This window comes from Polyergus mexicanus, unplaced genomic scaffold, assembly GCF_030449975.1.
Source record: "Polyergus mexicanus isolate NDT 795.1 unplaced genomic scaffold, iyPolMexi1.0 SCAF_1, whole genome shotgun sequence".
Lineage (NCBI taxonomy): Eukaryota > Metazoa > Arthropoda > Insecta > Hymenoptera > Formicidae > Polyergus > Polyergus mexicanus.
Genome location: NW_027223321.1, coordinates 11,643,621 through 11,902,408, shown reverse-complemented (window position 1 = coordinate 11,902,408; position 258,788 = coordinate 11,643,621). Strand labels below are relative to the sequence as shown.

General features: G+C 35.2%; 17 protein-coding genes and 1 long non-coding RNA gene across 45 annotated transcripts; 12 read left to right on the top strand and 6 right to left on the bottom strand.

The window, feature by feature from the left end:
* Window positions 1-4,565: 4,565 nt before the first annotated feature.
* Window positions 4,566-13,047, top strand: Ogre (optic ganglion reduced). Its single transcript, XM_070299766.1, has 4 exons — window positions 4,566-6,273; window positions 8,236-8,343; window positions 9,034-9,189; window positions 9,869-13,047. The coding sequence occupies exons 1-4, from the start codon at window positions 6,025-6,027 to the stop codon at window positions 10,448-10,450; spliced, it is 1,095 nt and encodes a 364-aa protein (XP_070155867.1). The 5' UTR covers window positions 4,566-6,024; the 3' UTR covers window positions 10,451-13,047.
* Window positions 13,048-16,479: 3,432 nt separating this feature from the next.
* Shakb (shaking B) lies at window positions 16,480-38,943 on the top strand. Of its 3 annotated transcripts, none has more exons than XM_070299753.1 (6): window positions 16,480-16,912; window positions 23,355-24,732; window positions 33,236-33,455; window positions 35,560-35,849; window positions 36,102-36,355; window positions 37,104-38,943. In XM_070299753.1, the coding sequence occupies exons 2-5, from the start codon at window positions 24,370-24,372 to the stop codon at window positions 36,348-36,350; spliced, it is 1,122 nt and encodes a 373-aa protein (XP_070155854.1). In that variant the 5' UTR covers window positions 16,480-16,912; window positions 23,355-24,369; the 3' UTR covers window positions 36,351-36,355; window positions 37,104-38,943. The 3 variants fall into 3 exon arrangements, with proteins under 3 accessions (XP_070155854.1, XP_070155858.1, XP_070155852.1); XM_070299757.1 differs by lacking the exon at window positions 16,480-16,912 and having other exon boundaries at window positions 23,264-23,740; window positions 23,862-24,732; XM_070299751.1 differs by lacking the exons at window positions 16,480-16,912; window positions 23,355-24,732 and adding an exon at window positions 29,186-29,643.
* Window positions 38,944-44,104: 5,161 nt separating this feature from the next.
* Window positions 44,105-70,829, top strand: Pot (papillote). The gene is made up of 6 exons (XM_070299744.1): window positions 44,105-44,251; window positions 57,331-57,423; window positions 62,709-63,045; window positions 63,483-63,639; window positions 64,292-64,661; window positions 65,056-70,829. The coding sequence occupies exons 3-6, from the start codon at window positions 62,709-62,711 to the stop codon at window positions 67,195-67,197; spliced, it is 3,006 nt and encodes a 1,001-aa protein (XP_070155845.1). The 5' UTR covers window positions 44,105-44,251; window positions 57,331-57,423; the 3' UTR covers window positions 67,198-70,829.
* Window positions 70,830-71,771: 942 nt separating this feature from the next.
* Window positions 71,772-98,261, top strand: LOC138935273 (GTPase-activating Rap/Ran-GAP domain-like protein 3). Of its 4 annotated transcripts, none has more exons than XM_070299735.1 (19): window positions 71,772-72,038; window positions 72,628-72,718; window positions 73,858-75,113; window positions 89,183-89,249; window positions 90,129-90,212; window positions 90,396-90,477; window positions 90,900-91,018; window positions 91,483-91,547; window positions 91,624-91,690; window positions 91,778-91,880; window positions 92,000-92,098; window positions 92,522-92,734; window positions 93,202-93,473; window positions 93,866-94,151; window positions 94,344-94,807; window positions 95,374-95,710; window positions 95,935-96,021; window positions 96,154-96,426; window positions 96,579-98,260. In XM_070299735.1, the coding sequence occupies exons 3-19, from the start codon at window positions 74,908-74,910 to the stop codon at window positions 96,824-96,826; spliced, it is 3,072 nt and encodes a 1,023-aa protein (XP_070155836.1). In that variant the 5' UTR covers window positions 71,772-72,038; window positions 72,628-72,718; window positions 73,858-74,907; the 3' UTR covers window positions 96,827-98,260. The 4 variants fall into 4 exon arrangements, with proteins under 4 accessions (XP_070155836.1, XP_070155831.1, XP_070155839.1 ...); XM_070299730.1 differs by having other exon boundaries at window positions 73,710-75,113; XM_070299724.1 differs by lacking the exons at window positions 71,772-72,038; window positions 72,628-72,718; window positions 73,858-75,113 and adding exons at window positions 84,055-84,130; window positions 87,037-87,569 and having other exon boundaries at window positions 96,579-98,261.
* A 1,376-nt stretch (window positions 98,262-99,637) lies between these two features.
* On the top strand, window positions 99,638-120,420 carry Hr39 (nuclear hormone receptor FTZ-F1 beta). Of its 2 annotated transcripts, none has more exons than XM_070299713.1 (7): window positions 99,638-100,296; window positions 114,820-115,342; window positions 115,511-115,929; window positions 116,268-116,612; window positions 116,705-118,333; window positions 118,547-118,839; window positions 118,979-120,420. In XM_070299713.1, the coding sequence occupies exons 2-6, from the start codon at window positions 114,994-114,996 to the stop codon at window positions 118,811-118,813; spliced, it is 3,009 nt and encodes a 1,002-aa protein (XP_070155814.1). In that variant the 5' UTR covers window positions 99,638-100,296; window positions 114,820-114,993; the 3' UTR covers window positions 118,814-118,839; window positions 118,979-120,420. The 2 variants fall into 2 exon arrangements, with proteins under 2 accessions (XP_070155814.1, XP_070155818.1); XM_070299717.1 differs by lacking the exon at window positions 99,638-100,296 and adding an exon at window positions 112,954-113,115.
* A 3,501-nt stretch (window positions 120,421-123,921) lies between these two features.
* Kri (uracil phosphoribosyltransferase krishah) lies at window positions 123,922-130,381 on the top strand. Of its 3 annotated transcripts, none has more exons than XM_070299698.1 (8): window positions 123,922-124,027; window positions 125,108-125,260; window positions 125,535-125,577; window positions 125,873-126,022; window positions 126,135-126,279; window positions 126,374-126,504; window positions 126,622-126,685; window positions 130,002-130,381. In XM_070299698.1, exons 2-8 carry the CDS (start codon window positions 125,133-125,135, stop codon window positions 130,052-130,054), a joined length of 714 nt encoding a protein of 237 aa, XP_070155799.1. In that variant the 5' UTR covers window positions 123,922-124,027; window positions 125,108-125,132; the 3' UTR covers window positions 130,055-130,381. The 3 variants fall into 3 exon arrangements, with proteins under 3 accessions (XP_070155799.1, XP_070155792.1, XP_070155796.1); XM_070299691.1 differs by lacking the exon at window positions 123,922-124,027 and adding an exon at window positions 124,197-124,331; XM_070299695.1 differs by lacking the exon at window positions 123,922-124,027 and adding an exon at window positions 124,662-124,813.
* A 93-nt stretch (window positions 130,382-130,474) lies between these two features.
* Window positions 130,475-134,707, bottom strand: LOC138935253 (SH3 domain-binding glutamic acid-rich protein homolog). Of its 2 annotated transcripts, XR_011447230.1 has the most exons (6): window positions 134,392-134,707; window positions 133,535-133,717; window positions 133,214-133,363; window positions 132,593-132,633; window positions 132,231-132,514; window positions 130,475-132,128 (listed from the first exon to the last, which is right to left on the bottom strand). XR_011447230.1 is itself a non-coding variant. In XM_070299705.1 (5 exons), the coding sequence occupies exons 1-5, from the start codon at window positions 134,434-134,436 to the stop codon at window positions 132,346-132,348; spliced, it is 588 nt and encodes a 195-aa protein (XP_070155806.1). In that variant the 5' UTR covers window positions 134,437-134,707; the 3' UTR covers window positions 130,475-132,345. The 2 variants fall into 2 exon arrangements, 1 of the variants encoding a protein (XP_070155806.1); XM_070299705.1 differs by having other exon boundaries at window positions 130,475-132,514.
* Window positions 134,708-135,617: 910 nt separating this feature from the next.
* LOC138935228 (ribosomal protein L37A) lies at window positions 135,618-136,468 on the top strand. The gene is made up of 3 exons (XM_070299682.1): window positions 135,618-135,697; window positions 135,939-136,067; window positions 136,292-136,468. The coding sequence occupies exons 1-3, from the start codon at window positions 135,695-135,697 to the stop codon at window positions 136,436-136,438; spliced, it is 279 nt and encodes a 92-aa protein (XP_070155783.1). The 5' UTR covers window positions 135,618-135,694; the 3' UTR covers window positions 136,439-136,468.
* Window positions 136,469-137,024: 556 nt separating this feature from the next.
* On the bottom strand, window positions 137,025-158,779 carry Pgant5 (polypeptide N-acetylgalactosaminyltransferase 5). Of its 3 annotated transcripts, none has more exons than XM_070299666.1 (8): window positions 158,061-158,779; window positions 144,873-145,656; window positions 144,333-144,651; window positions 143,547-143,724; window positions 142,469-142,649; window positions 139,431-139,669; window positions 139,189-139,323; window positions 137,025-139,085 (listed from the first exon to the last, which is right to left on the bottom strand). In XM_070299666.1, exons 2-8 carry the CDS (start codon window positions 145,492-145,494, stop codon window positions 138,936-138,938), a joined length of 1,824 nt encoding a protein of 607 aa, XP_070155767.1. In that variant the 5' UTR covers window positions 145,495-145,656; window positions 158,061-158,779; the 3' UTR covers window positions 137,025-138,935. The 3 variants fall into 3 exon arrangements, with proteins under 3 accessions (XP_070155767.1, XP_070155759.1, XP_070155775.1); XM_070299658.1 differs by having other exon boundaries at window positions 158,618-158,779; XM_070299674.1 differs by lacking the exon at window positions 142,469-142,649 and adding an exon at window positions 140,458-140,638 and having other exon boundaries at window positions 158,618-158,779.
* Window positions 158,780-159,544: 765 nt separating this feature from the next.
* On the top strand, window positions 159,545-170,524 carry Btbvii (BTB-protein-VII). Of its 4 annotated transcripts, none has more exons than XM_070299398.1 (6): window positions 159,545-159,866; window positions 160,681-161,030; window positions 161,113-161,466; window positions 161,601-161,733; window positions 167,043-167,614; window positions 168,006-170,524. In XM_070299398.1, exons 2-6 carry the CDS (start codon window positions 160,716-160,718, stop codon window positions 168,273-168,275), a joined length of 1,644 nt encoding a protein of 547 aa, XP_070155499.1. In that variant the 5' UTR covers window positions 159,545-159,866; window positions 160,681-160,715; the 3' UTR covers window positions 168,276-170,524. The 4 variants fall into 4 exon arrangements, with proteins under 4 accessions (XP_070155499.1, XP_070155489.1, XP_070155515.1 ...); XM_070299388.1 differs by having other exon boundaries at window positions 159,546-159,946; XM_070299405.1 differs by lacking the exon at window positions 159,545-159,866 and adding an exon at window positions 159,995-160,202.
* Window positions 170,525-191,337: 20,813 nt separating this feature from the next.
* Lmx1a (LIM homeobox transcription factor 1 alpha) lies at window positions 191,338-198,547 on the top strand. Its single transcript, XM_070299603.1, has 5 exons — window positions 191,338-192,324; window positions 193,241-193,663; window positions 196,133-196,438; window positions 196,823-196,921; window positions 198,084-198,547. The coding sequence occupies exons 1-5, from the start codon at window positions 192,213-192,215 to the stop codon at window positions 198,338-198,340; spliced, it is 1,197 nt and encodes a 398-aa protein (XP_070155704.1). The 5' UTR covers window positions 191,338-192,212; the 3' UTR covers window positions 198,341-198,547.
* Window positions 198,548-199,067: 520 nt separating this feature from the next.
* LOC138935100 (proton-coupled amino acid transporter-like protein CG1139) lies at window positions 199,068-213,987 on the bottom strand. Of its 4 annotated transcripts, none has more exons than XM_070299484.1 (10): window positions 213,724-213,987; window positions 207,772-207,842; window positions 205,908-206,007; window positions 205,519-205,668; window positions 204,863-205,135; window positions 204,170-204,254; window positions 203,787-204,059; window positions 203,094-203,272; window positions 202,661-202,830; window positions 199,068-202,402 (listed from the first exon to the last, which is right to left on the bottom strand). In XM_070299484.1, the coding sequence occupies exons 3-10, from the start codon at window positions 205,973-205,975 to the stop codon at window positions 202,158-202,160; spliced, it is 1,443 nt and encodes a 480-aa protein (XP_070155585.1). In that variant the 5' UTR covers window positions 205,976-206,007; window positions 207,772-207,842; window positions 213,724-213,987; the 3' UTR covers window positions 199,068-202,157. The 4 variants fall into 4 exon arrangements, with proteins under 4 accessions (XP_070155585.1, XP_070155594.1, XP_070155575.1 ...); XM_070299493.1 differs by lacking the exon at window positions 213,724-213,987 and adding an exon at window positions 213,581-213,697; XM_070299474.1 differs by lacking the exon at window positions 213,724-213,987 and adding an exon at window positions 210,523-210,952.
* Window positions 213,988-214,937: 950 nt separating this feature from the next.
* Window positions 214,938-235,316, bottom strand: LOC138935092 (proton-coupled amino acid transporter-like protein CG1139). 2 transcript variants are annotated; one of them, XM_070299451.1, is made up of 8 exons: window positions 234,981-235,316; window positions 225,741-225,793; window positions 225,368-225,487; window positions 223,985-224,257; window positions 223,516-223,600; window positions 216,789-217,058; window positions 216,055-216,418; window positions 214,938-215,629 (listed from the first exon to the last, which is right to left on the bottom strand). In XM_070299451.1, the coding sequence occupies exons 1-8, from the start codon at window positions 235,014-235,016 to the stop codon at window positions 215,385-215,387; spliced, it is 1,446 nt and encodes a 481-aa protein (XP_070155552.1). In that variant the 5' UTR covers window positions 235,017-235,316; the 3' UTR covers window positions 214,938-215,384. The 2 variants fall into 2 exon arrangements, with proteins under 2 accessions (XP_070155552.1, XP_070155563.1); XM_070299462.1 differs by lacking the exon at window positions 216,789-217,058.
* On the top strand, window positions 223,522-225,909 carry LOC138935199 (uncharacterized). Its single transcript, XR_011447221.1, has 3 exons — window positions 223,522-223,643; window positions 223,956-224,304; window positions 225,354-225,909. It is a non-coding gene; the product is annotated as an uncharacterized lncRNA (long non-coding RNA).
* A 3,758-nt stretch (window positions 235,317-239,074) lies between the features above and the next one.
* Garnet (adaptor-related protein complex 3, delta 1 subunit-like garnet) lies at window positions 239,075-246,333 on the bottom strand. 2 transcript variants are annotated; one of them, XM_070299226.1, is made up of 14 exons: window positions 246,012-246,333; window positions 245,780-245,875; window positions 245,571-245,699; window positions 244,819-245,229; window positions 244,164-244,237; window positions 243,518-243,961; window positions 243,214-243,441; window positions 242,954-243,116; window positions 242,603-242,785; window positions 242,018-242,435; window positions 241,665-241,936; window positions 240,977-241,549; window positions 240,462-240,887; window positions 239,075-240,210 (listed from the first exon to the last, which is right to left on the bottom strand). In XM_070299226.1, the coding sequence occupies exons 1-14, from the start codon at window positions 246,105-246,107 to the stop codon at window positions 240,118-240,120; spliced, it is 3,606 nt and encodes a 1,201-aa protein (XP_070155327.1). In that variant the 5' UTR covers window positions 246,108-246,333; the 3' UTR covers window positions 239,075-240,117. The 2 variants fall into 2 exon arrangements, with proteins under 2 accessions (XP_070155327.1, XP_070155336.1); XM_070299235.1 differs by lacking the exon at window positions 246,012-246,333 and having other exon boundaries at window positions 245,571-245,673; window positions 245,780-245,855.
* A 362-nt stretch (window positions 246,334-246,695) lies between these two features.
* On the top strand, window positions 246,696-252,530 carry LOC138935031 (zinc finger protein 271). 7 transcript variants are annotated; one of them, XM_070299327.1, is made up of 4 exons: window positions 246,696-246,757; window positions 246,897-246,981; window positions 248,409-248,754; window positions 248,848-252,530. In XM_070299327.1, exons 3-4 carry the CDS (start codon window positions 248,416-248,418, stop codon window positions 250,831-250,833), a joined length of 2,325 nt encoding a protein of 774 aa, XP_070155428.1. In that variant the 5' UTR covers window positions 246,696-246,757; window positions 246,897-246,981; window positions 248,409-248,415; the 3' UTR covers window positions 250,834-252,530. The 7 variants fall into 7 exon arrangements, with proteins under 7 accessions (XP_070155428.1, XP_070155438.1, XP_070155399.1 ...); XM_070299337.1 differs by lacking the exons at window positions 246,696-246,757; window positions 246,897-246,981 and adding an exon at window positions 247,350-247,369; XM_070299298.1 differs by lacking the exons at window positions 246,696-246,757; window positions 246,897-246,981 and adding an exon at window positions 247,434-247,974.
* LOC138935119 (uncharacterized) lies at window positions 252,096-255,224 on the bottom strand. Of its 3 annotated transcripts, none has more exons than XM_070299541.1 (5): window positions 255,026-255,224; window positions 254,516-254,647; window positions 254,229-254,420; window positions 253,899-254,089; window positions 252,096-253,805 (listed from the first exon to the last, which is right to left on the bottom strand). In XM_070299541.1, exons 1-5 carry the CDS (start codon window positions 255,038-255,040, stop codon window positions 253,631-253,633), a joined length of 705 nt encoding a protein of 234 aa, XP_070155642.1. In that variant the 5' UTR covers window positions 255,041-255,224; the 3' UTR covers window positions 252,096-253,630. The 3 variants fall into 3 exon arrangements, with proteins under 3 accessions (XP_070155642.1, XP_070155650.1, XP_070155632.1); XM_070299549.1 differs by lacking the exon at window positions 255,026-255,224 and adding an exon at window positions 254,923-254,955 and having other exon boundaries at window positions 252,099-253,805; window positions 254,516-254,700; XM_070299531.1 differs by having other exon boundaries at window positions 252,100-253,805; window positions 254,516-254,700; window positions 255,026-255,217.
* A 90-nt stretch (window positions 255,225-255,314) lies between these two features.
* On the top strand, window positions 255,315-257,187 carry Iscu (Iron-sulfur cluster assembly enzyme). Its single transcript, XM_070299570.1, has 4 exons — window positions 255,315-255,499; window positions 256,101-256,325; window positions 256,502-256,580; window positions 256,815-257,187. The coding sequence occupies exons 1-4, from the start codon at window positions 255,410-255,412 to the stop codon at window positions 256,919-256,921; spliced, it is 501 nt and encodes a 166-aa protein (XP_070155671.1). The 5' UTR covers window positions 255,315-255,409; the 3' UTR covers window positions 256,922-257,187.
* Window positions 257,188-258,788: the final 1,601 nt, after the last annotated feature.

Sequence of the window (258,788 nt, the reverse complement as noted above, 5' to 3'; positions counted from 1 at the left end):
GTTTAGAGTACAACGAACATTAAACGTTGCTATATATGAGCAACAGGTTGCTCTTAATCTATCTAGGACGCCAGATGTGTACTGTGCTTCGTTAATGTCTAAGATATTTAGATGTAACGCCTTTTTTTGCAACATCCTCAGTTGACTGTGTCTATTGTAGATTTAGAGTTAAGTATAAAATATTATATATATATATATTATATCTATATACAATATCTTATCTTTGAAGAAATGTAGGTAAAATTGTTATAAATCAGTCTGTCGACACTAGAAAGACTTCAAATGTCTGTAAAGGATTAACATTTAAAGATACGAACAAAAATGACTTTCACTTTTAGTTCTCCTTTCTGCGAAAGTTTAAGGCCATAGTATTACTTTTCAAACGTTATAAGGGCGAGGAGACGTTGCTACACAGCTGGCATGTATTCGTCACAATTGACATGATTGAGTCGTAAGTGGTTCTCAATTCCGCCGACTTTGTCCATAGCAAAACCGATCCGATGGCCTTTAGATAGTCCACGTTTGGGAGATCGAAACGCGCAGTTTCATGTACGCGAAATGAATTACGCGGTCGCGATCGAATTGTTTCGTCAAGCAACGGGCCGGGGAAAAAAAAAAAAAATGGGGAATGGAAGTGAAAGGTGTTTGCTGAGAAATAAGTAAGCCATCTCGAAAAAAGCGAGTGTAATATTTTCATCTGTTGTGAAATGCCGACAAAATCGAGTTCTTGTCTATATAATTGTTCGTTTATATATTAATATTTAAGTAATTTCCGTATATACAGAGATAATATAGAAAATTTAATTAAATTTAGAAAAATTAAATTAGAATTTTACATAAAAAATGCGCATGTTGTTTCTTTAAACGCTAAAAAACATTTCTGTTATTAAAAATAATTTTTTCGTATTGTAGAAAATATTATTTGCAAAAAGTATAATCGTCAAAAAAAAAAAAAAAAAAAAAAAAAATCGTTTTCAAAAAATAGATTTAAAATGACAACTCTTAAAAATTCACATTTTTTTATGTGAATTGATTTTTCTGTAAATTAACAGGTAAATTACATAACGACGTTACGTATAATTATGTATTCTATTCAATTATATAATAATACTTTTATAGCTCGCATGCATAATACGGCAATTAAAATTATGTTTTTAATGCACATTATGATGAAATAATAAAAATTGCATTCGTCATCACGGCTTTGTTCTTATTGTCGATACTCTTTGCGTAGATACGCGCACAGTATATCCACGCGGACAATGCAATGATCAATAATACAGTCAACGAGAACATCTGACACACAAAGAGCGACAGCCATAATGAGAATCAATCAATTAAGCTGTAATTTTTAAAGGCTTTTAAGAGTCACGTGAAAGAGAGAGAGAGAGAGAGAGAGAGAGAGAGAGAGAGAGAGAGAGAGAATGAAGATATCACATTGCGTGGTAATTTCAATAATAATGGCTTCTAAATCAAATTATATAAAAATTTCGGAGAGAGTAAAAACACGGTTTTTCGACTTGACTTCAAGTCAGAAATTGTTTATTGACAGCGTGATAATTAAAAAGCCTATCAATTTTGTCGATTCGGTATAATTATTAAAACAATAAATTAGTATAGAAGATATTCAGCATTGATATTGTAATCGATTTGATCATCGATATAAATAGGCAATTAAGTTAATTATGATGAATATACATGATTACTAAGAATGTGCTCCTTGTTCGAATTGGCATCCGCGTTTCTTTTCAAGAAATTTATCATTATCATTGATATTTTCAATGAGAAGTCGATGCAAAAAAAGTTTATAATTAATGATAAAAATGTACATGATAGCTCGTGAATTATTGAGTTGCGTAAGATGTGTGTGACGTTGCGTCATCTTTCGACCATCTGGTCCACGGATCGCGCCGCTACGGAGACGATGAAAAACGGATGTGCACACAAAGTGCTCGCGGATGTGCAGATTATTACGAACGTCCACTGGTATCCGCGAACTCATGAATGAAACCGAATCCGTAGTAATTCTCATACTTCGAACGCGTTTACGCAAATGAATCATCGACGAAGCTCGCGTATCACATGTTGAATTTTCATGTAAACGAGTATGTTACTCATCGCGTGACGCCGATGAATTATGGTCATCGTGGGATAATACGGTCGATTAAAATCTTATATGAAAAAATATATAATATAGATCCCGCAAGAGAAAAATATGATACGATATAAAATTAGTTTCCATTCAGTGAAAAATTCACGGAAAATGTTTCTGTCCCTTGATGCGATTAAAACAACCCCGTGTATATAGATGATAATATTATGAAAATCGAAAAAGATCATTAAAAAGTGTATCACACATTTATAAATTATATTGTTTAAATATGCATGTATAATGTGCTAATTTACGAATGTAATCTGTTACTTGATATTTTATCTTGTTGATTCGATTTGAAAGATATATCAATTTGCAAATAGGCCCTAATAAATTTTTTTAATTTATCCATCACATTTATAGATAGAATATTCGCGTAACATTTGGTTTACTTGGATGTTTCTAGAAAGAAAAAAAGACGAGATGAATAATCGATATTTCAAATATCCGTCTACAAGGATACAGATGCAAAAAACAAAAAGGATAGAATGAAAAATTACCTTGTGTGTGTGTGTGTAAATCTCTCTGGAAAATTCAAGAAATACGAAGAATCTCACAAGGACAAGAGAGAGCGAGCTTTCGACATTTTCTTCTTGAAGGATGAGAGAATGTGCCATAAACTTTTATGGATGTCCTCGAAACATTTTTCTTTCAATGACAGTTTCGGGAAAACGCAGTCGGAGTGAGAACAAAACGAGAACATAAATTTGTTGTCAGACTAGAAATTCCGATGTAATTTGTATCGTATAATTGCCTTACGATATATTCGAGCCTTATACAAACACAATCCACTCTTCCATAAATGTTTCATAAACATTTAAATATATATAATAATATATATATGTATAATGTGTATCCCGTCCTCCTTCATTACGGGGAAATCAAAAGAGCTTCTGATATATTTTTATATATTGTACATTTCGTATACAAGAGAGATAATATAAAGTTTGTTAACGTTAGAGGAATAAAATTCTCTGCCCATTTGTGTAGATTATTAATATTCTTATTAACATGTAGCTTTTTTGAAAACTCTTGCGCGAAACGGCAAATACAGAAAACCAATATTTTCTCGCTAGAAATACGTCGGGAATTCTCACAACCTTTGATAAGATAAGGTAAACATCGCGGCTGAGTATTTCAATATCCTCGAATGTATTTTGTACATTTCAGTAGTTCGAATATATTCTATTTCTATACGATAACAATGTTTTTTTGTATGTACAGCTACTGTCTGTCTTACGCATCCTATCGCGCGATCATCTCTCTCTCTCTCTCTCTCTCATTAATGTTTTCACGTCGTTGACAAATACAAAAGGTATGCACTACTGATTGCAAGCTGCGAATGATTGAAATAATTTATTTCCATGAAAAAATAAAATTACTGGCAACTGTAATAATGTTTTCAGTCAAGATTAGGTGCGGTTACAGTCTGATGAGATCTTACACAACAAAGTGTAAGAAGTTAAATTATTATAAAAATTAATTGTAATTCTATATGTATATATTTTTTGGACTATCTCGAATTTATATCCTTGTATGTGTGCAAGTATTGAAAAAATATTTATACTAAAACAAAAGTAAAATAAAATATTTTAACGAGGTATGCGCATTTCTTCAGCAATAATTAAAATGTCTATATAACATGTACATAATAATTACATCGTATTATTTACGAAATTTTAACGTGCAACTATTGATGTACAATACGCGCGTCCCAAAATGCAAAGGCGAGTCAAAGGACCAGACCGCACAAAATCTCTCGTGTCTCGACTTCCCTTCGCGGATACCCGCGCGAGGGGTGCTCCCCGGGCTATTCGTCCCTAAATAAGTATATACTGGCGTAAGACGGGGTCGTCCCCTATTCACGAACCAAATGTGCCGCTGTGAAAAGGATCATCATGGTAGTAATAACGTCGGACGGACGAGAGCGCGCGCGCGTGACGTATACTATAGAGCAGCACGCATTATAGCGTACAAATCGAGAGGCGTGCGTCGGCCCCCTCCGACGATATTCCCCATCCTCGGGCCCATCTCCCCCTCTTCCCCTTTCCATACACGCCGCTATGGTCTCCCCTGGGTACGTTCGTCGAGAGTGCCCTTCTCCGCCGCCCTCCTCTCGACGACACAACAAACAACCGCGACTTCTCGTCAGTTGCCGCTCAAGATATCGCTACGTGCGTACGTACGCACGCATACGCATATCGACACTCGATGCCGCGGCTGTCTCACGGTATTTTCTGTGAGAAAAAAAAATCATTTATTCTTCCCCGAGAAAAAGAGAGAAAAACGGAGAAAACGAGAGAGCCTCGGTCGCTCTCACAATTTTGTTTCGCGTTGCGCGTGCATGGAAACGAAAGTGAGGAGGGGGACTTTGTCGAGAAGGGGGACGGAGGTAGAGTAAGGGAGAGAGAGAAATAGAGTGAGAGAGAGAGAGAGAGAGATATGGTGACAGAGGGGGGGATCGGTACGATTGACAGTTGGTAGTTAGTGTCGCTTCCTCGATACGCGACGGCGTTGCTCGGACACGTTGCGTTCGCTCCTGGTACGATTCTCCAGAGTATCCGAAGGTAGTCGAGGGGAACGGAGGAGCGCGAAAAAGGGGGGAGGGAAGAAATTAACGTCCTCGAGAAGGGGAACGCGGATTTACCTTAACCGCGCGTTCCGCGATCGCGAATTGGAGGGATCGTTTGAGAAATCGAGGATAATCGTTGATCGAGATCGAGAGCGCTTAAAGGAAGAGAAACAAGGATAGGGATCGCGAGGAATCTCGTAACGTATCGGGACGCCGCGTTTATTTACACGTAAAGTGGCACGATCGTGTGTTAGCAGGACGCATTCCTTGTACAATTACTGAAGGAAACTGTTCGATTGCCTAAGAGAATATACAAGATTACGCAACGAATTCTTTTCGATTAATTATTCGACAAGATCATAAAAAAAGATAACACATCCAAGAGAGAGAGAGAGAGAGAGAGAGAAAGGATATCCCGTAAGACTAAGAAAATGCGGAAACGGCGAGGATAAAAAAAGAATTTAGAAAAAAGAAAGAGAGAGAGAGAGAGAGACGGGAAGAACGACAAAGACGCGTGCCGTCTTCTCCCTCCCCCGTATCGGCGAGTTTTTATTACTCGCTCGCTAAAATGATTCACACGAGCTCGTGAACCAAAAGCCGCCGATCTCTTCGCAGGAGGAATTGGAACACGTCGAGGACTCGTCGGCAACTCGTCCAACGTGGTTCGGTGACCTATCTCGCACGCAGAGCCGAGGGGAAGGAAGGATCCCCGGCGGGGATACAGAGGGTTACGGAGAGAAAGAGAGGCAGTAAAAGAAGGGCAGGATAGGAGGGAGAGAAAAAACGAGAGAGAGAGAGAGAGAGAGAGAGAGAGAGAGAGAGAGAGAGAGAGTGACAAAGAGAGGGGGCAACAGACGAAGGGAAGCAAAGCGGCAGAGCACCGGGAGAAGGCGAGACGGAAGACGGAGGAGAAAAAAGGAGGGAACGGTAGAGGAGGCAAGCCGCGTGGACACAACCGTGCACGCTCGTGTCTCTCTCTCTTGTTTCGTTTTGCTGCTTTCGTTCGCGCGAGAACGCGGTGGATGAGCTACGCTCGTTAGTGCCGGTTGATGGTACTAGTCTTTCGTGGTCGTCGTTGAAATTTCTACGTAACGGGAAGGAGAGAGGTGACTTTGGACCGTCTATTCGCACGTGGTGCTCGTGGCCGTGGTGGTAGTAGCAGCAGCGGCGGTGGTTGGGTGGGTGGGGTGGCTGTTTGACAGCACGCGGTGATCCCTCTCCTTCTTCGAGATCGGCAGATTTTCCGCCGTCAACGTCGGTCCTCTCTCGTCGGCAACGATAGCGAGACACCGACGCGATCATGTATAAGCTACTAGCAGATTTGAGCCGTTACTTGAAACGGCAGGAGATTATTACGGATTCTATGGTGTTTCGGATGCACAACCACTTCACCACGGTGCTGTTGTTCGCGTGCTCGATAGTGCTCACGGCCACCCAGTATGTCGGTAACCCGATCTCCTGCATCGTCCAGGGTCTGCCTACGCACGCCATCAACACTTACTGCTGGATAACTTCCACCTTCACTATGCCAGATGCGTTCAATCGGCAGGTGCGTGTGTGATTTTCGATTGTGTACCTATTCACCGATCGTCCTTGATCCTTGCGGGATCGTCGCTGCCCCTCCCCCCTCCCCCCGCCTCCCCTTCTTGACAACCTTCTCGTCAAATCACTTCCTGGATATTCCAGTTAATTATATTGCAAACGCGCTATGTCCTTAAAATTATCTCTGCATCTAACAATCAGTCAATATGTCAAGATAAACAGCACTAAAAAAAAAAAGACTATTGCTAATGGAATTGTTGAGGATGCATAATACAGATTAGAAGTGTATTTTTAGAAAATTAACTTGTCTCGAGTTCCTTTTGGTTTGTAACATTCTTTTATGTTAAATCTTCGATACGTAAAAAAATCCTTGATCTTTACATTCTTAAATTACATATATTTTACATATGTATTGCATTCTTTTTTAAATCGAATATTTTAATAATGAAACTATAAATACATTGTGCGTTATTTTTGATAAGAAATCGTTGATGAAAAATTGATTAATGGATGCTTAGATGATGGATCGGTATCAATTAAAAAAAAGACTAAATTAATTAAAAATTAAAGATTAAAATTTGCGCAGGTGCATCAGTTTGCTGAAGCTGTTAACGTTACATAGCATTATTAGACAGCGTACAATGTACATTAATTTAAATCTTGGAACAAGAAAGTAATCTTTATAGTAGCTCTGTAGAAAAAGCTATAACTATTAACTGTATCGCTATAATCTTTTTCATATTAAAATATCTATTAACTATTTGCCTCAATAGAACCGCCGTGCTGTTTTTTTTTGTTTTTCCCCCCCCCCCCTCCTATATCGATTGTATCGCCTTACATATTGCTTTTGATATATGATATCGCGTTTCGCTGTTATAGAGGTTTATTTGTCACGTTTACAGTTTTGATATAAGTCTCAGCAGCGAGTAATATAATGAGCATTTGATTTCCATACGCGATAAATCTGGATCTATAATTTCCTACGTATATCTTTTACTGGGTGAATATTTTTACGTATAAAAATGATATTTATATAATACAATGTGTCGATAAATAATCGCGGCGTCGAAAGTTGCTGTTTACGGTTACCGCCCCACCAATCTATTCTATGATTGAAATAAAGTATCGAGGAATTATCATTTTTTTTTTCCTCGGAATATTTGAGAAATATGGAAAATAAAGTAAGTGACGGAGAGATGCCATGACCACGGCCAATGATGACGGAATAATTAATTCAAGATATATGTATGCTGGAATGTGGCAGGCGGTCAATTTTAATTAAAATATATACATACGACAATTGAGATTTTTAGATTCATACACGCACGCTTCTATATATTAATGGCATAGAGAAATCGATGGAAAGCCGTCTAAAACCGTTAGCTGCAAGTTATTAGACAATACATTAGACAATATGTCTAACTGTAATCCTTATATATTCTCTCACTAATTATACTTGGAAATCTTTTTTGATCATCTATGTATTTATAGACGTGTAAGGATCCCGGTTGCCTCGTTTCAAGCTGAAAAAAAGGACAATAAAAATTATATATATATATATATTGATTGACTGCGCGAATTTCTCTTGATTAACTTTGCAAGAAACAATGATCCCCAACTATTACAATGAATGAAGGCAATCTTTAATAAATATATTTATATCACATCTCTTTTGAGAGATTAATTTTTGTATATTGGCGTGATACAATTCTCTTAAAATCAATGAGTCTCTTTAAAAAACATGAAGAATAGTTTTTACAGAAGGTAGATTTTTACACAGTCATGTAAAAAATTAATTAACAAGAGATTAATTTGTTCATGCGGCTGCGCATTGCGAGAATATTGCGATAATGATATGCTTAGATAAGAGTTAATTTTTTCTCCCCTTATCCGAGGAGAGTCAAGTGAGACTCCATTGCGCGATTGGTGTCATCGTTATCATCCCTCTAAAAGTATCGCGTGTCCGCAGGTCGGCGTGGAAGTCGCCCATCCAGGAGTAGCCAATGACTTCGGAGATGTCGATGCGAGGAAATATTACACGTACTACCAGTGGGTCTGTTTCGTGCTGTTTTTCCAGGTAAGCGTATCCCTTTATCGGCAATCTATCACACGTACACGAGGTGACGTGCGGATCGAGTCGCGCGCGCCAGACAAGAAAGAGAATCTGCCTCCTTTCTTTGTGTTCATCTGTCTTTCCGCTGATCCGCGCTTATCTCTTATATCTGGCGGCCGATTGCGGCCCACGTGGACCTCCCAGGCGTGGGAGGTCTTTCAGCGCGATACTCGTTAATAAAAATATATATGATTTAAATTGTGACTATATTAAGTTAAAAGCAGAGTAGTTACTAGTTAAACATTTAAAAGTTAAGTTAAAAATTTAGTAATCTTTAATTTAACTTATTGTTAATTAATTTTAAACGTGTTAACTTTTAAATTAGTCATCTTTAAATGCATTAACGTTAACTTATTAATTTTTTTAAGTTAAAATAATTCATCGATATTAAAGTCGTATGAAAATGATTGATCGTGATGCGAATATTTAATTTGTTGTATAACAAGTTTATCGGATATGTCGATTCGCTGTTGGATAGAGAATTAACTTTTGACTTTAATTTTCAATTAATACAATACATATATCCTGCACATCGCGATTCCGTGGACTCTTCGATTCGATCAGTATCGTGCTATTTATATAACGATTGATATTTTCTTCTCCCTCTTCAATTCACGCAACATTTATTTATTTATTTATCTTTTTATTAATTAGGCGATTTTATGCTATGTACCGCAATGGCTGTGGAACTTATGGGAAGGTGGTCTGATAAACGCGCTGGTCATGGGAATGAATCACGGCATGGATACCGACGAAAATATCACGAAGAAGAAGAGCGCTCTCATGGATTATTTAGTACAGCACATCAGGGTAAGAATATAAATATAAATCGGACACACAATTCATCGAACAAAGCGAATTTCGGCTTGGCGGATAAGATGTTTAAAAGATATCATCATAGGAAAAAAAAAAGGAATAGAAAAAACAAAAACCGTACTTAGGTAACGAGTATCTTGCCGTCCTCGGTGGTCGTTGTCGATAACTAGCTGGTTTAGCTATTCAATAACATCGCACGTGTCTTTGTTATCATTTAACTTATCGCCTCTCTGGAATTGTTTTCAAAGCATTCTCTGAGGTTGAAATTAAATATGCAGATAATCATGGAATAGAAATCATTTAAAAAAAAAAAGGTATGAAATATACATAATCTTCACCGTATATAAAATACAAGAATAGATGCAAATTAGTTTTGTAAAATTTTTTATAAATATAAATATATAAGAAGATAACTAGTAAAGATCTATATCGATATATTAAGTACAATCTTCATTTCTGAACGTGAAACAGAGTTAAGCTGCTACCTCTCATATATTCAGTACGCTATATTTACTTGATAAATAGATTATGCGAAATGTCAGTACCGTTTAGTCGGAATGTTAGTGGAGAAGGTGAACATGTGACGAGAGAGGGGAACGACTGCGTTAAATCGTCCAATTCGTCCTCATTGAGTCCAATTTGCGTTAATTCAACGACGAATTGCTGCTTACAGAGTCACAACACGTACGTGTATCGGTACTTTGCCTGCGAGATTCTATGCCTCATCAACATATTCGGTCAGCTCTATCTGATGAATCGATTCTTCGATGGTGAGTTCTTCAGCTACGGTCTGCGAGTGCTGCAATTTTCAGACACGCCGCAGGAGGAACGTGTCGACCCCATGGTCTACGTGTTCCCACGTGTCACCAAGTGCATCTTCCATAAATATGGTGCCTCGGGCACGATACAGCAGCACGATTCCCTCTGCATATTGCCGCTAAACATCGTCAACGAGAAGGCGTATATCTTCATCTGGTTCTGGTTCTTCATACTGGCCATCATGTTGATCGGTCTCTTGGTGTACAGAGCGATGATCATTTTCGCGCCGATGATACGGTCGAGGCTGCTGCACCTATCGACGAGAATGCTGCCGATCGAGATCTGTCAGAGCGTCAGCAAGAAGGTCGACCTTGGTGACTGGTGGATACTCTATGTCCTCTCGGCCAACATGGATTCTCTCCTCTACAGGGATTTTCTCATGGAGTTTACGAAGAAGATGGCCAATACTACTAATTCAAAATCCGTGAGCGCGTAAACGCGGCCTCTTAGACGCGTATTCTGACATGGTTTGCGCCCGCACGCTGACATATAGTATACGCGTATGTATAGTACGAGAAAATTACTTAGTTTAAAACCGATAAATACGGACTGATGTTCGCACCTCGCGATGCGTACTTTTCTCTGATCGCGCATCCCAGCAAATATTTTCGCGCTATTGCGCTAGGATAGGCACACATAGATATATGTATTTTCGTATATTTCAAGATTACCTTCTAAAACGCGTATAGATTAGAAATATTATTATTTTTCAATTGTTTATTTCTTGAAAAATTGAAAGGGCGTTGTGAATTATCTATTAATCTTTTCCAAATGATCATTCTTTAACATTTTAGACATGTATATCTCAACTTTTTCGCATTCGGCGGAAAATTTTATATCACGCATATCTATATTTTGCTCAAACGAATAATTCAATTATATATGTATGATATGCAAGTTGCTTGGAAAAGATTAATATATGCAATAAGATTAGACTCAGTCTCAAATGAGATTTTTAGTGAATTAGTTTTATATTTAGGATATTTAGCACGTATAAAGCGCACGCGCTAAATATAAAATGGAACACAACGATCCATTCAAAGAGCAGTATTTTAAAAAATGATTCGAACGCAATATCTTGACGCATGAACAACGTAAATGGAGATTTAGTTCACTAGTGTAACACATCCGTCATGTATATAATATAATAGACACATAAAGGGTGTTTTCGTTTTAAATATTCTTTCATTATTAAAAAAGCAGAATGACAATACGAAAACGTTATGTGATTCATAATTAATTTTTCTTTATTTCTAAACAGAATTATGGTTTGTTTACTGTATAACATTTTTTTTTCTTTGTCTTTAAGAGTTAAGATATTAAGTCTTACGATTCGAGATGAATCTCTTTGTCGATACTCGATGAGTTAATTTCATATATTAAAGGATAATTTTTGGGATTTTCTTTTATAAATGCATCTACACATCTGAGGACCATTACTATTTTGTTTCATGAACGATTAATTCAATTGGGTAAAAACCATACATTTATATTTATATTATCCTCGTTCACCGGTTGCTCAAAATGTAATGACTCTTACTTCATTCCCACAGTCATGTTCGAAAATTTGGTACGTCGATCGTGACGACCTTGCAAGAAGTACAGCGTGTAATCTAATGATTAACATCGGATCAAACGATTTTCGCTGCTTGTTTGTATAAAACCGATGAATTTGTAATTTATCGTGAGATGCATGTCACGAACTTATCAGTGATATATGCATCGCTGTTGTTCCCTATGTCAATTATGAGAGAAGAGGCTACATTATAGAAAATTACGCAATTTGGCGTATACAAATATTCGTTGACTATAATACATGTTTGACAGTATTCTCAATTTTAATTTTAGCGATATACAATAGTTTAGTATCGACCTTATCCACTTTGGTATCGATTTTTCCATAAGCTCGCTAAATTTTTATGATTAATTTTTATATAAAAATATAAATTTTTGATCTCTTGAATATTAGGAAGTTGCAAATAAAAGTGAATAAGATATATCTTTAATATTTCCTAAGAAAAATCGATTGTAAGTTTGTCGTACAACCTGTCATCTAAATTAAGGTCGAGGATTTTAATATTACATATATAGAAAATATATGATATATACAGCATATCTCTATTTAAAACATATCTTTTTCTTTGTAATTGACGAAGAACGAATTATTCTCGCATTGAGCCACATCCAGGCGCATTCACGCGTGCGCGAGTTTGTATGATACTTTCGCTGCCAGACGATTGCGTCATCTTGGACCGCAAGAAAACCGTGACATGGCTTAGCACGACTGGTAATGGTGACTGTACGAAGATCGCGGTGACCAAAAGTATGCCTCTTTCATGCGTAAAGAAGCATTTTTATTTTAATCAATTCAGAATTCATTCATCAGTCACACTTTATATGTGCATATTTTGTATCTATTAACTTATGTAAGATGTGATAAATAATGGCAACGCTCGAGAGACTAAAAAAGAGTAGAAGTCATCAAGGAAAAACAAGAAACTTTATTGCCGACTTGTTTGTTCTCGAGCATCGGTGCACTTTGTGCAAGATCTTTTTGCCCATTTGTGTTCCACGGACAACACGTGTTGTCGAGATAAGACTTCCACTTATTGTTAGAATCGTGGATTTCGTCCCCGTTTATAACTTTTTAGAATATATATATATATATATATATATATATATATATATATATATATATATATATGTATGTATGTTATATGAACCTGATTGTATATCTATACGAGTAAAGATGTGTAAAGATTAAATTCTGAACAATTTAAACATCAGAGTTTTTTCTGCTTCCGCCGTATACGTGGGACAATGCGGAGATTTCAACGCTATGCTTGTCGATACGCAATCCTCCGTTAAGGTCTCTACACACCGACATCCAAATCACATTTATGTGGCTAAAAATTTATAAAATAATTTCACAACATGTGATGATTGCCCAAATAATTTTAAATAAATTTTTGCAACGCGTTATCTTCTTATGAAGAACAAAAAACGAAATATAATTCACAATACTAACGCAAATTTTTAATTGATATATGAATCTGTTTGTTGCCTCGTATTATGAAATGCAGGAACAGATATATTAAAGATAAATTTTCATAAAATTAACAAATATTACATTGGAAATTTTGTGTATTTTTTTGATAATATTTTACGAGATTTTGTCTCTCTATTAAAATATAATTAAATATATTTAGTAAAATTATAGAATACAGTTATTTTTTTAATTGACTCATATTTTATTCAAATTTGAATTTAATGAATAAATTATGATCATTAGAATGAGTTCTTAATTCACATATAAAATCGCTATAAGAAGTTTAACAAAAAGTTATTAAGATTTTTAAAATATGCTACTATAGACATTGTCAACAAGATATGGGATTATTTCTGCAATTTGCCAGATACATATATTATACATATTTCATACGGCATAAAAAATAAAACTTTAAAACGCTTCTAGCATTTGCGATTTAAATAGACGTCGCGTAACCACATTGAAACGATTAGATGACGCACTTTCCAGGTTTGCCTGTGAATAAATTAAACCTCAAGCAGCTGATAAGCTACGTATAACGATTACCCAGATAGACTACTATATAACTAACACGATTCTAGAACTTTCGCAGAATTCTAAAAAAAAAAAAAAAATTATATATAATCTGAAAAAAGTTTTAGTAAATTAGTCGTAAATATCGGAAATTTTTATGTATTTTTTATATATTAAAGAATATATAATTATAATTTAAATATATACAATATTTCTTAAGCGAGCCAGTATTTTTCTTTCAAGTGTCCCAAACGAAAGGGTTGATTGTTAAAATAAAATGATATCGCAAACTTACTTTCATCGGAGAAACATCGTCCCGATATGCTTCTCTTCTCTTCTCTTCTCTAAAATATTATTTCGCGAAAGAGAAAATACGTTGTAGATATTTGATCGACATGTTTTATGTATCTTTCACGGAGATCCAATCAGTTCGACTTCATCATTTGACGCGTGTAATTCCAGCGCATCTGGTATAACGATTCACGCACGTTTATAATTAGTTGCGTGACAGACAAGTGACATTGTTTACATACGGTACATATGGTTTACACATGAACGATTGACGTAAGAATTATTAGTCGCACGGCACGATATCACGATCGTGATATACACACAACGCGGTAAAAAAACAAGATGATCGAAATTTCCCACTGCGTAGCAACCATGCTCTTGATGTTTTTTGTAATTATCGGTAATTAATAAAGTATGGGTAATGAGAATTCGCGAGTACAGAGTTTTGTAAAATTGAATTTGCTGCGAATTACTCGACGCATTAATTAACGCATGCGGCATAATTGATACAAGGTTGACAAAAATAATGTGCTAAATAATATAAAATTAAACAAGATCGAATAAAGCAAAATCAATTGCAGATATTTTCTCAATTTAGAGATAAATTTAATTTAGATGCTCTAACGTGTTTTTCAATTAGTTATCATTTCCAAATATAATTTTATTATTGATAATGATTATTAATAATTAAATTCCAAGCTTTATTTTATCGAAAAATATATAGTTTATATATATATATTTCAAAATAGTAAACATTTATATGTATCTTTAATGCTCGTTAAAATTATATTTTATATAGTTTATTTAATAATTCAATTTTATGTTCTCTTAAATCTCGGATTTGTGATAATGTTGTAAAATGTTTCTTTTTTAACTATTTTATATCTAGAATAAACTAAAAAACTTTTACAGAATAGGATAAGAGAGAGAGAGAGAGAAGGAAATATATATGTTAATGCAACATATATATATATATATACTTGTGATTAATTAACAGAACTATATAAAAGAAAATTGATGGCTTTGTTATAGGCGCCCTCTGCTCAATATCTATTAAATGCTCGATGTCTGCGTCGGTACATGTTCTTCGATTAAAATTACCGACTATTTCATTGCACAATATCTAGAAATCTAAGAAATTTAATCAGATATTTTAGAAACTTATATTTAATTATATTATTAAAAATTAAAGATTAAATTTCCAAAAATATATCTTTTTAAAGAAAAAAACAATTGCATTCTCTCTCTCTCTCTCTCTCTCTCTCTCTTTCTCTGAAATAAAACTTTATACTCTATATTTGTACTATAGCCATGTTACATTTTATAGAATAAATATAAAAATAACTATTTTTTTTTTTTTTAATTAATTGACGGCGAGATAATGAACATGACGAGGCATTTTCCAACGTTGCGATATAACGATATCGTTCAGTCGTGAATAAACTGCGTTCACATAAGACAACTATATAAATGAATTAATTGACAAGTCAGCTGATGCACCGCGGATGCACCGCCGCTGTTGCTACTTTTTTTTTGCAGTTATCCGAATATTGGATAAGCGTACGGCTTATCGCAGTGTCTTGATCAATTCGTTATGACGGTTCCTCGATATTATCCCGACGCTATATTCCCAATGCTAGTCACACGAGCAAAAAGAAAGTAGATACGAAATATTCGGTAGATTGGATTACATCGCGGAGAGCGCGCCAGGTTGAAGGGACGCAAGAGATATCGGTTATTAATTTAATTAATTGCAGTCAGGCGTGTAATTGACACATCCATCGGTTCGATCGTTTGATTCGCGAAGCTCACTTTTGACGAGAAATGTGAAACGAAGGTATGTAGTTCGAGATGTGAACCCCGATACGCGAGACAATCTTACCTCGACCGCGTGATCGCGCTCTCCCTTCAAGTCATGCGTGTTGTATGGCAAAATATACTCTAACATATAAAATAAAACGTATAAAATGCTATGATAATTATAGCGAACGTGTGTTCTCAAGTATGAAATATATAAAGTTATTCTGTAATAAGGAGTGAAGACAGGCTCGCGCGCGTTTTATTTTCCATAGAATCGCGTAAATTCAGAGCCATTACGATTGATCTGCGAGAAGAGAGACTCCCAAGTTATAATCATCAAATAATTTCAATGCAGCGTTTTATCTAACGTAACAACGCATCGTCGTTACAAATTTTATTGTTACGATTATTTTTAGCGTTTTTAGAAGCCGCGTTCGTTTGGCGTATGATAAAAAGAAGCAAAGAAAAGATAAGACGTCTATTAAAGTTAATCGACGTCGTAGTTAATCGGTCTTAAATTAGGGACGCGTACCTTATGGATACACGCAACGTAGCGGCAGCGGCGGCGGCGACGAGTCTCATCGTCTCTCTCTCCGACAAGACGCTCGGCGCTCGGTTCGGCGTTTCTATTCCTGGAGCGGGCCGACTCCTCGTCTCCGGCTCTCAAGCCGTAGGTGCCATGCCCCGGCTACGGGCGACGGGAGCGAGGCCAGTGCGTGCGAGTCCGTCCGCGCGGATGTCGAGCGTGTGCGCGCGAAAGTCGTTGTCGGAGATGCGCGTACGCGACGTGCGACGGAATCGAGAGCGTGGACGACGACAGGACGCCGACGACGACGAGGCCGCCGCCGACGCTGCGGCCGCACCAAGCGTGGCGGGCCGCCGTCGACGCGATTCTTCTCCGCGACTGGTCACGGATCGTCCGTCGCTTCCGGTTCTCCAGTTCGTGGCCGCGCGCGTCGCGATCATCCGCGATTGATCTCTCTGATCCGAGAATCGGACGGATCGGAATGTCGAATCGTCGTTGTCGTACGGCACGATCGTCCGCGGCGTCGCGACGCGTCGCGAAGCATCTCCGGAAGCGGAAATTGCCAGGCTAAGATCGCCGTCTCGGGATAGGATCGACGAATGTGACAAGCATCGATCGATCTCTCCGAGAGTTCTCTTCCTCTCTCTCTCTCTCTCTCTCTCTCTCTCTCTCTCTCTGTCTCCCTCTCTTGTCGATTTTGATTGTCACCGGAGAACGACGTAGGTTCCCCTTTTATCGCTGATAATGAGAGAAATTTGCTCGCGCGAAATTTTATACATAATTACGGATATCGAGATAAACTTTGTTCGAGTGAAATTATCGGGAGTTTTATACAACGGCGTATTTAGCATATGATAAATGTCACGTCATATCGCGGGTAGAGTGAATGATAATTTAAATTTAGGATGAAACTCGCATCAGTTTATATCACACTGGACATGACATTTTGTTGTATTCAAAGTTAAAATTGATACTTGGAAAAAAATTTCCTATTATCGAAGACAGTATAATCTCGATGCGTTTAAATTTCGATGATATACATACACGAAAAACGACTGTTTTACGTTTCTAACGAAGCATACTCGACGATCGGCATAAGGAAGGTTTTCTCCATTTTTTACACGATTGAAAAAATGCGAATTCCTTTTTTTTCTTTTTTACACGGAAAATCATAAATTATAAATTATATTTAATTTCGCTGACGATTTTACTGCCTCGTATATATTTTCGGACGAATCTTGTTCGCGATGATGCATCGCTCGCGAACGCGCGTGGTTGAGAGAGTGACTCGACAAGCGTGGTCTCGTCTCGCTCGGATTCGTATATCTTTGGAGTATCGGTCAAAAGGCCTCGGGCTCTTTCGTTCGATGATCCCTGTATTTGGATTATCGATCTGCATTTGTGAGAAATCGTGGGGGAATAATATGAGAGAGAAAGCGCGCGTGAAAGTCATTCGCTTTTTCTATTTTCGCGCGTGATTGTTTAGTAGAGTTTATGATGTATCGAGTAAACCTCGCTCTTTTACGATGACTGAAAAGCGCAGAAGGAAACGAACGCGGATGTAGAGATAGGGACACGTCGCTGTTTGTGCGTCCCGTGTTGTTTTCGTTATTTGACAGAGGCGTAAGCGAAGCGAGGCGAAATAGAAAAGGCGGATATTATAGTTTTATTTTTATTTATTTCGTAGAAACGCGAGTTATATACGCGATATTTAATACATTTAAAATTTTGCAATTATAGAGATAGTTGCGAATATAAATTCAACAACTTTGATAAATATAAGCATCTCGAAGCGTCTCGAAGCATTGATGGAATAAATATAAATATTTTGCATTTTTTCAAAATTTAAAAAACAGACTAAAAAAATTAATTAAAAAAAAAAAAATCAATTTGGAACACTAAAAATCCTAGAAGGATTGAGATTGGTATAATTTATTATCTATTCAGAAATAAAGTATGTATTCTTGAACTTACGTTCCAGAGAATGTACATATATTAGGTAAATCTTTTTATTAGAATAACATGACAATTTTCATTATCACGAAATAAAGAGAGACAGAGAGAAAAAAAAAATATAAAATAATAATATATGTTTCTAAGATCATTAATTTGAGAAAAAATTTGCTTTACATAAGAAGTCGAAGCATAAATGTATTGGCTTCGGGTATACGACATACATACCTTCGCTACGTCTTTGCTATCTGAATTTGTAATTTATCTCCATGTTGTTGCACCCCGATGGTGTACGAGCATTGTGTCTACCGAAATTTCCGAAGAATAAGGAGAAGCTATCTCCATATAAATGATAGAACAAGAAAGAATAAAGAGTCCACCGCGGTCCTCCGTAACGCGCGGACGTCTAAAGCTTCCCAGTCGAATCTTCGATTCTCGTTTCTTATAGTTCGTTGAATTATATTCGATTTAAAGTGCGTGTGTGTTTTTAATCGATAGTGACTTTCCTCTTTTTGCGATCAATCGCGAGCGGATGGAGCAATATTTACAATTTCAATTCGTTCCGTACAATAAAAAAGAAATTTATTTGCTTCCTCTTTTTTCTCATATTTTTCTCATATTTTCTCGATTAGACATATTTCGATAACGGAAGGGGTTGCGCGTCGAAATGAAAAAGTAACACGGAACAAAATACGCGGATGAAGCACGGCTTTATTTCCGCCTTTAAAACATTGATCTCGGTCTACGTGTTAATTTTCACGATTCTAAATGTGTCATGAGCTCCATTCGTAATTGTAGATATTTTGATTCGCACGTGATAAAGAGCAGACACGTGACGATGGCGATTTAATCTCTTAATCGAATAACGTCGTTTATGCTTGATTTAAATCATACGTTTACTACAAGCGCCAGTTAATTCACAAATCCCTCGGTTACGAGATCGTGAAGATTCTCTTTATATCGCTTTCCTCGCGATTGTCTGAGTATCACCTCTATTTAATAATGATGTATCACCTTCGTTGCTCTCTTCTCGTTTCTTCATTAATAAATATTTCAAGTGCCGTTACAACATATGTAATCTAGCATGAGTTATGCAGCTCAAGAGTAGTAAGAATTTTCAAGTACCTCAGAGGTATCTTGGAGTCATCGTATTAAGCTCTGGATATTTTGGCTACTGATTTAATCAAATCAGTTTTTAGGCTAATATCGCGTATAATTATCAATTCTTGGAAGAAAAAAATCATTGAAACGCTTTGGTTTCTTCTTATATAAATCTATAATAATTTAATTTAATATGTTTAATTATTAATTGAATATCTTAATAGACGAAATTTTTAAATTTTATTACATATATTTCACAATTAGTTTTCAACTTAAGTATGGCATTAATTTAATTTTATCTTGTTTATTTTTATTCCCGCAGTTATATTCATTCTGTTTAATTAGTTTTATTCTGCATACAAATTTTCATATATTTACTTCTATAAAAATAAAATTATATATGACTAATAATATTAAATACCTATAATATAATGCTATTATTTTATTTCCCTGCTATTTTATCAATAATGTATTCATTAATATAAATAAAAATCAATATAATATTTTAGTTACGTACTCATTAATATTCTCTTTAGAATATATTATTTTTATGTCGAGTGCCTCTCACGGATTATATCATAGATTTTCTGCAAAAGCTTCTTCGAATATCGCAACGGATAAAATCTAGCGAATAATGCCTGCAAGATCCGAAGGACTTTGCACGATTACCAACGGTACTTCCCAAGGTATGCCTGCAATGGCATCTTAAAGGCTAAAAAAGCCGGAACGCGGCATAGTATCCATACTTAATTCCACTATAAAGAACGCAGATGATAAATATTCTGGATGAGCTTGTAGGGACAAGAAGATGCAGAAGGTACTAAGATTCCATTTGCACTGCGGGGATACCCGCACACAAGTACCACTCGCTCGCAATCGGATTAAATATTCGCGAAAACATTTTTCGACAGAAATATATACAAAGTGCCCGTCCATAAATGTCCGAGCAAATATCTCACAACTGATTGAAGTTGCAAGAAAATTTAATAAGAGAAATTAACACAATTTTACGTCCGCAATAAAGCGAATGTAACAAAATTTTTTTTGCTTGCAACCTTTTCAAGTTATGAAGATTACTATTATTTTTTCCAAATCGAACCCCCTATTTTTTATTGCGTATTCTTATAGCCCCTCTTGAGATCTTTTCAAACAATAATATAGTAAAGTATTTCTTCATTAGGTATTTTTACAATTATTTTATATCTTAATGTGACATATTTTCATATAAAATAAGTATTTTTATTAGTATTTGATATAAAATACATTTTATATATCAAAATATGTTAGATAAAATATATTTGATATCAAAATATGTCAGATTAAGATATAAAATAACTCGCATCAATTTTTAATGAACACTCTTCTGAAAACTTTCGCCTAATAATTAACATGTACTTATTTAATAGCGATAAAATCATATAATTCTGCATTTTTTTTAAACGTCAATGCGTATTGAGCTATAGGCTTAAGAATACCAATGTTTAGTCATCTGAAATAGATTTAGCAGTTTAAAATTTATAAATGTAAATTCAATAATATTCAATTTTAAAATAACGATCTTTCTTCGATCGGAATGATCGGCGACGGTAAATATTGTAAAAGGGAATGTATTTTTCATGTAATTTATATATTGTAAAACTTTCCTCGTGCGTAAGTGCACTTCTCTCTCGCTCTCTTTTTCTTCACTTTGCCCTCAGGTATTTCCGAGCTTATACTCGCTTCTTCGCCGCCGTCGCCGCCGGGCGATTTCGCATGTAGTAGCAAAGTGCAGTCGCATGCGATAAACGCTAAAATAGAATAGCGCGCACGCCTCAAACAGAGAATTACAGGTCTCCTAATTTTCTTGTGTTTAGCCCGAGTTCATTTTTGATACGGCCGCGCCCGTTTTGTAACGAGATGTACGAGTGGCTCGAGTAATCGGGGCACAGATATGGCCTTTGAAGTTGCCGGTGCGTTAATTGCCGCGGATTTTTCGATCGTTTCGCTTTTCGAGCCCGCCGGCTCGTGGCATTAATGGGGTTCGGGGGAGAGAAGAGAAGAGAAGACGAAAAAAAGTTACGAGAGACCCCTCGCGCGCGCGCGCGCGCACACGCAAGGGGTCGGTTATAAATAAAGCAAGGGCCCCCTCGAGCACATTTCGCTCGAGACTTCGCAATTCTCGTGCTCGTTGTGTATCCGTCGGTACCACTTGTCTCACTTATCATCCTCACGATACTCTCTATCGCTCAGCCGCATCTGGAAAAAGTTTCTCCCGACGTTCGCGTCTCGTATTTACGCGCCGCGCGTTCGATGCTCATCTACGCGAAGTCAAATAAGAAAGGCGGGACTGCCGGATATCCGCTTTGGAGACGACGCTAATATTCAAGATTTAACGTCTTATCTACGTTTATCCATCGTTGCGCGAAATTAGTAGGAAATTGATAGTTAATCGTCAGAAATGAGGAAAATATATTGCATTGATATCGGATTTTTCTATCCTTGTCTATCCGACTCTAGCAACTAAAGGCGGATATAATTGTTGATTAAAATTATTTAGAGAATCTTTTTAAATTGATTCGCATACAGGAACGTACTCACGTATCAAGAATGAATAATAGCTTGATAGATACAGTATTTAAAAAATTTTTAAATATTATTTTGACGAATATTAGTAGATACGTCATCTATTTTTTTATTTCTCCGGATTTTTCTTGAACAAATGTACATCGCCAATGACATGTGCGAGCAGACTCACATCGCGAGGAATATTCAGAATATAAATTCGTCTTTGAAAAGTTTTTTTAACGTAGCACAGGTCGTTTCTCGATGTTTTGAACCATTCGATAATTTTGGCACGTTTCAACGTTTCTTATTTCTATTCCATACACCGTCGTCCCGTTAAAACATCGATAAAACGTCCACGCGAGCAAGCGCGGAAACAAGTGTAAAATGTTTTTATTTTCCCAAAAATGTTTCAACTCTAAAATGGTTACAGCGAGCGCATCCTATCTTGGCACAGACCCAATGCAACATAACTTTACCGAGTCGAGGAAAAGCCTTATACTTTCCTAACATCGGACAAAGAGCCTCCTCCGGAGGCGTTGAATACGTATGACGATATCTCTCTCTCTCTCTCTCTCTCTCTTTGCCAAGAAAATTACTTAAATTCCGTTTATAGCATAAAGTACAGTTTCCGAGTTTAGCGTCGCCTCGAGGAACATACGCGATAATTTCATCGGTTATATTTGCAAGAGGACAATATTTTATCGTGAAATTAATCGGCTCGTACTTGATCTTGAAACTAATCGGAAAGAAATCAACGCGAAAATAAGGCGTGCGCGCGAAAATTTGTCCACAAATTTGTCAAATAGAATCAATTCCCTTTTACTTGGTGAACGGATAATCCGATTTCTCTCGCGGCCAAGAAAAATCCGATCAAATATAAAAGGATCGATCTTTCTTTAATGCTAATCAGGAATTTTAATCAGAAGGATCCTAATTTTCAAAGAGCAAATAAGTGTGCTATATTTGAAGATATATTCAGAATATCGGGACACTGTATATTTTATGTGTAATAATAGTTTTTAATACGGCGAGGTTCTGCTTTTCATTACACTTCGCGCTCTTTTTATAATGACTGATTTAATTAGATTTCCGGTTAGAGCGAAGACGCATATCAGCGCGATGAGTTAAGAGCGGATATTTTCGTGCGCTTTCTCCGAAATTTTCCAAGATTCTCTCCTCGCTTCAAAAAGTCCCGACGCTTCCGAATCGGACGATGACAGCGTCGGATTTTCGATAACACTAATCATTCTCGTGCTTCCTTTTCTTGACACTCTCAAAAATAAAAAAAAAAGGAAAGAAAGAAGAACGATGAGGAATTTACGGTGACTTTATTGCGACGTTAAACGCAAGACGAAACATGTAAAGTCCCGAGAACGAAACGTATCGTAAAAATTTTTCTCCTCTCTCTCTTTCACGCACGCTTTCCGAGAATATCGCAGTGAAATTTCGGTAAACCACGAAGGACTCTTGTCGATATTTAATGGCGCGTAACTTTTTTGCGACATTTTTTTATATATTTGAAAGGCAGCGGAAGGGAGATTGCGAGATATGGTATTATTTTAGGAGTTGACATTTCGTTCGACGCGCAGGACTCCTCGAATCGACAGCTCGCGGAAATATGCGAGATCTCGCATATTTACTCGTGTCACCGAGGACGATGATGTCGAATGTTGAATATTCGTGTACTCGAACAGTCGAGATTAGAAACTACGATACAAACGTGTGATAAGAATAAGAGAAGAATGCGCGAGAGGACTATTGCCATAAAATACGACGGATTATTCAAAGGGTCCCGTCAACGCCGATCACGAACGATTCGGCGATCGAGGGATTATTTATGCGACGAATTTACTTCAAAGAAGACTAAGATACGATGGAATAAACGCGAAGAAAGAAGAGAAACACTCGCGGGAGACGATTGTATTACATTTCTTTGTGGAAGCGTGAAGGTAACCTTTTCAAAAAATTAAATGCCAAAGATGAACAATAGTCACTGTTTAGAAAGACAGTATTAACGATAAGGATGAGACGCGAAGTAGCACGTAAGTTAAGTAATAGTGATTCATATAGTTTTCGATCGACCAAAGGATTTACAAAATATATAGCTAATAATGTACCAAAGGGTGATCGCCGAGGCAATGCGTATAAAATATATATTCTAATATATCTTTTCTTTTTGTCGATCAAAAAAATATTTTTCTCACAAATCAAAGATGATCGCGTAATCAGAGAAAATGGGACAAGCGATGTAGCGAAGTAATTTTTTTTTCCGGGCTACAGAAGGGGGTGTGTGTTGGGAAATGTGGACAGGAGAATACCTGCGTTTAGCGATTTTTAGCGAACATTCGTGCGCGTTTTCGCGATTTTGGTTTCGGATTCGAGTGCTGCGCTCGAAAGTGAAAAAAAAAGTGGAGGGGAGACTGAAGTTTTAACCCGGTTGAGCAATTTCAAGACCGGAAACGGTGGAAGATATAGGAGAGCGTGATTTAGAGGGGCTCGCAGTCCTGGAGACGTTATACTGGGAGATCGCCGTTGCTCGGCGTAGCCTGATCTCTCCTTGGTATCGTTCGGTACCAAGATGCTCGACATATTTCGCAGTCTCAAGAGCCTTATAAAAATCTCGCATATTCATACCGACAGCGCCGTTTTTCGCCTGCATTACAGTCTCACCGTGATCCTGCTGATAGCGTTCTCCCTCATCGTCACCACCCGCCAGTACGTCGGCAATCCTATTGATTGCATACACAGCAAGGATCTGCCGGAGGATGTCCTCAACACTTACTGCTGGATCCACAGCACGTACACTATAACCGCGGCGTATCGGAAGAAGGAAGGCTCGGAGGTGCCCTTTCCCGGCATCGACAATTCCAAATCATATCCCGAAAGCGAGAGGAAGGAGTACAGATATTACCAGTGGGTCTGTTTCATGTTGTTTCTCCAGGTAACATTTCATTTTCTTCGTTCTGCGTTCTCGATCCGTTTGCGATTACGGCCAATCTAGCGTGAATTATTCCAAACATCTATTTGATTCGAGGAAATTGCAATCTTGTGTAAAAAATAACAAAGAATAAAAATACACAATGTGGATCAATATTTAAAGTTTACGATAACTTTCTTAGTTTCTGTTAACTGCGAGCGATTAAGGGATTGTTATTGTTTAAAAACATTATTTTTTTAAATTTTTTTAAACAAAAATTTCACATGTTAAAAAATATCTTATTTTTCAATTCGCTAGATTGCCATAGCCTTTTAATATATGACATATTTATATTATATAAATAAAATATTTTATATAATTAAAAAAGAATGGCTGCTCTTACACAAACGCACAGGACGGAATATATATTATATTTAATACAAAGATCTTACCCAAAAATTTTTATATATTCATATTTATCTTTTTTTGTAATGTCGTAACTGTCTGATACCCAAGCCTGCTCCTTTCTTGAATATACGCGTCTGTCGATTAGACGAGCGAAACATCAAGCACCCACGTTTAACGTCAAATGTGCGGTTCGCGTACGGCCCCATAAAATGGCACCCGGTGGTGCTTTTAGCGCTGCGCTCATAAGCGCTTCCTACTCGTTCGTCAATCATTTCGCTCAGCTCGAGCGACCTGCAATGTTATTTGCAACGGCATACCGTCTAATCCATTGCCAAGAAAGAAACCTTAAGTATAACAATACATTAAATTTAGTCATTGCGAGGGTCGTTTGTAATGTCGCCTTGACAGCATTCGATCAAAGACGCACTACCTTCATCCTTTTTACCCCCCTTTAAAAGAGCTAAACGACGTAGGACGGGCGATCGATTTATACGACACCTTAAAGCTAATGAGCTTTACCGCGACGATGACATATGTAAAGCGTTCTTAGATACATGTGAAAAAAAGGAGATTATTCGAAAGATTATTCCTTGAATAATTTCTTCAAGAAGAATTCATATACACCAATGTCCTAAACGGCATAGTTTTCGAATTATAAAATGTTTCTTTTCAAGGTTCAAAAAAATAAGATCTCAAAAAATATATTTTGACAAAAACAAAATTAAACAAAATTATAGAAATTGTTGCAAATGATCACCTTCGGCCATGATACACGAATATGGTTTTCTTTCTCATTGATTGGCGAATACGTTCGAAAATATCAGGTTGTATTATAGATCGTTTCTCACCATCCAACTATGCGATTCCTTCAATATTTTCGATCGGGATGGTATAAACTAAGGATTTAAGATCACCCTAAAAGAAATAATTCGAGGAATTTAATCCTGAAGACCAAGATGAGGCAAGAAAAAAAGAATAGGACTGCCCCTCAACTCAATATTTCTAAAATTTCAACACCCTATATCTCGATAACTGAGTCGTTTAAGATATATTGATGTATATAAAAACTTTTCTTTAAGAAATTATCCAAGGCATCAACCTCTGAAATTTCTCGCACATGTTTAGAAATACTCCGTAGAACGCGGAAATTACATAGAGAATTATGTTTCGGTATAATATATTCGTCGCGATAATTATATCGTCGCGCAGATCTATATATATATTTTTTTTTTAACGCGGAATCGAGCATTTAGCACTTGCCGATGATTTTGGTCCGCGATGAAAGCAACGTGAGAACACGTTATAGGCGAAGTTCGGACGAAACGGATTAATGGCGTGGCGCGCACCTGAAATAGCGGTCCATAGTATTTTTCCTTGTGTTCTCTCCCGCGTTTCTTTCATGCTACTCATATTGATGTCTCAAAATAAACTCAGTCCGACGACAGCCTACAAAACGTAAATTCTCTCGCATAACGAAGATTCTCTTTCTATTTCTCCTCGTTCTTCCTTTGCGTTTACCGTGTGTTTTTTCACCCGGCGTCTCAAAGCAAACTGTATAGTTTAACAGAGAATAGTCGCCATTTTTTTTTTTTTCTTCACTGATGTATACTCCCCTTTCTCCGATATATCCCCGCGGGCACTTCTATAATTATCGTTGAGCTAATTTCGCTGTCGGACAATGATTTTCGTTCCCAGCTTGTATATATTTCGTATACATTTCTTTACCGCACTTTGTCGTTCGCGTAAATCATTTTAATTCTTCAGTAACCAAGCTTTCATTTATGTTGAGAAAGATAGGGAAAGAGAGAGAGAGAGAGAGAGAGAGAGACAGTTCGCGCGTGAGTTATATATAATTATATCAATTATAAAAAAATATAAAGCAGAAAAAGATATTAAATAAAATAAATTAAAAAATAAATCAAAGATACATACATAATGGAAAAAAAAAAAAAAAAAAAAAAAATCAAAATTCTTCCAGATTCCTTGACTCGACAATCATGTTAATGGCTAGAATTATTTTGAAACGCTCGCGCTAAGGAGTCGACGAAAAGACATTCCGGTTTTTAATTAAAATACGAATATATCTTATCTCGACTTTGACGTCTTTTTGTTACTTTCTATTTTTTCGCCGTTCGGGTGAACGATGACAAGCGCGGTTTGGCGAGTGCACATTTCGGTTCATCAGAGTGTGCTTTTACACATGATAATGGCGCGTTTAATTTCGTAGCCCTGGAACGTGTTACGCGCGCTCGTAACACGAGCGATTAAGTATATTTTCGATGATGGCGATCGTCGAACCGCCTTGTACTTTCCATCCGCGATGCAATTAGAACGATGCAGATTTACAGGGATCCGTTGCCCTCGCTTATCTGACAATGTAACCGCGTGACGTAACGTAATGAGGGAGAGTAAAAGAATTTTAGGGAATAAATTATAGCCGTTTATTATCTCACTTGAACCTCTTCTCTCTTGGATTTCAGGGATAAAAATAGATTTCGCCTCTTCAACACGTTATCGCGGAGATTTAATGATGCGTACGTGAAGTTTACAGTGTGTCTCAAATATTTTACGATCTACGATATTATATAAAAAAATATTTACGTCTCGGTAAGCGCTAATATAACGCATCAGGATTTATTCATTTCTCTTTGATTTTGCAAATCGTCGTCGTTACGATATCATCGCGCTACGTAATTTTATCACGCACGACTGTAAATCTTATCAAATCTTGTTACGTGATATTGGATATTATTAGCCTGTTGCAAACTTTAAAACAAAATGAAGCTATTTATTGTTATAAACCGGAAATCTACGCGCGCGCAAACATTTGTAGGCACCGTACACGTATTAGATCACGGATAATAGATACACTTTAATCCATAATACACTTTAATGTTCCGTCAATCAGCCTCTGGCTGATCATGTTAACTCGACTCGATGCAGACACTTGCAAGATAATATAAGTTACATGTTTAGTATCGAGGTCAAGGGATGCCTCTCAAGTCCGGTCAGTCTTCTGACAGCTTGTATCCGAGCCTCACGCGCGTGTTTCTTCCCCGACTCCGTTTATCGTCTTTAATTTTTCTTTCATAAGCGTCTACATTTTGTTAAAAGTCTTCAAAGTTCTTAAAATATTATTCCATATTTAAAATAAAATCTCAATAAGATTATGCATTATTTTATATGACAAAGATGAAAATATGTGTGTATCTGAAAAATATAAACAGTAACTTTTAAAGTTATTAAACAAAACAATAAATAAATAGTGTTTGTTCCAAGTGTATTTTTATGCGATGTATTGTATATTGTGTTTGTGAAGAATCGTTTGTTTGCGATCCATAAAGCATTTTTTGGAATGAAAGCCGCGAAGATGATTGTATCAATTTTTGTTTCCTTGATACAATTGTACGATAAAACTACAGGGAAAAGAGTAAATCAATATACTTTACAAATAAACGATCCTCGAAACTCTTCAAAGGAGATATAATATTATCGGATCAAAGAGATCACCAAGGGGGAAAAAAAAAAAGAGAGAAAATATCTCGAAAAGAGATAACCGAAGGGAGAGAAACAAAGCAACGAAAATTTAAAAATCGATCAATAATATCGTGCGATTTTTATATCGATTTATGTATTTACCAAATGCATATATACACAATGTACACTTTTGTCTTCGGTCCAATCTCAAAACTCGCGGGCAGGGCGCGAAGTGAACTACACGGGTGGTCCACTTTTACGACTGTAATTGCGCTCTTACAACGATTCATTCGTTATTCATTTCCGGCAATTTAGTTAAAACAATAATCACGCGATCTAGTTTTAGCTTAACAGTAAAATGAAGCGAAAGTGCGGATCTGATGAATCAGTTCGCGTGTAAGATTGTTAGTTAATGTGTGTCTTGCCAAGAATCGGATAAATCTGTACAAAAGAGAGATATATATTTCCATTCAAGTATTGCCCTTTAAGTATCCGGGAAATATATGCGAGAAAAATTCAAAAGCGATTTTTCGTAAAAGCAAATTTATCTCCCATCGACGGTGGAATAATTAAAGAGCAGGGATCACGAAAACGAGGAACATCGTCTCGAATTGACTCCAAGGGCCCATCCCCGGATCCCGATCGTCGAATATGCCACTGATGCTCAAAATGATCGATCTATTCGGCTCGATTCGATCGCTCTTCAAGGTTCATAGAATCGCCGAGGACTCGATGATATTTCGGCTTCATTATCGCGCCACGGTGGCGGTGCTTCTCGCCGGGTGTCTCACCCTCGCCTGCAAGAGTATCTCCGGCTCGCCGATTCATTGCGAAGCAAACGGCTCCGTGGACAAGGCCGTGTTGGAGACCTTCTGCTGGCTTCATACCACGTATAGCATGGTGCGCGCGTTCAACTTGAGTATGGGCCAGGCCGTGCCTTATCCCGGTGTGTCGAACAGCAAGGGCGACGGGATGCACGGCCATGCGCCCCACCCGCTGGTCAAGCAGCACAAATACTATCAATGGGTTATCTTCCTCTTGCTACTGCAAGTAAGAAACCACGATCTGTCTGTATCTCTCTTTTTTTTTCTCTCTCTCTCTCGCATCTCTCGCGTTGCGTCTCTATCGATTTTTTTCGAAACATTCCGTGTTCTCTGTGTTTCCATATTACTTCTTTTTTATTTATTACATCTTGTTTATCGTTATAATCAATTGGATTGGATTGAGGAATATTTCTGTTGGATAATTCAATTTTCTCGAGGAATGTTTATTCTTATGTGTAAAATATTACTTTCGATATTAATTAGTATTCAAGTTGAAGCGCTATTCGTAGAAAAATGTTGAAATTATTTAAAATTAATAAGATCGTGCCGAGAAATGCTCGAAGCATTTGTATCTAAATTAAGATAGTCCAGTAATTGCGAGTCCAGACTCAATACAAGAACAATGTACGGTCGGCGGCGAATGCGTGTATTCGTTTATCCGCGATCGATAATCCTTGTTCATAACGTCAATTCATAAATACAGGTTACAGATATATTTCTGCCTTTAAAATGCGTACGTACACCTTCGATGCTATCTCTTCGATCGTACCTCCGCCTCCCCATACCTCAAGTATTACTCGTCTTCGCGCACCTACAATATCGCTCTTTTCCTCGAGTTCTCTATTTATGCGTCCGAGACTCGTACAATTCTCTCGTTCTTTGATTAATCGCGCATCCGCCTTTTATTTTGCGATTGATTACCGCGCATCCGGATATATTTTCTGGATACTTGAGAGCTTGACACGCGTACAAAACGTCTATAATATCGCTAATACCTACATTTATGATAAGGCTATCTTTATTAAATAAGAAAGATTATAAAGTTTAATGAAATTGAAAATATATATAAAGCGCAGAGAATTATCTTTTAATCGGAAAGACTTTATATACCTATATCAATGATCTAAGCGTTTTACGAGAATCATAATTACAAAAGATACATATAAAGAAACTTTTTACAATTTTTCTCAAATAAACCATTTTTTCACAATAATAGACGAATATATCCATTACGCATAATCGTCAAATTATATACGAGAAACAGAGAGTATTTTTGTATTGAACAGCATTGAGAAAAAAATTAATTGCCTCGCACACATTACGCGCTTATTTTTAAGCGCGTTAAAAGCAGCTATAATACTTCTTTGTTCGCTTCGTCCTCCTTTCCTCGGAGGCTTGTAACTCTTTCGCCTTGTTTAGCTAAATTTACTCGGGGCTAACGTGACACATGGGCCGCTATGCATCGGCCGAGAATCATGTGGCGAGAGGCATGTATGCGATTCTTTCCTCTCAGAAATGGATATTACTCACGTTACATATAATATAATTATAGTAAGCGGTTGCGCTGAATTGCCGCATATCTCATAAATTTCTTCAGTTTTTGTCTTATTATTATGATTTATCGCGACTGAATAATCGAGCTATGTATATGTTAAGCTTTCAACGGTTGTAAAAGACGACTTTGAGAGATGGGCCTTAATAATAAACTTTACCATTATATTTTACAAGACTATATTAAAAAACAAGAATTATATTTTATAAAATATAAGAAGATTTAGATTTAATATTTGCTTGTTTTTCTACGATATAAAGATTGTATAATTTTGTTTAAATTCAAATTTTTAGAATTTAAAGCTTGATTTAATAGTTTTTAAAGATTTAATAAACTTTTAGAATTCAATAGACTTTAATATTTTATTTCCTGTTACTACTTATATTATTTTAAAGAGTAGATATCACATCGGTCCCTCTTTCTCATCAATGTGTTTAAATCTATTTACATATCCGAAGAAATATTTGTGAGCTTGAATAGATATTGACGGCAAAAAAACAAATGCCCTTTTAGCAGGGCAGCAAATGTGGCCGTATTCGATTCTGGTTGCCGAGGAAAGAGAGACGAGGAGAAAAACAAATCTATTTTTGATCATGCATTTTCCTTTTCTCTTTTACACGCAGACACGCAGTTGTCTCGCGATAATGCTAAAAGCTGTGAATCGTCGTACAATCGGCTTGACATGCGCGTTTGTTTTACGTTTCTTCGTAATTTTGTCAAGAGCGAGGTCAGACCACCCATTCTGAACACCTACTCCTGTCGCTCTTGCGTAAACTACGTACGTTGAGATTATTAAACGAATTATGTTGCATGTTTATTACATTTTTATTTTATCTGTGCTTTTCAATTCCCTGGCACTTTTTAGTAGCCATAATTTTTTTTCCACGTATAATTACCTTCGCATACACACGTACGTGCACACACATCTTTTATTTACAATATTAAAAAAAAATCAACGAAAAAGTTACTTTAAATAGACAAATAATAATTTTTTTTTTTTTTCGTATATTTCATGTAATTTTATTAAAAAATCTGATTAAATACTTGAATTCTTGATGCATTAAATATAAAAGGCGGAATTCAAAATTTTTGCGTTAATATGACAAAAAATTATTATATATATATTGTATAAAACATTTGAAAATAAACTGCAATTTTCCTCATAATAAAATTATATCGTCATGTACACACTTGTGTCTCCAAGTTGAAACAATGTGTTGTTTCTCAGAAACAATATAATTCGCGGCGATAAAGCGTATATTTCGGAAACTCTATTAAAGCTCTGACATAGTTTAAACACGTATACCGTCTACTTTCATTAACAATCATCCCGAGTCTATGTCACCTTCCATAAATTGTAATTTAGTCAGAATTTTCTGAACAGTCGCCAACACGTCGTAAGAGGCAACGCGCGCATGTATCTATATTCGATCGCGTACTACGGCAAGCACGACCCGCGATCCGCGGTCCCTGGCGATAAGCCAGAGAGAGCTTTATATACCGTGAGAAAGGGTTTAGCCTCACGTCATGATCTCGATAAGTGCATTGACATCGTTTCAGAAATTCTAATACGAGATAAGATTGCTCCGATTTCGATGAATTCGCATATTATTCTTTCTAGCATGTCTATGAATATCTCTTCTTCTTTCCCGCGTTATCTATCTTGAGATATTAACGAATGAGAAGAGAGATTATAGTAGTAAAATATTACGCGATAACTACTTATATAATAATAAAAACTTGACAAAACGCAGAATTTTATTTTTATCTCTCTCGCAAACAGTTCGTACGTACATGCCATATAATCCAATAATATCGAGATGTCAAGAAAGAATCCAGCAAAATGAAGTTATCGTAGTAATTAAAACAACCGCAAATTAAATCTTATTTTTAATTCGTTAGACTGCGATTAAGCCACGAGTAATGGCGTCTACTACGCAATTTCATGTAACATAAATAATCCTGATAAACAGCAATATTTTCCGTCTTTTGAAAGGAGGTGAGTGGCTGTCAATTTTTTTTTCATTAAAAGTTCATAAATTAAAAGGATTTTTTTTTTTTCTCAAACATTGTTTTAACCAGCAATTATCGGCGCAAGATACAATAACGATGACTCATTTTGCGCGCTCTTTCGCATCGATTACGTAGTATATGTAAGTCCGTCTCCCCCAGAACTCTCTCTCTCTCTCTCTCTCTCTTTTTCTCTGTAATATATCAGCTATTGGTCGATTCGTCGGTATTTATTCACTCGGCACTCTGCTTGCAGGCGATCCTCTTTTATACTCCGCGTTGGCTCTGGAAGGGATGGGAGGGTGGTAAGATTCATGCCCTTATGATGGATCTCGACATCGGCCTATGCTCCGAGGTGGAGAAGAAACAAAAGAAGAAGATGCTGCTCGACTATCTTTGGGAGAACCTACGCTTTCACAATTGGTGGGCTTACAGGTACTACCTATGCGAGGTCCTCGCGCTGCTGAACGTCATCGGTGAGTAGTTGGCTCTTCTTTTTCTCGGTTCGCCGTGTGTCCTCCGTCAATGTTTGCGTTTCTCGTCATTGACAACGTATGCCTGGTCGCGATGTCGTAACTCGAACGAATTCCGGATTTCGCGAGTCCATTAGGCAGCGAATATATATATATATATTTTTTTACTGCGCATCTTTCGTTTACGATCAATAAATATACGCGTTAAAAAAACATATTTAAAATATTTTGTCATTTCGGCTATCGAAGACACATATGTACGATAATATACGTACGTAGCTGGGATTAATTTGTTATTTTTTCTCGCTATATGTTGAAATATTTTAAATTCAAACTTAAAAGAAATATTGTGTATTTTTTTCTCTCGTTTTGCTGGCGTTTTCAAGAAGATAGTTGATGCACATCACGGTTAAAATAGTTAAATGTATGCTGGTTTTTCTAATAAACGTGCAGATAAAAATTCTAATACTCTGTAATATATATATATATATATATATATATATATATATATATATATATATATATATATATATAGTTTGAAGAAGAGAAGTCATTATTTATGTTAGGTTTCTGAGAAACATGTCATATAAAAAAATCTTTATAGATATATTATATACGTGTGTCCGTGTTGTGTGTGTGTGTGAATAAATTTATTTTTATTTAAATATTTTATATAGTTTATTCAATAATATTTTTATTGGACCAAATATCATTGAATGGACTATAATATGGTATGTTTGTGGCAGATCGTAACGTCGACTTTAATTGAAGCAACAGCCTTTTTTTTTCTGTGTATGATAAATTACATGTTATGTAAGTTACATTAATAAAAAATTATAGATAATCTTTTACATAGATATTATATTTAAATATCTAAATAAAATAATTTATTCTGTGTGTTTTCGAACTATATTATACGAACTGAAACTGAACTCAAGAAATATTTACATTTATATATCATGTTTTTAAACAATATTCATCTATGGTTTCCGAACCTTGTTTAATCAATTACACCGTTATCTGAAAGCGACAGAAAAATTAAATTTCTATTCTATATTCTAGCATCTAAATATATCACAAATTTGCCATCTTATTCTATTGAATCTTGTTCAATATTATTTAATAAAATATAATAGATCACGACACACAGTTTAGAGATGCATGATTTTTCTATTGGTTCACAAGAATATTGAAACGATTATGGTTGGTCATCGATCTGTGCAGATTCATTGATCGATAGTCAATACGCAATAGAATGATGTAATCATTCAATAGACAAATAGACGTATCAAAAAAAAAAAAAGATAGCAAAGAATCAATGAATTAGTTGTTTGCGTTAGTTTCAAACATAGATATATACGCATCGAGAAAAAGACAGACACGCGTGTAATGAGCGGCGGATGAATGAATTCAATTCACGGTAAAAGTTGGCAACGATACAGCTGGCCAAATGTTCGCAAGCTTGACCGGCCGATTGACCATGCGATGGGCTCGTCAATTTTATGCGAAGTCTATTACGTTGACGGATCAAACAGCGATAAGACTATAATGAACGTAGACGAATATGAATGTATGATCGTTGACACACGTGTGGATCAATAAAGTATACAAGTTACGAAAATGTGTACAAATTAAATTTGAAATTATATGAATGGATAATTTTTAAGAAACAAATACGAAATATTACAAAACAATTATGAATAATTTAATTATCCCGAATTTCGAGATCAGTGGATTTTATTTATTGAGATTTGATATTTGTTTCAATAATATTAATAAAATAAATTTCTTGCATCTAATATTGACATGGGAGCAACGACGTATATTTTATCTATATACTATAGTAAAAATATTTAAAGTAAGATTATTCACACACACATATAACATGCTGTAATGGGATTTTTAATGAGATATATTTTTCTCAGAAATCTGAAATAAATAAGCTTTTCTTTAAGCTGTATGAAGGAGAAAAACGATCGATCATTTTAATCGAATGGAAATTTTTATATATTATAGGTAGATAGTTGTGTGTTTTACGAGCGTCAAATTTGCTCTTAAGGAGAAAGAGATGATGTAAAATTGTAAAGTAACGAGCACATTGTCGCAGGTCAGATGTTTCTGATGAATCGCTTCTTCGACGGCGCCTTCTTGACCTTCGGTATCGACGTACTGAAATTCCTCGAATCCGATCAAGAAGACCGAGTGGACCCGATGATTTACGTCTTTCCACGTATGACCAAATGCACTTTCTACAAGTACGGCGTTAGTGGGGAGGTCGAGAGGCACGATGCCGTTTGTATACTGCCTTTAAACGTCGTCAACGAGAAGATCTATGTTTTCCTCTGGTTCTGGTTCCTTTTTCTCGGCGTGCTTAGTTTCTTTACGGTTTTGTATAGGGTCAGTACGATCCCAAAGATTATCTTATTTTGCAAATAATATAATATTGTATATCCGTGACGTGGAAAAAGAAATATGCTATTGCTCGTGTATGTCATATTTAAAGAAACAACTTATCTCTTTAAATGCAAATATAATATATAAAAGATAATAAAATAATATATTTATTTTTATATTCTCGCAATTTATAAGATTTTATCATTTAAGATGGAGTTTTCCTCTTTATTCCTAATATAATAATATTTTTCGCAGATCCTAATAATATTTTCGCCACGCACGAGGGTCTACCTTTTGCGAATGAGATTTCGTTTGGTACGAAGGGACGCTGTGGAGACCATAGTACGTCGCAGCAAGGTAGGCGATTGGTTTCTCCTCTACATGCTAGGCGAGAATTTGGACACCGTGATATACAGAGACGTGATGCACGATTTGGCGAACAAACTCGCCTCGAGGCATCAGCATGGCGTACCGGGAGTGAAGGGCGAGCTACAAGAAGCCTGATCGAGGTGAGCGTCTTCCCTTGTTCTCTTTCGCGCGCGCGTTCGCGTGGGTGTCCGTTGAATAACTTGCTCTTTATGACACTGGCATTCGGAAACGTATCGAATTCCTAAGCGAAGAATCTCATCGGCGCGTATCGCCGATCGCCTATGTGATATATGCGCGTATCGTCGACGCATTAAGCGGATTTACCTCGATTAAACTGATATCAAACCGCAATGTTGTGACGTGATATACGTAGGTACAATATATCCGGCCTCTCAAAGAAATCTTAATTTTACGCAAAAAAAAAATATATGTATCGTATGTGATATATGATGATACTTGGCAGAAATGTGGGAAATAAAAAAAAAAAACACGTTCTTCTCTGTAATCGCGTGGCTCTACATCTCTGGAGAAATCGGATTTGAAACGCATAAAGGTATAATTTTAAACGTGAAAGAAATTTCAAAAAGATAGAATGTACGCTTCTTTCGAAAAAAAATCGACATTATCTGTCACTCGAAATCATCGGCGCATTACTTAACGATGCGCAAGCAAGTCTAAAACGATTCGCACAACCGTTTCGTAAAAGAACGATACGCGTCACAAGTACAGGCTCACGCGCACGGTATCGCTTGTCATAACTAAAGAAAGATTGAAAGAGAGAGAGAAAGAGACGCGATCTCCCGACGCGTTCATAGATCAATTGAGCATGTCCGATGCGATCTACGCATTCGCTTTAGCATACCATGAGTCGGACGATTATTGTTGCAGGTTGCCTCGGAGGGTCGGCACGCTCGATTCGCCGTCGCCGTCGCCGTCGCGATCCTGTCCTCCTCGATCGTCCACATCGCGCGATCCACGACGCATCCGAGGGAGACGCAGGGCGCGCGATCGCAACCGGAGCCTGAAAGGACGACGACGGATCGACGGGCCTTCCACGAGGATCCGCGGCGATGGATCCGGTCGCGCGAAGCTGTCTCGCATCTATCCTTTCCGTCGGTTGTTGCTCATCGAACTCGAAGCGATGCGACAGCGATAGCGCCGGATGTCGGAGATGCCGTCTCTTTCCATTCCCCTATCCCCTTCCCCATCTCTTACACCACCTCTTTGTCATCTTCGCGTATGCGCGAGGAAGGGCGAAACAGCGCGTCGAGTCACTCTCTCTCTCTCTCTCTCTCTCAGCTATTAAATATTCGACGAGTAATAGTTTCGGCGAGCTCAGATTTTTCCACGTCACGCGAAAATGATCTCTACGTTTAGAGGAGAGACAGCAGGGATATGAGATACCGCGTTTGCGTGCGTATATATTTTCTTTTTGTCGACTTCTTGAAATTAAAGTTCTAGTTTAGTTTTACGTGTTATACACATTCGTGTCTCATAATACATACATACACGCATCGCGGTTTATTAAGATAATACGCGCATTCCAATGCTGTGAACATGAATCGTACGAATCACGTCATTTGTGTCATTCGAAAACTATTTTTTTTATACAATTTCTGAAAGGAGCGAAAATCCCCATAACCGATCTCATAATCCCGCTCTTTCCCCCTTTCATCTGCGAACAATGAAAAACGCGACGACCACGTTGTGTTACGGCGCATTTAGCCGCGTCCTGTAGCACGGGGAAACTGAACTCGTCGAAATTATACCGGTCTCAATTCCCCTGGTCGCTCTCGGGCGGATTCGGCCACGAACGAAAAGACAGAGACATGAGGGATGTTGCGATGGAGCGACGGAAAGGACCAAAAAAAAATATTCTGCTGTGCGCGTTATCCCCGGAGATAGCGATATATACTCGTTAAAAGACACTTTGAAAAATTACGACGTGGATATATATACGTCGCGCCGGTCGAGCCGGAGATCTTTATGCCTTCGTATCGCTCTCGCCAAGAGAATCGCGAAGGAAGTACACTGGATATCGTCAGACGGGATTATTTTACTCTTGCGTAGATAAAATTTTGTTAAAGAATGATCTCAGAGAAATTGTCTAGGAACTAGAGATTAATAAATGAGAGCTGCTCGTAAAGGAGTAAAATTAAGCTCTCTTTACGAATTTTTAGATACACCAACTAGTCCTATCTCTTTTTCTTTATTATAATGCGATGATATTTCTCGGAAGGGAGAGCAAAGTAAATCCCGTATGGCGATATATACTCGGATCTTTGCAAGTTTATTGCAAGACCGTAGAGCGTTCGTAATGCTAAATAGATGCTGCGTATAATATTGGCCTCGAAAAGCAATTATCTTAACACTTTGATTGTGTTAATTGTATTTCGTAAGCGTATGTAAGTACTGGATAAGAAAGCGCTGGAAAGGGAGGAAATGAGGATTAATAAAGATTATTGCGTGATCGCGATATTCGGGCGATGTTCGGGTCCATTGTGACGATTTCTCTCGATGGAGAATTTGATTTCATCTTTGAAGGATTCTTATATTCGATTCAGGCGCGATTAAATGCAAGAAGGCAATATTATCTAGTCATCGTATTCTACGCCTGCGTAATTATCGATCGCCAATTTATTTGTTGATACGGACACACTGCCACCGATCGATACGAGATCGATTTTGCTGTATCTGTCTTCGTTCTATTTAAACGAAGATAGCGTAAAAAAATAAAGATACATTATACTCTAAGGGTTGTTTATTTTGCGATAGTGAAAACTCTGGCATATACTCTAAATCATATTAATAATTTTTTTTTTTTTTCTTGATACTTGCAATATAAAATTTTTGACGATGTTTGACACTATCACTTTTTATACATAATGCTTAATAATTTCTATTTTCATATTCAGAAAATGATAAAAGATATTTCTTTTCCATTTTGTTCGCTTATTAATTTGTGTTTAAAGGAGCATTCTATTTCTTTAAATTTCTCTTTTTAAATCTGTCGTAATTTTCTCAATTATTAAATTAGTCATATTGTTATGCTTAATAAATAGAAAGCGTTTTCATTTTTGCAACGAGAGAAAGCCATAAAACAAGATTGTATCTTTCTCATTTCAGCTTGCAATTTTAGAATTATAAGTAAATTATCATCGCCGTTTCGCGTAATATTATCCAATGCCCGCGATAAATTTCTCTGGAATTTTCCGGTATTTATTTTCAAAACGTGGTTTGCCGAAGCAGCGATTAACATCCATTTACTTTACACGGATTAAGGATAATATCACTACGACTGTAACTACGAACATGCTGCGCGATTAGGTAAGTAAAAATTCTCACACACTTATCGAATAATTTATCTCCATATCCGTACAGATGTACGCAGATTAGACTAGACCTACGGTAAACCGCAATTTGCGCGAGCACGAAACGTGATAACGATTTCCTAGCGACTCTTGAAGTATTTCGAAAGCGCGTATACGTCGTGCCTGAATCGCCGGGATGCATCGATGGTGCTCGTTGCCATATTCGGAGATGCAACGGCCATGGACAGGACCAACCGGTCCTTCTCTCCCAAAGAGAGTTCGCTCCGGACATCGCGTAAAAACTGCTCGGCCGATTTCGGCACATCAGTTCGGACGAAAAAACACAGATCTTTCATCGAATATCAAAAATTTAAAAGTCTCGAGTTCTTTTCATTATCGCTTTTAGATTTAAAATTATTCCATTCTTTACATATAAATGACATCCGCACTCCCCTACTTTTACTAAAAAATTTAAATTATTACGCTTTTTTCTGTTATTTTTTCATAATACAGGATGTCTACCCTCTAAAAAAAAAAATCCCTGATTTTTGAGATATTTTTATTCAAGATTTCACCTTGTAAGTCGTATGAAAAGAAGAGGTTTAATCTAAAAAGAAGAGATTTAAATCTAAAATTATCTCTTTCAATTTGATGTCGATCTGTTTCCATGGAAATTAAGTTGTGATAGATAACGACAATTGCGAAAGAAAAAATATAGGACGCCAAACCTGTGATTAAAGTCGCATAACGCTGCAATTTGCAATGTATGTTAAAAATGCGAGAGATCCCTGGAGATTGCTATATTTTTTCTTATTTCCTCTCCATCGGACGAAGCTCGAATCACTTTCACAATTGGTCCAAGGACGCCATGCGTGAGAGTGAAAGGTCATTGCGTGATTCGGGCTTTAAACCCGACGCAATGATGTAACGTGCATCAAGCCGTCAAGTAGACAGGCGGGAAGGTAACAGGTAATCGACATTACGGGAAAAGCAAGCGAAATTCCGACGCGCGACGTGCCTGCGTGCACGTATTACACGCACTCTTGTACACCGTGACGCGAATGTACGCGGGAAAATCGCGTAGAGGAATATAGACGAAGTGTCGCGAATCGTGTTTCACTCGTGATAGCGAATTGTGAAAGTCGTCGCTTTGCGGGACTTCTCGTGGGATTCGAAAGTAGCGACAAATTGCGATGGGAGAAAAAAAAAAAAAAACCCCAGCGATCTAGCGATCACGCGTACATCGACTTGTCTCTCTCACGGTATTTGGCACTTTATATCGCGTAATGTATCAAGCAGCGACGCCCGTCACCGGGTACGCTTTTTTAAAGGGGACGAGTCACGCTGCATAATCGTTATTATTATACATTATGCAAGGATGATCGTGCGTATCCTGGATGATACGTCGAGCTGCGTTGGAAGAGAATTTACGAGCCTTGATTGCGCAGGAAATCACCAGCGAGCCCCGATTATATTAATCTATACTGTCCTTTAATATACACGATGTGATACGTAAATTAACTAACTCTGGATATCGGGCGAGAAGTGACCGTATCCTTTATAGATTACGGTTCAGAAAGTAAATAACTGATACTTATGATAACAAAATAAGATATGAAATAAGTAGAGAATTTTTCTATACATGTATGTCTCAGTGTGCGTGCGAGAGTCTGAGATATGAGTTATCATATTCGAAGCTGTAATTATAAATTAGAAATGAAAAGATTTTATGCGATTTTCATCTTCAAATTAACAAGTGAAAGCGACTTATGTCGGATTAATCACACTACGTACGAGACACGCTCTTACAAACACCATAACTATCTATATCGTCGCGAATAAATTACATTCGCGTGGCTAGTTGATGCGTTGCGAGATGCTATAATACTTCGTATAATTTTACATATCACGATACACGATACACCAAACTCTCGCAGCGCGAATTTATGCATCCATCTGCATCCTATTGCGAACTATTAAATTTTAATCATCGGTAATTCTACAAAATTACGAAATAATAAATTTCTTCGTCCATTTCTCTCTTTAAACAAGCATGTGACAGGGTGGCTGTTATTCCGCGAGAAATTGACGCGCGATAAAATCGTTTCCGTCGCGCAATTCGAATCTCGAAAGACTAGAGAGAAACTTGTCAAGCAGAACTTGGCGCCATAAACGGACAGACGATTCTCGCGCCCGTCAACAAGCCGAGTGCAAAAGCGATCGGAGCCCTCCCCCCATCCTCTGTCGCGGACGCGTTGTCGCTGACGGAGTTTCGAGTGGTCTTTCCGGTTTGCAACGCGACCAAAATGGCCCGACGGTTGGTATTCATTTCTTTCCTGCCCCCTTTGATCTTCCTCCTTCTCCCTCCCTCGTTTCTCCTTCAACCCCCTGTCCCTCCTATACCTCTTCCTTTCTTCTCTATATCGCGAGGTTTCTCACCGTTCTTTCCCTTACCCCGCGAGTCATCCGTGTCCGGCTACGTGCCGGACCGTAAATGGCGAACCGAAGGCCTTGGGCGCCCACGCCCCCCCCCCTCCCCCGCTTCTCTCACTCTCTCCCTTTCTTCTCTCTATCGCGGATTATCGCCGGTCTCTTATCACTGACATCTCCGTGAAATCTCCTGTCTACGCTCTGTCAGTCTGTGTCTCTCGCTTTTTCCAATTGACCGTTTCATCGTTTGCTTTTTCGGCAAACGATTTTAAAAGACGAGAGGGAAAATGATCAAACGCCGAAGAGAGTCTCCGCGATCAAACAGATTGCGATTCTTGAAGTAAAAACTAGAAATTAGGATCGTAAATGGCGAGCAGAAAAGGCGCCCACGCCCCCGCTTCTCTCATTCTCTCTCTCTCTCTCTCTCCCCCTTTCGCCTCTCTATTGGATCATCGCGATCCCTTATCACTGACATCTCCGCGAAATCTTCGTCCGCCATCTAATCTCTCACTTTTCCCAAGTGGTCGGTCCGTTCTTTGCCTTTTCGGCAAATGATTTTGAAAGATGAAAGGAAAAATGATCAAACGCTGAAGAGAGTCTCTTCGCGGCCAAATAAATCGCGATTTTTGAAATAAAAACTAGAAAGATTGCTGTATTTGCACGCGAAGGAAAATGTTTGAGAAAGAGAGGGGGAGAAAATTGTATCGAATCCATGGTCTCTTTACGAGATACAAATTTCTGAGAATAATCGTATTTTAAATTATTACAGAAGACAAAAGAGATAGCATTATATTGTATTTCGTTTATATATTCATGTTACATAACACGAGATTCCGACGTAACGTTAATAGTTACCTTGAGCAGAGAATAGTACACGACGCGATTGAAGGAAGAGAATGTAAGAATATCTCGCACCTCTTACATCCTTACAAGCTTACGTACGCTCGTTAACGCAAGATTATCGTCGCCCCTCAACTCCGGAGATAACCGGAGAAGATCTCATCGCGGAAAATTATCCGAGACGAATGTCGTTTAATAGAAGACGGGATAAAATTCGCGAATGACATCGCGTTTGAAAGAGCTCTCTCTCGGAGACGACCAATAGCAACTGCTGTTCGTCGAAATAAAACGGAAAGAGAAAATACATTACTCTTGTTCGCGGCGGAATAATCATTCGGCGAAAACGAATAGCGGTTCTAAGCTTGCTGGATGTTGGAAGACGCGCTCGCATCCCGTATGTCGCCCGAGGACATCAAATCCACACATCTCGAGTAACGGATGTCGGTTGAGAAGCCTCTCTCTCTCTCTCTCTTTCTCTAGTATTAAAAATACTCTTTTAAATGCGTATATATCGCAAAACGCTAGCATGTCTTCGAGAAATTGTTTTGACACGGGTGTGTCGCTTTCAGAGCTGATCCATTTGCCTTTAATTAAAGATCGACTCGTTTCGTTTTTGATGGCACTAAATAAATAAATATTTCTTTACTATAATATAATATATTAATTGCATATATTAATTGTCTTGATAAATCTTCTATTAAAATATTCCGGATGTTATTTAATTTGACATGTACATTAATTCACAATTTTTGTCAACCATCGAGCAAAAGACAGCGTGCGTTATCGATCAAAAATTCGCATAAAAAAAAAAAAATAAAAAAATAAATTACGATTACTTCGATTTACAATTCTCCTCTTCAGAAAGAGACGCCGCCCTTATAAACAAACGAGAAATTATATAGATCGGAGCTCATATATAAGGATGAAAAAGGAAGATAGCCCATTCGGTTGTCTAATGCCCTATCATCACACCTGTCCGCGGACCCCTTGTTGACCGTAGAAAAAGGATGTTCCGCCTCCCACGGATTTGTCGAGAGGGCGAATCTCCCGGACATCCATCGGACGATACCGCGCCATGAGCGCGCGAATATGTGGGTGGGCCGAATATGTGTACGGGAGATACAGTCGTAGGTATATGTAGGCAGATATAAGGACGGACGCGCGTAAGGTTCGGCCGCGAGGCCGCGACGCAATCGCGACGCTAGTTGGAGAGGAGGAAAAGGTGGCGGGGTTCAGTTTGCGCCGAGGCCGCCGACGGGGGGCTCCGTCGTCGCAGGTGAAACGCTCTCTCAGGAGAATGTACTCAGTCGTGGTCGCGCGATCGCACTAGACGATATTTACCTGCCTGCGATTCCCGGGCAGGAGCGTATCGGCCGCACGCAGCTCCCTCGAGAGGCGCCGTCCGCCCCCCGCCCCACCCCTCGGGCCACCCCCGCACGCAACGAAGGCGACGAGGTAGGAGACGACACGTGTATTACTATCGCTCTCCGTATGTAACCCGTTCGTCACCGGACACGCTGGACGAATATCCGCGATACAGAGTTTCATCGACAACGCGAACGTCACGAGGTTTCTCGCGCCGAGTACCAAGTTTCTCGTTAGAGGAAGCATATTAAGTTCTATAAATAGAAAGACCGATGCTCCCCTCTCACTCGTGCGGATTTCCTCCAGCTGTGACCGGTGAACTTTGTACGCGCAATTTCATACAGCGAAGAAGAGAGAGAGAGAGAGAGAGAGAGAGAGAGAGAGAGACAGAGCAGGAGGTTGCATACGATGAAGAAGATTCCTCGACGAAAAGGAATTTCGATGGATTCATTTCGCGATTCGCGGCTACCTCCAGCTGATTTCTTTCAAAACGGCCGTTTTTTCGTGCTCACTTTTACATTCGTTTGTCGCGTCCAATGGTGATCTCAACGCTGACAGTACATGAATCGGGATGAATCGAGTCGAGCGAGAGTCTCGCGATACGGTCGCGGCGGGCTTGCCGAGGAGAATTCGATGCGAGGTCATCGACTTGTCAGCGAAGAAAGATGCGCTCATTAACTACGGATGGGGGAGATGAATCCCGCGGGGGCAGGCCCGGTAGCAATTTTGCGAGCGTGAGTAAGCCTCGCGCCGGTGCCCCGCGCCCCATAGGCGTTCCCCGCTCACGTACAAGACTCGTTGACCTTCGCGCCTGCCGACGTTGCAGGAGTATACGAAGAAAGCAAGCGATCCGACTGAGAGTCTCCATTGCGCCAATTTTGGTAACGAAACACTGTCGTTAATGCGTAGATGTCGGGGAGTAGAAAGAGACACCAATGCGTTCGCGCGATTTCCATTTTTTTTTTTTTTTTTTTTCAACTTCGTGCGTGAAGAATGATTTATGTTCCGAGCAATAAGATGCGGAGACAAAAACACGATGGAGCTAATCCGTAAAATTGACCATCTACTTTTATGGATGAAAAATATGTTGAGTATCTTGTATGTACTCTCTCTCTCTCTCTCTCTCTCTCTCTCTCTCTATTTCTCTCCTTTCTCTTTTGCGAGTTGTATTGAAGCTTCGCAGCAAGTGTATCGACCTTTCGCGAGTTACTGTTGTAACGGATTTGAGATATTAATTCCTTTGATCAAAATTTTTATCTGGGCAGCAAGAAATCAGAGTATCGCGTATGCTATTTAATTCATACACGTAACAACAAATTCAGGTATAAGATGCAAAAATTTCCACCCCTATTTTAATACCAAATAATAATCTAAACTAGTCTGAATTAGTGAGATAGACGACGATGTTAATTTCAACGTGCTTTAACGCGAAACGAACAATGTGTGTGCCATGTAATATGAAAAGAAATTCAGTTTTATAAATAATCATGTAACTGTCAAAGCAAAATTTTTTTGGACAGTTCAATATAAATTCTAAAAAGTGAAACTTGATTTTTGTCCACGCAAAAATAAAAACGCAGATAAGGATAATAAAATATATATTACATCATTTCGAAGAAATGATGCGTTTGACAAGCGCCACGTGGGCGGTTAAGGATTAATAAGCTAGTATCGATATCGATCGTTTGCTTGAAAATCGCAAGTAGGTATTCTCGGGATCGTAGAGGCGAGGGCGTGAATCGCGAAGCGTTCGATCGTTACGATGGATCCTTTTCGATGTATTCTCGCCGACTGTTCCCTTCTATTTGATTGTCGATCAGTACAATAATTGATCAATGGATTGCGTAATCAACATTTGCACTGTTAAATGTGCAGTCGATGTCTCGCGCGGCATGCGGGCTTTAGCGTATACTTGATGAATGAATCAAGGATCGATGTCGTGATTCAACAATCGCGATGATCCATGCGAGGACTAAAAGCAATATCATAAAAGCAAGAGCATTCGATCGACGTTCGAAAGTTTAAGCGACGCGTATTGTGAAAAGACTCGAGAGTCATCGTATATCAATACGGTAGTCCGGAAGCTGCCTTGCACGAAGAAAGTTTACAATGCGCGTACCGTCACCGTGGCATCAATAATTTTCACGTCAAGTCAATATCCTTGTCTTCTCATATTAAAAATAATATATCTTTTTAATTTGGATTTTTTTTTTTTTTCAATTGCCATCGCAATATCATTGTAGACTCTTCCGCGCGTACGTGTTTAAAATAACATCGATTCGCCGCTATCGTTATTTTTTGCTTCGTAAATAAAAGTGTCTATAAATGAACTATGATGAGGAGGCGGTTGCGAAATTATGCGGCAAAATTATGTATATTTATATCCTTTTCTTTCAATACTAGAATTAACATATTCAAACAATTTTTTCACTCTTTTTCATGTTTGATTAAATTTTAATCGATGCTTTTTTTTGAATAAACTTTTTCTTAAATTATATCTTAAACTATGTTCGTTTTGTGATAAAAGTATAACTTTTGTTTAAATTCCCCTCCCAAACAGAGATATTCAACAAAATAATAGTAATTAGATCACTAGTTTCTAAGAAAAAGAGTCTCTAAAAATTAAAAAACGTGCTTTTATGGAAGAGCGTTTCAGAGAAAACTTTTTTCACGTCATTTTTAAATATTAAACATCTTTGTAGACATAACTAAAAATCGTTTTACAGCTTAAAATGTTCAGGAAATTATTATATGTTAAGAAAATAACATAAATGAAAAATATCTCGACACTGAACATTTTCAAACGCGCCCACGCTCTCAAGATAAACTTATAGGATGCTTGATAAAAAAAAAAAAAAAAAAAAAAAGCTTGAAAAACACTGTTCTACGCCACTGATATATCCGCTGCTACAATTCCTCACGCGAAAGATGCGTGTATGCGACAAGCGCGTGTCTCGCGGAACGGGATACGCACCGCTACGCATGCGAGGGAACGCGCGCGTCACTCGATGGCGGCTGTATCGATTTTCGAATTAGTCGGTCGAGAAAATTTTACGACGACACAAAGATGGTAAATGAGAACGATACGTTCACGTAAATCCATCGCCGAGAGAATCGTTTCGTCGCACGCGCTCTCATCTTTATTCGAATACTCCGGATCATATATAAGTTTTCATAGATCTGCGCTATTCCATATCTCGATCGAGATCACTGGACAATTTGTAATGCGATGCGCGCAAAATTTACGACAGCGATGCAAAATCGCGTAGGTCGACACGTGGGAAATCGTTGTTTTCGTAGGGATAGGATTCGCGTCGCATTCTCTTCAACAGGGGGATTTTAAGTATAGCCGTCACGTCACTATTTCTCGCCATTTTACGATCGTCGATCCGTAAAGTCTCATTCGAAGTCAAATCCGAATAAGATTCTGCTTTTGATCGTATATAAGATGTTTTAGGTTCCTCGTATTTCTCTTTGTTATGTATAAGTACGAATTATCTTGCGTCTCTCATTGTCAGCTGTATTAAATCATTCTCGAACAAAAGTTTCAAGATGTGTACCAACGGTTTAAGAGAATTTACGAACTTTCGCGAATTAAGCGTAACGAATTAATCTTCAGACAACTGTAAAATAAAATCTTATTTTTTAATTAAAGTCTTCGCAATTAAATTTTTTATTTCAACGAAATATCTGAATTTGAAATTAACGCGCGCATCTTTAAGAGACGTCTTTTAGACTTTTGTATAATGTGATTAGATTAAAATTATAAATTTATTAATTATTCCAAATATTCTTTAAATTGATGCGTATCGATCCAAAGAAATTGTATTGTATTTGAAAGGAAATAGAAGATACTACGAACATCTCGCATAAATTAAGGATCTCCGCAGTGAGAATGTTTGCCGTAGCAGTTTGCATAGGCAGGGTAACCGACGCGCAGCTTCGGTTTTTCGGCCCGTAAAACGACGAAAAATTGCACACGGCGTCGGCGACGGCGGCGGTAGTACCGCCTTCTCGAAAACCGGTCCTGAAATCGCCGCCGCCGCCGCCGCCGCCGCCGTTGCTCGTTGTCGATTTCGCCTGGTGAATACGCGATCGCCATCTTGAATCCGGCGAGGATGACGTCACTGGTACAGGGCACGGTCGCTTTATTCACTGCCGCTTACGCGTCTCGCATATAGGTGCGGATGTGCGCGTGTTTCTCACCAAGGAAATCGTGTCGGGAAATCAATTAAATAATCAAGCAGAACTCGCGATGTTCGACTTGGAAAAGGACCACAAGTTTGTGGGGTCCTTGTATTAATTTTCAGAAAATTAAAATGTACCCTCTCCTTTAAATAGTACTATTTTTTCTATAGCGGAAGATTTTAAAGAATCTTCAAATGTAGGAATAATTTATCAGACATTTTTAATCTTTCATACGTAAATTCATATTATGAATATATGTATTGCAAAGTTAAATATTTATATACTAATCCGTTTCAATCTATCTATTTTAAAGCAATGTATTTTTTTTTTTTTTTTTTTTTTGTACGGATTCATAAGATATATTTGTTTATAACATTCTTATCAACTTGAATTTGTAATATTTTTTCTTTTGATATAAGAATAATTAGAGATACAAATAATAAGATATAATAATTAGAGATATATAAATAATAAGCAATTTATAAAAGAATAAATAATGTGGAATATTTGATTGTTGCATCTAATATTACAAATCCATCACCTTGAATTTAAAATAAAACATAATTTAGCACTCACCAATAGGATGCGCAACAGCGGATATCGTAATATACTACGTTGATCTGTAAAAGATAAATATTTTTAAATTAAAGCATTATCTAAAAAATAATTAATATTTCAAAAATAATTACTATGCGCAATTGAAAATTCTTTACACGTATCTTTTTCACAAAAATAAAAAAAGTGATACAATTTCTGACAAAAATTTTTTTATCGATATAAAACTTTTATAAAATATAGTTTAAAAAATCTAGTTCTTATACAAGTGATCTAAATAATTTTAGAAAATCTTTTAAATAACGATGAAATATCTTATCTATTTATATAAAATATATAAATTGTATCTTTATATATAAAAAGGTATTTATTTAAAAAAATTTTTTATTAAATACCTTAAGTATTTTCGAAATAAAAATTTAAAATTTTTTATTAGTATAAAACGGATAATTATTTTAAATATGAATACAATAATTAATAATTTCACACAGAATTAATAAATAAATTAAATAAGAATTATAAATTATTCCTCACGTCACCGCTGTCCGACCCCTCCCCGGGCCTTTTTCTCCTCTCTTGTTCGTCCTTTGCTGTTCCTTTATAGGACTGAATATTCACTCGCGAAAACACGGTTGATCAAGATTGCGTTCGTACTAGAATACGATCGCGCGGTATTTTGGATGGCACTCCAACCGATATTAATCATACAATACGCTTTATTATATTGCGACATATCGGAAAACGTCGCGAAAATAACGCTTGCTATTATTTGCTCATTCGATATTTGAGAATCACGCTAATTTCATGCGTCAATCTCTGTTAAGTACTCTTGATTTTACGGTGCAATAAATCGAGCACGCAAATCGAGTTAATGGCTAATCAAGACGCTACAACGGCAGGAATTAATTAATCGCACAAATTGATCATTCTTAATTGGTGTATGAATAATCATGAGAGAATAATTGTGTTTGTGATATTAAAAATGATCGTAGTATCAATTCGCTGCTACCTTTCCGCTCGAGTCGCGCGACACGAATGACAAACACGTCGACCGTACGTAAACAATGTCAACATACACAAAGGTATACATCGCAAAAAACGAATAATACACGACTCGATTAAAGTATCGAAATGTCATGATACATCAATTTTACATCTATTGATTTAATCGTATAAAAATTCCCAAATAAATTTCCGAGATCAATTAATTCTCATGATTATCGCGTTGTAATCAGCCATTATTAATTTCGCGTAATATCGTGCGATGTCGGGAGAAAAGTTGCAGGAATTATTTCTAAATTTCTCGCTTTTGGTTAAGCATCGCGTATATAATAGATCGACTTCCAGCCGAATGGCAATGCGACGCATTGAATTAATAAATATAATTATTCTTAATCACACACAGATATTTTAATATACTTGTCAACCGTATAAAACATCACGTTTATACTACCATATATCGATAAACTAAAACTGAAACTGTGTATTTTATGTGATTTATTTGATTGAAATCTATATCGCACGTAATCAGCAAAGCAACGATATATATTTTCGGATATTGCATTCTGTGAATATTTATCTTTAATTTTCGAGTATCGAGTAAAACGTTTTTGAACGAGCGTAATTTTCGCGATATTGTCCAATGTGTCGTAATATGTATAATAGAGTGCGCGTTTAACGTAGCAAGAGTGCCGTTCAAAGTAGCATGCGATCGTTGTATTCTAGTAATTAACTCGATCGTAATTAGTTGTGTTTTCGCGAACGGGTGTTCATGAAAAGGAGCAACAAAGAACGAGAAAGAGAAAAAGAGGAGATCCGACAAAAATATCGAGCGACGATAGAGCAATCGTTATCATATTTTATTAGTTTATACGTAAAAATAAAATATAATTTACACATTGTATGTATAAAATATTAAAAAAAAAAAAAAGTAAACAACGCGGAATTTTTCGTAAAAATTATGGGACTGCAATGTTTTTCAGTTCTCCTGTTGTTTATTTGACTCAAGTCTCTATGTTCTTTTTTTCTCGCAATCTTATCGTTTTGCATATATGCGTAGTTATTTCTGCAGGCCTGTTTAGTGTCAGTAATATGTATTGCAAACTTTAACGAAATGATTTTCATTACGCAAATGCTCATGAATTAAATATTTGCAATGAAATTCTTAGATACAAAGATGGGTGTAACTACAATATCATGATTTGCACATAATAACGACTTTCTACGTATAATCATCATGATAGATTCTAATAGCACATTATGCAATATGCATTTAAAAGATGCACGAAAAATAGTTACTGCGCAAAAGTTGCGATAATAAGCATCTTTGTCTTTGGCGATTATTATACAAATCTTATTGACACGATAATATTTTATAATTTCGCTATTTTAAGTTAATGTTCCGTTTGGTTGTGTCATAATTCAAATAATATAATCTATATAATCCAAACTACAATATATAAAATTGCAAGGTTCTACGTTTAATGATGTTGCAATATTATTACTTATTATTTTGCCCTCATTTGTTATGTAATAACTTATTTATAAATGTATATGTGTTTGAAAAATCACTTTTTTGGCAAAAATGATATTATATATTTCATTTTTCGGATTTAAACGATAAAATGTCAATTTTCTTCCAATTATTATTTTTCTCTCAATTAAATTTAATTGATAGTTTTATATAAAAATTAATAGAAGTGAATATATAAATATTCTTTATTATACACATATTTGTATATATCCTTTCATTAATTATATCTTATTAAAGATATAAATCAAATTTACTCATAAAACAATTAGATTTATTAACATTTATCATCCTGCTAAACATATTGTGTAGTGAACTCGTTTGGTAAACTAAAAAAGCAAGAAAAATTCAATTTTGTCATCTACTTTTGTCCCAAATATGCAAGTCAGTGAAAAATGATTATGACGGAATTTTCCGTTCGAAACCGGCTCAACTTTTACGTCGGAATCTTTCGGCTTGTATAATCAACGATCGTAAAAGTGCATTACATTTTTTTTTTTTCTGTAACAAGTCCGTGACGTAGCTCTGCACCATTCACTTTGTGTTAAAACATGCTTTCGCAATAGCAAAAGTCCGATCGCTATAATCCATGGCTGTAGCGAGGCAGTCCGCAGCTGTCCGTGGCACTCTGATATTTCGTTTTTTTTTTTCTCCTGCCTGATCCCGTTTGTATATCCGTTTCTTTGACGCATGACAGGGCACGAGACAAGATTTGCGTCGATCTATGCGATTATTACACGGCAATTCTTATGTGTGTGTAATATATATGATATATAATATATACCAAAATACATACAAAAAATCGTGTATTATCACACATCGCGGAATGCGATTTTTTTTTTATAAATTTTTGTTTTTACACTGTAAGTGAAAGAAGTCGCGGCTGCAACGATTCTGGAACAAGGAAATTGTAATCTACTTGCTCAGAATAATCCGTGAGGTTTTTCTTATCGTGCTCCCTTAATCCGATTGACCTACTCCGTCCTTCGTTTTTCGCAGACAGCGAATTTTCTCAACGCGACGACGATATTTTATCGTTTTTTCTATCTATGTGTCATTTACATAATACTTTATTGAACTGATTCATGCGTTTAATTTTTATCTTTTTTTATCAAGTTTTTCAATCTTTATGTCCTGAACATGAAAATCGAGTAAGATTAATATAAATTCGCTTTAATAATAACAAATAATGATTTATTTATATATATTTTTCATCTCTCATAATAACACGATATACGTTAAAATTCTTCTTCATTAAAAACTGCTACACATTTTTTAATTTTTGATATTTTAAAAGAGAGATTATAAACAGCAGACATTTATCATCCATTTGCTGTTTCAAATCCGATATATACGGGCGAATATATGATTATTTTCCATTTCAAGTTAATCATTCTTCTCATATTCCGGCCGGACAAATATTGGAAAAAAATCGAGTTTTGAAAGCCAGTATCGCAAAAAGTGACTAATCAAGGAGGTATACAATTCAACATATTATGAATGGACTAGGGAGGCTGCGATAATCCTCGTTTCTCCTCTCGGTCCTTTAATCCATCGGTTACGTGTATCTTTTGCTTTTCGTGCGTTCAACGATGCACGTCAAGGAGCGCAATTCTCGCGCGCGCTCTCCCGTGCGTGTGAGGCGGCGGCTCACAAGGATGCACGCACGTGCGCGCGCACGCGTATCCGTGCGCGACGACGGCAGCGGTCAGTAGTGAAAGTCGAGACTTTGCGCAACGAGATCGCAACGTTGTCTCCTTCGGATACTGGTTCGACTTTAAAGGCTCGATCGCAGGAAGGCATCGAGACATTTGGCGTGACTAGGCGTTCACGTCATACTTCCCTTCCAAGAACGCGAGCGATTGAAGAAATGTCATTAGAGAGGAAGATGTTATAGAACTTGACTTTGACAAAATAAGTTGATATTACGACTTTCTATAGAATTTTCTGTAGATTCGTTATCTTTTAGTTAACGTTCCTTTGTAGAGTTTAAAAAAATTTTAATTATGGTTAAAAATTTAAATTAGTTAAAACAAATTTAGAAATTTAAAAAGATTCATAAATTTAGGAGATAATGTTAAAAAGAAGTTGAAATCTATTAAAGCAATCCTTAGAATATATTGTATTATATATATTATGTCTATTAATATTACACGCTTTCATATATCATCGTTAAAAAAATTGTGCGTGTTACTTGATTTTCTTGAACGTCTATTACTCTGTTCTTAAAGAATGGTACACAGTTTCTTTCAATTTTAAGCTATGTCACTTTACAGACATTACAAGAAAAAAAAAATTGCTTTAATTTCAAAAGTTATGAATATTATTTCATAAATATTAGCATCGCGATCGTATTATTTCCTGTTTAATATTTTTCTTAATAGTTTTATCGATTTAGTCTTATTTTTCAAGCACGTTATTTTCTACCACGTTCTGCCAAGAGTTGAGCCTTTCTGTCACGAGAAAAATTTATGAACTCTCGAGACACGAATAAGCACTGATCAAGTGTTACTAACTTCCGAATCGTAACGACAGCTGTTTGGCTTTTCTTTTTTTAATTTTGTATATTTTCTATTATCAATCAACATTAGTAAGACATATGACAGTTCTTCTTAATATATATATATATTATTTTTTTTTCAAAAAAAAAAAAAAATTCTTTTTTCATTAAAAAAAATTATAATGAAATTATAGATATGTATCTCTTTGTTGTTTTGTCGTCGCTTTGTTTCACCTAAATTACTGTCTCGAATATATACTTGTCTGCCGTGATTTATGAATCCTTCCATTCACAATCTCTGAAAAGATCAGCGCAAGCAGAGATATAAAAACATCTGTCATTCTTTCCCCTTATTTCTACGTGCCTTCCCTCTTTTAATAATAAAATGTATCCGACGTAATAAAACATGCAGCGCATCTCTTCTTTTTATTCCACGCGAATTGTCATCGTCAATGATACTTTTTATGTAATAGTTTCGCGAAAAATATATGTCACCCATTGCTGCATCACCGACATCCGTGAGTAATTTCGCCGGCGACGTGTTTACAAGCATTACGAGAAAAGTTTTGTCATCGTTTCCTAGCAGAAATAAACTCGACGAGAGACACGTAAACCTTTAAATATTTAAATAGCTCGGGGAATTATTTTAAGAGGAAAATCGCACGAGAACGAATGATTAGGACGCGTGCGTGATTTATTTCGATGCGAGTTATCGAGATGATCATTCTTAACATTCTTTCATTCCTTTTTAAATGCATCGCCTTCTTTTTACGTTATAATGGACTGTCACATTGATTAAAAATATCCCGTTAAAAAAAGTTTGGAAATTATTTTTTACTTCTGAGAGATACACGCGCCATGTTATTTCAATATTGTAGTAATACTTCATTCGCCATCGGTCGACCTGAGGAAGTTTCTTCATATTTGCATATTTTTCACATATATATATTTATAAAGTCTCTTCAGATGAAATATATGTGGGAGAACATTTATTAAATTAAAAAATCTCTATTACGTATTTTTATCTTTACTAATGTTAAAGTTTATCTTCGCTCAAAACACATTTTCCGCTCCAACTTTGAATAATCGTGTTTTGCTTGAATAAGAAAGAAAATTTATAATATTTCGAGAACGCAAATTCTATAAACATATTTTCCTTCCACGACTATATCAGTGTGTATATGTATGTATATAGGAGCGTTTCTTAAATTTATCTCCCTTTTTACCTAAATATTAATTGGAAGCTTTATTTATTTTGTTTCACGTTGCAGATTAAATTTAAGATGATCAAATTTCCTAGCAGCAGCTGACATAAAATGCCTTTCTCCGAGAGAGAAACGATCAACTTTCTCCCGAGCACGGAGCGATTTTCTTGAAAATCTAAAATTCTTTGTGCTATAGACGTGTGCAATATCATAAGATTTAAAATTAGATTTTTCTTTTGCAAAAGAGACTTTAATTTTACATATATGACTAAAAATGCAAATTAATGTTGAAATTATAAAAAGTAAAGGTAATATCTCTTTCATTTATTCGCAATTTCTGAAATTTATTCTCTCTCGCAATTTGTATTTAGATCATCATTGAAAGTCACGATTGGTCGACCTGAAAAGGTTTCTGCATATCTGCATATTTTTCACATATATATTTATAAATTCAATTAAAATGTGTGTGAGGAAAAATTTATTAAATTTCCAACATTTTTAAAAAGATCTGTTATTTTAATCTTTACTAATGTTAAAGATTCCTCTTCGCTCAATGTGATAATTCAATCATTAATATTTCGAGAAAGTCACAATTTCTAAAGCATCCTATACATATTATTCGGTTTATATTCCACGACCAAGGCGATGCGATGTAGGATCGTGTTGGCGATAAAATCGCGTGGGATATCTCTCGATCTGACCGTCATCGAAAGCCTTTGCGAATTCTTTCGCTGACAATCCTCATTATCCTCCTCGTCGCGAAGCGCGAGCACGTCCGCGCGGCTTACACGATCGTATACACATGTAGAAGCGTACGTATTCGAATCGCATATGTAGCTATGTTACTCTTGAGTCTTGTAATCGGTACGACGCTCACGTGCCATCGTCCAAAAGGAATATCGGTGAGCGAGTGCAGTGCGGTCTGACTCTAAGAAAATTGGTCGTATAGTTGTGTCAATAGATCCGCGGGTGTGTCTGTGTATATTTGTATCTACGGGTGTGTGTATTTGTGTGACAGGAAGCGGCCAAGGTTAGCGATGCATCATCGTATTGTGTCATGGAAGAATCGATTACGCGTCGAGCGTGTACCAGAGAAAAGTGTGCCGCGGGACGAGATGCGGAAAAGTTATATTAAATCTGGTTGACGTTGCCTTTAACTTTAAGAATTTGCAACATCTTCTTGTTGTTCCTAGAACGCGCATCTTCGGAACAAAGCCAATGTATTTTTTTTTTTTTTTTTTTTCCTTTCGCGCCGAGGACAACGGCGAGGAATAAAATTTGATACGGTTAATATTTTCTGAGAGGCGTCTCTCCATAAATCTTTCGGGGTACCTTTTTAATCTCACGCTTCATCTACCCCATTGCGAGTCTCGTCTTCTTCTCTTTACGTTCGGGTATCGTGGAGCGCACATTCTCAGATGCAATTATGGAGTACAGTCTAATAAAAGCCCTTTCGCGGGGCTATAAAGAATTCCGAAGTACATGTTAGAAACACAGCGTAACGATGAGAGATGTTAATTATGTATTTCTGGTAATAATATGTTTCGGTAGAAAAATAGGCATCTCTTTAATTACTCCGAATATAAGGAAGCTACTAAAGCACGCTATATAACGATCCGGTTCGATGCTCTCAGATCGACTAATCCATACCGGTAGAAGTTCCTGTTAACTTTGTGATTTATGGATCGCGTTAATTCATTCCTCTAGAATAACAGCTCAAACTGAATTATTGACAACCATTAGATTGTCTCAAAACAAAGCATATTGGATATAAATATAATATAGATTGGTATTATATATAAAAAATACTAGCGGATTTTTTGTCAAAAAAATAAGCATCTTTTATTGCACAAAGTTGCTTATTTTTTGACAAATAAAACTGATCTGTCCATATTTTTTTTTAATATGATATATAATACTAGTGTAATACTCTACTTGTACGAAACACCTTATAAAGAGATCTCGGTTCCCCTATTTTGTTTCCCCCATTCATATATGTATAAGACGACCACAAATATTTACACCCTTGCGTGCCACGCAGGAGCACATGTCGCGGATTTGTAACCACTGTGTATTATTAGTCGTCAATCGTAGTCGCGCGCGCGTCTTGTCGCGATGTCCGCATATTTCACGGCTTCGCCGAGATAACTTTCGCTAAAGTAATTCCCGTCGTGTTATTTTGGTATTTCAGAACAGCGCGCCATGCGTTATCAATCTTAACGAAACGAGGAACGAGGACCCGGGACGAGGAATCTGCGAGCGGTAAGCGGCTAAAGCGTCGAAGGTAATGTACGTCAGGACAGAATCCTGATTAAGTAACTTTAATTTAAAATATTGTCTACTTGTTTTTTACTTTTCTCATTCCCACGATTTTGTCTAATAATGTATTTTCAAATGTAAATTGTCGCGTACGGAAATTTTTCGACATCAATTCTCGTATAAGTATAATTACGGGAGCAAATAAAATCAATCTCGATTATTTCCAAGAGCGATACTCGATCTTAAGAGTAAACTCAACTCGAGAAGAAAATTTGTCGAAAGCGGGACGAAAAGCAATGCTGAAATGTATTTGAAAATTATTCTAATACAAACAAATTTTTTATTTATAAATAAATAATAAATAGGAAAAAGTAGAAAAGAAATTAGAGTTAATCGCACAATGAGAGTTACGTCATCTCCCGCGATCGAATTTTCGAGATATCGCATTTGGCGGAAAATGTTTACGTTGATACTTGACATTCGCAATATCGTCGATTTTGGGTTGAAAAATTCGCGACGGCGGAGAGGTTTCGGGGATAAGCAACGACACTCGGCGCAACCGAATCAGTATAACCGGCTACTCTCTGTCATACCGCGGAGCGCGTATTATCGCGGTGCGGTCTAACGGTGCAGCCAGTCCGGCAACGCGAGTGCATCGAAGCGTACCCGAGATTCTCCTTCGCTCGCGGTCCTGCATCACGAGTTTGTCGGCAGTCATAGTTAGAGAAGGAGAGAGAGAGAGAGAGAGAGAGAGAGAGAGAGAGAGAACGACCACGAAATATTCCCTTCGATTTGTCGCGCCTTTTCCTCGCTCGCATCCGCACTCGCGAAATGACAAAGCCAGGACACAGACATGGATGATTTTACGTTAAAAAAATTTGGATTACGATTCAAATACGCAAATGTACAAAGAACGATTTTGTACGCGGACGGTTTCCGCTCTGAGAAATAAATTTAATAAACGCGTGTATATTTTCGCGCTAGCTTCGACAATATCATTAATTCTACTCCGCGATACGATGAGGAGAGCGAGTACGAGGATGAAGCATTGATTGAGAGGCACGTGTCATTAAATATAATTTTGCTTAGACCAAATATTTTTGCGCGATTGTCATTACGAATTATGAATAAATGAAACCGCGAATAGAGAGAGGAGCCTTGTCTTAAGCTTCCTGTACGGATCGCCGAGTTTTTGCTCTAACGGTAGAAGAGTCGAGTCATTCTCTTTCCATAACGATCGATTCCCTTACATTTTGATGCAACGTGCGAGACTTTATCGCGATTGTATCGTGCTCGTCTATCAGTCTCGATCCTCTCGCGTCACTGAGAGATGTTGCGATACCTTTGGAATAGCCATTATCCTTTCAGCAGCGAGGCCATTAAAAAAGATGCGATTGATATCCGGCCTTCCGCTGGCGCAATCTCGACTTCCTCATGCAGCCGGCTACCGTGTCCGGCAAAGAAAGAAAGAAAGAACCGTAACAAATTTCTCAGCAGCAACTATCCTTCAATGCTTCGCAATATCGTGGATTTAGGAAGACAATAGCTTCGCAATTTATTTACTATAGCATTGTATTACATTACGCAATTTTGCAATGTGTGAAGGATTCTTGTTAACGAGTCAAGATATTTTTATTGTATCAGATTAAAAGAAAAGAAAAAAAAAAATTAAAAAATAAAAATATTAGTTTCCTCTCCGTCTTTATATCTGTCAAAATTTCATGGACATTAAATATAATAAATTAAAATATTTGTTCGATGGAGACGACGAAAAAAGTTTTGGGAAAAACAATATATAAAACAGTATTTTATATATTCTGCGAATCTCTCTCTGTCATTCATTTCATATCATTAAAAGTACAAGAATAATTCGTATCCCTACCTTGCGATTCACTTTTGCACTCATTCTCTCCATCATATCGTATGAGTAGAATTAATGATATTATATCGAAGCTTAATAAGTAGCAGGATTGTTATTTTCAATTTCGAGATACTGCCAAAGACAAACGTTCGAAGAGGACGAAAATAATTAAGGGCTATAAAATTATTTGCGTAATAGGCATCTTAAAGCATGGCACGAGTACCTCGTATCTCAGCAGCCGGCGGGAGACTGGGAGAAGTGTAATATTACCGAAGGGACTGTAATATGATTTAGCGCTCAGGCTTTACAGCGCCGCGCGTTAAGAGATTCTTTTTATTTCGATTCTCAGCCTCCCCTCGTGCGCGATATGCTAATGCGGCTGTAATACGATATGGGTTGATAGTATCGCGGTATAACATCGCCAATTAAATCGTACTTAGTTATTTTCTATTAACTGTTGTTTCTTTTTCAATGTATATATAGCGCATCAATTAAATAATTAAGTAACCGCGGGCGCGATTCGCTGGAATGGCACGTTCGGGGAAAGGAAACGCAGGAAGCGGGAAATAGTTACAATCGCCATGAGACTTCTCATGGCGTTACTTTCTGCGTTCGCATTCGAGAACGTGGCTCCTCCCCGGATAAATACGAAGCTGTCGTATCTTTGACGAGCTTTAACAAACCGTCCCATGATCCGTCATTTTGCGATTTTACGGAAGGATACTTGCGATCGTTTATAATTTATACAATGCGCGGAACGTTGTTTAGTAACAATATCTGATAAGTACGAAATTATTTTTTTACGCGTTAAATGGACCATCATTTACTCTCTCGTGTAAATATTGAATTAAATCTCCTGGTGATTATTTTTGTCAAGATATACGTCCCTGTTTGAAACGTGTTAAGAATATTTATTTGAAAAGAATATTTTATTTATTTACTTGCATATTTTATTTATTTACGTGTAAATAATTGTTTTGTATATTTTATGTAAAAATGTATGCGTTAAGAATATTCTTTTATTATTTTTATTTTAATTACAAATAAATCATCAAATTTTCGCTGACGATAAATTAATTTATTAACTCGCCGTCGATAAAAGAAACGATAAATCTGAAACGGCCTACATATATATCTTGTTATTTTGGCATAATTTACTATAACACTCGTTACACGTTTCTCGAAATACACGTTTCACTAATCGCTTCCAATGTGATTTATATATGTATATTGCGTCACACTCAATTAATACAACTATTTCTAGCCCATGCGATGTTTGGCACTAATAAATAGCCCATCATATCCGTCGATTACTCTTGAATTATGCACTCACCGCGCATTTAGGTCCGTAGTAGTTTTTTAAAAGTAAGGACGTCCATCGATATTAATATTGCTGTTCGAATCTATTTTTATTCTTAACTATTGTGTGTGTATGTTGTGTGTGTGTGTTTGATGGCTCGATCTTTAAATCGTCGTTCTGCATATCTATAGCGCGACGATGCCTTTTCTCATACGTCTTTTATTATTCGTTATTTTATATTTTGTTATTTTTTATTTTATATTTTTGCTTACATCTTTCTTATTTTTCAAATCGCGTAAAAGCAACGATCTTAAAAGTCTCTTATTCTTGCTCGCTTAAAGTTGTTTGATCCACGCTAATCTCTCTGTTCTTTTTTTCGAATAACAAAAGTACAATATATTCCAAATAGATGGACGAATATGATATCCGTTGACGATTTTTTTTTCTGGTATTTTCGCTCAATGTAGCAGTGAACGTTAGTGCTCGCAGGGCGAGACGATGAGGACCGTTCGCGAGATTCTCACGCGCTACTAAATACACAACCGGGGCGAACAACCAACGACGGACGATTTGCTAAGCGTTATCCGGTTTTCAGCAAACGGAATCGTGAATTCGCCGGCAACGATGATGGCAGTCGAGTGATTCGCGCGTTTCCACGCGAGTGTATTTTAACCAGGAGTATATTTTTACCGTCATCTGTGGCGTTTATCGTGCATACCGGTGTACGATCGTGCATGAACGAAACGCACGACGAGATATTTTTATAGATACGACTAGTAATATCTATAATTTGTACGTTTACTCGATGCAATTACTGGCGGTAAACGTAACAGTATCTTTAAGTAGGCTCTCTCGAGGCCGCGGCAGCTATAATCGTCTAGCGCATATCGTTACACTTGCGATATGTCATCTTCGTTTTTGTAATTTATAAAAAGCGAGCTTCCCCAAGTTATGCGGGAAGAATCATGAACGTTATACCGCTCGGTGGCGATTGATCATCCATAACTTGCAGAACTCAACGTGTTTAACTTTTGTCTATAGTAACGGAATTTTGATGCGGCATTTCTGACGTGGATTTTACATTGATATGACAAACATCGAAGATAACATAATCTGCATTTATCCGTTTTACATCTCGCGACGAATAACGGCTTTCGCTGCTCCAGTTGAATAGGAAAGGACTGCGACTTAACTCATGGGTCATGCCATTTCAAGATATTGCACAGGGTGTACTAAAAATCGTTGTTTTCTCGGCTACAGATCCTTTGATCGATATTAAAATAAAAATAGAATCTTTAAATAATTTAAATTAATTTAAAATTAATCATTACTTAGTAAATATTAAATTGGAAATATTTAAATCACAACTTTTAATTTCTTGAAAAGATATAAATATCTATATAATTTAAACCTCTCTTGAATTAGGATTATGTGAAAACAAAGTTGGATTTTTAAATTGGACGAAGAAATCTTTTCATTGAGTTATTATTGGTTTTACTATTAATATATATATCTGTGTTCGAAAGAAAGTTTGATGCGTATAAACAATGACTGAATATACGGGGGAAGGAAAATTTACGTTCTCTGGAAGTTGCTCGTGGGAATGTGGACGGTCGTGTCGCTTCCTCGTGCTTCTCGGATGATACCCGAGAACACGATGATTCCTTTATAGTACATGTCGTACATGCAATGTCGCGCTTATCATTAAAATTTATTATAGCATATATTAGGATATAACAGCGTATATTAGGAACTGCGAACGCGTAATTTTCCGATAATAAAATCTTTATAAAATATAATAAGATTGCTAATAAAAATATATAATAACTATTTATTAAATCAACAAGATTAACAAGATTAATGAAAAATGATAACTTTTAGTATATTTCAATCATCAGAAATATATATCGTAGTAATACCTACACGCATTCATATTTCATAATAGAAAGATATTTTTTCTACAAAAGTGTAAATTTTCTAATTAAAAGTATTATTAAAATTATTTTTAATATATAATATCCTTTTTTTTGTTCGATCAAAGTGTCCGCGATTAATTACGTCCTCGCTATTATCTGATACCGTGTAATGATCGTTTTTATTATATTCGCTGTCAGTTTTCTGTAGAGATCACTCGTATTTCTTGTCGCAGATGTTGCCGAAATTGACGATCCTGCTCTGGGCGGCAATCCCGATTGCGTTGTCTCAGAGCAACTATGCGTCGCAAGGCAACAGCATCGAATATCAGCCGGGACTGCCGCCGAGCACGGTCCTCGACGGCAAGGTCACCAAGCTGGACGACATCTCGCCGATTATATTTCTAAATCGAACCAAGGCCTATTTAAACTGCGGCCAGGGTAGCATGGAAGTCGAGCTCAAGTTCGAGGAGCCGTTCTACGGAGTTGCCTATGCCGATTTTGATCGCAACAGCGCCTGCATATTCAAAGGACGAGGCGCGACCACCGCTAAATTGGAACTACCTCTGAAGGGTATGTTCCGTATTATATATTTGATATTTACTTGTATGAAATAGAATAAATTTTTATTTTACAAAAGCGTAAAATTCTGTCAGAAATAAATTGTTTATTAAGACATAAAATTGACAATACGTAAATCACATATTGTATATAAATATGTAATAATGTTGTGTAACTATTGTAAAATTTAATTCGTATCAAACAATTTTATAGAACAATGTAATATATTTTTATTCAAAACGCAGGGACAAAACGATCTCTGAAAATTGATGCAGTTTCATAGATTATTTTGATGCGATTAATGCTTTTACGAAATATTTCTCTTTTTAATTCGGATATATAATTATACGATCATATAACTTGTTGCGTTTCGATCGAGAAAGTTATCCCATTTTTCTACCGCGATCAATCTTTAATTTTTCATCGTACGAAAACAATTTGCATTTCAGGATGCGGTACAAAGCAGGATCCACTGCGTGTATTTACCAATAATGTGGTCGTTCGTTTTCATCCCGGATTAGAAATGGACGGAGATGAGGTTATCACTATAGTCTGCAGATATCCTCCACCCGTAGCGCCTGCACCTCCAAAGCCTCCAGAGAGCATGTAAGAATTCTTTATTAAAATGCTTACCGGCAACAATATATTTGTCAGTTGTTTGGCAAAAACCAAAGATGGAATTTGAAACATTTTCTCACTTTCATATTGAGATTTTTAATTTATTAAGTGATCATTATATTATATCTGCATATTAATTTTTTATATTAATTTATTTACTTAACGAATTTTAAATCAGAGAGAGAAAGAGAGAGAGAGAGAGATATTTTTTCTTTTTAAGTGGTTAAAATAATTTATCACATTCTCGAAATAATGGATGTCGTTCTTGAATATTCTCGGTTGTCCTTTCTTTCAAGAGAACCATCGATTACTATCATTACGCCACTAAATTTTGCGACTGACGTCAACTACCATCATCATGATGATTTATGAATAACTAAATTCAATTTCTTCATTTTTTTTTTTTTTAATTCATACGTAATGTATATTATTAACGTTCAGACAAACAAGAATTTAAAGAAACGAATATCACGAGAGATAACACGCGCCTTTGCTATTTAAATCGTTAAGCATCTGTGATAGATGATTCATTTGATATCGCTGTATTTGTCGAACGAATAACGTTGTTGTTATTTATACTGTCTCTTCTTCCATTTCCGGAACATTTGCCGCTCCGCTCTAATTTGATTTCCATCCGTAGATTGGCTACATTGACACCCTCGCCGGTCACCGAACCGCCGCTGAAAGGCTTCCAGATCCTGTTGATTATCTGCGCGATCCTGTTCCTCTCGCTGCTCCTGCTAGGTCTCGGCTGTTCCTACATGTGCCTGAAGCGCCGAAACGTCCGCGTGGTCCATCGACATCCGTTCGAGAGTGGCACCGGCTCCGAGATAACGAAGCTTTCCGGCTCGACCCTGAGCAACATTACCATGTTCGAGGGCCTAAAGATACCACGCGCGCACGCCCTTCTTCACGCGACAGCCGCGTCCACTTCCGGTAGTGAGGCGAATCTGGTGATCGATCATTCGGACACGTTACCGAGCGATTATCCGAGCGAGAGCCACTCCGAGGTGAGTCCCGATAATTGTTGGCGAAGGCGGATGATCGAACGTTCAGCTTATTAAGCAAATATAAAACAAGAGCGTATCGCTCTCGTATCTCATATCGTATTAATCCTTTTAATATCGAGCTATGAATACAAACTTTTGTGTGTGTCATAAATTTTAATTTATTCAATCTACGAATTATTAAAAACTGTGTAATATCTTTGACACCTAATATCAATTTTATCACATATACCATAAAATGCCGCCAACTTCAACGATAGTTATATATTCTAAATATGCATTAATTTATGATTTTATACGAAGAACTTGAAGGACATTTTTCTAAATATCCTTTTAGTCGGAAAAATTCTAAGTAAATGCGCAATCGATTTACACAAATCGACTCTGTCTCCTACAGGTGGACGAAGAACGTTCGCTGCCTGTATCCTCCGCTGGATCTTACGACAACAAGGCATTCGTCGATCATCGCGAGATCCAGCATCAGCGTCAGGTGGAAATGCGTACTTCAAGTTCCTTATATTCCGAGACAGTCGCCGCCGAAGTGGAAACCTCTTCGATGACAGCCGCGAACGCGTCCAGAATCATGATACCGCGTCACCCCGTAGCCGTTCCGCTCGAGCCCAAATTCGACGTACAGATGAGAGTGAAGAGAGCACCGCCACCGCCGAGCCCGTTGCCATCGGAGTCGGACGTGGCGAGCATCGCTCTCGAGAGAAATCTGACGACCATCCTGGAGAGAGAGGAATCTACTCGCTCGTTGGAAAGCGCACCCTATCGAATGACGACCTTTTCCTACGTTCCCGAGCTTCACGGACCACCGGGTGGTGGATCCTCTGTTTCCACCATCTCTCGACAGCAGACGCCTCCGGTCTATTCGAGAATTCTGCGTAAACAGGCGGAGCGGGAGACGACCGTGATTCAGGAGAAACTCCCATCGCCGACGACCGAGCAATCGCCCTTGCAACACGAGATTCGCCGGCCGAGATCCCTCACCTCCCTGAATACCGAGCTCACCGAAACTCGCTCGCTGACCGAGGTGACAGACGCATCTCACGCCAAGTATCGGGTGGCGAGCATCCTGGCACCGACTCCGCCGCCGCCGCCTTCCATCGCGCCGACCACGTCCACCACCACGACTCACACCGCTATTCAGCATCGCGAACACCGTCTGCTACGCGGGGAGATGACCGAGCCACTGGTCGAGCCGCAGATGGTCGCGCCTCGCCGTCCGGAGATTACGACCCACGAAGTGGACGATGTGTTTCTGCGCACCGTCACGGAAAAGAAGACGATCGAGGACGTGGAGCGTCACTCTCGTCAAGTCACCGAGTATCGCGCCAAGCCTCAACCGCCGCCAGATCTTAAATGGGACATCACCATCAGGAACTATCCGACGGAGGATCTGCCACCTCCGCCACCGGAATGGGAAAACTTCTCCGATGTCAGTTCAGCTTCCAATTTAACCATAACGAACGAGCCATTAAACGCCGGCGTGGACTACGAGCCGGACATAAGCATCGAGCCGACTTACACCACGCGCGCCGAGATTCCCTGCAGGCCGTCGCTCTCCGCTTCCCGTCGTTCCCTCGACGATGCCGACGCCAACTGGTACACTAGGCTGGCACGCGTCCTGGAACCGCGTTACGCCACCGAACTGACGGACGAGGAGCGCGTCAAGTGGCGCGAGATCATCACGACCGAGAGCACGCTACGCACTTTGCTAACCGAGGCAGTGGTCAAGGAGGATTACGAGCTGATACGTAAAGACGCGAGATACATCAATCTGTTCCCGCCAGCGAAATGGGACGTGATTATTCGTATTCTGAGCCCACCGTCGACGCACACCGGCTCCACTTCATCCTCCAGCCACGGCAAAAATCATGGACAGAGATACAAACGGTCGAAATCATCGGAATGGGACACTAGGTCCAGACGATCCTCCCTTCCCACTCTGTACGAGTACGAAAGCGACGGTGGCAGCTCGGCGCGCACCTTAGGCACTCAGAGTCATCATCTGCAGACATCACAATCCACCACGACTATGATCGGTGGACAAGGCCGTCCGCGCCGATTAGGCGGTTCTGTTCGTTCGCGAGGCGCCGGCGCCGGCGCCGGCAGCGAGGCCGATCTGAGATCGATGTCCGAAATAACGGTCCGTGACTTTGCTCGGATGGACCGGGACGATCTGACTAGCTTGAGTTCCTTTGAGGGCGCGGATTCTCTGGTCAGATCGCTCAGCCAACCAAGCTTGGCCAGGTCAGGCTCGGAATTTACCGAACACTGGGGCATGCCTTCCGGCAGTCTGCCACCGTGGGCGACCGCGGAGGATGGCACCAGCTCTGTGGAAACGACACCGAGAGCGATCAGGCGAGGCGACAGATTGGAGGTACTCGCCTCCTTCGACGAGCATAGACGAGGCCCGTCCGTCACGAGATCGAGTCGATACGCCGAGAGGGAACTTAGCGTGCGCGTAACGGAAAGTCAGAGGGCCTCGGAATGGTTTAACGACAACAATTCCGAACCGGAGATGCAGATATAAGCGACTCCATATCACACCAATTCACGGTTTTTACTTCGAATTTACCTAGATATAGGGGCGACATTGTTTAATTTTGACGAAAGTCTAAATTATGTCTGAAGGAATTAGAAATGAATTTTGACAATAGGCAACACCGTTTGTATTTTACAACAAATCGAAAAGCTTAAGAGATCTTTATTCTGTAATTTTTTGAGTAATGAAGTTTTTTCATACCGTCATTTTTACAATGAAACAGGATTTTTTTTTTGTAATCGAGTTGATTTCTCAATCGGTTCGATTAATTAAAGGAAAAATATTTCTTAAAAATAAAAATTATATTTAACATTTTCAGAAATTCTGTGAATAAAATTGAGAGCTTCCGAGAATCCTAGCAGAGAAGATTGTCAACTTCAAATATTGTTTAAATATAAGAAGAGTACTGCTCAAAGAGAATCATGAAACGCGAATTAGAAAAAAATTTATTAAAAGATCAGGGGACATTTTTTTATTTTTCAGTCCTTCGCAACTCCTCCACAGATCCGTATGTTTTCTTTTCTGTTGCGAGTCACGTTATGACGGATTATCATTTATACAAGCGCTCATATTATTCTCACGGGCACTTTTTCGGTCGGTGACTCTACGTGAATCGCGCATTACGAGTGCCACCGTTGTTTGTTTCGCTCTCAAGCGAAGACTTCCTGTATGATCGATATCTTGCCAAGAATGACAACGCACACGGACGGGCAGCGAAATACAAAATAACCTTTCGCGAAGTAAAATTCACTTATTTGTTGCCGCCTAGTTTGCCCTATTTCCTCCTAAAACTCTTGGCCTACGTTCACTGCCTGGATTCGCTGTCCGTCGCGCCCGACAGCTTGCTCAAACTTTCAATAGTCCCAATTTCGCGACCGTCTCCCGAATCATTCCTTCGATATCGAGATCTCCCGATGTTACGGTATCCCGATTTTTCGAAAACTTGCTCAGCCGCCAGTCTCTTCACACTCGTCACTCGTAACGCGTAGACGTAGATCACGCGAGTTGGCTTATCTCGCCACGAGTGAGTCCGCAGATTCTGGCGAGAATATCGTGAGAGAATCATATACAATTTGCAGAGATTAAACCATTAAAATCTATACTGGCGATGAAATTTTTTTATCAATAACTGCGCTTTCAAAATATCGTGTCATTTTATCGTATCATTTTTATTTAATTAGCATTTTGTAAATCACAGAGAATATTTTACAACAATATACAAAATACGAATTTGAATAGCACAATCTTGTTCGAATATCTTCAAAAGGTTTAAACGGATTAAATGTTGGAAATGTGTTAACATTCGATCCACAGGGGGAAAATAACGCAAGAAAGAGAAAATGGCAGAAAATGTGGGAAAATAATAAATAATCGTATGAAGAAACGTAATCGCATGATAGGACGTAACGTTTGCGCACGACGCAGCCTGTCCTCAGCTTCCTAATATTCGATAGATCGCGCAGACCGATCTCTCCCTCTTTCTCTCTTTTTCTTTCTCAAAGATCGCAGGGAATCACTCATAGCTCGCGATTAAAACATTCCCGTTTGCGATACAGCTGCGATAATAGTCTACTTAAGTAGGTAACGAAACACACGGTGCTGGGTTATATGCTTTACAAACGATAGCTAAACTTCTCTCTCCAAGATCATTTATCTAATCCCCTTCCTCCAAGCCTTCTATCCGATTTAAATGTGTTGTCGTCGGAGTACCTGGTCTCGGTCGAGATACGTATCGACCGACATGGTACATTCGCGCGTAGATAGGTATATTTGTAATTATATACGGCGTACCTTTATGGCTCTCTCATCGCGTTTTCTATCTACGTGCAGTCATTAAAGAAGTCTTCCGAATCCTTGAGCTACGAAATGGGAATTCGGTAAGATTGTAAAAATTACACTGATATATCAGAGCGCGATTTTAGTTCTCATAGCGATCGTACGTAATTCGTTCCGAAACTTCTATGTTTGTTTTGACAATAGCCAACGATTTGAAAGGTTTTGCTTTCAAAAGATAATATTATCCTTCGCTTTGTTTGCGTACCGTTAAAATTAACGGATGTTAAAATTTGCGCGAACAAAGCACGTTGTGATAACGCAAAACTAATATCTGAAACAATATCAAATAATTGCGCCAGCGAATTTTCAGATGCAATATGCAATGTCGAAATATAATAGCATCTAAAATAAATTTACCGTACATATATAATCTCTCGGGATATCAAGAATTTTTTCGAAAAACGCATCGCGTTTGAATTATTTTCGCGCAATTATATATCGACAATTAATGTACGTTGTATTTTAATTTGTACGTTGTTGTAACGTTGAATTATAATATTTAACGATACTACCAATGTATGACGAAGCGATTGCAATACTGTTCTCAATTCATACACAATTCAATATAATCGATGTGCGGAATAAGAAGCTCGTGCAATCGTTCGATAGTTCAAGACCGAGTCGATCGTTTGCGAGACAAACCCGTCCAAGGGCTTGATATCGATATCGCATTTGAACAGATAATTTTTTATAAATTTTGTATTATAGAACGACGCATAGAAAGCAGTCATTGCGCCCGCTTTCTTTACATGTGACCGTAAATCAAAATCAATAATAAAGTTATGCATTATATCTGAAACATCGAAACGAATATCACGCCGTATTAATCGATGAATAAAGCATAAAGTGCTCCAGCACGAAAGGGATATTAATCGCGTAAAATGGGATAATAAATCATCTTTGAAATATTACATAACAAGTGTTATCATCAACGTACGAATTTTTATCTCGACGTCGGTTACATCGTCCTTTCAGAGCGTCTTCCAACAAAGACTTGCTATCGCGAGCAAAATTCAATGTCGAAGAAAGAGAAGAGAAAAATGCTTCAGATAAGAGAAATTAATGAAAGGCTTGTACTTAACTTATGGGATTAACGTGGAATGACGCGTGGAATTAGAAAAACTAAAAATGAAATAGTGCGCTATATTAGTGTTATATATAGAAATTAACATAACGGATAATTCTTATAGGGACGGCTTATCGTTTTTATATCAAATTTTGTAAAGGATGCGAATTGCGTGTGAATTGGTCGTTTTGTCGAATCGAACGTACCCGTACCAATATTCGCAAGGGTCTTCCGCGGGTGAAATGGGTGCTACTGGAATGTACATAACGAGACGAGGGATCAAATTAAAGGAAAATAGGGGAAACTGAGTCTGGTAAAATGGCTGAAACAAATTGCCAATACGCTCGCTGTCTTGACGGTACTGTTTCGATATAAGCGGCGGATATATATATATATATAAGTTTGTATACTAAACTCTCCTAAATTGTAACTGCTAACAAATGTCGACAGCGCACGAATCGCAAGGTCTGAGTGCGTTATATAAATCATGTAACCCTCGCTTCGTATTACTTCGCGGGAGATTAATTTACACGGCCCGACGTGTTGTCGAAGCTATGATAAAATAGCGCGCGAGTTCAACAGTAATGGCGAATAAATGAAAAGTGTAATGTGATCTTCGAGCGAGGTCGGCGAGAACATGGCTATTAATAAAATTAGTTACTAAAAGCGGCTTGTACCGTTACCCTTATTAACGAATAAATATTTTATGATGACTTTACTGGGAAAATCTTATTCTAGCGTATCCGTACAGAGAACATTATCTTGTCTACGAAGGAGATTACTGCTTCGAAACATTATCAGGAAAATACTTTCTCCCGATATTTGATAATTTTATTTATGCCATATTAACCAAGTGTGCTCAACTAGATTTTTCCGAAAGTAAAGAGACGATTTGAAATTTTAATTTCAAGAATACATCAAACATACGATGTAAGAGAAAAGAAGTGTGGATGATGAGATTAAAATTGAATTCATCCAAATCTATTTTCCGAATACATATACTATACCAACCTAATACACTTCCGAGTAATTAATCATTCCATATCACAGAAAAAAAAAGAGAAGAAGGTAAGAAATAGCATTTGAGAAGACGCCGAGACGAAAAGGCGTCTTCTCGTGATAATTAGATCGCACCTCCTGCGAGAACTCACCAGGTCTTCTCGCCAGGAATAATCGGCGAAGCGGAGGAAGGAATGTGTCTAAATTAATTACGAGCCGGGAAAGAATTCCCCTGCAAAGCGTCGGATCCATCGAGATCGACAGCAGCCTTGGGCGATCATGGCGAGTGATCGCGAGGTCGCGTCGAAGTGGAAATAGAGAAAGAGAGAGAGAGAGAGAGAGAGAGAGAGAAAGGGTGAGAGTATGAAAGAGAGGGGAGAGACGGAGCGCACATATACGAGGGTGCTTCTCTATAATTGCTTCGCGTAGTCCTTTTGATCGATCCCTCGGTGGAAAAAGACGCGTCCCTCCCAGTCTTCGCTTCTCTCTCGCTTCGAGATATATGCGCTTGTTTTTCCGAAAATACGCGATCCGTCCGAGCGCCGCACATATAGGTACGTGTGTACTTTGCTTCTTCGACCATGCGGGGCGGATCGACGCATGCGTTTTTCCCGCGCACCCTTCGCGGAATTATCTTGGCCGTGAATCGAGCAGTCTTCCACGGTCTTTCCCGAGCTTGCTCGCGATCCGCGAGCAAGCTCCATGGATTGAGGGAGAATCGCGCGCGCATCAAGCCGCGAATTTCGCGAGAAATCCCGATTACGTAATAAATATATATATATATATATATATATATATATATATATATATATGTGTTATACGCGACAGCGGGTATGTACCGTATAATGTGATATATTCTCTCAGTAATGGAATGACTCGAAGACGATTGCGCTGCACATCCGGTGCGCGGCACGTGCACAGTTTAGGGGTAAGCGAGAATGATGCAACGCACGTGAGATGCCTCGGTTAAATGTCATTACTCCTACAAAAGTGAATCCCCATCGTGTTAATGACGTAGATACCAGAGATTATTCAATTTATTCGAAAATTCGAATTTGTTGCAAAATGTTGATGATATAAGCGTAATTTGTACTCGTCGCGTATCGCTATTTACGGTTTAATTATCATTGTTAAGATACAACAATAGATTACCGTTCTCCCGTCATATCGCAAACTAGTTAATAGTTAGGTTCATTCAAAGTGTACTTTGTTGCAAAATGTTTTATTCGCGCGACAACTTCGTGTCTGAACTATATAAAAGGGAGGATGAAATACGTGCCTAAAGCACATGCATATTAATTACGAGTTATATAGACGAGGTATATTTTATATATATAAAAAAAAAAAGCTCTTTCTCGAATTTCGTAGCAATGTGTAATTTTATTCAAAATTAACTCGTGATTAAAATTTTCACGCAGAATGTAAAACAGTTTTAATGAATAGATCGACATCTATTTCGAGATTTAATCGACATTTTTATATATTAGCTTTTTATTTCTACACGATTGTTTTTTCAGAGAGGCGTACCAGGCTGGAATGAAGCGTGAATCGCAATCAGGCTGCAGCTAACCGATTATCTTTATAACGTATAAGTGAAGCGTGCAAAAAGTAAGTTTAACGATCAATAGAGGCCTAAGGCAAACGTCTGCGTAATCTAGCGACGTGTCGCGTGTAATGCATAAAAATTTTAATAGCGCGACCGAACTCGTTGATGAATTTGTATATTTAAATGGAAATTTTCACGTGTGACGCTCTAATTGACATCCCAATAATACAAAGTTTAATTATCAAGATATTTAACGTTGAGTGTAAAACCGCGCAAAGAAACGATTGTTTGAGGACACTTTCGCGCGTAGAATCCTTATTATCCTATCGGAATTAAGATGACGCGAGGACATTTTCTAGAGTCTACTCGTACAGCTTTTAATATGCGTAACGCATTATCCGCGTATATGTTTTATAGAGGAGAATGAATAGCGAAAAATAAAATACGCTTCTTGACGCAAACTTGCGTTGGGCTGTTGAAAGAATTCCTATGACGCGTGAGCTCGTACGTAGCTGACGCGCAGTAAGGGCTCGTGCACGATTACTCGTTTAAAGGGAAAGTAATCGTTTACGCACGGGTAACTTCGCGATACATAGACACTACGTGCGTGCTCGAGGGAGACGCGGAAGGATACGCGGAATAATTTTCCAAGTTACATTTGCAGTTTGCATCGTAGCGCTCGTCGCAGCTCACTTCGATTAGGCGAGTCCGAGATATCTCGAGACTGACTGGGAAGAACTTTGCGACTCGCGAGGAGAATGTCAATCTTAACTTTGCTAATTTGTTCTTTTGTTTAATATAATATTGATATTTATCCCGTTGAGAAAAATAATGCAACACGATAAACATTTTCTTTTTTAGCCCGAACAATTTTTCACAGAACAATTCTAATGTTAGTATTTGCTATAGAAGAGAAACAATGCAATGCGATACAAATTTTTTCTCTCTCACAGCTTCAGTAAAATTCCAGTAAAATAGGTCATTACGTAAATATTATTATCCTTTAACATGAGATTGGAAAGTGCGACGCGTGATGATTCTACGTTCTTCTAGATTCAACAATCCCGATAGAGTGATTCATCTAATCTATTTCTATCAATATCCAGAGAGAAAAAAAAATGTTGCAAAGATATTCTGGCAATTCTAATAATCTCAACGATGTAGCTTTTATCGTCAAACTTTAGTGTTTGTTATCGAAAAGGAAAAAGTAGCGACGGGAGAGCAAGGGAAATCCTCGGACAATAATCGCAATACAAGGTGGCCACACACGTTCCCAGTATCCACTCTCGGTCCATCGTTGATTGGATCGGTGAGGCGCGAGCAGATAAACTTTAGTCGACGCGCGCTCGCGCGCGAATAGCCGATACCGAGTAGGGAAGAGACGAGAGAGGGTGTTCTCAGGACAGGAGAGAGCGTCTACGGCGAGGGATGACAACGGCAAATACGTGGGGTGGTCGAAGAACTATGGTGGGGCTGGACGATGAGCCGCATACCGGCAACGGACGGTGCGAGTTATGGTGGCGAACGACGCCGATGGATAGTGGGGTTGAAAAGTAGCGCGCCCATTTACGCTCGTACAAGATAAAACCGTCGTGTCCCGCACCTGTGATCAGTCGGATCGACGACGAAGACTATCCGGAGGAGCGGAAGAGCCAGACGGGATGATCGCTCTTGACGAGACACCGAGAAGCGTCGTTCGCGACGAGAACCGAGGCAAGCAGTGTATCTCTCTTCGCGACGAGCGAAGATAGAATTCGATTAACAAACTGCGATCTCCCTCGATCTCCAGAGTTTCGGTATAGCTACTTTTCCACGGAGAAAGAGATTGTCGTTAGGCGGCACAGAGCGGAGAAGAAGCTTCTGTAACTGATAGGGATCCGTGTTTATCTCGTAAACTTTGTTCGGGAAGTTTAAGCTGGGATGCTATCACCATCGTCAGAACGGAGAGCCAAAGGTTCTCGCGGCGGAAAACTGGGTCTGGTGAGGATAAACTTCCTCGCGGCGGGAGATTACGCCGGTTGAATGGAAAACGACGGTGTTGTGACAAAAGGCTCTCCTCGGAAGAAAGGAACAACTGTTTGGCGCAAAAGTTCTCGCCGATCGCGAACTCGAGAGGCGATTGACGGAGATATAAATCGCCGTCCTCAGTCTACGACTTATCCGTCTGTTTCGTAAAAAATTATGACGCGTAATAACGGTCACGTAACCGAATCGTGAACAACATCGCGAACAAACAGAGTGTTGTCGAAAAATGAGTTCTTTGCGGAGGACTATCAATCAGTCGGCGAGGGAAGGCACGTCCATGAGAAGGCACGCGCTTTCCGGGCCCACCACGAAGAGCATGAAGAACGTTACCCACACGAACGCGGTGCCGGCTTCGCCGTTGCGATACAGGACCAAATACGAACTGCGAAGCATCAGTTTGGAGGGCAATAAGGTGCTACCATGGACCGCCAGGTGAGTCGATCTCAATTTTCTAGATAGCAGACCCTTCTTCCTCGTATACGTTGGAGGCGCGTCTCTTTTTACTTTTTATTACGTTATACAATATTTATGGATATCGCAAAAGAAATTTCTTACTGTTACTTCTAGTCATTTCGCTGCTTTTGCAAACCATCATCGAATAGCAATTTTATTATAATTAACGCTATTTTCTCGAAACTGAAAGAAAAAATATTAATAATATAAAGTATGATAAAATTTTCTCTCTAATATATAACAATTATTATATAGAATTATTATATATTATTTATATTAATTGTATATATTATTATATACAAAATACTATGAGAATAAATATAAATAAAATATAATTTCAAAGTTTTATATTATATTAATAAAAACGGGAAAATATAAATTGTTAATTCCTATAAAATTATATACATTATTCATGAGAGTATAAAATATCTTACGGTGCGAGAATTTAAAAGAGCAAGAACTTGAAACTTTTAGTCTTAATTTCAAGAATTGATACGCTTGATACAATCGTCTACTGTACTTACAGCGTGAGCTCGCGAAAGCGTGTGTTTCGCGTAATACTCTTCAGTAGAATCAATTTTATATATTCTACTTTGTGAATTGCTCGACACTAGAAACATCAGATATCGCCACGTCTTAGGAGTTTAATGATTCTGAGATTAGGGCATTACGAGCAAACCAATCAATCCGAGTACAAAGCCGAACAATCGCGATTCCCGCGATTGGTTCATCGCAACTGCTGTCGCTTGTGCTGATATTGATTGATGAAAAACAAGCTTTCGATCGTTTTCACGAACGATGTAACAAGTGCGCTTAATTATTTATGGACAAAACGAGCGAGCTTTCCAACTTGCTATTGTAAATCATTAAACAATTAAAAAAATTATATTAAATATAAAAATTATTATATTTTGAACATGTCAAACTTTTACTGCATATTTTGTTATAATATTATATTTTTGTTGACAAATAATTTTTCGCATTAACGGCGACAAGCGAAGAAAGAGGCGTGCTCCTATTTATGAATAAACGAAAGATTAATAATTGTATAAGTTGCGTTGTTGAGTGAAATTCTCGCTCGCTGTTATCCGACAAGTTTCATTTTTCAAACTCCTTCATCATGGAATTATATTATTATATTATATTAATTATTTATGTGCATACAAACATAATTGAAAATCGCCGTGAAAATACAAACGAAAATTAACAAGCATACATACATTTTCAAGGATATTCCAATCTATTGCCACGATAAGCATTGCATTTTTTCGATTAATTTTTTTTTTTTCCCATACATATATTGTACATGCGTCAAATTTCGCCCGTGAGTTTCCAATGAACAAATAGTGCTCGCGCAATTTTACATAGTCGCTATCTTATTAAAAATATATAACGCAACGTCGTATACACTTTTAGGACTTTGCCCGACTTTCCCTATGCCGAGCTTACGCTCGATTATTTATATCGTCGTCGATTTTTCGGTGCGACAACAGTGACGCTTGACAAACAATGCCCTTCGGAGAAACTTGGCTTAGCGTCGGCGAAACTTTTAATTGGCGGAGATTCGAGCGCGTGACTTTAAGACTCGATTAGGCGTAATCCCGATTGATGAATATCGAGTGGAATGTGGAAATTATGATCTCGAATTGAACGCAGATTAACCGATCGTGCCACACGACACACCGGCGCGATAATAAAACCGAGATAATCGGCGCCGTAAAGCAAACGCGCGGATTGCTCTCTAATCCTGCGGACGAAACGACGTACGTAAATCACGTAATATAACCGTATTACACGGTTACGAGTTATACGCGCTCATAATGCCGTGATTTACGAGCGGCCGCTTTGAAAATGATTTGAAGAAAAGTTATTTTCCCTCTTACATTCGAGGGAAAACGATACGGATATTTTTGCCGGATACGATTTTATCGAAACGATAGACGATCGAGAAATAAGGGAGCGAGATCCTTGCCCTTTTGGAATCCATCCTATTGTTTTCATCGATTCGCAAGAGAGAGAGGCTGCCGCGACGTTCCCGCACTTCCGCCATCGATTTTTAATGCGCCGGATACTAATTAGCTAAGGGCTATTAATTAGCTCCCCTTAACGATCGGAGTATATCTGAATTAATTCCGCGACGAAACATTTCCGCGTTATAATCGAGCGACATGGCGTCTTCGACGTTGAATATACCACGTGTCTGGCAGCAAATCGTTCATGAAGGTGAAGAAGACTATACGGTATTGTAGTTTTCGCGGAATCAAATAGCAATTTAGAAATAACGAAAAAACATTTAGTTTCACTCGCGTAACGAGGAGCGAAGGAGCACGTAACGAAATATCGTTAATAAGCTTTGTTACTAGGCACTGATAAATGTTCACATTATTATGGTAATTAGTCATAATTCGTGATTACATTTCATGATGCATATTTATACAATTGCATGTATTATTATAATTAGGTAAAATTCTCGCGAAAATTCTCTATATCCTTTTCTCTATCCCTCTCTACCTTCCTCTCGTTGTGTTCCGGTAGACTTTATTACTATATTCGTAGTGTGTTGCACACACAATTGTATCATACTTGAATCACTGAAAATTTAATTGCTTTATCCGCCAACGAAGCGTTCGAGCGAAACACCATCTTCTTTATGATCCACTTTGTTCTCCTCTTGCGGGGGATAATGAGATTAACCCTCCCTGCAAAGACGCGTAAACTACCGAAAGCATATACGTTTCGTCACGTCAAGTATTTTTTCTCTTTTCTGGCGTAGAATCAATAATATTATAATCTCGGCGAAAGGAATTTCGCGCGTATGCTAATTTCTGACAATTCGCGCATGGACACATCCGACGTACTGAAAACTCATTAAAATTCCGCCAACATTAACTTTTACGTGTCTCTTGGTCGACACCTTTTTAATACTTTAAAAAATATTCCCCTACATATTATATTTTTACGTAGCGAAATATTCCCTCAGTCTCTTTTACAAGACGAAATTAGAAAACATGTATATATTCAAGCTTTAAATACTATTTAAAGCTTAAGAGCGTAATTTAAAACTGTTCAAATTAAATTAAAATTAGCTTTAATGGAAATATTTATTATTATTATGGAAAAAGATCTTGCGGACGGAACATCTACGGGATTACTCGCGATATCATCGCTAGTTTGCGAAACATTAGTTAAAGACGGCTAGTCTAGGATAACTAATATTAATTTAACAATTATTAATATTATTAGTTACAGTAACGACAACAATAACGATAACGCGCCGACGAGTAATGGCACCGCGATATCGGATTTTGGTGCCTCGCTCTTTATAATTAACCCTTTTGCTATTGGACTGGGCCGAGTGTCCGCTGCCGCTCTTTTGTGTCAAGCCGATCAATCTCGATCATGCTTGACCGAGCGGAAGTCGATCGCGGTATCTCGATGGTGAACGTAGGGGTATCGGGACGAGACAGAAATATGGAGCATATAAGGGAGATGCCATAACAGGAGGCGGCGAGAGAGAAAGAGAGAGAACAGGCTGAGGAGAGAATAGGGAAAAAATCCGCGAGGAAAAACTACATTACACGGTTAGCCAGGTACAGAGAGATAGATAGATAGAGATAGAGAGAGAGAAAGAGAGAGAGAGAGAGAAAGAGTCGATGTTAATCGTCGCGAAAGAAGTCCAGCGTTTTCGTCCTCTCGTTGAATATATCGTTGAATTACGTCATCGCGCTGCTGGCCTGCATTCGAAAACACGCTATATCGATTTTGTTGATGCATAACGAGACTTTTGTAGGTATGGTACGTGAATAGAGACGCGAAGACGATATTCGTCTTGACCAGGGATATTGGATGTTTCGATACCGTCCTTTTGGTACTCTAGTGGCCACTTTGATGACTTTTCGGGTCTTTGACCCTTCTTTCCCGATAGACGCTTGAGACGATGAAGATAGATATAAACACTCTCATATATACATCGGAATTTGTCACGCTCGTTACGAGGCTATGAATAGATTTTATGTAAGCATACCAGACATATGCGACGTACGTTTAAAGTATGCAAATATTTCGCGGATGTAGAACAAAGGCAAGAAACACGATAGCAGTAGCGTATAATAGTAAATGATAAATAAGCATAAATAGGTATAAAAAGAACTACATTTTCTCGTAGAAAAATAACAGAATTAATTAACGCTATCGAGAAAATTTAATACTCAAATTCAGTTTCTCGAAAATGAATTACAAAAGAATTATAGAAGCATATTTTTTATCTTATCTTTTCCATAATTTTTTTTATCATAAAAAACATTGTACAAGTTGATTTATGTTTGTTCAAAATTTTTTTCTCATCTAAAACTTTCATTACATTAACGTCAATTTCCAGAGAAGAAAAATATGTTTATTCTCTCGATGAAAATGTTAATTCTCAATGATATAATAATTCCCCTTTTTTATCGCTCTCTAGTCGCCTAAGAGGAAAGCGAAATTACCATTTTCGCGATAATAACGTTGAAAGCTCCATCGGTCTCTGCGACGGGAATGCGTGTATAGTACACATTAATGCGGCCTCGTGACTTTCGATTGATGTATACATGTAATACGCTAATTACTCTCATACGTAAAAGGAAAACAACTGGCGCACAGTCGTGCCTCGCTTTGCCAAAGTGTACGTTTCGTACTTACATCGTACGCGCTTTTTCTCAGTTTCATAAAAAATACTAGAAACTACAGAATACACTGATATATGATATAACACGGTAGTATACGTATTTCCGCGAAGCTACGAAACTGCGACGATATGTCATAAGGACTATTGTTTCTTTTCTTTGTGGAATAAAGTTTCACGTCTGTTTTTCATTTGTCAGCGTGATTAAGATAGACTTGTTATAGAGGTCATCTTTGTTCCTCTTTGTTGTCCTTTTCACAAAGTCCCTCCATCCCCAGTATTTTTCAATCTGTGAAAGATCATCTAGATGTCATTTAAAAACAGCACGCTACGAGAACTGCATATTTCGATGAGTTTAATGAAAAAAAATTTATTAAAATTTTTAAATAAATTATTCGATCTCGAGCGAAACAGCGTAGATCGCGCAAGGTGGCTACAAAATCGTGTTGAAGCCCACGAGGAAAAGAATTGCGACATAAATTGCTAATAGTTTCAAAGTCGGACGAGGCTTCCCGCATCTATTTTTACGCGCGTTATCCGCGGAACTGCATTGGTCAATGCTGTTATCGTCGTAAACCGGCCACGCGCGCCCGAGCAAATATCCTCTTTTCACGTTCACGTATCTCCGTAATTTTATACGTTGGTGTTTAATTTATTTAATCAACGACATACATTGGAGACTTTTTTTCCCCACGTAACGTACGACTCGTAGATGAATGAAAAAATAATTGATAGGAGTTCGTGAAATCAAAGAAAACTCCTAATACATACTAATTATTAAGAAACGATTTTCGTTATCAAAAAATATTATGTCATCACGTCATTCCAATCGTTTCTATAACATTTATAATATATTACCTTTTTTTTTTTAATGTAAAATTGCCCAATATAAATACATTACGACTGCTGTCTCTTTACCATATTCAAGAAAATCCACCGATCGTATTAGGATTTTCGTGGAAATCGCTTAGATCTCTTGACGATATCGACTTTCATGGAAATCGATTAAGTCTATTGACAGGATACTTTTTACGATAGCTACAAATTTCAATATTCCCATCACATTTGGAGATGAGATGCATCCTAATCTATATCTTTCTATCTGGCCATCCTTTTCGTTTTAATTCTGTCAAGAGACGGACGAATACGGACGAGCTTAATAAAATTAGGCACATTTTACTCCTATGTTCCTTCAAACTATTATTCGAATGTATACTTTGACAAATATTGATCATGATAAAATATTTCATACATACGCGATTCTTTATATATAGTCTTTTCCACTATTAAGCTGTAGAAAGTAATTCCAACAATGTTTTTTATCGAAAATTTGACCGATTGATGGATTAATGTGTGCCATTTTTTTAGGAGTTTCTTTTTATTAGAAAAAAATGTATATCAGAAAAAAATGTATATCAGAAAAAAAGAGAAAATAATTTTTTATTGTATTAACACAATATTACGTTTCTTCATTTTATTACTTACATGCTTTTAAAACTTATTTCTCTCTCTCTCTCTCTCTCTCTCTCTCTCTCTCTCTCGTCGTTAAAATAAAGTTCCCTATTTAAATTATAAGCTCTTTTGCATTTTTGACATTTTCATTGGAAAAAACCGACGCAAAATCAAAATTGCATGCGAGTGCAACAGGATACGCTTAAAATCGTACAACTCCCGCTATTTTCATGAAAACGGCTGCTATCATAATGAGCAACATTTCCTCTTACTTTGCCTTTCATTTAATGAGGTCTTTCGCTTTTAATGATCGTTACAGTTTAAAAAACACTCCTTGAAAATATATTACGAATGCAATTCTGGCTGTTTTTACAGCCTTTTTCATATTTGACAGTGCTATTTGCTCTATCTGATTCCATTATTTATAGCGTCGTATATATCATGCGACTTTAATAATTTCCATATAGATAACCATAATATACCGCTTGTCTCTGTACCTTACACTTTTCATCCTTTATTATATCCGTATTAAATTCATTCTTCATTATATCTATATTAAAATATACGGTCGCGCATATTCGTCGCACGTTCACGCGATTTTATCAGCTTTTACGTCTCGCATGTGGACCTATACGTCAGTTTTATCACCGTCGCGCGGGATGAAATCAACCACTTTCGTAGTCGATAAGAAACCATTGGCTGGAGCCAACTAGGCTTATCGAGAGTCGATAAAATGCCAACAACACACCGGAGACTTGACTCGCGCGTGGCTCGAAAGCTCCGGATTAAACTATGTGAGAGAAAACAGACACGGAGCATCGATGCATCCTATCATCCGCCGCGATCGTTATGCGATTAATTAAGGCACGATATAATATATTCGACAATTTCAATTTTTATATATTAATTAATGTATTTCAGATTTTATATGTTTATCTATACAGAAATATTTTTTCTTTTGAATCGATTTACAAATTGATCTGAACAAATATCTTCTCCGTATCTGTTGTGCGTATACGTATAATGAAAATATTCTCGCGTCTTGCCATATATGTTACAACTTAGTTTGCTTTTCTTCATAAAATTCCAAGTAACGGTATGACGTTACTAAAAGTCAGGCCGAAGGATAACAATCGTAAAGAAAATCTATCGCGGTATCATAATTCTATTATACGTCGCTCCATCATCGTGTCGTTCACATTGTATGAAATGAGAAAAAGATTGATACGAAGAGATACATTACGACACTAACACTTCCGTCAATTATATACACACATTTTTCTTCTCAACGATACAAATCTTGTCGCGTTTCTGTATAACACCTTAATTGGCAATTAGTTACTCGAGGATATTGTTATTAAGAAAGAATATATATGTATATACATAAATTAAGATTATTAATTATATAAAGATTATTTTATATGCACATATACATATACCATATATTATATGAACGGAGAAAAACCTGTTACAAAATATTATCAATCAATAAGAATATGAATTTGCTCGAATTCTTTAAGGAAATATTTCTATACAAATTTTTATTATAATATATTTGTGTAATGAAATTTATAGAGAAGATTTTTTTAATTGAAAAAGATTCGAGACTAGAATTTAAAATATTATAAATATAATTAAAAAACTTTGGAAAATGTAATGTTCATTTTAATTGAATTAAAGAACAGATCTTCTTATTTATTCAAATTTCCGAAAGAGCTGAATTCAACAACTACCGTTTAATTTACTACTTTAAATTAAGTTCGTCGGATTCGTGCTTAGAGAGAATAAGATTTTCACAGAATTAAGCACAAGACTAGATTGCTTTTGAATTCATCAAAGAACAAGTATTTCTTCCACTTTAGCAACAATTATCACAAACAACAGTTATATAGTGCACAAAGGCTCCGCGTAAATTTATCCGACATAAAAATCCAATTTTAATTCTCCATAATTCTATTCGCATTTCGCGAGAACGTCGTTAGAGATGGTGGAGAAGATCTGATTAGCATCGAGTCGTGTTAATTCGCCAAACTGATATGCACCTAGTCACGTCCTAATCCCCCGCTCGGATCCCCCGAAATTTGCCAAGAAGATGGTGTGGAAGGGAAGAGGGGGATGAGGGAGAAAATCGTCGGGACGAGCGATAGAGATTGAAGGAGCGCCTCGGTGTCGGCGGGAATACGGGTCACCGACGCCGTCGCCGAAACCATGATGGTGAAGCATCGATATATACGTTATAGCGGTGACACATATGTGTATGTCACGGTACATACCGCGTTAGGACCCTTATACGCGTACGTACGTGGAAGAACAAATAGATAAATGAACGGGAAGAGAGGCGGAGGAGGAGAGAGAGAGAGAGAGAGGTGACTGCGACGGTAACGGCGGAGGAGGACGAGGAGGAGGAGGAGGAGGAGGAGGAGGAGGGTGAAGGTGGTGGAAGACGACAAACAGAAAGAGACAGGGGAGGAAGGGACAGAGGAGGACGCGGGGACCGACGAACTCGTCGACGCGGCGCCAGTCGTCGAGTCGCCATGTCACTGCGAGCAACTTGCCTCTGCCCCGCGGGGGCTGCTGCTGCTGCTGATACGCTACGGATCGGTTCGTAAAGTTCGCCGCGAATTCGCGTCGGCGGGGCAAGGGAGACGGAAGGGCGGCCAGTAGGGGTTGCGGACCCAAAACGCGAGGGAGTACGATCAGTGCCGTCGAGTTTCGCGAGCGGTGTCCTTCGCGTCTCGCCAACAGCCAAGAGGAGAGACACGGTCCCGTTGTACTCTCTTCTCTCAGTGTGTTTTGATATACTAGATATCCTACGGGGAAAAATTAACAACTGCGTTAAAGATGTGACGTAGACTACAATTCTGCTCATTTTCGGATGATGAACGTATGTCACAATTGTTACACGAGATTCGATCGACGATATACGCTTCGCGCGATCCTCTTTTGAAACGTAATCTAATTAAGTTTCAATTGGATTTGTATGATTTTTTTTCCTAATGATACATAGCTTATATATAGCTTTGCTGTATTATTTGTTACTCTGTCAAGAAATCGGTAACATCTCCCAATGAGAGCTGCGGGAGAGATATGTGTAATTATCGACATCGATAAGGATAAATTATTGAGGGAACGCGCAAATTCATTTTGCACGATTGAATCTTTTCACTAACATAAGATTTATTTTTTCATACTGCAAGTTTAAAACTCGAATAGCTCTTCGCTAGAGAAATTCAAAGCATGGTTTTTAAAAGGAAGATTAAGAATAAAAAAATAATACATTTAAGAAATATAATAAATGATTTATATCATGTTTTTTAATATCATTGACAGTCCATCGTAATATTATTCTAAAAAAGATACAATTAAGATTAAAAGTTTTGTAAAAAGAATTAAGTTTTTATCTTCTTTTAGTTTGATGAGAGAGGAAAGTTAAGCTGATAGAAAGAGTTAGCGAAGATGTTAGTGAAAAGTATCGAGACTTAAATAGCGATGTTGTTTTCGAAGAAGTTTCGACCTGTTTTGAGCCACGAAACGTTTCGCTTGATCTTTTCAAATTCCGGATCGAAAGGTCTGATATCTCTCAATCGTAATATAGCGAAAGCATCTCATTCTAATATATCACGTAGATTTAATATAAGATATGACGTAGAGATTTTCGTAATATTTTACGTAGAAAAATGGTGATTTTAAATAAAAATAAAGCTTCGATATTTCCGTCGTAGAATTTAAATGGGAAACCCGCATATGAAATTCTCCATAAACGAGCGATCTCGCAATCTCATTGACTCGAATAAAATTTTTCAACCTCTCAACGCGAGCAACGCGTATTAAATAACCGAAAACATTCTCGTTCACTCGTGATAAAAATTTACGATTCGATGCAACAGCGTATCGATATATTGGAAATTTTTCACACGAGCGAATATTTTGCGATTTGTAGAATATAATTTCGCGATACTGGCGTGTCGGCGCGTAAATATGTATACATACGTAAATATATAAATATACATGTGTAATTGTGTGTCGATAAATACACACGCGCGCGCACAATATATATTTCCCTTTATGTTTTGGTTATCGAATTACACAGTACCGACAATATCCGTTGTCCTTCAGCCCGAGTTTCTCAGCCGCGATCAAGAGAGCGAGAAAAATCAACGATATCAGTTATTATAACGTTTTTTACCCTCGTTATCATCGACATCTCGAATCATTCGGATAACAAAAGTCCAATGTCGGCCGCAAACTGCCCATTTGGCGATAGAGTCACAAAACTGACAAAGGGAGATCGATGCCGCTGTTTGCCGAAGGTAGGACGCGAGATCTGTGAATACGTACGGACGGTATCTTTGACGTGTCATTTATCGCGGAGGTGGAATAGGGGAGGGGAGGGGAGGGGAGGGGAGGGGAGGCGAGGCTTCTGGTATCTCGGATATTGGACGGTAAGGTCGTCCCCGTGGTATCGGTGTCTTCGATTGTCCGATAAAGTAACTACGAGATGAACGACCGCATCGAATCGTTCATTCGCAAACTCAATTCACTCTGATTCGTTTGTCGGATCTATTCATTTGTGATACTCTCTCGTCTAACGACTTTCAATTCATTACTTGATTATTTCGTTTTTAGCGCGAGTATTCTATGGTTTCATATTGTTTAAACGACGGTTCGAGTTATTTAAAAGTGCTAATCTATCTCTGTCACGTTGTTCGTTATCTCGATATTTTTGATACGATTTTTAAATCCGATAAATATAATTAAATTATAATTAGAGATCCGGAGTTATTTAATTTACATCTTTCGTCACATTTGAATTTTGAATAAAAATTGCACGGTGTATAATCTTCGACTGTTGTTCGCAATAGAGAATTTCCGAGCCGAGAATAGGCTGTAAGAATATCATTATATCTTAGGAATCGATATTCTTGATGTCTTGGGACTATTCTACGCGCTTAGTCTGCATTTACTTATGGGAGGGAGGGGATATTAGCATCGTTTACTTCTTGCGATGAAAATACATCCATACAGTTTGTCAGTTCTTTTTATCAATATATCATTAGAAAAATGTTTTTCTAAATAACATCAATTTAACTTTGTAAAATAAGATGCAAAGGATCGTCAACATACAAATAAATTCATTAAATAGATAGAAAAGTACACAGTTTCCCCCGTTTCTGCGTTTTCTGAAATCATTGTTTTCAGTCTCTTCAGAAGACACTCTTTGTCATTCGTCACGTTTACTAAGCTTTAGATATCGTGGAATTCATTACGACATATAATTATCCGCCATGACATAATTATTTCTAACGATACCGCATTTGCGACGCTAATATAACTTGAGACATATGTCACTTATCGTAAAACGCATTAAGTGCAAATATAACTAGTTACGTTATTGCATAATATTTCAAGGATCGCAGAAACGGGGCATATAAATGTACAAATAAAACGCGTTATTTCTCGCCTTTTATTTCTTCCGTTCTGCATCAACGACCCGTTATTCGATCCATCGCTCAACGCAAACTTCGACCCGGGTCAAGAGAGAGAGAGAGAGAGAGAGAGAGAGAGAGAGAAAATTCCGATTACCATACGGTGCAAGCGATCTTGTCTATATAATCGATATTTCTCGGATAAGACGCCCTTAGATATAACGCATCGGCGCGTAACAGGATCTAAAGACAACAGCACGAATTCGAGATTCGTCGAACAATCTCACCTGTAGATAGTAGTTAGTTCCCTTCAACCTCACCGTTGCGACAATTTTGCAACGTGTTCGGCTTGCACAAATCGCAGAGTGATGCGGGTGCCAACGTTTGTCATCATCGCCCGAGTTCAACGACATCGTAACGACGATGATAGCGATGATGATGACGACGATGATGATGCTACCAGAAGAGAAACGCACGTTGCCCGTGATGACGAAACTGCGTTGTGCGTAGTCATACAGTTAAATTGTACGTAATACGCAGAGACGTACATCGCGTATCAAAGAGGTCAGTGAAAATGCTATGCTTGGACATGAAGCTCGTTTCGCGACTACGAGGGACTGCCGCTTCTGCTACTAATACATCGCCGACAAGGCATCCGGTGTCGAGCGCAGTTTCACCGTCTTTGAGTTCCACGGAGAAGAATAAGTCTCGCAAAGCGAGACGCGAGAGCGGCGAGACCGTCGTACCGATTACGACTAGCGATAGCGAAGAGGAATTGTTGCGACCCGGTTCGAGGGTCCAGGAGATGAATCGCAGAAGCAGATCCAGATCGGTGTGCGTGACGACGATCCTGCCGTCCTCGCAGCTCAGGCAGCTGCACCGGCGCGCCAGTCATGTGTACGTGGCCTCTGATTTAAAGAAATTAACTACGAATAAGTCAACTGCCGAATCAAGTAACAAGTTATTGACTCCTCGATTATCGATCATTCGCTTTTTTTTTCAAAAAGGACGAGCGAGTAACTCGCTATTATTGCTCATCTTTTTGTTCATACGAATATTCGTATCTCGTATCTACTCATCATCCCTTTACTATCATTTTTATTAGGAAGAACGCGCGACAATTTACTGCTTTGTTTAATCCTTGACCCGTTGATTGAGATCTTTCTTTATTTTCTTCGCGCAATAACCCGATGAAACTTTGCAGACTTGAATCGATCAACGATTTAACGAGAAGCGCTGTTGAGGAAAAAGATCACGACCCGTGCGAATTCCGAATCTTGAACGATAATTGTTCCCTATGTCTCTGTCCATGTAACGGCCTCTCCCAGTTGCCCGGCCAATTTGACCTCGATGTAGCTTCTAGTTAACCCAGATATTCGTGTCGTGAAAAATGAGAAACGCGAGAGAGGGGTTGAGTCGGCGAACGGAGGGTGCTGTCACATTACGCTACGTTCACACTACGGGGGAGACGCGATCCGCTCGCCGGGGGATGATCGTATTCGATCGGAATACATTTAGCGAGTCAATGATAATTATGCTGCCGATAGCAGAATTTTATCACTTAATCTTCCGTGCAAAAAAGAATATCGGAAAGCGCAATGGCAGGCTATTTCACAAGCGTCTCGCTCTCAATTTTAATTATGTTATAGATTATCTGCCGTACGTAAAGTGAATTTTTCTTATTGTTAGAATCAATTTCGAACAAGATCATTTTTTGCGTCGTAAATTTTTCATATATTTAATATTAAACATCTTGTGGTCGTTAAATTACAAATTAAAATTCTTTGACTTTAAGCGAACAAGGAAAATTTTTATCTCCTAGAAGATTAATTCAAGAAAAGCTCTACATTTTCAAATCTTTGTGATTCAAATTTTTTATTTGTGCTCCAATTTTTTAATTGAAGGAAAATAAATTTTAAATTAAAGTCAAAGAATCTAATTAGTAAAATTAAAGACGAGATTGTAGATAATTTTGAGCGAGCATAGAAATTAATTTACAATGTCAACGCAAAATTAATTGCAGAACGAAATCAATTCTTCAAGCAACGTTTCCGTGACTTTCCGAGTTTGTCTACAAGATACTGTGTTACTTTCGAATAACAAATAACATGTTGCAATTACAACGAAAGTACACCGTGAGAGCCGTAAAAAAATGTACGTCTTCTTGATCAAGAATGCCATTCACCGCGACGTGTTACTTCTCTTCGTGTAAACGACTCCACAACAACATACATATGTACGCGAAAAAAAGCTATAAACAATTTACGCAAAGCAAAGTGTCCCTATATAGTATAAATTAAAAGCGTGTAGAAAATCAAATGAATAAAAAATGATACGCGTAGAAAATTAAATAAATAAATAATGATACGCGTTTGCGAATCATATGCCTCCAACGAATGTGTCAACAGGTCTTAGACCTTTTGCAAAAAGTCCGCGAGATAGAATTATATTGTATCTTCATAGTGTGCGCACTCATCTTGCATCTAAAAACATGAAAACTCGTCTTTTAGATCCACCACGGACGCGATAACGAGGCGAGGAGTCCTATCGAGACGATGCTACGGAAGTGTCGAAATGGTAAGGAAACGGATAAAAAAGAGCGGACACATATCTAGGTAAGAGTCTCGCTCTACTTACCGCGTGAGGGTCTTAAGATAGTGCTTGTAACACGGTAATGTTAATCGCCATGATAAAAAGGTACGAGCGCCCTATAATAATTCGCGACACACGTCCGGTAAGCTGATTATATTGTCTCCTTCTATCTCTGGCTGTTTATCTATTGATTTACTTATCACAGTTCGCCAAAGTTGCATCGTGCTTCACTCACAGTTAATGTATGACGTTACAATATGTTCGATAGATTTTTCTATTAAAAAATAGAAAAAATAAAAATCCTTGAATCATAAAACTTGCAAATTAATACGTCGAATACAGTTTTGATCAAAAATATGATACATCTTCAATTAATTGTGAGAACGAAAAAAATTATATTGTTTTACACTAATAATAAAACGCTTGGTAAAATGTTTTCTTTTTCTCTCTGCGGGGGATTTAATTTAATTTTCTAATTATTTCAAATTAAATAACATTTATTTTAATTTTCTCTTTATTCCTTTTAAAAAGATTTATTCCAATATTTTTAATCAGAGATTAAAAATTTCTAAATTTTTCAAGGATACGTTTATAGTAAATACTTCATAATGGAATTCGGTTAAGTTCAATTTTGCGAAAATGAATATCGAATTTCCCTCGGAGAAACAAAAATTACCCATAAAAGAAATTTGCGCGTAACGAGCTTTTTTAAAAAAAATCCGTTTAAGTTGGTCGTCTTTGCTTTCGATCGCGCGCGTTTCGAGACCTGGGAATTACGATTTGCAAACTCAAAACTGAAGCATGTTGACTCGCACCGGAATTTCGCGTATTTGCTAATCGTGACGTTCGAAAATGTATTTTCAGTTGCCGCAGATCGAGCAAGACGGCGCCGACAATGGCAGAAGATTTCGAGTGGAGAACGGGGATTCCCCTGGAGAAAAAGAAGAGGTAAGGAAGCCTAATGATGAAAAACGATCAACTTGTTCGGATCTTTTTCTTTCACCTCTTAAGATTCGTCCCATTTCATGGCGAACGTAATTGCTCGCTCTCACCTCGTTCCGTCTTTTATCCTATCCCCCTTCCATTCCTCAAAATGACGTCTGTAACGAGAAACGAATTTTACTTCGACAGATGTTCGGTTCGCCGAGTACGCCGATACTAGAAAACCCGGAGTACCAAACGCGTTGGTACTTTAAATACTTTCTGGGCAAACGTAAGTTGCGAATGTATCGATACAATATCGATATGCCAATTACATTAATTATGCGTACAAATGTATTTTATTTGGATTATTTCTATCCCCGCATATAAATTTTATGTCACAGTTTTTTAAATTAGATTTCCTTTCTATGAATAATTATATAATATTGCGGTAATACGATGGAAAATTACATTAGGAGAGTCCCACTTATGCAAATAAAATTATGCTCTTCATTTGCTCGACCGAGTTAATCGCTGTTACGTTTATGTTTAGTAAAAATTTATGCATAAAGTGAAATTGCCTTCTCTACTTTTCGTAATTGTTAAATGTATACAAAAACTTTGCCGAAAAAATTACTTACACAAACTAATTATAAATAGCTGAAAATGCTAAATAATAGTGCAAATTCTAATTGCGCTTCTATCTGTGCACAGTGCATCAAAATTACATCGCTTCCGATCAAGAGAGAAATCCTCTCTTCCTCTCAGTAGTCACAAGCGAAGTTGGTGATCAATGCGTACCGCACTATAGAGTTATTTTATGGAGGCGAACTGTAAGTAGATAATATATTATTTAATAAGAAAAAGAGATTTCTGACACTTTTCTCTTTCTCTCTCTTTCTCTCATTCTCTTGAGATAAATTTATGGAATTTTTTATGTTCTCAATTTTTTTCCTTTTTACACTAGCATAAAAACTGCAGAAAATGTCATCCCATTAAGCGTAGCTTCAATCTTTTTTCATAAAAAAAGTATTATAACTCTGTTTCTCATTAAAATAAATCTATATATATATATATATATATATATATATATATATATATATCTTTATTTACATTTACTTTGTGCTCGATGTAAAAATGAAAAAATGGAAAAATGGAATTATAATCTACTTTTATTATGAGATCCGATACCGAACTCGATTATAAGCATGCGTAATTTTATTAAGAATGTAAAATTATTAATCTGTATATATGGATGCAAAATCAATCATGATAAATTGAGAAATGTTTCGCGTAGGGCGCGCAGAAAATATCGTTGCCGTATTCGGCGAATAAGACAATGACTATCAGGCAGATCCTCAGGTAACTATATCTCTGTCCACAAATTGAATAGAACTGTGTCTTTTAATAGTTAGTCTACTAACTCTGATCTTTTCAGCAATTTTTTCGGTCTGGAGAAACTCGATAAGGTGCCGCGAGAAGTTTTTACGCCCGAACTTCAAAAGGTACATTTACAGATGTCTCATGCCAGTTTCATGCTCGACAAATGACATCATCAGAGACACGAACTAATTCAATGATGCCTGTTGCAGGATCTATTGCTTCTCGAGGAACAAGAAGGCTCGGTGAACTTCAAGTTTGGCGTAATTTACGCGAGAGAAGATCAGACCACCGACGACGAGATGTTGTCTAACGGTAAGACCATCAGGAGTGTCAGCGGGAACAAAAGACAGTCGAGTGGGATGGGAAATTAAGTGATAATAGATAGCGTTATCGATTCCCCCCCGCTGAGAAACGTTTCTCATTGCTCGTAGAAAGAGGTAGCCCGGGCTTCGAGACCTTCCTGGAGATCCTAGGTGAGCGAATACGGCTCAAAGGCTGGGACAAATACAGGGGCGGCTTGGATGTGAAAGGTACGTTGGTAATATGGATATTGACAGTGCAAACTCGGGATCCGCAATCAGAAGAGGTTTGCAATTTATCTTCTCTTCCTCTCTTTCTCTCTCTCCCTCTCTCTCTTTCTCCTCTCTGCAGATTGTTACACTGACAGAATTCGAATATTTTTTCTTCTCTTTTCCGATTCCTTTGATCAACAATCTGCTTTAGATTGTTCTTTTTGTATCAATATGTATCTTTTTTATAAATATAATGCGCGCAGTAAAATGATATAATATTAAATTATAATATTAAAATATTGCTAAATAAAATGTCAATTAAATAGATCTTTTAATCAGTCTCTATCAGTTTCTTTGACGTTTTCTACATTCATAGTAAATTTGAAGAATCTCTTCTCTCGCATTTTCATGATTTTATTCGTACGTTTTATCGTTTCTCAGGAGATATGACCGGCAAGGAAAGTTACTACACGGTTTATGCAGGTCACGAAGTTATGTATCACATTAGCACGATGTTACCGTATTCAAAAGACAATCCGCAGCAGCTAGAGAGGAAGAGACACATCGGCAACGATATCGTCAACATCATCTACGCGGACGATCCGTCAGCCGTGGATACGTTCAATCCGAATTGCATAAGAAGCCAATTTACCCGTGAGTTAAGAAAAATATCACACGTAAGGTCAGATAAGATCACGTTACAATATATCAACCGAACCTTGCCTATTGTCGTTACGTAAAGAGCACACGGGCTGTACAATTGACACCGAAATACCATACAACGTAGCGATTCTCATCCTTTTTTCTTCATTCTGCGCGCCTACAGATTTTGTTTGCGTTCCTTTGAACTTTGAACAATATATATTCACTTTACGCACTTGATTTATTTCTCGGTTATATATATCTGTGTTATCAATAAAACAGGTTTCCACTTAATCATTAAAAATATTTTTTCCGTATATTTTTCATCGTCTTTTGCTAATCACTAATCGCGAATTAATCAAACTGAGGTAAAATACAGAGAACGTGCATTTGTAGAGAAAAAAATCTAACATAGAATTTTATGAAATAAGATGAGAAAGGATCACTCGTTGACTATCAATCCATTTCCCATTACGTAGACGTGTTCGCCGTGGTGACGACCGAGGCGAACGGCAAGGGGTGGCGGGTTGCTATTTACTGCGACGAGAACGTACCCCTATTCGGCCCGAGCCTACCTTGCCCGCCGGTGTTCGAGGACCCGTATAATCTTCGAGAATTTCTCCTCGTTAAAATGATCAACGGCGAGAAGGCTACGTTCGACACCCCGACATTTTCCAGAAAAAGGGAGAGAACCCTCGATGCCCTATTGCGAGATATGTACCAGGAGCACTCGCAGGAGAGCAAGAGCAACGTAAGTCACTTTGCGAAAACTGTCATTTACTCGTTTATATTTCTTCCACGTTCCATTAACTTTGATTTATAATATTCTCGATAAAGTATAACGTAATTTCACGATATCATCGAATTATGTTAAATTTTATCGAGAGTAATTAACTATTTATTTGTAATTATTAATTTAATGTATGTATAACGATTTTTTTTTTAATAATATCAATACATTTATTGTTTTAAACAAAGTATTGTATATCAATGTTATTAATATTAATATATTATAGCATAATCACAAAATAAAAATCAATAAAATATTTTTCCGGGAGAACGCAAGATGCTTAGTAGTAACCTCAAGAAAGCTTGATATATCTTGAAGTTTAAAGATCGATTCGGCACAATTCTGTACAATAGAGCATGCTAAATCGGCGAGCGCTCTCAGACGTCGTCGAGGCGCCGGGTCGACGTCGAGAGGAGACACGTGCAGTCGAGATGGTGCGAGTCGGGCAAGCCTTGAAACTGGAAGCTATTATGCGCGGTCTCGCGCCTACGTCTCTTGCCACTGTCGGCCCCCTCAAACCCAGACCATGGGAACCGAGATGCATCTATCCCGACTTTCCCAACGAGGTCGTTTGCGGCGATGTCTGGCTGGAGAATAGACTGATCCTCGCCTCGGAGAACGGAACGTTTCTCATCGAAGGTATATAATTGGCGTAACGTAACGTATCTCGGAAATCTAAGAGTACTCGCTCGTCGAATTAAAATTACGCAAAAATGAAAACGCAAATAAAAACGTTGCAAATTAAAAGTTGCAGTTAATATAATCGAAGGAAAAAAAAAAACGCGTTTTCGAGCGTATGAATTTTAGCATCGATTGCTTTCCAATTTCCAGACGGACTCTCGCACAGATTGATCTTCGACGAGTCGGTGCAGATCAAACAACTGGACGTAGTCGAGCAGCACGGGATACTTTTGTTTCGCGCCAGCGATAAGGGCAAGGAAAACAGCGTGTACGTTTTCCGGCTACGCGAGTTCGAGAGCGACGCGTCCGCGAGATGCGCCGAGCTGTTCAACGATCGCGAGAGCGAGGAAACGCGGGAGAAGGAGGAGAACGATGTCGACGACGAGGACGCCGAGGATGACGACGACGACTGCGACGAGGACGACGCCGACGAGTGCGATAATTTCACCCGCGCAACCGCCCGATTTCAGCCGGTGACGCGCTCGCGGGCGCGGGCGCGCGTTCGCGCCCCGGCCGTCAGGAGCCGGGCTCATATCAAGGAGAGGAAATTACGGCGTACGCGAGGATGTCACTTGTACAGCATCACCAGGGCCGGAGGCTCGCATCTACGCATGGTAAAGTATTGTCCCGAGCTTTGTATTTGTTCGTCCCTTTAGTACAGTAACGGCCCAGGATTTGGAGAAAATTTTTTTTCATAAAATCCATGCTAGTAGTAAAGGCCGGGATTTTCCGGAAAAAAACCAGCAAGAAATGGTATTTTCTATTAAAACTGTTAAAATAAAAATTTTTTTACCGATACTCGTCAATTGAGAGAGTGTTTTTTTCTAATTTAAGCTTTATCCAAAATAAAATTTGTTATTAGAACTGGTCGGGTGAACGTTCATGAGAAAGAAAAATAATCTTCTCATTCTTCCGCAATTATCGTTGATATATTGCGTATTTCATAAAATATTGTTAAAGATATAAACACGATATTTATATCACACATCGCATCGATTAGGACGAAAAATATTTTTATAATTAATTAAAAATCTGTCAAAACGTCGGCAACGCGGTTTGTTAAATTTCTTTCCCCTTCCGTGTGCCCACCGTTTAATTAAAAATATCATCTTTCTGTCTTCTATGTTAATTAATTATTTTTAAACGAGAAAAATACGCAATACGTATGATTACGAAACAGTGCGTAGTCGTCGGCCGCCGATTGACGGTCCTTCAGTGGAAGCACAATGCGGCCTGGACCATCTGGTGCTCGTCAGCTGATACCGATACCGTCGATGGTTTCCTGCCGCTAAAGGAATTCACCGCGAGCGAGACACCCACGTTGGTGACCATGATCGAAAGCACCGATCCGACGAACGAGTGGACGCTGTGCTGCGGTGCCCGCCATCACTTCGAATTGATCTCCGCGTGCGGAGTTTCGAGGATCGTCCATCTAGAGGCGACGCCTAAGCCGCATTTGGTGGCGGCGTTGGATCTTCGCGAAGACGAGGAACCGGAACTGTTACTTTGTTACAACAGTAGGTCGCCGTTTCGTTGTAATTTTTATTTCCATCTCTGAGAATAGGTGATAATTCAAAACTTGCTTCAAGTTTGCATCATCTTTATATTTCAAGATATACAGCGATACTTCGAGAGCATGTATTTTTTTATTAAATTTCGAAATGTTTGGATTTAAAAACTAATCTTGGCAGTATATTGTAATACGTAGACTTATCGATATTTGATTTTCTTTTCTCCTTAGATACATGTCACTTTCAAAAACTGATGGAAGAGAACGCTGCGCAGACCGAGTTCGACTTCAATTGGAATTCGATACCGACAGCCGTAGGTGCGACAATTCGACAAATTTTATGCGATACATTTGTATAAAATATTCGATCATTATCCGGACACACACATACACATATAATCTTTCATTATTTAAATAACGTGTACCAATACGATATGTTCTTTACGATAGCCTGTGCCTTTCCATACGTGATCGCCTTCACCAACGACACGATGGAGATTCGACTGATAATAAACGGCAATCTGGTTCACACTATTGCTATGCCGAATATCAACTTGATCACTTCGAAGCGGGATATATTCTTTGCGACCACGGCTCCGGAATTCTTTCCGGGAAAATGCGAGCGAATTCGATTGGACTCGAAACCTCTCGAGAAGGAGGAGATGCCGTGCAGCCCACCGCCCATCATACAATCTTCGTTCTCCTCTCGATCGACTTTTCAAAGTACGTGACCTTACTCAACGATTCCTTTGTCTCCGTCAGAAGTCGAAATTCCCCCTCCCCCATACCTCGATCCGATCGATCATTACTCCAAATTTTTAATGAACGCGCATTGGGGTCATTCTCTTGCCAACCGAGAAATCTTTCTTTCGCAGACAGTCAAGGTGATTGGAAACCGATAAGAATCTATCGGATACCTCTGCAGACCCTGTCGAGAAACCCGGGGTCCAACTGTAGCCAGAGGAGATGCCCGAGTCCCGCGGAACCGGAGATCGTTTCCGCACCACCCACCACGGACCGCACCTTCCTGAACGTCGAGCCGCAGCGTGCGTTCAGCAGATCCTGCAGCAGCAGTCCTACACCCACACCGACCACGAATTTGCCGTCGTCGTGTAGCAAATAAATCGCTATAGTTATCGGCGCTCGCCAATCGGTTACGTTAGTCCCGCGATCCTTCGCAGAATCGATCGATTGCGAAAAAAAGAAAGAGAAAAGAAAAAAAAAGACCGACCGCACGTACCTGACTTTCTCGTCCTCTTCTCGTACGAGAGAGAACATACGGAAATCTTTGTCATTGTTACGCATTATTGGCGCGTTGCCGCTGCATATGTATCTTGAATGTAAGTGCGATATCGCATAAATTATTATTTGAGTAGATTTTACGACGGACATACGTTTAAAATACCTTCATCGTGGAAGTCCTGTAATTGTTAATTTTCTTCGTTCCTTAAAAATATTAATTTCAATATTTTACCGTTATTAATTTTTACTATCATAGATATTATTTCGTTTTTGGTTTATTACAATACGCATTACGTGCGATATTTTGTATTTACTTTTATCCTGCGTCTCTAATATGCATAAAAAGATTACATTCGAATTCAAATTTTAGGAAAAAGGCGATTGCAAATATTTGGATATCGAGCCGCGCTCTAATCCTTCTTCAATTTTATTTATTTATTTATTTTTTTTTTTCTTTAAATATAGTACAATGTATATTTTTCAAGTAGCGATCTCGTTTAATAAATTTAGTTGATTTTACTTCACGTCGTCCGTGTAATTAGGAAGTTTAATGACGTCGTAAAAACGACGATACATTAACACCTTTCACTCCTGAATTTTTTTTTTTACGAGTATCGTATACCATAGTTCCTCATTGTTTCACAAAATCGATTTTAAGCAGTAGAAGCTACCGTTGTAATAGTCAAGGTTGAAAATATTTCTGACGTACGACTCTCGATACCATGGATCAGCACTTAAAATACGCATTGGAAAGGGCATTTTTTTTAGATGCGCGTTAGCTCGATGAATCATACATTTCTTCGAACGTAGAGGAGGAGGTACGCGAGGAATGTCCGATCGGAATGGCGATCGTATACGTTGATCGATCCCCGATCCAGGATCAGGATCGTCACGCTGCGTTCCTCCCCGCATCTGTATGGATTTATTTTCATCGAATGAAAATTATAACATTCCGAGGCATGCAAATGAGTGTCGATGTTTATGCGTCGTGTGTATATAATATTAAATAAGAAATAAAATATATATATATATGTAACTGTTGCATTTCCACCGAAAGTGATAAAACAGTATTTTTTCAATACTTATCTCGCGCCTTTCTTTCTATGATCGTGTTGCGCTTCGATTTATAACCATATATAATATAAGATAAAATTTCTTTAAATCAACAAATCCATCCAATTGTTTTATCGTAGCTATATTTTATAAAAATGTATGTTGATATTATTATCTATTGTATATCAGTTTGTTGAATCATTGCTTCTTGAAATAAATTTCACAGAATCGCACGTTTATATTGTTAGACTCGATAACGATAATATAAGTAATTTACTTGGAAAAAGGTATATATATATATATATATATATATATATATATATATATATATATATATATATATCGTCATGTTGTATTTCTGTCAAATTTCACGATAACGTAAATTTATAAAGAAGTTAAAATGAATTAAATTTACAAGAAACAGAAACTTGAGTATGATCTTTTTATCCTCGAAATATAAAATAAAAAAAAATTTTTACTGTGTATTATAAATAAATTTCTTATCCTCGTAAATATAATAAATAAAAATTAAATAAAATGGGATAAATTAAATGAAAAGAATTAGCAACGGCCTTTTATAAATAATGCGCATTATATAATCCTCATGTTAACATCCGATTTTAGGGGATTCGGGGATTCGAATGTGTGAATCATTATCCGCAAACGTTTCTTGACAAAGTTGATCAACGCGAATCGAGGAGCTTGCTAGGGAGAGCAAGCTGCTGCGACGACCTCGGTCAGAGTCGAGCGTTGAACCGTGATGTGATTTTCGTCTGTGTGACAGGGGAGGGTCTGCTAACGATGGATACACGCTCGATCGAAATCCGAATCTATAATCTGTATCGACTTTTTATCACCTCAGGCCTTTCTCGATAAAGCAGCGGACTCGAGACAATCGAAATACGGACGTCGATTAATTGCGATTAACGGAATCTTCCGTCTTCGAACATCCGAGATGTACAAAGTACGTTAAATAAGCGAGGTATCATACGCGAAACATACCGTAGTCCGCAATATAGACGTTGAATGTTCGATGCGAAACAAGAGTTACAGTATTTTTCATCCGTGGATTATCATTCGTCGTAATCGCGATTCGATACGAGCGATATTGGAGTTTATCAAGAACGTGAGACGCGTTATCGCGCGCAAACTTTTTATTTTTAAGCGCGACCGCTATTAATCGGGGATACGTAACCCGACACATTCCTGGGCAGGGGCTCCGCAACCACCCAGCCTCCATGTCGGCCGGCGAACGGCAAAGGCGACGCGTCGCGTCTCGCGTCTCGTCGGAGCGATCTGCGGAGGTGCCGGCATCAAGCGACGGTGTACTGTACCAACGGCTACGCGGCGTACGGTCGCCGTATAGTGGAGAAAGAGAGAGAGAGAGAGAGAGAGAGAGAGAGAGAGAAGGAAAGCGAGCGTATTCATGAAAGAGCGAGGAGAAAGACGGAGAAAGACAGAGAAAGAAAGAGAGAAGCAGGTACGAGGGCCCGACACACAAAACACACGCACACCACACACACGCACACGCACACCACACACACGCACACACACACACACAAGCGCGCGCGCGAAAAGCTCGTTCGGTGAGAGCGAGACAAAAGGAGAGAGCGGAGAGGGGAGAGAAGAAGCGAGAGAGAGAGAGAGAGAAAGAGAGAGAGAGAGAGAGAGAGAGTGGAGGGCGAACTCGTGGTGTGCGGAGGTGCCACCAGTCAGAGTAGCAGCGGAGACGGAGAGTCGGAGGTGGCCCGTGCCTGTGGCTACCCGTGAGCGCCCGTGGCTCATTGTAACCCGCCGCCCCGCTGTTGTAACGTGACGCGAAAGTGCGTGTGGCTGTTGCGCGTCCCGGGTTCGTTCGCCCGCCGCTCGTTATTACCTCTCTCGGTATCCGAGACCCGGCCGACACGGTGCGTCGTCCACCGGGAGCAGCAGCGCGAGGTGCTCTGCCACCGTCTCCTTTTCTCACTCTTTCTCTCTCTCTCTTTCTCTGTCTCTTTCTTTTTCTTACTCGCTATCTCCTTCTCCGTCGTACACGCGAGTGTGATCGGTATGTATAGTGCGATCAGTGCGACGTGATACGTTCTCGCTCGCGGATCGCCCTACGCTGTACTCGCGCGATACAATAGGTGCCTCGGTGCCGTCATCGTGAAAGAAGACTGTCAGCAGTGCCTTATATTACTTCCTCCACACGAGTTGGACTTGTATTATACGACACATTCGCCGTCACCGTCATCGGTCGAGAGATCCCGAGCGGAGAGAGAGAGAGAGAGAGAGCGCCGCGGCGCGCTCGAGGACGAGGTAAGAGATCGTCTGTGTGTCCGGAAAGAGCGGGCGGTAACATGCATTAAAAGTCCGTTCGCCGTGCAAGTCCGAGAGTACGGGAGGTTATGTTTCTCGTTGACCCCTCGACTCTCCTCCTCGTTCCTCCTCTGCTCCCCCTACCCTCTCGCGGTCGTCTTCTCCTGTTCTCCCCCCTCCCCCCTCCCACTCCCTCCATCTGTCCGTCTCTCGGCGTCCTTCTCGCTCTCTTCCCTTCTCCTCCCTCCTCGCGCGTACTTTTATTCCCCCCCCCCTCCTCTCTCTTTCTCTTCTTTTGCGTTCTTTTTCGCGTAGACGTCGTCGTCGAGGCAAATCGCGATGCAAGGTTTCGAGATCCGTGCCTTCGTGGAGTACGATACCGAAACGCACACCTGGCAACGATTTTCATCCGTCTGCTCCGAGACATTTACGTTCTTTCCTTTCTCATTCTCTCTTTCTCTCCTCTTTTCTCTCCGCATGCGTCTCTCTCCCTTCCACGCGCGAGAGTTTCGTTACGCGGAGGAGACGCGTACGTACCTAACTCGTGTCTAACGTGTGTCTCGCGTGTTTTGCGCGTCTCTCGCGACGGTCAGTTTCATAAGTTGTCTCGATACGGGTTTCACGAACTGTCAGCTGTCAGCCGCCACCACGGTCCGTGCCACCTGTCCGAAACTCGACGCACGCGCCTGCATGCACGCCGTCTCTTTCTACTTGTTCTCTCTCTCTCTCTCTCTCATTCTTTCTTCCTCGCTTCTTCGTATTACACGCTTCTCCCTTCCCCGTTTCTCGTTCGGCTCTCGGGCGTTAAACCGCAGCAACGACTTTACGAGCAGTTCTTCGCCGAAGTTCTCGGCCGAACGCGTGCGATTTCCATTCGAGAGACGCGAATAGAGCAAATCCGACAAACCATCAGCCCATCATCGGGAGCGCGCTTGCTCCCGAATAGGAAAAAGGCTTGTTGATATTTCGGCGCGCAGGCCTTCTGACAGCGCGACCGGCCTTGAGCCCCCCCTTTCCTCTCCGCCGCGTGTCTCCCCTGCCCTTCTCCCCGCGCTTCTCCTCCATCGCTCGTATCCATTCCTACTACAAGCGCACTGCGCGATACTCTATGCACCAGTGACGCTCAACACGCATGACGTTTCTGTTTCATTAAGCTCTCTCGGAGCTCTCCTACCGATGATTTTAGTTGATTTAATGTATTAGTTACTTTTTTTCCTACAGTTATATGCGAGTTACACTATTTTTTTTTTATCAATTTATGCGCTAACTAATCGTATAGATGCCAAATTTTGTAGATTCTATAGGCGTACATAGACACACATTGTCATTTATGTATCGTATAACAAAATAAGTACCTACAATGCATGAAATGATATACGAGGATGTACTGCAGAGAATTGGAACATCCTGTATAAGGATAACTTAATAATGAACAACAAGCATGTGTTTGAACTTGAGTAAAAATCATCGTTTTAGCGATGCGCTTTGATTATCGAACCGCGATCGTGTAAATAAAATTTTAATTCTGTATACGAGCGGAATCGGTGCTTCGAAAAATTGAAGGTGTTTTAACTGCCGATCTGATTAATTTTTCACACATTATATTAAGTCACACGCATTTCCCTATCATCTCTCCGCTACGAAAAAAAATTGCTTCCAGATTGACGCGAGAAAATCCGTCAGTCGCAATTTGCATTTATATTGGAAAATGTTCAGCGTATAAAGCTTTAATTATTATATAAAGATAACACGAACGTTTACGATCCGTCAGAGAGAGATTTATGGATTAAGAGGAAGACCTCGACGATGAGGCAACCACTGCTGCTCCTTACAAACCGTGAGAGTCCCGCTCTTTTACCTCTCTTTCTCCCCAGAGATCCCGATCCCGATCTCGTCTCATCGCGACGCGTCTCGTTCGAGGCGCTCGAGCTCGGGGGCCCTGGGCCCTCTCCTTTCTCTCGCAGCGCGCGCGCGCGCGAACGCAGAATCACCGTCGAATCGGCCGAGCGGGCGTTTCTCAAGGTAGGAGAGTAAGTGACCGAGAGCGCGGCTCTCGGAGGCGATTAAAGGAGCCGCGAAAGGAAGGAGGGAACTGGTGAGATGAAGCGCGGGACGAAGGCGAGGAAATGGCTCGTCGGAGACGGAGAGAGAACGACACTCGGGGACGAACTGGGCTGGGAACGCTGACGGGCGTTAGCCTGTAGCGGTACATATATACGCGAACGCGGTGTGTATAGAGAACGATCGCGACAATGGTATCGGTAACTGCGGGTCTCGCGGGGTCCCGCGACTAAGACCCGGGACGACCCGCCTCGACCCGACCCGACACGCTGTCCTCTCCGCCGGATTTCATCTCGGATGAGGCCCCGAGATCGAGCGCTCCACCTTGACGCGGCTCCACCTACGAGCGATAGGGATACTCCGGCGTACTCGCGCCTTTCGCTTCGCCGTATCCTGGTATACAGGGTGTTCTAGAATTATTCGATCGCCGCGATCGCGGATAATCGAACGCACCTAAAACGTCACATGGTAGGAACTTCTTTGAGAGTCGAGAGTCTCTCTTTCCGCGATATTGTCCCTGAAATATCTTTCGATTGAAAAATTTATTGAAATGATAATTATATATGTGATAGATATCATCGAATTGTAACATCGATGTTTAATTGATTCGAATCGTCAAAATTTCTTTCTCTCCGATTCCGTTTATTCACGACGGTGTTTAAGTTCGACCCTTGTCAAGCGGTTCTCGTTAAAAAGCCCGATGGGATGACTCGCTCTAACGTCCTTCGGCGGCAAAAAAGAACACATCGTCGATTAGATTAAGCGTTGCAACGTGCGTTTCTCGCGTCTACGCGCGTGTATGTATAAAATGTCGGATTTGCGCCGCGGTATTTCGACGGCGCGAGTGCGAAGCGGCGAAAGTGCGCGCGTTGCACCCTCCCGCGTTTGACCGCTGCTTTTTTTTTCTTCTTCCTCGTACCCGTCGGAATGATACGAAAGGTCACGGAACGCTTAGAAGAACTTTCTCCGCGTTTGGTAGTCGTTAGAGACACACTCGCGTGCCAAGCAATACTATATTTACCTCGCCGCGTGCGCAACGCGTTCTCTCCTTTTCCGAACTACGATTTACGTGAGGAATCGATTCGATCCCGACGAAATATTTCGCGAAATATGATTTCTCGCGACGTATAGAGAAACAGAGAGGGCACTTTTTAAAGATCTTCATTTAAATTTTGGGAAAATAAATTTCTTGAAAAATCCAAGATTAATCTTCCTCAGCCGAAAATAACAAAGATGTCTAATATTGAAATTGCTAAGTGTGCGGTGGATTAAGATCCAAAAGTGAAGTTATAAAGCTTCCTTTTTTAATTAATTTCCTATTTACTAATGGAAAGTTAATTCGTATCTTTTTGATCAAGATACAAAAAAAATGAGGAATTATAACATACTTTGACGTTTTTTTTTTTTTTTTTTTTTTTTTTAATAACTTATAATTTGAAAAGGAGACTTACTTTTATGGCGTATGAAATACCTTCTATATAATTCATCGTATACGCGGAGAATGACGTAAATATTGATTCATTTCAGTATTGGCAATTAAGTTGCGATTATTAACCAATACAATCTCACAATATTACATTTTATTCTGCTAAAAATAAAGTACCTGGATATTACGTAGTAGTATATAAGACTAAAGACTTACATAAGGAATAACATCACTCGTTACAGCTGACGTAAAAAGAAATCGGGAATACTCTCGCATAGCTGCACGCCCGGGTTCCTGCAACGAAAAGTCACCTGTGTGTTAACTTAATAAATTAGTTGTTTGGAAAAAACATCATTGGTACAATGATATAAAATGCACATTATTTAATGCTGTATTATTTAGAAAATATTAATTAGAAATGCATCCAATATATAATTATAATATGATTTATATAATTAAATATTATAATATTTCAATATATTACATTATAATATAATTACATACCTATCATATGTATATTATTTTTAATATGTAAAACATTTCAAACACACTTTACTCGTTAATATCACAAGTCTGGTTGCAACAAAGTTGCGACAAATAACGATAAAGTTAGTCTCTTTCTAAAGCGTTTTCCGCCCTAAATATGTAGAAAGACAGAAAGGTTAATCGGTTAACCTCAGATAATGTTAATTTACAGTCGGTGCAAAAGTTGCTCCAATATCTGTGGGAATAATACTTTAATAATTCATAACCGCCTTCCGTTGACCCCCAGGGAGGTCACGTGGGGAGGGGAGAGGAGACGTCTACGACGCGGTATCGTATCGTATTCTAATATATTCATCCCTTTATTCGCGTGCGATGACGTGCGAGCAAAAGTTTATGGTAGCGATGGCGACGAGTTTATCCGTACATGAGCCATGTCTCTCCGGGTAATCGCTACTCCAGATTGCGCAAGCACCTTGAGCACGATTCTTATCGTGTCGGACTGCAGTGTGTACACTGCACGCGTGTGTACGTACGTGAACGCATTTATACGCCCGTCACGTATCCGTGGCCGGCGTGCAACCAGCGTGCCGGACACGTACACATATAAACATCAGAATCCTTATACGCTCGATAAATCTACACGACACGGAGACAGTCTACAGACGTTTCTGTATGTGTTCTGTGTATCTGTATACGAAGAGAGAAAAAAAAAATACCGTGAATGTGCGATAGAAAGGGCGATGAGGGGGCGAAGAGGGACAAAGTATACACTGTGGAAATTTCTTGGATCCTTGAAACAACGCGGATAGGCCTAGCGACTTATATGAATATTGATGAATCTTTCTCGAACCGCGCCCCTCGATCGCTCGTTTCTGTCCGCGGGAACGATCGTGTTTCCTTCGGTCTGTTTAGCTCGATATTTTTCGACAAACGTCAACATCAGCTGATTATTCTCCGCGTTGTCTCTTTTTCTAACAACCTAACCAGTATTTTAATCGGACTATGCGAACAATTTAGCCACCTTATATTAAGAGTAGTAGAGTAGTTTGAGTAAATTATATATTCGAAAGTTACGCACACATTGGTCTTTTGCGTGTACATGATCCATTTTAATTCCCTGATGCAATCCAATTAATATCGCGCAATGCTACATAAAGACGATTTATTAAATTTATTCCGAATTGTGCGAAAAAAAGGTATATAAAAGAATCGAATTACACACAAAACGTCTCTATGAAATATTCCGATAGTTTATTTCAACATTCTGACGTGAGAAAACTGTGCTAAACGGTCGCGCGCGTTTACCTCTGGTCTCGAATATATTTTCTTGTAATCGGCTCCGCGGTTTTACGTTTTAATGAATTCACGCTTCAACGCGAGCGACCTTATTCCCTCCGCGACGTGTGTCCGAGGGAGGTAATATTAGACGAATGACGCGAGACAATCCGCTTCTATATCGCGGCCGTAAAGCGTGGGTCTTCCCACGCGAAAATGCTTTGAAACAAGACTCTCGTCCGGAATCACCTTAGCGGATCGTATACGATCGACACGTATGTACGTAGGTTCTTCTGAACGCGCGTTCCTCTCTTGTGCTTCAAAGGTCGACGATTACAAAACGCGGCGGCGAAACGAGACGGTTGGATAAATGTACGTCGATGGAGAATATCGCGACACGGCGCGAAAGACGAGGCGGTGTGTGGAATTTTTCTTTTACCTCCGTCTGCCGTTCGCGCGCGCGTACGCGGGAAAAAGGGAGAGAAATTGTATCTCCCCCCCCCTCTTTCCACTCCTGCCGGAGTCGCATTGCTGGATACCGGTTTTGGAATTGCATTGCTTCGATCTAGGAACGCGTGATCAATTCCTTGCAATCGCTTGCATTACCGTATTTTCGAATTGAATGTACCCTACGTCGCATTAGTGGAGAATTAATTACGCCGTATGCTAGGAATCAGCCAGGGCATTAAGATATTGCCAAATCAAGAATGTTGAATCGCTATCGAGTATTTCTAGGCGAAAGATTATTTTTAAGAGATGTCCTCTTCAACTTTATCAATCGACTGCAATGCTTTTTATTCTGCATTTTTTTTTTTTTAAGTATCTAAATAAATTATATTTAATAATAATATTTTAGTAATAAAAGATATTCACAAAAGTTCTATTGTGAATTGTAAACTATAAATTAAAATTTATATAAAAAATATTCTCTTTGCTGCGTTAATTTCTCGTGATGATAGTTTGTCGAATATTAATAAATGAGAAAAATTTGTTACCTCTCTTGATTAACAATTCTTCCTAAGCTATTGCATTACATGTACGCTCCAATTGTTGTGCGATCTGCCCGTTTTGCCGTTGCATGACATTCTTTTGGTAACGGAGACTGGAATATCGCCAAGAATCTAATGCGAAACGATGTGACAATTTGATCTGAGCGTATCTATATCTTAATCACAACCGCATGCAAATAATTTCTATTCTTAGATATGGGAATTAATTCCAAGAATCTTATCAATGTCCATTAATCTGAGTTATTGGTAATTTTAACCGTTATATCAATTGTCATTCATAGTTCTGTCCGATGCTATCTTTTTTTTTTTTTTTTTTATTGAAAATAAATTTAATGTCGCATTTATTTTACATTAGCGTTGCATGGATATTTATGATTTTAGTATATTAATTTCATAATCTTATATGAATTGGATTGAGTTATATCATACAGCTGAAAAGATGTGAACTTTTACGTTTTGAATATGATTCAATTATTGAATAAATAGATCACGGGTGAAATTTAATTTTTTGTGCTAATAAAACGTTATTAAAAAATAATATTATTTTAAAAAAAAAAACACGGAAAAATCCTGGAATTGCTTATGAAAAATTATTATCGTCGAATCAGTTTTATTCAGAAATATTTCATTTCTTATGTGTATCATTCAAAGTATTGTATTAATCGGTATCAGTCGTATTTTAAAGTATTCGTATATCATTTATATGTACTTTGCTCGCAGCGTATCTTTGGAAATCGTAGAGTTGAGCTTAACTTTTTGTTTCTCGAGCACTTTTCCGTTAATTATTCAATCTAAGCGCGTGTGTCTCGCGAATCGCTTTACGCAAAGGGATACCTATTTGTCCCGTAGACTTTCGTCAAATACCCGGATGCCTGGCTATCGATTACCACCGGTTCCAGCGAACGTGCGCTGATCGATGTCGCTGCTGGACCGCGTCGCGGCGAAAAGGAAACGCACGCATACGGGCGGTAGCCGCGCGACTGTGAACCGGTTTTCGCGGTGGTAAAAAAAGAAAGAACGCCCCTCCGCCGGCAATAATAATTTTAATCGACACCCAGACCAAGACCCCGCGCTGACTGGTCGGGGTTGGCTCCGGCAGTCCCTCTCACGTACGTGCTTTCGCGCGTGCATTCGCGAGATGTCGAAGATATGCGCTTGTGCGAAGACCGATCGAGCTCTGTTTGACAAGGTACACACACACACGTATATATATATATATATATATATATATATATATATATATATATATATATACACACGCACACACACACTCTATTCCGGGTGAAAGGAAAACGCGCGCGCCTATACTACCTTCGGCTCGGAGACAGAAGGAGAAGAATTCCGCGGGCTGGTGGGACAAGGATAGCCGCGGGGGACACGAGGAGTTTTCGCGGAATACCGCTATGGTTCGAGCACATAAATGATGAAGCGAACGCTAAATAGCGATCTAACAATGATTCGAAGCGACTAGTGTGGGTCTTCCGGGTCTTGGTGATGTACAATCGCGAAGAAAATCAAGTCAGATCGTCATCATCTTCGCTCGCGGGATGATATTGTCAAAATTGTGTCCTAAATGTCCAGGGCTCTTTTCGCGTTTGAAATGATGTCGTCAAGATTAAGAAAATTCAAATGTATCTTGTGAGATGAATTGTATCATTTATAAAGGAAATTTTCATGTCAATCTAATTAAGAATCACAATATATCGTATCTGAAGTAGAAATATTAAACAAAAATGTTTATTCAATTATTTAAAAGAAAAAAAGAAAATGATATCTTAAAAGCATACGAAAAGGTACGAATTTATATATTTTGCTATGATAAAATATAAAATATATGCGGAAAATGCATACGAGTAGACGTCGACTATCGTCTTAAGGCTCCGAGAAATAGAGCGGCGGGAACGCTATGCAAGTTATAAGGAAAACCATTCCAGTTCGAGATACCGTTTTATTTCAATGCGCAACGCACTCGTGCCGGATTCGCACGATCGGCTGTCTCTCGCATTTAAATAAGAAATTAATTAGTGGAAATTGTATTTGTTCGATCGACGTAATGGATGGAAACGCTATCGAAAAATGTATCTCTTATGGGGACAGAAAATGTATCTGTTAATAAACTTAACATTCTTAATTTCTCTCTCTCTCTCTCTCTCTCTTATCTTGTTAATGGAATATGTCCGCTACTCCTTTATATTTGAAAAATATTTTTACGATTAACATATATAATATGAGATTTATAATATTAATATATTTGAAATAATTTGCATAAACGAAAATTTCTCTCTATTTATACAATTTTCATATCGATCATTGCAAATGTACCTTTTTAAAACGACTACCGTTAATAAAATATGTATTGCATATACGTCGCGATGTTGTGTTATGGTACAATACACATATGATGACAGTGAAATATGGTTGACGCCCACTTTCATAATACTAAAACCTTCGAAGTTTGCGATATCACCGCTTAAATATAATAAAAGCGTGATATCATACGCTATTATTGTTTTGTCTCGTTGCATATTAAAATCTGCAGAGTATGTTGCCGTCTAGGCTTGTATAATATCAAAGGTATTTAAATCTTCTTCGTCTGATTCTTAAGATTTATGTAAATCATGTATTTACATATCTTTTTATATGTCATTTTATATATGATAAAATCACAAGACACATAGAAAAATTTTCTAGCGAAAATAGATCGTTATGTCGTTGTCATACATTACGATACAATATTCGCCGAATTTCTTTTAATCTTAGAAGGAGAGAGAGAGAGTTTAGGATTGAGAGGAAAAAAAATATCTCGAACGGGGCGTAAAATCGACCGCGTTCTACGACGAATCGCAAAAATTGCTCGATAGTCCGAGGAGTAAGAGGCGCGCCGGCAATCACGATTCCGTTCGACTGTTGCACGCGAACGTTACACTTGGCCGGCGTGTCGTTTCCTCATAGGGGACGTGGAAACGTCTGACATGTAACGCGCGCATACACGTGGAAAGACGAACGCGGCGCGTCGCGTCGCGTCGCGTCTTTCACGGTCATTCCGTGGGGCTGCCGATCGGGGGACTCCGTTCGCGCGACCCGCTTAAAATAGTGCCGGCGCACAGACTCCGTAGGTCGTCGATCCCTCTTCCGCATCACCTGCCATACCGTCGCCGTACCCTGCTGCAGCTCGTGTCAAGATACGAGGAAGCCAGAGCGGGACGCGCGCATCGCGCGCAACCACTGTCGCGTCGCGAGACGCCCGCCCTGGCTGCCGATGTCAAGAAACGGCACCGATCGAACGGTCATTGACTAAAGTCTTTGACTTGGTAAATAACCTTTTACACACGCCCGTTACCGCATAAAGGCACTCTGCGCGTCTGTGCGAGAGAACGGCGTCGTTGTAGAAAAGAATCTAACGACAGTCCGACGATACGCGATAGACGAACATCATCGGCACAGATTTAATGCATTTTTTTTAATATACTATTACTTAGAACAAAATACGCTAAAAAAAAAAAAATTAAGAAAGAGGTATTTTATTTTTAAAACATCTCTGGAGATGAATGGACTTATAGCTTTTTTCGTTATCGATTGTTGCAACTGTATTGAATTACGACTGATATGTCTTAAATTAATTTCAGACTACAAAGTCATCGTCTTTCTCTGCCTCTTCACATCGTTAAATTGTGTCTCGCGAGTAATCGTAATCATTAATTCTTATGACAATTAATTATTATCAATCAATAATTAACATTTTACGGTCAACCATTTGGCATATTCCGAAAGTCACGTTTGATCATTAGAGAGAGAGAGAGAGAGAGAGAGAGAGAGAGAGTTTGTTTTCGAAAAGCATTATATTTTTTTGTCGACGCGATATTCTTCTCGGTAGTACGGCACTTATCGTTTGATAAAGCTTGATCTCGTGTTATCGCGGTACGGAGGACGTTGCTTTGTTCGCGCGAGAGAGCCTGCTATGTCAGTCAAAACGGATATCATACGGACGAGTAAAACGAGGAGATGCCGCTGACACAACTTGCACATTTTATAATGCGCTCGCTGCGCTGATTCGTTGCAAAGTGGGGATATAAGGTGCAACGCGTAAGGGAAGAAAATCGGCTTATGAAAAATGTATACGTGGGGGAGTTGGTCAATCGGATTTTGGTAACTACATTTACGATGTGTTATCGCTCTCTACCCTGTGTCACTCATTTTTTTTATCTTCTTCATACTTTTATTAAGACGCGTATATAAGACACGTATGCGAATCACATAAGAATATCGCGTGCATATAAATTGTAATTAATCCCACATGCGCGTAAGTAATTTTTATTAAATTTATATATTTTTAAGTAGAAAAAATTTCCCACAGAAATAGTACAATTTTTCCACCACCGGGTTGGACAAACAAAAGCATATATGTTAACAGTGGCGATTACGATGTTACGTACCGCTATACGTTACATCGTCTCTCTCGCGTACTCGTCTTTCCCTATTATCCCGGTAACGAACGGTAACAAACAAGCCTAATAACGACATAGTAACGCGTAAAGGGCAGCACGAAAGACACGAAGGTGGGCCCTCTCCGCACCGCGGGCTTGGTCTACCTGTCGAAGCAGCGGCGGGCCCGGCAGCCGCTTTTTTCTCGGCTCTCTCGGCGAGCCGACGCTTCCTCCGACCGTCCTTACGCGATGTCACTGACCCGAGTCCGTATCTCGATGCACAAGAATAAGATGGAGCGGGAGAAAGAGATGCCCGAGTAGAAGGAGAGGAAGAAGGAGGAGGAGGAGGAGGAGGTGGCACGAGATTCCATCGTCGTAGTCATCGTTTGTCGTCACCCACGGCTAACCGCCGCCGCTGTCGCCTGGTCGCCTAGCCGACTATACGATCGCGACGACGACGACGACGACGAGGGTTCCGATTCTCGGTGAGGAACGCAATAGCGTTACACCGGTACGACGCAACGATATAGCGCGGGGCCGCCCGACTCGCCTCGGCGCGACCGCGACGATCCCCGGAGTAGGGAGAGAAGACCTTGAGCCGCGTCACGTGACCCCGAAGGTGCATAAGAGCCGGGTAGGGCGGTCGCGGAGGGCCTTGAACTTACCGCCGACGTTGTCGAAGCCGGCGTCGTAACTATCGCGCGCGCTACGCTCGCCTTCTCCAGTAGAGAGACTACTATATGTATACTCGGGGAAGAGAGACGCACGCGCACACATACATACATATATATATACATATACATACACACCAATCACGTCACGCGTTGCGCGACACCACGCGTGTGCGTGGTATACATATATGCGTGTATATGGAGAGTGTCGCGATCACAATCGTTTCTTTTCGTATGTTCCGTACCGTAAGAGAAAGGATGAAATAGTAACAAGGAGAGGAGAGATTTTCTCTTCAAGATTGTCTACTTTCTGGAAAAGATTTGGAAAATCTGGATTTCTTCTGTATCTGGAAAAATCAGGGAATTTTCATGGAATTTTATTGGGACTCGAGAAATTTTCAAAAAAATTCTCTACCTCATAATTTTGTTGTTATATTATAATCCGATATAATAGATAAGCCAAGTTGTGAATTATGTGTTTAAAATGTATTATAAATATATATCTATCCCTGTTTATATATTAAATATGTCTTAACACAAAATATTAAATTGCAGTAAATATATTCTTTATGGTAATTTTTAAATAAAAACATGAAAAGTTGTTAATGCAAGTGAAAAATGTTTATCTTACGAAAGCTATGGAATATTTTTTAATACACTTGCAAATCTATCGCTTGAAACTTAAGTAGTTCTATTTATTTTTCCTTCATACGAACGAAAAACACATGACATAAAACGCGTACAGTGAAAAAAAATTTATTTGAGAAAAATAGAAAGAAAAAAATCTTTCAAATATTCTCCCTTTATCTGGAATTTTTAACAAAAATACCTGGAGGTTCAGGGGAATTTTCAGGAAATTTTTTTTTACGAGACCTCAGTAAAGACCCTATCTCTGTATGTGTATTAGAGTGCGCTCGCAATCTCCCTCCGATTGTGTACGCCCGTTTCCGAAAACGTAGACCGACTCTGTGCGTACGCCCGGTATGCGACCTGCCTGCACTCATGCCCGCGAGGGGCTACCTACCTAGGTGTACACACACACGCGCGCGCGCGCGCGCGCCTTGCGCACGGTGGAGCAGCGAGGCGCGGGTGCTACAGGACGACATCCCGAGCGCGACGAGGAGATCGTAACACCGGTCCCCGATATGCTCGACCGCCGTCGCTCCGCTCGGCCTCGCCCGACCTCCTCGTCTCTCCGCCTCGTAACTAACGTTGTTAACGCTACTCCCATACGCGGCGAATGTTTCGCGTTCTCGAAACTTTGCGATAACTAGTCCAACATGAGAGATTCGCACGGATCTCCGACGAGAATACGGTTACCGCGTTTGTAGTCGTCGACGTTCTCGCATGCGAGCAAGACGGTGGTAGCTCGTGGTCTCGTATAAAATTATAAAACGACGCGCTCTTTACGATATCCCTTTAACGCTTATCATATCTTTTGTGCGACGGAGACGAAAGGGGATTATGTAAGAATAATCTTGAGAGATTGAAAGAAAAATAATGTACATTGCGCGCGTGAAGGAAAATCTTGAAGATGATGCGTCATTCTTAAAGTATTCGCATTTTTACACAAAAGGATGCAAGTGATTTTATTATTCTTCAGAGCTAGTGTGTCTTTTATATATAATGCATGAATTGAGTTCAACAGCTTTTTTTTTTTTCCCCCTTTAATTTTAGACATTTTTAATAGATCTAGAGTTCAAAATTTTGGCAAGATATTATAAACATTACAAATTCGTAATCTTTTTGATAATAAAAGAAGAATAAATTCGTAATAATTCGTAATAAAAGAAGAATTTTGACAAGCCAGAACAGAAAATAATCTTTAATCAAATATTGGAAGAAAAAACGACTTCTCCGATTTATCAGGTTCTTGTTATATTAATAATCAGTAGATACAGTAGAAAGCAAAGTCGCGCAATAGTGAGAACTGAATTATATCTTTCGAGGACGCAGCCATTTTCTCGCTAGGTGTTAATCGTTAAACACGCGCGGTTCTCCGTACGCCGTATACATGAATCGTAAAATATTTTAATTATCCGCGAGGTTTACGCTTCAGAGCGTACTAGATGAATGATTTTGCAATACACTCGTAGAGAGCTCGAGAATGGACCGATGGAGCGAACTTGATTGATCTAAAAATAATGATTCCTATTTGAACAATTATGTTTCGCTCATGTGCAATGTCGATTTTTTTATTTCTTTTATTATTATTATTATTTTTTTTTTAATGACACGAGTCGCTTTTTTCGCATGATACAACCGTCTGTCGTGCGATCGATCCCTAGCGTCCGTCCCGCACGCGCTTCGCACCGTGTGCGGGCGTGAGTGAACGCGTGCGTTTCCGCGCGAAGGTCGTTCGGCGGTTCTGCGGGACCGGAAGTGGGCCGGCCTTGCGGCACGGCCATCGACGTAACCTTGCGAAAGAGAGAGAGGGAGAGAGAGAGAGACTGTGTGTCAGGGCTCGCGAGATGGCTTCTAATCGCGCGGCTAGATTTTCGGCGAATGATTTCGTGCGAGAGAACATATACCGTTAGTCATTCTCTTTAACCGAGGGAGCCGAAATAGCGTGCTACTTTCTAGCAAAACCGCATATTGCGTAAACTGTGGTTTAGAAAGTACATTCTGCGGATTTTATAATTAGATTTTGAAAATTGAATTTTTCCTATAATATTTTTCAATTATCGTCAATTTTTACAATTTAAATAAGGATGGATTTTTTTTTTTTTTTTTAAACGGGCAATCGTCCTAGATCACGATCAAACATCACATGAGATTAATAAAATGATTAATTTCATAACCAAGTAATCGCGTTAAAATAATATAGGGCGCAAAATATAACAGTCTTATTAATTTTACTTATAGAGCGAATTTTTGATTCGATACACTAAATGCGTTTTCAATTAATTCTCTATATCATTTTCAATATATCAATTGAATATAGGAAATTAATTGAGTGCGCACTAAGTGTATTTAACCAAAATTTCCTATTGATATTTTCTTGCAGCGAGTTACCCGTAAAATTATTTATTTATACCCAATATATATATATATATATATATATATATATATATATATATATATATGTGTGTGTGTGTGTGTGTGTGTGTGTGTAAAAGAGAGAGAGATATTATATATAAAACATTTTTTTTTTTTTTTTTTTTTTTCAGATACACAAGGGACAATCGACACAGCATTGCGCGCATCTGACTCGTACGTAGCTCGCGATAATTCATAGACGCGACAATAAGAGGTTCCGCAGTAAGGATGCTGGACGCTTTCGCGGAGATCGAGAGGCCGCGAGTCGTATCAGGAGCTGCTTGCAGCAGCGTAATCAGCTGAGAATGTCGGAGCAAAACGGGCCCAGCGAGGGCCCAGGACCAGGACCCGGTTCGGATTCAGGCTGGTGGCCCACCCAGACCTGGAAATCATCGTCGTCATCGTCATCGGCGACGACGGCGGCGACCTCATCGTCAGCATCCACTTCAGTGGCAGGTTGCGCGTCTATTTCGGTTTCCTGCGCTACGTCCAGCTCGTCACCGACGAGCTCCTCCACCTCGACCAACACGTCCGCGACCTGTTGCCCCCTGTCTTGCATCGGGGTATCGATGAGCCCGAGCCGTTCCACGGAGACGGGGAAAAACGTGTCCGTCACCACTATTAACGTACCGCCCAATCAAGAGATGCACGATGGTAATTACTTCGATTCTCTAAAGAATTTCTTTAATTCGATCGTTCGGGGATATGAAATAGACCTTCTTAAAAACAGTGCCAAATTTCTAATTTGTTATGTAAAATTTTTGGCACAGTATAACGAGAAAGTAATATTCGCGAATTTTAATAGCAATAATATGATTTTAGGTAAAGGAGTGTGTAAATATCTCGGGGGACAGAACGGCGTGACGGTGTCGGTGGTATCGACCTCGGTGCTGGGATGCGGAAATGCCGTCCCGACAAGCGGAATCTGCACGAATACGGGGCCGCATACTATCGGCATCGGAATCGGCGGTATCCTCGCCGCGAACGCGGCCGACATCGATGATCCCGAGGACAGCGACGGCGAGATCAGCAAGATTGACTTTAGAGGCGTCAATCTACGCTCGAAGAAGAAACGCGACGTATCGGGTAACCAGAACGGTGACAAGATCGGCGATGGGGATGCAAATGGCAACGGCGCGGGATGCTGTGACGATAATTCGCAACAGCAGCCCGAGAGACCAATGTCGTGGGAGGGAGAATTATCGGACCAAGAAATGTCTTCCAATACAATTACTAATCAGGTTGGATTTATCGTATGTGATATTCTGAAGTCGCCGACAAAAAAAATCTCACGGACACATTTGGCAAACGTTTGCCAAAATTTCTACAGAAAAAATAGAATTATTTCCTCGTGAAGACAATGAAGTCATTGTTTGACAATCAATCGTACAACAAAGACATACCTAACGCATACTAAAATAATTTTTATTTTACGATATATATGAAATTATTAATATAAGATTAATTTCTGAATATAGAGGTGAATATTTTAACCTTAATTATAGAAGATGAAATTATTTAAGATATATAAAATAAAGATACACAAATTCTAATAATGCGATTAATTATTGATTATTAGGACCATAACGAGGAAACGTCCATGGAGGGAGTTCAGGTGTGCGGTGCGAGTCCTGGACCCATGGAACAGAAATTTCCGATTAAGTCAGAACCGGATTTTCGATCCAGCCCGGCTTTCACAATAGGATCCTTTCACGACGCCGGACTACCCATTACTCATAATCAACAACTGCAACAGCAGCAACAGCAACAACGCGGTATCGAAAATCTCGAGCAGACCCAACAAAGCGACCTACCGCTTCTCGTGGGCAAGCTTCTCGGCGGATATAACAATTCTACGCCTAATCACAGCCCTATTCTCAATCCGCGACATCATCTAACCAAGCACAGTCATACTAGATCGCAGGTTAGCTAACCATAGACGACATAGAATCGTATTAACATCAATCTATCGCACCGTAGTGTTTTATTATATATAATATTTTCGAACTCTTGTAGGTGCCGTCACCAGATTCCGCCATTCATTCCGCATACAGCGTCTTCAGCTCACCGACGCAAAGCCCTCATGCAGCACGGCACTCCGCCTTAGCGGGCAGTCCGATACCGTCCTCATCGTTATCCCTCTCTCGGCACAGCTTCAACAATTCGACCTCCTCACTATCCCTGTCGCTGTCGCATTCGCTTTCGAGGAACAATTCGGACGCTTCCAGTAGCTGTTACAGTTACGGTTCACTTAGCCCGCCTACGCATTCACCCGTCCAACAATCGAGACATCCGCATTCGCACTCGCAACATCACCAACATCAAGTGGCGCAAGGTAGTCCGTTGCATCTTCCGACAGCCTCGTCTGCTGTCGCCGCGCATCATTATTCATCCTCTTCCGTGCCAGGGTCGGAATTGTCGCCGGACGGCCATCCGGTCGCGGAGGATCAGGAAGACTGTAGAATACCGTCGGCGCCGTCGGGTATTTCCACCAGACAGCAATTGATAAACAGTCCCTGTCCGATTTGCGGTGACAAGATAAGCGGATTTCATTACGGTATCTTCTCGTGCGAGTCGTGCAAGGGATTCTTCAAGCGCACCGTCCAGAATCGCAAGAACTATGTGTGCCTTAGAGGCGCAGGCTGTCCGGTCACCGTGGCCACAAGGAAAAAATGTCCGGCCTGTCGCTTCGACAAGTGCCTCAACATGGGTATGAAGCTTGAGGCGATCAGGGAGGATCGTACCAGAGGCGGTAGAAGCACGTATCAGTGCACCTATACCCTACCGGCGAATCTTGTCGGCAGTCCCGCCGGCGGTATGGGCGGCAGCGAAAAACTGACGGCGGCGGGCAATTGCAGTCCGGCACCGGTTGGAAGCGAGCATCATTATTCAGTCAGATATCATTCGAATCATTCTCACAAGATGCAAGTGCCGCAACTCTTGCAAGACATTATGGACGTGGAGCATCTCTGGCATTATAACGACAATGATCGAGTAAGCGGGGGAATATCCGGGAATGCGAGAAGCATGTCTGTTAGCGGTGACAGCAATATGCTGCTCGGTGGATTCGGAGGTGGCGCATCGGCACCCGGTGGAACTGCGACCGTTATCGGCGCCGGAAATAACGGAGGCGCGGTGGAATGTTCGTCGAACGATTCGAGCAACGTCGATACTAACAACAGAAGAGGAGAGTCGGGTAGCCCCACCGGCTCGACTTCCACAGGGGCGCCCGATCAACATTCCACGAACGGCAATACCGTAAATAATAGCAATTCTCAAATCGCCAGTAATTCCAATAATGGCAATCCGACGCAACATCCGGACTTTCTCTCTAATCTGTGCAACATCGCAGACCATCGACTTTATAAGATTGTCAAATGGTGCAAGAGTCTGCCGTTATTCAAGAATATCTCGATCGATGATCAAATCTGTTTGTTGATCAACTCTTGGTGCGAGCTACTACTCTTCTCTTGCTGTTTTCGCAGCATGAACAGTCCCGGTGAGATCAGAGTGTCTCTCGGCAAGTCGATCACTCTAGAACAAGCTAGAGAGCTTGGTTTAGCGACTTGCATCGAGAGGATGCTCGCTTTTACCAACAATCTGCGAAGACTGAGAGTAGACCAATACGAATATGTTGCTATGAAGGTAATTGCCTTTGGTCTCGTTATTGAACATCCTCATTGTCAATGCATATTTAGCACTTAATACAACTGTCTATCACTCATTTCTTTATATTGGATGAAAATACAATCTAAACTACATACAGAAATCCAATCTAAACAATCCAACTGATTCTTTATTTATAACGACATTTAAAGCGATATTTTATTTTGCCTTTTATATCTTTTAAATAAATAGGTGATCGTGCTATTAACCTCCGACATAAGCGAATTAAAGGAACCTGAAAAGGTTAGAGCTTCTCAAGAAAAAGCTCTTCACGCATTGCAGCAATATACAATCGCGAAATATCCAGAAATGCCTGCCAAATTTGGTGAACTATTATTGAGAATACCAGATCTACAAAGAACGTGTCAAGCAGGAAAAGAATTGCTCAGTGCAAAGCGTGCCGAGGGAGAAGGCAGCTCCTTTAATCTTTTAATGGAATTGTTGAGAGGAGATCACTGAATGATCAGCACAGTATAAACCAAGCCGTGAGTTTAATAATAAACGAAATAAAATATGCAAGTTATGGTTACAAGATGTACATAGTTGCCTTAAATAATCACTGTATTATTAATCGCATGCATTTGCAGATATAGAATTGTATAATTAAATCTCTCTTTTTTTCAGATTCCACGCTTATAGGGTCCATAAGCTTAGGGAATCGGATATAATAGATAACCGCAAAGTGTAAGAAAGATTAGAGAAATGAAAAAACGGCAGATGTATAAGATCTATAGTGACATTAGTATTTGGTGAGGGGATTGCATTTTTCGTAATTAGGTCGCATTAATCTAATAAAGATGAGAGAGAAACTTTCTATTTTACACTGGAATGCTTCCATATAGGTCGCGCGTGTTCGTGTTCTATCGAAACAAGAATTTCGAAGCGGCCTACGGTACACTGGATATTCAGTGTACATGTAGATGCTAATGAGACTGAAAGTATAATTGACATGGAGACACGCAGAGCATTTACTTTTACAATGATAAGCGTTGTATAAATATGTGAGATGGTATCAAATGGCATTATAATGCTAAATTTTATTAGAGATGGGTGTAACCTATTCGAGCGCGAACTCTTTAGAATAGGAAACGCGAAATCTATAAACAAAGTTGACCTCTGTAATTAATGGTTATAATAGAAGACAACACCAGTATTGCGTATTGTTCTGCGCTTACTTAAGAACAGAGCATAGCCATGCCTTATATATCCCGGTTATGAAAGTGTACTTAAAAAACTCAACACATCAGTCGACCAATTATCTACTTATAGAGCAATTAATCATGGAATAATTAGTTCATATGTTTAGTGTGTGTATATGTATACATATATATACATACATATAGGGTGGGTCCAAACGTTCCAGCCAGACTTTGAGATTTTATAAGAAATTTAATTCTGAACAAAAAGTTTCCCTGATATTTGTAAAAATGTATAAAATTTCACAGGTCTCTGGACGCTAACTTTTTAAGGAAGCATTTTTCGACCCATGTTTATAGGAAACTTTCTTCAGAATTAAATTTCCTATAAAATCTCAAAGTCTGGCCGAAACGTTTGGATCTAATCTGTGTACACACACACAAACACACACACACACACACACACACACACACATCGTCCATGGAGTACATGATTCTTATCGATCACACAAAATATTTTTTTTATTCTCTTTATATATTTTAACAGCTTGCCAAAAGAAAAACAAAACTAATTGGTATAAGTATCAGAGAAATTTGCAAGAAGTGATGTCAAGCTCGAATACATATAGCTGCTATCTTTTCTGTAAATGTCTTTTATTTTTGTTTTTTTTTATTTTTTTGTTCTTTTTTTATTTAAAAAAAATTGGCTAATATTGCTTATCCGTTTTATTTGTGTAGAAAAAATTTTATTATTATTGAGAATTATCAAAGAATGAAAATAGCAAATCAGATTATACAATATATTATATATACATCTTTATATATATATATATATATATTATATTATATTATACATAAAAGAGATTATATATAAAATATAACTATAAAAAAATATTAGTTTTTATTTCTTTCAATATATTGACAAACCTTTAATAAGAATTTACCCAAATTTTATACTAGTACCAGTAAAAAAAAATGTTTATTTTTTTAGTAATTGTAAAAAACAAAATTTTGTAAAAACTAATATATTTGCCAATCATGCAAATTATTATTTTATTGTTATGAGATAATATTCTCGAATATATGATACAGGCTATCAATCAATACTGATATTTGAGAAAGAATATGATTCGAAATTTATATATACATTGTATACATATATATATATATATATATATATATATATATATATATGTATAGAGAGAGTGAGAGAGAGAGAGAGAGAGAGAGAGAGAGAGAGAGAGAGAGAGAGAAATAAAAAAGGATGGACAGTTGCCCATCAATTATTTTTTTTATTTTTATTTGTCTGTAAACTTTACTCAATTTGTATTTGCAAAATACAATGATTTTTAAATATAATTTAAGATAAGATATTGATGCTATAGCAGGAAAAAATATAATGCGTTGAGTGTAAACTATTGATTGCGAGCTATCACAATTCTTTTATTAAAAATTGACAAATGAGAACGTTTATTTTGATAGAAAAGTATTATATAAATATCGCTTGAAAAGATGCAGCTATAATCTTGCGTGCGACACAAACAAATTGATCTCTGTTGTTGGTACTTTAATGAGACTGTCTCATATATATATATCTTTATACATATTGCATATTATTCTTTTCTGTTTTTTATTACAGTTGCTTAGTCTTTTTATTTGTTGTCAATATTCTATGAAAAACTCTATGAGGAACATCCCTTAAAACACTTAAAACTACTACTGATTTGCGCAATACTTAATGTAAAGATAATTTTATATAAGAACCATCTTCCCACATCTCTTTTAATAGAAAGTGACTTATCACCTCCTCTCAATGTATATGCGCACACATATCATTCGCATAACATCACTGAACAATCTTCTTTTCAATTCATGAATTCATTGTAAACATCGTTGATAATAATTTATACATCTCATCAGAGATACATACATATATACAACACTAGCGATAATAAAACAAGAAAATATATTAGTCAGTATTTAGACGATTTGCTGAACGATATTGAATGCGAATATTGAATTGCTATTAACACAAATTACGAAAAGCAGATGCTAAGTTTAATTATATACATACTTCTAGAAACGCAACGAAAGTAATGCTGTAAATATAAAGAGAAAGAATCATATTTTGTCGTGATGAGCGTGTGTGTGTGTGTGTGTGTGTGTGTGCGCGCGCGGGTGGGATGTACGTGCAGAATGCGTGACGATAGAGGGAAGCGGGGAAAAAAAGAGATAGTGAGAGAGAATGCGAGAATGATAGTATACTTGTAACAAATATGATATACTTGTAATAAAGCATATAAAAGTTGACTTAAGCGTATAATAGTATGAAAGTAGGATTACAAGAAGATAAATATTTGCCTGTTAAAAAATAACTATTCTATGTTTATGTTTGATAAAAGCTATTTCTACATACTTTAATGAGATACTTCTGCTGTAGCTCAGTGATAATTGTCTTTATTTGTATGCGTGTATGTGTGTGTGTGCGAGCACGAGCACACGATGAAAGAATTTGCTTAACTTTTTCGTGTGCGAGAGTAATTAGCTGTAGAAACATTCTATAATAATCAACAAAATTCTCAGTCCATCTTTTCTTCAATCGTAAAAAAAAAGCAAAAAAAAACTACACAATGGAGAGTCTTCCGTTTCCGGTAATATGGTATCATCGCGCGAATAACGATGCTTGCGTTACTTATAATATTAGGAAAAAATTCAACAAAAGAAAAAAAGAAAAATTTTTTGCTAATCATGACAATATTTGGAGGAAGCTGTGCAAAACGAATCGGATTATGCGATATTCGAAGAGCTTAAATACGACAGACTGCAATGACAATTATATGAATATATATATATACATTTGTAAGAAAGAGAGAGAGAGAGAGAGAGAGGGAGGGTGGGAGGGAAGGTTGTAAGTATAACGAGAAAAACACCGGGCGTAAGGGCCAAACAGCAGTGTAATATTAAACAGACCGTATCCTTTTTAGAGATAATATTCCGGATACTCGTCAATAGTATTTCTTATTGATATATATATATAAATATTATATATAAATATATATATATATATATATATATATAAATATTTCTTATTGATATATATATATATATATATATAAATATTATTAAATATACAGCGCAAGAGATGTTATATAGGAAATGAAAAATATCGATAGAGTTTTATCCATCCACTATCAACTAGTTCAGTAGTCCTTGTGTGAAAATTGCGAATTTTTTTTCTTTTTTTTTTATTGTAAAATATTGTAAAAACTAATCAACAGAGTCGAGCGCGTGCGCGCGCGCGCATTCGTATACGTATAATATAAATTATATATATATATATATATATATATATATATATACTTATATACGCGCGCGCGAGATTGATCTCAATTCCGCGATTATGTGAAAAAACGCGTTCGGAATTTAAAAAACAATTTTAGATGCTATTGACCTAGTTGATCCGCAAGGAAAAAGACAGGAAGACCCCGATATACGCTGAAAATATTTCATTGTCGACATAGAGAAATATATAATTACTCATACAGAAAACATACGATTAGAAAGTAGTTTTATACATACATACAACACACACACCGAAAAGTATCAATACGAAATAAAAGAAAAACTTTTTACATAAAATGTATTCTCGTGTTTATTCGCTCTCGCATCGATATGATTTCTAAAGATTTTTTCCCCTTTATATTTCTTATGTTTCTCTTTTATCCCGATGAATTCAGACATAGGTATGAGAGAGATGTAAAGATTCACATATCGCATTAAAGAAAGAGAGAGAGAAGCAAAAATATGTAAAAATTCGAAAATATTCTTAATAATAATAACGCAGATGCAGGTAATACTGACGCGGAATGAATTACAAAATAATTTATACGTACATATCGACGACGATCGTGCATCAAAATTCTATTTTCTCGTTGCATCTCGGCGATGAGATGATAATGGCGGGAAGAGAATTCTGGGCATATCAAAACGGACGCAGGTCGCCACCGAAATCGCGATGCAATACATTACCGATGATCGTACGCGTTTGATCCGTCATGACGAACGTCTGACACGCGACGTCGCGACTTTTCACACGCGAGATTCATCATTTTGAATGATAACGATCGAGGGGAACACGGAGCCGGATTCGAATCACCGTTGCGGCGCGTTTCACAATGGCCGCGATTCGAGACGATATTGCGATTCTCGAAGCGTGCGTGTCGATCGTAGAAGAAAAGCTGCCAACCGCGGCAGAATTGCCAGCGAACTTTCCACTAGAGAATTTTTCACGACACTGTTTTCCTAGCTGATATAGTGGCGCTAACTAGATCCACTTTAGAGGCGGTGGAACTATATGGCAGACATTTTGATGCCATGGTAAAACAATCGGTTGGTTCATATCCGTGCTAGACTCATTTTGTGGATCAGAAAGGAGAAGAGAGAAAATATCAGGGCATTTATCCGTAAACTATAATAATCTACGTTTACGCGTAAACAATGTAAATTATGTGTAACATGTCATCTATGTCAACAATAGGTAATCTATGGATGAATATGGTTTGTCAAAGACTTATTTCTTTTTTTATATTTCATGCCTGAAACATAGGCCGGTTAGTCAGTTCTTATTTCAAGATCGTCTTAAGTAATGTCTTGAGATGTTAATACCGCTCTGTGATTGGTTTAGGGCATCTTAAAATTGTGCTTAAGACGGTCTTAAATATAAGAATTGACTATGAATACCGGCCATAATTACAAACAGAAATCTAAACAACCAAAGGCTGATGACAGGGGATAAAGGCGTCTGTCATAGTCGTGGACGTAAAAATAAGACAGAGAAAAACGTAAGTCGTAAAAGGCTATTATACAATAGCGTTACGTTTTTCTCTGCCTTACTTTACCAAAATCGATTATACATCAGATACATTATATTTTATAAAAGAATACTTTAATAATAACTTTTATTATCCCTATCCGTAATATATATTAGAATAATAAAATATCACGCACAGTTAATTAATAAAACATTAATAAATCCATAATATTTCTTCGCAATTTTGATTCACAATTATGGGTATCTAGCATACACATTATGCATCAACCGATTGTTTTACCGTAGCGTCGAAAAGTAATCTGATTCAGCCGGCTTTAAAATGAATCTAGTTGACGCTATTCTACCAGCTAGAAAAAGTGTTTTATGAAAAACGGCGACGTGACCCTTCTCAGGGTTCTCTCTGTTAGAAATATATGCGTGTAATATATTCGTGTGTATAAAATATAATATAAAAAAATTTGATCAACGGCTATATCTGGAAGAAAATGCGAGGTAGTCTAGTAGAAAAGTATCTCAATTAATTTTGAGACAAACACACATAAGCACGTAATAAAGGAACGACCAATCACATGTTTAATATTCTTATGCAGTAATCTTTGTATTAGACACATTGTGATTGGTTGATATTTCTCCATACATATATTTATGAAATACTATACAAATCTGTAATGTGCTGTGTGTGAGATCTTTCATTGCCTCTCATTCTTGGTTTCGATTTACTTGTAATCGTGTACCCACTGTAATCTGCTGTACATATTATTATTCATTTTACCGGTATCCTAACAGTGACACGTGGTGTAACGCGACCGTCATGGGAAGCGCGGACACCGCAACGAAATTGTTGAACGATAGTCACGAAATCGAGGAATACGGGACAAATCTGAAGATTCTACCCTGCAACAACCAGGTGAAAGAGTTGCAAACCATTTTGCGGGATAGGTAAGTAACACTGTCGCTGTATCTTTCCATTGAAAAATATACGTATATATTAAATCGTAATCGGAAGTAAATACGTAATAAGTTTTATTATTCAATTCTCTTTTGCAGTTTCTCGTTACCAGAAAAGCACATTGTAGATACTTGTCAAATTTTTAATTAAATAATCATATGTATATATTTCAATTGGATATGTACATATAATTAAATGCTAGGTTCTCTTTGTAGATTATTAGAAACGGTAGCCAGTTGCTTATTAATGGATCTCATTTTATAGGAATACCACAAGGAGCGATTTCAAGTTTTATGCCGATCGTTTGGTAAGACATGCTTGATTTTATGATATTATACATATTGCTGAAAGCATTCACTATATTTAGACTCCAATTAGAATTATAATATACATGTGTGATATAACACATTGTGCTGAAATCTTTTTTTGAACATTGTACTACTATACAAAATTTAAAAAAAATCATCTAGAGTTTAAATTAATAATTATTTAAGCTGTCAAGAAATAAAGTATATTGATTGTTCTAAATGGTTGTTCTTTGATAGATCTATGCTTATTTTATGAAAAAAATATTATATTGTAACTTCTTCTGAATATTTTAGATCAGACTTGTTATCGAAGAGAGTTTGAACCAATTGCCTTTTACAAAATGTGTGGTAACAACTCCAACTGGTGCCAAATATAAAGGTTTAAAATATCAGAAGGGAAATTGTGGTGTATCTATAGTAAGAAGTGGAGAGGCCATGGAACAGGTATTATATAATTAATACTAAACATATTATACATATATCATATCTAAAAGGTATCTGTATATGGATAAAAAAAAAAACTGCTTAACTATCATGGAATAAATGTTTTTTATAGGGTCTAAGAGATTGTTGTCGTAGTATCAGAATTGGTAAGATATTGGTAGAAAGTGATGCAGACACACACGAAGCTAGAGTAGTTTATGCTAAATTCCCAGATGATATATCTGAAAGAAAGGTTTTATTGATGTATCCAATAATGAGTGAGTTTCAAAAAATTTTTATATTGTAATAACCAAATATATACATAGCATTCTGGATTAAAATATTTGTAATATATTTATTATGTATATATAGGTACAGGAAATACTGTCATAAAAGCTATAGCTGTACTGAAAGAGCATAATGTGCTTGAAGAAAATATAATCCTGTCAAATTTGTTTTGTACACCAATCGCAGCCAAATCTCTAGTCACTGCCTTTCCTAAGGTAACTATCATCATATATTTCCATTTGCATTATAATAATGTGTAATTTAAATCTTTAGGTTTGATTATATATATATGTACATTTTCTTTAATAAATTATCTTTTTTTTGTTTTATAGATGAAGATTTTAACTTCAGAGATCCATACTGTTGCACCAAATCATTTTGGACAAAAATACTTTGGTACGGATTAATTATATTTCACTACTGCATAATATGCTAAAAGAAATATAATGCATAATAAAATCGAGAGAAAATCAATTAAGAATGATTGCATGTTAAAAAAATTATGCTAAATTCTGAATGCTATATCAAGCTAATTAATAGTTAAAATCATTTGTTATATGATATTTAACAGTGATATACAATATATTTAAAAAAAGCATTCTCTTTTTTTGTTATTTCTAAATATATATTTAAAAATTTACTTAGAAACAATTTTTGTACAATTTTTAAAATTTACGCTTTAATTATCTATTTTTCATCAAAAACAAATTTATTTTTATTTATTTATTATAATTTAGTTGTTATTTTTGATTATTATAATTCAAAATAGGTATATATATCTAAGATTATGTATTATTAGTATATATGTTTCATATGAAATTATATATTTATTTTGAGTGGTTTTAGGTATTAGCTGTAAACATTCTCTTGATTTTCTCTATTTACGATAAGACTGTAAGTAATACATTTGTTTTAAATGTACTTAGAATCGATTGAAAATACTGATTGAAATAACTGATATTTTTACAATGATATCTCTTCTATCAGACAACAATTTTTCGTCAAATTTTTCTAATCTTTTTGCGTTTTGTAGTAGACGTTATAGAAATATTATGAATTTTATATGTGCCATACTTTATACAAAATATTTGCATAAATTATCTCGCTTTAAGATAAACTGAGTATCATATGCAATAATACCAGTTCAGATATTGCATATATATACAAACATACATACGTATATACGCATTTCTTAAATACAAATTCATGGAATCATCGTCCTACTAAAAAATAAAAACAATTTGATAGATAAATAATTAAAAGCATGCAAACATAATACATTATTATTTTCAAAATTGTTTTATTTTTTGTTGTTTCATAAAAAATTGTTTGACCGAATTTGAAGAAACAAAGATCTTAACTGACATTAAAGTAGTAAGTACTGTAAATGAATGATATTAGGTTTTCTATATGCATAATATACGATATGTGTGCAATATTTGTATATAAGTATATAGAAAGAAAAAAATTTAAAAATCTATTACAGCTTTTTTTGTTATCAAATTTGGTTTAGATTTTATTACACTACATTTATATGCGTATTAGCATATAAATTTCATATAGAATAAAATTAATATCCACAATATTAATAAATTTTAACTTACATAATATAAAGCATAATTTTGTTGAATTTAACAGTACGTGCATATATTAATTATTAATTGAATACTTGTTTTTTAAAGTATAGTTTAATTAAAATAATATTGAAAATTTATTTCTTATGATTTGACTTAATTGTTGTCGAAAAAATAAATACCTCATTATATGTGTGTTACATAATATCTTGAAATAATACATTGTATGTATTATTTTTACTACATATATCTTACAGAGATTTTGTGAGAAATTAATCTGTTTAGATAATATAAATATTAATGTTTACAAAAAAGCATAATATGAAATGTGATAAAATACATTGAAATGTGTTAGAATGCATTAAAACAATCCTGAAGATGCAATGTTATAATAATTTAATAATTATACTGTTGTATGTTTTTGAAATTTATATTAAAAGAAACACACTGCATACATGTGAAAAGACATAAAGAAGTTTGTCATCCGAAATGCTATCAATAATTTATAAAAATTGAATAATTTTGATTCATTCTTGATTGTTGCATTTTATATGTAATTTTTAATCGAATATTTATATGTTAATGATATACATTGATACTTATAATTATATACATATTCTTCTTAGTACATTTTAGTCGAAAGGGGTACAAATGTTATTTACAATAGTTTAATATACATAAAATATAGTACATTTTAAAATGTTTAATGTGAAGAGAATTAAATAGTATAATGCATTATGTAATTTATTTATTTACTTGATGCCATATAAGTATTTTGATGCGATTAGGGAGAGATAGTCCTAATTGTTAATGTCAGTTAAGAGCAAAGAATGGTATATGTACAAGAGTACATATACGTTAAATACTATTCTGTATACAATATTTAATTTATGAAGACAAAATACAATTTATAGCTCAATAACTGAAAACTGGAAGAAAAAAGCATCTAAATCTTTATAAATTTTTGATATCAATAAAAAAAACACATAGGTATGCCCATTGAATGAGCTATGCAGCTTTTACATGCAAGTTTTAAAAAGTAATATAAAGAAATATATTTGATATTATTTTCAATATATATAAATAATAATTATTACATGTTTATTTAACAGCTAAAAAATCTCAGTTGCAATATTTTAAAGAAAAAAAATATCTCTAATCAAAAAAACATGTTCAAAATAGAATTTATTCTTTAAAAAATTTAGATTGCCTATAGAGCATTCTCTCTTATTAAACTATTTGCCTTATAACGTGCCTATGAAAAAGCTGCATTCCATAATTACAGCAATATCCTGGTAAGACCAACAATTCATGTAATGTAAATTTCCGTTATTGCAGATATGAGACGTTTTATATCCACATTATTTAAATTTTAAATTATAAGTTTATAAGTTTATTTACATTGTTTACCATCTTTTACGTATCAACAATAAATTTATTTAATAGATATATTGTATCAATGTTGATAAATACAGTTATATATATATTAATTATTAATTACTTAATATATCAAATAATATAAGTAAAATAAACTTTGTGAAAATAATCTACGTTTTATTTTTTTATTTATTTTTTTTTTATATTTTTAAATATAAAAATTTGTCGAAGAAAAAGAGCTTACATATCTAGTCTAACTTATGTTTTATCATATTTCCATTATCATTATAATAATGCAACTTAATTATAATTAAATAAAATAATTCTGCATTATTAATATTAATTATGTAAATCGTAAAATTTTTGTTGTATAAGTTTTTTTAATCTTCTTAATCAATTTATCAATTTCAATCAATCGTTAAATTTATTTTAGTTTTATTATTAGTAAAAATTGCCACAAAAATTTATCTATAAATTCATTAAAAGATTCATTTATGAATAATTTCTTAGTATATCCAAAATATCCTGGATTTTTCTCTTCAAATGATTAAAATATATATAAATACTGCTGTTATAAATAATATACATATAATGAATGATATATTATATATTTTATTGGTAATAAAAACATAATTTATAAAAATTTTTGTGTAATCAAATATTGTCAAATTTTCTTATTATAAAGAATTCTCTTTAAACATAAACACTTTTATATATGTTAAATATATATTATAAAAAAAAAAAACAATTATTGTTTTCAGGCTGTACTCGTGTCATAGTGGAGACACCAAATATACAAGAGAAAGATAATTGAGGAATTATATTTATATAGTATTATTGAAAGAATCTTAATTGAATTAATCAAGATTAGTAAATTTTTATTCTATAAAATAAAAAAATTTTATTGTGCATTATAAATTTTATAGATAAATCTCAGACTATATAGGTGTAGGTATTAGTTTTAATTCGAGAAAGTGTAAAAAATATTTTTAGATATTTTATATGTCAAGAAAGATATATTTTGTGTATGTTTTTATACTGCTTAAAAAAAATCAATATAGGCTTGTTATAAAATAACATGCATATATTTGAATATTATATTTATGAACTTACCATATTTGACAATGAAAAATAGAATTAATCAAATTCCCAAAAATATCTATTTAAATAATATAATATTTTTATTGTTTTGTGATATATGATTAGAAATAGATTTTTTAAGGATATATAAATGAAATTTTAAGCGCTTGAATTGTTATATTTATTAATAAATTCTTGTATGTATGTAACAATGATCGTTGTGATCCATATATATATACACACACACATATAATGTATAATGAATATTATCTTTGTAAATATGGTTACATCTAATGATCATATATATATCTAATGCAATGTTAAAATTTATTTTAACATTAATATAGTGAATCTTTATTATTACCGCTTCCCCATCTTTGTAATAAGAAAGACATATTGTTAAAAAGGAATAAAGCTTTGTCGTTATTCTCCTTCTTTAATTGCAGTAAATTATATATATCAATCATAAATTTAATGCACTGTGTTGAAGAATAGAATTATTATAACAAAAATAATGTTTTCTTTCATTTATTCATAACAAAGCAGTTTGTTATAGCAAATGCTGCATAAAGTTGAATTTTTTATGACAATGGTATTATTTGAATGATATATAAACAATAAAAGATTTATATAAGATATTAATCTTGTCTAGTATAAGAAGAAAACATGTGTCGTTAAAGCAATAAGAGAAATAATTTATATAGGCCTCTCGATTGCTACAACTGCCGCTATTATCATGTACTATTTTAGAAACATTAAAACTATCTCATATAAATAAGAGATTCCTCTTCTATTATTAAGAATTTATTGTGTTTTGTCTAAATAGTAGCAATTGTAAAAAATGTTTTTTCTCTTGTGAATTTTTATATATTATATATATTACAATATAACTTATAAACATCTGAAATCGTCAATTTTTTTGTGTTTTAAAGTAGAATTCTTTTTAAATATAAAAAACTTATAATCACGATCGATTAAAATCAAAGATTTTGATAGATTATGTTGAGTAGTAAATGTGAGTCATATGCACACATATCGATGAAATTATGTCATACCAGCATGAATCATAGTATATTACTTTTACTGTCATCACCAGTATATTCTGTCATATATATATAAGTAGAAATACGAATAAAAGTTTGTACAATAAAAATAGATATTTATAATTGAGCTATAAAAATCTAGAAATCTCTTCTCTTTTGTTCTTTTTTTCTTTAAAACTATATAATTCTCTTTAATACGCATGTAATATATAATAAGTTGAAGAAAAATCAATGACTTTTTACAGCATATTTGGAAAGATTGTTTTTATATCTTAACGCAATGAAATATTCAAATAACAAGTCAAAATTATCTTTAATACTGTACATATTTGAGACTTTTTAAATGTATAATATAAATATCAAAATTTTCTCATATATAACATTCAATTATATTTTCAGACCTAAACAAATCCGATTTATAATAGAAATATATCTATATATTTATCCTCATATATCTCAAATAATATTATATGTGTGTTGTGTATATGCATCTGTTGCTTTATCCTATATATATATTTTTTTTATTTGCAAAATAATAATCAAAAAGTTGCATACTTAATGGAAAACAAAAAGGTAAAAGAAAAATATATATTTTAATTTCATTGTCGAAAGTGCTGCAATATATTGAGTGTGGTGCAGTGTGTGAAACAATGCAAAATAATAAACAATAAAGGTGAAGACGTATATAAAGATAGCAATATGAAGAAATTGTCTCATATCAAACCTGTTGAAAAACAGACATTGGTGTGTGAAGACGCGTTTGATCTAAAATACAAAGTATATTCTATAAAAGTATGTTCTCTATGCGTGTCACTTGTACTGTTCATTCAGCAGACTTTCCAATACAGAATATTATCTTGGCAGTACCTTCATTCAGCCTTAGTAATGTAATAAACGTAGCTTTGTAAAATACGCTTGTGGGTGGAAAAGGAAGGATGTATGGAATATATCCCAATTTTACATATGGGTATATCTTTCATATCTATTCCTCTTTCTCTTGGTCGTCGGATTTTTCTTCATTTTTATCTCCATTATCTTCGGCATGTTCACCTTCGTCACTAGTAATAATTTTTGTCGCGCTATCTACTTCAGTCGGTTTAGAGTCATCTAAGGCTTTATTCTCGCTGTTTAAAGTTGTTCTTTCTGGCAAACTAAAGAAGATAGTATTATAAATTTTTCTAATGTTTAATATATTTTTATATTATAATAATATGTTTATTCTCAGTTACCTGTCGGAGAGTACTATATCTGCTTCTTTGTCCGCAGAAGGCTGAAAGAGAAACAGATATGTTAGATAGAAACTATAATATGAATTTAATAATAAAGTCATAAAGCTAGTAAATATCAAAAAAGTGAGAGGAAAAGAGAAATAGATGAGAGAAAGTCTTCTCTCATGTATACATGTGTGATAAATTAAAATAATTATACAGCTAAGAATGCTTTATTGCTACAAAATTACAAAATATAGCATTTATTAATGTATATATACCATCATGTTAGTTCCTTTTAATATATATATATAGTAAATAAAAAAAATAGTTTCTCAACATGTATGTGTTGTACACGTGTCAAACATTAAATACATTGCTAGAAATAGCAGTTAGGCATGTATTTATTGTTTGACACATGTACAACATATACATGTTGACAAACTATTTTTTTATACTTTCTATTTATATGCTGGAAATAGCGATTAGTCATGTATTTATATTGTTTGGCAATCTATAGTTTGGCAGTTTTGAATTTTTCTTCTCATAAAGGAAAGTATATATATACTTTTCTTTGTGATGTATATAATTGAAAAACGAATTAACAAAACTCTTCTAAGCTAACAAAGGGAATAGTATTACCTCTCGACTTGAAGTATTTCCATTCTCTTGAATCCCATCACTCTGAGATTTTGAATCAAGAGTGATTTCTGCAGTACTGATTGCTGGGGTTACTTTCAAAAACTTTTCCAATTCATCCAATTCGTTTGCTAAATCAAAGTCTTCATAATCCTGCAAAATTTAATTGCTTATATGTATTGCATTAGAAATGTGATATTTCATTTAGATAATTATCTTTGCTTTTGTGTTTCATGTATACAACATACTTGTAGAATTAATATGCATTATTTGAAAATAACAAGATTAAATTATAAACAGTATAAAAAGAGAAAAGGCAATTACTCCACAATAATCATCCTCATTAAATATTTGCGGTGGCAATGGATACTTGTTGGTTCTTGCATTACTATTAGCTTGCATGAATTCTTTGTCTAATTCCTTGCCCGGCTCTGTTATATCAATAATCTCATATTCCACATTTTTACTATCTAGAATCATCGTCACACGTTGTTGTCTTTTCTTCACCTGTAACGTATTTACATAATTCAAAACTTTAGACTTTCACTAGTTTATAATACACAAACATGCAGCTACTTGAATTTATTAGAATTGATTGTAAATATAACATGCAACCTATATCTACATACATAATTTATTCAGAAATGATAAATATTAAATAAAAATTAATGTTAAGTATCATACAATTTTATAATAAGATGGAATCAGTTCTAATTTTTTTACATTATATTCTTATAATAATAAAATTTAAACAATAGTATGTACATATTATTGCAAAATATTAACTTTTGATCAACAATAATAACTATCACAATGATAATAATTAACATGATCAACAAATACCTGCAACATATTTAATAATTAAAAATCAAAAGCATCACGCGGATTCATTTTGTCATATAATGTAACATTTTGCTAGCACTGTCAAACTAAAATCTACATAACAAATTCGACTCCGTCGCTGCTCCGACTTTATTGAAATAAACGAACCCCGACGAGGTTCGTGATGTGATCAGCTGTTAATAAAGTTTACATCGTTTACATCGTTCGTACTGTAACTTGATACAGCGACGACGACGGTGATCTAGCGCGCGCGATGTCAGGTCAGGTCAGGATGAAAGCGTCGCAGCATCCCGACATCGAGTATCGCGCGATCGTCATCGCCGAGAGCCAATACTCACTTCCTTGTTGCCGCTGATACCCGATATGTAGATTTTGACCACCATCGTTGGCTGTACCACCGGCTGGCTGGCTGGCTGCCTGGGACACGACGACGTACACTCTCTCGCTGCGCTCCGATCCGATTAGCGATCGGACGTACGGAAGTACGGGAACACCACGGACAACTCTGTAGACCACCAACAACCGGTCGCTCCTGACGTTATTAGCCGATTACACTAGCTTACACGCTGACGCGTAACAGACTGATTTTAACGAGCGAAAGACGGGCCGGCCCAAGTCCGAGCTCTCTGCTGCTCGCCTGCCTGATCTACGTCATTCAGGGGGCAGGGGGGCCGATTCTCTCTCTCTCTCTCTCTCTCTCTCTCTCTCTCTCTCTCTCTCTCTACTCTCTATTGCCGCACCCCAGGGATGAATAACACGCTTTTCTTATGCTGCGACGTAATATGTTTACAATAGTATTTAAAAAAAAAATTTTTTTTTAGAAATAAATTGAGTTAAAGATATATATTACATATGTCAAAATTTTCAGAGATATCGACAATTTTTTATTAATTAAAAATTTACGCTTATAATATTTTTATATATACGTTCCTGTGTTAGACAATTTTATCGATAATTTATATTGTTGACTAGCATCAGTTTGAATGAAATTAAATTAGCGAGAAATTTTTTTTTCCGTGTTTGCAAACACGCGTCTCTATAATTTGATATAAAATGTATAATCTTTCACTTAATCTTATATTTTAATATACCTTAAATATAAAAAAAAAATTAAACTCCTTGTATTAAAAACTATTACATGATTTTTATACACGTAATATACGTATATATATATATATATATATATATATATGTAATAAAAAATAATTTATGTAATTTATTCGCCAAAAATATTTTTGTACCAATATTGATTAAAAAAGAAGATTATATTATATACAAGAATTTTATTACGTATTTCATTTTGTTGCGCAATATATATGCTTTAATTATATTTTTAATAGTCGGGTTAGATATATATGCTGGTGAGAGAAAGACAGACATTGTGTTTTTAGAAAATGATGGGATCCATATTAAATGGACGAAACATAGTTTAGAATTTCCACGGCTGATATTTAATTGAAAGATTTTCTATTAATTAATTTCAAAAATTGTTAAGTTTCTCCCGCGCTCATTTGAATTCAATGATGTTGCGATTCATTTCCTTTCGGCAAACTTCCGGCGTTGACATTCCGGCCTCTCCAATTCTCCATCGCTCTCTACCTTTTTCCGGTTCTTTGCAAAAGTGTTTTACATCTATTCAAAATGGTAAGATATTTTTCATCAAATTTTGTATATCAAATCTTATCGAAATATGCATGACATTGATTGCCGAACAGAAGTGATTGCTTTCGAGAAACTTTTAACGTATATATTTTATCGAAGAGTGTCAACTCCGCGTGACTGTACAAGATATAACCTAAATAGTGGGGTTATGTTTTGGAGGCAATCTTGCATCGAGCTAGAATATTGTCAAAGATACGTATAGCATATATTTTACAATTAACAGGCCAAACGCACGAAGAAGGTCGGAATCACCGGTAAATATGGCACCCGCTACGGTGCTTCCCTTAGAAAAATGGTGAAAAAAATGGAAATCACACAACACAGCAAGTACACTTGCTCTTTTTGCGGCAAAGTAAGTAATTTTTACGCTTTAAAAATTAATTCTATAAAATGTCTGGAAAAAGATAAAATTTTAAATCATCTTAGTATATCTTTTAAAATTAAGATTTTTCTAAGAAATGCATTTATTTCATCTTATAAATATATCATGGATCATTTATATTTATAATATTATCTAATGATTTATAATAAGTAAAGCATGAAAGAAATCCAACTATGTTGTTCTGCTTTTGATAGGAGGCAATGAAACGCAGCGTTGTAGGAATTTGGTCATGCAAACGATGTAAAAGGACAGTTGCTGGTGGTGCATGGGTATATTCCACAACTGCTGCCGCTTCAGTAAGATCAGCAGTGCGCCGATTACGTGAAGTTAAGGAACAATAAACATATATAATAAATATCTTTTTGTCAATATTTACTGTGAATTTGTTTTCTTTAATGCAAACCGGTTATTCTTAATTGATTCTTGTGTACTTAAATGACAAATTTACATTATATTTCATTAAAGTGACAGCTTTTAGTTTTTTTATGCTTATGGTGGCTGAACACATAAAAACAAGTTATTTTTTTATTGCATTTTTTATTGATTTATTATTTATGGAACAGAAATTGTTTAATAATACAAAAAAACTCGTTTTTTTTAAACAGATTCTAAGAAATGATTTTAAACATGAATATATGATAGTAAATATATAATAAATTATTGCATTTAGTGTGGGAATTATAAGTATTGAAATAATAATATCAACGATTTTTTCACATATATAACGAAATTAATTATTTATTCAAGATATTATATCAATCATTATATGCTTATGCTATAAAGTTTTATAGAATACTTATATGGTACCATTTTAACAATTATAAACAAATTAGATTTAAGAACATATTTCTCTTTTTTAGCCAATCTTATAGTTATATACTTACATTCTAAAAAAAGAAACAAGAGTTGGATTTAAATATTGTATGCAATGTATCATTTTTACAAATTTTATCTATTTTAAAAATGTTTTATAAATCATATTAATATCATAATATATATATTTATATTATTTAACTCAATAGAATATACAAGTAATTTTATTGTCTTCAAAAGATTATGCTTACACAGTTCGTACTATTATAATAATCGAAATTTCACATCATAATTAGTTGAACTGTGAAGCCAGAGACATCGTTATATTCATTGAGCAAATGATTAAAATGGAAATTGTTCATTAGCGATTTTATTTATTAATAGTAGCATTTTTCGTAAAGCAAAATCAACTAGCTTTTAAGGAATGACGTATTTGCAAGAAGGTACTATCGACTACCATTTTTCTCGATCACGAACGGATATTTTATAGATCATTTATAAATTGAACTATAACATCACTTATTTTAACATATAAGTCTCAATTTGTGTTTTATACAAAAATAAATACCACAGTCTTAGAGAAGACAAATGTCAAGCTATTAACGTTGCACCATCACCATAACATTCTTTTGGATTACATAAGAATAATGAGTATATTTATCATTCAATCGCAGTTAGAAAGGAAGATCTTTTAAAATCGTTTTGAAAGTTATTTCACAAGAGTGCAAATTTATAAATATTTTTCCTGAAGAATTATAAATTTAGGAATATTTTACATTAAGCTAAAATGTAATTTTCATAATTGTGAGAAAGATAAAAAAGATATTTTATCACAAAACATGATGTCAAAGAGGAAAATACTAGGATTTGAAACAACGTGATCTGGTTCAATTAGTTTCTGCATGACATACAAGTGTCTATAAAAATTATTTACTTTGAAGCATAATTTTTCATTGCGACCTATTTTTGCGGATTAAACATCATCTAGGAAAATAATTAACAAATAATTCGTAAATGTTTTGTGTGCGCTATGTCTGTTAATGTCCCGGGAAAATATTCACTTGTTATCGTTAATTGTGGAAGACACCCTAAAAAACATTGAAAGATTGCATTATGTCTTTGTAATGAATGACAATCAATAATCGCATGCATTTAACTAAAACCTGATGGAAGGATTCTCTATACATTGTTGTAAAATCTGGATAAGTACATTCTTTGCGTGAAACGACGCGTAACAATTAAATTATACGAACGAGATGCAACGAGGAGGAACTATTAGAATATAAGAAGATCCAGTGCTCTTTCCTAGTTATTAAATGGATTGTACAATAATAACTTCTATATTATTATCGGTAGCGTAATCACATAGATTTCACTAGCATTCGAGCATTCATTCCGTCATTATTTCGCGATGCATTTTTAAGATATTCACATTTTATTATTGTGCACTGATCTAATGGTCAATCAATCATCCATCATTGCACTCATCCGAAATTATCAAATATGTCTCTCTTCTGTATTAACAATTACTTTAGTTATAACAGTGTCATCTGATATGCTTTCTTCTCTTCTGCTTTTCTTAGTCAGGAAAGAAGAAAAAGAATTCACTTTGTTCATCGTTTAGTCCACATTCATGTGTACACACGGTCAAAGAAGTTCATCCCTGTCACTTTTATGTGCATTGAACAAGCCGTACCTCTTAAGGACTATGCCATACACGAAGAATGGCAGTAAATTCTCGGTACTATTCTATCAATAGCGAATGAATCTTATAGAATTTAATCAATTAACTACGATCTCGCTTACGATGCGATTCGATTCCACGCGCACTGTCAATTCCATTTAATGCACACATTTAAATCATGATTAGGCATGATACTGAACTTATCTCTTCAGCCACTTGTTGTAATACTTTGTTCTACGCACGCAAGGTTCTTTGCGCTGAGTCCACATCTTCTTAGTTATCATTTATTAGATATATTAACAAATATTGCGTATAAAACTGGCGTTTAGAGTCTATTCGTATTAGCTGGCTTGCCATTTGAATTTGCTACGCATGATCCATTTTTGGCCAATATTATTGACATCGCACTGCGTCAAGACGGGTTGCGACGCGTCACCCGAATGAGGTTTCGATAAGCAATATCCTGTATTTGTATGTCTAATCATTTTGGTCTGCGAAAAAAACAACATATGTCAGCAACAATATTACTAATTCATAGAAATTAATAGTTTCAGATATCTTTCTCTTTCGTACGTGTTTTCATTGTTTTTTTACCTCATCATTGTAAACCCATGCTTGATTACCACCCATGCCATGACATCTCACAATCTTCACAGGACCTTGTGGACTAGCTGCATCAAGGCACATATCGTCGGACATTATCTGTTGCCGCTTAGTATAGGCAAATACCTGGGTAACACAGTTTTCATTAGAGATAATATTCTAAATAGAAATAATGATTTGATTTCCAGTATAATGTTCAAAATATTTCAATTCATCAAAGATAAAATACAAACCTGATTACCACCTAATCCATGACAATAACTAATTCCGACATTCTCTCCAGTCCTTCTACCCATAGTATCCAAACAAGTTTGCGTTTCAACATTTTTCACGTCACCGAGATAGTAATAATCTAGCGGCATTGGCGATTCCGGATATATGTTCTCTAAATACCATCTGAAGCTCTTACACTTTAATCGTTCTCTGAGTTTTATCCGTTCGGAGACATCGCCGACATCGACGGTTCGCGCCCCTACAAAAAAAATTCAGATTTACTGTAATACCATAATAACCTTATTATTGTACAGTGAAAGAAGATTATTCACACATATCTTTACATATTATACACGTATGATAAATTCGTATCGAAAACAAGATTTGTCGCAGAATTTTGTGCTAAAATAAAGGTATTTGTCGTGATATTGTATGATACATATTAATGCTCCTAAAAAAATAATATGTAATTATACAGCGTTTTGTTCTGGGAATCTGAAAAGTGTAAAGAGGTTTATAAAATAGCATTGATCTATATATGCAATAACTGTTTTGTACATGTGTAAAATATAGCATGCAGAGAGAGAGACAGATGTATTGTGCTTCATCGAAATTATTTTATAAATAACTTTAAAAATATTGTTTCTAATAATAAAACCGTATTATATATGAAACTCTCAATGCCATACGTGACTTACATTTTGCTCCAAATGTAACACCTCTAAATTCATTTACATGGCTCGTTTGTCTATTGTATCTTTGTTATATATATTATCCAATACATTATTAAACAATACACATTGTAGAATTGAACATAACAATGATGTTTCAAAATTAAATGTTAACGGGTATCTGATAGAGAGAGAGAGATAGCGAGCAACCGTGTGAGAATTAATAATAAAAAATAATAAGGAGACATGCAGACCTCCGTCGTTCAAGCGTACGCCATCTCGGAAAGCAACCAATGCATAAGAATAGTATACAGAGATACTTTTAACAACAGATTTCTTTTTTTTTTTTTAGTACGCCAAGATGTGTTAGTGCTACCTGGATTAATGTTGTAATAGAAGTACTTCCATTGGTCCAACCAAACTTCCGCGAGCCGCGCATTGTTGTGGTTGACTATCTTGCTGGTACCGCCCGGGAAGGTATACGGGGTCGATTTACGGAATACGTGCCCAACGTGCGAGCATGTCGCAATTTCCAATGTCCCACCACACATCCATATCTAACCAACTCAATTCTGTTAGTGTGTTAGCAGTCACAATGATAGGTAATACGATAAGAGAATTTAAAAAAAGGAAAACACAATATGTATTGCAAATGTATATCGTATTCTGCGACTCATGGCTGGTGGATTGGCAATTCTCTTCTTGCGACTCCTACATATACCTATAACGTAGCTTGACAAGAGGATTCGATTAAAAGCAAGCGCAATTCTCGATCGGTTAGTCGGCTGGATGGATGAGTGGTTAAGACTACACCAGCATTTGTATCGAGAGATGCAGAAACAAAAATATCTCTGAAATGTCCATGTTTAGTGCTAGCGTCTATCTCTATTAATTCCACATCATGGAAATTATAGTATTTATTGCTTAGTCGGTTAAAAATAAATGTGACAGTGGAGTATAGTATTTTGACGGTAATCACGTAAATTTTCTCTACTGAAGATAATCTTTACAGTAAGAGATCTTTCTTTTAACTCTAATTTAAAGATATTAGCGACATAATTTATACAACTACTGATGTTATATATATGAAATATTAGTAAATACACACATACATAAATCATAATGTGCACAACACATATAGAGAAGATGGTTAACTAATTTATAGTATATCTTTGTGTATACATGTGTATATATATGTGTACATACATACATACAGGGTGGGGCATTTATATTGAGACACCTAAATATCTAAAAAATAAAGCAAGATAGAAAGAAATGTTTCAGACAAAAGTTGTTCGGTTCTAAGGAGGTCGTAAGATGGTGCCATTAGCTTGACCTTGGGTGGAGGCGCTTCTGAGATTTCAATGTCAATCTTGTTTTATTTTCTTTACACCAATTGATGTCTCATTTTTTGAGCTTGAAATATTAAGGTAACATTATTGCAAAATAAATAATTTTATGAGATATTTCATAGTTTATGTAAAATTATGTCGAAGTAAAGTAATACAATAAAGTATAAAATATCTCGTAAACTATTAAACTTTTGGCCATCATACTCCTATAATTTTTTATGCAGAATATTGCAAGGAATCGATTTATGTAAAAAAATGGAGCGTTTCCATTAAAAAAAAAAAAAAAAAAAAAAAAGACATTGAAATCTCTGAAGCGTCTCCACCCAAAGTCAAGCTAATGGTACCATCTTATGACCCCCCCTTAGAATCGAACAACTTTTGTCTGAAACATTTCTTTCTATCTTGCTTTATTTTTTAGATATTTAGGTATTTCAATATAAATGCCACACTGTATATATATACACACATAACTATAATGTATTAAAAACTATTTGATAAAAATATATATCTCTCAACGCAAGACTGCTATATTAATTATTAGTCAAATGGCGAGAAACAACTTGTTAACAAGAAAACAATGCATTCAAAAACAATTGCAAGTCACATAGCTATAATGTATAGTATAATGAATTGTAATATTTCAATGTATATAAACGGTTTGTATCAGATACCCGTCAAATGTATGTATGATATAGTTTCATTTAATATATAATATTGTGGTTCTTAAAGATGCTTTATCAAATAACATTGTTGCTAAGCGCTACATGAACACCAGCTGTCTAGAAATTTCGAAATATGACGGAAAACTCTCTCTTTCGCGATTCTCGAAAATAGATTTTTTGATATTTTGATGTAAATTACAGTGAATGTGTGTTAAGATGTATTAAATAGTTTTGCAAAATACGAAAAAAATTCTCGTGATACAGCATGTTTAGATTCTAATATTGATGTATACAACGATGGCATCATTTAGCGCAATTCTAATTAACAATAATATTGCAAAAATTAATTAAACGATACACTTGATTATCTAACCTGGATTCATGGCATAGTAAAAATCTCTCCACTCATCCATCCAGACCTCGGCCACCCTGGCCGCATTGTGTAGGACTATCTTGCTGACACCGCCAGGGAATGTATATGGACTCTTGTCCCGGAATACATGTCCCACATGAGAGCACGAGCTGATTTCTAATGTTCCACCACATTGCCATACCTATAATGTTCTCACAATTTTACAAATGATACACTGAAAATTTATAAGATACCCTTTAAAACTCGGCTTTTTTGTTAAATATACATACTTTATGTTACACAATTACACATATAATATATTTATAACAGAAATTGAAAGTAAATTATTACCAATAAATATTAAAAATAATTCATTTCTCGTAAAGACACGATTTCTACAAATTAATTTACGTAGAAAATATACGTAATTATTTTATTAAAGCGCGAAAAATCGACAACTTGAATTATACAGTTCGTTTGATAATAATCGCTCTACCCGTAATGTACAGTTAGAGCGAGTTAAAGTAGGAAAATAGGAAAGTCCTTTACTGTTTTGCGATCTTCGCAATAATTAATGAGAAATTAATTTAAAAAGATCGACCAATTCGCGCGAGTATAAGCGCACGGCGAGAAAAAACAATCCGAAAGTATGCGGTCGCTAGGCGTGCGACAAAATTTTGGGAGGAGCGCTCTACAAATGACGACGGTTACGAGCGGTATATAACGCTGGATTCTCGTGTCCTAGCAACTACATATCAATGGGACTGCTCTTTCTCGCCGCACGCTAATACTTGTGTGAATTGGCCGATCTTTTTTAATTAATTTCTCATTAATTATTGGCAAAGATTGCAAAACGGTAGATTTTCCTACTCGGTTTAACCCGCTCTATACATCACAGGTAGGCGATTATTATCAGACACCCTATATATTAATCAAATAAATATATGAATAAAATGAATTATAATCTTAGATTATATATTAATTTATTCATTATGTATGATATTCTGTTCAATTTAGATTCATGGACGCTACATAAAATTTACGTAGATAATTTAGGTCAAATCAATAGTCTTTCTTATGATATCTCGAAAAGGCTTACCCGGAAGCTCATTTCAAGATTTTCGCCGCCCCAGATGTCCATGCCTTCGTCATACGCGCCCAATTCGTAGAAGTATTCTTTATCAATGGAAAACAATCCGCCGGCCATAGTTGGTGTTCGTAGCGGTGCCGTTCTGTCGCCATTTCTTCTGTCCATTTCTCTCTGGGCAACTCTATACCTTATTGAGCAAAAGTTATGGTAGCATTAAAATCTGAAAAATTACGATACTATACATGCATAAGATATTACATTACATATACAAATATATACAATTTAATTCAAAATTAATTAAATTCAATTTAATTAAACAATAGTATATATGTGTGTGTGTGTGTGTTCGCGGTGAATATGAATATCGTAATAAATTCGTCAACTTGATAATTGTAATTATATATGAATAGAACAGAGAAAAAGAGAGGAAGAGAGAAAAGCTGCTATTGATTACATTCTAGCTCATTATATATAGATGTAATTAAATTAGAATAAAACTCGGTGAATTTACGAATGTAACAATTAAAAAAATAGGAGATTTATGAATTCACCATAATCTAATAAATTTATATACAAATATAAGTATATAGTAGCATCGATCAATAAATTTGGTATTTTACACGGCTTTATAGCTATGTATTAATCTAATTATTCATTGTATGCAAAATATGTAGATTTCCATATTTGCAACTCAAATTTCTTTCGCTTATTTAAGTAGGCGAGAGATTCAATTGGTTCGATCAAAATTAACGTAATGCTATTATTAGAATTCAAGATACAATAATGATACAATACCATCTAAAGTTTAATTTCCAATTGAAACCACCCCACGTCATATCACTGGCTGGGATATATTCGAAAGTGTCATCGCTGATGACGTCTATGATCGGGCAGACAACGGTATGCCTATCGTTAGCGATTCTTGAGAGTAACGGCTCCAACCAACCCTCGGTGCACTCACAGTGTGCATCTAAAAACGTGATTACTTGTCCCTTGACGTGTTTCGCCCCTAGAAGCCTCGCTCTTATCAGACCCGACCTCTTTTCAGTACGATACACATATGTAGGAACAGGTAGCGTGGTTACATAGTCTTCCAAGTCTTGCTTTAGATGTTCTAGAAAGTAAAAGTTAATTCGCAGCGTCACTTTGAGTTTCAAATTTTAAATAGTATATTTGAGATTCTTCTATTTGATATCGACATTTAAATTTTCTTATGTTGTGCTTGGTGTGAAACATATAATGTCTCATTGACAATTATAAATCAATATAAGTATATTACAAAATTAATGTTCATTAAGCGCTTTATATATTTATATTTAGCAATAAAAAACGTACCGCGCTCACTCGCGTCATCCACGAGGATGATTTCTTTCAACAGCGATCTGGGAGACCTGTTTATTACGGACCAGACTGTCCTCAGCAGAGTAGTCCACGCCTCGTTGTGGAAAACTATCACGATACTCGTATCCGGAAGATACTTGGGATACTTCTTATTCTTACAACCCTCGAGTCTAATGTCCTTCAGGGATCGGTTCAAGGAGATCATATCGCTGGCCATCAAATTGAATTGATTTAGCTTGAACAGCTCCTGCTGCTTGGCCTCTTTCTCCGGCGGGATATGCACTGCTGCTCCCATCTCGCCGGGATTGCCCTTACTTTCCTTGATGACTCTCGCCGACCGCCATATATGCAACGCGCTCTGCGGATACTGCCTCTTGGTGCCTGTGTATTCGTGTTTTAGGGCTTGCGCCTCCTCGATTGGGATTTTCGGATGTACTTGGGACGGCTCCTCGGACTGAAGCGCGGACTGCTGTTGCTTGTTATCTGGACAGTTCCATCCGGACCCTCCGATGCAGTCCGAATAGAACATGAGCACCATAACGTCGACCAGGAACCATACCAGCGACGTCAACAGTATCACTTGACATGTGTGAATGCGAATCTTGAAGCGAAACATCTTTCAACGACGGCAGTCCTCCGCTTGCACCGCGAGCTGCTCATCACCCAGTCTCCGCGCGACCAAACTCGCGATTTAGATCCTTGGACGAAACTTGAAATTGAGATATCTTCGCGACACCGAATTCAACGAAGCTTCGTAGAATTACATGACTTTTCAGCGCTGCAACAAAGAAAGAGAAGCTGGTTTTATTATCAGAAATTTGTATATTATATTTGACACATGGCTGCAAAAGTCCGGCTTGATATCGGGAGGTTGTCCATGAGATAAAACCAAAATTCTTTTGGTAGATCGATCTATCGCTTTAATTTTAAGCACGCTTATCACAATTCCATGGATCTATGAATATAAAGCTTGAACTTTTTATTCTCATTAGTTTTTATACAGAGCTTACAAAGCTTCATACGTTTATACGTATATTTACTATATAGAGCAATTTAAAAACTATTACATCATGTTATCCATAATAATTTAAAAATGACACAAAATATTATAAATTATAAAAACTAATTTTAGAATTATTAATAATAATATAAATTACTTTTTCAAAATTTTTACGCGATTTTTTAATGCTTTTATTCGATTGCATTGTGAATGGAGATACATGCGACTCGCGCGAGCGGAAATCGCGTATGTCAGCTAAGGGTAATCGGAGTAGCTTGTGACACTTGAGCATCTCTAATTCGTACGAGGGGCACACATCGATCGTGAAGAATGCAATTTTAATGCCGGTGAACATTCCATTTCTATGAATTATACTCGATACACAAGACAAGTTTCGTACACTAGTCTACCTACAAATAGAACTGGCAATATAATGACACGCGATTTGCATACGTACGCATTTCTGCGCGGGTGTATTATAATGCCTGTCGGCGCGGATCAGATAATAGTTGCGGAGCACACGATAAATTCACTCGTGTATAGGTAGGTAGGTAGGCTTTATTGCATTTATGTCGCGTCTGTAAATCGCTATCTATCGTCTCTGCTGTCTGCTTCGACTACAATACTGGTAGCTTGCAATTTTACGCAAATACAAAAAAAGTGGAATTGCTGGATTGTTGGAAATGATATACGTGCAACAATTTTTCATGCGCGAGGCGTGGCGTTTATAATTTTTTATTTCGTGTCGAACGACGAAAATATTATTTGCGTGTCTCTCGATAAAAGCTCAACTCGAATTAGGATTATCGCGGTAGTTGATCTCGGTGAAATTTTTAATTGCTATAATATTCTTGAAAAATACAACAACACTTGTCGCCGTTATATTTACGCATGTTTATGGATGTTTCGATAATGTTTTTCGACGCGTTGTGCATTTCTCTCGCCCCCCCTCCCCCAAAAAAGGAGAGAGAGAGAGAGAGAGAGATAAAATCTTTTTTTTTTCCAACTTTTATCTATGCATTGTGATGCCTCTGGTACCGCGCAGCACCATCAGCTGCGCTCGATATTGATACCAGCCGGTGTGATTGACAAGAAAAAAAAAAGAGAGAAAAAAAGGGGATAAAAAAAAGATCGCAACAGCAAAGTGTTTCAAAGGCGCGTCGGAAATACGCAGGTAATTATCTCATGCAGCTGAGACTGCTTAGCCTGGGAAATTATATCGCGATGAAGCAGCATTCGCTGTTCCCCCGATGGTACTAATTAATTAGTGATTGCTAAATAATTTACTTTCATCACGATAACGAGCGGGAAATGGAAGTACAATATGTTGGATGACTATGCGCGACCCGAAGAACAACGGACGACATATTCCCCGATGATATTACGTTGTGTAAACTTTCTATCGTAAAAAAAAGCGGCCGATGGCAGCTTTTCTCGATGCGATTGTGCGTCATGTATACAAGGAATGAAAAAAATAAAGAGAGAGAATATCGCTAGTATAAAATTTAAAAATCGTCACATTTTTTTTATATTTACTTTCGAATTAAAATGATAACCAAAAATCGTTGTGCATATAAAAATCGATAAAAGATATTTCATAATTTGCAAATAATAAAGCAATATTTAAAAGCTCTAATCTATTTTTATAAAGAAACAATACAAGGATAATCAAGTACTAATTTAAAAGAAAGTACTTAAAAGTAATCTGAATTGCTACCAGATGTTATTTATATAGTTCTAACAAATATCGATAAAACTAATTATAATATAATGATACCGTAATAAAGTATTTATACAAAAATGGAGTATTCGATAGAATAAAATCTATCAAATTGTGCAACAAATTATTTGAACGATTTTATTCGAAAAAGCCACAAAATTTAAAACGAATACATTCAGAACTTTTCAACTTATACATATACATACATACATATTTAAAACTTTCTTTCTAACGAGAAAATAAAAACAAAGAGGAAATCACGATAACATTATACATAGTTATAAGTAGTTATAATACTCAACTGCTAACGTATTTTTAGTGTTTAATATCTTTATTTTTACAACTTTTCTTATTGAGAGCATCATAGAAAGAAAGAGACATTTCCAAGGAGGAGGGAGTAAAATTCTCTTTGTAGTGGTGTATCTTTGTAGAGATGCTTTATAGTTAACAATATAATAGAGCTTCCTCCTTCCCTCTCCCATATTCGCGGTTTACGAACGTGGCAAATGACTACGATAATTTTCAACCGTCATCGTAATAGTCAACCGATAATGGCTGTACTATTAGTAAAATTGCATGCGCTACGTTATTGATAAATCAATATACCGCAGTTAATATTGTTAAGATAGATTATTACTTCGTAACAGTATCTGGCAAAGGTCTGATGGCAAAATGATGAATTGCGTATAAAGTGCTGTCAAAGCATCAAACCGAATGTCAATAACCCACAATATTTTTAGTATTTCGATACGGCTTTTAGAATAGCGTTTTATAAACACAAATATCCGTAAAAAAAAAAAAAAAAGGAATGATCTAGTTTTTTGACACACGTTTTTGCTATTTTGAATCGAAGATAAAATTCTTAAAGTATTTTTCATCGTGCTGATCTTAACTTAAATTAGATTAAGTCGAATTTATCAAAGTAAGCAGAATCGTTCTGAGATATTCATATTTAAATCTATTCTTAACAGAACAACATTCTATTATTTAATTAATTATCTGAATATTTAATTCAATAATAATAGTGACACTAATTTTAATGTTTCATTCATTATCAAAGTCTCATAATATCAACAATATCTTATTACTATGAAGTTATTATTATTATTATAGCAACCTATTTTGGAATTTCTTGATAGAATTCTCCCTCAATCGCTAAATTTACAGAGGCGAATATTTTCAAGATAATGTATATATTTTCACGCACGTATAATTATTCATAATAAAACTTATTTTTACAACGCTTTCCACCGCATAATTAGATTCTGAGTTCTATCGACTCTATTTCAATAAAGAATCATTGTGACCAAAGTGCTTGAAAATCCGCCAATATCACATTGACGCAATGCGACGCCGGATAATGTCATTAAAAAAGTATTCCATAATAGGCAACTATAAAAGCTAAGCTTGTTATTCGTCATAAAAAGCTCTAAGCTCTGCAATAGTTTAAGTTGTGCAATGGTTTTTTTGAAATTCAAAGAATCGAATGTATATATGTTTGAACTTACTAAAATTGAATTATATTCCGAATTATATTTGTATTCTATTTGTATCACAACTATTTTCCAAAAAAGATGAGTTTACTTTCTAATATATAAGAATAAATCTGGCGTGATAATTGACGATGCATGCAATATACAACTCAATAAGTTTTACGTTTCACTTTATAAAGCTTCATATCCAGGCGATTCCTCGTCTCATTACATTATTATGTATATAATAATTTCGCGTATGCGCGAAATTAATATCGAATGCAATAAAACTTGCAACGTTTATTATACCAGGAAAGGAAGACGCTAACAATTTATTATCGGATCTTATTTCATCTACTCCGAGCTCTTCTTCCTCCAAGTCTCTAATTGGCAATATTTAACGTAAGGTATTTTTCAAATTTTAACAGCTTGCAAAATTTAGTTTGATATTGTATCAGACAATATATTTACTTTAATTTCCGTCTGACAGGATATATGTCCATATTAGTGCTTAAACGTTAAAATGTCTCGCGGGATCAATCTAAGCCCTTAACAGAGAAAATTAACAAAGCCAACCACACATGGGAGAACCGGAAGGGTTGAACTCAGTATTAATGTAATACACGTCGTAATCTATAAATTTATGAAACTTGTAATTGCATAATGCATACAGATTGTGCATGTCGCATATCTCTCCCCTCCTCAGTTTAAATAATAAATAAATATTTCATACATTTTATTCACATAAAATATAATCATTGAAAAATTACATTCGATTGTACGGGAGATAAAAACTTCATTACTAAACTATATTATACATAATTGGTCAAATACAAGGTGCTCCAAAAAACTTGAATGTCCTTTTTAATAGTAGATTCTCCGGTCAATTAAAATTGACTTTTTTCGTAATAAAAATGTTTTTTGTAGAAATTATTTTTTGCAATTTTGCAATTTTTTTTTCTATATATCATATATTTTTATAACTAAGTTTTAAATTAAAATTCTCTCTCTTTTAAAGTAAAGTTCTACTAAAAATTAAGAATGCAGTTTCATTAATCTTTCGACTCTACAAAGTCGAGTTTTTATATAAAAGGCAAGTCTTTTTTTACACGGTTTATTCAAAGTTATTGGTGTCTCGATATTTTCGCTGAGGAAAAATTCGAACAAGCCAGAGAATATGCTATATTCGATAGTTTTAGGACACCCTGTATTTTTAATGCGTGTATGTCAATCGAAATTCAATTACTTTCTTTTGAAAGTTTTTTCCTCTTCCAACGGACGTGACGTGAAATGATTGCTATGCACATTCCAGTCGAAGAAGGCTCCATTAAAAACCGGTTTTATAAATACTTCGAAGCCTCTTTGCGCAAGTTATTTAATCATATATTATAAAGTAGATATAAAAATTCGTATCGTATTGTTATACGCCCGAACTAGACTATGAACGTAAACTGCAACGCGATCGTTCGCTAGAGTACTTGAACTTTACGAACGCTCTATATCATCTATTTAATTACTAGGTAATAATTTTCTCCAAGTTAATACGTTTTTCGTGTTATCATTCTGATAACAAAGGAAATTATAAAACGCGGTATTTGCAATTTTTATTCCAGAATTTTGTGAATAGTTAAAAAAGAAATCGTACAAATGAAATTGTAAAATTTATAAAATAATTGTAAATTAAAAAAAGATGAGAAATTTCGGTGTTGTAATATAGAAATTAATATGTATATTTATAAATCGTTATATGATTTCCATCGATTAACTTTTAATATTTTACGTTTCAGAGCTGATATTTACACATGTAATTTTACACTACGTGTAGCCAAATGTTATATATAAAAAATTTCCACTACATCGATAACATATTAAATTTCCCTTAAATTCATAATACATACGCTTGTGCACTTTGACAAATGAGCGTGCATTATCAATATCACGGTTAAGTATGTACATACTAGTGGCATGATATGGTAAAATAGCGATCGAATATTTCATACAATATAATGCGACCGAATTGAATTTAAAAGACGTCACATCACGGACTGATTTAAATAGGCAACACTAGCGATTATAAACGCGATAGGGTGTTTGCACCAATATTTACACGCGCAATAAAATCTCCCTGAACCATGCAAATCGATCCCAATATTGATCTCATTCGACGTTAAGGATAGACCTCTCAGTTCCAGCAGTTTTATATCACGATATATATTTTTAGGACCCTTATAAATGATTATACGCAATTACCTAGCATGAAAGAGCGCCTGGCATCTCGTTCTCATCTTCAAGTTATTCTTTCTCAATAGTTAAAATACCAGATATTTTTTTTTTTTTTTTTAAGATACTGAATTTTCTAAATTAATGGCTACGATCTTTCTTAAATGTCAAAAATAATCCTCTAGCATTCGATAAGATAACACGACCAATCTAATTTATCGCTTTGAAATCGTATCTCGCGGATTCCTCGAAATCGTTAATTTCATCACGAAGTGACATAATACAGTAATTAAGAGATTTTGCAATATGTATGTCATATATATGTATAGGGACTAGGTTAAGTATATAGAGGTTTGAATTTGTGGGGAGGAGGAGGGAGGGTGGAGGGGGAGGGGGAGGGGGAGGAGAAATACACAATGCGCTCTTCTGTGTTTAGAATTATTCCGGAGCGGGCACAGACAATACGCAGCGGGCGACGATATACAATGAAGATCGTGGTATCGCATGGATACCGTTATTATACGCGCCCGTTTTATACGGGTCACAAACCGGCATAAAGTTTTTCCGAGTAATGGAGAACGGATTAACAACGAAACGCACACGTGCTTATTTCGCACTGCCAGTACAATCTCACGCAGCGCGTCCCGCAAATGTTAACTCTCGTTACGCACGCCGCAATTGTTTATCTATAACAAGCTACGGGGCAGTTAACAATTAATCAATAACGTGATTGATTAAACTTCTTGATCCCCTCGCTTGTACGCTGGGTAGAAATGGATTCACGCGATAGCAATAGCTGCGTAAAGCGTGTACTTTATATATATATATATATATTTAAAGATAAGACGAGATATTTTTTAAATAAGATACATATCGTGATTTTTTATTATTTATGTGCGCCCCTCTCAAGAAATATTGTTAATAAAATTTTCGTCGACGTCGTTCTCTCCCTCCCAAAAGAATCTGGACGATTCAATAATACGGAATGACCCCACGTACGTATTGCGTGATAGAAAAATACGATATAATAAGATTTTTTGCAATTTTGATAGTGTTTTTTTACGATGTACTTATTCGCGTAACCTGATTTTTCTTCAGGTTTCTTGTTACGCGGCTCGTTTGTAAGTAGCGCTTATCATTCGCGAGCAAAGCAATAACTGTCATATAACGTGAGCATTCAAATGTCCATAAAGATCGGCGCGGTTATTATTATACTTATAATCTCTCTTTTAAAATTCTTTCATCCACAATGAAGAATTGATCGGTGAAGTTTATTAAATTTGAAATTTTCACTTCGTTTCTGTATAAAATTGGATTCTGTAGATACACGATGAGCAGGGTTGGCAAAATTCCATATTTTTTGGATAAAATCCATGACAGAGGTATTATTAAAAACCGATATTTCTCGGAAAGAAAACAGCGAAAACTAGTCTTCTCTATCAAAAATGTTAAAATAAATAAAAAAACCTATTTATCGATATTCGTCAGTTGAGAGAATATTCTCTAATTTAAGCTTTATCTAAAATCTATAATAAATTAGGAATCGACAGATAAGTTAGTTTTTTTATGAGAAAGTGTTGAAAGGTAAACGTGAATTATATATTTATATCGGTAAAAATTTTCAATTCTGTCACTATTACATTTTTTTTATTAAATGTAAAATTGATATAATACTTAGTAAAATTTATATCAAAGTTATCGCTTTAAAAATGTCACGTATTAATTAGAATTAAAAAAGATTTTATTATTGTATTTATTAAATTTTTTTTAAACTCTATTAATAATTAGTATGATTTATTAATAAAAACAAAAATATCTTTTTGCATAAAGTCATGTAAATATATTTTTATATTATATATTAATTATTTTTATAGTTTTTGTCAGTTTACTGGATAAAGTCCGGGACAGTAAAAAACCATTTACCATAGTTTCTTCTACTCACTTTTCCGTTCAATTCAGTATACAAGTGTTAAATATCTTTGCATTTTATGGTGGTGACAGAAAATGTCATGAAAGGTCACAGAAAAGTTTTATAACCAGCGTCCTTGCGTTATCGGTTTGCGTTCAAGTGTTGAGTCTACCTCAGCTAATCGGTCCGTTCTAGAGAGAACCTTTCACTCGTTTCGTGAATCACTATCCAAGCGCGCCGCTAATTAAGTATCGTTTCTATCCCGCGTGAGAGAGAAGCAGTGACGTAAATCGGCCGATGATCACGTAGTATCATTCATCAAGAATACCATCTGCCGAGAAAGTACAGCGTGTGATGTAGCAAACGCGTGATGATTTCGCAAATATTTCACCGTCGTCGCGACGATGCAGAGGGAAAAAAAAAAAAAAAAAAAAAAAACCAACTTCTCTATATCAAGAATTTTATCAAAATCTTTATCCGTAACGCGTGCTCTTCGATCAAAATCAATTAATCCGAGCATCGAGTTAAAAGTGGAATTAATCGAAAGGCAAGAGTTGAACGTGTTGCAAGGAAGTTGCGTACAATTAATTAGCCGTCAAAGTATAATACATCTTTGTTATTTCTACGGACGATTTAATCCGGATGAACCTGATGAGCGATCGATATTCGAGCGTATCTGACTCTCGAGATACGACACGTACGATTGGACACAATTCTTAACTCTTTCGGACGCGTGTCAAATCACTCCGGAACGTACAAAAGCATGCGGAATTGAGCACAAAGAGAGATGTGTCGAGTATAAAATTCTTAACGACGTCATTCAATCTGTGCATTAACGCAAATGGACCACTACCGCAATATCGCGAAGAGAGAAGCGCGCGCAATAATAATCTCTCTCGGATATCTCCCCACGCTTTCCAAACTCCAAACGTGAGAACACGGTCCCCAGGAGGCATCGTTATTGCAATCCCCCTTCCCCCCCTCCTCTTCTTGTACGAGCATCCTGGGCATCCGCATGTTCCGTGACGGATCGTTCTCGACGCGCGTTACAAAACGGCGTGGCCTTGAGGCTTGAATCTCTTCGAGAAACCGATCGGTGCCCCGATGCAGGTCTTCGACGCAGGCTTTATACGAGCCTCGCGAGACGGATAACGGACGGGCAGGTGCGCCGCATTCCGTTAAACGGCACTCCGGCTGCATCGACGACGACGACGACGACGCCGACGAAGACAGAGCGCGCGTCTACTTTTGTCTCGCTACGGGAGAGCCTCTCGTTCCGTTTTCTCGTGCGAAACGAGGATCGAGAAAAGAGAGGGGACACGAATACGTGCGGGAATGTCGCGATCGAATTTGTGATACATTCGTATGCCCGGGGAGAAGCGCCTCCGATTTTACGCGATTGAACGAACAATGGACGAAGAGCCGAAATCCCGCTTTCGCTCGACAATCGAGAAGCATTCAATTAATAGAGGGTGCGCTTTAACTTAGTTACTTTTCTTGAAGAATTCTTTACGAACTTTCAAGCCGAGAGGATTAAGTTTAGAATTCTCTCTCTGGAAAGTTCTTAAAAAAAAAAAGGGGGAAAAAAAAGAGTCCAACCGTTATTATATCGAACTCTTCAATCGTAGACTGGAAGCGGGAACGAAAGGGAATTATTAGTGCCGGGAACAAGTACAATGGCGTTCATTTGCATATTACGAAGAAAGCACGAGCGGCACGAAAGGTACGCGGGTATGAAAAATTTTCACGTCGCTTACGTCATTGTATATTTTTCGTTCACAATTAGCATTATTCAAATTCACTGATGTATAAAAAGGATTATTGTCCAACCCGATTCACATTGAGTCAATCTTAATTATCATGGCGCCGCGAGAAACGTAATCGAATCTATAATAATAATAATAATAATAATAATAAAAAAAAAAAAATTGTAAATCGATTTAGTGATCTATATTTAAAAAATAAAAATTGTAAAGGTACTAGAAAAAATAATTTCCACGTCGCTGATTGCGAGCGACGACTCGTAAGCAAAAAACGCCGCTTTTATATCCCGTCAATTTTTTTTTTTTAACGAACGATTCGCTTAAGTAAGTCACGTCTTCTGTTTTGCTCAACTTAATTTTTAGCTCATGATACAGCGTGGGATGAAGACCCTAGCAGAGCTGACCTAGTTTTGATAGATCATCGATTTTGACTCGATCGTATCTCGCGAATATATTTAAACTATTAATCTCAATATTAAGCTTGGATTTTCTTCATATCATTCATTTATGAATCATCATCGCGGAGGCATACTGTCCGCAGGTATATAAATGGCAGAGTGAAATTGGGAAATAGGAATAAAATTTCATGCTTGACATGGATAGAAGAAGAGGACTATTATTTGCAAAACTTCTATGCGCTTAGAAGGAGACAAAAGGATCAGAAGATAGATTGAGGTTGAACTTAATCTACGAACCTTGTTGAGTCTCATGGCTCTAAGTGGTATAAGTTAGTAAGGTAGTTCCAAGCAGTAGCCCGAAGGCTCTCTGCTTAGATCAAACGTGTTACATGAATGAAACGTGGAACCGGACGATGACGTTTAGAGAACGAATGTAGAGCAGAAATAAAATAATATATAGTGTCTCTCTCCTCGGACATGTATGCGTAAACAACAACAGCGTACACACATACGTCATATTCTCTCGCCATATGTCATAGATAATTCTTAAGATAGGAATTAATGATATTTATAGGCCATGTGAACGCTTAAATAATTAGATAAGGAAAATAACTTTTAGATATAGATATATTGATATTAATTAATTATGTTCGTGAATTTGTAAGATTTGAAAATAATGCAGGCATTTTTTCTTTCTTTTCCAGATCTCTGCGAAAGGATCTGGATCTTAATTTTTCCGAAATATCCGATATTGCAATTTCTCGTGGAATAAAACACGTATTTTTTTAAATAAGCATTAACATATATTTAGGTGAATTGCTTTCTACTATACATTAAAAATTATAAAAACTTCATTTTCTTTAGAATATATAAAGAGATAGAAAAAAGAAGATAATAGTAAGATAAGATCAGATAAGATAAGATAAACAAATTTTCGACTGTATTTTTGCTGGAAATTTGTATGGTTTATGTGTGTGTGTGTGTGTGTGTGTGTGTGTATATATGTATATTACATTTTTTAAATAGAATTTAAAAAATTTTTAGAATTACGCGTGGATTGACTTTACGGTTAATTAACAAAGGGTTTTTTTTTCTCCTCCTTCTCTGTTCCTTTTAGCGCATTTTTCACAAAGTTCCTAGTCGGGAAAAGACGGCGTAAAGAAAACGCGGTGCGCGGTATTTATATATATATATATATATATATATTATATACAGCTATGTACATAAAATCTCTGAGAATTGAATTTTTAATCTTTGAAGTCCGGACTGCGCGAACTTCAATCACATTTTCCCCGTCCCCCCGTCTATCTCGCTCCTTTTTGCCAGCGTATTTTTCGCAGGGCGTGCCACGAGTAGCGGTGTAAAAAGATCGAGGCGCGAAATTTACGCACGTATAAGCGCGTATATTACGTCCTTTCGAGATGGAAAAAATTTTTTAAAAGAGATCTTGAAATTTTTTTTAAACCCTCGCATTATCTCTCGCTCCCGATACGATCGGCCCCGAGGCGGCGCGAGATGAGCAACTCGCTCGTGTGTAATCTCCGTGAAGCTTAAGGGAGGAAACCAGTGTAAAAAAAACTACTTTTAAGGATTTTTTTTCTAGTAAATAATTGTGTTTATTTTTCCAGATAGCGTTATTAACATCACAAAGTACATAATTTGAACTATCTTTCGTGAAATTTTTGTTAAAAAATATTAATATTTATAATTACAATAGCCAATAGTGTGAGCCGTCATAAAAAAGGGGGGGGGGGGGGCGTGTAGCGGGCCAACGAAAAAAAAAAAAAAGATTTCTTAAAAATATAAGACAATAGCTTCAGTTACGCGTATGGACAAAAAAAATGTTACAAAATGGCGGACTTTTGAAGAAAAAAATTCCTAAATCGGTGAGACATTGACCTCTGATTTTTAACATTACAAAAAAAAAAAAACAAAAACCTCAATCGAAAATTCCATACGTGCAACTGAACCTATTGTCTTATATTTGAAGAAAATCCTTTTTTTTGTTTGTTTTGGAGCTTTCGTTGCCCCGTTACGCGTGCGCCCGTTTTTTTTTTTTTTTTTAACGCGGCTCACGCTATTGGCTATTGTAGGTATTAGTATTAACATTTTTTAACGAAAATTTCACAAAAGATAGTTCAAATTATGTACACTGTGATGTTAATAACGCGATTTGGAAAAAAAATAATTATTTAGCGGGAAAAAAAAATCCTTAAAAATAGCCTTCTTTTTTTAGTCGTTACACTGGTTTCCCCCCTTAATACACGCTCGCGCACGCGGCACCTATATACGTGCATACTTGACGGGACCGTTAAGCCACGAGGCCACACGCTTCTGGCCGACGGCCTCGTGTCTGCTCGTTCGTCCGTATCTCTCCTCGGCAAGGTATCACTCGGAAGAGAGGAAGGATCGTCGGGTTCCTTGGACCGGGGAACGAAACGGTTCCCCCGGTCGCGATTAATACGTACGCACCGAGGAAAAATTATCGCGTTTGCGATCCGCTAACGATCTAGCGGCAAATCCGCAAACGGATACGTGCTCGCGCGAGCGAAGCGAGGACGACCGGGGGGGAGCGATACGTAAGACGGAAGAGAGGCCCCCCCCCCCCCTTCGCGTTTCGACGAGCTAAACGTGGCACGGCCGCACGGCGCGCTTTTTCCACGAGCTTTTCTCGCAGAGATAATACGTAGGACCACTCACGTTTCGTGTGGGATACTTGGTACTATCTTGATAAGGAATCGCTAAGTCGCGCGCCGACGAGGACTCCTCGACGACGCTCGAGGATACTCGGCGCCGGATCCGCTCTTCCTTTAGAAATGAACTGTCCCGACGGTGCGGATCATCGCTTCAGGGACTACGTATCATCACTTCCAACACAGCTGTATACGTTAATTACGCCGGCGCGATAAGAGACGGATTCCCGATAAATGACACTGCATGACTGCACGCGCGCGAATTGTCGCGAGACGTAGACTCCGGTATCGCGAGAATCGCGACGCGCGCTCGACAGAAGAGGACCGATCGTTACACGCGCCTCTTCGGATGTTCGCCAGCTCGGTTCTCCTCCCGGCTGACGAGATCCGAGAAGGGCGATCGGTGCGAGAATAGAACGGCGTTGGGATCCCGCGATAAAATGTGTGTACAATGTTGCACGTCGTAGGGGGAGAAAGAGAAAGAGAGAGAGAGACGACGCGCTCTCCCCTCGTCGAGCGAGTAGCGGGATTCGGGGACGGTCGATTCGTCCCGTCGATACGCACCTTCCTTGCCTCGGCGGCGGTTTACCCGATTTAACGGCGCGGTGCAGCAGATAGCTCGCGGGCGTACATCGTCGTCCGTCGTCGCACTCTAAACTCGTAGGATACGCCTGACATCGCGCGACGCGGCGCGGAGCGAAACGAGCGCGATGAACGGCACCGAGGTTAGGGCGGTTCGCCGAGTGACAGAACGACACCTGTTCGACGTTCGCGGCAACTCGACGAGCGATGTATCGATAGTCGGGCAACGCGCGATCGCTACTCGAGATTTTTCGTTTCTCTTCCTATATTCTTACTGTCATTTAACATTTAGCGACTTGTTTTCTCCCTCAAATTGGAGTTCGACAACTTGTACTTGTTATTTAAGATAAAATAGAGTTTTTTGTCAAGTACACGTAAAATATATTACTCCGCAGTACATATTCCACGTATATTTCAGGTAAGGATTAATTTTCTTCTTTGTGGCAACAAAGCGCGGTTTCTGAATGTATTTCATATCAACTCAAATAAAATTTCTTCAAGTGTTTTATCACAGTAATATCATTTTATACTCTATTTATGTAAGAGACTGTATATATAATGTCTTTCGCGATGTTTTAATTTTTTCTTTCTTTTTCAATCGCTCGCAGCGATCTGAAATTTCATTCGAATTCATTCTCCTCGATTTATATTCATTAATAATTAATTATTCATTAATTCATATGAAATTGATCGTAGAACAACGTTTTTACACGATATACACATTTATTCACATCAACAAGAGCGAATTTTAAGACGCGTGAAAAAAGCATCCTCTCGACGTATAATCGAGGAAACGAATATTATTTATATATGCGGTGTCGGCTTTTTTTTTTTCCAGCTTCGAAAAACCGTGCGCGTCCGCGCTCGCGCGGATCGCTCGCCAGATGGCGGCGCCAATCGGCCGCTATATTGATCAAGTTGGGATTTTGCGAGGAGACGCGCGCGTTGATAAAATCTCGCGTATTTTTCGATCGCGCACGCAATACCTATCTATCTATCTATCTCCGCGCGACGTGTGTGCGTGACATTTGTCGCGCGCGGCAAGTGAGCTCGGCTCCCGCGTGACGTGTGAATCTCGTTCGCCGCGAGGCCCCCCGCGTTAGCGGCAGCGTCGTCGTCGTAGCCGTAGTCGCGTAAGCTCTCCCTCGCCCATGACGTCATTCGCGAATTACACAAGCGTCATCGCTCAGTCTGTTGTGGAAAATTTTGTCGCGGGATCCATGGTGGCGAGGTGCGTTGCTCCTTGAACGGACGATCCGCGAGTCTTTCCGGAGTGTTGGTTACGCGGCGACGAAACTCTACGCGATCAAAGTGAGCGCACATCGCCGATTCTCCTCTGTCTTTCTCCTCTATCTCTCTTTCTCTCTCTTTTTCTTCCTCCCAGTACATCATTGTCACAATTATCAACATCGCTGTTGATTCACGTCATCGTGAGCTAGATCCGCGCGAAGCGCGAAGGGACTAGTGAGAGATTTTTTTTGATCACTTTGTTTAATACCGTGTGTCTCGAATGTTGGACGACGTCGACGGCGTCGTCGAAGCCAGTCGAAGCTTGCGATACATATACGTACATACCCCTCGATGGTGCGATATGTCGTCTTGACATTTCGCACCTATTTGCGTTGCTTTCGCAACAGAGGAAATGGATAGATCATATATTTACGGGACATTTATTTTTATATCGGCTGTTTGTTAACTTAGATTTTTTTCTATCCATATTTGCGTCCGTTAAAAAAAAAAAAAAAAAAATGCTTGGATAATCGTGTGAAATCTTTCCTTCTTTGCGTAATAAACTTCAATTTGTAATTTTTTATTCTATATTGAGATTTTAAGTTCAGTTTACTTAAAGAGATTAATATATTTATGACACGAGATAACGTATGTTAAGTGAAATTTAAAGAGAATTTTCCTACATGAAATATGAATGTATTTATGACAGTTATTTCATCATCACTGTTCGCGATATTTATAAATATTAAACATTTTACTAGAGAGTTTAAACTAAAAAGCTTCGATGTTAACTATGGTTTTCTTTTATGTTACAGTTGAAGTTCACGAAAGAGATTCTTATCACATTTTCATGATGTCTATGCAACAGTACTGTTTGCGGTGGAACAATCATCAACCGAACTTCATCTCAGTTTTCTCCAACTTATTAAATAATGAGACTCTAGTGGATGTTACTCTTGCTGCAGAAGGCAGGCAAATTCAGGCTCACAAAGTTGTGCTGTCAGCATGCAGTACATATTTTCAGTCGCTCTTTACGGTGAATCCATGTCAGCACCCTATTGTTATACTTAAGGACATCAAGTTTTCGGACCTCAAGATTATGGTAGACTTTATGTACTATGGAGAAGTAAACATATCTCAAGATCAATTACCGTCTATCATAAAGGTAAAGAAAATATCATCAGACTTTTGTTTATATCATACTTTATGAAAAACACTTGATAAACAACACGCTATTTATTTAACAGACGGCAGAAAGCTTAAAGATAAAAGGACTTGCAGAAATGCATACAGCGTCATTAACTAAATGGCCAAGTGGAAGTAGCGAAACAGGTGGAGGGGATCGTGGCGAATCCTGTTCACCCAGTCCATCTCCATTGTCCCCTTCTTTTCGTAGAAAAAGATTACGAAAGTCTTCTACTGGCTCAACTTCTGGTTCTGGCGACAGGCCGGAAGAAATCAATGAAATAACACTAGTGGCTACTAACATTGTAAAACCTGAACCCCTAATTGCGTCGCAAGAAAGTGGAGAGAATATAAGGCGACCAGTAAATACCAGCACAGAATCTCAAGGCAGTATCGATGAAGATCAAATATCAATTGTAAATAAATATGAAATGTTCAATATTTAATTAAATAATATGAAATATACATTTAATTTTATGTTACAAAGTTAGTGATCCTTAAACAAATAAATTATGAATTTGAGATAATATGTCACATTTCTGCATTTTAGATGAGTAATATGGAAACTAGTTCTACCAATACACCAGCCCAAAGCGATGGTTCTATTCAAGATGTAAATCAACAGTCGACAGGAGGAAACATTGCACAAAGTTCTGTCTCTTCACAACCACCCTCTCATCAAGGTAAGATATTGTGTTCTATTTTAAGTAGAAATTTTTACAAATATCTAATCACTTAAATACCTATTGTAATAAAATATAAATCATATACTATATGCATAAAAAAAAAATAAAAGAGATACATATTAGAAATTAATGTATAAAAAGCCCGGAAAAATGCAAATATTTTTACTATTTTTCTTTTTTATGCTGCATGCATAATTTTGACCATAATTGTGAATTGAAATTGTTCAATTCTCTTACATATAGATAGATATTATTTAGATATGTTTCTCTTTTTAATATATATATATATATATATTACACTTTATACTTTCTTATTTTTGTATAAAGTTCTAATTTGTTTATATTTAAAAAATGTGCTGTTTATTTTATTAATAATAAAAAAAGAATAGTGATCTTAGAAAAATATATTTTTCTAAAAAATATATAAAAATATAAGAAAATAATATATAAAAACGAGAGTATATACAAGAGAAAAACTATCATTTTTGTATAATTTAATATTTAATGATATATATAGGTGTATGATATTAATATATTCTTGAAATTGATGAAAATGAAAAAACGCTTTTTAGTATTTTTACTATATTTTTTTCAGAGATACATAATAATTTTTATATTCTATATTTTAATTTTTTCTTAATTTGAATTAAAAAGAAAAACTATATAGAAATATGTATATTGTCTCGAACTTGATTATTTGATAAATATTTTGGTTTTCGTATTGTTGTAAGATAAGTCAGATAAATTAACAGATTGATTGATATAATGTTTTTAATCTAGAAGATCGTATGTATATATTATTACATAGAAGTGTAATGGTATGAAAGTTTGAAAACAGTTTTTAATTTGATGGAACATGTTACGCGCAAGCAGTTAACTATAGGTTTAATAATATGGTTTTCCTTATTAGATTGTGCATTGTAAATCTATGCGTAACGATCCGACTACTTCGACAAATTGCATGACACCTCTCCTTTCGGCAAATATCTCCGATAATTGTTATTTTAATTATGCATATATATTGACTGTGGTGGGTATTTAAATTGCATGTCGAGAAGCGAAGTTTACACACATTATATTATGCTGGCACAGATGCGTTTAAATGTATTGCACAAGGAATCAACAGACGTTTGACATGAAAATAGAGCGAAATTTCAGGAATTGAAACTTTATAATAATAATGCGAATGTGTAAAAAGAAAAAGATTGTTTCTCTTTCTCATTCATGAAAGAAGATCATCATGGTACACAGATACATAGCACACGATATGTTATATTTCCAGAGAAGGACAATATATCGGGCCTTTAACATTAATAGAGTGTGTATGTGTGCCACTATATTCTGTCTTATAAATGTAATAAATTCCGTACATGTATTTGAGTATTTCAAACAATGATGTGCTTCAAAATGTATCTGTGCCATGCCGTAATTCCATATTTAATACGCTCATTTATACCGTTTCTTCATAAGATTTTATTTTTAATATCTATTCTCTTTTGCTTAATTAGAGCTTAGTATCGTTTTTCTGTATATCATAGAATAAATTATTTTTTTTATTAGATTATAATTATATGTATGCCTTGTTTTATATGAACAGATATGCTGATATATTATACATTATTCTTCTCTCATAATTTAAATTATGTTACCGATGGCATAATATAATCATGTAAAAGTTGCATCTTTCATTGGTTTTTACGTAATATATCAGGTGAAATAAATTTTTTTGTGTGGGAATATACATAAAAATTATTCACAGTGGAGCAAAATTGAGTGAAAAAAAAGTTTTGAAACCCTCATGTCAAAGCAAAACTAAGTACAGATCGGAATCGGATATTTTCTCGTTCACGTTTACAAACGTAATAGTTTGTAATATTGTACGATCATATTACTTTCATTCTTTACCATTTATCTTAATCATAGATACGCAAAGTATCAACGGATTGATAATTCCTGTGCTCTGACCAAAGATCAATCGGTCTGTTCCACAGGATTACAATGGACTATTATGGAGCACACATATCATCCGACACGTTTCGCTCTGTCCTCGTGTCAAACGAATCTGTCGATCCAAGCGTCCTCGGCGTTCACGACGCCCGAAATAACGACATCCTCGACCATCAGCGATCAGTACTCTGGTACCAGCACGACTGGTTCCAGTTGCGCCCTGACGAACTATCCAAACTCCTCCCACGGGACATTGCAGCATGCGTCGTCATCGTCAGGCGGCCCCTCGCCATCGGCGCAGTGTCTGAGTAACTGCCAGAGTCCGTGCGCCAGCCCGCAGACTGCGATTAAGAGGAAACGATCGACTAATCCGCAAGCGGATGAGAACTTTATACGCGCACTCGACGCCGTACGTTATGGCGGCATAGGGTTTTGCAAGGCGGCGAGGATGTACGGCGTGAACAACCGAACACTCTGGCTCGAGTACAAGAAGCGCGGCTACCCGAATAATCGACCCAGTCTCAAGTCTCGCGTTAAGCAAGAAGTCAACTCCTCGCCGCCGCCACCGCCGCCGTCGCAGGCGCCTCCGGCGCAACCCATGAACTCATCGCAGAGCCCGACTCCCATGGGCCCGCCTACAACTCCGCACAGCACGCACAACACACATAGCACGCACACCATGCTGACCAGCCACAGTCCCCACACGATGCTGAGCGGTTATATTGACAGGCATACGGATTATGGTGCGCTACCGAGCACCACGATGCCGATCAATCTGCACGGTGTCAACTACAATGCCATGTGAAACGAATCCTACCCGGAAAGTCACTTGTATAGACGACCTTGAGAAGTATTACTTTCCTCGCTCCCTTGCTCCCCTTTTCTCCTTTTTATCCTTTTTATCCTTTTTATCCGCTTCTTGTAAACAATTGAACACATCTGTCAAGATTCTTCTGTTAGTGAAAGTTTTGCGAGGTGTTGAAAAGTCACCGAAATAAGAAAGGCCGAATGCTTTTTAATATTCAAAATATATTTTTTTTCGTCTACATACTCATAAATTTTTGAGTATTCGGATCTCACAAAGTCGATATACATATACATATAAGGTATATATTTTATACTGTATAGGGCCGCCCATCACAGTTGTGCCCCGCACTTTTTCTTAGCTATTTAATTTTGTTTCTTTCCTTATTGAAAATTTCATGAATTATTACTAGTCCTGTGATTTTTTTTCTCATAATATTAAATGAATCGAAAGCTTTCTAACTTTCAAATAATTTTGTATTTCTTTCTCTATATTTTTTGTCTCTTTTTATCAATCAAATCTTTATTAAAGAAGAATCTGATTCAAGTTCTTCGAATTGTCTGTAATGTAAGAGGAAATTGCGCGACCTTTGATAAATCCAGTAAATCGATATTGTTTATACGATATTAAATTATTTAAATTAAATTTCTCTTTTTTTGTAAGATACATATTTTTTCTTAATTATATATATTTTCATTCTTATATTTTTCTTAATCTTTTCCTATCGATACGCGATTTATAATCCGAACTAAAATGTCTGCAATGTGATAAATGATTTACAGATGGTGAACACAATAGTTTCTAGTTTTCTGTTTGTTATACATTAGAAATATCATTGCTAAAAATTTCAATATCACCTGGAATTGTTCAGTGTCCCGAATAAAATGTTGCTGGAATTAATAGTGAAGCTATTTGATTGTACAAAGATTATACAAAGCATATGATTAGAAATTGCATTATCTGCATCTGCACACGTATGTTAGTACATCGTACGAGATTAACATTACGTACAAACGGAGATAATTTATTAATACATGTCTTACAATTAATTGTTACTATGTTGACAAATATATAAGAGAGAATCGTCATATATATTCTCTTTTTAGAGATACATTTTCCTCTTACATACATATAGACTTTTGTTTAATTTTTTATACTTTTATGACATATATATATATATATATATATATATATATATATAAGTGAAATTAAGATATATATTTGTTACATATTATATGCATTATTTTGCTACAGTATATTTCGTTATATCTTTACTTTTCTTCAGATATCTTCACATATATTTTTACCCAATTTGCTTTTATTCATAAAATTATGTTAATGTAAACATACGTTGAATAATATAAGCAAACACAATTATTTGATATATTAAATATTCTACGTTATCCAAACTTTATGAAAATAGTTTCTATTGTTTTGAAATGTAAATTTAATGTGAAATAATGTGAAATTGAACTTTAGAAAGCGTAATAGAAGTGATTAATATATGTACATTTACATTATTTTACTATGACATTTGTATTTCTGTTATGTTTAATTATAATAATGATTTATATTAGTCTAGTTCTCTAGTGAAATATTATATGTGATAGATATATGAGAGAGAACATTTTTTAACATTAATTGTATAAAATAAAACTAGGACATAAAAAAGTGGAATATATATATATACACACATATGAGCTATATGCACACAGACTAATATTTCTAATTTTATTTGCGGAAATTATTTTTTATTTTATTTATTTGTACTATTTGTTATGTATATTAACTAAATTAATCGTGGAACAGTGAAGAATAACGCATATATTGAATACAAAAAGAATGCGAACGCTTAAAATAATCGAAAAATATTTTAATTGTACTTTTCACTTTTGCGTTTCTGTAAATTCAATACTTTTCGTTATAACGGAATGAAGATAGAGTAGCTTTCTACGAGACGATCGAGAAATATATACTTGAGTGGTTTAAAGTTAGAAATTAGTCTCTAGTAAATTAGCCACTAATTGCATTGTTAAGAAGCATTTATATACCCCTTATATAAACGATTAAAAAATAATTCTGAAAGAATAAAAATTATTCTAACAGTTTGCAACAAGAATGGGATTTCCGTTTATTTGTTTCAATGTTTCACAACCTTCTTTTTTCCATCAATCGTATGAGTTAATAATAAACCTTTAGTTTCTCTGCGAAAATAAATACTTCTATAACTAAAAAAGAAGCGACTGTATATATCAATCAAAGAATAATTATGATCTAATTATACAACGTTTTTCTTATTATTTACATATATAGTATTTATTTGACAATTATTGAACAATTGTGTATTTGTTTATCTTGTATTTATATGTTATTTATATGTATTTATCTGAGCAAGAGATTCACAATATTGAGTTCTCTAATAATTCTTTTTCGATTAAAATTGCTGAACTATTATATAATATATCAGAAAGCTAAAAATTATTTATTAACGGCAATAATTCTGATAATAATGTATCGATTCTCTTTACTAAAGTCTGCTTATTTATTATTATAGCTCTTCATAGCAAGACACAAGCAGTAACGAAGAGGACTCGGCTGTTGATTAGACAACCGCGAGTGAAGAAAGAGCCGAGTCACCTGTCGCCGGATGGCGAGGCGAGCTGCTCTCCTCACATTGTCTCGACCTCCGTTCATCTCGCTGCGTCGACACTGAATCTACCTCATGCGTCGAGGAGCTTCGAGGAGTCGCGAATATCGCCACCGCCGCACACCATGCTGGTCAATCAACCAAATCTGCTGACGGTGACGACGACGTCGTCCAAGTTGTTGACGGTACCCCAGCCGTCCTACTTGACCAAACAACACTCGCATCCATTGCTATCCAGTCAACAACCGAGCACATCTGGGACTTACTGGATACACCGGCAGCATTCGCATCCGGAACTGCCTGGTAGAACCACGAGTCCGTCGATAGTGATTGAGCCGGCGCCCATCCTCAAGACGGAGGAAGAGGAGGAAACCTCGACACCGACTACTCTCTCTGAGGTGGGAACTAGCGGCGGTGGTACTTCCGCCGGATTGAGAGTGAAGACGACGGAGTTGCGGCGGACTTCCTCATCGCCGCAGGTAGATATGCGAGATTAATTCTGACGGGATAAAAATTTCCTCGAAGAAACTATCAAATTGATTCTTGCTAGGTATATACAGCTTAATTTTTAGTTTAGTCGTTATGATAGACCAAGTTTATTGTAAATTCCAGGATTGAATATAAAAATATGAGACCACCATTGATGTATTTATTCGCGCAATATATGTATCAGAAGATATTAAATTATTAATATATCTGCAAGATTTACTTTTGTCTTATTTTCACATTAGGAGACTGCAATAGAGATTAATTAGATTCTTTCTTATTTCTTTTTACCTGCATGCAATTTATTATCTATTTTTAAATTGTAAAGTATTTTTTATATGTACGTCATATATAAGTTAAATAATTTAATATATTTGCCTTTAGACGAGCAGTAGCAACAGAGAGTCTCGTGAGAATACGGGGGATCAACGATTAGGTCACTGTCCGGTATTACGTCAGGGTCCTGCCTTAGGTTGCAATCATTGCTGGAATACGATAGACGATCACGGTAGAATACTTCGTAGGAAGACCAAGTATCACTGTCCCGAATGTCAGATTAATTTGTGCATCGTACCCTGCTTCCAAGAGTATCACGAGCAGCGGCGCGAATTGATTACCAAATTGAAACCCTTACCAAAAACTAGCTCCGTTTAATTCTTTCCTATTTATTATGTACTACTAAAGTACATAGAGTACAATGTACCTTGTTTTATAAATAATCGTTACTTATCGGATTATGTGTTGAGCACGTGCTTTAAATGTGTGAAGGTTTTTGACGTGACGAAGTAACGAGTCCATCATTAACGTGTAACATGTGATTACCAGTTCATTCTGTACCACGATTGATGTGAATCATGAAACTTGTATCAATTAGTACACAGATTTTTCATGACTTCATATATTTTCGTAATACATTTACAGCATCTATATAATTGTTAAAGTAGTCAAATTATCGCAGAGATCGATCATATTGACGATGATGATATTGCATGTTTATAATTGTAGCTATCGAACTTTTGTTTCTTTCTTATTATTATGCCTTTTAGCAACATTGTTATTTTTAGCGCAGTTTTATTTTTTATATATATATATTTATATTTTTACTAAGCCCTTTCCACTAACACAAAATTAATATTAGAAAGAATTATTTTTGACATAGACATAAAAAAATTCATTTTTCAAACAATTTGATATAGTTTATGACAAAAGGAAGGTGTATCGAGATTGGACATAAAACAAAACCCATTATTTTAGAGAAAATATATATAAATAATCATTTTGTACCAGTCCTCTCTCTCTCTCTCTCTCTCTCTCTCTCTCTTTATTATTATTATTAGTTTTTATTATATATATATTTAACATTTTTTTTTTAATTTTCTTGTATCAGTTATATTTCCATTATAATATGTAGCGAATTGCACTAGTGCGCATTAGTGTATATTAAAGACTGTACAACATATATAATCTGACAAGATGTATGATAAAAATATATATAAACAGAACGGATAAACAACAAACAAATATAGCAAAAGCAAAATAAAATTTATTTAAAATCTATTTGATATGCTGTTTTATGTGTGTATGAATAAATTAATTAAACCCGTAGTAAATATTACGTTCACATTATATCCATGGTTTTATCATTCGTCGTAACATAGAAATTACAATATTAACAATCTTGCTAATGCGCACTGATGCAATTGACAAGCTTTCTTTCATATAAAGCGTTTTCTAATATAACTGGACATAATTACATCCAGTGCACAAATATAATAAAAAGTATTTAATGATATAATGTCTTGTTTGAATTTATTTATGAAAATTTCCATTTATTTCTATATTGTATCAATTATTTGTCCAGCTTTACTCACAAAGAGATCTTTTCGAGTTTGAATAAAAGCCCATAAATATGTTATCATACGTTAACTTTTTTCAAAAGATTATTATCAGAATGTTTCACATTAAATTTCGAAAGACAAAAACGTCGGTGATTCGGAAAAATAAAGAGAGAGAATTAGATAGTTTATATAAATTATAATTTTTCTATGCTGAATTTTTATTTTTCTGAAATTATTCTCCTATATATTTAATAGAAACACACATTGTACATCACGCGAATGTTTAATTTGACATGTATTATTCATATTTGAATTAATGTATTTAATGTTAGTTTATATTTATTTATTTTATTTTTTTTTATCTTTCCATTGTCCATCACGTTCTATCGCATGATCTCAAAATAGGATCTTCTCTCTCTCTCTCTCTCTCTCTCTCTCTCTCTCTCGTATACAAATACATCGGATAATAATTTTTCTCGACGGCGACATGCAAACACTAATTTTGGAGACCGTGAATTGCGAGACGAAATTACACAAAAATAGAGGAAGATCCGGCTGGGACGCGCGTTGGCCGCTAAAACGAGAGCTTTAACACACGTGCAACGATCGAATTCGGGATGTACTCTTATAAATCACTTCCTACCATTCGCAGTTTCCCCCTATTGCCACCTGTAACGGCGCCCTGCCGTTAATGCGTCCGCGTAAATTTGTCACCGTTCGCTCCGCGATCAATCGAACGCTGGACGCGCGCGTCTATTACCTTGGTACGCGAATTTTAGGGTAAAAAAAAAAAAAAAAAAATAATACAGAGCGAGAGTCTGGTTACATATATGTTATTCCAATTCTCCTCTATTTTACGTATTAAAAGTTTCCTGAAAATTGTGATATGGCTGTTATATTGGAAAATAGTTGCACACATGATGCCATTACTTGGATTTATAAATAAATGAGATAAAAAAAGATTTTTCAGATAAAAAAAATATATATATATATTACTAAATATATACAAGTAAAAATTTTATTGCAATAATCTTTTTTTTGTAAATTTAACGATTTTGATGAGTAAGTACAACTATTCTTCAAATTTGGTAGAAAAAACGACCAAAAAAAAAAAAAAAAAAAATATATATATATATATTTTAATATACAAATAAAAATTATAATTAATATAATATCAATAAAAATTATAATTAATATGATTAATATATATATTTTATTAGAGATTTTTTTTCTGTATTCTTTACGATTAACAAGCAAAGAAGAATATTCTATTATTTTTAAATGAGATTTTTCTTTGATATTAAAAAGAAAACAGCTTTGATTGTAACAAGAATACTCGTAAAACTTCTATTAGTTCCAAGTGCATTAATATTTTTCTTTTATTCGAATCAATTTTTCGCCTTAAAGTCATGCACTATTCGTCCCCTACCATCCCAAGACTTTAAGCATTTTTTATGTATGTCTTGTGCATTTATCGCGGAAAAGCGTCGGAAGTCTACACATGTCGCGAATAGCAGGACGATGATCCGAAGAAATAACCGAATATTTTCTCCATCGGGGAGAAAAGTCGTGGTGATGGATTAGGATGGATTCTCGCTCCGGTTATTTCAATAAATCACGATTTGTGAGATGGACGGGCGAGGATTTTTGTCGCGATCTGCGTTTTCCCTGAACATTTTCTCGCGAACGGCACGTTCGCGCTCTTTGTACATGTAAAGTGTTTAAAAAAAAAAAAAAAAAGATGTAGAATATGCGCAATATATTTTTCTCGGCATTACACATGTATGCGTCATGTTCATAGGCAACAATCATATACGTCAGCGTTGCGTGCATGTATGCGTGTATGTGTGTATGTATCAACTAAACATATTTTATGTAAAAATCTAGCCTGTGAGATTCATATAAATTAAAATAAAATAATGTGAGATATCATCTCAATCTGTATGATATACTTGCGATATACTTTACACCTCTAACATATTCTTTCTCTCTTGGTGCTCAACAGTCGTTTAATTCCGTGGAAGACATTCAACAATTTTATTTTATTCTAGTTGATTGAAAAAGAACGACTGTCTATAAACGAAGCGTTATAAATGATATTTAGTAAAATTGTTATTTTCAATATTCAATTCGAGTACAAAATTCTCGCGACACGTCGAAATATTATATTTTTCCTGCACGTTCAAGATACACGATCCTGGAGGCGAAGCGAAAGAGATCACGGATTGTTGCGATGACAAAAAGAATCCGCTGTAGACTCTTCTTTTCTCCGCGTTTTCTCCGCCAAAAATCTTCGAACACATTACTCGTTACTCGCAATAAATCCTCGCGAAGGTCGACTTTTTCTTCAAGTCGACCGCCGTCCAATATGGGGTCAGCCCGCGTTTCTTCCTCGCGCAAGCTGACGCCACCGCCATCGTCGTCCACCCCTCGGTCGTATAACGTGCAACGGAGGAGCCGTCATCTTGGATCACCCCACGAAAGCCACGGCGATATTGTACGCGCAGCCGGTGCCCCGTCGACAGCTGGACCCCTTGCGTCCGGGGATCGCTCTCTCTGCTCGGCGGAAACGAAAAGTCATCCGGAGCGCGTACCGCCGCCGGATTAATTGCCAACAACCCCCGATACGTTGGTGGGAGGTCAATCTCGTTAGGGCAAAAGCGCATTACGCGGGCGCGATACGTGGATAAGTCAACGGGAATACGCTTATTGTGATGTGCTGATGTTTCCTCGACACGTCGGCAAAATCTGTCGATAGTAGATGTTGAATTTTTATCATCATTATTATATTGATTATTCATTAGGCGTTTTATAGAACAAATTGTTCTCGAGCGGATAATAAAGTTAGAAGAAATAATCATTTTTAAAGAGTTTGAGAATTATGCGTATAGCTTTCGATTAATATCTGTTAGTATTGCGGCTATAATTCATATTAGGATTCTACCTATCGTACAGTTTTTAATTAATATTATTAGTAGTTTCGTTTGTGTATTTTATATAAAAAAGGAATGAAAAAATTGAAAAGTTAAGTCCTCAAGATAAATATTAGGATCTTATTTAAATATGTGATATTTTAGTACATTAACAAGTATTTAGTCAAAGAAATTACACGAAACTTTAAGACTTTACCCGCATTCGACAATAATCTGCAATATTTTCTGATTATCAGTTGATGCTTGAATTTGTATGAGTAATTTATATATGAATTGAAAAGTCTCTCGCGCACGATAGTTAAGAGGATTGCGCGGAAATTACTTAATGTCTTTTTAAGTCATATTTAATTCTCCCTGTTCCCTGTGCATAATCGCATTATACTAGTATAGGGTCCGCACTTTGCTCACCCTTCTTCTCGTCCCTGTACACCGTTTTGTTCATCCGTGTATAGACGCAGGCCCGAGACTCGTAGTGATATCGCATTGTGATGCAATGCACCGTAGAATGAGGAGCAATTTCAAAAGCGTCGGATAAAAACAAACATCGCGATATTTAATTTGTCACGCAAAAAAAATAATCTCTGTACCAAGATAAAAATTAAATATTACTTTTAATAGAAAATGAGATGCTATTCGACAATAAAAGATGAATAAAAGGAGTACCTGGCGAAGTTATTAATAATTTGTTGAAGACAAACGTTTATTTGAAAGTGTAAATTACAAGATGAGAAAAGTAGAAAAGAGAGAAGCGTGCAACAATTATATTAATAATAGCAATTAGCAGGTGGATTTGCAAGAATGTTTTACGATGGCGTCGCAAAGAAATATTACGCGCTACAAAGGATTCCTCATTTGCAAGAGAATACAAAAGAGAATATAAAATGTCTATTCTTATTTGCAAAAGCTTTTTGCTTAACAGACACGGAAAGGACTTTATAAGCGTATGTGGCAAGACATATTATAGATATATCATATAAATATATCTAGATAATGTTATCATATGTAATTAAAGTGCAGATAATTTTAATGTTACAAAAAGAATTTTTGGCTCTTTCAAAACACTTTAAAGCATTAAAATAATCGCATGCCTTTATGAATAGCATAACAAAAATAATCCACTTACTAAGTTTAGAAAGAATAATTTCAAATAAATTATTTAAATAAATTAAAAAGAATATTTTTTATTCACGAATCAATTATCTATGAGCTACAAGTAAATATGAAAAATGTATTAATAAAATAATAATAAAATGATGATATTGTTGTCATTATTAATATTCGTTTATTATTTCTATTTAATGTTAATTCTGATTAAAAAAAAAAAAAAAAAAAAAAAAAAATTTAGAAACAAATATACCAAAAATAATAATTATAGTTGCTTGAAACGCGTTGTCATACAGTGCAAGAAGAATAGAAAGCATCTAATAATACCATCAATGAAAAGGATATATCGCAACTGAAACTTTCGTATGGATAAAGGAAGAAACAAATCTTGGCATGTGAAGGAGTATAGCTAAAGTGGAAGCGAAGAGCGAGAATGAGACCATGAATAAATGTTATCCGTGATAAAGGACACTTAATTTACGCGAAACATTAACATTGAATGAACTTTATCTGTATTCGGAAGTTCGGGCCAAGTTGGCGTTTAAGTAAGATAAGGTTAAAGGTTATTGTTCTCGTGAAGAACGGTAAAAGAGGCTTCGGCGACGAGGCGAAGCCATGCGAGCCATTCTCGCGGCTCCGCCCTCGGCGCCTTTGATATTCCACCCCCGATCAGCTGACATGCGCGCTGAGAATATTTGATAAGGGTGCTCAACCGTCCCTCGTGCATGCATATGCATGCGATCGATGAGGAATATATCTTCGGATCGAAGATGTTTCATTATCGAATCGTAATAATCTACGAGAAAAATCTCTATCAGATACCCTTTAAATTGAATATTTCAATATACATAGATTTTAGAAATCAGGCTTCGTTTAAAGTCTAAAATTAAATGTCATGTATATTTTCCGTTTTATATATAAAATAATTTTCTCTTCCATAAAGAGAAATAGAGAATTTAATATAGTTGAATGCAGAGTTAAATATATTTTGAGTTTTATATCATTTTTCCAAGTTGTTTATATTTATAGGAATAAATCGGAATAATTGACGTTATTATTTCGTAAACTGATGTAAAGAGAAACAAATAAATGTGGTATCTATAATTACAACGACAAAACGAGTACATGATATCCGTTTTGTTTTTTTTCTCTCTAAATATTTTCAGTTTTACCTTCATTTATATCTGTGTGCGTGCATTTTTATAAACTCACACCATTTTAAAATATAAGCAAGGACTATCGGAGATATATTGAGATATTGAGATATTTGAGATTTAATTTACATCAATTATTTTCATATCAGAACTCGCTCGCACCTTCTTTTTCATGATAATTTCGTATAAATGATGTCGCAAACATCGCTGTGCTAAACAGATACATTAACGTCTCGCATCGAAATTGCAGGCGTGATAAATCATGCAGCAATATCTCGGCAAGTCAATAAATCAATTGCCCGTGGCTCTTTGAACGGGACATTAGGAATCTGTAAAGCATGATGTGGACACAGCTGACAAGTCGCGACGATTACCCTCGCAGTACTAACGCGCTATTACACAGTTTTAATATTGACATTACTATCGATTAGCTGTACCGGTCTCTGGTTCGTCAAATCGTATGTCCGAGTGCACGTGCTCCGTCATACATCTCTGATCGAGACCGCATTAATGTTGAAACAAACATCTATATGAAAACAATTTAGAAGGATGATGCAAAAATAATACGTGTACTATTGTAATTATAATATTTCTATATCTTTGAGAGTATCTTTTTTATTATTTTATGACATGTAAACTTGATATATATAATCTAAAAAAAAGAAGACTCTCTCTCTCTCTCTCTTTATATATATTTCAAATATACTATTTAAAATTTATCATATCGCGCATGTAATTTCCAGAGAGTAATTTCAGAAGTATTTTGGATTAATCGATAAAAAAAAATAATTTAAAAATAAAAAAATTTCTTCCTCTCTTCTCTTCTTGCGTAACGTAAAAATTTATAAAAAAAAAAGATATTCGCGTAATTGAATCTTATATGAATTTTTCAATCTATTAATGTATACGTGTCTGCGACAGAAGATTCGGATAACAATAGCTTCTCTCTTTATCAGCTATCTACTTAGAATACTTTATCAGATAATTGTATATATTTTGATCCTAATAAAGGCATAACCATATCGAGACGTTTGTAGCAAGCACCTATGATCAAATTTATAGTTATTGGAATGTGATCTATCACGAATAGGCATTAGACGTCACCCTTTTCCTCGCCGAGGAGAGAAACACACCGGCCTTTATAACGCATCGTCGAGCCTATAGAAATAAATCCTACTCTCACGGATTCTATACAATACGTATGGTGTGTGCTCTTCGCACGAGTGATCTGCCATTACTACTATTCACGCAGGAAGACTCTCTGTGTTTGACCACAAACTGTTTTAATCCCACTGTTACTTCCATTTGCGTTTACAAATCGTTGAGCAATCGTAACGCACGTAAAAAACGCACGCTCGTTATATACATATGTGTATTTATGCCGGTAAATAGCACTTGGCCGATCAATTGGGCGAAAAAACTTTTTAAATCGTCGAAAAGTAAATACAGGGGCAAATTACAGAGAGTTTATATTTTAATATACCATAATCGTATCACGGTACACATGTTTTTTTATTTCCTTCTTACGTTTATTGCCTACAGCAACTTTGAATTGAAAATTTACTCGTACACACACACATTTATTCTTAATAGTATGTTTATATAATGTAATCTCAAATAATAAAATAGCTTCTCTCTCTTGTAACGACATTCATGTATACATACATTCTATAGTATATTACAAAAAAAAAAAAATCATAAAATATATATATAATATTTTCTCTCTCTCTCTCTCTCTCTCTCTCTTTCTCATACATATTATATAATATATGTGGCAAATTTATCTCGTTGATGATAAAATTGATTCAGAAAATATCAAGTCCAGTTATTTATCTTCTTATAAATTCTATTTTCTTTATTAATAATTTAATAATAAATTTATAAATTATTGATATTGTATGTAACGTAAGGGCTAATCTCTCTTCGAAGATTAAACTCTTCATAGTTCGAGCTTTCGATTGGCGCATCATCTGCAATGATGATTTACATCAGTTCGGCGATTCTTCTGAAATTTTCCTTTAAAAGCGCCCGATGAAATATTCATTCAGTCGAACGCCATTTATCGCAATTATCGTCTATGAAGAACGCAATTATTTTTGCGTCAACGCTCACGTTGGACTGAATTTTTTCCGGCCGAAATTTCGCCGGGGGCCCCCGATGTCTCTAAGTGTCCTTAGGATCTTTGCTTTACCCAATATCTTCTTGGCTCCGCGCGCTCACCAGGTCCTTCTACTGCGACGTTTAGCTTTCCTGTGTGTGGTGGGGGTACTTTTATTAAAACTCCCGTCAATAGTGCGGTGAGGAGGAGCAGGGAGACTCCTACTACAGGACGAGGCTTGCGCTTTATACAATGCTACAGCACAGCCTAGAGCCCAAGGACCGAAAGAGATTTGCAGAAATATTCGCGCGTCTCTCGCAATTTTCCTACGATTTCTTTTTCTTTTTCTTTTTCTTTTTTTTTTTTTTTTGCGTTTTCTTTTCATTTTCACTTCGCGACTGAATTTATTCCCGTGAAAATGAGCCCGATGTGTTTCATGAGACGATAAATTAAATTAACTATGTATAGTAAAGAAAAAGAGACTTTTGAAAAACAAGATGAGAAGAAAAAAGTTAATATTTATAATTCAATATAAAACTTTTTTATAATGTCCATAAATGACATTATATAATAATAATTTTTAATTTTATATAATTGTACATTAGAATAATTAAGCTCATTATATTCTTAGGTTTTTATCAGCAATATATACGTATATATTAATTTTTAATATAACATGTTGAGACTGTCTCCCTAGAAAGTCTCTCTTAATTCTTTTTCCTCAAACGCCGATATATTTTTGAAGCAAATTATCAACAAACAATGTTGTCTTCTTATCATCGAATCAGATTCTTTTAAAGCAATATCTCTTATTGATTTCCTTGACATACGCGATATATACGTTGTAACGAAAATATTAAAGAACCTGCCTGCGTTATTCCATGCCCGTATTTTCACGCGTTATGAAGTGCCGCATGACGAACAAAGATGACAGAAGTATATTTTATACGCTTTCCTTCTCTGGTTTTTAATTAAACTTTGTAGGATACTCGAAGGGATAAAAGCTCAGACGTTGATCCTCTTACACATCGCGCTCGCTGACATCGCGCTCGAAAGAACCGAGATACTCTCGTAGTTTATCCCACGCGCGCGTTAACAGCCTTTTAAGCAAACTCCGCTTCTAGAAATCGGGGAAAGCGCGTTTACGAACGGATACTGACGGATATCGATTGTAATTAATTAAGAACATATTAAATGTTGTATATAATGTGATATAAATATGTTCCGATAAAGAAGAAAACTAATAAAAATTCGACAAATAATATAAATGTTAAAATATTATTATAAACAGCAAATAAATTGAACAGGCAATATTTGAAAAGTAAGCGTCATTTAATATACACAGTTAAAAAAAAAAAAAAAAAAGAATTGTTAAGCAGCAGTAGGATCGTTGTCTGGAATAATTTCAACGCTTATTGTTTTTTTTTTACAATTTTTACTGTTAAACATTTCACATTAAATAATAATTTAAATAATTTAAAAATCTCACATATATTATGCGTCTCGTCAGTTAATTTGAAATTTTTTACGTTGGTTGTATACGCTTTCATTTTATAGAGAGATCATCATCTTAAAAGTAAATCAATGGAAACTTCGCAAATGTAACGGATAAATTTCACGCATTTCCTTAATAAGGAGGTACTTAGAAACCTCCATGCATGGACATGAAGATGTCTTTTTTTAAGCAGATGAAAGCTACAACTTTTTCAATTTTGAAGATAAACTTAATAATACCATTGTCAGGCAAATAAATGTGACGGATAAATATATCGCAAGCTTTCTTAGAATTCCTAAGAATCTACGTACACAAAAGGAAAGCTAGAGGCATACACGTGACCAACCATCCTGGACCTCACGCATGCCCCGTTTAATACCACAGCTTGACGGCTTAGTTGGTATGTGGGGGGGTAGGTAGGTAGGTAGGTATATTGGCGCCTGCCGTTAAGCTCATGTTGATCCCTTGTACCAAGCTAGAGCCCCTTTATCCACAGCGATTTGGAACGTAGATAAAAGCCGCCATATTGCTACCGGACTTCCGTTTTCGAAAAATTTATAGACTCGTAATGAAATGAAAATCGTATCAATTGTGTATTTAGTAAAAAGAGAATATTTTTTCTGCTAAAACTTGCTATTGTGTGGAAAAGAAATTGTTGATGGATACCTTTTTATATTTCATGAAATAATAAGTTTTAAGCTAGAAACACATTCATAACTCATAATTCAACATACAGAAGTATTCTTGATAGATATTTATTCACTGTTGCCTTGTAAAAAGAGATTCTTGAATCTGATAGTCACTACAAAATTTGTCTATTATATAAAATAGTTTTTCTTTCTTATTCTATGTGCTCTCTCCTCTCTCTCTCTTTCTCTCTCTCTAAATTGCGATATTAAGAAGAAACATAATTGAATTATTTTTCTCTTTTAATTTATAGAAATTTGTTCATCTGTTTTATTTTTTTGAAAAAAAAAAGAAATAAGAAAAAGAGAAATAAAGCCTAAGAGAAATAAGCTTTTGTAGACGCTTTTATTCTTCATTTTTTATTCCGAAATAATTAATATAAGACATTTTTATCACATCGGATCAAAGAAAAACAGAAGTGATTCTTAGAACGCGATATTTTATTAGTTTGCAACAAGGAATCTTGACACATGTCGATGTTTGAGAACGATAGCGCATAATCGGCAATATTTTTGATCTCCTGAGAATGGAGGGACTGGCCACACATCGTTATCATTTTTAGTGCCTATGAACAGAGATACGAGAACGCAACGATATTAATTAAACCAAACCGCTCCGATAGCTCGACGATATAACTTGTCAATAGAAACTTTGAAGCGCCTCGTTATATCTTTATGTAAAATTATATATACGCGTAAAAATTATTTATTTTCCTTCGACTATACTTTTTTGTTTTTTTTTTTGTTTTAGCTATTGGTCTTGCTAAAATATAATATTTACACAATCGAATAATGATATAAATATAATGTATTAAATAACATTAAAAATAGTCGTAAAAATAAATATAATATGATTTAGTAAGAAATAATGTGTAATGTTACAATCATTTTCATTTCTTCGCGCTCTTCAAACATTCTGTACCAATCTGAATATCATTGATTCTTCAATAAATCGCTTTATTTCATTGTAATTCTGAATAATGGTCTTTAAAATAAAATAAAATTAAATCAAATTAAATTAAATATATTAATTATATAAATTAGCTATTGAGAAAATACAGATGTCAGAATGGGCCAATCGGTTTGATGTATCGATGATAAAGCCGTCTACATTTTTCTCGGACAAGAATGGAAGACGTGACGTGCCCCAATAGGGCTTTAACCATAATGCCAGTGGAAGCGCTAAAGGCTTCGACACGCGCTGAAGTCGTTATACCTCGCCGCACATAAATAATTAATGGCCATTTACTAGCGGTTATAAATGCGGCTTGCACACTCCGATTTAGCGAAAATGACCTTTGCCGCGGTGGGAATATTCATGCGTCGTAAACCTGCGTAGTGTTAGAGGTATTCTATCACACAAATATATACGTATTTTGCAATCGTATGTACGCGATACACATAATAATTAAAATATATTTGTATATAATTTGTATATAAAAGTATTTATCGGAGATGTATATAAATAAAAAAATCACACACGCAATTATTTAACAATTTTTGCATATTTGAAATATTGTTTCACGTACATGACATTTAATATTTTTTTTCCGAATAATCATAATTTTGTTAAAAATTTCAAGATTAATATTATAAAGTTTTACGTTATCGAAATATAAAGTAATATAAAAGTTAAAGAATAAAATTTAATATCTCTAAAATATTCTTTTCTTTCTCTAAGCGATATATTAGTATAGAAATATGTATATATGATCGTAAATGTTGACAGATCATTCGAAGAATTTGTCCGATATTTATGTGAGAGGAATTTCGCGTGCACATTACGATAATAAAATTCTCGCACACACCATCGGGATCACGCGGGCAAAAGCATTTCATGTTCCACATGAAATAAATATCGAGTTGAATTTGTTATGAAGGGAGCAGCCGAGTATGTATCGCGGATTGTGTTTATCGAGACTGTTGATCTGGTTTACGGGATACAGATTGATTTACAAAAAGAACACTACATTTCCTTATCGACGAAAATGATTTTCATTCTTAAAATTAATAAATAACTTAATTAAAAAGCATTTTCTATTAAATAATGATTCGTATAATTTAAATCTTTCTTTATCAGGATAGTCTCGTGCTCTCTCGACGAAATTATATTATATATTCAATTTTCGTTAGATAGTTATTAAAAGAAAAATTTTTAATTATTTAATAAATATACAATTTAGTTTATGTAATATTATTGAAAAGAGTAGTATTATCTAAAAGAGTATTAGTTTAATTAAGTACTTTACATGCTGAATGACGCTTATATTGTACTTTTATTTATAAGCATATCAAAATCTTTTGCATCCCTTTCTAAATCCAATTATAACAATAGACTTATATATGATCCACCTGGTTTAGAAATAAAACATAATGCGCGCGAAAAGATGGTTATTAGAAATAATTTTTTTTTGATCATACAATTATAAATTTTTTTCAAAAATTTACATTAGTATAAACATACATTCCACCGTTACGTGTTACCAGGGAAGAGAGAAAGGAGGCTCTAGAATAAGATATTTACTCAAAATTTTTGTATCAAACGCATCGAAAGTATTATCTTGATATGTTAAAAATGTATAAATTGATATGATGGAACGCGTACAATTCAATGAGACCGTCGATACTTGCTGAAAAGCTTTTCGAAACACGTGCGAGCGTCCGACCATCTCAGGCCTCCCTCCCTACGTGATTCCCCGCGATCGTTTATATGTGCCCCTCCGGGCTAAGGTGTACGTCGTATGAGCCGCAGTCACGTGGCCGCCACGTGCCAGGGATTACTAATTATGCCCCAAGAACGATCATAATATCCTGAACCCAGTAGGCACACTGCATAGATACAGTTAATATCTCGTACAGCAAACATCGCCGCTATTCACGGCTCCGGCGTATGAATAAAGTTTCCTTACCTAAGGGAGTTGTGGATATTTGATTTTCGCACGTAAGAAACAAGAGTTTACGAGGACCATACTTTTTTCAAAGAAATCTTTGAGAAAAACAGACAACGAGATAGTGATACTTAGAGCTGTACAGCGATATTTAAGTAAACACAAAAAAAGACACGATAATACTTAATCAAGCGGTTTTTTTTATTTAGATATCAAATGTTTCTGTTTTATTTATAAACGGCAGAATAGAACATGCTAAAAAAAAATTTCGTGAGATTAAAGTCGACCTGTAAAATTATTCAAAAAGCAAAATTTTATCACATTTATTTATATTTATTTCACTTGTATATGTATAAATTGCTTTATTTTTTCAATGGAAATATTTCATAATTAGATAATAATATGAAATAATAGGTATATATATATATGTATATGTAGTGTGTATATGTATAAAACTCAGCTTTTTTCTGTATATAAAAATTGATTTAAAATTCAAAGAATTATATTTCAAAATATTATTTTTTTAATATAACATACACATATTTATATACAGTCTATATGTTTCGAACGTAAACTACCGATATTTTACACGTTCACGATCGGTCGTAAAACGCAAATGTTATGTCGACGGCTTTGTTTAAAACGTTTCGCAACAAAATAGCACATATTTTTTTGTCGAAACAAATTTGCGCGTCGTACAAATCTATACTTTTTTTTTTTTTTTTTTACAAACACGACGGCCCATGAAAAATCGCCTACGCTCAATCACGTAGTTTACGATACTCATATGCAGACCGGATATGAATCGAGAGCGTGGTCCAGTGTGCGATCTCGGCGAAGAATAATATTTATACGTTACTTTCCCACATATTTGGGGATTCGCCTTCGAAAACATCAAGAACCGACTTTTCCATTTATTATTCTCTCTCGATCGAGCGTTCATCGCGTATATCGCATCAAATGCAAAACAATGTGTCCAGTTAAGTTAACTAAATATATATTGTATATCGCAGTGGAAGGAGAAGAAAGAGGAAAAAAAAACACATAAAACTTTTTTTTTAAAGAAAAATTTTTTAAGATAAAATTTTACAAAATATAACTCGATTTTTGGCGAAAATTTCTTTCTGTTTCTCTCTTTCTCTGATATGTCTCTGATATTATATAATACATGTATATATATCTAGCATATTCCAGAACTTTGCAATCATAAATTCAAATAAAAATTAATTTATCAAACATTAATTAATTAATCAGATTTTTTACAATATTCTACTCTTTTAAATGAGGTCAGTGTATTATCACTACGAAAATATAAGATAATTTTATATAGCGATATATTAAATAACGCATTGATTTATTCATTACTTTTCGTTGAAGATGATACAAATGAGAATCGAAATGTTCGTTCATTTGTATATTATTGTGTGTAATTGAATGCATTATTTCATTACATATATCTGCGTTTTGGCTCTTATTCGCTCTTTGCTTATCTCTTTCAAATATGTATGATTATTATTGATTGTTTAATGAAATCTCGAATGATATAAAGATGAATATATTTTCATTAATCTTCGATGAAATCTTATGTCATTGCTTTAATAAATGACATTTTTATTTTCACTAATTCAGTTTAAGAGAGTAGCTAAGTGGTTTCCATATGCTGAGAAAAAAAAAGTTGTTAACTTGATTAAATCCGTTCAACTAATTACCATTTTTTTAAATTGAAATATTTAAGTATTTAAGTCAAATATATACGTCATGTTAGATTTAATATACAGTCGTATTTGATTTAAATACTTAAATATTTAAATTTAAAAAATGGTAATTAATTGAACGGATTTATATATAGTCAAGTTAAGCATTTTTTTTTTCTCAGTGTATCCTCTCTTGATAACAATTACATTTTGCATCTTTCAAACGTCAAATGCGAATTTTATTTCGTTGTTAATACGGTGGCGTGATGCGACAGGGAGACGGGTGCATTAACGCGAAGCGATTTCGCCGAACTAATCTGTCGATTCCGGCCTCCGATTCGGATTTCCCATGGATGTCGCCCAGTGCCACGTGACTTGTGTCAATAGTACGCACTTGGGAGTACCCGACCGGAGCAAACGCCCGCGATGTCTTTCCGCAGCGCTCGCCGCAGCGTCGCAAACGAGAGAACGAGTATTTGCAAAGTGGCCGAGTTTCCAAAATTGGACGTGGAATCCGAGAAAACACGGACGGGAACATGGGCGAACCTGGGAATATTTTCCCGAGCAAATAAACGCGGTGGACCGCGGATGAGAATTTACGTAGCGCGGAATGAAACGTCGTCTGGATCGACGAAATAATAAATATTCTGCGGTCGAATAGAATGAGAAGCCTTTGGAGATATTCCCGCTATATAAGTATCGCACGTCGAACGTATAAAATTTCAATATAAACGAGCTGATAAATTATATTCCGTATTATTTCATGCGAATTAACATTCAAGGAGTTTAACATTAGAATATTTAATTATTATTTGCGCATTATATATTTAAAATATATTTATAATTTATATTTCTAGACGTATAAAGAGTGTCCTTGTATATTTTATTTATATATTTTTAAAGAAGAAATATTTTATCTGTATCTCTCTAGCTGTGGCATACATGTATATAGTTAGCTAATTTATTTTGTGTCTCTTAATTTCTATATTTATTTTATATTTTTTATTATGTTTAAAGAATAATAATTAAATATAATAATAATAGAACTCTGATCATATATAAGAATAGAACTAACATATAACAATAATGGAACTCCTAATCATATTTTGTACAATATCACTCTCTTGCTACGAGATGTTTCACAATCGCGCGAACGAATTAATCTGGATATCTTCTGATTATCTCTTATCGTTGATCTCTCGCAAAACGATCCGCGACGTATCTCGCATCACTGTCGACAAGTTATTTCTTCTGTCTCATCGAGACAGAGAAAAAGAAAGAATGAGAGAAAGAGAGAGAGAGAGAGAGAGAGAGAGAGAGAGAGAGAGAGAGAGAGAGAGTGAGACAATAGGGGGATGAATAACAGAGAGGCGTATAACCGGTAGCGGCCGATCGTGTAACGTCACACGACGCTCTCACACGTGACGGGGCACGTGGCGCACGCGCGCGCGTGGTCACGCGTGGAGCGCGATGCTCAAGCGTGTGGAAAATCGTTCTTTGAAGTCCCGAAATTCGCTGTTAATCGCGATCTAACGCTCACCTACGTCGCGAAGCCGCCCGAGCGATATATTTTTTGGCGAAAGTCGAGTAAGGGTAAAACTCCCTCTTTTCCTCCGCCCTTTCTCACTCTCTCGTTCTCTCTCGCTCTCTCTCTCTCTCTCTCTCTCTCTCTCTATCTCGATCCGTGCCCGAATCAAAATCTCTTCATAGAGAGAAAGACAGAAACGAGGTTCGAAGGAGTGGGAGAAGGAGCGTAGAAATTGGGAGAAGAGGGTGGAAACGAGGGGATGGGATGAGGTAATTGTTTGCCAAGCGTCTATATTGCGCGTTCGGCTGGTATCGGGGAAATACCGCGTGGCGACATTGTAATCGATCACGGCGATTCTCGGATGATTCTTCTTCATTGCCGAGGCGATTCTACGTAAAATAAAAAAATTTTCGATCTCTTCAAAATTCGTATTTTATCTTTCTCAACTCCGTCAGAGATACATTGCAAATTTTGTAATTAAGAAACAATGTTATCTTGCAATATCCCAAATTAAATCTGAATAGTGATTAAATATTGCTATAAAAAGAGCGAAATATCAGAGAGAAATCTTGTTTCTTTATTTTTAAATCTGCTATTAAAAAAATTTAAAGAATAATAATCAAATTCTATTTTTGAAAATCCCACTCGTAAAATACATGAAAAAAATCCTACGTTAAATAATGTTTCTACATAATAGATATTATTGGGATCGTTTTACTGGAAGATTGTAGCGAATGATAATGAATTATCATAAGTTTTACTATATACCTGACACACAGAGCGTATAAAATGCAATTTCTGTCGTCACGTGCGCCCTTCGTGTGACGAAGGAATAATTTACTTTTTTCCTGACGATATGAATAGTTATTATGATAAATAGCAATATGCCTGACATTCCGAGGCTCGCGTGTAACCCCTGCCGAGGCGGATTACATCGGGTTATCCAGGTTTGTATCCATTTTTCAAGGGTACCAGCTGAAAGCCGGGAGTGAAAAAAATTTTTCCTCCATTTGAATTTATGATGTCCTAGACGCGACAAAAAAGAAAATGTTTCTCGTAATAGCGATATAAATATTTATACGTAACCAGTAGTTCAACATCCACCGACAATTACTCTAGATGCTGATATCGCGACAATGATATTAATTTAATTTAAAACAGAGAGAGAGAGAGAGAGAGAGAGAGAGAGAGAGAGAGAGAGACACGAGCAAGTGTTCCTTTTTTAAAAATCTATTCATTTTTACAAGTTTTATTTCAAGTTTGTTACACGGTGTAATTTATTGTATGCAAACATTATTCTTATCTTTTTATACTTTAAACATTTTTATATAGTAATTAAATCTCTGTAAATCGAATAAATACATATATTACGTAATGACTTTGTATAAAGTTGTCAACTGCTTTACATTAATCATTCAGTATGAAATACAATATGACATTTTGGTTTCCTTAATATATAGAATATGAATTAGTGAAAAAAACCTGTTCCCTTTATTTCGAGAAATGCATTATTGCAAGTCGATAATTTGTCAAGTACTATAAATTATCCATCATCTGAAATCCATAATGAGGTACTGAATATTAACATAAAAAATTGCTAATGTGTATATATTAATTTGTTGGCGCGAGTAGAGTAAGTATCTCGCGGGACAGAATTTATACAATAATACTATTTTCAAGAGTTTAGGATATTTCGGGACGATCTTCCGCGTAACGACGCATTACATTTCTTTATCTTACATTATTGTTCACACAGATATGGAACCTCCGGTAACTCATTCGTGGGTACTATGAGTGAATTCGACCGGGGGCGCGAGCGAGAGCGGGGGCGTTCCTTTATTGAACCGTGCGATGCCAAAAGCCCGAATGCCAAAGAGTAGCGGGATCGGAAGGAACGTATAAGCTCTCCTTGGTCTCTCTCTTTCTCTCTGCGGCATCCCGGTGCCGGGTAACAGGGACGCATTCCAGGAAGGCGCGCAGCTGCTTTCAACTCTGCTCCGCGTCCTGAAGCCGCGTTTCAGCTACGTTTCCCGTATAGCCAGTGGCGGATTATCGTCGAGATACGCAAAACGATCCGCCATCCTAGAATCAGAAACAATGGTTACTCGATATTTTTTTATTCTAAAAAAAGTCATGATAAATAATTATTATTTGTGTTAAATTATTAGTTACAATTTTTATGTTTTATTTATAGCTAGTGTTCGATTTATTTATTAATTTTATGCTATGTGGATTAATTTAATTATATTTCAATATTTTATATTTCTCTCTCTCTCTCTCTCTCTCTCTCTCTCTCTTTACAATTTACAGATATATGATTATATTTAAAATCGTCTGATTATCTATTATTTATCATTGGAAATAATATCTAGTTTCTCGAATCTCTCTGTGTCTTCCTCGATCTAGAATTTCTATCAGCGCTCCTTCGACAGGAGATCTCGAAAGCTCAGCTTGCACTCGATGCCTTTGAGTGTCCTCCGCCACTGCATACGCCGCTCTCGTTTCGCTCTTCGTATTGGCACCGCGCCGCGCTGCATTCCTAACAAAGTAGTCATCACGCATTCCTGGGACGCAACCGTGAACTTCCACCCTCGTTAGCAAAAGATGGATCCATGCGCGCTAGGGTATAGAGAGGACACGTTATTAGAATTCATTCCGCGGGCTGTCATCGTGGGGGTGTGGAGTTTGGATTCCTCCGAGTCTCGGAGAAGTCGCGGCGATTCTTTTTGTCGCGACTCCGGGGGGTTTATATTACGAATCGTATCGTATACCAATTCGAATTCTTTGAGAAAATGCGTAGGAATTACAGGATGATTCTCGTTGTACAATCTCTCTATGTGTATAAGAAAGAGAGAAATGATGCTTGAGATATTAATGAATGTAAAGTTTAATATACTCGTATTATATAATATATCACAGCAGACATTTCTAGTCTAAGCTTGTTTCTACAAATACAGATATGAATTCTATCTAAACTTTAGATGTTTTCCCAATTTACATTTAGGCATTTGCTTTATTTATTCCAATCATATATCTTTTATATATGTGAGCTTATTATTAGTTAATATTATTTCTTATTCTAAATATTAATACTATGTCTTAAATATATATAAGATATGATTAAGAATTTATTTTTGTATTAAAATATAATAAAAAGAGGGAACATACAGAGTTACTTACTACGTTCGGTGTCATTTTTTATTCAATTTTTGTCTAACATAAGTCCAACGTTATATCTAAAAAAAAAAGATATGTCTTGCACAATCGTCTCGTTTATTAAAAATTATTTTTTTTCACATTTCTTTTTTCTAGTACATTAAATACACTTTGGAATATAACTATAAAAATACGTATATAAAATATATTTTTAAAACTGTTTTATGCGCGCACACTCACATACATACACATATGCTTGTATAGTAGTAATGACTGCGCCAACTTCTGAATTACTAATACGACGCTGCGTTCAAAAAAAAAAAAAAAAAATTTATATTAATTCTTGGACGCCGAATATTCGCCGTGTTACTTACGTTTCGTTGAGGGTTGACAATCGAACCCACCATATATCCCGTGAAAAGAATTCCGATGTCAATATACGCTGCACTTTCGCGACGTGCGCGAGACAAAGTGTTGTCGGGACCTCGGTATCGCGTATTACGATGCGGGGGCACCCACCCTATGCGTGACCAAAGGGTGTTTAGGTAGTCCGAGCGAGAGGGGATTCCACCCTCCCACCCTTCCGCCGTCCTACGAAATATAACGCCCGAACCGTATCGGCATAATTATACGGATGGCGTTAGTGTCACATCCCAAACAATATGCTCCCGCAAAGGACAGGGGCGGAGGGGGCGGAGGGGGAGAGAAGCGCACGCGGGGGTAACCCGGTTACATGCACCTGCAAGGAACCATATTTTATCCGACGCTCCGGCGACTTTTGTGCTTTTACGTGCCGTGAAATGGTAAGGGTCACTGAGCATCCCTAATTTTCTATTGTCCCGAGGATAAGGCCGGGATCGATGACCGGATTCGCGATCGAGATTCGGGTTGCATCTGGAATAGCGCGATTCTAACGCTTCCTTGATCCTATTGTCGTCAATGTGCTGATAGCGCTCTATATAAGCTATTATGTATAAATTAAACTCTTGAAAGTTTAATGTAGTGAAAATTGCATTAAATTAAGATAATGAAAGAAAATTACACTGGTCAATAATGATTTTTTAAATGAATTATTTTGGCTTATTCTTGTATATTTTTATTTGAAGCCCATTTCAAAAATAAAGTCAGAATTTGTTCCAAAGGCTTCATTTTTCTCGAGTCCTCTAAGTATAACATATGTACATAATCAAAAAAAAAAAAAAAAAATCATACTAATACGTTTTGCTCAAAACAGCCAGTTTTATTTATCTTGAAACCTTTAAATAATACATATAAATAGTTTTGTTAAAAATTATTAGAAATTAAAATTATTAAAATTATTTAAATTTTTAATTAATTTTTTTTTTTATTTTCATACAATTTCTTTGACAAATGGAGAATTTTTAAAATTAACAGAATAACACAGAAAATTCGCGATTCCTTTACCACCCTCGTTCGAAAGCAAAGAGAATGAGTGAAGAATTTTAGATATTACTTACGATTTCACTATAGTTGGATAGAGACTGATTTTTAATGATACTTTACGACCTTGTCTGTCGGGATTTTTGGAACGTGAGGCTGAAAGATCTATCGATCGTGACGTATGGTCGCTGTCGCGTACGATTAAGCCAGTCTGAATACTAACTGAGCGTCTCGAGGGGGGACGCCCCCCTTGGCCTGCACGTGTTTCCCCCGAATACTTTGCATCACCATTACCGCCAACTTGATGCCCCTTTGTATCGCGCATCGGAGGGGTATGCCGTAGTTTCGTTCCCAACTAGGCGTATCATTTGGGGGAGGATTCGTACCGCGCGCGCACAGCGCAGGAACACAGAGACAAAGAGATCTATATAGGCTTTTATTTGGCAAACATCGCCGATAGACGGCCCGTACAAAGGACGGCATTGTCGCATATTTACGCGGACTGACAAACGGCCAAATACTCGTCGTGCGCACCGACTTTTCGGCGGAAAAATATGTCCGGAGGCAGCTTGGTTCGAAAGCAGCATCGGTTATTAGCCATATCCATTCAAGGGGGGGACAGACAAGTGCCCCCTCTTCCCTCTTCCCTCCACGTCAAAAATGGGAAACGGCAGAGATCATCGTCGCGATGAGTGCTACTCACATCTACGAGTAGCTTTATGTCAATACGGCACCTCAATATCTTTACATTTGGATATTTTCTCTTTACATTTTATCTCTATAGAGTTTTTTCGATAGACTTTTATGTCACGTGTTAATAATTATTATAAAATATATGGAAAATTAAAAATGAAATAGTAAATAAAAAAAAAGTAAAGTAATAAAAATTATTAAAATGATGGGGCTATATCGATCTTTTGTCTCATTGGAGAAACATTATATTACACAAATTATCTAAAAATCAAGTCTTGAAATTACCTCGGTTTTATCTTGTTTTTTATACGTTTAAAAATAATTATACAAGATGGATTTTTATTAATCTTTTAAAGTGAGAGAAGTTGTACTATCGTGTAAAAAAAAAAAAAATTAACATTGTTTTAATAAAGATAATTTATATACATTATTAAATAATATTAGATATTATATTATTCTTGTAAACTTGTAGACGATAACTTTTACAGTATCAAAAATTAGTACCTCTGCCTCGCATGCTATACAAAATTAATTCGGCTCTGTATTTTTAATGTATTTTTTCCATCACGTTCTACAAACTCGTCCCAAATTCCGACTGGATTTAATCTATTTTGCACGCGATCACTTAAAAAAAAAAAAAAAAGAAGAGGAAAGGAACAAGGATCCCGATGGCGTCTAAGATCGATGTCCGCCTGGTTTGCCGAGATACGTCACTGAATCTTCCGGCAATGGTTGAGGTCGGATATTGATCCCCGTTCGTACATCGCCGCTGGTTGAGCACCCTCGGTGGTCGTTTCGCCCCCACTAGTAACCCTCGGGCAAGGGCGGTTCCCACCGACGCCAATCCGGTAGCCTCCATCGTGAGTTTTGCGAGCGGCTAAGAGCGCGGGGGATGAACCCGCCCTCTTCACTCTCGCATCGATGCCTCATCTATCTCCAATGACGGGGACGAGACACGGGCGGGGTAGGAGAAGTCGCGTTATACCGGGGTGATGAAGAAAGGAGTCGGGGGAGAGGGATGGGATTCTCTCGCTGTCGGCGAGTCGGTGGATCCCGATCAAAAAAGCGACGGAGCTTACGCGGATGACACGTACGAAACTATCGCGTACAGAGCGCGTCCGGTGCGGATATCAGACGGGTGGATAAAAGGAAGGTGTGGAGAGAGAAAAAAGGCTCCCGGAAACCGTCGAGGATCAGTCTTCACCGTTTTCATTATATCCGGAATGCGGTGCAGCCGTGACATCTCGTGCCCCGAGGAGATCGTTCGAGAAAATTGCCGTCTTACATCCGTGCACGGCATCCTCGGTGTCTTGTCATGAGACTCGGATAACATACGGCGCTGTCCGTATCGAAGAACCGGTGACAGCTCAACGTACCGAACCTCGAAGCTCCGTCGTTCCTCGGCTGAAGTGACGAACGTTCAAGGTCCAATTAAACGAGATCGATTGGTACCAGCGCGTAAGTGACGTGGACTAATTTATAGTTTTCGACCTGGACTAATTTATTGAAAAGTGTCGGAAGTTGTATTACTGTATACGTATATCTAACGCGAGATGCGTCATCGCTCTTGATAGTGTGTGAATTTTATGAGAAAAATTGAATCTACTAATAGGACAGCTCGACGATCGGCGAAATAAAAACGATAGTGAAGCTATTGTTAAAGAATTTGAGATTCCGTTGAAATTTGAAAAGAAATTGTTTGCCTAGAACAAAACTAGATGCCTACGATAAGAAAAAGAAAATGACGAAGGCATTTTGAGCAAATTTCATTTATCGACATTGTCATCTCAAGAATTCTTATTGACGTGTGATTCCCAAGTGTTTAGTATCGTCCGAAGAAAAACTCTTAACGAGGATTTTTAAAGCGAGTTTCTAGCAGCTTGAAGATTTTTTCCGCGCTCAAGGTTGTAATAAATAGACACCATGTTGGAATTCTATCCTCCGGCGCCTGGTTCTTTCAATCGTCAAGGTGAACCCGGCCAGCCCTTGCCGACGGTTCCACCTATTCCCTTCCGGCCTGACAATAATAACGCAGGTAAAGGGAAACTACCATAGATATTTTCTGCCATTTTATATATATATATATATATATATATATATATATATATATAATTTATATTTTTATACTTTTCTTTTCTTTTTTTCTATGAATAAAATAAAATAAAACATAAAAGCTGATCACATTTATTGACAACTGAGATGTAAGACATTTTATCAAAAACAGTTTCCTCTGTGTAATAAAAAGATTTCAGTAAGAGCTTCAATTTAGAGTAAAAATAATTAATAATAATATTTTAGCTATATATCTTGGAATTGAGACATTTTACGACCATTATTCTGCAGCTTGAAAATAAAGAGACGATTATGTTTATGTATTTAAATGCATATCATCTTTTAACATTTCCCAGGCGATACTCGATTATTATATTATATAAATTAGCTTTTTATTTGATCGGTCATTTAGAAATGAATCGTAAAGCGAAGCGAAAAATCGCTTGCGAAAAACGAGGTAATGCTGTATTTCGTATTGACTGCCTTGTAAAAATAGAGAGATATAATATCCACATCTAAACATTTCTCTCCATTTGCTTTCAAGTCACAAATCACGATATAAACGATGCAAAACGTTTCAATCCTCGAGACAAATTTTGTTTCCTATTTTCGATGTCTGTTTTTTAATCCAACATCTACTTTAATACTTTAAACTAAACAGTCAAATCATTTTTTTCTGAAACTATTCAAGTTTTGCCAGAAACTTCATCTCTTTTAAATTGTTCATTTATTGTTTATTTGAGGTACAAGATAAAAGCTAAGAAATTTCTATATAAATTCAAAATCCTTTCAAAATTCTCTGTCGAATCATGAGAAAATTGAAGTTGAAAATAGAAACAAAATTTCAATTCCAATAATGACCGATCGTATCGCATAATATTTGCACGTTTGTCCCGCAGAGCCGTCCGTTTCCGTAAAGACGGAATCCGGTCTTCTGGAGACGATTTGTGCCGGCTGCGGCCGCACCATCGCCGACAAGTACGTGATGAGGGTGGCCGAGAGGAATTACCACGAGGAGTGTCTCTCGTGTACGGCATGTGGCGCGATGCTGTCGCATTCGTGCTTCATACGCGACCTCAAGCTCTACTGCCGTTCCGATTACGAGAGGATCTTCGGGGTGAAGTGCGCGCGTTGCATGGAGAAGATCAGCTGCTCGGATCTGGTGATGCGGCCGGTGTCCGGCCTGGTGTTCCACGTGGAGTGCTTCGCGTGTTGCATGTGCGGCCAGCCGTTGCCGAGGGGCGCCCACTATATCCTCAGACAGGGTCAGCCGATCTGCAGACGGGACTTTGAGCACGAATTGTTTTTAAATAGCCCGCAAGGTGAGTGTCCCATACTGTATATATGTATGCGTGTATGCGTGTATGCGTGTGCGCATAAGGCTCGTTTGTCAAATCTTGTTCCTCGATCCTCCTGCCCTGTGTGTTTTTTTCTTGTCGACGCGAAATAAAGCGACCCTCTCCCTTGATCTCACTATCGTCATACTCTGATTCTGTACTAAAGACTTTTTTTCTATACATATTTTCTCTGTGAATTTCCAAGAACAAGAAATAAAATTAGAAATCATGATAGAATCTTTTTTCAAAATAATGACGAATAAAGTTTAATAATGATTAAATCAAGTGAATTCTAATCATTTTTTTGCATCATTTTGTTTTTTAATATTTATACACTTATATCGAATAATACGATAAAAAGATAGTGTCTGTTACTTGTTTTATATAATTGAAAGAAATTGAAAGGGCTTAATGTGTGTGTTACATATGCACGAACATAATAATTGTTTTCCTTGCACAAGATAAAATATACGAGAAGTAGCATGAATAAAAATATGTGTATTATCCTTGCATGAGATGACTTTACGATGTGTATCCATTTCTATGTGAGCTACAATTTCTGTATCTATCATACTGATGTGTCGCCAATAGTAGAAGCATTATCATTTCTGGAAATTGAATGAAACCCTGCGAAAAACTTATTGTTAGTTAAGTAAATAAGTACCACGATATAATTTACTTGTGCAGAAAATAAAGCGAAAGGATCTATCATTTGTTTCATATATTTTTTTCCGTATAACAAACTGCTCAACTATCTTTTATATCGTCTTAATCGTTAAACGAGTATCGATTATCGCATCGTTTTCCACAGCAGATTTTTAATAATTCGAAAATTGAGATTGGCGAGATTGACGAATTTTAACTGCGAAGAGTAATTTCACGAATCATTGATAATAAATGCGCGGAATGCTTGAAAATACGATCGAATGAATCAAATAAAATGACGCCGTTGAAAAACGCATTGTACATACCTTGTTGCATTGTTCGCAGGTTGTACTACAATCTAAAGACATCCAAAGTAAAAATCTACAGGAATTTCGAAACAGGGCTGTTCCCCTTTTCAAGGTAATTACATTTAAATCAAGCGTGAATGATCGAAAGCGATTGCGTGATATTCGCGGCGTCGTAAAATAGACATTGTTGAATTCGCCAATCTTTCGTAGAGTCAAAGTATCCCATGGAAATATTAAATATCTTGATATATATATATATATATATATATATATATATATATATATATATATATATATAAAGCGTTCATCGATTGCGGTATATCTCGATATAAGTTTATGGCACGCGTTTTGAAATATTTCATGTGTTATTGGTGACGATAAAAAATGATGAAAGAGCAGTTTGTGAGCCGTTTATTATATACATATATATGTATATCCCTTTTCTCCCTTATATACATATGACGCGTATGAAATATGAAAATATACGAGAAATCGCAGAAATAACAACGTACGTTCAAATTACGCAACAATGCATTGAAAATAATTCTAATGAAAGTTTTTTAAACAAATGCACGAGGAGAATTCCCTCCCCCCACAAAGCGATAAAAAAAAAAACCGCTGAAAAAAATTTTTCATATTACACGAAAAGTTCCAAATAATTCCAATCTGCGTTTTTAAGGGTTCATCGCGTGCGTTTAATAATAAATGTCGACGATTTAACGACGATCGCGCATCTCGATTTGATCGACAATTTCGCTCATTTCCTGCAAAGCGAAGCAAAATTTTTAACAATGGAATTCCCGGAGTTGTTGAAATATTTCGTGCGGACGGTGAAATCCGCATGTATGGTCGGTGCGTTTGTTCGCGGCCGACATGTTGCCGCGCCGCGGTACATATGTTGCACGATAGGCGTGGCCTGTGTGCTTTGTCGGATTGCCGTCTGATCAAAGCCATCCGTATCTACTGTTCGATTTCGAACCGCTTGCACCGGACGATCGATTCGTCGTGCCGGCATTACGTTATTCGAAACACACAGATTCAAGATATAAGACTAAATTGTCACTTACTCGCTTCTTTCTATTATTTTCTGATAGTTTCGTGCCACACACATACACACACACACACACACACATTAAATATTTTGCAAGGAGTTATGCAAGGGTCTGACAACTTTTCGGCCTTTTTTCTCCTTATGAAATAAAAAAACAAAATTATTAACGTATAATAAACACTAAATGATGTTATTCATAGCACGTGATATTTTATTTATTTACTTATATATATTATTATATATATAATTTTTATTAGAGTATTGATATTAAAAAGTGAAAGGTGTTACAACACAAATAATCTCTTGTAACTATATAATTTCAAATTCCTCCTATATCTATTTGAAAAACTTTATTAGGATTTTCATAAAACCAATAAAAGAGAATATATTGAGATTTTTTTATACATGAATGATTTATAAGTATAAAAAATGCATCATATATATTGTCAGATGACGATTTATTGGATGAGAATCGACCACGGGACGGTCGTCGAGGTCCAAAACGGCCGCGGACGATACTCACGTCGGCACAAAGACGTCAATTCAAAGCGTCTTTCGAGGTGTCCCCGAAACCCTGCAGGAAGGTACGGGAGGCCCTCGCCAAGGATACCGGCCTCAGCGTGCGCGTGGTCCAAGTGTGGTTTCAGAATCAGCGTGCGAAGATGAAGAAGCTTCAGAGGAAGGCCAAAACCGAGCCGGGATCCGATAAAGAACCGAAAGAGGAGCGAAGAACGGAAAGTCCACACAGCGATCACAGTAAGTCACCTCTTCACATTGTCTCGCTTCGGGAGAATTTCGTGAAAAATTCAGATATATTTTCAACACGACCGATTCTAGATTCCTGAAATTCCTCATCAGTCCTGAAATACGAAATTTCGGCTATCATTGATTCTATTTATTTTTAAAATCATCAATATCGATTTTAATTTTAACGATCTATTTTATTTTTTTATTATTTATTATTTACCGAGTATTAAAAAAATAAAATAAAATAAAATAAAATAAAATAATGCGGAATTAGCGTAGAATTGTAAGAGAGCAACGCGATCTCGTCGGGAGATTCGCGAATTCGCGAAGACTGGTTAATGGGGCATTGGTAAACGAGTGAGTTCAATGTCAATTGTCTAATCTCGTTCGCAGGTCATTACTTGAACGCCCTGAACATGCGCGATGGGGAATCTTCTAGCTTCCCCTCAGCCACCCAACCGCTCAACCCCAATAACCCGTACTCGCCCGACGGTAAGTCTTTACTCACCGTAGAAAACTCATTTGCGCTCATAATGTCACGGAGAAACGGTATGTGCGTAACGATTTTGCGTCCCGACAAGCGTTTATGCAAAGTATATATTTCGGAATACGCAAATAATGCTCTAGGCTTTTTGACAAAATTTTAGTAAAATCGGTAAATTTTATTTTAGCAACTCCTTACGTTAAAGAGTTCTGATATTTGAAAGATAAGAGAATAGACGATTAATCACGTTGTCGGAAAACCATGATGTAAGAGAAAAAATGCAACATGTATTTTTTCTTTAATACAAATCTAATCGATTCTTCGTATTTTAAGGGTTTTTTTTTTTTTTTTTATATTACTCACACACACACATACATATATTGAAAGATTCAGAGATTTAAATGCAATTTTTAGCGTTGAATATTAAAATGTTGTAACAACTGCAGCTCACACACATATAAAAATTTCAAGAACACTTTCATAAAAAGTTTTTGAGAGAACAAAATCTGTGTTTACTCCAACCACTTTTTTTCATATCAAAGATAGAAGCTCCGCTATACAATTTTTTTTTCCTCCCCCCCCCCCTCCAAAACATCCTGCACGCGTGACGCACCCCCGCAGGTTTGAAGCAAATATTTATTTAGCTTCTATAGAGCACAGAGTAATGATATTTTTCTGAATATTTCGGATCTGAATTTTTAGCATTTTTTACAACTAACTGCGATCATATTACTCTATCTCACTTGATATTTTACCATTAGATATATACAATATATATGAAAAAAGAAAGCTTATCTCACTTTTCTATTTCAATATTTGCTGGAATTCTCAGAGCGTGCAAAACTATTTCGAAAAAAATTTGTCTTTTATATATACCATATTTGCATATATGCAAATATCCTTTCGTCTTTTCTTCTTAAAAGTGAATATAAAAAAAAGTCATTGGTAATATATTATCTATTGAAATTCAGTTAATATTAATTTGAAAATAGATATTTTTGAAGAAAAATTATAAAAAGGGTTTTAATTATCGCGAAAATATATTATATTCTGTGTGCATAAAAATAGAAATTTTCCCATCGATATACGAACGAACATTCCATTCGACATCTTCCGCGAATCGGGCGAAATTTCGCAAAAAAAGAATTAACCACGTCTTGTCCCTTCCAGACGCGTATCCAGGGCACTCGGGGGAGAGCTTCTGCAGCAGCGATTTGTCCCTGGACGGGACGGACGGCGGCTTCGACATCGGCGAGAACGACGGCGGCGGCGCGGATGGCAGTCATCAGGGCGCCTCGCATTCCCATCACAGCTCATCATCGCACGATACTCCGTCGCTGTCACAAAGCCTGCACGCGGCCATTCACAATCCCATTGACAAACTGTTCATGATGCAGAGTAGTTACTTCAGTGGTGATCACGCGTAATCCAAATTTTTCTTTCCTCGATCTCGCGTCGCTTATTTCGTCCCTCCTCACCGTCCCCATCCTTTTCGGTATCCTTCCATCGCGTGTCCTATCAATCGGCTTTGTTGCGTCAACGAAGGAATCGATATTGCATTTTCTTCCTTTTTCGAAATGATCGCGGCGAGATAAGAATAGATATTTTTCTTTCCCTACGCGACTTGTTGTCTGGTCAACATCATGTATAACTTATTTTTCTACGCTATATGCAAAATATTTCTAAATTTCTTTAAAGATTTCGTGATGTGTGCGTTGACGCAACGTCAAAATGTTCTCTTCGAAATGTTTGCTTTTCTTCATTGAAAAATGAAAATCTGTATTTATTCCTCTGTGTGTAATAAATAGATATTCATAAATATAGTACAAAGAATATTATTACGGAACTCCTTCCTCCTTCGTCCTATTTCGTATTGCGCGGAAAGGGACAACAAAAACCCCGTCGACGTTGGATTAGTGCGACGTTCCTTTTTCAAAAAATTTTCACGCGTTCTTAATAATCTCGATTGCAGAAGAATTATCGTGATAAAATATTTTTTCCCTCTCGTGGTCGAAAATGGATTAAGAAGAAAAAAACAAGAAGGATGATCAAAATAAATGCTATATTAATTTTTAAACAACTGGCACATCTACGTATATTTATTATCGAAGAAAATAGTTTAAGATCTTTGTTTAACAAACTAACTAGGATAAAAGTTTACTACGTCATTAGTTATTATATATAATAATTATATATAGTAGCCACAATGTGAAACTGGTAATAACTGTGCCGATGAAAACCATATACTCTCATGAAGACGCAATTTTTTATTTATTATATTTATTGTATTTCTATTATTTATTGTAGATTTATTTATTTGATTTATTTATAATATTAACGCGTTTAAACCTTATTATATCCATCTTAATTAATTAATCAAATTAATATATTTTTCACAGTTTTCCCCACGATTCGCAAAGGTGTGTTATAAGATACGCGCGATGAAAGAGATAGCCGTACATTCCGTATATAACCGCACGAAAATATATTTAAGAAAATACACAGGTATGAGAAAGGCATACTATACATATATAATATAGCATTTATTGTATACGATGTATGCTTCTATGTTTTCATTTATAAAAACCATAAATTCTGACGCTCTGAGATTCTTCTCCTTTCCAAACATAAAAATCGAAACATAATTTCGCCGTTGATCAGTGTGTAGGAAAGAAAATATTGCTTAGATGGAAATATTATACTTTTTTTTCACATCATCTCTTTCAAGTACTTTCTGAGCAACAAAATAAGATAAAAATGAATATAGGAGAATTAGACTGTATCAGCAAATCTACAAGATTTCGAATTTATGTCAAATGATTATCGACTATTAATGTATGATTGAAAAATTTTTAAAAATTGTACTATAAAAAAATATACTTTCTCTAAAAATATCTAAAAACATATATTGTAAAAAATTATACTATAAAAACTGCATTCTATTTCTCATGTATAAAACGGTATATTTAAATGTTTGATGTACATTATATTTGTTCCGTGAGATCGTTACTAATCTACAAATTGCATCGCAACTATCGGTACAATAGTCATTATCGCATCTACTTGTTCTGCTTCTAATAATAGGCTGTTCGCAAAGATTTTCACTCGTTCTGTTTGGTATTACGCTATTATTCTAATATAACAACTATCGGAGCGAGGCAATATAATTGTCGATAATAACGCATTAACTCGCGGCGCGAATAAAAGTTAACAATTAGCCATTATTATTTTACAACATATATCTCGGCACAATTTTTATTATAAATATTCCTGGTAACAGGACTTTATATTTCTCATCGCTTATAAGACTAATTTAAAATTTGCTTAGATAGGAATAATTCGACAATTATTCCTTGTCAACAATGTAAAACATTAGAAATAATTATTAATAGTCAACAATAATACCTTGTGATTTTCGGAATATACTTTTGAGTTATGATATTGCTTTCGCAACCTGAGAAATGCTTTACGTTTTCACAATATAGTGATATTTTTTCGGCCTAAGATTATGTTGATTAACATATTAAACAGTATTTCTACAATGCCGAACAAAATATATAAACAAGTAAAAATATAATATGTTTTATTCCGTTAAACAAAAACATATACATATCTCAAATGTGTTGCATATTTGTAAAAAGATATTGTCAAAACAATTGCGCGATTATTTATCGAATAAAATTACGTAGAGAAAGTAAAACGTAATAAAAAATTAAGTTAATGACGTAATGGAATATATTCACGTTTTACATTATATTTTATAGAAACTTTCAATTATATTACCTAATTTTCTGATTATATTTTCTTTGAAGAGATTTATATATATGTAGATTTTCATAAAAAATTATAAAGTCTTTTCTTTATGATTCGTATTATAAATATAATTTTAAAATTTTATACATAGATAGATTTGCTCTTTTGCTTGTTCGTTTTACAATTTTTAGAAATATATTTACGTTTATTCTGCGGCGTGCATTTCTAGAGAGCATTTTCGACGATAGAAAATAAAACGTATACGCATATATAAATATATGATATGATTTTTTATGTATATTACTTTCATTTTCAATTGTTTGAACACTGTTTTGTCGAAACAATGTCTTTAATAACATGACGCAATTCTTGTAGCTAAAATTTTCTTTAACAAAATCTTTTTTTTTTTTTTTCATAAAATTTAAGATTCGAAAGATTTAAAACTCGATGATAAAACAGGATAAAATCTTGATAAAACTGTATAATGTTACAATATAAAAAAATTTTACGAGATTAGAATAAAATTTCTTATCGACAACGTAATATTGAGATACTTCTCATGATAAGGATGTCGCAATAATATAATCACAATAATTATATTATTAATAAAGAAAATTTTATGCTTTGTATATATTTAATAATAACTATTTTTTTCGCAAGAGAAATAAAAAGTATCTCATTTAAATTAAATACTTGTTCTATTCTCCTTGTCAAATATCAATGATACAAGTTTATAATTTCTCTCTCCGCTTTGTATTCCTTATGTATTCCTAATCAGTATAAATTCAAGCACAAAATATATTTATCTACGAATTTCTAATATACGTTAGAATTTAGATTACAATGTTGACTTTATGTTGCGACATTGAAAAAAAAAAAAAATACAAAAGATATGCCAGCCGTATTTGTGTTTCTAAGTACTCGTAAGTACCGAAATGAGAAGTTTAAGCGAACATGTCTTGAATAATCGTCAATAGAAAGTTGTCAATTCACCCGCTCGATATACATTCGTATGTTCATAACGACATATATATTATTAACCGTTCATATATACAGCAAATATATATATATATATATATATATGTAAATAGATACATATATATTTATACTGTATACGATCCAGTCGAAGGTATACAAAAATGCAGCTCTATAAAATGGGTGATAAAAATTTTCTACAACGAGACGCGCGGCAAAGATTACATCGTTGATGCTTAGAAGAATTTTCATCACAGATCAGAACCATCCGATTGGATCGGTCGCGAGATTTCATCGATCGCTATCAACTATATAACGCGCGTCTATCTTCTTTCATTTACTATAAAGTCTAAGTAAACTTATGGCGGTGATGGAGCTTAGAAGCACATCTCGTTTGCTTGTCGTACGTTTGATCATCGTCCACGATCATCTCCGATCGTTCAAGTCGTAAGCCGCATCTCGCGGCTTATTACGTTCCTGTATCTTGGCAAATTTCACGGGTGTACTTGATGCCATTCACTGGAAAGATTTCACTATGTCCACGATGCTGACGTAAGTTCCAGCTACGAGACCCAGCAATCCGAACACGATCAGGAGCATGTTCTTGATTAGCATGGCTTTGAAAAGACCGAAATCCTTCTCCGGCCATAGCACGCATATCTCGATAATTGCCGGGAAGGCGATGCCAAGGGCGGATAGACAGAGCGCACCGAAGAGGGAAATGAATAGGCCGAGTCTCGGTATAGCAATCGCCAAGATGACTGAAATAATAGAGATATGCTCTAAAGTTGAAGAAAGGATGTTATTGGAAAATCCTCAAATCGTCCATCTTGAATGCGATGTTCGATACGTGTTTGCTTTTTTCATTATTTAAATACTATATATTAATATATTTGCAATGTCATATATTGAAAAAATTTTCTCTCTCACGGAAATTTATCAGTATTTTTTTTTTTTTTTTTTTTTTATTAATTTACAAAATATTTTATTCGTTGACCAAAGAGAGATTTGCTACTTACATGTCGCCAAGGTAATGGCGGTTCGACAAACGTACTCCCATAAAATTTTGCGATTCTGTATTCGATGATCCAGATAGGTATTCCACATAATTTCAACGGGCACGTAAGCTTGTAAGGCATACGTTATGAATATGGCAATCGCAAACATGATCTTAATACTTTGAGCCATACTGCAAACAGAAAATACAAAAAAAAAATATATACATATATGAGAAATATAATTCTTTTATAATATAATAAAAAATAATTTGTCCATCAAATTAGATATATTTAATATATAGATTGGAGAAGTTTTTATATTTATATCAAATAAATATATTTTCTCGTACGGGAGAATTTTAGCAAATAGAATCAAAAGGATACTTTACGACACTACAAGAATAAAAATATCTCTGTCATCTTATTGATATTACGATTGTTTCGTTTCGCTTACATCTCTTCCTTTGGTAGATTAAAAGTGACACTTCCCTTGGTATCAGATCCAAACTTGATATAGCCAAAAAATCCAATGATTATGTACAAAATAACGATCACAGTCATACCTATGTTGAGCACACCGCAATAGCCGCCGAAAGATTGCGGCGTCTTCATGTTGTTTTCCAGAGCTATAATCTACGCAACAACAATATACATTATCTCTTTTGAATAATATAACGGAGTAATGGCGATACATCGATAAATTGAATTTTTTCATTGTTTGTTTCTTATAGAAAGTATCTCAAAATATAGACAGTAATATATTGTAAATTCTATTTTAAATTTTATATTTATTTTTTATTTATTTTAAATTTTATTTTATTTTTTTTTTAAATTTTATTTTTTATTATTCAAACAGTATAAATGTAAGAAATGTGTTTCTTTTAAAGTTTGATAATTTTTTGCCACTATTGTACAAGCAAAACATTCTTAAAACAAATTAAATTTTAAAAATATCTCGGGACACACAACGATTATAAACAATTGCATGTAATAACATTTATGGCAATTTGTACATCACTCCATATGTCAAATTCGGTCTCTCTCGTAATGTACATAAAAAAATATATATATAAAAAAAATTTCTATTTCTTCGATGAGATTGACAACATTGTTTAAGAAAAATATATATCTTTCTCTAGGCACTTACCACACCGACGGCTTCTAACGCAAATAAGGTTGTTCCAAAATAGAGGGAAAAATTTCTTATTGTACCAAACATCTCCCTTTCGTTCATCGACGGTAGATCGCCAAACATATACGATAGAATCATACCGAGGCCAATGAGGGTAATAAGATTCGCTAACGTGGAAAACGGCGCCAATAACTTTAGATTTCTTATGTAATTGATCAATATCAGCGGAATCAATAAAATGAACATATGGGTCGAAATCGACAATGGTTCCCAGTAGTAGTCTGTCACCTGCGTTCATTAAAAAAAAATTACAATTGAATGCCCTGCTACAGCGTCTGTCCGACAATGATTCTGTTACACCCCCGTCTTTTCTTATTGCAATTCTTTTATTGATTTACCTGTTTTATATTTGTTGCTACAAATACAATATAAACACAGCAAATTCCCAATTGATATGTTATCATAAACCCGTCTATGAATCCTCTGGAAATAATAGCACTCTTTTAAGATTATTCTTATTACAATTTATAGCTGTATGTCTTTTTCTAGTATAAAACTGATTAAAATTAATTGTTAATTGTTAACAGTTTTCTTTCTTTTCTTCGCAATTGATCATTTTTTTTTTTTTTTTAACTTTTATGTGCCTGTGTTGTTGCCTGTGAACGCAGTGATAGAACAACGCATTTAATATACAATATTTTAAAAATAAAATACGTATATACAATAAATGCATCGTTAATATTTCTAATCGATAATAATGCATTTTTTTGCTGAAACAACATTTGTTGAAACACAGGCATAATAATATAAGTCGAATCGTTCAATTTGAATGATTACTATATTATATAATTATAATCATAATTATTTATAACTATTTTATGTAAATTACTTATAATCATGTTGAAAGAAATATTATTTATTTCATCTGCTCAATACATTGTGATAAATAGTGTACATACTATTTGATTATTTATTATTCTTTATTGAGAAATTGTTTGAATAAAAAGATAAGATATGATCGCGTACGACTATTTCATCTACTTGGTACCACGTTGTGTCGACTTGTTGTAGATTAAGCAGGAGGTACTTACGGTGCATACGGCGCGAACCATCTCATGAATTGAGGACCTTGCTCAAGGGCGTGCTTCATACTGTCTGGATAGCTCAATATAGGAACTCTTAACCGTTTACACAATTTGTACTGCGCCCTTATGAGTATATGCAAGCAGTAGGTGCACAACACTCCTATGATTATCGTAGCTATAATGCCGACTAGGTAGCCGCTATTGCAAAATGCGTTCGGCATCGCTAAAATTCCCGTGCCAAGACTTCCTTTTAGCAAGTGAACCAAGGTTTCGAAATTTCTGAAAGAATATTCTCGTGTTATGAAACAAAAGCCGTTACAGAAGATGTTCCGATATATATTACACATTTTTTTAAATAAATTTTAAATATTTTTTTTTTCTCGATTAAATTTTCAGAGGATGCGTTAAAAGAGAGAGAATGCTCTTATTCAACGCTCATATTTCGATTATTCGACTGCGAGTGATGTCTCTTACATCTTAATTATATTTTGATCTCGTATCTTAATTTATAAACAGACACAATAAAGATCCGTAAAAAAAAAAAAAAAGATGAGCGACGGAAATCATATCGAATTTTATCACAAGAGACAATGTATTATATTATGCTTTTTAAATATAATATTATCTTTAAACGTAAATGATTAATTATAATTTGCACTCACGAAGTCGGATTTGGTACGTTCCGATACTGATGAGGGTCATAATTTTCCGTATCTGTGATATCTGGAGAATTTGGTGGTGCTGCGGTCTCGGTATTGTCTTCAGCGTTCGGAGATGACGCGACATTAGTTGTAATAATATCCTTGTCCTCTCTATAAAGTATAAATTTTCACATAATATCGAAATTTCACATAATATCGAATATCGAATAATACATAATAAATAATATCGAATTTTCATATAATAACAGAAAAGATGTTGAGAGAGATCAAAATTTCCATCTTCTTCAAGTTAAAAAGATTTTCTCTAATTAAAATAAAAAAAAAACTTAATTATAAAAATCTAAATTTCCGGATATATATTCAATATTATTTATTTAATCGAATCCTACCTATGAGAATTCTCATGGGAGATTAACTCCAGACGTATATTTTCTTCCTGCATTTTCTGCATTTTCATACAAAGTTCCTCATGCAATTGTTCCGCCGGCGCTGGAAAAGCATTTTTCGAAGATTCTAAATCCATTCTTATTCAATTAATCTATTAATATTGTATATTCTCGTTGTATAAGTATATAAGCAATCTTATTAATTTTGTGTAATTATTACGAGATAGTGACAGATATATAAATTTAAGTTAAAATAATATACAAAATAGAAGATACGAGAAACACTGTAACGGATTGTGACACCATAAGTCTATGTCTTATAAGTCCTTCGCTTTGTTCTCTTATAATAACAAACACAAACATGTGATTTTTCCGCTAGCTTTGAAATATAATGATTATGTTTCCGCATTTCAAAGTCTATATGGAACAAACATTAATTTTTAATAAATGTCTTTCTCAGCTTACACTTTATCTGTAGTTAAAAATTAAGCTATCAAAATATATATCTAGCAGCGTATTTTATATATATACAAAATAATTTTAAATTGAGCAACTTACACATTACGATTACATGTGATGCAACATATTTAATTTACTTTTCATCAATTAATATATATGATAAGTGAAATGTTAGTTATATTTCGCTGGCGTGCGTTTATTGGTTTACACGATTCTGATATTTTATTAGAGATACATGAAAAAAACAAAACAAAAAAAAAACACAATTATACGTAAAATAGTATAAAAATTACGATCGATACATCGTACTTATTGTTAGTTATTACACGGATTAAGACACGCAAAGATGTGATAATCGTCAACTGGACAGTCTGGTACATTAAACTTTTAATCAATTGGCAAATGTGGAGCAATGGAATAAAGCAAAAATGTCAATTGTGAATCTGATGCACGCGGGTTTAACGCATTCTTCGCGAATTGATTGCTCTTAATTATTGCATTGAGGTCAAATACAACTTGAGGTTAATTTACTGAAGGTTGCACTCGGTATCCTCGCACTTCGCTATTTACGCCTTTGACTGTTTCGCATTGTTGAACCAAACGATTGATCTCGCACCGCGAGGACAAAGTCTATTCTCGTAAAAGAGCTACACACCCGTTTTTAGCAGCGTATATAACAATATATATTTTTAGATATTTAAAAATAGATATATGTGTCTAAATTAATTATTAAAAATTTTTATTAAAGATTATTAAAGATTCTTATTAAAGATTATTGTATAGAATAGAGAGAGAAAGAGAGAGAATTTTAATGTATAAATATGCATGCGTGTATTTAATTATTTAAAATTAAATTTAATAATTAATAAAATTTGATAATTAATTAAACTATACAAAGTAGCAGATAACTCAATAATGTAAGGACGCAAGTATCTAATTTTACGAGAAACTTTACGTTTCCGTTCTAAGGTCATGGTCGTGATATAAATATCTGGGAAAAAGGAAATTATTATCTAATTGGCACAGATTGTTTCAAGACAGCGTGGTATGCTCACGTTAAGACAAATTACGCTGTTGAATGTTGTACTTACAATAATGAATGTCATTTGAACAAAATTTAAGTAAATGCGATTTTTACTGAGATGTATACCTTATCAATTTTATATGTATATAAAATTAATGAAGAGTATATTTGTGCGTATTGTTAATGTTTTTGATCATTTCTATAGATTTATATCTTATTTATATCTTATATCTTATTATTCCATATGATTTTTTACCAATATTTGTCATCGTCTGTTACATTTTTAATCGAATATCATCAAATTTATTATTTTTTACTTTGAAATTTATTTGAAATTTAGTTACATATATTTTGATAATTCTGTGAAATTATAATAAGACTCACCTTTTGCAGTCCTAATCAACTTTCAGCAATCGTTGACATAGGTTGTAACTTCCTCCGTTCGCGGTTTATGCCTACAATAGAAACCAAACGAAATTTCTAAGACAATATAATGCAACTTACATTAGTTCTAGTGATTATTCCGGTAGTCAAACACACATTTTAAAATACAGATATATCTCAACACACATTAAAACATCACACGCAAATATTACGTTAATAATTAATCGCGATCAAACAAAACGTATACATTATCTAATTTGTTAGCGTGAACGAATATTCGTTTAAGCGCCCATTGAATACGTAGAAGCGGGGGTAGAGGGGAGAAAAGTAGGGTTTAAGTATTGTAATCAATCCTCCTAATTCTTACTTCCTCGACGCGCATCGGGGGGACCTGACGAGTTATGTAGCCTCATGCTTGGGACAATGTAGCTGGAATATGCCCAATGTACTAATTTTAGAGAGACCATCGGAAGGGACCTCTTTGCCAACGGGAATTATCTTGACAGGTATTTCAGAAGCGTGAGAAACAGTGACGCGGATATAAACGAAACCTGCAACGCTATAATTAAAGAAGAGAATATATTTACGAATTCTTTCACATCGTATTTACGTGTCGTTATACTTTCATAAGTAAATACGCAATTCTCATTGTTTAGACCTTTTTGCAAAAATACTTTCGAATATGTTTGTGTGAAATATATAGGCTGCGTAGCGATTTTAAGTCAAACATAAATTGTAAGATTTAAAGGTAATAATAAACACATCGCTTTTATACTACAATATATATATATATATAATATACATATAACAAATCATATAGCAAAGTCGATCAATATATAAACGATCATAATATAACATTCGGCATTTTCCGTTATAAGTAGCCTTTAAATAAAAGGATAAGTTACACGATACACATTTTTTGTTATATTTTTCAAAACAAGTACAAAAAAATGAATTGAAGGAAAATATTAAAATATTTGAAAATAAATCTTGACGAGATGAAATGCATGTGTGACATTCACAAAATAATAGCTTAACTTCAAATAATACATATTAGGATACGGTTCTATGTAACTATATCGAGAGTATTGCAGTCAGTACTCTTCCATCTATTTAATCGTTCAATTTATCGAGCTCTGCGCTGACGCGCATTGTTAAATTTATCCGATGTAAAGTGAATAGAAAAGAAATTAAGAAATATGCATATTTTTATACGTAAATGATTAGATTAATTGTTAAAGTTGTTCGCTCGTAAAGATCGTTCGCGAGAGAGTAAATCAATCGTAATTAAAATAATTTATTAATTTTATTTCGTTATTTTTTACAGAGATTTATTAATATCAATATTAATACAATTTAACGGATTTTATTAACATTATAATATCTTTTTCTTGACGATAAGTTAAAATATGTTAAAATTAATCAATTAAGAAAAAAAAAATCAAATTTTGAAATAACATTTAATTATGAAAGAATTTAATTTTGATTTTAATTTAATATTAAAATTATTTTTGTTAAAATAAACAAACCGTACATGGTGTAAAAGCTAATATAATGGCTCAAACAATGACAAAGTTTTTTTTGTCACACGATTGAAAAATTTGTCACTGTCATTGATGAATCCTAACGCAATATCAATTGAATCGAATAAGCAGTTGAATGCTAGGCTATTACGTTACAGTTCCTTCATTGATCTTAATAACGGTCATTTAATCGTTTGTAACGTAAAAATTTGTTTAATTAAAGAGCTTTGGGACAAATTTGCTCTCTGAATCATTATGACAGGTGTAACAGCTTTCAAAGGTATTTGGCAATTGTTCTTATCGTTGTTACTAATGCGATTCAATTATATAGTTAATTCACGCGACATTTCCATGAAAACGCTTGTCGCATCATAATTGCGATAAACTGTCAGAGTCAAATAGATCAATCTCATAAATCGAGATATATTTTCATTTCTGCAGACAACTATTTCTTTATGCGGGAAAAATTATTATTTTTTTTTTTTTAATTACCTTTTTAGGAAAAGTTTTTACTTATTAGTATTACCGAGAGTGTGCTAAGAGGAATTAATATAGTTTTTTTTTTTTTTTTTTTTTTTATAGATTTTGAAAGTTCTTAGACCTTGGCATTTTGATATCTTATACAATTTTATATTGAAACAAAAATATTTTGCATAAATTAATATATGAAAAAGCTAATACATGCAATGCATTGCATCGAATGACATGATTAAATCCATAAATATTCTGAGCGAATCTATATAAATATCAATACAAATATATGCATCAAGTATATCATATTCTTAGCATTATCAATATAGTTGTGGAGTATTTCACGAAGAGGATATCATAGTGACAATATTTACAAGATTCTATAATTCATGCAATGCAATTTAATAAACCAAATAAATTTTGTAATTGTATATAGAAAATATCTAGGATCAATTAGCTTAATGGCTTTTTGCGAGCGTTTAATCGTCACTGAAAAAGAATCTGTCATCATTGGTGATATAATAGCCAATCGTTAGATACATTGTCAATGATAATAGGGACCATTGATACTTGAAAGTATAGTTATGCTTAACAAATACATAATTAGGGTTGGAAAAATGGATCACGTATGATGATATGTTTCGATGTTGTAAAAGCATCAGCTTTAACACAAGGATCCAGCGGTCCATATTCGCCGTTTGTTTCGGACGTAAATTTCATTCTTCTTTCTGGTACGCGCGTTGGAACCTCGACTTACCGGATTAAATGCATCCGTAAATGCGACGGCAACTCTCGATGGATGTACCATAAAACCGATTCTCTCTCCGAGGAGGCAACTACCCAGTAGTTGGCAGTTACTGCGTCAGCGACCGAGGATGTCTAGCGACTGTCCCGCACTACTTCAATTTCCACTGTGGTGTATGCATTCGGCATATAGCAACATATAGCAGCTCGTCACGTGATATATATGGCTAGTTATAAAACGGCTTCTTGTAAATGCACGCGAGCGATGATTTAGCCACCGTAAGTCGGTCCCGCGCTGCGTACTTTTGCATCGTGGATCCGCGAATAAATTCGAAAATCCGGAGGAGAATCATCATAGCGTCGATTAATTTCGTGCGATTTAAAGTGTTATACAATACAAACAAAGTCTTAAACAGGTTAAATCTGTTTGAACAATACGCAGTAATTGATCTTTTTATCAGGATTGCTTGGAGATTAATTGATCATATTCTTAAATTTAAAAAAAAATCTTCATAAAAAATATAATACTCTTTTAACACATAACATAATATAAAAATGTTAATATACTATAATATATTAATATATATATGTGTGTATATATAAATATATATATATATATTCTCTCCTTGATATAAAATTTTTAACATAAAAAATGATATATTAATATGCGTTCATAATAAAAATATGAATAAACTAATTAATTCAATATGTGTGCATGACAATATGTTTTATGTGTTGGTGACACAGATGATGCGAAAATTCATGCGATCGGTGCACATGGTACATTAAAGCACGATAATAATAACGAGGTAACATTCATGCTTTTTATGCGAAGGTGTAATAGAATATTATATATACTTATTAACTCACTTTATATTTTGAAATCTGTGATTAATTTTTATAAGAATTTTAAAGTTTAATACATTTTGAAAAATTTTTATAGCAGTTATTTTTATTTAAATTAGATACATATATATACATATATATATATATATATATCATATCATATATTGTATAGTGTTTTACATGTATAGACAATTGTCATAATACAAGTTCATTAGTTTCAGTTTTCTATTATTGTTGTTTTGTTCACCGAGAAAAAATCAATATTTTTAACGACTTCAGTTATATCATTCGCATAAGATAATAAGCGTGTAGTAAATTTGTGTAGGTTTAAATTTATACTTTTATGGAGGTGTCAACATTTATCTTTACGAGAGCTCGAGATTTTCCGCGTTACATAAGTATTTTGAGACGGAAGAGCAGAAGTTCTGACCTCTAAGATATTTATATAATCTGGTGGTTAATCTTCGGAAAAGTCGCGAGGAAGTTTCGCTTCAAACGATGGGAAAGAATTTAACCGCTAAAATTAGAGTCAGAGGAGCTTCACTGATTGACGACCTGACAGATCAGATAAAACAAAATCAATAAAGTATATATATCAAAAAATAAAAATAAAATTTTATCTACACCAGTAGTACACGAGCGTATCGATTGAATTCAAATACCTTTTGTATAATTATTATTTATTTTATAAATATATAATTTATATTTTTCCATAAAAGAGAAGAGACTCTACAAATTATTTATGAAGCTTAATCATGTCGCACATGTACAATAAATCGAATCTCTGATATTTTTTTATTTTATAAAATAGATGAGTAAATGAGAAATCGATCTCTCGCTCTCAGGAAGCTTATCTTTTGTTCAACACAAAATCTAAATTCTAAGTCTCTAATCTCTCGCAAAATAAATTTTACCTTGATTAGAATCTCTCGAAATTTTAAATGTCAGCGATTAAAAGTTGTCTGTTGCTACTAAGTATCTATCTAGCAATTCAACAGCTTAAATTTAGAAATAGATTTCGCGTAACAGATTTTTATGTTTGAAGTTTCTTAAAGGAACTCTGGACGGATGAGTTCAATCAAAAGTTAATAAATTTAATACATTTCGATGTTTATGAATTTGACATTGCGCGCACACACGAAGCACTTTTAGCTTTTTAAAATATAAAATTAATAATTAAAATATAAGTTAAAGTAAAAATCCTGTAGAATTGAAAATTTTATTTTTATGGATTTTTGTGCGGTTATTATAAAATTTTCATAGTACAGTGACTATAAAAAGTTAATTCAATATAAGATAGTATTTACAATTTTGAGATTAAATTATATTCGACAAGACTAGTCTCTTTACTTTTACTCACAAATTGATTATTATAATTTTATATTTTAAAAAGCTAAAAGTGCTTTGTGCGCAATGTCAAATTCATAAATCACGAAATGTATTAGATTTATTAATTTTTGACGTAACTGATCCGTTCAATCCCTTCTTAAGATTCGCGTTAGATTGACGTCAGGGAGATTACGTAAGTCAGACGCATTGTTGTCGATATATTTTCTCATGGCATTTTCGATCGATACAATCCGGGCCCTCGTGTTCAATTCTCTGTAAAATCCTTAAAGTTCAATCTTCATATTTGAACTCAATTTAATTTATTATAATGATTTAATAAATAATAATAAAATTTACATAAGTGGTGTAAATAAATATTAAATGCATATAATTTTATTTCTTTTGATACGATGACTTTTAGCGGTTTTGGCAGACAATTATGACATATAGATTAACAATGTGTTCTCTAAACAGAGAGAACGAACTGTCGTAAATTGATAACAATCTTTTGAAGAATATAATTTTCATATAAAGAGCGTTTTGTTTTTCTTCGCTATTTTAAAAATAACTGGATATAATTACATCAAATACTTTCACAAATTTCTTTGTTTCTTAAAATGTACGAGGAAGCATATCATTATTTTAAAAACTCCTATAAGAAAAAATTGCACGTGAATGTATTTTAATATTTATAGGCGAAATCTTCGAACATCTTCGTGAGAAAATATTGCGTAGATATAAAAAGATATGATAGCTTGTGATCCAGATTGATTACAATCGCAAGTAGCATTATTATCACTATTAGTCGCGGTATCAACCGCTAATCTAAACATGCACTAAATACATTCTACGAATGATGGTGCACCAGTCAACGAATGCAACCCTTCGCAACTTACGTTCGAGCTTATAAGGTATGAGTGAAATCCGTTCGAGGCACTTTATCACAGGTTATAACGTATATGATAAGGCGACGACTGAGGGATGAAAAACGCGATGCGCGAATTCGTATGTGTATGTGTGTGTGTATGGGTGTACACACCTCCTGCTTTAACCCCCTGGCCACGCATTCGTGCAACGAGAAAATCTGCTACGTGCGGTTGGGGCGGCCACGATGCCTTTCACTGTCTGTGAAAATTAGAGACGGATTCTCCTTGGGTCATACGGGGGGTAACTACCCTCTTTGCGATCCATACGATAATAATCTTCAGGGACATCTGGTAGAGGATAGTGTAAACAGTCCACTAGACTTGCGCATGGAGTGTTTGGCTGGTTCTACTGACCGATCAAAGTCGGTCGTATCGACGATAAAAATTGCATAATAAATCTACAAAGAAGTAAAGTAACTTAATCGTTAAAAAAAAAAAAAAAAAAAAAAATGTTTTTAAATTTTTTAAAAAACTAAAGCACGTATCTCTTTTTTTCTCTCTTATCCTGCCAATAAATTCTATTTTCGTAAAGAAAATATTTAATTTCGTTGGAAACAAATAATAATTTAGAAACAAATAATTAATATTTTTTTTAAATGTATTTTAGCTTTTATATATCAAGATTTTATCAATTTTTTTCTATTTATAATTATGACCGTGTCATGATTATGTCACGAGCAAAATAAGATAAGAGAACGTACATGAATCTGATATTTCATCAAAAATGGCTATGGCTATATTCTCTACTCTTGCATATAAACAAATAATTATAAAAATAATTGACAAGAAGAAGTCTCTACGCAATTATCTATGGCGTGCAATATAAAACTGATATCATAACAATTCATAACTAAATATTTTGCTCAAGAAAAAAAAAATGCTTCGCTGTATGCGTTTTAAGCGTACGATAATATGATATTCATTTATACATACATAATCAATATTGATCGTCTGGAAACGAATCTATATGAAATGAAGATAACAGGAGATGATATTGATGAATACGTTTGTTTTTAGGCATCGACTTATATCACTGAAATATCGATTCTTTTTTACGTGACGATTTATCGCATGTTAAATGTATATCATATGTACATAAATAATATTTTGTCTACCATTTTAAGACTCAACAAAAACAACGTCAAAAGTATATTATATATGTATAATTTTATAAGTGTATAATTAAATAAAACAATCACTATATGATTATACTATATTCATAAGTCGCCCACGATGTATCAATGATTTTGGAAAAGAATACACAAAATCGAAGTTTGGAAGGACAAGGGGTAAAGGGGGAGGGGAAGAGGGCCGGCTCCAGATGGTATGTGTGTGAAAATAAAATTACTTTTATTTATAATACAATAAAACCTCTTTTTACACATCTCACGCTGATCTAATACTGACATTGACATTTAACATTTCGAAGATTCGATCGCGTCTCGTTGTTACAGTCCGTCTACTCGCGTACAATACTTGCATATATTGAAACGCACAGAATTGACACATGCATTTAGGAACTTCATTCCGTCCTCGACGAAACCGAAGTATTGTTACGGCTCTGCCGTAACACCTTAACGTTATTTCAGTCCGAAGCCTCTAAATGCGACACTATTTATAGATACACTTACTTCTAGCGACTTCAAACTACGTATCACATCGTCGATTCGTTTCTCGCATCCGAGAACTGTTCCTGTTCGCTATCCTTCTATCTCCCACCTTCCCCCGCCTCCGCTCTTGGCAATTCTATTGCACAGTTCATCGAGCTGGCACTTCACGAGAACTTGGCAATGATGCCACAGAGACTCGTGTAGGTGCCTACGAACAGGCCCAACATGCCGATTAATATTAGGCACATGTTCTTCGCCAGCATAATCTTCTTCTCTGTGGGTCCCATCACCTTCCAGAAGGCGCACAATTGTATGATAGCCGGGAATGCCAGTCCCAAACCCGATAGACAGAACGCACCGAATAAGGATATAAAGAGATCCAACTCCGGGACCGTGACCGCTAGACCAACTGAAACAAATTGCGTGCATAGATTGATAAATTTATTAATTTAAGTAAAATTACTTAATTTAATTTGCTTTCTTATATCACAGACATGATAGCATAATAAAAAAATTAATTGAACAAAATTATCAAAATAACTAAGAGAAAAATAGTATTCTAACTTGAACAAGAATCCAAAATATCATTAATGAGGTTTAATATTCCCTTTTGCTTTTTTTTTTTTTTTTTTTATAAAAAAGATTAATGACAAATTAAAAAAAAATAAATATAATATAGCTTCATAGACGTATTATTTCTAAAATATGCGAATATCAAAATTAATCAGGTGCATAAGATGCTGCTCGTGAATAAATAGATAAACTGTTTTGTTGCATTTAGAACGTTTCATTGTCCACGATTCTTGATTTATCGAAAAAATCAAATATACTCACAGGTAATTAAAATAATGACAGTCCTGACCACGTACTCCCAAAACAACTTGTAACGTTCGTTAAAAAATCGTTTTATAGAAGGGCTGATATACTCGTTCCATGATATATCGATGGCGACATAACATTGAATAGGATGCGTGAAGAAGATGGCAATGGCGAGAAGGATTTGTACCGCGATTCCCAGAGGCTCTTGATGGGGTAGATTGAGTGTGATACTACCCTTAATTTCTTTACCAAAACGTATGTACCCAAAGAATCCCAGGGTGGCATACATCGCGATTATAATGCTCATAGCGATATTGAGGACGCCGAACGGTTTCATGAAGGACCTCGGTGTTTTCATCTCGTTTTCCAACGGCATAATCTGTAAACAAATGATAAATAAATTTGATATGTATGCGGTTTTTTCGGCTAAACTAAAAATAATTTAAATTTTTGAAAAAGATTGAAATGTTCCAAGATATTATTTAAAGGCAAGTTACACGTAAAATAGCAAAGAATATAGTGATTGAGAAATGTTTACTCAATAATTCAATAATTATTATAAAAATGTCACAACACTGTGTTATTTTTTATATAATAGTAAATAATATTGTTAATTAATATTATTTAATTTATAGAAAAGTTGATTTTTTTAATAAAATTTATTTTTTCTTATATTTTTATTTATTATTGTATTCATAATTAAGAGCTGCTTGGAAATGTCCACCATTTCGTTTCAATCGATTACTTACTACGCCGATGGATTCGAGAGCAAACAGAACAGTGCCGAAGAAGAGCGGAAAATTCTCGACCTCTCCAATTGTTACGCGATTCTCGAACGTCAACGGCTCTCGGAAGATAAAGTAAAGTATGATCGCGAATCCGGCAAACATGATAATATTCGCAATTGTCGAGAACGGTGCCAGGAATTTAAGATTCCTGATGTAATTAATGAAGATCAGGGGTAACAGCAGAATCGCCATATATATCTCCAATTCCATCGAAACAATCGAGCTCAATGCCTAAAAAAAAAAAAGAAAAAAGGAGAACGTAATTATTCAGATGCGAAATTGAGATATGATTTTAATACATTTCTAGCTTAAAATATGTATTTGATTTTTCTTTGGAAACGATTAAATACAATCATTTCATTCTCAAACATCTCGTTAAATTATTAATAATTTTATTTCATTTTAACACATTTAATGAAGGAATTTTGTGTGTGTCTGTAAGTCATATCTATCTTTAAATAGTAAGATTGGCATTTCAAAGTATATTAATTCCGAAATGTAATAAACGAATAGTATTTACGTATAAGCACAATTTTATCACATTTTCGAATAAAAGATGATTTAGAATGACACAAACTTCTCATGCACAGTGTTCGAATGCAGGCGCTAACAAGTTTAAAGTCTGTTTTCAGTTTTGTAACTTAATGATAAATCAATTAAACGCATAATGCTGTTACGCAATTTATTACGTGTTAAATAGTACCTCGACACATGCGAGTTGTATCTATAAATAGAAAAAATATAAGAAAAAGACGGGATATCCAATATACTCTAATAAATCCTTATGAAAAGAATAACAACGCTACTGAATTCCGTTAATATGACTAATCACATTGACAATCATGTGTTGAGAGAAGCGTAATCAGCACTTCTGTCTTGTATTTACATTCGATATTGAATTCGCAGTTAGATCGCGTGTACAAGGGATTTCTCGAAACGCTTATACATACCATCCATTTTCTTGTCAATGCGATCTTGATCTCATCACCTTCGCTATGCGTGTCTTCAATAGAGAACTTTTCGTCGTCATTACGCGAAAAGTTCATCTCCGTTTATGACACTTACGTGTTTCGATTTCACGTAGCATCTGAAAACGACGCACGGATGACATTATTTTTTCGCTCATCTTCTCATTCATTCGGAATTTCGTTGAAAATTAAATTTGTATTTTTTTTTTTTTTTTTTTTTGACGTGACGTAAAGTTAATAAAAGTCATCGTTAAAAATTTATTAAAAAACATTAGCGTAAAAATCAATTCCCCGTCAAATCAATTAATTTGTCATTCTGTTAAACGAACTTTTCATACACTGGCGTTGATTCTATTATCTTTATACATGAATAATTAGAAAAGTCCAAGAGAGAGAAAGAGCTATGGATTATAATATGTTACATATATAAAACGCCAACTCAAGTCTTGCCAATTGTTTTATAACTATAATATAAAATATTCGTAGAATAGATGAAGAATTTTTGAATAAAATTAATTTTCAACGAACATTGCCAATTCTTGAATAATTCCAAATAAACGTGAACATGAGTAAAAAGATTTCACAGTGCGTGCGTCATTGTATCTCAGAATGCTAATTTATGCAACGATAATGTATCTCCACAAAATATAAACCTTGTATACTTTTAAAAAAAAGGAAAAAAGTTAATATTAAAACCCGCAGTCGAAAATAAATGTCACCATGCACGATTAATCTCGCATGTTAACGAACTTTTTATATCACACCCCGTCACGGTTACTTTGAAAATATACACGTTCATTTCAAATTTTCTATTCGTCACGGCTGATTAAGATTTTAAGATTGCGATTCCTAAGAATATGTTACAAGATTAATATATATTTATGTAACATTCAGCGAGTGTTTGTGATTAACAAAGAGCATTGCGATGCCACGCAGTTTTGCAAATATCTAAGTAATTCAACGGACGTCAATTTACAAATTCGCTATCGCACTTAACATACTGTCATTACTACGTTTTAATTTCAAGGGCAGGCGGAAATAGGCGCGTTACCATTATCTAACGTATGTCATTTATCGCTGTCGGATCTAGTCTTATGTAAGATAGACACAATGACGCGCCAATGTGCTATCAATTAGATGCACTCTTGAAAGTTAATTTAGGGAAATTGTATATTTATAATATAAAGAAATATTTGTATTATCATCGACTACATATGCTTATTAATTATTTAATTGAGATATATATGTATGTTCTTTATGGATAGAGAATCTTTCTTTCTTTCTTTCTCTATTTACAAAATAATTATTAGTATTGACTTATATTTGATAACAGAGACAGAAAGTAGAAGATATAATTTTTCTTTTAATCTTCATCGTGACTCGAATCTGAATTACCTTGAAGATTTTCATTTAGAAAATGTGTTCAATTCTTGTCTTATCCCGATGATCGCGACGATAGGAAGATACGATAGTGCGACTTTTCGTTACTCGAATATCGCTCTTGTAGCGATTAATTACGATACTTAATTCTTCGTGATAATCAATCATACGTAATCAGTTAACTGTTTGCCATATGTAGCACCTTACGATTCTCGATCGAAATTAATCTCAATTAGAGATACATCGCTGTAAGAATGAAAATAATATTTTTTTTTTGTGTCCTCGTAATCCTCGTAATTTTAAAATGTATGAATCGGTAAAATAAATAAAAATATAATTTATAAAAAAAAACTTCTGTCAACATGATGCTATGACGAAAGTAGAAAAAGAATATTGTCACAATTTATAAATACATTATATTTTGTTATTTTATTGCACAAATGATTGATGTACTTATCAAGATAGCGCGAATATCAAGTAAACTGCTTATCAAAATACTACAAATGGCGTTAATCATTGCTTCTATATTTGTTGTTTACGTATACCATATACGCTACATTCTACAAGGATAGTTTTGTGTGTATAATTAGTATAATAATATCTCGGATATATATATAAAAAATCTCAGCAAAAACAATGTGATAAATAGCTGAAAAGTGATTATTTCTTCGACAATTTTTAAACAGAGATTGCAATTTATATATTACACCAGAGCGGATTTAAAGCCTCTAAGGATCTTAAAGGAAATATAATCAAGAGATCAAGAATTTTTTTTTAAAGATATATTAGTATGTTAAAAATTATCTATGTCTCATGTACGTGTGTTTGGTGTGTCGATTAAAATCTTTTAGCATTTGGAACGTTAAGTGAATGCTTAAAAACCCCGGTTTACTGGTAAATCCGCCACTGGGCTATTGCGTAAAACGCGTTAAATTGCCTCGTGTATTGGAGTGAATAATCCGCCAGAAACTTCCGGATAGAATTAATTTTATCAGCGTATGTAAATACTGTAATAATATTTATTACAGTGTATATAAATGCAACTGTATACGAGCATACGAACAATAGCTAAACTAATTGACTTCTCTATAACTCCTACCTTAGTTAGGATTTCGTAGATTTGTATGAATGATTCTCGAAATGAGCCCTTAAAGATCCCAAGTTTCATTCTCTTTCGGAATTTTTCGAACTCGAATAAGAGAGACTTGGTTTATGCATCGATAATATCATCACCAATTTCACATTCTAACTATTTAAAACTTTGGACATAACGTTTGTTATATTCGAATACCAATGTAATATTACATGCAACTCATATTTGATCATTTCTTTTTCTTTTATATATTTTTCAAGCTTTTTCCATTTTTTGTAAAGAACTTTTTTATCCTCAAAAGTGTCTAATACACATATATTTCTTCGATCATTTGAAAGAGACGTTTAATATTTATCTTAACATTTATCCAATTAATGATTAATCAACCTTATGCGCCTCGACTCCATTCACTTCGCATCCGACCCTGAAGTCAGAACGCTCGTTCCTACGTCAGTTTACGTGAACGCATTCGTTACATCCACTACGTACACTCTATTTACTTACTGTAATAATATACGTGTCGTAACTATAGATGACTATCTATTACATTGCGTACTACGCAACGCCTTCCAATGCAGGTGGTTAAGGTGCTGTCTACATAAGGCTTAGGGCCATTACTTACAATAATGAAAGATTGCAATGTACGAATATATCGTATAGTGCATTTATATTTCGCAGCAAGCGTGCAAGCATCTTTTTTCAACATAAATTATATATTTCGTACAAAATAAAATGTTTTTAATAATTTTTCATTAGCCGTTCTTTCAAATCCATCGATTTTCATTGAATTCACCGCACACTCAGAAAGGATTTCTGATAACGAGACAAAAAATATTCTTGACATATTTAATCGTATCACAACCTTACGTAGTATAAAAATAAAACAATTTTAAAATTAAATCAATAATTCCTTTTCTTCTCTCTCGAATTAAATAAGATTGTCTTACTATCTTGAGACAAGAGTAACATATACAAATCTAAGCTTATATATTCTTGCATTTAGAATAACTTGATGTTAGATTGCTACAAATTTCCATCTTCATCTTTGTGAGAAAATTAACGAGATAGCACCAAGAGCATTTTATTCTAGATTTAAGAATTTTCCATTTAAGATTAAAATATTCCTTTTTCAATAATAAATATTATTGTCGCTATATCGATCCTATTTTATGATAGATTGAAGAGTAATAGCATTAGATCCGGAAATCTTTTCTGTGAGTGCGGGAGCAATTGCCTTACTCTTTATCTACGATTGACATTGCTCGACTCGTTAAATAAAAGTGCGAAGGTTTTATTTCCTAAAATGAATTATATGCGTGTTTCGCATGATTAGCTCGCTCGGATTTGCGACCAACTTCGAAAAGACATAGTTAAAAAAGAATTCCACTACAATATACTATACGATTCTAATATGAACGGCACTTAAGTTAACATTCGTCCGACTTTTGCAGACGGTTCCCATTTAATCTTATACTCTTGATAAGATTCTACTCCTTTCGCGCATAGAATCTCACGTTGCAACAGAATCTCGTGCGACCGGCGAGATAGTAGAAAATTTCATAATAAATCATTCCGCACACGTATACAATCTCGCACAATGAATCCGGCGTGGGATACAAGAATATGGAACAAATAAAATTGACATAAATATGTCAATTTGTAATTTTCATAATCCGCGGGAGAGACGCGACGCGACACGCGGCTCTTATCATTTAATGCCAGAATTTCAAAACATACGCAATAAACAACGCTTAAATAAAAAAAAAAAAAAAAAATTTTTTCCTCATAATAGAGATTATATACAAACGATATTGTCTTTCTCGCAGCTTTATATGTCGAATCGCCTGTTGCATATGTAACAAACATATCGATACACTAAGCGTTATATATTTGTTATCGTAAAGCGACTTATGTTACAAAACAAATTGTAAAAATAATTAATCATATAATACTTATTCTACTCGATATAAATCTTTTGTAATAGCAAAAAAAAAAATTAAGTACGTTAATAACATAATTTATTCAAATTTATATTGCTTAATTCTATCTGTTTTTTCCTCTTCCTTGGCTTTATCTAATTTAATTGATAGACATAAAATTTGTAAGAGCAAAATTGTCCTTACAGAATTCGGGTAAATTCTCACAAGAAAGGACCATATTCTCTCGATTTCGATCCCGTGGACGTAACAATGTGCAAAATGTCGATGGCCGACGGTTTACGTTAGGTGCAATCACCTTGAATCAACCGCACGCACATTAATTAGTGACTGTTTACTCGTGTATTCTCGCAACGTATTTTTCCCTGACCCAGATTATTGCCTTTTCTACCTGCCTTTTACGCGTTTTAAATCGCAGTTAGCGCACTTACAATTAGAAAAAACCACAAACGATTTATCGACTGATGTGTAAACGAGTATGGAATGAAAATAATACGCGCGAGATTAAATTACGACAAAATCGTATACTATAAAATCTATATAATTCAATATTATAAGAATTATTATATAATAACACTCAATTATTATAACAACATTACTTATCGCTAAAACTCATAATATTTTTTTGTTAACACTCGACGTTTTTTATTAAAGACGACGTGCCAATTAATTTAAATCAGATTTTTTTTCCAGTATGTCTCGCATCGATAGCGAGTACAAATTTAGTACACGTAGAAAGATTGTATTCCATTTAAGGGGGCGTACTCGTTTGGACCTCCGAAAAATAAATTTTCTAGATTTTTTGCAGCGCGATTCAATAAAAACTTTTTTTTTTTTTTTTTTTACAATATTAATACAATATTATTAATAAAAATTTTCGGTTTAAAAAGATTTTTTTTTTTTTTTTAAATTATGCGAATATTTGTAGATTCATGTTTTCATGCACGGTGTGACACTTAAAATAACTTTAAAAAAAAATTTTTTTAAAGCTAAAAATGTTTATTTAGATAGTTAATAATATTGTATTAATATTGTAAAAAAATTAAAAATTTTTATCAAGTCGTTGATCTGCAAAATAATCTAGAAAATGTATTCATTTTTCGAGATTTTAAACGGGTATGCCCCCTTAATGGTTAAACGTGACTGTCCAACTCGGATTCACATTGCATAGGCATCGCATACTAGATAAGTAACGTGCACGAACGAACAATTATATGATAATTCAATGATAAAATTCTAACATTGAATGCCGTGACGTCAAATGGAAAGCGTAACGCGTTATGTATTCCAAGTATAGTGGGGACACTCACCGTTTTTAGATTACTGGAAATGAAAACGATGTAGACGCAGCAAGTGCCCATCTGGTATATCATCAGGAAGGTGTTTATTATGTGTCTGCGAATACGAAAAACAAAAGAATCTTTCATGAAACACACAGGTGCGACTTAAGAGCTTATTATATTCTATGACTGTCTTCTTCTAATTATATCTTCGTTATTTTAATAAAATAGTTATGTGTATTATATGACACAAATAACAATTGCTTAATATATACAATAGAGAGAACAATTTAAATATTGTTATTAGTTGTCTTTATCAGTAACGGTACACGCGAAATATACAAGGGATCCATAAATATGATTTTTTTCTCTCTCTATTTTTGCTCTGTGAAATACATAAGGTATTTAGAATTAGATAAAATATAATTGTATTTAATGAAAATATAAAATATAATTTTATCTAATTCTAGAGAAGTGTGATACACACGTACACACTTACATAGAGGCTTTGGAAAACCGCCTGAGACACACTGGTCCTTCGAGCAGAGCGGATTCCGCCGTTGCCGGATATGTCATGGATGGCACTCTTCTTCTCTTGCACAATTCGTACTCTGAGAAAACGAGTATTCGCATACAATATGTACAAAGTAGCCCTATGATGATCGTGGCTGTCAGACCGACAATATATCCAGCATTGTGAAAAGCTTTCGGCATCGCGAGAATGCCGGTGCCTAAACTGCCTTTTAGCAAGTGGAGCAATGTTTCCGCGTTCCTGAAAATTCACGTTGCAAAGAAATTAGATGTTTATCACTGATACACGTTCGTAATTATATCAAAATTATAAAATCTAAATTAATTTATGATAGACTTTTATGATAGAAAGCATTAGAAATTTTTACATGCGTTTTCATGATTTGCCGCGCGCATTGCTCGTTGATGTTATACAGATAAAGTAATGTTTGTAAAATAAATATTGAGTGCGTGTATATGTTTGAATGTGGAATTAATTAATTCAAATTTGATGAGACCTGTAGTGGTTATAATAATTTATACATTAATTATGACAGAGAATTATGCATCAAGAATTCCGCGTTTTCACCAGGAAGGTGAGTCATCGAGTCTTTCGATTTGATTATTTGAGTACGTAGGAAATTACGTTAATAAGATGCTTAGCGTGAAACGTGCAGGGAATAATCAAGCATCATTTCGCATGCAAAGAAAGTACCGCGCATTACATAAACATTCTTAGTCATCTAGAATGACACGTTGTATCGTTTTTCACTTTGATTAAGCCCTCAATAAATCAATTGCGTCTTGATAAGCACCGATTGGATAATTTCAACAACATGTCGTACAACGATTGCGTCCTAATCCCGTTTTATTAACTGAAAGGTTTCACAAATATAATTGGAAACAAACATCTCTAATATCGTAAGATTTATCTAAATGATAAAGTATCAGGAAAGATGGATCAAGTAGATATTTCCACAATCAGAAATATTTTCTTTTTAATACTAGCATGTTAATTCACCTTTCGTATCGCGGAAACTATTATACACGTGCGACATTAATTTCTTTCAAGTGATTGTCTATCATTTTTAAGCGCGAATAGTATACCTCCATTTCTCTATTAGGAAAAAAAATGATTGATCTTTCTCTCTTTTTTTCTATTTACTTAATTCTAATATCACTTTTTAATAACAAATTTAATCAGAAATATCGATCGATTCGTCGGCTTCTCGATAATATTTTCTACTATCTTAATTTATCTATATTTGATTTTATATATATATATATATATATATATATATATATATATACACACACACATACAGACAAATATATTAAGGCGCAAAAATATATTTTAGGAAAAGATACTCACGTAGTCGGATGCTCCACTACTCTATAATCATATGGGTCATAATCGTCGTCCTGCTCGTCTACATTCTTCGTCTTTTCTTCGAGTTCAAGAGAGTAAACATGTTTCTCATTCGATCCGTAACTGTAAAAATGCTACCTTCATACAAAATCTTAAAATCAAATAGACACGTTATATGTAAAAATCATGCTTTTTGAGATATAATAATAATGAAAGATAGAGTGTCACACATGTAATATAATGTAACAATATCTTTTTATACTGATCTTATAGATTACAGTGTTAATATTTTTTGTTAAAATTAGAAGCGAGAGATCTTGGATAGTACATTTGGATAATAAATAGAACCATACAGAATTTATGATACGGTACTCACCCATTTTGGTACTCCTTAGATGACGAAGATTTTTTAAAATCTTGCAAAGCAACCTATAAAAAAGAAAAAGCAAATAGTGAATTCATATGTAGCAGTAATGAATATATACAATATATAGATGCATATATAAATAATTTATCATGAAAAATATTGTATCAGCACACAACATTTTAACTCTACGTATAAATGTATATATTTCTCTCTTTCTCTCTTTTTTCCAAATTACAATATTTATTGAAAAATTATATATATATATATATATATAATTATTAATTATTGATAGCTAACAACTTTAGGCATTGTTTATAAAATAATCACAATCTACCATTTCATATTTTATTTTATATTTCTTAAAAAATTATGATTTTTTATGAAAACATTTATATATAATTTATAAAACATATACACGCATACATTTTTATGTCATTTTGTTATCCAATATATGATGCAGACTATAATATAAATGTATTACCTATATATAACGAGGACAATGTATAATATGACGATGATAGAATTTATGGACTTTGGTCGAGTTTATTCATTTACTACTATTATTATCATGTTAATCTGTACGTGATATGCATCGAGCTCGAAGTAATTTACGAGTTTTCAACGACGAGTTTCGAAACTGCGCGCAAACTCGAGAAGCTGACAAACTCTCTTTAAACGTAAATATAAAAAAAATTTTAAACATAATTCATAATCTCCTAAAGGTATACATTATATGCATGACTGCACATTGATTAATCGCTTGGAAATAAATGTATGAATGTATGCGTCTCCTTGTCTTCCTTAATCATCCTGTAATATTCCACGCCCGCAGCTATAGACATTAATTTTAATAAGAAGTTTCACTAGGCTTTTTCCGTTCGTATAATTCAATCGATTGCGCGCAAACGCAATTGTCTAATATTAGCACACGATTGTTTCACGCTCTATTTCAGTATAGCGATAAATTTTCCTCTTCGACAATATCTTCGAATATCTCCGTGTAACGTGTGTTTAATCCATCGTGTATATGATTAACCATAATTATGGTTTTCATATGTATAAAAATATTGAGGTGAGTGAATTTATTGAGGTAAAAATTCTGGATCTAACCAGATAAATTTTACGACTCTATCTTTCTGCGATCTTAAATCGGAAATTGCCGGCTGACATTTGCATAATTCTCTTCAAGTGATTGATACGACTTCTTTATATGCAGTTAAGGCTTTAAATGCAACAAGTACGGGAAATTTTCTCGCGTTGTACTGTGCAAAACCCACAAATTGCATAATGCGCGGATGCGATCATTTAATACGTCCTTCAGAGCGAAAAGAATACGCCCACAAAAGTAATGAGATGCGTCGTTAACGACATAAAATTTATGCGATAGCGAATACGATGGAAGATTCCCTCGCCGAGCTGTTCCGACATTATTTAATAATCAAACAAAAAATGTAGATTATCTAGTGTAAACATATGAAGAGAAGACGTTACAAAAAAGTTTCCATTGTATCCAAATATGTCAATAATATGACACATCTATCTAATAATATCTCTGCTCTATATGCGTGTGTGTGTATATGATAGGATCTTTTTTTATTTTCCAATATTACATTTATAAGAATATATTCGCAATTTTACGTATTTATTCTTTGCACGTTAATGTTTATATAGGTAAATAATATATATATATATATCAATATTATTAATATATATCAAATGTATATCCCTAAAATTGTACGTTTCCCCTTTTTTCCATGGTATAAATATTTTTCCATAAACAATAAAATTATTTAAATTTGATGCAATTTATTTATTAAAGATTATTTATTGAAGAATTAATAATGTTTAATTGTTATGTTATCTGATAACGTATTTAACAGACCAATGTATTACCAATGATTGCCAAGAAAGACATAATTCTTTTAGTAAATATGCAATCGTTCACGCATCAAAGTTCTTATTTCCTTGTCTCGCCGTCTCGTGTAAGGAGATTGAAACGTCTATTATACGTGCCAATTAGCAGTAGTTAAATCATTTAAATAATATTATAAACACTTATTTGCATTTTCCTCTGATCTTGTATACGTTCATTATACAGTTGTCACATCACACATGTTCAGCATGTGATGCGTGCTGCACACGCCCAATTAATTATGGATTATTTATTTGCATGAGCATCAATTTGCGAAACGGAATATACAGGTAAATATTGTAAAGCAAACGGCCATTCTCTGCCTATCTTTCTCAGGAACAGAATTTCTTTTGTCAACATTTTTGTTAGAGCCGTTTATTTGCGACACCATGATAATTAGATAGATTTTCGTACCTTTAGTATTATGCTGCTTGCTGCTTAAAAATCTGGTATAATTTCAAGTTGATTCTTTTTTGCGTGGAGAAAGGCGATACATATTATATACGTTTATTTTCCGAATTTTGCGTCCTACCATTTTGCGTCGATAAATAACGATATTGAAATAAAATTTTTTTCAGCATTTCGACGAGTAAGTTCGTATTATCTATGTAACTGAATGAAATTTACACACACACAAACGCTTATTATCATAAAACCTTTCAAACTAAGTAATACATGTATAAAATTGTAAATCATTGTTAAATCATTTTTATAATAAAGTATCATATATTAATTTGAGATTTTTTTAATTAACTCATGTATATTTTTTTACAAAACTTTATTATTTTTTTTATTTATATCTATTTGTGATATATATATATATATATATATATATATATATATCTTCGACAAATTTGACATTCAAGAATTCGAGGAACCAACAACGTACAAAGTATAAATATGTATAAATCAAACACTCAAGTTTATTTTATCGCTTAATAATTTCATGTACATATATATAATATTATTAATGTTTTGCGTTGGCAATTAGTCAACCCGATGCAGCAAATCTAAATTATTAACACATCAAAGTCCACTAATGTAATACTATCTACGTATATATCATCAGACAGTACGTCAACGGACTTTAATGTGTTAACTTTCAATATCTGAAAATTAGTTATTAGCTTTCTGATATCAGATATGTAAGATGGGATTAGAAAACGTAAAAGAAAATGAATGGAATATTACAGAATTCAGAAGAATTCTATGATAAACACACGCTTTATTAACAATACATATGCTAATTGTTCAAATCGCAACTATTCGAGGCTAAGTCGTACATACACAGGGGACAAATTTTTTCTGTATTATATATATTATAAAATTATTTATTCAAAATTATTAATCGTGTTTAAATACGTGTTTGTAAGTACTGCGTAATCATCGCAAAATTAATCTGTGTTATATCGGATTAAACAAATTGAATTCGCGAATAATATATGCCGATAAATCGATAGCTTTTTACCGAATGTAATCAAACTGATACTAATCAGAATAATAAATATTAGCGATCGCTATTAATTGATAATGAGACCTATATTGAAGACACGAATAAACTTTGATAAAAAAAAATTGTGCGATAAAATTTCAATCAACAACAATTAATGTGAATCAAATTTGAAAGGCTCTTTTGCCACTTCCGTCCACATTTCATGCACTTTTTTATTCACAATTCTGCAATGTTTAAAATTAACAATTTTCCGAGAAAACAAGGAAAAATTAGAAAGATCCGTTAAGATAGACACATATTTTTCGTTAGAAAACTTCTATTATAAACAAAAATTTTACCTATTGTAAGTCTCTAATAACAAGATATTCCAATTTTATTATATATCCAAATAAAAATATTATAATTAATTTTATAATTTTCCGAAATTTTTTAATTTTCTAAATAGATTTCTTACAATTTTTTCTTTTAATCTTACTCACTGTTTTCTGCAAATATTTGAACTAATTATATTAATTCAAATTTGTCGTTTGTCCAAACTAAAAAAATATTAAATATACGTTATTTATATATATTTCAAAAAACATAATTGATATAATATAATTATATTTTTAATATTGACAATCTCTCTTTATGGCATAAAGAATTGCTGATAATAATATATATTTTTATCTAATAAAATCTCTATATATATATATATATTACAGAAAGTATATTTATCAATGTGTAGTTAAGAAGAGAAGTACTTTATATAAACTCGAGTGTTTTTCGAATCTTTTAATATCTGTTTTTTCAGTCACTAAAACTTAAGTTTCTATTTATCAAATTCTTGACGCAATCTAAAGTCATCGTTTAATCAAGAGTACAAAGGTTTTTTTCAAACATATTCGTTTATCAGAACAGAAGTACTTCAAGCGTTACAATTTATTAGATAATCTTTCATTCATATTTGTGACATTTTTGAAATATCTTATAAGTTTTATCATATTATATATTTAAATATAGTTTCCTATATTATTACATAAGGGATCAATTTTCTATATACATATATATGTATAAAATTATTATAGATTTTTAAATTATAAATTGTATAATATCATAAAAGTCATACGTCTATTTACATATTATAGTTTTTTCATTTTATTAAATCTAATTGCGATTCAAAAAGATTGAAAAATAAATCGCGAATTTCAATTCTGAATCTTTAATGCGAATCATCGAGCAAAAATTATTTAATCTGATTTAATTAGTTTAATTCGTAATACAGATAATTACTGAAATTCATGTCATTTCACGAAATTCCAAGTTTCGATGTGAATTTTCACACTCGCGTAAATCAATCGAATACTTCTCGTTTTCCTTCTAATCGCATTTCCGATAAATGATATTGTGCAAGATTATATTAAAATAAACGATAAAAGTGAAGCAATTCGTCTTCCGATACGACTATCATCATGTACGCTATTGAATTCGTTGAAATCGCTTGAAAATGCATTCTTCTTCGAAACGCAATATTATCGCTTCCTCCGGAATATCGAAATCGTTTCGATACCATTACTCGACGATCTCGAAGAATTAATAGTTGGGAACGTATCGCGAATTTTCTATGTATTTTTCGCGGATACGCGCGTATCTCATTGAATGAAAAGACAATTGGGAAAACAGTCAAAAGCGAGCACAGTAGGTGTGCAATTATTTTGCACAAGTACCGACTCGCATTAATATCAAAGAATACGCCGCCGCTTCTAACAATAAGAGATTCCGCGACAAAGCGTGCTCCGACTTCATCAATGACTTTGTGTGTCGTATATTCTTTTCTCCTTCCGCGCGCGTGTCGTTCTTGACATTATGCGTCGACCATGTGCGTACATTTCCGCTTTTCCGAGGGCATAATGAACCGCACATGTATGGCGACTTGTATATATATTAGAAAGTAAAAGAGCCATGAAGACAAGTATTATATCAAACGCACACATACATGCTTCATCGGCATACATCCATTTTCAATTTGTATGCGATATGCAAAAGTAATCACGTAATAAATAAATAAATATATATATATATATATATATATATATATATATATATATATATATATATATAAAATTTTGTGATGAATCTTCCTGTTAAATTAAAGACGAAGATCTTTTTACGATTGCACGAAGTTCAGATTTCCAAAGCATAACGTTCAAATCATTTTATTGACGATTTAATTTAATAATATATTAAACTCTTAATAATATAAATTTTTTAAGTAATATTGCTAAAATAAAAATGGAAAAAATTCTCTATCGCTGAAATATATTTTATCTGCTTAGAATATATTTTATACTATGCATATATATTTTGCATGTGATATAGTAATCGGTTGTTGAAATAAAGAGACTTGTGCGCGCACACCGCCATTGAGTATATATGTATCTATTACACAAGCTGTATCTCAATCGAGATAAAACCGGTATTCTTCGTGCCAGAGTTCCAGGTTGCCTTATGTTAGAGCTATTCAATCAGTGTATGCGGTTACGATCTTTTTATTTTCCGCGGTGTCATGTATGTGTCTATGTGTGTCTATGTGTTAGATATTCATTATGATTACATATTCATACTGTGCTACACAATGTAATTCGAAAATCGTGTATACGTAAAAAGCGTATTTGCGAAAAGAAAGATTCGTCTCTCCTATGTGTCTTGTTTGTGACAAATACGCACGTTTAAGCCATCCTTATCAACGCGCGGAACATTTTTAGCAGCCTAACAAAAATAATCCGTACGAAATTGTTATCAGGAATAATTTCCAACATATGGTATACCGAACCGCTATAGATCATAATTAAATTTGATTGAGTATAATCATTGAAGTCGGATATATAATTTTACTACTAGAGAAAAAAAAAAATAAATCACGATATATATATACCATCATTCGTCGAAGTAAATAAGGAAAAATTAAAACGTGTCGTAATACTCAGGTCATACAAAGGAATTCAATAGCAACATGAGAAAGAGAGAGACATTGAAGTACAATATATTTAGACGTTATACAAACTTTAACGCGCAGTATAACAATTATAACAAAAGAATTAAATCAGACGCTCCCTTTTCAACCGAAGATAGGCAAATGAAAAGATAACAGAGGAAACTATTGCGACATTCGATATTCAATCGAGGATACTATGGGTGCAGCGTTTCCGTTCTAGAATAAAAGAGATCAACGACAAAATTATGATGCAACTATAGATCAAATTTATACAATTATAGCATCATACAATACGTATATATTACTGTATTTACATTTTATTTCGACACAGTTAACGTTAAGTGCTAAGCATACTTGTGACGTAAAACTTCAGGTAAGTTTTCCTTGGAATAAAATTAATTTAATTTATTAAAATTCTTTAACATGCATTCGATATATTAAAGATTTTCCAATTAAATCTTCCTTGATATATACACCGGGAAAAAATCGACTCCATGTCCATTAAGATCATGTCTACCAAGATCGTTTAAAAGTCTAAGATTGTGTACAAGGGGAAAGGCACACAAAACGCACTTCGTATAACAATTCAAATATACTTTCGAATAATCGTGCACGCCTAAAGGACAAGTATTGTATCCTGGTTGCCTTCGACGACAAAAAAAGCGAGAAGGAAAAAGAAAAGGAGGGCGCAATTACAAAGTCAGTCGCGGGAAGGACATTTCGCGTAAAAGCTAGTTGTTGGACTCATACAGTAGACCAGTTTGGCTCGATACACTTACTAGTTATTTCCTTATTGTGCAACAGCTTAAATAATCACCGATTATTATTCGTATAAACGAGCAAGAAACACAGACGGCGTCAACGACGCTGTTACGCGCGTTACACAAAAAAAGATCGAGCGAATGAACGATTGTCCTTCGACGTTCGAGAGCTTCGTTCGCGCAAATATATATACCGACGCAAACTTTCCACTCTCATGACCGAGCTCATGATCGAAGCATCACGCAATCAACCAAGCTGTCGAAAATATCAAGTGCGCAATAGCTACCTAGATTTATTATTATCCTCTCCGCTCTGTATATAATCATACATTGCTATTTAAAAAAAAAAAAAGATATCGACAGCTCTACGGAATGATTTAGGTAAAAGGTAATTATTTTTCACTGCGACTGTGTGTCATATTGGTATGCAAATCATTTCGAATGTTACATCTCTATCGTGTAACTCGCATATATTTCTAAAGTTTCTTATTTTAATAACTTTAAATTTACATCTCTCATGATTAAACGTTGCGAATAAATCAAAGATCCTTTTACGATCGTGCAAAAAGATTCAGATTTTCGAAAACTAATAGTCTGTTTTAATTTTTCAAAATTTTTCAACCATTTTTATTTAATCTTAATTTTAATTTTTCTATACTGTTATTTTGTAGCTTATTAATATATTGAACATGAAATTTGTCAAATAATGTTGTTAAAACAAAGATATAAAAAATTCTATTACTTTTTATGAAAAATTGTATAAAAAAATTCTATTACCAAAATATACGCTTTCAAATATGTATATCCTTTTTACGATATCTTGTATATATGCTATATTATCTTATCTTATGTGCATTTTATGCATGCTTAAATAACTTTACATTTTAGAGAATATATCCATTGGAAAATTGCGGGCATTGCGCGGTTAACACTTCAAAATTATATCACATTACGAACACAATATTAATTTTTGACAAGAAGAAATGGCATGTAAAATAATCTTATTGTTAGAAGCACATATAGTTTGTCTCATATAAGTCTGCTTTATGTCTATGACAGTATGTCTAATGTCATATATGCATTATTGGTATATTGCAGTCTTGCTGTCTTAAGAGAATCGTTGTGTAAAATCTTATTTTTTGTTCTAAGAAAAATTAACTTACTGAAAAATTATCTTAAATAGTTTCTGTTTAGGATAATTTTATGTTTATAAATCTATAATATATATTAATAGTTCTCCGTTTAAAAATTCTAAACTCTTTGTATGTTACACACACATTTCTTCTCATAAGAAAATATAAAAATACAGCGATCTCTTTGAAGACTCAAAACATAAACAAAGTAGTAAACGCGTCTTATATAAGTCTCTATTATGTACATTTAATGTCATACTAATGTATATTTATCATAGTCTTATTGTCTTGAGTGTTAAATCTTTTTTATATAAAAATTAGTATTTTATAAAAATTATTAATTTTATTATAAAAATTAGTATTTTAAAATTAGATAATATCTGTTCAGAAATTGCCAACTATTTTTATATGTTACATACATCTTTCTCGCAAGAAAGTGTGTAAAAATATGATGATCTTTGAGGACTTGACATAAACAAAGCAACCCAGACAGCACAGAAAAGCCAAAAGACATCTTTAAAATGTTTAAAAGACAATAAGACGTCTTTAAGGTGTCTTTCTGTCATCTTTTAAAGACTTCTGCTGTCTAGGGCAATAAACGCGCCATATTTTCGGAAAACTTATTTCTCATCATTACAATAGAATTTTCAACATTTCAACATTTGTGTCAAATCCTTTTCAATATATCAAAGATTCCACATGTCACTTTTCACAGCTTTATTTTCATTCGAAAATGAAAAAACATGTTTACGTTTTTTATACACTGGAAAGATACTTTATATATATTTGCGCGAAATGATTTCGAGGATTGATAACACAAATTCGAATGTATGGCAAATTATTAAAGTCATAATTGAAACTCAGATAATTTGAATTATGTTCCGATTTCGCTTTCTCTGCGTGTGTATTAAATATACTTGCACTTTTTACAACTTTTTATATACTTGCACTTATTAAAGAAATCATTTTTCTAACATGGCTTAACACATATATCGGCATTACAATATTTCACTCACCGTACTCGATGTAAATCCTAGATTATCATGCGACATCCTGCAGGATGGATCACAATATATATATATATATATATATATATATATATATATATATATATAAATAATCAAGTTCTCGCCGAAGGGTGAATTCGCATATAGCAGGAATGAAGATACCGAGTGAAAGGGTTGGACAGGTGGGAGAACAGGTTGACGGGAAACTGAAAGAAAGAGAGAGAAAGGAAAATTATATCGGTGCACAGAAAAAAATCGAATGATCGCGAGGAGATTTAATCTCTGAAGGTCCGTTGCATTATTCGCCGTGATAGGTACGGCCGCCGCAAGTCGACTGATCTGACTTAGCGCAAAGTATTATTTATATAGCAACGCGCGGCGAGAGCACATGTATGTGACTCGCGCTCGCGGTATATCGTATATATCTTTATATGTATCATCTCGGCGGCAAGAACCGCGGTCATTCAGCCGACCGATTGATTGATGGATGCTATGAGCTTAGGCTATAAGCACGTGGACACCTTACAACGTAGTAAATATCATCCTGATTCACGATGATTATGATTTTTCAAATTCGCGTAGCGATATCCTCCGAAAGTGAGCATTCAAGTCACCGAGTCACTCGATTATACTACGCGCGAATATTTTGTTTTTGCATTTATTTGCATGCACGATATAAATCCTTAAACCCTAATAAGCGCGTATAATGTACTCACGAGTATATAGAAACAAGAATGTGAGTAAATAAGTATACGTATAACTTTGGAACATGAATAATTAATTTAATTGTAACGCATTGTAATTAAAAATAGCATTTTGACAATGTTTAATTTTTTGAAAGAGGAGAAAGAGAGAAAGCTATTAGAATACAATATAATAGAATTTATTAAATATATAATATATATAATATATTTAATATTTAATATAAATAAATTAAATTTATATATTAGATTAAATTTATAATATATAAATTAAATTCATATATTTAATTAAATTTATAAATTAATATATAATATATTTATTAAATATATTATATATATATATAATAGATATGAAGATACATTTTTAAGGGCTTATTCCGTGTATGTATATTAATCATTATTCTTTAAAATAAAGAGTCGAATTTCTTTCTTGAAAATATAAAAATGTAAAGATACTTTGATGGCATACTAAATATTATATATATATATTTGTGTGTGTGTGTGTGTAATTATTAATTTTTCTGTTTACTTTTGAGCAGTTTAACTAAATCTTAAGGACTTGGAAAATATTTTTATGACGTAAATATTATTTCATATTATTTAAAAAGATATTTATGATATTATTATATATTTTCTTTTCAATTAAAAGTTAGATCTGAGCTTTATTAAGACAGTTTGATATCGCATTTAAAAGTTATAGTTATTTAAAAAATTTTTCAACCAACAACTTACAACTTTTGTGAATGTATGTATCGTACATATGGGCTTTGTATAAACGAATAATTAATTAGTTTAATTTGTGCGTTCCCTTTTAAATATTATCCGAGTTATATAATATTTTGAAATTGGTCTCACGTGTTAACATAAGACATTTGTGATAAAAGATGCATATTTATTATCTAGCATTCATAATATGCCACTTTCAATCCTTTAAACAACATTATTTTCGCTGTATATTTCAAAGTAATTTGCAAGTAAGATAAGAACGTGAGATATATTGTATGAAAACAATTAAATATACGATAAATGTGGAAAAAAACTAACATATCAATAAAATTTGAGATGTATAATATTTCGAAGTAAAAATATTTTAACAACGAATATTACTCATTGCAAAATTTTTTCCTTCCCTCCGCGCAACATTAATACATCTTATAAAGTAACGTGATCAAATATTGATTTGTTCTCGTTTCTAAGTGTTGATATAATTGCAATTTTTATCTCTCTAAATGCTGACATCATTTAATTGATAACAAAAAAAATATATACCGATCAAATTTTTTCTTATATATTTTTTATCCAATTGTTTTTACGTAAATTCTTTAATTTCGTATCGCACACGGATTGTTGTATATGGCATACAATAGGTTTAATATTACATGTTAGCTTTTTAAAAAGTTTTCTTTTTTTATTCTTTTTTTTTTATATATAAAAGCATTTATAGAAATAAAATAAAGGATTTTGGATCAAAATCTACAATAAATCATATATGTCATTTTGATTTTAAAATCAAGATACCAACTTTTGAAAAACATGCATGCTCGTCTGACTACTGACCGAAACGTGACTAGAGTACTCTATTGCACATGCAATAATAGATATTTTTAACTTTTTCCTTCTATCTTATCTTTTAGTTGCACAAGCAATTTGAAAAAAAAAAGAAGAATGAAAACACGACGCGCGCGTCATTAGTCTTTTTAAAATTATTACTTATATTTTCATTGACAAACTAATCGAAGAAGAATTTATTCGTTGAAAAGATAATCTTTATTTGAAAGTTGATACTTTGATATCTTAGCATTGTATTTTACATTGCAATACCCACGCGCAAACATTCCGAAATGTATGACGAAATACATTTTATGATATAAAGGATTAGTACAAAAAAACAAACACACACGCATAAATGAAACTGTAATGGAAACTTTTGTATAATTGATAATGGTAAACTCTAATATATGCGTGGAAAAGTACCAATTTGGATAGCCGCGTTCCTCTTCCACATCTTTGTTCATAAGTAGAGCATAGACGTTACAAAGGCTGTGCATTATTATGTCAAATCAGCTTTTTATTATGTTTCTTTGTCTTTATTTCTGGAAACATAGGAGTCGATTAACATATTACAGAGCGTTTCGCGAAATGTTTGCGCTGAAATATGAAAGCAAATAATTATCTTTTTATTTATATTAACACAAAGCAATAAAAATAATATTTTGAATGGATCTCTCATTAATGGAACGGAATGTTCTTGATACTTGAAAAATGATGACTCTCCGTCAAAAAACGTCGTATGACGGCGACACGACCATGAATCTTTCGTGTAGGAGTAGCATATAAGGTCGATGAATTTGATTGAATCACGCTCGTCCTTAGTCTTCGCAGTTCACCTTCCAAATGAATATTGCACGTGAAAGTATATTAAATATATATATGCGCGCGTCGTATAAATTAAGAATCGCACATCGCTCATTGGGATGAGACATGTATTTCGAAACATTTATCTCTATTCGAAATAGATATATATAAAAATAAATAGCAATTCAACGAATATGCAGCTTAAAACAAAAAGAATTTATATAAGCATATTTTATGACTTGGTATAAAAATCTTATATATAAATCCACTCTTTTTATATATATTTCGTTACACGCATGCAAGGAAAGTTCTTGTTAGAATAAATGTATATTTGCTGAATTAGATATCTATGCTAATATGTTTCTGAGTAATAAATGTTTACAAATCGGTTTATAACTCTCAGTTATAACAAGATATTATCGTAATTATACAGTAGTTGTTCAAGTAGTTGCAAGCCTAAAAGAGAAGAATACACATAAGCGATTAATAAAATAATTTTTTTTTTCAAACGCGCTGTTTATAATACAATTCATAATAGAATATGTATGTCATACATATTCATTATTTTCCTAAAATAGCAAAATGCGCGCATATATATAAAGCTTATTACAAAATTACAAATATTTTGCTCGGTGTTTATATGATGATATATATATCATTTGTTTTATACCTAGAGAGAGAGAAATTGATTTTATAATTGGAATTGAATGTTTGACAGTCAACATACGACAGCTGTCGATTGCATAAGTGTCAATATCATTTTAAATGAAATTAAAAGATTATTTGGGCATTGATACTTTTAATAATTTTTGGCACACGTTTATAATAGCTAGAATCTAGAAATCATACTAAAATATATATAAAAATCTTTTTACATCTTAAGAAAAGATATAGGGAAAGATATTAAAAGAAAGGAATAAGGATATAAAATTTGATGCACAATTAGGCTGCGTTCGGAAACATTAGCGTGTGTATATCAGCGATGATGTTTTCGAACGCAGCCTTAAAGTGCCTTGCAAAAAAAAAAAAAAAAAAAAAAAAAAAACTATAGGGGCATATTCTCCCGCACATAACTATACATAGTAGTTTTCACATGTACCTACATATAAATGATTTACGATTTGTTTAATCTTTTTAATTTATACAGTTTTTTGCCTTATTAATTATCGATATTATGGAAGCGTTGCATGCAAAATACAATGCTCACCACCTATGCCTGTTATAATTCCTTCACAAAGATCGGGCAAAACAGTATCGCGCGCATGATAGATATAATATTTTATATATTTTACAAAATAATAAGGATATCAACAATACATATATATATACACATATATATGTATAGCAATATAATATTACATCATCCCAACTGGATACAAAAATTGAAGGCATTAAACATAAAAGTAACTAATCAACCGTTTTTATGTTTATTTTCAAGTTATACAAAGAACTGCTCCTAAATAGATAAACTTTATTTGCAAACTTTATATATCCAATTATTATACAATTATTATATAATCAATGCAACATTTTGTAAAGATAAAAAAGTTTATAGAAATTTTTGGAAAATATCAGTATATATAATCACATAATGATAAATATGTGAAATTAATTTTCTTTTAAAATGATTTAAATCTTTCTAATTTTAATCGCACAAATCAGAGATCAATGCCATTGATTAAAGTCTGTTTAGAAACATTAAGCTACTTTTATCCCAGTGCCTTCAATTCTTGACAATAAGCTACTCGTCCTTTTTGTTTCTTTCAAAACTTCGCTTCACACATATAGATATGTATATGTGTATATATATTTATACATATATATATAGTACGCATGTACACATATGTATATCTCTTAAATATTTAACAAACTGTATGATTTAAATTATACTTAAAGTTTAGGTAAGATTCTTTCTGAAAATATTTAATGGGTTTGCAAAGTACACGCTATATATATAGCCGCTAATGTTTGTATTTTATGTATAACAGATACAATCCCCAAGTGTTCCTCTTGCTGCCACAAAGGTATGTAATTAATGTATGGTAGGAATCAATAATTGTAAAATATAGACACTTGAGTTTAAATCAGTATTATATCAGGATCCTCGATATCTCCTCTCCAATTCCCCATAGTAATGAATTATTGTCACCTTTACCATCGATTATCAAATTTCCTGTCGCTCTCTGTAACATAGAAAGCCATCAGACTATGATATTGCTAATCTTAATAAATTATTGCTAATCAAAATTAAAAAAAAGATACATAGTGTTTAAACCAGTTTCAAGTAAACTGAACATGAATATAATAATTTATGAGGTATTGAAATATCGTTACTTCACAGCATATTAATTAATATCTATGTTTTTAAATATAGCCAATCAATTTATTTTACTGTAAAGAAAAAAAATAGAAATAAATATATGATTTAACCTACATTGTATTTTAATAAAAGGCACACATGATGTCCTCTCAGAGAGTGTCCGTATAATGATGCAGTATCGTCAATCTGTTCCACAAGTGTGAGATTGCATTTGCGGCAGATAATATTTAGAACCATATCAAAATCCAGAGAAATTGTTACTTCTTTTCTAATCTTAGATATTAATTGACCGCTTTTGAGAAGTTCCGTAAGTATGTCCTTATGAGAAAGATGTCCGACCATAAATTTGCTACACGACAAGTGCACGGTAAAATCGAGCTTCTCTTGTTCCATGCCATTTTTACTTTCGAACATGTAGGTTAGTGTACCTCTAAGTCTCTGAGCAAACGTTACGTCCGAGACTAGAACAGTAAACTGAGTTTCTTTACTAGATTGCAGAGGCAGTTGGAACGGCAGTTTTATCCCAAATTCATCTTCGGGCTGGAAAAAGGGTGATAGAAATAATACATACTTTATACAATAATTAATCTGCAGATTAAATGATAAACTTAGAATATTCATCAACTTACATTTCTAACTAATTTAAGTAACGATGTATCTGGAACATCAAAAACTAATTCTTTCACAAGCGGCTGACCTATATTTGTTATGCAAATTGATACAATAACTTTACTTGTGTCGTGAGGGATTTGCCTCAATTCATATGTCATAGAAATGACCTTATTCTTGGCCAATTCTTCATAGAACATATTTTGTTGTACAGAGTTCGTATTATACTCGGAATTCGTAATATCGCTCTTCAACTCTGGTAATATCTCTTTCGATGGAGTGGATATTCCCGCCGTTTCCTCATAATCCAACGATTTATTTTCTTTCTTACTTTTCGACTTTTTCGATTTTCTATGTTTCGCATCCCCTTCATTGGACTTCTTATGTTTGTTTTGACTCTTTGTCTTTTTGCGTTTGCTATCTTTCTGTAATTCATTGGACACTTCTGTGTATCCCCCAACATCAGGAGACTGCACTTTCTCAGGAGACGAATTACTTTCCAACCATAAGTCAGATGATTGATTATTCACTGCTTGATCATTTAATTTGTTTTCCATGGCATCCTTGATTTTTCTTTTAGACTTTTTATGTCCCTATTAATATAAAATGAATGAATATTATTGAAAAATGTTCAAGAAAAAAATACATAAATAGATATTAAACAAATTCAAATTATATGTTACAATATCTAATATAAAAAAAATTTACTTTTTCTTTTTTGCTTCCTTTTTCCTCAATCTTCTTTGTCGTATCATTTTCAATAACTCTATGTTCTAAGACAGGCAATCTTTCATCCTCTCGTAAAGGCATATCCAAATCGATATTCAAAGCTCTATGTGGATCATTCGCATCTACTAAATCGTAATCGTCACTGTCACTTATTTCTGCACCTGGAGGTAGTTCCCCTATACCAGTATTCACTATTTGCAATGGTAAACTGTCATCCAGTTCATCCTCTTCTGCAGATGCAGATTTTTTATCTAAAAACGATTCAGCATTAAAAATTTCTAATTTTCAATAGAATACATTTAATAATATAATATTATATATAAAACAAATACTTTTACTCTGTTTCGACTTCTTCTTCTTTTCATACTTTTTATGCCTTTTATGACTGCTATCTATATCTCGACATCTATGCAAGTTGTTTGAAATTTTTAAAGAGATTGGGATGTCTAATTCTGCAACAGGAATGTTCTCGAAGTCTTCGTATGCGCTCGACGAATTGTGATATGATGTAGATGTCTTAAATGAGCCTTTTAGATAGTGAGGATTATTTTCTTGTTCTAGTTTTCTCGCTTCACGCCTCCTTTCAAGTTCTTCCAGTGACGGTTCGCTCAATTCCCGTTTGGAGTATGAATCATTCGGCTTCTCTGCCTTAACAAAAATATCATTCATATCTAAATCTTCTGAGTCTGAGCTCTCTGAAGGTGGATCATTGATCCAGGAATCTAAATCCAAATCTTCTGGTATTGGAACCTAAAATATATTATAAAATTTTATATAATAAGATATAAATTAATAGCTTATATTATGGACATTGGTTGATGCATACAATTTTTCTTTGAATTTATACAGATAAAATCTATCTTTAAAAAAAAAATATAGAAAGAAAATATACATACACATTACTAATCAATACCTACTTTTCTTTGAGCTTTTGGTGCAACTGGATTAAGTTCACCTTCAAAAGCCTCCATTAATTCCTGTGCAAGACCAGGATTTTCTTTTAAGCACTCGAGCAATACCAATGCAGAACTTGATCTTTCTTGAACTTCCAAATCGCCACTACAGACAAAAGCTGCTATTTTGTCCTTCAATCCATAAACCTGTAAAATAAAACCCTATATTAGAACTACATATTTTATTAACAATAGATATATTCACAATAAAATATATTCACAATAAATTTAAAATATCATAGTATGTGCATACTTGTTTCATAAAAACAATATAAAAATTTCATTATATTATATAAATTATATTGTGTTTTGTACCTTTTCCATAATTTCAGTATCTTTTTCTTTTTCTGCTTTAGCAAATGTCGCTGCAGCCAATTTTAATATGTTATGAACATAAACTGCCTGTATATGCCCTGGCAAACTAGAAGCTTGCGATCGCAACATAGATTGTAATGTCGCCAAAGGATCTTCCAATTCACTATTAAAATTTAACAGATTATTAACTATTATATTACGATTAAATTATTATATTTTAAATCGATTAGACAAATCACTTTTGAAAAAATTCTTGTTACCTGGAGAATTCTCCACAAATCCATGCTGCTGCATATAAGACCTCGGACATTGTCGCCCTTGGCTGACCAGTTAATAGATACGAATTCTCAAGCAGTAAGGCACATTGTTGAACCGCATATTTTCGTATAGCTTGTACACGAATTGCTACATCAAGTAACTGAGTTGCTACTAGTGATCCATGCTTGGTGCCTTCCATTCGTGTAAGTTCTACCAATACGGATATGTACCTGTAAATATATACAGTTTAGTTTACTATAATTTATAAAGAATAGATTTAGCATATCGCGAAAATCTGATATGTACCACTCAAAATAGGTAATGAATTGGTAGTTGTTTTGTGAGCAAATCTGAATAATTTTTGAGAGCAATTCATCACGATAAGTGGTGCCTTCAGCTTTGTCCATATGCACCATTAATTTTTTAACTATCTCCATTAGATTTTTCTTGGAAACCATTCCGTACAACAAATCCAAGGCACGCAGTCTTATACTTTCGTCTTTATCATCAAGACATTGCATAATAAGATCTTTGTGAGCTTGCACACTTTTTGGATGTGTCTTCAATATTTTTGACATCGCCAACAATCCCAAATATTTTAAGTTTTGGTCAGAATCCTCTATCAGTATTCTCAATTTCTGGACACACAATTGTATCGAATCGGAATGATTTGGCATACCAGAGGATATAGAAATCAATACAGCTATTACTGTATTGATACATTCATACAGTAAGGACATTGCAGATGTACTAGAGAAAAGAGATTAGTATTATATTATAAATTAATTATAAAACTACCAATATAAAAATAAATATAAACATATTACACAAGATAAACAAAGTTGAAATAAAGATATAAATAAATATATGGGATAAGAGCTCTCTATATATGCTATACAAGCAATAATAACATTACAATGCTTAATGCTTTAGAATAAAATACATTAAATACCTGTGTATCAAATTGGTAAGGGGTTCTATTAACTTTTTGCCAAGCCTAGGTTCTAGAGGTGTCAATGCTCCAAACTGCAAATACAATGTTGTATGTTGCATTCTAAGAAATACTAAATTTTAACAAATTTTTTTTTTGTACAAAGTAGTAGCTTAATTTTCTTACTTTATGAATAAATAAAACGTGAAATAAAAATCAGCATAAATACTTTATATGTAAAATACAATGTAAATATGATTTAATGCTACAAAGCGCTTATTAATACAAATATATTACTCTCAATATGCATAAATTGCATATAAACATACATATATATAAATATATATACAAAATTTCAATATATGCATAAAAAAATTATGTATTGTAAAACCTTGAAATTAGGTCAATTAATGGTTGAGTAAGCCGTCGACCCAGCTTTGGCTCAATCAGAGTTATAGTTGAAAACTGAGTATGACAAACAAAAGCAACATCGCTTACAATAAGAAACAAATATGTGTAGAAAAAATTTTGTACTTCAGATTATTATAACAAAATTATTTAAAAAAATAAAATTACGAGAGCGATTTCGTGTATTTCGTCTTTTGCCAAAAACATGTAAAAAATATTGTCAATTTCCTATTAATTTCTATTAAAACCATGTAACGATAATACTCACCAATTTAATAATCTTGATAAGCATCCAATTATTTGTAGATGTTGTCATTAGCTTAAAAAAAACAGGCGCTAAGCTCAAGTAATTCTTTGGATTTTTTCTGGCTAATTCGCAAACTACGTTTACTGCTGCACTTTGAACACCGCTGTCCGGATCTTCGAGTTTTTCCTTCAGCCTGGGAAAAGCTGGTCTCAAGGCCTCAGGAAATCTCAGGAATACTTTATACATCATTAAGACTGCTTTCTTGCGCAAGTATGGCTTTGTAGAGGTCAATAATGTCATTATATCGTGAACCAGATCTCGCGCTAAATCCGGACTAATAAAGCAAGACAATCCACTTAGCGCTAAGCCAGCATCGTACTGATTTTGGCTATTTAAATCTTTACGAATCATATTTGTCGTTAACATCAATAGCTATAACAGAAAACATTAGTAAATTACAAAATAGCTAATTTTCCCTATATCTTTAACAATTTGCCAAGTACTAAATACAAATATTGTATACTATATATATAAATAAATCATACATAATTTTTATTTTATTTGTAATCATCTATTATCATCTTCTTTTAGTTTATACATTCATTTAATTCTAAATTGATGAATATATATAAATACAAAAGAAGAGGACAAAATACAATAAATTAATATAACAATACTATAAATGAAATTATAAGAAAAATATACAGGTACATGATTAAATGTTTAAAAAAAAATGTTCACGAAATATATCTGAAACACATATTAAATTTTACCTCTATATCTGCATGAAAGCTCTGACTTGCAGCAAGATAGCCAATTCGTTTATAGGTGAATTTTGCCGATGACATCACTTCTATTATATTAAAGCCAGCCCAACTAATATCATACCCCAACATCTGTAGCTGTAGAGTATAAGAATAAATTACCTCTACCAATACTTGAAACAAATTGAATCAAATTGAACACCAACATAAAAACTTACATATGTTAACTTGGCCACAGCGTTTGCTTTGACCGCCACATTATCTTGCCTTAATTCTTGCTTGATCTCTTCGATGCATTGCGCGATGTATTTCGCCTAATATAAAAAAATTATAAAATTTCTTTGTTAAATAGAATAGATTACAAAATGAAAAATGGAAAAAAAAAAGGTTAGGTTAAGACATGATAAAGATCTCAGCAAAAAAGAAATCGCAAAGCGGAGAGAGGATCACCTCATTTTCCTTGTTGTTTCTAATCCCGCGCACCAGATCCGTCAGATTCTTATCGAACATTCGTTCGAAGTTACCTTTTACCTTGCGGAGTGCCATGACCGCATTAAAAAAAAAAAAATTAAATGCCTTGCTCGCGATATCACTTTAAAGGATCCGTTCTCGCGCGCATTGATGAGACTCGTGTCGGCTCAATCGGACGCGGCCCTGATTAATTAATTGCAATTAAACGAGATTCGTAAGCATATCTCAATCTCCCGTGTAACGTTCACATCTTTTGACAGATCGGGGCTGAATAAGAGAGAAGGGCTACATACACGGAAAAGCATGTCTATATGAAATATGTCAAGAGAGTAGGCAAACATCTATCTCGCGCGCATTCACTCATCGAGTATGTAATCTTATTGACGTGTCAACTCTGTTGCAATGGGCGCGTTCAGCAGAAAAAACCGTTCAATCGAAGGTGATTGGCTCTTACTTTTAGAACCAACAAATCAACGTCGAGTGTTGACAAGACGATAGCTGAGCGCTTTCCAAACTCGGCCATTGCTTGATCGCTCCAATGAAAGTCCAATTCTCGCAAACCAACATCTATGAAAATTCGATTCGAAATGAGTATAAAATTTCATATGCCAAATAATGTATTGTAAAAAATATGTAATATGAAGAATTATTTTTTGTCTCAACGAAAACTTCTCGTGGCTTAATTGATGTGGCCCTCGCACACTGAACGCGATGAGCGATGAGTAGTGAGTAGTGATGGGCGATATCCAATGAGATTCTGCTTTTTCGGAAAAGCAGAACTCTCATTTTAATTTAAAAAAGAACTTTTTACAAAATTGTACCATAATTTTTTTTAATATATCATAATTTATGGCCCTTTTTTAGGTTGAGAACACTGGTCTTCGTACCCTGTGCCTGTGCCCGAAAATGTATACCTTGTGCTCCATCCACATATCTCTTATGTCCATAGGTTAGTGTTTTTAATATGTTAATTTAATTGTGATTTCAATGCAGTTAAAACTAATTTTACACTGCAAAGCGGAAAGGGCTATATCGTAGTCTCAATTTATTTAATAAAGATATGCAGGATTATCAAAATGTAGCAGAAATCTGGAAATATAAAAAGGAAGATAATACGTGAAGTCTACGGCATTGATGATGATAAAGAAATATTGGATGCAATTGAGCTAATTTTTGATGTTAAATCTTTTCCGTTTGACAGGATACATCTGAGAAATCCACCAATCAAATATAAAATGTAAAGAATACCGTGTCGTTGTGAGTCTTTTGTTATTTAGACACACATGTGGCGATTGGTTGATTTCTCCGCAAATATCTAAAGAAACCTTTAATAAAAAGTACACATACAAATTTATATCTTATATAATTGCAGAGCCCCGATGATCTCGCTAGCTTTTTTTAAACGACAGATATATCCTCCATTTCGTATTCAGAGACAAAGAAAGAGAGAGAGAGAGACAGCGAGTCGCCGGACGATTAATCGAAAAATCGTCAATATAATTTATAACTGATTGTGAGAGACCTTCGGCAACTCGTATGTCGCATATCCATACACGCTCGACTGTTCTTTGTATTGACCCACCCACTTCCCCATTCGCGGAGTATTCGTCTCAGATTGCTCTCAACTTTCGTGGCAGATTGTCGTCGGAGGAGACAAAGAGCCAAGTCGAGCGTCAAATATCTACCTGCCTGCCTCGACTCGTCGTCGAGTATCGTCGAGAATCAACGGATCGATCATGCGGCAGCGCGTATTGCGTTTCTGTGCGACGCGTGGTCGTCGCGGGAACGCAGCGCCCTGAGAAAGGAAGAGGGATCCGCGAGTGAGGATCTCGGACGGACGGGACTGTCAGATTGATCGCGTATTCATTCGTCTGGGCGTCACTGGAGGCGTATCGGCACGACACATTGTGGCATGTCGTATGTCCCGACGACGTGCCGAGAGGTTGAGAACCGCTCGATTTTGTATATTAATCTCCCTCGTCTCTCCTTCTCTCTTTCTCTGTACGTCTCAAATTTGCACGATGGAAAGACATGTTTCTCGCGGAGCACCGTGCAGGTACCGCATGTCTCTCGTGTCATGTGCTCGCTCTGAAATTCGATCCGTTTACACATATCATGAGGTACATTAAATTGTTTCATCTCGATGTCACGAGAGACCATTTCATCGTACAAAAACTCATCAATGCACTATGTAATATTAATTAATGTGTAATATCGCTACAATGTCTTCCGTATTTCGTTATAGTTATTTAACGAGGAAACTTTTATTTTGTTTATTATGTATGTGTATACAAGTTACAATTGTTATAAATACAATTATATATTTTACATAGAAACGCGCTTATATTTTATATATTGTGTTTTCTTATCTTACAGATAACTTATGAGAGGTGAATGTTCTATCCTGGACGGAACAATGACTTCGGGTTACTTTGCTTTGCCAATTAATATGGACAGAGTATGCAGGATTTGTCTCACTGAGGGTACTAATCTATCACCGATCTTCTCAGCTAATCAGGAAGTAAACAATTTCTCAGGTCTGTCTCAGAAGATACAAGTCTGCGGTTCAATCGAGATACATGAACAGGATGGATTACCTTCTTTAATATGCGACGTTTGTATTTATAAGGCGAGCGTTGCGCACGAATTCAGACAGCAGTGTCAACATTCCGATACAAGATTACGCATGTATTATAATAAGCCTGCTAAATGTAATATCACGGTAAATATCATTTTATCATTGTGTATATCTGTGTTGACATATATAATATATATGCATATATTTATATATATATATATATATATCATTTTCCAGGATTCTTACACACAGACGGATCTACAAACGAGATTTGTGCTATCGAAAAAGTCAGATCATATTGAGGAGGATTATTTTGTGAAACAAGACATGCAAGTGATCGCAAATCCACAAGAATATATCCAATCCACCGACTCGTTTTCCAGAGGCGAAATCAATCTAAATACCAATCAGATTCATATGTCAGACGACAAACTGTTTATATGTTCTATCGGATTTGAAGGGAATAAGGAGGAAGCAAAGGATTCTTGCATATCAGAAAGCGAGGTTCACCAGATGACAATTGTGCAGGAAGATGCACAGGAAGATGCATCTAACATTATGAATCTACAAAATAAAGATGATGAGATCAAGGAAATTGATCAGTATGTAGAGAAAGACAGTACAGAACAGGAGGAGTTTGTCAGCGAGAATTTAGTCAATGATAATGTGGAAGAGGAAGAGAGCATCCCACAAAAACGTATGTCCATGAGAAAAACGAAATTAGCATCGATTAAGACATATAGCGATGACGAGATTGGCGACAATTATTACGAGCCGAGCAGTGACAGTCAAGATTCAATGGAATCAAAGTTTAAATGCAAGGTCTGTTCCAAACAATATGCTACGCAAAAAGGTCTGAAGAAACATTCGCTGGTCCATGAGAAAAAGTACAAATGCAACGTCTGCTTAAAGATGTTTTACAAACAGGAAAATATGGAGAACCATCAGAAGATACACACGTCGAAGCCGCACGCGTGTCAACTCTGTCACGCGTCATTTTCGAAAGCCCAGAGTCTCGTGAGACACCTGAAATCTCATACAGAAAAGGTAAATGATATGATCAAGCAGATCAATACGAACGAGCGAAAGGATACTAAGGAACCGAAGAAAGAACTCAAGAGTGAAGATGACACTGACGACGAGACTGGGCCTGCGAACGAAACTGATGAATTTGAGAACGCGCCCGAGTTGTACAAATGTGAGATTTGTAATCAATACTGTTCGTCTTTGAAGAACTTGAGGAGGCATGCCCTTGTGCACGGCGATAAGAAATATTCTTGCACCGTATGTAAGAAATGGTTCTTCAGGCCGGATACGTTGAAGAAACACGCGGAGAAGCATGGACACGGATTATTGGACAATCTGGCGGATGACAATAAGTTGTACGATTCGGATGACGACGTTATGCCCGTTAATAACACAGTGGATCCTGTGCCAGAGAGCGAAAATGTCAAAAGAGAGGAGAGTGATGAGGAGGGGTCCGGGGAGTACAAGTGCCAGCACTGTGATAAAGTCATGGCCACCAAGAAAGGTCTGCGACGGCATGTGTCAATGCACAAACCAAAGGCCGAACCCGTGACCTGCGACGTCTGCAGGAAGGTTTGCGCTAGTCAGGCTCGTCTCATCCTCCATCAGAGAACGCACAAACCGAAAGAAAAGGTGCCACGCGAATACCTATGTCACATCTGCAGCAAGGTGTATCCGAGCAATTCATCCCTCACATATCACATGCGAACTCACACCGGCGTTAAGCCGCACGTGTGCAAGACGTGCAATAGCGGCTTCACGACGACGACGAGTCTGGCGAATCACATTCGTATTCATACGGGCGATAAGCCGTTCGTCTGTCACGTATGTAGTGCCGCATTCGCCGTGAGTTCGGCCTTTCGCAGACACCTGACCCGACACACCGGCGAGGCAAATTATTTGTGTAAAACGTGCGGTAAAGCCTTCAAGCGGCTCAGCACGCTGAAGGAGCACACATACACCCATTCTGGCGAGAAGCCGTATGTGTGCAAGACATGCGGCGCCGCGTACAGCCACAGCGGCAGCCTCTTCGCGCATCAGAAGCGCTGCCGCGTCCAGTACGGCGAAGTGATTGTCGACGATCATAATCATCATCATCACATACCCCACTCGGTCGCTCATATTCACGTGAATATGAATAACGTGAATAACGGAGCAGGAGTGCGACCGGTCGCTGTGATAGGTCAAATGTTCTAAGAAAGACCTAAAGACTTTTAATGTCATTGGCGAGTAACTATAACAGAATGCTACTGACACAGCTGTAAATCCTACGTGTTGAAACAACAAGTGTGCGCACATGTAGAAATACAAATCACACGTCATCTGTAAATATACATACAGTTCTTTTTTGACAATGAGAGAAACATTCTTTGAATATACCTTGCACTTACAAGGCTGTTGCATGCTAGTGTTTTGGTTTTAGAAACACAATAAATCAGTGATGTCATTAAATTATAAATATAATGACGTTGACACATTATGAAGAACGAAGTTTTCCAAATAAAATATAATAAATTGCCATTATTAAAATCGCGAACTATTTTTTTATTATTTGTGATGTCATAAATATAATCATATAAGAATATATGGGCGCTGCATATATATCAATATATCATATGTATATATATACATATATATTTTTATATCTATTCACACACACACACACACACACACACACATACATATAATCCAGACCTTGTTGTAACACATATTATATATAATAGTTGTTTATATTACTGCATTATTTAGAAGGAAATAATTGACATTTGCTTTCATTTTTTTTTTCTTTATCAGATCATTGATTTACTTGTCTATTTTTAACTTCATCAGACTTCATTCATATAATAAAATAAGTGTAAAGATAGAAAAAAATGGATTTGGTTTTGATAAGAAAAATGTACAAAAGTTCGATTGTGTGAAATTTGAAATTCATTAAAAACACATTTTGTTTCAAATTAAGAAATTTGTATGCAAATATATATAAATTTTTTATAAAGATGTACATAAAAAAATACGACACCATTATTAACTTATGGATTCTTAAACTGCTCAAAAATTTCAGTAGTTGAGATGTGCGGACATAGTGATGTTAGAAGTGTACTATTAGGTTTCACAATTTCTGGACTATGACTGTCACGTAAATAACAACTGGATGAAAAAGACGAATAAATTTTATTGAAAAAATTTAGTCATACATTTTGCTGTCAAAATGCATCACAATTAAACGATTGATAATCATACATATTCATACTATATAAATTTACATAACAATAAATTAGATCACACAAAAATACAAAATATATAATTATCGTGATATTCAGATATTATCACAAAAATTAGTATGTCACATTTTTCATCTTAACAAACAAAAATTTAAAGTTATACATATATTTAATATCTAATAAGCGGATATATTTTTGTAAAACAAATTATTCATTTTTTAAAATATAATGAAAAAGACAAACCCCACTTAAAAACATGTTCAGTAAAAACACATATAATATGTATTTTCAACAAAATATGTTTAAAGCATATATTAGGATATATAGACTTCTTTAGACTTTTAATCGAATGGATTATTAGATTAGAGAACGATTTTATATAAATTGAAAAAAATAAATAAATGAGGAGTGTACAAATATACATACATAGCGAGACTGATCATTTTCATTTAAATATTTAATGATATACACAAAGCTTGTAAAAATCTTATTCTCTAAATAATAAACGAAGTAAAATTTGTATTATAAAGATCTTAGTATTATTATTTTATTATATTTTTTTTGTGTTACTAATATATATAGAAGTAATATTCAGCCGATAATTCTTGTCATAACATGGATCTCTCTGTCTTATCACATACAATTAAATAGCTTTTTAAAAGTCAAAGTATATATTTACCCAACTTTTTTTCCCACAGCGCCTATATAATTGTTTCAATAAATCAGATATTTACTAACATTATAACAGAATTGGAAGAAACTGTACATCTGAATGTAAGTTATTTCAGTTATAAACAGCACAGCATCCAGAAAAAACTAAGAATAAAATATCTTGTAGGGTATATAAAGAAATTATACAGAAATGAGCTAAATAACAAACAAGAATGCATCTAACCAGATGGCAAGTACTTTGCATTATACTTGATTTAATACAAAGTTATGAAAAATATTGGATATATAGAGACATTATATATGCGTTTAAAAATACGCAAAATGCTATATTTTTTCTATTATATATATAATAATGAAACAATAATTTTTTATAGTACTGTATAGTCATTGCAAAGTGAATGCGTGGGCGGAGCCCTTCCCCCTGCACGTCCAAAAAAAATGATTTCACCCAAACTAATTTCCATATTTCTATAATAAAAATTCGGTTTGATTAGATTAGTTTTTTCGGAATATACAAATCACAATAAAATATAAAAGTATATTTTATAAAACTGTTATATTTTTAATTGATTATATGTATTTATGTATATTTAGATATATATATATATATATAAATACAGATATATTTTTTTCCTATTATACATCAAACTTGACCATTGTTTTTTTTATGGGCAAATTAGTAATTTCTTATATGAAAAAGTATATCATATATAAACAAACTGTTATTTGTATTTTTTCTAAGAACTATCAACATGCGTAATTTCTACTAATCTGATCTAATTATCGATATAAGATTATTTCTTATGGTTATTTTAAGAGTTTCTTAAAATATTTTATTAAAATATATTTATATATATAAATATTAATATACAAGAGTAAGAACCTTACAAGAAAATGTGTATGTGTGTGTAAGACACTGTAAATTCTGATACATATTAAAATAATAAATAAGTTTCTTGCATGTATTAAAATATCAATATATTTATATTTATATTTAAAATTCTGAAAAGATAATTAAGGGCCACATCATAACGTATACATTTCTGTTATAGATAATATTTACTATAATATTAATATTAAATTTCTGTTATAGAAAATATCTACAAATTTTCAAAATTTTTTTTTTTTTTTCTCTTTAATATTTGATAACGCCGCCAAATGGAATTTCTTGTTCTCCGAAGAACTTTAGCCAAATCAGCATATTTACGTTTTTCATCAAGAGTGGGATTATTTTCTAAGTGATCTATTATCATTTCATCTTCTTCGGGTTTAAACCTAGAAATTTTAATTAAAAAGTCAAAATACCGCTGCTATTCTATAAAAAAAAAAAAAAAAAGTTTATATATATAAATATGTTTTTTATATTACCTTCTATGTACATTATTTTCATATAAATTCCTAAATCTATGGTAGACACTGTATAAAGTTCTATTTGATAAACCATCAGCTAAGAATTGTACAAATTTCCGCCTTTCTGTAGTATTACGCATATATGTTATTCTGCCATTAATTCTTAATTGTAAGAATGGATGAACAATTTTTATTTCCCAATTATGTATCTATTTTAAATTAATTTATTGTAAGCAATTTTTGCATTTATAATATATATGTGTATAATAAGAAACTTAAATTTATATAAACAAATATACAATCTTGTTAAAAACAAATATCAAACAAAAATTATTTTTACATACAAACCTTACAAAATGCTTTCCAATTAGTAGCAATAATGTTATCTTCATCAAGAGAATATAAGCCCTTCTTGATTGGTACTATTTTTTCAAACTTTTCTATTTCCTGTCTTGTTGGCATATGAGATCCTGCACGTGTTTCAATTTCATGTTGTGGTGGCACTGTATGTCTCAGTTGCACACGCAAATTATACAATTTCTGCAATAAGAGAAAAGTAAATATATAGTTATATTCGACTTACAAAAATTTTATTATGTATATATATATGCATTGAATTTCTTTCAAATTATTACTATCGAGTCTGATTGACATAATCTCTCCGCTAATGCCATTTGTCGAGCTAAATGCGTTGCATCGCTGCAATGTTCCTCTTCTATACCCTCATCCTCCGATTCGGCCTCCTTAGAAATATTTTCATTTTTTTTCTGCATATTATCAACATCTTTAGTTTCATATTCCATTCCGATATTAATAATCGCTAATAACACAATCAATTTTTCCAAGTCAGTCAATTATATTAATTAATTTTAAAGAATATTATTATTATTATAAATAGAAATAAATAAATAAATACCAAATTTTCAACAACACTGTATAAATCATAATTTGTTTTAAATACCTATTTTATAAGCTAACAGCTCTTTATATACGCATATAGAGGGTCATATATGCTAATTAAATAACGAACCGTTCTACTTACATTTTAATAAAAATACACTTAATCGATGCCGTTTTGCATAAAAATACAGGTTTAAAAAGTAAAAATCATCGCTTATTAAGCCAAAATATTATCTGCATATTACCTTTTGTATATACATACGTAAACTTTATTAATAATATCTTTCGACTTTCAAATAAACGAAACACTTTTCAAGGTTAGAATTTTTCGACGATACAACTACAAGACGGTGTTTTTTTTTTTCAACTCGATAAAGGTCGTATTACACTATAAGTTGCGGGCTCGATTGTGGTTGGGCATACGTTTGACAGTTGAGGATTGACCAATCAGCTGGCAAGCTGCCTTCGTATCCCCAATCGGAACCGAGCCCTAGTGTAATACGGTCTTTATTACGATTACGATTCTTCGGGAAGTGGGAAAGAGGAAGTGGGAAGTGGGAAGGATAGTCTATCGCATTTTCATCGTTCAAGATTATCGTGATTTATGATAAAGTGCGCATTAAAACAAAATGGCATTATTCGGGGCATTGCCCGTCAGAATTGGGACAACGTCCAAGATCATCTCACGGAGTGTTCCAGCCGTGTTTTATCATGTGAATGTAAATATAATCAATTTATGTGTTCGTCATCATACCGGTCCTCTAACCTCTAATCGCGTTTATCTTGCACGCATCGATTTTTCTTTTAATTATTATTATTATATCTGCATTCACATAAGTCTATTTAGAGTTCAGCGTTATAAATGTAATCCTGAAGATGATCACAATTTTATTCGTTTTGTATTAATATTGCGTTTTAATACTTTAAAATTGATTTAAACGGCGTTAAATGGTTGGTATCAACACTTTGTAATATCTCTCTCTTATTGTTAGAGAATATTGTTTTTTATACATATATAGCAGTTGTTGTGCATTTCGTAGAGAATAGCTGTCTTTTATTATAATTCGAGATATATTGTTCTATAATAGCTTTGTTTGTTTATGTGATGTAATATGGCGCAATCTAATTCTTGTCAATATAGATCGATTTGCGTCACTTCGTCATCACTGACGTCATCCTGATGCTTTTATTTTATTTCGGCTACCATTTAAATTACGCATCATAATCGATTATTTTAAGAAAAAATTCAATATAATATTATTTATAAATTATTATGCTTCTGAAATGACGGGCGAATATTATGATTTTACGACATGACAGGTACTAGATCATTATGAAAATCCGAGAAATGTTGGTTCATTGGACAAGAATGATACACAAGTTGGGACAGGTCTTGTAGGAGCCCCTGCCTGTGGTGACGTGATGAAACTTCAGATTAAAGTTGACGAAAATGGCAAGATAGTTGATGCTAGATTCAAGACATTTGGATGTGGCTCTGCTATTGCTTCGAGTTCTCTAGCGACAGAATGGGTCAAAGGAAAAACAGTGAGAGATGTTTCTTACATAATCTACAATTTATCAATACAGTGCTTAAGAGAAAAATACATATATTTTCTCTTTTATTATTTTTTTAAATAAAAGCATATATTTTTATAAAATATTCTTTGTATAAAATCTTATAGTTTTTTGTTTAAACTTTCTGTTTTAACTTTGTTTCTTAGGTGGATGAGGCGTTGGCGTTGAAAAATACTGACATTGCTAAAGAGCTTTGCCTTCCTCCTGTCAAGCTGCATTGTTCGAGTAAATATACATGCTGATCTTAACTAGAATCCTTTTGTTTTAAATAACAAAGTTTTGAAAAACTTTAAACAACTTTGTGTATGAATAATACAGTATTATCAGAATAAATAAAATAAAAAATACATTTTAAAAATATTAATAGAATAAGATTTAGATTTAATGTATGCTTGATTATATTGTATATTAAGATTTCATGATTCAAATTCTGATTTTTTCTTTTTCTTTTAATTATAGTGCTTGCCGAGGATGCAATTAAGGCTGCTCTGTCAGATTATCGCATCAAACAACAATCAAAGGAGAAAGAGAAAGTGCAAAATGAGGCAACCAATATCGCAAATTAAAAATTGTGTAATTATGTAATTATGCAATAGTAAAAAAAAATAGATACGTTTACACTTCTTTTCTTGTAAATATTATTTATTACTCTATATAAGATTATATTGTAATATTATAATTATCATACTTAGACAGAGCTAGGAAAATAATATTTCTTAGTCTATTATCTCTTTTCTGAATATATATTAATGAGATGATATAAAAAATGTATCTGTACTTTGTACTATAATATTTTGTTAGATGAAATAAATTTATTTAATTAAACTTTGAAGCGGACGCATATCTCATCATCTTAATACATAGCGATCAATCTATATTCATATTTATTATTCGTGAAATATATTGACTTCATTATTCGTTGTATAAGAGAAGATTGGAAAACAGTGGATCTTACGTCACGTGCGGTGACTGACGCGATAAATAGCGTGTGATCGATATTGTTATCAATGAAAAAGCCACGGGGGCCATGTGCGACGACCTAAAACTGAGTAACTCGTAAAACACGCACTTTGTGACGCGCGCATGTTTTCAATCTACGGCGGCCTTTATCCGTTGTGCTGACACGACGCGATCGCCTTCTGTGAAATACCCCCAGCTATGTTCTTGCGTCGCACGAGAGATTTATTTTTTGCCTCACAATTATCGATATATGTTATGTTCTTTTTTATCTCATTTTGTAAATTCAAAGTCGAATTTTCGCTTCCAATCCGTCATTTGGAACTGAATAGAATATCTCTTGACAAAATTGTCAGGATATTCTCTATTTTTGCATTATAAATAATTACAAAGTGTATCGAAGAAGTATATTTAGTGTCCTGCTATTCTTTATCATCCTGTTCATTTACTTTCTTCATAAAAATAATCCTCCCTGACATGAAAAAAATAAGAAAAATTATACATTTTCATAATGTTCAATATTATGTATTTCTGTTAATTATACTTCTAATGTGCCAGATTCTAAAAATCAAACAACAAAATCCGTTAAAAAAATTAACTGGATATAGTATAATTGATGCTTCATTTATTTTATATTGAATTTATTTAATCTTTTTCTATACGCGTTCGAAAGAAATTGGACTTTACGGAGAAAATATAGTTTTCTTCTTTGAATCAGCAGTTTATATATTTTGTATGAATTAATCGAGGTGAATTGTTTGACAAATTATTGTGAAAATCTGACGAATATTAAAGCATTGCAAGATTGGAATCAGTGCGACGTCGCCTTCAATCTAATCGCGAATAATGTACTTAATGATTCCTTAAAGTGATACAACAGTGAATCGTTCACTTCGCAGATAATCCATTTGATAACAGTCCTCTCTTGGCGCGGAAAAATGTACATTTATTGCAATACTTCTAAGAACAACGCATTAGAAGAATGTCCGTCGTAGAGGAACGGTTGTTCTCTCGCGAGGAATGCCACGGACGATCTCGGTTAATTAATTCTGGCTCATATTTCTTCGCCTCTCCCTAGTTCATAATTCTAGTCGCAATACACAGGATATTTCAAAACAATCACATACTTTTAAATCAAAAAAGTTACATGTCGTAATGAGAAGAATGACGACTTTTTGTTCGATATTGAAAAGCAATGCTCAACTTTTTCTTTCTAAACGTTAAAAAATGTTGACGAATTTTTAAAGTATAGAGTGATAAATAAATTAATATATTAAATGTATATAAATTAATTAGATACGATTTCGTATTCTCTCTGAAAATAAATTATTATAGTATTATTTTTCTTATTCTTTAATTAATTTAGAATAAATTTTATTTTTTAATAGTGTTTTTTAATAGTAGCTTTTTTTCTTCAGCTTTTATTACAAAGTTTAATATCAAAAATCAGAATAAAATAATATAAAATCAAATTAA

Bases quoted from the DNA above. Each gene is read 5' to 3' on its own strand.
- Pgant5 (XM_070299666.1), bottom strand. From the start codon at position 145,494: ATGTTTCGCTTCAAGATTCGCATTCACACATGTCAAGTGATACTGTTG. The intron at 144,652-144,872 runs GTACGTTTTTTA...TTTACTTTCTAG, and splicing joins GGATGACGCGAGTGAGCGCG to AACATCTAAAGCAAGACTTG. The intron at 139,086-139,188 runs GTAAAAAAACAA...TTTTTTTCGCAG, and splicing joins CATGGGTTTACAATGATGAG to ACCAAAATGATTAGACATAC.
- Ogre (XM_070299766.1), top strand. From the start codon at position 6,025: ATGTATAAGCTACTAGCAGATTTGAGCCGTTACTTGAAACGGCAGGAG. The intron at 6,274-8,235 runs GTGCGTGTGTGA...GCGTGTCCGCAG, and splicing joins CAGATGCGTTCAATCGGCAG to GTCGGCGTGGAAGTCGCCCA. The intron at 9,190-9,868 runs GTAAGAATATAA...TGCTGCTTACAG, and splicing joins ATTTAGTACAGCACATCAGG to AGTCACAACACGTACGTGTA.
- Shakb (XM_070299751.1), top strand. From the start codon at position 29,245: ATGCCACTGATGCTCAAAATGATCGATCTATTCGGCTCGATTCGATCG. The intron at 29,644-33,235 runs GTAAGAAACCAC...CTCTGCTTGCAG, and splicing joins TCTTCCTCTTGCTACTGCAA to GCGATCCTCTTTTATACTCC. The intron at 33,456-35,559 runs GTGAGTAGTTGG...ACATTGTCGCAG, and splicing joins CGCGCTGCTGAACGTCATCG to GTCAGATGTTTCTGATGAAT.
- LOC138935253 (XM_070299705.1), bottom strand. From the start codon at position 134,436: ATGGTGGTCAAAATCTACATATCGGGTATCAGCGGCAACAAGGAA. The intron at 133,718-134,391 runs GTGAGTATTGGC...AATACGTTACAG, and splicing joins GTATCAGCGGCAACAAGGAA to GTGAAGAAAAGACAACAACG. The intron at 133,364-133,534 runs GTAATTGCCTTT...TAAATTTTGCAG, and splicing joins ATGAGGATGATTATTGTGGA to GATTATGAAGACTTTGATTT.
- LOC138935228 (XM_070299682.1), top strand. The intron at 136,068-136,291 runs GTAAGTAATTTT...TGCTTTTGATAG, and splicing joins CTTGCTCTTTTTGCGGCAAA to GAGGCAATGAAACGCAGCGT.
- Iscu (XM_070299570.1), top strand. From the start codon at position 255,410: ATGGCATTATTCGGGGCATTGCCCGTCAGAATTGGGACAACGTCCAAG. The intron at 255,500-256,100 runs GTAAATATAATC...ACGACATGACAG, and splicing joins CCGTGTTTTATCATGTGAAT to GTACTAGATCATTATGAAAA. The intron at 256,581-256,814 runs GTAAATATACAT...TTTTAATTATAG, and splicing joins TGTCAAGCTGCATTGTTCGA to TGCTTGCCGAGGATGCAATT.
- Btbvii (XM_070299398.1), top strand. From the start codon at position 160,716: ATGATGTCTATGCAACAGTACTGTTTGCGGTGGAACAATCATCAACCG. The intron at 161,734-167,042 runs GTAAGATATTGT...TTATTATTATAG, and splicing joins ACAACCACCCTCTCATCAAG to CTCTTCATAGCAAGACACAA. The intron at 167,615-168,005 runs GTAGATATGCGA...ATTTGCCTTTAG, and splicing joins GGACTTCCTCATCGCCGCAG to ACGAGCAGTAGCAACAGAGA.
- LOC138935119 (XM_070299531.1), bottom strand. From the start codon at position 254,683: ATGGAATATGAAACTAAAGATGTTGATAATATGCAGAAAAAAAATGAA. The intron at 254,421-254,515 runs GTAATAATTTGA...CTCTTATTGCAG, and splicing joins TATGTCAATCAGACTCGATA to AAATTGTATAATTTGCGTGT. The intron at 254,090-254,228 runs GTTTGTATGTAA...AATTTAAAATAG, and splicing joins ATTGGAAAGCATTTTGTAAG to ATACATAATTGGGAAATAAA.
- Hr39 (XM_070299713.1), top strand. From the start codon at position 114,994: ATGTCGGAGCAAAACGGGCCCAGCGAGGGCCCAGGACCAGGACCCGGT. The intron at 115,930-116,267 runs GTTGGATTTATC...ATTGATTATTAG, and splicing joins CCAATACAATTACTAATCAG to GACCATAACGAGGAAACGTC. The intron at 118,334-118,546 runs GTAATTGCCTTT...TTAAATAAATAG, and splicing joins ACGAATATGTTGCTATGAAG to GTGATCGTGCTATTAACCTC.
- LOC138935100 (XM_070299484.1), bottom strand. From the start codon at position 205,975: ATGAAAATGCAGAAAATGCAGGAAGAAAATATACGTCTGGAGTTAATC. The intron at 204,060-204,169 runs GTAAATCAATAA...TAATGAACGCAG, and splicing joins TAGCAACAAATATAAAACAG to GTGACAGACTACTACTGGGA. The intron at 202,403-202,660 runs GTAAGTAGCAAA...CTATTATTTCAG, and splicing joins CGCCATTACCTTGGCGACAT to TCATCTTGGCGATTGCTATA.
- Garnet (XM_070299226.1), bottom strand. From the start codon at position 246,107: ATGGCACTCCGCAAGGTAAAAGGTAACTTCGAACGAATGTTCGATAAG. The intron at 241,550-241,664 runs GTAAATTTTTTT...TTATATTAATAG, and splicing joins AAGGAAGCAAAAAAGAAAAA to GGACATAAAAAGTCTAAAAG. The intron at 240,888-240,976 runs GTAAGTTGATGA...CCCTTTTTCCAG, and splicing joins TACTTAAATTAGTTAGAAAT to CCCGAAGATGAATTTGGGAT.
- LOC138935273 (XM_070299724.1), top strand. From the start codon at position 87,247: ATGCTATGCTTGGACATGAAGCTCGTTTCGCGACTACGAGGGACTGCC. The intron at 91,881-91,999 runs GTAAGACCATCA...CATTGCTCGTAG, and splicing joins CGACGAGATGTTGTCTAACG to AAAGAGGTAGCCCGGGCTTC. The intron at 96,022-96,153 runs GTGCGACAATTC...TCTTTACGATAG, and splicing joins TTCGATACCGACAGCCGTAG to CCTGTGCCTTTCCATACGTG.
- Pot (XM_070299744.1), top strand. From the start codon at position 62,709: ATGTTGCCGAAATTGACGATCCTGCTCTGGGCGGCAATCCCGATTGCG. The intron at 63,046-63,482 runs GTATGTTCCGTA...TTTGCATTTCAG, and splicing joins ATTGGAACTACCTCTGAAGG to GATGCGGTACAAAGCAGGAT. The intron at 64,662-65,055 runs GTGAGTCCCGAT...TGTCTCCTACAG, and splicing joins CGAGCGAGAGCCACTCCGAG to GTGGACGAAGAACGTTCGCT.
- LOC138935092 (XM_070299451.1), bottom strand. From the start codon at position 235,016: ATGTCGCATGATAATCTAGGATTTACATCGAGTACG. The intron at 225,794-234,980 runs GTGAGTGAAATA...TCTTTTTTATAG, and splicing joins TAGGATTTACATCGAGTACG to GTTGCTTTGCAAGATTTTAA. The intron at 223,601-223,984 runs GTAAGTGTGTAC...TCGTATTCGCAG, and splicing joins CGGTTTTCCAAAGCCTCTAT to ACACATAATAAACACCTTCC.
- Kri (XM_070299698.1), top strand. From the start codon at position 125,133: ATGGGAAGCGCGGACACCGCAACGAAATTGTTGAACGATAGTCACGAA. The intron at 126,280-126,373 runs GTGAGTTTCAAA...ATGTATATATAG, and splicing joins ATTGATGTATCCAATAATGA to GTACAGGAAATACTGTCATA. The intron at 126,686-130,001 runs GTACGGATTAAT...TATTGTTTTCAG, and splicing joins TTTTGGACAAAAATACTTTG to GCTGTACTCGTGTCATAGTG.
- LOC138935031 (XM_070299327.1), top strand. From the start codon at position 248,416: ATGAGAGGTGAATGTTCTATCCTGGACGGAACAATGACTTCGGGTTAC. The intron at 248,755-248,847 runs GTAAATATCATT...ATCATTTTCCAG, and splicing joins CTGCTAAATGTAATATCACG to GATTCTTACACACAGACGGA.
- Lmx1a (XM_070299603.1), top strand. From the start codon at position 192,213: ATGTTGGAATTCTATCCTCCGGCGCCTGGTTCTTTCAATCGTCAAGGT. The intron at 192,325-193,240 runs GTAAAGGGAAAC...TTTGTCCCGCAG, and splicing joins GCCTGACAATAATAACGCAG to AGCCGTCCGTTTCCGTAAAG. The intron at 193,664-196,132 runs GTGAGTGTCCCA...ATATATTGTCAG, and splicing joins GTTTTTAAATAGCCCGCAAG to ATGACGATTTATTGGATGAG.